At 35.6% G+C, this 212672-nt stretch overlaps 3 protein-coding genes and 1 non-coding gene across 7 annotated transcripts; all 4 read right to left on the minus strand.

The window, feature by feature from the left end:
- Positions 1-18627: 18627 nt before the first annotated feature.
- mTor (serine/threonine-protein kinase Tor) lies at positions 18628-104206 on the minus strand. The gene is made up of 40 exons (XM_069826705.1): positions 103759-104206; positions 102528-102657; positions 100602-100837; positions 97623-97819; positions 94700-94898; positions 92283-92557; positions 90253-90421; positions 89419-89629; positions 87024-87215; positions 81838-82044; positions 78870-79075; positions 78433-78639; positions 76846-77066; positions 75473-75618; positions 74264-74400; positions 72812-73009; positions 72081-72248; positions 71625-71993; positions 66387-66497; positions 64507-64637; positions 61820-62024; positions 60044-60215; positions 55598-55778; positions 54993-55209; positions 52014-52199; positions 49752-49877; positions 47659-47804; positions 46387-46488; positions 43538-43811; positions 40122-40319; positions 39811-40032; positions 37692-37874; positions 36128-36437; positions 34024-34166; positions 30933-31073; positions 26428-26633; positions 25094-25241; positions 24621-24906; positions 20210-20390; positions 18628-18882 (listed from the first exon to the last, which is right to left on the minus strand). Exons 1-40 carry the CDS (start codon positions 103849-103851, stop codon positions 18867-18869), a joined length of 7446 nt encoding a protein of 2481 aa, XP_069682806.1. The 5' UTR covers positions 103852-104206; the 3' UTR covers positions 18628-18866.
- Positions 73654-73726, minus strand: TRNAS-ACU (transfer RNA serine (anticodon ACU)). The gene has a single exon. It is a non-coding gene; the product is annotated as a tRNA-Ser (tRNA).
- A 4255-nt stretch (positions 104207-108461) lies between the features above and the next one.
- Positions 108462-134177, minus strand: LOC138700234 (oocyte zinc finger protein XlCOF6-like). Of its 3 annotated transcripts, none has more exons than XM_069826706.1 (8): positions 134049-134177; positions 133288-133502; positions 130739-130885; positions 127513-127604; positions 124817-125756; positions 119339-119506; positions 115294-115452; positions 108463-113223 (listed from the first exon to the last, which is right to left on the minus strand). In XM_069826706.1, exons 2-8 carry the CDS (start codon positions 133468-133470, stop codon positions 112687-112689), a joined length of 2226 nt encoding a protein of 741 aa, XP_069682807.1. In that variant the 5' UTR covers positions 133471-133502; positions 134049-134177; the 3' UTR covers positions 108463-112686. The 3 variants fall into 3 exon arrangements, with proteins under 3 accessions (XP_069682809.1, XP_069682807.1, XP_069682808.1); XM_069826707.1 differs by lacking the exon at positions 134049-134177 and adding an exon at positions 133653-133970; XM_069826708.1 differs by lacking the exons at positions 133288-133502; positions 134049-134177 and adding an exon at positions 132927-133203 and having other exon boundaries at positions 108462-113223.
- A 14203-nt stretch (positions 134178-148380) lies between these two features.
- On the minus strand, positions 148381-192832 carry LOC138700236 (uncharacterized). 2 transcript variants are annotated; one of them, XM_069826709.1, is made up of 5 exons: positions 192593-192832; positions 158982-159158; positions 156814-156946; positions 151239-151362; positions 148511-148648 (listed from the first exon to the last, which is right to left on the minus strand). In XM_069826709.1, the coding sequence occupies exons 1-4, from the start codon at positions 192723-192725 to the stop codon at positions 151248-151250; spliced, it is 558 nt and encodes a 185-aa protein (XP_069682810.1). In that variant the 5' UTR covers positions 192726-192832; the 3' UTR covers positions 148511-148648; positions 151239-151247. The 2 variants fall into 2 exon arrangements, with proteins under 2 accessions (XP_069682811.1, XP_069682810.1); XM_069826710.1 differs by lacking the exon at positions 151239-151362 and having other exon boundaries at positions 148381-148648; positions 192593-192829.
- Positions 192833-212672: the final 19840 nt, after the last annotated feature.

Here is a 212672-nt window from a genome sequence, read left to right on the forward strand (position 1 = left end):
ATAACTAATACTAATTCGAAATGTGGTTGTTTGTGCTGTAAAATTCCTGATTAGACGTGAAAGTTATGATTATTTTTATACGATTCTTATTAAAAGAAGTGTCGCATGGTTATCATCATCACCGGTAGATGCCGTAACATGATAATTTAGTAATTGTCCATCATAAATCAGTTGTACAGTTGTAAACACAGATAACAGATAAGGAGTGAGAGATATGGAATCCAAAATAGTTGATTTTTCAACGCTCGGTAAGAAAATACTGATTTCGAAACTAAATCCAGAAGAGAAAAGACATTATGGGGAGTTGTTAGATGATTATAAATCTTAATTTTTCTACCTACAAATAATTCACTTTCACTGTACATAGTTGCATTATCTTGTTTAAGATTCAGCAATCCAAGACCTTGTTAGGAGAGGTGTATCAGCTCGGGAATTTGCATACTGCCCATACAGCAAATTCCAGGTTGGGGCAGCGTTACTGTGCAGTGATGGCACTGTGTTCACAGGCTGTAATGTAGAAAATTCAGCATATGGAGCATCAATATGTGCTGAACGAACAGCAGTTGTGAAAGCAGTGAGTTCAGGACATAAGAATTACCGAGCAATTGCTGTTGTAGCAAGTCATGGTGACACTTTCGTATCTCCTTGTGGTACTTGTCGTCAGTTTATTTCAGAGTTTAGTTCTGAAGCTGTCGTTTATTTAGTTAAACCAGACCTTTCAAAAGTACTTCAGACTTCTGTTAAAGAACTTTTACCTCTAAGTTTCAAATTCTAAGTCTGCATAAAAATATATATTAATTCCTTGAAATTGATACCAATATCCAGTAGCCTAATGAAAAGTCATATGCTTGGAATACGAAATTGTAATAATCCTTCCTTGTACCTATTTTAAACAAATCTAAATATTATTAATAATGTAGGCTATCATTTATCAACAGATAGTTGACTTGTCAGGCAATCTTGTTAGTGTAAGGCAATGCTAAGAAGCCTTTATTCTGAAATTACCAGTTATGTACGGTAATGCATATTATAATATCACATTGCTCATATAGACCTCCACTATGGTCTCGGGGTAACGAATGACTCTCGATTGGAGGTTACATAGGCGTGGGCTCGAAACGCGCTTGAGCCGATTGTTACCTGTGTTTGGGTTTTTCCCAGATTTTCTACAACTAAGTATAAGGCGAATGTTAGGTGATCTCATGGCGAATCCAAACGACGTTTGATAGGCCTAACCTCTTAGTTAATACTGCTAATAATAAATTTCTAGCCATTTGATATAGTAAGTAGACCTACCTCTAGTTTATATCGGGTGGCACAAAAGTAATAGGGCAATAATACATTATTCTTGACAAAATTTATTCCTCTCATTCGTGAAGAATATGCTATTGTGTCGCGTCCTCGGACCCAACGTGTAAAAGATGCATTAGTTCGCCGGAAATACTAAGCCTCCAGAGTAGAAAAAACCAAAGAGAAATTTATCACCACAACTGAGTGCTGTACAAATGTAGATGTAAGAAATTGACCAAGTCCAGAATATTGACAACAGACAGAGACATCTGTCGAAATGAATACGGTTGCTAAGAGTGATTAACCGATTAATGAGCCTCGAGAATAGATTATCTAGTTTTAAGCATTTTTACTGTAGGAGAGTCCTAGCCGAACTGGGTTCTCATTCATGGGGAGTTACAAACTGTTTTTCTTGGGTTTGGTCAACTAAGGACCACCTTCTGAATCCCATATGCCTACGTGAACCTTAACCTTTGCTTTTGGGGATCAGCATCTGTTCGGAGAGACACTTGCCTTCCACCCACATAAATATGTCAACTCTAAAACCTACGAGGGTTCGATCTAATGGTTTGTGATTCCTTGGTCGCAGGAAGGAAGCATAACTTACAACCATCTGTTGCTGTGTACTCGTAAACTTACATATCTGTCACAGCTACTGTTCCGAATTTTAACAGCCCCTCGTTCTTAAGACTTCTAAGGCCAGTAACGGATATTGTTTTGGGACAGGGCAGTTTTGTCTCAGACCATTTGATGGATGGTGATTATATGCATTCTTATGAGGACTCATAAGAGATAGGATGTTTGATGCAGTATTGCTGCTGTCTTTAATGAAATGGGAAGACCTCTAGGACCTTTGTCAAGAGTTTGAATGCGTGGGATACTGCGATTATGGGACATGAGTTGCCAAACAAAACAGTGTCCTTATGTGTGTAACATAAGTATTTCATACATATATATTCATATATAAGGTCTCACCGTCCTCATTGAATAATCAATGACTATAAGTAGCCATGCCGTAAATATCTATTAATTTGAGAAAAATTCGTTCCGGCACCGGGAATCGAACTCGGGACCTCTCAGCTATGCGCGCTGAGCACTCTTTCCATCTGAGCTATAGCAGGACACGATCCACGGCATCGGCCGAACTTCTCTCATTGTATTATCAGATGGAAAGAGCACTTAGCTCGCATAGCTGAGAGCTCCCGGTTCGATTCCCGGTGCCGGAACGAATTTTTCTCAAATTAATAGATAAGTATTTCAGTATAAATTTATTACAACAACGGCAGTCACATTTTTTAAACATATTGACAATAATAATAATAGCACTCACCTAATTATGAAAATTGAAGTCCATTCTCCTTTCCTTCATGCTGGTGGACTTCTTCCATTTGTAGCACTAGACATTTTTCTATATAAAACATTATAAAGGGCTGTCAAGCAGTCTTGACCATAGACAGATAAGTATAATTAGTCTTGATTCCTGAAATAATACCTGAAAAATGTTTTAATTCATTTGAGGGTGAAAAACCATTGCTCTGGCTCAGAAGTTGTCATAGGTGTTGCTACTAAGCATAGGCGGAAAGAGAACCGTTTCCTGGGGGGGGGGGGGGGGGCAAAGCAAAACCATAGAATCCCGATATTATGAGATTATGGGGACATTATTTATCTCCTCCCCCTGTTATAGCTTGACCTTGGTACAGTATATCAGAATATGATCATTTAATAAAGGTATTGTAAAATAAAGTAAAACTGTAACAAAATATACAGACTATTTTACTTCTTTTCCCCTCTCGTACAGAGAGGGACCTGAAGGCTTACACTGCAGCCTGAGGCTTATTGTGCTTACCACTCCTATTCTGTGAATGATTGGGTAGCTTTCAATTGCCGCATGTGCTCTCATTTTTAGTGAAAAATTGAATGCATTTCGTTCACTCTTGCATGCATTGCTTGACTGCTTAAAGTTGAACCGTGTAGCTGCACCTTTACTATTTGCAAGATTCACTGTGCAGAAATGACGTAATTCTGTCGCCCATTAGAAAATTCCAACAGTCAAGTAGATATTAATGTTAAACAGTCATACTAGATATTGGAAATAGTAATGAACATAAGTAAATAAAACTTTTGAAGTTTTGGGATACATTTTTACTTTTCTTGTTTCAAGATTCGTCAATTCAAGACCTTATTAGGAAAAGTGTATCAGTTCGAGAATTAGCATACTGCCCATACAGCAAATTCCAAGTGGGAGCTGCTCTCCAATGCAGTGATGGCACTGTTTTCACAGGCTGCAACGTAGAAAATGCATCATATGGTGATGTAATATGTGCTGAACAAACAGCCATTGTCAAAGCTGTTAGTTCAGGAAACAGAAATTATAAAACAATTGTTGTAGCAGCAGCTCTTGGTGACACTTTCGTGTCACCTTGTGGCACCTGTCGTCAGGTTATTTCAGAGTTTGGTTCTGAAATTGACATATATCTTGCTAAACCTGACCTTACTAAAGTGTTTGTAACATCCATCAAAGAGCTTCTGCCTTTGAAATTTAGTTTCTAAAGTAATGAAAAGTGTTGATAATAGTCACAATCCCTATAAGTCAATATTTTGCTATATTGTTTGCACAGTGAATATAAACTTATCTGTGACTAGAGATTTGGCATACTTATTCAATTTTTTGTTTTATTTCGATTGAAATCAAGAACTTTAGTTCTAATTGAAACAAAAATAATTTTCTAGCAAGTAAAACTATCCCTGTTATTAAATTAGTATGGTAATATTAGAACTGTAAACTTATAATTTTCTCGCTGTAATTTCCTCAATTTTTGGGTATAGACAAGATTTTGTATTTATAAATTAATATCTTACTGTCATTTAAAATTACATACTGCATTTATTTCAATCTTCTAATCAGTTCATGATTGAAATTTAAGTGAAATACGAAGTTTTACATAACAATTACTATTTTAAAAGTAAAAAAGTGTGTATTTATTTCAGTGCTTCTCTTTTTTCAGTAGTATAGGCTACTGCAATAGGTGAAATGAGTATCAATTAGCATACTTTATTTTCCACAAATTTGTATAACCTATAATAGTTGTGCTGGTATAAGAATTTCATGCGGCGGTGGAGAGTGGAGGCCATTATTCAAAGTGCAGTTCAAAGAATTTTTATGAAAAACATATGTCGCAAAAATATCAATTTTTTTTGTACTTAGCAAATCAGTTATTTACATCTTCGAGAAAAAAAATTACAAAGCAAGGTCGAAGCTTAATAGAAATACAATAAAAATATTTAGTAAAAATAAAAATTCACATGAGTTTTTAAATATAATAACTTGTGATAAAATTCACTTTGTTTTTTATAGAAATTGCATGTAGATTGTAACTACTATAATTGTAGATTAATACAAATATAAACAACATTTTTGTGAAGGACATCTGGGGAAAGGAGCAAGTGAAAAAAAAGATACTTAAAACTATCGTGCCCTAAGTATTTCAGAACACAGGATTATAATTTGTGAGCAGAAGTAGCTAATCAGATTTTATTGTTAGTTACCTTGAATTTTATGTACCTGTCCTTGTTCTTGCGAAATGGAGTCAATTTGTTGATAAGAAGTCAGCTGTAGTATTAGAAAAATGATTCCATCTATCAACGAAATGATATATAGTACACAAAGACAAAGTATTTGCCAATAACAAAGATAATTAAAATAAAGTTATAATCCATAAATGATCTTACTCTAGCTCCGCTTAAATGTACTTTAAGTTTAATTATTATTAGGTAGCTATAATCATGGCCCACGTTGGTGAGAGCATTAAAATGTGTCAATGTTGCTGTATTAGATTCTATACATTATTAAATTTTGATAATGAAATATATACTCGTATTTAAGCCTGTAATGGGCTAGCACACTGTCAAAATGAAACACTGTATCTTATTTAATCTTTTAGAGTTAAAATGAAGAGATTAGTATGTTTTGTATAGTGAAATTTTGAAAGAAACATAACAGAATCTTCCTACATGTGAGGTGCCTTATTATTTTTAATTGCTATTCCATATATGTTGGTAATAATATTTCTACTCATATATTAGGCCTATCTATTTAATTTTATGTATGCAGCAAGAAATAGAAAATATGGACTGCATAACATAACTTACAAAATCATATTCTTGTGATTTCATATGGTTGTTGTTACAAATGGCTTTGTTAGAATTTAATCCTTTGCATATCTGGCACCTTACTACATAATAGATTACAGAGTAAGAACAAGTTAGGTAGAAATTAAAACAAATAAGATAGAATAGGTAATATGTAATAGTACCAAACTGTATGTTTACTGTACAAATTATAAAATTATTTTAATTACAACATACAACAGAACTCGGTAAAGACGAGAAATCAAGTGCAAGTTGATACAAATGGAATACATTTTCATAATGTTATATTATTTTACATAGTCTATGTTACAAATTGTTAATACTACATATTGTTGAAAGGTCCAAATACCAAATATTTTAAGTATGTATGTATATTTTGTCGTGAAATCTGCATAACACAACATATCTTAGTCTTAAGTAAATCAAACCGTCTGGTAGTTTTATTATTTGTCCATTATTGATATTGTTGCCAGAAGAGATGCTTAACATATACCATACCAGTATGTCCTTTGTGAATAAGGGAAAATATTTTTACATGGAACTATTTTCTGATATGAATACAACCTTACACAGGATAAATTTGAAGTTAAAACATAAAACTTTGTATTACGCCTTCATCAGCAGTTGGTAACACTTTTTAAAAGTTTTAAGTAAGTGTTACAAAGTGAACTTCAAAAAGAATGAGATTTAAAGTTGTAATATATATGATGAAACCATTTTATAATATGCTATTGATAAAGGAAAAGGTAACAAACTAGTATTATGATAGAGATGTTTACTTTCCGGTCCCTTGACCAGATATTTTGTATTATTTTTATTAATGTTTTTCCCCACAATGCTGTGATTTCCTTTAGCCAAACAATATATGAATATGAATAAATAATAAAAATTATACATTACTATTTCAATTTTCTAGCTACTTTTCTTTTCACTTTTATCTGTTCATTACATTTTCATCTTATAGTCCACTCAATATCATGCTTTAGCCATCCATCCATTCAGATGTCATTTGGCCTTCCTCTCCTCCTCCTTCCATCTGGGTCCCACTGCATCATTGGTATCTCCCTTTCATCATGCTTATTACTAGGGAGTGGATTTTTATGTGCTAAAAAATTTAAATATATTTTTTAAATATGACAAAAATACCTTACTTAGCTTGAAAAAAAAATGTTACTAGGTACTTACCAATCACACTTGAGTATCAGTTGCTAGTAGTTGTCCGAGAATTGCAGTGAACAACAAAGATCATTTCCAAATTCTCCATCACAAATGCATGCCTATTATCTCTGAACAACGACTTATACTGTGAAAACGATCTTTCCACATCACAGGACGTCAGACGTGCATATTTAAAGAGAGGAATGTCACGAACACCTACACCATCAATTTCACCTACAGGCACACCCTCCAATACTTGAGCAACTTCACACATTTTTTTATATCCACTGTTTTGCCGTGAATGCACACGTGAAGCAGCGGCAATGTGCTTGTTTCCAGACAAATGTTGGGTTACCTGAGAGCTCTGATCTGCACTTGCTGATTTACCACATGCTTGGCAAAATAACACTTTTCCGTCGATAGTAAAATGTTTTTAAATTCATCTACATATTGCTGTAGACGCGATTTTAAACTCGATTTGATTTTAGGCATCTTAAGAGGCTAATATACACACGTCTTAAGCTAAGAAAATGTTTCTAGCTACTGACTGACAATGTCGGAGAAAAGTTTCCTATAGCGACGCCACCACGTCTACACTACGCAGCTTATGCTTATGGTCCGATAACGGGGAATCACAACAAGATGTATTTCCTCACTTCATAGGCATGAACGAGAGGCGAGAGATTTGTTTAAATTAAATAATGTTTATACACGAGCTCTTATCCATTGTGTTTTACAAACAAAGCGTGGAATGAAATCATCTTCAGCAACAGTAAACATTCCTAATTATGTGTTGCAAAATCTCTCCTTGTCCATGTTAATTTATTCTCATATAATAACACTGATATGCTACCTAGCAGTTCTCAGAACTATTACAAAAATGGATCACGGATACACCACACAGCCCATAGAAACACGAAGCAACCAAGGATTCTTAAAAAGATAACGTATTTCTGAGTGATATAATTGATTTAGTTTTAAAATATTTAAAAGTCCTTGTAAAAAATTATTTAAGTAAAAAACTCCAAGATTTATGTGTTTATAATAGATTTCCTGAAAATATGTATTTACATAAATTTTTTGTCAAAATATGTGTTTTATGTGAAATAAAATTCGGATTTTAAACTTGAAACTTGACATTCGGAATTTTTAACTTTGTTAATTGTGTTTTATCACATGCAAGAAAAATATTTAATTACATAGGAATCCGCTCCTTACTTATTACTTTACCCCTTGTCCTTTTCTTCAATAATTTCTATTACAGTATATCTTTTTCTACAGTCATTAATCTTTTTATCACTGCATTCTTTATTTTTTCGTCTTTCCATTTTCTTGCTGATTACTCTTTTTGCCTGCTGTCTAATGTCTATATTTTTATTCCATATAGCAATATACTCTTCAATATTGATTTGTATATATATTTCCTATTCTGGTCATGATATTTAACATAATAATGGATTTAGTATTTCAATTACATATATTTCTTCCTTAACACATACACCTACAGTAAACCCTCATTAAGATGAACCTCAAAGGACCGAAAAATCGCCTGCTCGTATTAACGAAGTTCATATTATTGGAATTCTGATCATTTTTTGTTACAATGAATCCACTATCACTCTTTCAGTTCAAAACACTTTCTCATGGTTTGTAGTTAGTAATAATGACTTTCGAATTACGTACTTGTGAACTTTTCTGAATACTGTATTAGAAGAATATACCATCAATACTTATAGTTTAGGTAAGTCTCTATATCTGGCCTCTTTCCATCTTTTCCTTGGTTGGTCCAAGTTCTCAAGATATGGGAGTTACCCAGTTTATAAAAATTATCACTTTTATTGCCACAATGAATTTAAGTCACTTCTACCTCACTTATATTGCCCTCATATTGTTAAAACATTCGAGAGCCTCAGATTCCACTTAGTATTGTCCGCTTATAATTTTGTTATTAATCATTTTGCTGTATTACGAAATCTCAGAATGAAATCTTTGTTGGATTGTGGTTCCTTTCTTCAGGGGCGTATTTTGCGGACTACCGGGGCTACCGGCGGTAGCCCAAGGAAATTACAAAAGAAATAGTTTATAATATAACATAATGTAATAATTTTGTATTATTAGTTTTACCATAGTAAATAAAATTAAAGTAATTGTTAGATTTATATGCACTCTCTGCTCTCGAAAAGAAACAAGTTGTCAAGGCGGCATCGCTGGAGAAACCGCTTGCTACGTGAGGTAGCCTGTGACCATTTCGCTCACGCTGTCCTTCGCACAACTGCCCGTCCCCCCCGCTTCCTACTGTTTCCATCGTGCACTGTAGGCGGGCGAGTTGCCGCTCTCGTGATCGGTTTCTTCCCAGGCGCGAAGCAGCAATACGCTTAGTACGCTAGCAATTGAATGTGATTGTGTTCTTGCAGTGCATTATTTTAAATCTGTGATTTGTTCGAGTGTCTAAGAGTTATATTAATTGTGAATTATTAAGTTTTTAATTTCCCAATTAAGTGATATTATGAAAAATATGGCAGAACAAGTTTCTGGAGAGGTTTGTGTTGAAAATGACTGTGTAATAGAAGGTTTATTAAAAGTGCCTTTTAACCATCGTACATAACAACGAGAAAGTTGAAATTGTGAAAATGGAAAGACCAACTCCTGAGTTAAATTTGTCCATGGACGTAAAAGAAAAACAGCGAGAGTACACACGCCATTTCACTTCAACATCATATGGTAAGTGGAATTGGTTGTGTGGTACTTCTAAACTGTCTAAACTATTTTGCTGGCCATGTTTGTTATTTAGCCGCGAAACTAATGTGTGGTCAAAAGAGGGGTTTTCTAATATGAACTCCCTTCGAACGGCAGTCCTAGAATACGACAAATCAAAAGCTCATATTTGTAGTAGCATGAACTTTGCAAACTTTGGGAAGACAAGAATTGATTTACAGCTAGATAAGCGAAAAGCTCTACACATCAACGAACACAATGCTCTTGTGAAAAAAAAAATCGGGAGATTTTACTGCATCTTATTAACGCAGTCTGCTTTCTAGGAAAACAAGAATTTGCTTTTCGGGGTCATAACGAGAGTGTGGAATCAGACAATATAGGAAATTATATTGAATATTTAAGTTCCTTAAGTGAATTTGACCATTTACTGGCCAATCATCTTGAGAGTTCAACAGTATTTCGTGGTACTTCTCTCGCAATTCAGAATGACTTAATATTTGCTATAAGTGGGGTTATGATAAAGAACATAAAACCTTTTGTGGCCATTGTTGTTGATGAAACAAGTTACTGCTCTAATCAGAGTCAATTGTCCACTGTTTTAAGATACGTCGACAGTACTGCCAATGTTCAAGAACGGTTTATAGGATTCACAAATGTCAGTTCAGACAAAACTGATGCTGCTTTGTTTCAGCATGTGGAAGGTGTTATAACAGAATACAATGTCGGCAATAAGTTAATTGCACAGACATACGATGGTGCTTCAGTTATGGCGGGAAATATTAATGGCTTAAAAACAAAAGTTCAAGAAAAGTATCCTCTTGTTACAGCCATGTTCTCAATTTAGTTTTGCAACAAACTACTTCATCCATTCCAGAATGCCGCATTTTTTTCAAAACACTGTCGGGTTTAGCTGCATTTTTCTCATCATCTCCTAAAAGATCAGAAAACTCAAGGAATTTATGAACAAGAAACTCCCAAAAGTAGCACCAACTAGATTGAATTTTACATCTCGGCTTGTAAATACAGTAAAGGAATACAGAGAAAAACGGACTGCTTTCTTTAAAAATATCATTTGTAATGACTCTGAAGAAAACTGGGATGATGCTGTAAATGTGCAGGCTCAAGGATATTTGAATTTTTTCACACAGTTTCAGAATATATTTCTTCTTGAAGTCTATGCTAGAGTGTTCGCACATACAGATGTGCTCTACAATATTCTTCAGACAAAAAGTCTAGACATAGCATACTACTTGCAAGAGGTATCAAAGTTAAAAAAAAAATACTATATCCGAGTTCAGATGTAGTGGGTTTCCGTCCATATGGAGTAATATGGAAAATGAAAATTCTTCAGCCAATACAATGGAACCACCATTAAAGCGAAGAAAAGGAGATGATGAATTGAAATACAGGCAGCTGTACTACAGCATACTAGATCGTATGCACATGGAAATTACTGACAGATTTTCTGATTATGGAAAGCTTCAGTTCACACATCTTCTAGATTCTCAAAAATTTTCAGCTTATAGAGAAAACTTCCCGAATGAGGCACTAAACAAATTATTTCAGTCCTATAACAGTCACTTTGATTAAGTACGTTTGAAAAATGAATTAAGTGTAATATATTCAGCAGAAGTCTTAGATTTTTCGAACAAACCTATCCATGAAATATTATCTGCCATATATGAAAACCAGCTGAACCAAGTTATTCCTGAAGTCCTTAAATTGGCAACATTAATTGTGACAATACCAGCTACGTCAGCATCTGTAGAAAGAACATTTTCTGCGTTGAATCCTACTGTAGATCAACTCATACACAAGAACGTTTATCCGGCTTGGCACTAATATCCATTGAAAAGTCATTTCTACAGAAACTTTGCAAGTGGCCCAACTGTAATTTCAAGGACGAAGTCATCAACGTATTTTCGTCCCAATCAAGACGTCTGGAATTCACATAAATATGTAAGGAATTTTATTATAGGGATTTTAAAATATATTTTGTGTAATAATAGGGTCAGTGGTAGCCCAAACCCTTTAACCAGTATACGCCACTGCCTTTCTTTACCAAAGTGTCTGCATTTTCATTTCCTTCCAATCCACAAGGAGAAGGTAGCCAACGTGAAGCAACTTATTTTTGTCTATTTTTTTGTAGGAACTTAATTTCGGTATAGATATATCTCTTTCACTCTTTTCTGTCTTTTGATGTTAATGAAAAAATAGCCTGAATTCCATATTTTGAATTACATTTTAAGAAGTTCGTTATATGACACTTAATCACGCATTGATGGGTTTGGTAAAAGTGACATATTTTAACAAGATGAGTCCAAGAATTTGCCATGAGATTTTCTGACATCCGTCTTATAGTTGGGGAAAACATTGAAAAACACCCAATCGGATAATTGGTCCAAACAGGATTCGCATACACACCTGAATAGAGCTTTGGAGCATGCTCAAAATGAAAAATCATCATCCAAGCAGAATTTGACCAATGATGGGAAATATTTTACGATTCAGGAAATGTGTACAAAGAGAAGATTAACACTTCTAATATATTTTTTAATTCTGGTGAGTTGTTAACAGTGAAAATAATTTATGGTTGATAGCAGTTCTATCCCTGAGTGAGGGATGCTTTGTGTTTGTCATCTGCTCTATGCTTGCTACATATTATCTGTTATATAAGTTACCATTCATAAGGGAGAACAGTAGGCCTATACATGCGACACTTTTTTTTATGGTATTAGGGACAGGGATATTTCTGTTAATATATTTGTAATTTCTTAAATACCTATTTACTATTTAAAAATGGAAAAAGAAATACAATATTGTGAAGCTATGCTGTTTACAATGTAATAGGTAGCTGACTATGAACATGTATTCATATCAAGGATTGTTTAAACTAACAATTTATAAGTCATTAATCATTATTGTAAAAGTATTTCATAATTCTTCACGACTGTATTAATAATAATGGGGCTGAACCTATGTTTAAATATTGTTAGTATTTATAACTAAATTTTATGTCTGCATATTCTCTGCCATTGTGAATCTATATTCCTCAGCAAAACTATTTTTCTCATGCTGAATTGCAGGAACGTAAGAGAATTAACAAATGATATACTCCTTAAAGTAATTATTATACACGTAATAAATATCAGGATGAGTGAAGTCTTCTGAAGATAACGTCTTAACTCCTTTAAACTTGCTGTAAGTTTGGTGCTCTAAAGCAAAGTTGTAACTAAGTATTACTATGTATTCAAAAACAAGACTGAGTATTGATTTCTTTTCATAAATTTTCTTCAAGGTATTTTTGTAATCTTTATTCAACAGTCTGTAAAATATATGTATATTTCATGAAACTATTTCCAAAGAATACATGTTAACTGTATAAGAATTGTAAATGTGATAAAATATTGTTTTAAATGTATCATAATACTCAATAAAAGTATATTCTACCATTTGTGTATGTTATTCTATTGTCCGTACAGTTTACACTGTATTTTGAGAAAATATAACATTTGACTCTCCTCTGAACACTTATTATTTTTGCAACAATATGTGTGTATGTAGTCGTGTGTTGCAGTTAATTGAACAAGTACCTCACTAAAATTATTTCATCTCGAAACCTGCAAGTGCCATTCCATCCATGACAAGCTTTCTTGATGCCCTCAGTTGCTGGATAAGAGAGATTTTACTGTACCTGTATAGGTACAGTAAAATCTCTCTTATCCAGCACCAAAGGGACCAGGTTAGTTCCGGATACGAGATTTTCCGGATAATTGAATAAGTACTGGTAAATACGAAAAAAAAAAAACAAAAAGTTCGTATTTCATATTAAGAAAGTAAGAGCTGGCATCTCAGCAATACGAATGAAAGAACATTTTGAGGAAAACTGATCCTCCGAGACCTGTATCGGTGAAGAGGAACAACTATTTTTCAGTCCTAGAATTGAGTGATTACTTACTTTACTTACTTACTGGCTTTTAAGGAACCCGGAGGTTCATTGCCGCCCTCACATAAGCCCGCCATTGGTCCCTATCCTGAGCAAGATTAATCCAGTCTCTACCATCATATCCCACCTCCCTCAAATCCATTTTAATATTATTTTCCCACCTACGTCTCGGCCTCCCCAAAGGTCTTTTTCCCTCCGGCCTCCCAACTAACACTCTATATGCATTTCTGGATTCGCCCATACGTGAGTGATTACTTACTACTTACAAATGGCTTTTAAGGAACCCACAGGTTTATTGCCATCCTCACATAAGTCGCCATCGGTCTCTATCCTGTGCAAGATTAATCCAGTCTCTATCATCATATCCACCTCCCTCAAATCCATTTTAATATCCTCCCATCTACGTCTCGGCCTCCCCAAAGGTCTTTTTCCCTCCACCCTCCCAACTAACTCTCTATATGCATTTCTGGATTCCCCTTATGTGCTACATGCCCTGCCTATCTCAAACGTCTGGATTTAATATTCCTAATTATGTCAGGTGAAGAATACAATGCGTGCAGTTCTGTGTTGTGTAACTTTCTCCATTCTCCTGTAACTTCATCCATCTTAGCTCCAAATATTTTCCTAAGAACCTTATTCTCAAACATCCTTAATCTCTGTTCCTCTCTCAAAGTGAGAGTCTAAGTTTCACAACCATACAGAACATGCGGTAATATAACTGTTTTATAAATTCTAAGTTTCAGATTTTTTGACAGCAGACTGCTCATTAAGCAATTTGCTACTGAAGGACGACTAAAGAAGTCTACTGTAAATAAAATATCTTGTATGAAATATGGAACATCTGAGATATCAAAGATTGCAGCACATATCATTTTAAATTATACCATTTCGCCTCAAATATAGGCCATTTGGTATCTTGTGAAACCTACATGCGCGTGAAGGAAAGCAAAAAGTGGACTGAGAAGCTTCCCTCCCTCGCTATGATTCCATTCATAGTTAGCTAAGTTAGTTACCCTCACCATAATGTTCTTACTATAAGCTACAGTACACGCTTGCATTTGGTTTCGTGAGATAACAAATGACCTATACCAGGTATGAAAGATTATCACAAAGTAGTAGCTCATGCCTGAAAAAGTAGGTGAAGCATAAAATTGTAGCAAGATTTTCAAAGTCCATGTAGGTGCACTGATAATCGGAAATGTAAGTCAGGTAATTTCTTCCCAAATGCTTCCACAGTATTCAACTGTAAAAAGTGACTTCCTCGTAGTTATTTCTGTCAGCTATCAATGCACTTACTCGTACACGTAAATTAAGATATGCATATTGCTTACCTAGCTTTTGTACTAAGTTGATCCTCTGTTCCTTCAGGGCTGCAAACTGCCAATAACGTTCTCATGGAAGAGTTGTGATTCCATCATCTTGTCTAACACATCTTTCTGAAGCGAGATATTTCCTAACACTGACAGTCTCTTCTATGACACGGAGTTTCTCTGGCGTGTTTTTATTCTCTTTAAACACGCTCCTCTCGACTGGTATGCTAGTAGATGGCAGTGTTACAGCTAGGAAATAAAACTTATACACTTCCCCAAAGACACTGTTGTCACGAAGACGTTCTAGTACTTTCTTAACTGATTGTTGTTTAGTCAACTGTCCAAAGACAGGTCTGGACCTCACAACCAAGGCACCATTTATGAGACTAGGCCAAGAGATAACTGATTGTTGTTTAGTCAACTGTCCGAAGACAGGTCTGGACCTCACAACCAAGGCACCATTTATGAGACTAGGCCAAGAGATAACTGATTGTTGTTTAGTCAACTGTCCGAAGACAGGTCTGGACCTCACAACCAAGGCACCATTTATGAGACTAGGCCAAGAGATAACTGATTGTTGTTTAGTCAACTGTCCGAACACAGGTCTGGACCTCACAACCAAGGCACCATTTATGAGACTAGGCCAAGAGATAACTGATTGTTGTTTAGTCAACTGTCCGAAGACAGGTCTGGACCTCACAACCAAGGCATCATTTATGAGACTAGGCCAAGAGATAACTGATGTTGTTTAGTCAACTGTCCAAAGACAGGTCTGGACCTCACAACCAAGGCACCATTTATGAGACTAGGCCAAGATATAACTGATTGTTGTTTAGTCAACTGTCCGAAGACAGGTTTGAACCTCACAACCAAGGCACCATTTATGAGATTAGGCCAAGAGATAATGGGGTAGGGTGACCAGTTTCTTTTCCCCTCCATTGCATACATCGTTGTTGACAAGCTAAATATTACACTAATCAGCAGTGAGGGAAGTGAGACGGTATGAGATGGTTGGAGTACCACCACTGGTTTCTATGGCCAGAAAACATACCGTTAGTGAAAAATGACATACCGTCGCTGAAAAAAATGTGATCATAAAAATTTGTTTATACATTTCTTCACAGCAAAGAATACTATCTATTTGCTTCGTAAATCTAAACCAAGCCTTCTGGAACTGTATTCAGTGTGTATTTAGACACGTTTATTTGATAAGCTCAACCCCTGGAATGTTTACAATGGTAGTATTTCAAGTATAGAAGGCTATGGTCTGTAGCTTGTGGTGGTCATTGTTGCCAATTTAGTGACTATGTCATTTTTTTGTTGCACTTTTTATTTATAATTATGTAAGGCACTTTGAAGCTTAAATGGTAAGTCTGAAAGGACATTGTAAAATGATCTAGTAAATAGCTGAAGTAAATTTAAATTATTTTATTAAGAAATTTAATGTATTGTGCAAGCTTCAAAGATTCGCGTTACTGACTGTACGAAACAATTTATTGTATACATCATTTATGTCTATGTTGTAAGGGAGGGGGTATGCCTTTTTTTAAATCGAGGTATGCCAGAGGAAAATCTTGCGGTAGCATACCGCCTCTGGTTTTTTCCCCACTTCCCTCACTGCTATTCAGACTTCAAATGTATACAAACGATTGTTCTTCCTCTGACACATATCGTCAAGTGAGATATACTGCCTGATAATAGATGTACGTATCAGCCAGAACCTCAATCATGTGATTCTATTACTATTTACTTGATTATTTAAAAAGTAGCACTTCAGAAAGATTTCTTAAACATGACGGGATTTTAAAAACATTCAAATGCCTTTTCCCTCGTCAGAAATTGCCATGGAAGATGTATCACAGTTCATTAAGCTGGTAGAGTTCTCCTATAAAGACGATCTGGACACCTTGAACTGTGAAGTATTAGCAGCAGAAATTCGACTCTGGTATCAAGGTTATAAAGTTGAAGTTGTGACTCGTAACAAGACCACCACCACCACCACCACCACCACCAGTCCTACTGGAATTGATGTCCTGAACAGATGTCATAAGGGTTTCTAGCCAAATGTGTTCAATCTAATGAAAATATTTTGTACTCTATCTGTCTCTACAAGTAGTGCAGAGAGATCCTACTCTACATTACGCCAAATCAACGAGGGGGGTCCTAAACTAGCCCAATTATTAAGACTACCACTGGGAAATTTTCCAAGATTCCTGACGGGTCTTAAAGACCTTATGAAGAAACAATGATAGGAGAAATCAACACACATGTGCTCCCACGCACACAGACACGTCTGTCAGGTTTTATGTGGCTATTATATGGTCACTAATCTTCATTCCATATCAGAAGACATAACACAAAATTCTTACATCCCCAACTGCTGATTGGTCCTATGTTTGCATCAGAAAATGATGCATACAACATGTGTCAAGCAATGACAGATGACGTGACATAACAAATAATAATTAGTTTAAAATTTAAACTAACATCCTAACATACAGTATACCATCGAATTCATGCAAGATTTTTATTAAAATGTACTTACATTATGAAGCATCCACGTCAGATACTGGACTGCTTACAAAGAATTTCCCCTTACGATGTTTGAGCCCAAAATTATCGGCAAATGGCTCAGCCATTAGAGCGTACACTATTACTGTTAGGGTTGCCAACCCTCCTGTATTTCCTGGGTTTACCTGTATTTGTCCCTAATTTTTAACAGACTCCTAGCTCCTGTGTTATTCTTCTCTTTGAGAATTTTTCTTCCTTATTTTTGCATAATGTAATTTTTTATTCTATACATTTAATTTTGCCGTGAATGATGATTGATTATATGATGAATTTTGTTGTCCAAGAGATGCATTAAAATATGCAGTCTTTATAGAACGTAATTCTTGCCAAGAATGGGTTTTAGTGCTCACTCGTTTAAAATCAAACCATGTTAATGTTATAAATTTGGAAAAACTGGCTTGTTTTGTTCTAAGCATACCAAGTAGTAATTTTCATACAAAGAGGGTGTTTTATCTCATGAACAATAATTGGACAGATGTTCGAAACAAGAGCACGACACATTTAATCAAATCAGAGCTGAAAACTACAGTTGACTTCAACTATTACACGAGACAAAATCTGTCTCAAAATACTCTTAATTTAAGCCTAGCTGTCGAAGTGTAGAATAAAGTTGTTTTTTAGTAACTGAAGCGAATAATTTGTCTATTTTATATGTGAAATTTTGTTGATTCCTTAGTCTCCTGTATTTTCTTCAAAAAAAGTTGGCAACCCTAATTACTGTGCTTTTATGTCACAGGATTTTAACAACACTCAATTTAACACAGCACCGACACCCTATTATAATATAGGACAAGGAGCAAAGAGAAACTGATTGACATCACCATTTACATCTCTGTGTTTGAGTGGTGATGCAGCTATAGATAAATTACACTATCCCTTTGTTATGTTATCATCATGCCTCATTACCAACAGTCCATTATCGACATCACCTATAAATTACATTCTTGACAGCCTGAATTAGTTTTCCAACAGCTTCAAATATCGTATTTCCTTATCGTGTTTAGAAAAACAGCAAATTTGTCATTAAGACTAAACTATATAACAGATGTGCTTTGAGACAGGAGATTAATTAATGTCACATTCCAGACGCCATGAAGAGGTTTTTTTGTCCTGCAATCAATAGGAAGGGCTTCTCACACGTGCTTTTGTTTACCTGTGGAGTCTTCTTGTATGAAATGAAGATTAAACAGTTATATAGCTGATTTTTACAAATGGCTTAATTTAATACATCTGTGTCACTCCATTTTATAAAGTTTTTTTTTTTAAATTATTTAACCTGTTTCACAGTCATTTAAGTACAGATACAAAAAGAAGTGACGAATGAGAAGTATGAATTTAACAATATATGGATAATACATTATTTCGGAGGAAACATAGTGAGAAGTTAACAAGTAGGTGGCGTGTTTGTACAGAATATTTTAATATAATTAAACAAAGTCAACTGCATACTTAACGACTAAGTAGGATAACTATTTGATAAGTATGGAATATAGAGATAACACATGAATCTACACAGAGGTCACAAACTCAACTTATACTGTATATACATACTGCACTACGTACTATTTTTCCACTCCATAATCAATAGCTGACTTAGGTCCCAGTCTAATAGTCTTAATATTTACATTAGTTTCTTATAACTGCATTGCTCAAAGTCTTACTGTTTGCACTATTTATGCATGTTCTAATTAAAATTCTGGTTCCTGGCAGTCATGGCTGAAGAGGCTTCACCAAAATGGACACCTATAGTTGTAAAAATAAATGAAAATAAGAATTACTGGAATTTATCTTGAAAATAAGAATTACTGGAATTTATCTTAAACTTTATGCATTCCATAATATTTTGAATAGCATAATCATATGAATAATTTCATATCATCAATATATTTCATATTTCTTATTCTTATAGACTTATAGCAATTCTTCTGTTTTCTTATTAAAAAAAAAAAAGACTTCAACACACATTTGTGTAATGTACAGTCTTTTTGAGGTAATGTGATTCTTCCTACATAACAATGCTTTATAGTATTCTTTTTTTCCCTGGCTGTTATTTATACTCGCTTTTATATTGCGAGTCACATCGAGAGTTAATCTTCTGTGTGAAATCCGAAAGCTTGTGTACTATTGTTGAGACTGGTTTTATTGTTGTGAACTACTGGGTGTCCAGTTCAAAGTGTGTCATGGCTCGTTGTATGCTGTCACCTGGCTAGTCAATGAGCCTAGAGAATGCAATCTTCCTACACTTCCGCAGAGGTGTACTACTTATCTGCCAGAGAAGTTGCCTAGCAAGTACGGCATTCATTTAGAAGAGTACTTACCGATACGTACGGTAATGCCGGTAGTGGCAGGAATGTGAACTGTTTCGAAACATGTACTGAGGTGAGTTTTTTCTTACTGTCGGGATATGGGGAGAGGGTTAAGACGATCACTTACGTATTTGTTGGCATTAACTTCGACGGTCAACATGGACACGGAGCATTTGATTAATTGTATTGTGGAATGTTGCCATACGCTACCGATGATAACAAATACCCTGCGTACGACTTGGCCGCGCAAAACACAGTTCGAAAGAGGTTGCACACAGACCGTACAGACCGCCATCTGTTGCTACGACATTCAAGTTATACCGTACACATTCTCAAGTTCAGATTGAACGCCTTGATTAATAGGCAACTTCTCTGACACAAAAGCTGAAACTCGCTTCAAATCGCTGACTCATCAACAGTGACGTCATGACACACTTTGAAATGAACACCCAGTAGATGGTGACTGTATATGTATTACTTATTTGTTATGAATATGATTTCGGTGATGAATGAGGCTGGTGATATTCAGGGATGTTGTGGCCTGAATTTCCTGGCATTTGCCTTATGGTTAAGGGAAAACTCTGAGAAAACCTCAACAAAGAAATTCAACCCGACGAGGAATCGAACCTGGGCCCTCTGCGTAAGAGACCAGCATGCTGACTTCTACACCACAGAGGTGGTCACTTCATAGTAATTCTTTTTTAATTTTTAAACAAATCATAACAATTAGTTTCTAAAACATGCATCTGATCAGAAATACTCACCATCCAATATAGCACTGACAAAGATTTTCATTTGATGTGGCCTGCTGAATCAGCAAGTCCACCTGCTTCTGCACTGTCAATGTCTCTTCATTCAAGAAGTCCCGTCCTGTTAGTTTTTCACGCACTCTCTTAATAATGACCAAAGCTTTCTTATTCAGGGCTTCTGGTTGACTTCCATCACCTGTAATAACATTGAAGATGATTTATAGTTTTGTTTCCACACAGATGCTTAAATGTCAATGGAAGAGGAAAGTACTGTCTGCTCAAAAACCTATCACTGATTTCGTGCACATGCACAATTACTTGCTGTTGTTGCTGGTAAGAACTGTCTCTGGACAATTTTGCTTCAAGTGTTACGTAGGTTATGCTACCTGTATAGGCTGGTCAGACATCCCCGATTTCCATTGAGCTGCTGTCCCCAGGGAGCAAAGTCCCTGTTTTTGTCCCCGGAAATTAATGTTGTCCCCAGAAACTTCGATTTTCTTTCAATAACATTTTACACATAAATATTTAAGGATCGTGATGGAACTGCTGCGATTCATGCACGGTCCTTAGTATGAGACAGAAGAATCAGTGAGCACAGTATGAGATATTCTGCACTCTTTGAGAAGAATATACCATCTTTGTCTTTAGTCATCTTAACGTTCGCGTTGCGAGAAAGCATTAGAACTGCCGTAGCATCCATTTTTAAATAGTTCAAAAAATTTTGAATTTTGTGACAAACCAACAGGTGAAAAGTAGTATGATGTTTTTCAACATTTCAAAAAAAATTCCATTCCATTTGAAAATCATCTCAAAATAATGTCATTAATCATGTGTCTTCCAGACAATAACTCATCAGTTGAAAGACTTTTCTCCACAATGAACTCAATCTGGACTGATGAAAAGTCAAGAATGAAAGTTGAGACAGTTAAAGATTTATTAAATCTACATACTTAGACTTCAACAAACAAAATTTGATAACTCAATCCCAAGGGAAAAAATGGAACTCTCTGCATCAAAATCCACAGTTAATTCCCGATTTACCACGAAAATCGTCTGTAGCTGCATTTAGATTGGCAACAGGCCATGATTGTTTGGCCAAACACCTGCATAGAATTGGAATATATCAGTCCCCTAACTGCCCATTGTGCAACTCAAACCAAGAAATGGATTCGGAACACCTCAAAATCTGTGCTTCAGTGGCTGGTCATGATAATATCTTTGAAAAATATTGGAGTGCAAGAGGTCAAATGACTTTATTGTCAAACGCCTGGCATTAGAAAACAACAACAACAACAAAGCGAAAACAAACTTTATTTCTCATGTGAAGAACTTAGTGTGAAACTATATGGGAATGAACAGATTCTTAAAAAAATACATTCTTCACACAAGTACTTGTAAAATGTGTGTTAGAGTTCAGTGTGTACAATATTATGTGGAAGACTTCCATGCATGCATCAGTACTGAAATTGAATTCTTAGTGGCTGTTATTGTTACGTGTGTTTATGCATTTAATTCAAAAAGTTAAGATATTCTACAAATTTGGTGTGCAAAGTTCTATCATTGTATCTACTGTTACATGTATTTTCTGCTACATTTCAACAGAGAGTGACTAGGTAAGCTTTTGTGGTTTTTCTTGAAATTGCCGACGTCCCCTGCTAGATCATAAAAAATCTGGTCAGCCTATACCTGTACAGACAGAATACAATGGGATTTTGTTATCAGCTCAGCAGTAAAGAGCTTCCATAGTTTGGAGAGATGATGATGATGACGATGATGATAGAATCATACTGGTCAGGTAATAAAAAAATATTTTCTAGTTAATTCAAGAATTATTGGCATACAACATAAACAAAACCAAACTTGAAGAGCCAATTTAACACTGGTGATCTACCATGCCACATTCAGATTCCTCTGTAAAACAGTCATCATGTTAGGCCATGTGGCCTGTTACAGTCTGTCAGTCATTTCCTTGGCCATCTCAAATGTTTTTTTCCTCTAGGTCTATAGTGTATAAGTTGCTTTGGAATTCTGTGAGTATTCATTCGTTGTACATGCTGCATCTGTAATCCTGAATGTATTCTAACACTGGCTGCATATGTAATTCATCCAAAATTTCCGAGTTCCTTTTATGATCTGGAAGTGAGTACCCAGCTGTTTTTCGCATATATCTCATTTTTGAGGCTGTGAGTCATTTTTCATCTGATTTCTTAATTGTTCAGGCTTCACTTATGTATACCCAGAAGAGTCTTGTCAAAGTCTTATAAATTTTAGACATGTGTGCTTTGTATCAATAATGACTCAAATATGGAGTTTATGATTCCTAATGCTTTTACAAATTTGGATATTTTTATAGATCTGTCTTTGCCTTCCGTATATGACATTTGCTCAATAATTGAGTTTTAACTACAAATTTTGCTTCTTAGGGGATCTGTGCCATTGAAAGCCATTTTGTCTTCTCTGCAGACAGTTTGAAGTCAAAGGCATTTGCTACTTGTTCCAAGTTAGATGGCGTGCTGTAGATCATCCTCTGTCCTAGCTATAAGGATTTGGTCATCAATGAAAAGACGGTATCTAAGCTTTGTTGGTTGTTGATCATTATTCCCCCATGTGATCCTAATCTCTATTATTCAATCAGTTTGTTCATATAATGAACAAAAGTCGTGAAAGGCTACAGCCTTGTCTAATGCCTCTATTAAATTTATTTGTTTCCACTGAAGATTCTTGTTTCCAAATTTTACAGATATTTGATTTAGTTTTACCAATGATGGCTAAAGAAAAATGTGCTAGAAGTCAGTGGCGTAGCATGAAATTTTGAGCAGGGGAAGCTAACTCAAGTTGTCTTTCATGCAATATGAGAAAACGTATTACAAAAATACAGTCTTAAAATAAATAGTAGTCAATTTCAAGTCAGCAGTCGAAGATTGGTTGGAACATCGTAAGTAACACCAATAAGGCATGACCTCAAATGGTACATAGTAAAATATGATTTCACGGTTTACACATCTCTTAACAAATAGACACGTATACGTATAACATCAGCTCACTCCCTGTCATACTTAGAGAAATCACAATATTAGTATCATTACATAAGTATGCGTCTGTCTTTTGGTTGTGTCCTTCATTGACAGCAAAGGAGTCGGTCATTTGTTTTTTAAATCACACTTTTGTTCGTAAGTCAGTCTTGATAATACAATTGTCCTAAAAAATTCAAGTAAATTAGTGTCAGGAACTGTTATTTCGCTCATTATTTATTATATCAGCCACAATGCACACTAACACTTCAACTGAACACAACTGACGAAAAGGGATAACTCGGAAACAACTTATTTTAAATGTTAAAGCTAGCTTCTTTTCCAGCCTTGCGACTAGGGTAGTTTAAAAGGGATGGAAAATCTGCGGGGTGGATTACACAGAAGAAACCGGTCTGCTTGGAAGCTGGTGTGTGCAGGCTTCTTGTTTACTGCTGCATCACAAATAATCCTGAGCTGCTGCATCACAATATTTAACGCGTAAATATAAATTCTATTAAAATTAATAAATAATTTTCTGCATAAACTGCAGGTTTATTATGAAATTATTATTAACTGGGGAAGCTAAGCTTTTTAGCTTACATTGACGCTACGCCACTGCTAGAAGTGTATCTACTGCTTAAGCAGTGGGTTGAAGGACACGCAACTTTAACAACTGATGGTGTCTCAATATTCTTATGTATAGCAGAAAAACCACCAATAATAGTAAATTGCTTAAAATAAGTTAGGTTTTTTTTTTTCATTTTAACAGTGCATATTTTGTTACTTTTAGTGCATCTATCGTGGTTTTTAAATGCATATGTGCATGCATATTTTTCCATTTTTAGTGCATATAAATCTGTCCCCTAATAATCAGTAAAGAAATACATTGAATGTTTACCTTCAGTGATCACAGAATGAATATTTTCTACTAATGGATTATGAAGGTTGAAAATTTGGGTAAAATTCGCTCTTAGTACAAATAGTTATAGCGGCCAACAATCCAATTTGGCAAGTTTTTTACCTGGACCAATACCATGACCAAGTTTGCTGCTTTGGTGCTGTATTATTAGTCCAGGGGAAAAACGAGTCAAAGCAGTTCACCAGCCACCATAATTGACTGGCTTAGTGCCAGAGTTGCCTAACCCACAAATTTTTAAGCCTCTGATTTCTGCATAGAATGACTGTAAATTACCATTTATGTGTGTGCCAAAGTACTTATCCTAGATAAATATTAGATGATGGTAAAGGAGAAATAATTTCCAAATGAGAGCATATAATTTAAAAAAAGACGTCTAAGTTTAGACTTCAATAACTCTTCAGTGTAATTGTGGTTTAGATAACTCTGGACTGAGCTACTCAATTATTTGAACTAAAGGCGAATTTTACCAAAAGTTAAAAATTGAATGGAAACTAACCACCATTTTCAACACTGCTTGGGGCTCCCTTCTTTGGTACTGTAGCACTCAGGCTGCCTCCACTGTCCAAGATATCGCCATGTTCTTGTGAGGAGGATGAAATGGACGAATCTGTTTGTGCTTTAGAGCGTTTGGCTTTGGGAGCTGCATTGTCCATCAACCTCCAGTTGAGGAGAGGATCATACACAAATGCCTCTAGCACAGCCATCAGACTGTCTTTGTTTCGATGCAGTACAGACATGACTGACTCACATGTTCTTCGGTATGTTCCTTCAATTCCTGTAACCTACACCAAACAAATTTTAGTTATTATATTAATGCAACTGTACAGTATGGTCAATGTGTCATGTGTTAAAGAAACAAATTCAGCTGATAAATTACAATTTAACATGCAATATTTGTAGAAACTCTAAAACCCAATATTTCTTTGCTATAATGCAAACTCTTAGCTTCTTTATATGGAATATATTTACCTCCATTGCATTGATCAGCATTCGCGTAAGCCTGAAGGGAATCTTTTCAGGAAACTTCTCTCTGGTCATTGCCACTTCAAAGCAGTCACCAAAATCTATATGTAGAATTTTACCACTTAGCCGATCTAACATCAAATTTGAAGGATGCCTGGAAAATAAATTCAGTTGGATATTTAACTGTTAACTACATAATGAGCAATAGAATTTAACATTAATGTTGGACTGTTTATTCCATAATGAACAAAGAATTATAAACAGTAAGAAGAAAAGCAATTTGAATTAATGTAAAATAATACAATGAGAGGAAATGGATTATTAAATAATTCGTTCCAAGTAGGGCTAGGATTTTGATGAAATTGCATCTTTTTTTCCTAGTAAGCTAGAAATATAGCTGCTTTAGTATTTATATGTTATGTGATAACCTGAGTATTTTAAGACATATTTGTTAGGGCAATTTTTTGCCTGTTTCAACTCATAAGAGCATTTTTTATTTTATTCAGTCATTTTCTTAGGCATTTTCATATAATTTTGGCCATAAATCCTCATTATTAATATAAAATAATGTTTATTTCCTTTGATATTTTCTTTACATATATTGTCCATTAATACCCATTATTTTTTATAATATTTTAATCGTTTTTCTACACAAATATTGCCATTTTAACGTAGTACACCCCATGTAATGGATCAGTCCAACCACCCCTTCAATATAGACTCCTCTATACCTGCTAACTCCGGGTAAGAGTGGCCTTGTGGTAGACTACATGGAAACTAAAAGTAAAGTAAATCCAAGCGCTACAGCCCACAAAGGGCCAAGACCGACCAGCTGACTGCTGACCTCACGTCCACATGCCGATGCAGAGGTGAATGATCATACATGGAAACTACATCAGGTAAAATAATTAATTAAAGTGTACTACTTAGAAAAAATAAGTAAAATTTAATTTAATTACTAGTCTAAATATTAAGTACAGTAGTACAAAACCTCTTTTTCTACTAGGCCAATTATGTAAGATCAATTTTAGGGCATTTTTAAGGGCATTTTAGAAAGATTTTTAGGTCATAAATGCATTGTTTTTAGGACAATTTTTCATGATTTATAGGTCATCAAAATCCTAGCCCTAGTTCCAAGAGACTAAAAAGTTTTCTACATCACAATTTTTTCTCCATTTACTCATAATGTCGCAATAAGATACTGTACTTATCCTGTGCTTTAAAGTATCGAAAGTCTACAATCAACATTTCCTACGAATAAAAATTATCTCTTTCGGAAAATGACTATGTTCATGTGTTAAGCAAAAAACTACAGAAGAGTAAAAATAAATAGGCATCACCTGTCTCCCAATCCAAGTATGTATCCCACCATTGACATAACAGCCAGAGAGCGTGTGTAGTTAGTTCGGCGGTCAAACCAAACTTCTGATGATGGTGATTTAAGCCACAAGAGACGAGAAAGGTCATCACCTTGGGTATGTTCCAATGCATGCTCGAAAACTTCCACTTTCTGCATCAGTGTTAGGTGATCATAGTCAGGAGCCATCTGGAAATATTTATTCGCGTCTAAAAGTTAGAAACAATTAAAAAATTGGCAGCAAAAGGGTACAGGGAAGAGAGCCATTAATCCTTCCCATTGAAGGCTTTAAGGAACCAACTTGGACAAATACCCAATGTCCCATCCCTACCTTCCCGTGGTGCAGCTGTTAGTAAGCATAATTTTACAAGCTGAACTAAAGGGAGGGGCTACTCATCAATTAGCACTGGTCAGCTTGACGAGTTAATGACTGAATTTGGTATAATTTTCCTCAATCCAATACCTAATTCCCTCTTTACTCTTTCCTATCCAGTCCTCTGACTGAACTCTTACTTTCTTCGACCCCGACGGCATTAGAGCATTCGAGGCCTAAGGGTTCATTTCTCTTTCCTTCCTCCTCTTTCTACTTTTCTGTTCCTAGTGCTGACCTCCTATGGCACTAAAATCGTCCTCCAGTGGCTTAAGGAGGGAAAGCTGGTGATCAACAAGATCTCCCAGCTAGGTCCAATGGACCTGTCGACCAACAGCAGGTGTGGTCCTCCAGACATTCTGGGGGTTGTGTGTGAATGAAGTAGCCACCAAAACGTTGAAATATAGTGTTCACTTAAATCGGCTACAACTTGCCATTTTCACTCCCCTAACTGCCCATTGTGCAACTCAAACCAAGAAATGGATTCGGAACACATCAAAATCTGTGCTTCAGTGGCTGGCCATGATAGTATCTTTGAAAAATATTGGAGTGCAAGAGGCCAAATGACTTTATTGTCAAACACCTGGCATTAGAAAACAACAACAATTAAAAAATGTGCACGTCACTATTTGAATGACCTTAGTTCTCTCTGGACAAATCTTTAAAAATCTGTTTTAACAAAGTAATGACATGTCGCTCACAGAATGCATCTGAGAAATCATCTTTATGGTTTTAACTGTGTGTTTTATTTAAGAATTTATTGAAGATCGTGATAATATGTATAAGTAAATAAATTTTAAACATATTTTAGTTTGTAAATAAAACATTTTATAGTCGAACTTGGATATCCAGAATTATCGAAAATTCGAGATACAGAAAATTTGCCATAAAAGTCCCAATTATCAACTGCACAAAAACAGTAGCCTAGTGTATGTAATTAACTGTTGTTATGTTCTAATACTCGTACTACTATTACTACCACTGTACAACTAACTACGAATTGAATACGTAAACTTCAGTACTTACTTTAGATCATTTTCATATTAATAATCTTAATGCTTTCGTGTACATTTTTCTTTTTACCTCAAATGCACTGGACTAATCAGACATGACATTATGAGGGTTGTTTGAGAAGTTCTCAGAATCACCAACAGAGGCCACTGCTAGCGCAACTCTGTTCTCATGTAATGATTAGTCATCCTTCATGAGTAAACAGTTGTTGTTGTTATCTAATGCCGGGCTTTGGCAACGAAGTCATTAGCGTTCTTGCTCTCCAATATTTCTCTGTGGTGGATCCATCAGGTATAACTTCACAGGTTTGTAGATGATCTTCAGTCATTTCTTCTTCTTTGTTGCATAGAGGGCAATTTGGATTCGTATAAATTCCTATTTTATTCAAGTGTTTGGCCAAATAATCGTGTTCCGTAAGCAGTCTGAATTTTGCTACTGCAGATTTACGTGGGATTTCTGGAATAATTTCTGGTTTTTTATTAAAATGCTCCATTTTTTATCTTTGGCTTTGTTACATAGGGGTTGATTTTATATTTGTTTTTAATTAGTCTTTTCATGGATGTAAAAGGTAAGCTTGTATTTGTATTCTGAATTAAATTGGATCCTTTTTTGGCAAGAAAATCGGCAGTTTCATTTCCAGCAATTGCATTTTTTTCTGTAGTTTTTGAAGTTGTTGAATCATTTTGTGACATTCTTTAATTTGGATTGACATCATTTTATATGAATTTACTGCATATAATGCTCCTTTAGAATCAGAGAGAATGACAGCATTTTGAAATTTATCTATTCTGTATAGTAGGTGTTGGAGTGAGATATGAATAGCCATTATTTCCGCATCAAAATTTGTTGTATGATATCCTGCTGGTTGATCAAATGAGTAAACATGTGGTGCATCAGTGCTCTGGGTAGGAAGCTGTGATGTGGAAGCCTCTCTATTGTTGTTCCCATGTAGTGATTTGTGAAGATGGAAAAAACCGAGATTCGAGCAGCGATAAAGTACTTTGTAAAGAAAGATAGAATAGCAAATTAAAGTCATGCCGATTTTCAAAACACATTGGGGGACTCTGCTCCTTCATATTTAACTGTTGCCAAGTGGACCAACGAGATTAAATTTGGTTGGGAGAGCTTAGAAGATGATCCGCATAGTGGTTGGCCAAATTATTGCAAAAATGCATGATATGGTTTTGGAGGATGCAGAACTATTTATGATACCGATGTAAATAATATTAAAGAGGTAATGCGATTGGATACTAAGAAAGAACTCAACACACAAATAATGCACTTCTTTCATTATAAATTACCTCTTACCTTGTTACCTGAGATTTATCTAGAAAACTGTGAGTGCAAAGTATACTAATTTTCATACCACTCTTGAGTTATACTTCACTGCATGTCCTGGAGTTTATATTTGAGGTACATTTAGCACTCAAAATTATTATTATGTCATACAAATTTTAGGTTGACTATTACACTTTTACTACGTCACACTACTTTTGACCAATAAAACAGTACAAATGGACGTCTTTCAACCAATCATGGCTGCTTATCGCACAATTTTATCACGTCCCTAGTATTTGTTTAATTTTATCGCGTCCCTAGAATTTGTTTATTTTTATCACTACCCTAGCATTTGTTCTTTGTTTGCCAACATTTCAAACTGCACTGGTCTGGACATAAAAAAAAAAAAAAAACACAGAAAATTACAAACCACTCCAGTCGATGCACATCACTTTCAAATATGACTTGCATTGGCATTCAAGAACAAGAATTAATAAAGATCACTGGTCATAGCTATGCATCTTCCCTGAAACCCTATTTACAAATAAATGAAGAGCACCATTCGGAAATCCTGAATAAGTTGAGGGATACACCATGTACATCAACGAGTTCATTTTTTTTATGCACACGTCCAAAATAACATCAACTGAACCACCAACCACTAAAACATTCATATTTGAAAATTGTATTTTCAATAATTGTTTCTTTTAAAATTATTTAATTTTATTTTTTATTTCATTATTGTTAATTAAAACGTTTCTTGTTTATTTCATCATCCCTAATTAAAACTTTTCTAACACTCGTTTATATTATTTAGGTTATGTTTGTTATAGCTTCTGCTATACGATATTATGGACAGTCACGTATCAGAGATTGTTTAATACTAAGATTTATTGAAAATCATCTGTCAAGTAACGTTGATTACTGGGATCCGGATGATTGAAGTGGAATGCAAATGTTTTAATAAAAATGAAACTGAATCAGCAAAGCTTTCTTGACTAGTAATCGTCCACAGAGTTCAATGAAGATTCCATAGTTGGCACAACTGATAACAAGAAAACAGCTATTGCCATCTAGCATAATGTTGAGATGGTAGACAGTTGTATTTTCGTAAGTCGATTAACATTTTATTGTATTGGAGTACTTTGTTACTTCTAATCTTTATATACTTTTTTCTAATAGTGTCATAGTCAATTAAATCCCACTCGTGTTCCACTCGCAAATTTATCGATAAAATCAAAACCTCTAGTGAGATTACTGTTGAAAAAATAATTTCTGCATGACATTAATAAGGACTATTTACTTTTGACAAGAAAGAATTCCATAATGAAGTTACTGTATAGGTTGTTTTATTAATTTGTAAAAGTAGATTTTTATTGTACCTTGTGTATCAGGGTTTATTAAATTGTATTATATTTTTTTTTTTTGTTTCCCGATTTTGAAGGATCTAATCAATTATTTTAGTTATTGTTTTATAATTATTAATAATAATTAATTAGTAGTGAAATGTTATTCGGCTTCAATGGTTTCTGGTTTTTCAAGAAATGAATTTAATTCATATATTATTATTTATACTTCTATCTTAGAACATAATTACTTTTTGTTTTTGCCCTATGACTTCCATTCACTAACAGTAATGGCGAATAGGAATTAAATCCATCCAACAGCCTAGAGAAAAGGTTGCAACTATACACAGACACAGAAGCCGAAGATAAATTTATTTCCTACAGTGAAGATCACTGACACTAATGCAATTTGTAACAAGCTTCTGGAATGGTTAATGTAACTGAATATAGTGTATTAAAAGACTATTCTGAATGGTTTCTCACCCTGAGCATAATCCTATGCTCAATGTTGAGCAGAATTTTCTTCTTTTCACGGTAGTCTCTAATGAGAGTATGCAATGTATCACAGTGAGGTACCCAACCAATCAAACCACTATTGGTAGATAATGGAATGACAGCATATCTCTGAAACAAAAAAAATACATACAGGGTGGAAGTGAGATAACCTTGCAGATTGAAAGGGATGATACTGTGCTCCAACCACGAGAAAGTCTCCGCTGGATGAAATGGAGGGGGGTAATGCTGTGAATGAATGTTGATGTCATAAGGTCACACACGTGGATACTTTTATGTCTACTGGCTAGTTCTCATAGCACAAACCATAACATTGATACAGACATATTGATACTACCCTAGTTACAAAATTTGATCACAGTTAATCTTCTGGTCTTTTAATCTCTTCATACAGGAAATAACATATGCAGGAGAGCACATGGTTTTTGAACTGGCGTTCTAACGGTAATATTATTGATCTACTTTGTTCCAATAGATGACGCAATAGTAAGCACGTTCCTTTCACGGTTGATCTCCTGGTTGGAGAACAGTAGGGTACATTTGTGATTAAATGCACGATTAATTAGAAAATTAAGTTTGAAGTTTCAGCAGTCCGACAACAATGCCTCAAACTCATGCTTCTCGTAATACAGATGTAAGAGGTCAACAAACTCGGTAATCCGATGTGTCTCGCTCGATGAGCTGTTATGCAGCACTGTGTTGCTACCAACTCGCAGATGCAGAGACTTTAATTTAAAATTAACAGCATAACAAATTCCATTAGCATTATTCAGATATGGACTGCGAAATGGGAACAAATACTAACACAGTCGATCACTATACAATCACTGTCTGTCATCACTTTGCCAACTCTGGAAGGCAAAGTGATAATAACATGGCAATATTTCAATCAAAAGATTTTGTGATAGAAATAATGAATGGATGTAATGTTATACTCAAATCGTGAAATGTTGAAATTCTACTGCAAATAATTTCATCTTTCAGTTAACAGTCTAGCAAAAATGTTATATAACCAAACTGAGAAATTCCCCTCAAACAGCTATTTATTGAATTATCCAGGAATGCCAAAAACATGGGATTAACAGTGAATCAAGGAAAAACTGATTATGTCCACGTCTAAGTTGAGAAGGACCCCTAAGAATATTACCATCTAGGAGTACACATTTGAAGGTGTATCCCAATTCAGATACCTTGGAGTTATTATTAATAATAACTGTGTTGTGAATGTTGGAATTGAACGGGTTTCATCAGCTTCTTGTCTATGCGGATGACGTGAATATGTTAGGAGAAAATACACAAACGATTAGGGAAAACACGGAAATTTTACTTGAAGCAAGTAAAGCGATTGGTTTGGAAGTAAATCCCGAAAAGACGAAGTATATGATTATGTCTCGTGACCAGAATATTGTACGAAATGGAAATATAAAAATTGGAGATTTATCCTTCGAATAGGTGGAAAAATTCAAATATCTTGGAGCAACAGTAACAAATATAAATGACACTTGGGAGGAAATTAAATGCAGAATAAATAGGGGAAATGCGTGTTATTATTTGGTTGAGAAGCTCTTATCATCCAGTCTGTTGTCCAAAAATCTGAAAGTTAGAATTTATAAAACAGTTATATTACCGGTTCTTCTGTATGGCTGTGAAACTTGGACTCTCACTCTGAGAGAGGAACATAGGTTAAGGGTGTTTGAGAATAAGGTGCTTAGGAAAATATTTGGGGCTAAGCGGGATGAAGTTACAGGAGAATGGAGAAAGTTACACAACACAGAACTGCACGCATTGTATTCTTCACCTGACATAATTAGGAACATTAAATCCAGACGTTTGAGATGGGCATGGCATGTAGCACGTATGGGCGAATCCAGAAATGCATATAGAGTGTTAGTTGGGAGACCGGAGGGAAAAAGACCTTTAGGGAGGCCGAGACGTAGATGGGAGGATAATATTAAAATGGATTTGAGGGAGGTGGAGTATGATGATAGAGAATGGATTAATCTTGCACAGGATAGGGACCGCTGGCGGGCTTATGTGAGGGCGGCAATGAACCTTCGGGTTCCTTAAAAGCCATTTGTAAGTAAGTTGTGAATGGTTGTGTCAACGACAGAATACAGGCTGGAAATCGGGCTTATTACACTAATCTTCCACTATTTAAAAGCCAGTTGTTATCGAGGATGACAAAGATTAAAGTTTATAAAACATTAGTTTGTTCTGTAGTTACCTTTGGTTCAGAGACATGAACATTTACAAATGAAGACGAGAACTCCTTAAGAAGTTTTGAACGGAAGATTCTGCATAGAATCTTTGGCCCAGACAATGATCACCAAGGATGGAGGATACGCTCCAACAATGAACTTCTTAACCTGATAGGAGGTCAAGATGATGTAAAATTTATGAAAGCTCAAAGACTGAGATGGCTGGGACTTGTAAACAGGATGTCTGAAACACGCATTCCTATTAAAATGTTAAAGGGTAGACTATATAACAGGAGGAGAAAGGGTAGACCAAAGCTGAGGTGGATGGATGGGCTATCCAAAGATCTTGAAATTATTGGAGTGAGAGGATGGACTAACATGGTGAAGGACAGAGTGAGATGGAAGGCTGTTGTTAAGGAGGCCAAAACCCACCCCGGGTTGTAGTGCTAACTGATGATGATGATGAAACTGAGAAATTCCCAAATAAAGGATAAGTCAAAGTAGTCAAAACATGAAGGACGCTAGTTTGAACCTAGAGTAGGGTAATTTTCAGCAAATGGGTACCAACAGTTTTTCTTTGCAAATAAAATGTGATGTTAACCAATTAATTACTCAACTCCTTATCAAAGCAAGAGAACTTTGTCTCTCCAAACATAATGTTTCACTTCCTCAAGGTGAGCTAATGAGGTCCATAATTTTACAAGATATTTGATGTGAACATAAATTCTTTCGGACATAATGAGTTTGCTTCTTTCTATTAACATTTTTATTTTTTACCATAAGCAATTTCTAACTTGCATTAGCATGAAATTCTATTTTTAAAGGAGATGCAAAAGCAGTTCTAGGTAAACAAACATTCTCACCTGAATTGTAAGGTTCCTACGGAATGTATCTGGATCATTAAGTAATAATGTATTCACTAAGCCAAATAGCTGCATCACTCGTTCATCCTGACGTAAGTCTTCATGACCTTTCAGCAAGAACATGTAATCTCGACCATTGCTTCCTAAAGAAGAGACGCAAACAACTTTATTGTAACTACATATATATATATATGAGGTGTCTAGTTCCATAACAGCCCAAGGCAAAAGAAGACAGTAGTTTGGAGAAAAATTCAATTTTGTGAAATTTGATATATATTTAAAAAATTTTAATGAAGAATGGGACGAACAACTCTTTTTCTATATTGCCAAACGAGAAAATGTTTTTTTTTTTGCCTTTTATGCTTAAAAATATTAACAAGTGTCCACAAAGAGAATCCGCAAAGACATTACATGACCAATCACGAAGATCATGGGAACATTACGAGTGTTACATTTTATCTTTTGAGATCACTCAGGCTCTTGTATGGCATGCATTGTCTTATCTAAAACAATGTACTGATGGGGAATTCATTGAAACTTCTGTGGTGAAAGTAACTGCAAAAATGTTTGGAATACCTACATGATTTTAAAAGAATTAAACAATCCAGGTGTAAAATTGTCAGACGTTTCAGTCTTTCAGACAGAGTCTATTTAAAAAACTTGGAAAGTGATTTGGTTCTCAATTGTCAGTTCGAATTAATATCATCCAAAATAATACTTTTTTTAATTAAAATTAAAACTTTACAGAATTTACGAAAGCTTAGACATTTTCAATCACATTTTCTCAAAAGTAACTAAAGTGCCCTTATACCTATTTGCTTCTGACCTCCTCAATTGTTTTTATTTGTCCGGTACAGAACGAGTAAATCACAGCCCCACCTCTCAGCAATGGAGGTAAGTTTCAAAGCACTTCCGGTTTGCAAACCAGTAAATGCCCATCCATGACTCTTTCTTCCTTTGTTTTCTATTTCGATTAATGTTTCCATATATAAGCTCTAAAGTGCACTTAAAATATATTAAGGTGCTCCTTTTCATACATTATTTGCTATACTTTGTTGTTACTGACTTTATCAAATGCTTTTATATAATCTACAAAGTCCACATGCATTGATATATTATATTCTTTATGTTTTTCTATTAATTGTGTCAACAGAAAATGCAGTCTATACAGAGCCATCATGGTGGTTAATATGGTTTACATAAAAACTCTCCTTACATGGTTCACATCTATCCAAAAAATTGTAAAAAATTGAAATTGAAATTGTAAAAAAATTGTAAAAAATTGTAATTGTAATATTGTAAAATTTTGACTTGTTCCACATCTTAAAGCTTCATTGCTAATGTAAGATCTATGCAATATAATAAATAAAAAATAATAATAATAATAATACAAGTTTAAAGGAAACTGCTAGAATTCCAAGAACATTGAGCAAAAATTGCAGAATAACACTTCGGAATAATTAATTTTTTTTTTATGAAACAAAAGAAAAACACCGAATAACATAAATCAGCTGTGGGAAAAATACAGAAACGCACCTAGGAAAGAAGAAAACAGCCAGCTTCAGACTAGCCACTGAACACACTTGCCTGGCAGCTCACCTACGCAGAATAAGCATTTACTCATCTGCCAAATGCATAATATGTAAAGAACCAAACACCTACTACACTGCTCCAGTCTCGATAAACACCTCTAAGGAACAGACAACATCATAGCACTCTACTTTTTTTTATTTGGTTATTTAACGACGTTGTATCAACTACTAGGTTATTTAGCGTTGATGAGATTGGTGATAGTGAGATGGTATTTGGCGAGATGAGGCCGAGGATTCGCCATAGATTGCCTGGCAGTCACCTTACAGTTGAGGAAAACCTCGGAAAAACCCAATCAGGTAATCAGTCCAAGTAGGGATCGAACCCGCACCCAAGTGCAACTTCAGACCGGCAGGCAAGTGCCTTAACCAACTGAGCCACGCCGGTGGCTAGCACTCTACTGGATTGCTAGGCAACAAATGGATTCATCTTCCAACGTCATCCATTAGAAAAAGAAGAAGAAAAGATAATAATTAAAAAATTCTGTATGGTTATTTAAAATCAGTCTGTTTACCTTTGATACACAGCTTTCGCGGCCGCTGTTTTGACGTAATGACTTGCAGTGAGCTCTGAATCTGAGCAATCCTGACCACAGGTTGTCCAGGAATATAGCTACCAGGTACAGCAAGTTCCAAATCTCGGCACATTAGAAGTTTTGGACTCACATACTGCAGTTCCAGGCTGGTCAATTGTGGCAACTGGCGTGAAATGCGACGGAACACATGGTAATACAGGTCCCATGCCTGGTTCAGATCGCGCACATTACCAGATACTTTGTATCTGTGACACCATTCCTGGGCCTCCATCAAATCACGTCCGTAAGCCTAAACAGAGACACAGATGTCTTCAATTCTACAAAGCTAATTTACATTTTCTAAAAAATTATACTGTGTAATATCAGTCTGTATAGACTAATTTAATTAGGCTTTTGTATGAGGGTCGTGCTGAAAGTCATAAGCAACTCATTCATATAAATATTAATTTTTATTTTTTAAACAAATCAGGTACATCATCTTAATCTACAGACTTTTCTGTCACTTTTCAACATAGTCTCCATTTATTTGTAAACATTTTCTCCACCTTTCTGTGAGGTTGAAAATTCCTTTGTGGTAAAAGTCTATTCCCACTTCCTGAAGACACTGACGCACTGCTTTTCGGATGTCCTCCAGCACCTCATAGTGTTCAACTCGCAGCTGTTCCTTTGCAGAACCGAAAAGATAGTAGTCGAAGGGTGCCAAGTTGGGACTGTAAGGAGATTGAGAAAAAGTTTCCCATTCAAATGTCCTGATTTTCTCAATGGTGACATGAGCAGTGTGAGGCCACACATTATCGTGTTGCAGAATGATCTTCTTTTCAAGGCGTTTCTTGTGCAATACACGACGGAGCTTCAAAAGTGTCTGAATATAGCGGACAGCTTTTATGGTCTGTCCAGGTTTCAGAAATTCAACCAGAATGCATCCCAGAACTCATCAACTCTTTTCTTGTTGCATTCCACGGAGGCAGTTTGAGAGCAACAGCTATGAGGTTCATCTTGGATGCTCATATTCCTATCTTTGAAATGTTTCACCCATCTCCTAACACTGCTGGCGCCCATGCACACATCTCCATATGCATGCTGAAGTCTGAGGTGAATTTCAGCAGCAGATTTTTCCTCTTTAACAAGGAATTCAATGGCAGCACACTATCGAAATGAAACATCGTTATTGACCATTTCGCAAACATTGCTTCGGTCACGTGATAGAAGGTAATGACATCACAATATGTTAATACATAGTGTAAAGTCTGTAAATTACAATCATGCAGTCGTTTTGGTTACAATGTTGGAATTGGAATTATAGTAATGGGTTGCTCATGACTTTCATACATCTTTTCTTTTTCTTCCAAAAGAAAAAAAATAGTAATCTAAGTATTCCAAAAATAATTGCTTTATTTATCAATATTATTGTAATACTTAATGAAAAATGTAATATACTATTGATATATAGAACCTATAACTGGAATTTAAAACTTCCTGTATCCTATAGCTTTATAACATAACTAAATTATAATTTCAAATTTTAATATTTAATTTACGGTACCTGATTGAAAGAAGTTTCCTTCAGAGTTTGGGGACCCCGTTCCAACATAGCATGAAGAGGTTCTAAAGTGTCAAACATTCCTTTCACATTCCGTTCCCCAAAATAGAGTCGACTTGCTTCTTCTAGTCCCTCATGCCACAGTTCATGCCATAAAATTGCAACTCTGATTAACTCATCACTAACCTGAAAATATAATCCACAACATTGTTAAATTAACTATAAATGGTACTGGTGTATATACAGTACTTGTATTTAAATTCACGTTTGAACTATTTTTGTAATACAGCTGTTTAACCATTAGTCATTTATATGCCAAAACAGGTCCACAAGGCCTAACTCATGACAGATGACGACGATGATGATAATAATTTAAATATCTAAAAAAAAAAAAAAAAAAGAAAAGAAAAAAATGTACTGCATACTGAGCATTCCAATTTTGTAGTGATATCGAGTAACACAGTTATGTCAAATGACAATGTGGAAATGTGCAACTGTTTTTTTTTTTTTCTTGTGACAACAGGATTGGTGGTAGGCATGTATTTTCATAACACTTTTTCAGTCTGTTCCATTAGATCCTTTTTGAAACGTTGTCTTATTATATACTGAATAGTTATGGCAGCTACCCATCTTTAAGAAGGGTGAAAAGACTAACTGTAGTAACTTTCGAGGAATATCACTTTTATTGACATCGTACATCTTCCACGAAAAAAACTGCGGTTACATTTTTTTTCAGAATGGAAAAAGGCCATGACTGCTTTGATGAACACCTTCAAAGAACGGAAATAGTCACAGAAAGAGGGTGCTTTCTGTGCGGAAAGAATGTAGCTTCAAACAACTACACCCAGGGAAAAAAGGACTAAAAAGATCTAGTGGGACTCTGCTGGGAAGCAAGAGGACTAACTGTGTGAAACTAAGCTCCAGATATTTGAAAACAACAACAGGTTCAGGATTTTTTATGTTGATATAGTCCTGAATCAAATGAGTGAAATTATGTTCTGTTTAGGATCTGACAGTACTGCTATGTTTGCACGAGATTTCTTCTAGCACAGTTTGTATTGCTACTATGTCTCAATTGAAGACTATCTAATTTCATCCAATTGGCACATAAGAGCAGAATACCTAATTTGTAACTGACCCCTGATCCTGCATTTTCATCTTCAAGCTTTGGAACATTTGTCTGTACATATGTAAACATGTAGCAGATAGATAGGTATTTTATGTCTATGTTGCCACTACTTTATTTACAATCCTCGTATAAACACAGATAATTAAATTTAATTTAGGAAAAAATTACTATTTAAAATCATCCACACCTCCACACCCTTTTACCTAGCATCTCGTTTTGTTTACCTTTCACTACCTCGAACCCGGAACATGTACCTTCTCTCTATTCCTCTGCATAGAACATCCTTCTACTCATCATCTTTCAGCATATTGATTCCACGTCTCTGGAATTATCTCCCTGACCATGTCAGAGACTGTCGGACAATATCAAAATTCAAATTTAAACTAAAGAATCATATTCTAGTTCATGGATTGCTTGTTGAACACCTGTCAGATTGTGCAACTTTGGCTTAACCCATGACATATAATAAATATTGTAACTACTCTGTTGTAAAGTTGACAATTAATATGTAATGTATTTATTATTATTATTATTATTATTATTATTACTACCTCTGTTTTTCTTTCTTTTTTTTTTGTGTTAGCTCAATGAGAGCTCTATAGTGTTCTTTTGACCCTGCTGACCCTCTACAGGTCTTTAATTTAATTTGTATCACTTTCATCAGTGTTTGTATTTCTTTTTTGTATTCATATGTGCTACTGGTAGGATGGAAGAGAAGGCCTTATGGCCTAAATAAATAAATAAGTAAATAAGTAAGTAAGTAAATAAGTAAATAAATAAATACATAAATAAATAAATACATAAATAAGTAAATACATAAATAAATAACTAAATAAATAAATAAATAAATAAATACATACATAACTAAATAAATAAATAAATTTATTTAACTTCAATCTCTGTGTATTTTCTCTGTATCGTGCAAAAAATTACCTTTGCCATTATAATGAGTATCCTACCTTTATGTAGCAGAAAGATCTCCATTGTACTCACCATAACTGCTTGTTGAACTAGTACAGGACTATGTTCACACATACTCTTTAAGATCTTGTTTGCTGCAGTGCGTCTTGCCATACTAGCAGACTTGCTGGCGACTGTCAGGGGATAGACCAAAGCTTGTGGATGATGTTTGCCAATGTCTATGAGAAGGTGATGAATGAGTCGTCCAACCAATGCTCGTGGTGTGTCAATACGGGCTATCAGCTGAGGAATTACCTGTACCACCATAACAAAACATTCTAGATTAATATGTAAAAAAAGTATATTTATAGAAAATATCACATAATTACAAAATGTGCACTAACCTGAAGCCACGTGTCAATCTCAATAGTACGAATACCTTCCACAATTGCATCGTAGACTTCAGGCCACTGGCCGTAGTCAAACCACAGAGTGAGGAGTCGAAGTGTATCTTGCAATGAACTGCCATGAGACAATGCAATAGAACGGAAGAAACCTTCAACTGCAGGCACCGTGAACTGAGATATATACAATGAGCTTGGCTGCAACAAATACAAACAACATTAAACTTTTTTTTTTATTGGGTTATTTTACGACGCTGTATCAACATCTCAGGTTATTTAGCGTCTGAACGAAATGAAGGCGATAATGTCAGTGAAATGAGACCGGGGTACAGCACCGGAAGTTACCCAGTATTTGCTCATATTGAGTTGAGGGAAAACCCCGGAAAAAACCTCAACCATGTAACTTTCCCCAACCGGGATTCGAACCCAGACCACCTAGTTTTGCGGTCAGATGTGCTAACCATTACTCCACAGGTGTGGACAACATTAAACTATCATAATAGGCAGAGGTAAAAAAGAATGAAATCAAGCTCACAGAATTTTCATAAGATTATATCAATCATATAGGCTATTTAGAGATGGAACTAAAAAAGAAGTCTACACATATGTTCAACAAAGCAAAATAGGAATTTCACCAACTGAAATATTTAGAGCCAGTCTTAGAAATCAAAGTAGAATGAAAATATACAAAAGTTAGGTTAGTTTCAAGCAAATTAACTGTAATATCAGACACAAGAGCTAAATTAAATAAGACAAACAGACGCTTGCTTGTATCTTTTTATTTTTTTTTTTTTCGGATTATGTTCTCTGCCCTAAATACAAATAAATAACAAGCAATTAATACATCCTGACATAATCATTCGTTCATTCATACACTACAGTACTAGATAGTCTCAAGACCTACATATCCTATATTTACGAATTACATTGAAGAAATCCATTTTATGCATGTGTGTTTCTTTTCTTAAGAATACAGTATCCATCACACCCTTTGGTTGAATTTAAACTCGAGACCTGCGTAGTGCTGTATTTATAGGTCTTTAAGTCATCCCCTCATATCTCCCCCCCCCCCAAAAAAAAAACCCAATCACTATCTCAAATACATTCTACTGCAGCTTCTCATATCAATTTTCCAACTTTACTAACATATTTTCTGCTGTGCAAGTATATTATACTATTGCTTGGAAGTATAGAGAGAGCCAGCTAAAAGTTCCAATACGCCAGTCTGTAAAACAAATCTGTGCATGAAAAATGTGTCGTTGATACTTGTATGATATCTGGCACACATATTTCGAGGTGTTATTATGGTGGGGAAACATCTGGCGGACATGAGGGAAACCATAACACATGGAAATTCCCAGCCATTCTAAGAGTGCAAGATGGCGAGGTGAATACGAGAGTTTTCAGTGTGGAGGAGGGACTTATGGCTTCCATGTGGGTCTACAAGTGGCCACATACCAGAAAAGCCACGAGCAACATCATGCAGGATTTCAGAGCTAATTTTGGTAATTTTCCAATAAACAGAGATAGCTTGTTGAAGTGGGAGAGAAAAGCTGTCAGCATGGGACATGTTAAAGATATGAAGCAAAGTGGGAGATCCTCCACTCAGCAAGAAACTGGTACTGCCATCGCTGAGTCACTGGATTGAGTGCCAATGAAATCAACAAGAAAACACGCTGCTGAGTTGCAAGTGCCACTTTCAACAATGTGCGACCACATGAAGAAAGATGTGTTAATCTTCTTTCCCTGTGACTGTCAATGAATTAAAAGACAGGGATATGGACAGGCACATGACATATGGCTGCATGATGTTACATACGTTTTTCTAGTATGTAGCCACAGGTCTTCCTTCCACACTCAAAATTCTCGTATTCGCCTCGCATCTTGCACTCTTAGAATGACAGGGAATTTCTGTATGTTATGGATTCCTCAGGTCTGCCAGATGTCTCCCATCACGATCACACTTCGAAATATGTCCGCCAGATGTCATACAAGTATCAGAGACACATTTTTCATGCACAGATTTGTATTACAGAAAAGATAAACAGATGTAAGGGAGCTTTTTACTCACTCTCTATTCTAATAAATAATTTCGAATGCAAGGAGTCAAATAGGATAATTATATACAGTAAAACCTCGATAAGACGCGCTCGCTTATTACGCTATCCCGTGTAATACACTTTTTTTTGTCCGGTCCCTGCACATTTCATATATAACGCCTTTATAAAATACCCCGTTTGTTGCGCTCAAGTCCCACATAATACGCTGTTTTTGTGGAATATTTTCGATGTAATTTTCAGCAATGTACTGTAACAGCAATGAAACATCTTGGTGACTGAACTCACTGGTGCCATTAACCTGAAAAGTATTGGTATTCGACACTTTACCTGCGCATTTAAACCTTCATACTTCATACCTTAGTATATCCCACCCTCTTGTTATGCTCTCTTATTCGACTCCTTATCTGCGTGGTTAAAGCCTACATTAAGTTACAATAACTCACCCTCTTGCTAACCCTCTCTCTCAAACAGCATTCCTCACTCGGCCGTAATAAAATTCTGGAAATTTTTGCTGGGCAGTTTGTTGTCCTTTTGTGCACTGAAGTGTCTGTCAATGTGATTACAATGAGTGTCAAACGAAAAGCCCTTTCTGTGTGGGAAAAATTGGAAATCTTACGAAAGTAAGATGAGAATAGTACTCTTACTCAGAAACAACTCTCTGATGCATTAGGAATCCCATCATCGACATTAAGAACGATAATAAAAAATAGCAACTCAATCACTAAAGCTGTGACGTCGGGAGGATGTAATCGCAGAAACTGAAGTGTGGTAAACATGAGGATTTGGAGAACACGCACACGGCAAACAACTGTAAATGGCTTTTTTTTTTTCGAAAGAATTAAGTACAGTACATACTGTAAATGTCTTTGACGTACAGTACAGTAATTACATAATGGAGTAATACTGTACTGTATTACCTTTCATGAATCATGTATTTCAATAAAGAAAAATGCTAATAGATACTGTATATAAGTCAAAATTAGTATACCCGCCTAATACATGTTCCCGGTTAATACACATTTTACACCCGGTCTCTTGAACAGCATCTTATCGGGGCTTTACTGTAGCATAATTAAGCTACCTTTGAAGAAAAAATATTCATAACATAGTTCTTATTAAAGAATGTGAAGTGGCTCGAGAAAGCCAAGCAACGCACATGTTGAAGCAATACAATTTATATACAATCACCACCTCCATTGAATTATGTGTCAAATACCACTACGATATGTAAGGAGAGCAGAGAAGTTCAACAAATTTCCATTCCACATCAGGTAAATACTGTCCACAGATGATAAATAGTATTTACTCACTAGTTCCGAAATAAATTTCAATATTGAAAAAGAGAATTTCTCTTACTAGTCCTCCACGGGTAGCTGGGTTGGGTTCAGCTTGCGTCCTATTAGCAGGCCCTCCTGTATCATTTGTCTGTTGCTGTTGCTGCTGTTGTTGTTGCTGCTGCTGTTTGTAGAACAACACTGTTTCAAAGTTCATATATGCCCACGCATGCCAGGCTTTATACCATGTTGTATCATGATCCGTGGCTGTTGCATAGCACTGTAGAACAGCAGGAATTGTGTGCTCATTGATTCCATGCAGACTTTCTTGCCACTGGCCTAGCTTCAAATAACACCTGCAAAATTAATATAATGTTATAATATAGTGGAACCTAAGTAGTCCCTCAATAAAACTTCCAGTCATAAGACTGTCTAGAATTCAACTATCACAGAATCTAAAGTGAAGAGCTATACCATAAAGAACACTGTCCAAGTAGACAAAACATAATACAAGAGTAACCACCATCCCCACCACTGCCACCGCCGCCACCACCACCACCACCACCACCACCACCACCATCACTACCACCAATATAATAATAATAATAATAATAATAATAATAATAATAATAATAATAATAATAGTATAATAATATTAACACGTAGCATCCTAAATTAAATGAAGCATTATTACTATTTAATACGAGAAAAATTCGTACCGGCACCAGGAATCGAACCCAGGACCTCTCAGCTCTGCGTGCTGAGCGCTCTTTCCAACTGAGCTATGCCGGGACACGATACACGGCGCCGGCCGAACCCCTCTCGTAATGCTTTTTACGGCCTTACTACCTGCATTTCAGACGATACACGTCATATATGTAGGAGCGTATATTTAAATGACTTTATAGCCATATTCAACATCAGTTTGTGAAAACTGCTAACAGTTAATACATCACAAATTCGTATGAGGTCTCGCCCACCTCATTGAATATTACACGACTACTCTAAAGTAGCCAATGTGTATTATTACTATTTAATACGAGAAAAATTCGTACTGGCATTGGGAATCGAACCCAGGACCTCTCAGCTCTGCGCGCTGAGGGGTTCGGCCGGCACCGTGTATCATATCCCGGCATAGCTCAGTTGGAAAGAGCGCTCAGCGCGCAGAGCTGAGAGGTCCTGGGTTCGATTCCCGGTGCCGGTACGAATTTTTCTCGTATTAAATAGTATTAATACATATTGGCTACTTCAGAGTAGTTGTGTAATATTCAATGAGGTGGGCGAGACCTCATACGAATATGTGATGTAAATGAAGCATGATCACTTAAAATAACATTACAAGTCCTGCACAGAATTGGAATATATCAGTCCCCTAACTGCCCATTGTGCAACTCAAACCAAGAAATGTATACGAAACACCTGAAAATCTGTGCTTCAGTGGCTGACCATGATAATATCTTTGAAAAATATTGGAGTGCAAGAGGTCAAATGACTTTACTGTCAAATGCCTGGCATTAGAAAACAACAACATTACAAGTAAATCTAATTTGTATCTTAACCCTAAGTCCGAACTTAAACCCACGAGTATATATGATTTTGTTTATACCTGCACAAGTACCTTTGAGCACTACACTCATTTCGCTCTCAACTCACTCACTGCACTAGAACTACGGCACAATTCACTGACACTATCCTGATTTCACTAACACTTCAAAACCATTTCATTGTTCAAATACTTTGCATTACCACTATAAACTATAAAACTTCACTGATACGAACATACTTCTTCATTGATACAACACTTCAAATAACAAAACATCAATTATACCCTTATTATTCTATAGAATCATACTTACTATATTAACTTCAAAATCGCTAGCCTAGACTCTTTGCAAGCTATTTTAGCACGTTCACTATAACTCACACCCTTTCACTGTAAATCAAACTCTTTTCTCTGCCACTATAACTCTCAGAATTTGCTTTGAAGCTCACTGTACTTTCACTACAACACAATGCAGACCCAATATAAATCACTGGAGATTCACTATGTTTCTCTGCTTACTCACTATACTTGTAAAACAACAAAATAGTGTGCATAATATACTACCATCTATTAGTAAAGTCCTTAAGCCTATTTTTAAATACATTTTTGGTTATTGGTAAAGCATTTAGTAAGTCTGTAGGTAGACAAAGGACTGGAATATACCTGGGGAGTGTTATGACACCTGTACCTTCTCAACAAGAACTGCCTACAAAAAAGGTTGTCATGGAATAAAGAGGTATCAATTGGTGTTCCCTGAAAATGGGGCACTGAATGCACTCAATGTCAGTGACGAGTTTAGAAGTACATTGTTCTAAGTGGCCAATACACACGTGGTTCCCACGACGCAGCGTCAGGTAAAGATAGACGGTGGTGATGCAGCGTTAATTATCTAGTTGCGTGTTCTGCCAGAACGCGACATCACCGCTGGCTGTTGCGTTCTGGCACTTCATTGTTGACTGTTGTTCAGTACCCACTGGACGCACATCTTTACGACACTAGTCTGCTTCGGGTCGTATGGACAGTGAAATCGACTAGAATAATGCGTCATTATAATGCTACGTGTGGACACAGGGATGCAGCATTCACCAAATAATTGGACGCGCGTCTTCATGACACTAGTCTGCATCGGGCCTGAGTGTTACACTTTTCTGCTCGGCAGTGTTGTTTACATTGCAATATCTAATAATTTCTAAGTCAATTAGAGAGTACATATTAACATTCTACGAGACTCATGTATGTGTGTGCGCATGCATGCGTGCATAATATTTTACTATGGGTTCATTAGAATTTGATTTCAGATAATTAATTTAAAATAGCAATTTTATTTTTTAGCTACAGAACAGTATCATTACTGCTATGTTATATTATCACTGTATACACTGTCTCACCTTGCAAGTAATCTTCGACGAAGTTCTTGCTGTTTATCATCTTCCTGGCCCATAAGTAATGTTTGAGGATGAAGAGAAGATTGAACAAATCTGTGGAGCTGACTGCAACATAGTGTTTAAAATAAAGTGTCATCTATAGTAACAAAATTACAGTAATTAACACAGGTAAACTACATTAACGCAAGATAATTAAACTATTAATATTACTATTAGAATTCAGCTTTAAGTGTGCTTCCGATTATGAGAGTGTAAATTCCTGTATTCCAATTCTATCCGAGGATTATTTGCAGTAGAAAACAAGTGCATTGTGCGCAGTGGTATTTTTCAATATCTTACACAATTTTTATTCTCAGCCAGTGTGATAAAGTACTACAATCATTTCACACAAAACGTTTCTCATAAAGTATCTTAATTACTTTCAAATTATTCGTAAAACATCACTAAATTACTCGTATTAAGTTAATACACAATCCGAGTGCTGAAATTTATATTTTCAGTGAAAAACATCGAACTAAATATATTTCATAAAAAGAAAAAATATTTCAAGTTCATCTTTATGCAGGAATACTCCATTCTGAGAAACCCTACTTTTAATTTATGTATTAAAAAAAAAAGACAGACACAACCCGAACTTTCATAACTGTCAAATATAAAAGTTCCTTTAGCAGATGACTCAGCTATTAGATAAAGGGCCTATGGAAATTTCAGAATATAGAAAAAACTAAATACTTCCCTTATTTCTTTATGTATCTCACCACCAATTTTTATAAGAATTAACAATTAAAAAAGACATCTTTGTGCTGAATTTTAAAGCTGCAGCTAATTTTATTTAATTTATAAAATATAAAAATAAAAACTAAATATTTCTCCTATTTCTTTGTGTGTCTCACTAATAATTTTATGGGAATTAACTATCTGGAAAGGAATCTTCCTGCTCAGTTTCAAAGATGTAGCTAATATTACCAATTCATAAATTAATGTAATTTATTCAGTGTATATAGCTCCATCTTCCAGTCAGTCTGCTACTTTCGCACTGTAACATAGGATATTTTTTTCCTTACATGAATATGTTAACCTCCTAAGTCTCAGATGAAACCTTACCTGATTCAATGATATTTTGCATAGAATTTTCTAATTGCTTGTAAACGACTGAGTGATTTTTAACCATTTAATAGATGTGCCTTCTCAGATAGAAAAGTTACTGATAATTACAAAAAAATCATTTTCAGAAAAATGTGGATATGGGCCCTTTTTCTAATACATAGGATATACCTGTATGCTTCTTCTCTTCTATCCGACATCCAAAGGTGCTTTGTGTAGGCAAAAGTGACCTGAGGATGATGTGCAGGAAGTGGCTGGTCTGGATTCTGTGATGGATCCATGCCAAGCAGCATGACTAATGTCTTGTGAGAAAGCATCTGTAAAACACATTATTGTTCAACAATTTCGTTATTAGTAAATGTATACATATTTATTTCATAATAAACACACAGACACAGACATATAACATAATGGGAGTACAAAAATTCAGTAAGATTAAATATTATGCCTTATGTCCTGCCAAAGTGTTATACATCAAAATTTTTTTGGTTGATAACGGCTGGTCAATTCAATTTAATTTATTAAATTAAACATACAGTGATAGGCTTCGTAAAAAAAAAAAAAAAAAAAAAAAAAAAAAAAAACATACATTTGAAAATACACATACAATTGAAAACTGTAATTAGAATGAAAACACAAACCATTTTGAAACTTTAAAATTAATGAAAACACTTCACTCTTATGTAATAATTGTAACTAATGTAAATAACTTTACTTATTAAAAAACAATTTCGTATGAATTTATGTTAAGAAACTCATCTACAGAGTAGAAAGGATTAATTAAAAGCCAATTATAAAATCTAGCTTTGAAACTATTGGTTGGTAACTTATAATATTGACTGGGAAGCTTATTATATAATTTCATCCCCATGACACAAAAATTTGTACTAGTTTTATGTAATCTACAGTATGGAATATTAATTTGTTCACTATTTCTAATTTCATGATCATGTATATTGGCTATTAATGAGTAATTGTCTATATTTTGTCCAGTGTAAAGAACTAGGTCATATATATATATATATATATATATATATATATATATATATATATATATATATATAAATTTATGACAGTTAATATCTGTGATTGTTTGAAAAGAGGTCGACAATGTTGAAGATAGTTTGATTGACATAGAATTCTTCAATATTACTTCACTTGGTTCTCAATATAAGTTGGTAATGCCCTTTCCTGCATCTTGATTCAGCTCTTTGCATTCGAGGAGATGTGCTCTATCCATTTTTTAACCCGTTTCATTGCAGATGGTACACTGACCAGTGTCTTAGAGCCCTATTTTCTTCTAATAAGGTGAAAAGCAGTCACGGCCTGTACATAGTCTGAGTGCTACTATTGCTTATCTTCCGTATGTGTGCAAAGGAGGTTTTTTACCATATGAAATGACGTGTTTTTGGTAGACATTTGCAGTATGATTGTGCCCTTTTATTTTCCATCACTCCTATATGTGAAGGGATCAACCGAAATACTATTTCTTTATTTTGTTTTGAAAGTTGGCGAATTATTTTTCTGCATTCTATTATTGTATTGCTTTTAGGATTGTACCGAATGTGATGGCTGCTTTAGGGTCTAGAATGAATACTATTTTTTGATATCGTAGTGTGTAGTGGTCTGTTAGTAAGATTTAGAAGGCCCACTTCAAATGTTTTTATTTCTGCAACGAAAGTGTCGTACTGTTTTTCTCTACTGGTATGTAATAGGAAAATTCGTTTTCAATATTTAGGCCTTCTGGTCTCTTCCATTTTCAAAGTGGCTGTACAACAATTCAAAAGAGCACGAAATTCAATCATTTCTTTAGAAGAGGAATAATTTTCCATTTCTCTTGGAATCAAACCAAGGTCCAGTTGGTAGCCATACATATTAACACTCAACCACAATGGAGGACTTTAATATATTAATAAAAATGTAATTTAAGTGAACCTGTATTACTTACATGCCAGTGTCTAAAATAACTTTAACAGAACAGTCAATTTCCTAACCCAGAAAACCAGAATGATTATAAAGTATGTGTATTTGATAATTTAGGAAAATGAGAAAACTATAAGTAAAAAAAAAAAATTCCATATGAGTTATCAATCAAACAATCTTCTTAATGTATCAGCTGTTTGCTGACAAGATAAAGTCCACTATAGTCTTTTCAGCTCTTGTTTTTTATAAGAAATGAGGGGTATTTTGATTGGTGTTCATTATAGATGCCAACCATATTAGTTAAAAATAATATATCTTCTTTTGCAGTGAAGGAAACTCACCAGGCGCCCAGATTTCCTGCAGAGAGAAGCATATTTCAGCCATGTGTACATATCTTCTTGAGGAGAAACTACAAGGGTATGCACCTGAATGATTCGTTGCCAATCTTCAACAACACGTTGACAACCCTAAATCGAAAAAAATATCGTATGTAATTTTCATGTACAATATAATAACAACCGCACTCATTTAAGATATTGGATTAACTCATAATATGAAAACATTTAATTTATTTTATAATTGAGGCGCTCTCTGGAACAGGAACTTAACTACAAAACTTTGAATCTGAGGTACAGAGCATCAAACATTTTAAATCTGGTATAACAGGATTGTGCACAATGACATCAAGAGTGCTGTATTTGTTGGAGGGAAATAATACGGAGTCATCCATATATGTCAGAACTGGAGCTGCGTGAAGCGCCTCAGCCGACAACAGCAACATGTTTGTATGGGCAGAAGGGGAGCGGTCTGTGGGGATAACTGGTTTATTCAAGGTCTTGCAATGCAGTTTGTTCTGTTTTTCAGTGAGAGCAACACGTGAAGGGAAGTGAGAGTAATGGCAAATAATAGGCCTAATTATTCTATTCCACATCGGGTGTTTATTTAAGATTTGTATGTCCGTACAGAATCCACTCATGCGTCAGGAGATTATTTCAATAGAATTTCCAAGGTGTTCGAGTCCCAAGTCATGGGACGATTCATAAGATTAGTTAATAAATTTCGTGAAAGAGGAACTGTTCTTGTTAAGAAGTGAAGAAGATGACGTACAATACTCACAGAAGAAACTCTTGATGACATTGGGCAACGCTTGGAAAATTCCCCTAAGAAATCTCTTAGTCGTTTTTCTCAGCAAACGGGAAAAGTAATGAGTGATTTCATAAGAAGATGCCAGAAATGTGTTGAAAACGAAGGCAGGCAGTTCCAGCATCTCCTTTAGTGATATGGGTGAGTACATAACTTTTAAAGTGCATTATAATTTATTAGGCAGTCACTCTAGCTTGCTCTTGTATTGCCTGACTAGTAGGAAGCGGTAGTTTATCGGCCGAGCAGGACCCCACCTCAGCTTTGGTGCCAAGATTTATGGATTTTTTTTAGTAGATTATTTAACGACGCTGTCTCAACTACGAGGTTATTTAGCGTCGATGAGATTGGTGATAGCGAGATGGTATTTGGCGAGATGAGGCCAAGGATTTGCCATAGATTACCTGGCATTCACCTCACGGTTGGGGAAAACCTCGGAAAAAACCCAACCAGGTAATCAGCCCAAGCGGGGATCAAACGCGCGCCCGAGCGCAACTTCAGGCAGGCACGACTGAGCCACGCCGGTGGCTTCCAAGATATATGGATGACTCAGTATTTCGTCAGTAGGGAGATGTGTTATTAAGTACTCAATATATGCTGGAAACGAAAAAACGATGTAACTTACATTAAGTTGTTATTCCAGGGAATGCCTCAATTATTGACATGGCTTCTACTTTACTGGAAGTACAAATGGAAAAAATGTCACATTTTATGTGTAACAGAAGTAGCAGCATCATGCAGTGATAAGATAACAACTCATATGCAATAGTATCGGTGTCACACTATGTAACAGGAGGCAGTGATGCTATGTACCAAACAAACAAAAATATAGGATGAGTCCATACTGTGAAGGAATTATCATAAAAAACAAAAGAAAGTATAGGATGAGTCCATCTCATACTAAGGAGCTAAAGATACAGTCACGCAATCTATAGGATTAAAAAATTATCCGTTACTTCTTTAATTGAATTATATTCAAATTATATAGTTTCATGAAGGATTAAATTTTGGAAAAAGTAGAAGGAAAATCTGTCCCGCGCCATGGTGTCGCGATCTAAGGCATCCGCCTAGGACTCGCATTACGGAATGCGCGCTGGTTCGATTCCTCATGGGGGAAGAAATTTTCTCATGAAATTTTGGCCAGTATGATGCACTTGGGGAGCTACGATAGGTAGCAAAATCCGGTTGCAAATACCAGCTATAACGGCTGGGGGAATCATCGTGCGAACCACACGATACCTCCATTCTGGTTGGATGATCGTCCACCTCTGCTTCGGCATGTGGGTGTGAGGCCAGCAGCCGGCTGGTCGATCTAGGCCCTTCACAGGCTGTAGCACCACGGATTATTATTATAGAAGGAAAATCTGAATTCTTAGTAGTATATCTGGTTCCTTTTATATTCACTGCGAATATTTCATCTGTGTTACACATTAAAATCTAATTAATTACACTTCTAGTAATACCTGCAACCTGTCCCACCACATTTTCCGTATAGTAGCTCTCCTTTCTGGAATTAACTTATATTGTACAACTTCTTCTAATTCTGCCAACATCTGTACTGAAACCATTGCACCATACGCCCGTTGATAGCTTTCTCCAGCCATTGCAGTTAATTCTGTATCTAAGAGATCTCTAGCAGAGTCTATAAGCTGTAACAGATAGTTTTTTACAAGTTATTACCTATGTATAACTGTAACAGTGAAATTAAATATAGAACTGACTGTGTTCATTCACAATAGAAAATATAACGCATAAAGTTGACTAGTCAAAAGAGATCAATTACCTAGCACGAAAACTTTCTAACCACTAGTATTTTGAATAAACTAATCTTATTGAATATACATAGTTTTTTTTAATTAATAGACACCAATGGATGTGCTATTATTATTTCCACACAGTAGTGATGACTACTTAAAGGTAGACAGTGAAAGTTCTGCACTTTCTGATGAATAATTTTTAAATACAATTATTCACAGTAAGAAAAAAACAATAACTCTATTTCTCTACTAATATGAGCAAATTAGAAATACTACCATAAAGAAATTACAGCAATAACTACCCGTAGAATTACATAACAAAAATGAAAGAGAGAGAAAGAGAGAGAGAAAAGAGACAAATTACACAAATCTCAAACTCGGAACTTAACTATTACCAATCAGGCATATAAGCCACCTACCAGAAGTGGAAAAAAAGGCAAGTGCAACAACTGATGGCTGATAACACAACAATATTGTTAGCATTGAATAATTTAACTTCGCAATACTTGGTGTTGTAATCAAAACAATATTATCAAAATCGGTGATCTCAGAAGACCATTCTTTTCTCGTAATTCCATATTTGCATTTGTAGTGTGCAAATATAACATTATGTCAAAGGAGTACCTTCACATGGAGAGATGTGGAATACAGATTGGACGTCTGCCGCACTACTAATAGTGCGCATATCAAGGTGTATTAAATATGTAAAAACATTTTGAGTTACCCTATCCATAGAAGCAAACCGAGTGTAAATATCAACAATACTTTTCAAGTAATAAAATAATGAAATGTTATACATTTGTTGGACACACTGTATTTAAAAGACTGGCCTTTTCTATTATTGAGTTTCTAAGAATTTTGGTTCATACTGATATTGAACTGCAGTGAATTTCGGTGCACTCTGTAGGGCCTTATTAGTCAAATCAACTCTACTCACCTTTTAAGATATAAAAGAGAGAGTGGTGTGTGGAATGTGAAGGGAAGCTGCCACTATCTTTACCAAGAAAAACTGCAAACATCTGACGAGTCTTTTCATGATAGGGAAGTGGAATAAGGAGAGAAGTACAACAAGAATGCCCTTTATCACCTACCCTGTTCAACATCTACTTGGAGGATTTAGTGAAAAACTGTTAAAAGACAAGGGAGGAGTGACAGTAGGAGAAAGAAGAACAAAGTGCATAAGATTTGCGTTGTTAGCAGAAGAGGAGATGATACTAAGGGATATGCTACTGGAGCTAAATGACAGCTGTAAGTAGTAGTATGAGATGAAGATTAATGGAAACAAGACGAAGACCATGGTCATAGGAAGAAAAATAAAAGAGGTAAACTTGCGAATTCTAAATGAGGTAGTAAAGCAAGTGGACAGCTTCAAATATTTGGTATGTAATATAAGTAGTAACATGACTGAGCTACTGCCAGGAAGTCAAAAGGAGGATAGCAATGGCAAAGGAAGTTTTTAATAGAAAAAGGACCTCTGGAAAAAGAATTAAGGAAGAGACGAGTGAAGTGCTTTGTGTGAAGTGTAACACTGTATGGAGTAGGAACATGGACATTACAACAAAGTGAAGAGAAACGATTAAAATATGAATATGGAGAAGAATGGAGCGTGTGAAATGGACAGACAAAATTAGAAATGATGCTGTGTGAAAAAATAATGCCGAAACTGATCAGGAAGAGAAAAAGAAGTTGGCTGGGTTACTAGCTAAGAAGAAACTGTCTACTGAAGGATGTACTAGAAGGAATTAGTGGATGGGAGAAAAGTTCTGAGAAGAAGATTATCAGATGATAGACAACGTTAAGATATATGGATCATATGCAGAGACTAAGAGGAAGGCAGAAAAGAAGGAACATTGGAGAATGCTGAGTTAGCAGTAAAAGACCTGCCTTTAGGCAGAAAACAATGGATGGATGAATGAATTGGTATTTTATCTCGGAAGGTCATGCATTTAGTTTTGTAGTTCAAATTTGCATTTTGAAACTTTATTGAAGTACCTCAAAATCTGTGCTTCAGTGGCTGGTCATGATAATATCTTTGAAAAATATTGGAGTGCAAGAGGTCAAATGACTTTATTGTCAAATGCCTGGCATTAGAAAACAACAACTTTATTGAAGTGTAAAAAGGACCTGGCCATCTACTTACAATTATGTCTACAGAATTATTGCCTTGAAGCCTAAAATTTCCACGCAATGTTAAGCTCCACTGACTAATGATCTATTTTTTACAACACTAAACTAAATAAAATGGTAAAATTTAGTTACTGGTGACTGGTTGATTTCCAGTGCCTCTAAGATATGATCGACTAAGAGGTTCCTAAAATTCTGACAATCTGGCAGAGTTTAATTCCATTTAAGAGGTAAAAATACCTGTAAGACGGGATTATTTACACCTGATGTTAGGCGAGAATGATCACTAACAGAGGTATAGATGGTAGAATCCTAAGTGAACAATAGCAAGGTTGCTGAATATTTTGCTTACAATATTAATCAGTTAAATGACATGAAGTATTTTATATACAACAAATTTAATGTGATATAAGGACCCTCAATTTTATACCCCTCTTTGAGAATGTCACAGCCTAGATTTCTTCATTAAAAAAAATCAAATTGCCTTCAGCTTGTTTGAAATCAAAATTCGTGAAGTCCAAAGACAAGCAATGTAAAAAGTGTTATAACACAACATTCTACCTGCTGAGCAGCAATGTACTGTGCTCGATGAACAGCAAGGACTGCTCTGTAGAATGCTCCATCTTGAGTATCACGAGGAATACAATTTACGTATTGCTCCATAGCGTCCCACTGATTTAATCCCCAGGCAGCAGCTGCAGCCATACGTGACATCCTTTGACGTCCTTCTTCATTGAAATGGTTCCAGTGCTTTGTGGCCACATCATTCAATTGACCCCTGTAAAATATATACATTTTTTTTAAATACACAAAATAACACTCAACTACACAAAGAATAACAGAAAATGCTACAATGTTTCTTGCAAAAAAATGTATATATACGAAATAGACACACAAAAACACATCCACATGAAATTCTCAACACACAACTCAATTTCAGAACACACACAATCTTTGACTCCACATTACACTACACAAACACACCCCACAGGAAATGCAAACAAAAGGCGCCAAGACTAGCACCAACCAGTTCTGAAGATGGCCCATAACAGACTGAAACATGTTAATCAGGTACGGTAAAATTTAACATGAGTAAAACATATAATACATATTCCGAAGTGATATAGTGTTAAAAGTTATGTAATCAAGATGTATTATTAACTTACCATTCACCAAGAGCTTCCATGCATCTCATCTGCCCCAATGCCAGGTCTACATCCTCTGAATTATCCTCTAATCGCTCCTGGTATGAGTGGAGTGCTTTCTCCCAGTTGTGAAGCTTCTCATACCATCTCTCTTGTACTTTGAGATCTGAACCTTGGTGATTCATGACATACTCGAGCAGGCCTAGTTACAAGCAATATGTATGTACTTCATATCTGAATATTTCCCTCTGTACAATAAACATGAACAGTTTGACCATTACCATACATATCAATTCTTTCCATAGATTTCATATCAATACATCAATTCTCCAGGATCTATCTACACAAATTTTAAATTTCTCTTTGTTAATTATAAATCACCATTTACACAGTTTTAAAAATGAATAAATATATAATTCGGTTAAAGGGAAGCTGATAAAAAGCAAAGGAAAAAAAAAAAAGAAAGAAAAACCTAACTATGCAGAAATATTACTTTTTGTATATAAATAATGAAATTAATTACGTGGCTGTAACCCTAATTCAACGTCGCAAATTTCTAGCGCAATAATTAACAATAGATCCCTATTAGAAACAACAACAACCAAATTTCTTGGCTTAAAAATCGATAATGTGTTAAATTGGAAAAATCATATTAAAGAAATTACCCCCAAACTAAATTCAGCTTGTTTTGCTATTAGATCTATGCAAAAGATAGTAAATATCAATACCTTAAAAACAATATACTTTGCATACTTCCACTCAGTAATGAGTTTTGGAATAATATTCTGGGGAAATTCCACAGATAGTAACAATATATTTCTATTACAAAAAAGAGTAATTAGAATAATAGTAGGTGCCAAATCTAGGGAATCGTGTAGGACTATTTAAAAAAACTACAAATAATGCCCATGGCTTGTCAGTATATCTTTTCATTAATTGTCTTCCTCGTATGTAATCGTGAAAACTTTGTAACTAATTCAACAGTTCATAGCATAAATACACGTCAAAAAAATGACTTTCATACTCCATCGGCAAGTCTATCGTGCTATCAAAAAGGAGTGCGTTATATGGCAGTAAAAATTTTTAATAGCCTCCCTATTGATATAAAAAATGAAACTCATAACATAAAATTATTTAGGGCCAAATTAAAGAAGTACCTAATTTCTCACGCCTTCTATTCTGTAGGTGAATTCATGACATTCAATAACACTTCATGAAATTGATACTAAAACTATGTGTTGTACTAGTAGACTATATTGTAAATCTCGTCTGTATATATTTCATCTAGACTGTGACTATAAATTAAGATTTTATAACAGTATTAAGTTTTTTGACTTGTTCCATATTCTAGCTGTAAGCATGTATGAATACCATGGAATGTTAATAAATACAATACAATACAATACAACCAAGCGGTACCCCTTCTTATAAGGCAACTAACCCTTTCTGGATTTTCTCTCTCTAATTTAAAAAATAAAAACTCCATAACAGAAAAGTAATAAACAAGTATGTTATTATAGGTAATGTACTGTTAACAGAGCAGAAAGTGGATTTCAACTCTGTATACCCAAGTTAAAAATTACGTCTAATTGAAAGTTTGAAAAAAAAATCTACTTTGTAGTTGGTTGATTTCCAATGCTCACTACTTAACAATTGAACTGACCATGACCATGTTTTGAGAAAACTAATAAAAACTATACTACTTGGCCAGGAAACTTTTCTAGGTGATAAAACAGTAAGTAATTTAAAATAAGCACTTTTTTAACACTGCTACGGTTTTGTCAAAATTATTATGCTATTTTTCGGTCTCTAAACAATTGTTTTTTTTTAATCTGCATATATGGAGATTCTGCAATAAAGCATTTTTCCAATTAATAATATTTATTGATAAGGACATTAATACATGTCACGTTTAATGAGGACAAAGGGAAAATAACTTAAAGAGTCTTAATTGTTTTCCTGCATATATCTATGCCACACAAGTTCGATTTAAAACAGAAAAAAAAATTGTTTAATAAAATAAAAATTGAACGTTTTGTTCTTACAAAACTTAACATTGAGAACAATTCTAGACAGAATACCTATTCACATTCTGAGTCTACAATCAGCTTCAGTAGTCGGCAACTGCAATATCCTATGTCATCATAGAAATGTTCATATCCTCGGTTTTATTACAAAAGTTTCTGAAAGTCCTCTTTTTTTTTCTTATATATTGGGACCTTTCAACCATGATGAGCCTTCTGCAATGGTAGTACAGTAACATCAGTAGTCTTTCGGAGACTAAAGGCAGAAGAAACAAGTAATCAATTAAATACTTTGCAACAACTTCACCAGAGGTTTGCCTACTGTAAACAAACTCTTTGAACCATGATATCTTGAATTGAATTCTCTGGTTTTTTGGTATACATCTTCCAGAAGTTTCATCAGAATGTGTCATTTTTTTGTATGAACGTGGCCACCAGTCTATGAAAGGTAGGATTTCAACAGTAGACATCTGATGAATGGAGAAGCGACTGACTCTACTTGCCTTCACCACGATTTGTATATACTGTTCATGAGTACAGATTCGGTCAGCTTTCTTCAGAAGTCTCTTGATTGAAACAAAATCGCGATCACAAGAAAGGAATGAATGTCCACGCACTAGCAAGTAGTGGCTGATTGCCAACTGTACAGATTTTAGAGCCTGTGAGAAGATTTATTAAATCTACATACTTAGACTTCAACAAACAAAATTTGATAACACAATCACAAGGGAAAAAATGGAACTCTCTGCATCATAATCCACAGTTAATTCCCGATTTACCACGAAAATCGCCTGTAGCTTTATTTAGATTGGCAACAGGCCATGATTGTTTGGCCAAACACCTGCATAGAATTGGAATATATCAGTCCCCTAACTGCCCATTGTGCAACTCAAACCAAGAAATGGATTCGGAACACCTCAAAATCTGTGACCATGATAATATCTTTGAAAAATATTGGAGTGCAAGAGGTCAAATGACCTTATTGTCAAACGCCTGGCATTAGAAAACAACATATTTTAGAGCAGAAACACTATATATTCAAGTACTTGAGGGATTTCTGCACCAAACTCGATCTTCAAAGCAATGAAACAGGAGTGTAATCAAAGATCACATTATGGATATCTGCACAAAATGATATGTATATCTATAAACAGTATGAATCTAAACTTAATTCCATTTTGCCTGTTTTGGTCGATAGGGGGTTCCTGAAATAAATTATTCAATTAAGTCACTGGCACTTGTCGTTTGATCTTAACTGCTACCCATTTTACTTTAAGTGCATGAGCTTTAAGTGCATCACTAGGTAAAGAAGGCTGAGAACTGAGAAATTTGAACAGATACATCTCCCTTCTTTTCTATCAGAAGTCTTGACAATCTTTATTATGGTGACATCTCTTACCAAAAGTTGAGATTGGCAAATGTCTCATTTAGGTATAGAACTTTGCCTTTATGAATAAAGAAAAGAATCTTTTATATGCATTGATGTACTAGTTGGCATCAAAGTCTTACTTTCTAATTTAATGAAAGCCGCACTTAGAATTTTTTCTGTTTATAAAACAATGTTTCGAGGCAGGCTTCTTCAGGATACTCCACTACTTTAACCCTCAAACACAGAAGTGCTGTCTCTGAGACTGATCTAAAATTTTTAATGTTGAAATGAACTAGTTCCCACCATTTTATGAACGTGAACTTTTGTGTACTTCCTGGCGAGAAGCCGGTTGCACAGTTCACTTAGTAGTATTCAATTATTTCGTGTAGTACTGCAGATATTACATGTAGTATACTGCTAAGACCGCACGTCTATATAGCTGGACTATTTTTCTCCATTCTCTCAATGGATTCTACACAAAGCTCTTCGCAAAAGTTAGTGTTAGTGATGAAAACTATGACGAGACAGTGCTTGAGTGGATGGAGGATGAGGATAGCGAGGTTGACTCTGCAGGTGAACAATATTTCGTCCTTGAGAGTGATCAACAATGATTGCCTATTGAAAGTGTACTGTATAATAAAGTAGGCAGTGTTTTGAATGTTTATATTTTTTGCTTTAAACATATACTGTATTATTTCAGTTTTTATTCCATTTAATCATTATATGTATATTATTCCGGTAATTTCATTCAAAACTGAACATTAATACATACTGAGTTTTGATAGACGCGTCTATATGTGTACTTGATGTACACAGTAGTTGTCATGACATTGAGCATTTATCACTTTATAAATAAAATATTGCAGTATATTACAGCTCTGCTTTTTAAATTAAGAGAACGGATGTAAAAGAACACTACCCACGTTATTTCACATCCATTGCTTTATTCTTGTGCCAACAACAATACTAATACAACAGCGGTATCAGAGACTGCATGTCTGTGCTGACAGCTCACATTACGCACATCTGTTGTTGAGAGTTAATATTACACACTTGCAGTGCTTTACAACTCACCAGCAGCTGCTTCTTTCTGTTGAAGCTTGTTGTTAATGGAGATCAGAGCTTCAAACACCTGTGAGTTAGGACCTTTGTGGAACTCATCTTCCTTATAATGTAATGCCTTTGCATAAGCTCGACAATGCATGGCCCTCTCTCCCAGCAATTGAGGATCTAGTGGTAATGGACCCTACATAATGTAAAATCAAGGTATGACACACTGACATATGACACGTATTCAGAAATAAGCTGATTCAGTTTCAAACTGAAGCTGAGTTCAGAAATAGACTTTTGGATATTCCACCATGTCCTGGAACTTATGATACTCATCTACTCTTAATATTTAACTTTCCTTCAAAAATTTGATTTTTTTTTTATTTTTATGTCAACTGAAAGCTTGAATTTTCTAGTTTTCAAAAATACATCAGTTTTGTCTCTATGATGTTTGGTTAATTAATTGAATATTTATTGACCGGAAACACCCTTTCTTTAAACCGAAGTGCAATTCTGCAAGTGTCAATCCGTCAAATTCTGTCACTTTTATATATTTTTCAATTCGAATTTGGAGATAGGGTGTGACTGTAATGTTCTTCATAGTCAAGCAGCTGTGTGTTTGGTTTTACAATTTTTCATACTCTCAGTATGTAGATGATTTTTTTCCATGTTCAATTTTACAGCATTTTACAACACTAATGTTAACACAAATTTTCATCATTTTTGCACCAAAATGAAGCTGATTAATGTAGCTAAGGGCCAAACTACAAACAGTGTCCTACTGCTTAATTTAAAATTCCAACTCCCTAATCTTGAACTCAGAAGTAATCCCACAAGCACCACGGAAAACTGCAGTTGCAGCCTTCAGGCTGCTTACAGGACACATTGCTTGGCAAGTCACTTACATAAACTACAAATTCTAAATTCACCATTGTGTCCCCTGGGCAACAGTCAAGAGGAGATGAACGAGAGTCACTTGAAGACCTGCAATGCACTGTCTGCAGAAGACACTGTAGCCCAGAAGTATTGGAGAGCACGAATGCTAATGGCTTCATTGCTAGATGCAAGGCATTGAAACAACAGCAACATCTTAAATTTTTATTTTTATGTTTGAAATTTTCAAAAATTAAATTACATTTTTTCTTAATGGGCTAAGATAGGGGAAAACTGTTTTTTCAGCTTATTCTGTGTTCTTTTACGAATAAGACAGTGAAATAAATTTTCTTGTAACTTAAAAACTGTGAGTTAAGGACTAAAACAAACAAATTTCAATTTTCGCATTAAAAAATTGCCCCCTGCCTCCCACAAAATATTTGAGGGGTTTATTTTGCGTGAAAGTCCTTAATTTTGTGTCACGTAATCACGGAAAAAGAGTTTAAAAAATTGGATAAAAATTGCAAATTTTTCTCCCAAGGGTAGGTAAATACCTTAACATTTTCAACACGTAGAAAGTACATCAGGGCAGATAGATACGACTACAAGGGTTGCTTACTCTATTGGGATAGTTATGTCTCGCTACCACAAACAACTAAGCAGATTATATGAGTTTCTAGGCTGTCACAGTGAATGTGACCAGAAAAAGACTTTTTGACATTCCACCATGAACTACAATTTAATATTTCCAACATTTTGGAACTACATATAGGGTCCATCATCGTGACAAATAGGAGTAGCTAGATAGTCAGACATAACGACAGAAAAAACAACCTACGTCTATTGCTGATCAGTGATCATATTCACCGCGAAAGTCTAGAAACATATATGAAGCTGGTTCTCATATATCACATGAAACTATCTCACCTTATCACAGTGTTCCATGAACTCCGCCAAGTTCAGAATTGTCTGTGTGATTTCTGGAAGGTCTGGAACCATTAGAGCCTGTACCAAACTTTGAATCAACTCATTTTGCAAAGGTTCACTCAGTTCTGTCCAGCAGGAAACAAATGCAGCATTGAAAAGGTCCCGCGGTAGTTGTGAATATGTCTGTGCTAATGCCCAACATGATCTGTAACAAAGTTAATAATTAAGGTTCAAGTATCTTTTATTGAATTGGAAGAAATTAACAGTAAAGTTATTGTTTCACCAACTTTGAAGTACAAGTTAATGAAATCTTCCATTTGTTATGATTCTTGGTGATTCATTCAAAAGTAAGAGACATTCGTATCTGTTATCATCAGAATCATAACACAGAACATGTCTGATACAACATAATATACGAGTATAACTTTTTTTTTTAATATATGCACCATAATACAGAAATGCAATATGTTTCGCTTTATTAATACGTTTATTAACAATTATACTTTGGTAATTGATTAAATGGCGATCTTACTCGTGTTAACTAACATGAGTAAGATCGCCATTTAATCAATTATTTATATTCAAGTGTTAAAAGTAGTGTACGAAAGATTCAACATGGATATACTTTAGTATTCTTCTTCCACTTTATTTAACAAGATAATTAGACTTGATTTCCTAGTTCACAACAAGATGTTTAAGTTTTACGATATTGGTAAGAGTGTCATTCATGATGACGGCAACTTTCTTCCACATCACTATCATGATCTGGATTTATTTCAATAATGCTTTCATCCCAATTCTCACTTTCAGTGAAAAATGCAATTTACTCACTGATCACTGATAATTCAACCATAATAATATAAGCATCACCCAGCACTGGTATAGAATCACATATCAAAGTTATCACATAAGTGAGGAGTGAGAGAGATGGTCTTTCTTTCAATTCTTTGTTAATATAGTAAAACTTTAATTATATGTTTCTCACTTATACATTTTCCAGACTTATAAGTCTTTTTTTTTTTTTTTCTGAAGTCCCGTCAAAGTTCCTATACTTTCTATGTTAATTTATTTCAGTTATATGTTTTTCGTTTATATGTTTTTCTCACTTACACGAACATACTATTTTAAACCCCGAGAGGTACAAGACATTCATTTATAAGTTCTAATTAGATTTTCTTCAAAATTAGGTTTGTCATGAAAATGGAAGAACGCGAAAATATCGTATTTACGCCACTGAACATAATATGCACACTAATTTTTTTAACCTAAAATCCAGAAAAAAAAAAAAAAAAAAAAACTGGCGACTGTAATGCATACCTGTGCTAAAAACCACTCAAGATTAAAATAAATTATATTATCAAGACAGGTTATAAAGGTACTCCATTATCTCTAGCTATATATCACATTCATCCTCATTTACAATATGGGTTGGTGTCAGAACATTGATTGAAAATGACTAACATCATGCTACTCTTTCGTGAATTCTTTTGATTTAATCAAAGACGCACAATTGTTGAAAGTTGTATTCATACAATCTCACAATAAAAAGAAAATGTTACTATGAGTAATTAAAAATATTATTCTTATTAGAAATTGTTGTCAAAAATGGACAAAGAATTACAAATGAAAAGTATGCAAAAGATGAGGAAACACGAACTCGTAATGGTCGTTTGTGTTAGTGTTTCCCACCATTATCTCGTAACACAAATAGAACATTAATTTTAATTTGATGGAGTCTGAGTATTTGAGTGCAAATTAATATACATCCCAGTTTTCAAGACAACATATTGTAAAAAAAAAATGTGGGTATTATAATCACGTAAATATGGTTCTATATGTGTTCACTGTTAAGATGTGGCTGGCTTTGACATTCTTGGAAATTCGAAGCTGTCCATTCTTGTCTCTGCACGTGGTAGCTTCAGTAAATTGGTTATGCGCCAGTGGGAGAATCAATTCAGAGATGGGAGACAAGTAGGTGCAGAGAATATTTATTTTAAATACTGAGAATCCAGGTCCAAAGCTGTGACATCACCAAATACAACTATCCTAACATCCTTCCAAACTGAAAATATTTTGACAGTAGATTCAACCTGATATTACGAGAAGGTTGTTGATTAATTTTTGAATTCCAATGAGTGAAAGAAAGAGGAAATGTGTTTGTAACCGACCTTTTTTTTTTTTTTTTGTAAAATAATCACATTTGTTAATTATTAATGCTATTTCAGATGTAATTAATTAAATATCATTTCAGTTATATATTTTTCTCACTTACTGTACACGTTTTTTTTCAGACTCCATAAAAACGTATAAATGAAGTTTTACTGCATATACGACATAATGGTAATTTCAATAAAATTATCTCTACTTCCACAGTGACTTCAGTAAGTTATCCCTTGTCACTTGCTATAATATGGATCACTGTTACATTGAACTATTTACCTTAAAGGGAAAATTACCATCAAATTAATTGATATTACAATGAGGACCGTTCTAAATATGAGAAAATATATTTTATAGGATAAATTTCGAGGTCACTGATCGGGAATAGGGGCAGTCATTTCCTCGGGGGATAGAATATATCAACTATATAAAACTGAAATTGTAAAAAAAGTCATGATGAGGCACGATCGAATAGAAGGAGTGCCCTTGTAGAGTTGTTTCAGTGTATAATGCTTCCATTATCGTACCTTAATGCTGGTGATGGTGATTCTTTTAACAATTCAATACTTAGTCTTCGCAACCATTCAAGCCAGTCATCTTTCGAAACTCTTCTCGTTGCAGTCCAAGCTCTTTGAAGGTTCGCTGGTGACACATGCAACTGTGAATAACATACAAAAAATTACATTCTACACAGTAAAAAAATTGATCATAATGAAATAGAAATGGTATGGAATAGAGCTGGTTTGAGTCCTCATGGGAGAAGAAATTTTCTCATTAAATTTTGATCAATTTATGAGACCAGTGCCCACCCATCATCGTGATGAATTTGGGGAATTACAGTGAATAGCAAATCCGGTTTTGTAAGTCAGCTATAATGGCTGGGGGAGATCATGCTGACCCACATTACCCCTGGATTATTGTTCTGCTGAGGCATCTGGATGTGAGGCCAGCAGTTGGCTGGTCAGTCTTAGGCTTTCATGAGTTGCCACACCATGGATTATTTATATTGCATTATAAAATATTTAATTTTTCCCAAGTACGACCCAACAGTTGTAATTATTAAATAACAGAGTTACAATATTTCTTAGATAAAATACTATACCTACTTACTTATGGCATTTAAGGAACCTGGAAGTTCATTGCCGCCCTCACATAAGTCCGCCATCAGTCCCTATCCTTGCAAGATTAATTCAGTCCCTACCATCATATCCCACCTCCCTCAAATCCATTTTAATATTCTCCTCCCACCTACGTCTCGACTGCCCCAAAGGTCTTTTTCCCTCCAGCCTCCCAACTAACACTATATGCATTTCTGGATTCGCCCATATGTGCTACATGCTCTGCCCATCTCAAATGTCTGGATTTAATGTTCCTAATTACGTCAGGTGAAGAATACAATGCGTGCAGTTCTGCGTTGTGTAACTCTCTCCATTCACCTGTAACTTCATCCTTCTTAACAACAAATATTTTCCTAACCACCTTATTCTCAAACATCTTTAACCTCTGTTCCTCTCTCAAAGTGAGGGTCCAAGTTTCACAACCATATACAACAACCGGTAATATAACTGTTTTATAAATTCTAACTTTCAGGTTTTATTAGAGCAGACTGGACGACAAAAGCTTCTCAACCAAATAATAACACGCAATTTCCCATATTTATTCTGCATTTAATTTCCTCTTGAATGTCATTTATATTTGTTACTGTTGCTCCAAGAAAATTGAATTTTTCCACCTCTTCAAAGGATGAATATCCAACTTTTATATTCTCATTTCGTACAATATTCTGATCACAGACATAATCATATACTTTATATTTTCGGTATTTACTTCCAAACCTCTCTCTTTACTTGTTTCAAATAAAATTGTCGTGTTATCCCTAATAGTTTGTGGATTTTCTCCTAACATATTCACGTCATCCATATAGACAACAGCTGATGTAATCCATTCAATTCCAAACCCTCTTTGTTCTCCTGGAGATAAAATACTCATTCTATTAATATTTAAAATATTGACTCAATGACTAACAGACAGACTAATAAAATTATCAGTTTTGAATTTAACAAATGAGGCTGAACAAAGTACATGACCTATTTAACAAGTAACAGGCCACCAGCATAGCCCAGCCCGCTAAGGTGCTTGCCTGACGATCTGGAGTTGTGCTCGGGTTCGATTCCTGGTTGGGCTGATTACCTGGTTGGGTTTTTCCGAGGTTTTCTCCAACTGTAAGGCGAATGTCAGGTAATCTATGGCGAATCCTCGGCCTCATCTCGCTATCACCAATCCCATCGATGCTAAATAATCTAATAGTTGATACAGCATTGTTAAGTAACCAAATAAAAAAAACAAAGAAACCAAGTAACAGTATTACCACGTAATAACCAGTAACATATACAGAAAGTAAACTTACTCTCTTAATTGTAGTTGTATCAGACGAAGTAAGAGCAATATCTCTGTTCTTGTGCCGAGACTGTCGATGCTTCATCGACATGTAGTCTTCTTCTTCTGCAATTGTAGTATCCTAAATTACAAAGAAATAGTGTGTTAGTTTATTCTAGGTGAAGAATGGAAATAAAACAAGAATCAAATATAACAATTTCAAAATATGCACAATCTTCCGCATTTCAATACATAAAATTTGAGACATATTAGGATGCCAGGAAGGGAGTACAATTATTTAGAGCTGAAGGAGGAAAAGCAGTATAATAATAATCAGACATCGGATTCTAGGGCAAATGCCTATTTTGTTTCTTTAGGAGAAAAGTAAAAATAATTATTAATATTTGTGTTTCATGGAAATTGAAAGGTATTCAAAGAGTTTTATAGTGCCCTAAAATGCCATAAAACGGTTATTAGAGCCTAATTTGTTAATATTCGCCTAAAAATGCCTAACTCACTGTAAAGTTTCGCATTTTACTCTTACTTTTTATAATTTATACATGCATTCACTGCGAAATTTAAGGCATTTAAAAAGTGGAAAGTTTGCTTCACACCGGCCATGAAACCATTGATAAAGGAAACAAAATGTTTTGAATCTCACGACACTCGCAATAGATTTCACCGAATTTAACATGTTTGGAGGCATAAATGCCGACAAAAAACCAACCTTAGTTTTGAAGCAGGCAACAATCACAACATGTGCTGCTACCGATTCAGAGATATACTATACTATAAAAATGACTGTTTTCGGTCTGAAACCGATTAGCTGTACTGCCCTTCAGAGTGTCATAAAATCACAATTTTTGGAGAAAGAGTGTTTTTGAAATATTTATGAAAAGTCGTAAAACTGCGAATTAGTAGGGTAAACCGTTACAAAATATTTAAAAAAATGGCCCTCCTAGTGTTAACACTACCAGGAAATGCAACAATAAGTGGAACTTTGTATTTTTGTCCAATTGAATCTCAATAACAACGGTTCATTTGAATGCTCGTTAACAGTTGCTCTCTCCCTCACCTTATTTGTGTTGAGAAGTTTTGAGCGGTAGGACGTTTTCCTGTGAAGTTTAACGTGATAATGCCGAAAAATATAAGTGCAAAATCTACATTGATCCGGCAATGGCTAACAGAATATTCAGAATTCACTTATGATGGAAAAATAATATTCTGCAAGATTTGTAGCAAACAGGTATGTAACAATAGTTGAAATATATAAATTCTATTAATTTTAATGAGTAGGCCTATAATATTTATACATTGACTGAGCTATCCTGAGGTATAATTCTTTTTAAGACCACTACACTTTAACCTTTTAAATTCCGATAGTTAAAGTATTTGCAGGTCATTAAAATTTTGATTGTTCGAACCCACTAACTTTGTGATAGAAATACGGCAAAACAACAATTAGGATTTTATTTTAATTCAGTTTACTTTACATTTTTAGATTTCGCAAGAAAAGAAGTGCCACCTAAAGCAGCATGTGCAAGGAGCGGCTCATAAGGCTAAAGCTCAGCAGAAAAATCAACTGCAACAAACTTTACTAACACAGCCTACTTCATCCAATCTCAGCAGCAATTTCTATGCTGATTTAACCAGAGCGTTTGTTGCTGCTAACATTCCCTGGAATGCAATTGAAAATCCGGTTTTAAGACAGTTCTTACAAAAATACTGCAAACAAAATATCCCATCTGAGTCGACCCTAAGAAAAAAATACTTAGACAGAATATACAATGAAACTTTAGCTTCCATTCGGGAGGATATAGGTGATTCTTACATATGGGTCTCTGTGGATGAAACCTCAGATCCTATGAATAGGTATATAGCAAATATGGTAGTAGGAAAACTTAGTCCTGATGGACCTTCGATTCCACATCTCGTATGTGTTAAGGAACTTTCGAAAGTGAATAGCCAAGCCATTGCTTATTTTGTAAATAAAGGCCTACAGTCTTTATACTCAGGTAATATAGACGATTCTAAAGTTCTGTTGTTTTGTACTGATGCTGCCTCATACATGGTTGCTGCAGCTCCACTTCTTAAAACATTTTATCCTAACCTCACGCATGTAACCTGTCTAGCACATGGCCTTCACAGGGTTTCTGAAACAATCCGGAATGAATTTCCTCTTGTCAATTCGTTTATTTCTAACACAAAAAATGTTTTTGTGAAGCTCCATCCAGGATTTCAATATTCAGAGAGAACTTTCCAGATATCCCACTCCCACCTCAGCCGGTTGTTACACGATGGGGAACCTGGATTCAGTCAGTGGTGTATTATTCTAAATATTTTAAAGAAGTGGTCACAGTTATTGATAAATTACCTGAAACTGATAGTGCAGCGTGTGTGAAAGCAGTGAAGGATTGTCTGAATGACTCACGAGTGAAAAACGATATTGCCTACATAACATCAAACTTTTCTTTCATACCTGCAAGCATTGAACAATTAGAACGTGAAAAACAATCTATTTGTAGCCAAATAGCAATAGTAAAGGAAGCTCAAGTGAACATACATTCTGCTTTGGGCGAAACTGGGAAAAAAGTTAAAAATAAGTGGGACAACGTATTAAATAAGAATGCAGGATTTTCATTGTTGGAAAAAGTATCAAGAGTGATATCGGGGGAAAGTGTAAATGTTCCAGTAAGTATTGATGTTTCTATTGTACCTAATTTAAAATTTGCGCCTCTCACATCAGTTTCGGTTGAAAGAAGTTTTTCTGCTTTCAAAGTGATTCTCAGTGACAAAAGGCAAAGGTTAACTGTGGAGAATTTAGAAAAAATTCTGGTGGTGTACTGTGCAGATAATTATAATAAAGTCTGAGCATGGAACTGAATTTCAATAACTTAAAATGAGTAATCTTGATATCAATAATCATTATTTCATTAGTTTCATTATATTAAATTTGTGCAGCTCTGTTTATAAATATAATATAGTATTCTTTTTTAATGTTTAAACATACTTTTTGTGCGTATTTTAGTGTATAACTAAAAATTTCAGTGAAAGAAATAAGTATGATACCTTGATGTGCCTAAAATGCCTATTTTCATTAAAATAGAGCCTAATTTTACAAATTTTGAGCTTATTTTAGGCGCCTAAAACTGCAATTTTTAGTGCCTAAAAATCCGATGTCTAATAATAATAATAATAATAATAATAATAATAATAATAATAATAATAATACACAAAAATAATCATAACAATAAGAATGGCAGTGGCAGTGGAAGTGGCAGCAGCTGCTGCAGTATAATGGGTGACCCATTTGTTCCACATTTCCAAAGGAGATAGCATTGTTCCAGATTGTAAGGGAAGAGACAACAGTTCTAAAAATGTTGCATACAGGGCAGAGAATTATGACAAAGTAGCTACCTACAGAGGAGAAAAGGCATTAATCAAACTCAAATTCATCCACAATGTATGTGAGACTTCAGGTGAATGTTCAGTATCATAATTATGATGTAATTAAATGGTGGTGGTGTTGTGAGTTTTCATAATTACTGTATGACGTAATTAAATGGTGGTGTTGTGAGTTTGAGCGTTGACAGAAAATCGTGTGAAGACCAACATGCTGCTCACGAACCAATGACTAACATCTCAAAGAAAATGTTTAAGAAAATCCATGATTCGTGATTTAAGATGAACAAGTACAAATCAGTTAAACTGTAGAGGTAACAATCACCTTATCATACAATGCACAACATTTTGACTGTGGATGAGCATTTAAAAATTTGACAGCAATAGTGTATGTGCGCCATGAATGTTCACTCCAACTCAAAATTGATCTCGAGGTGTGACTTTGTCAGCATCTGTTAACAAAGTACAAGTGCAACGAACAGAATTTCACTGACAGGTTTATAACCACTGGTGAAAACTGGGTACACTGCTACGAAGCAGAGATCAAACTTCAAAGTATGTAATGAGAATGAGATATAAGATTCTCCAGGCAAAGTTATGACTTCTGTTTCTTGGAATGTTAAAGTGGTGATATAGTCGACTATTAGCAAAACAGAGCTACGATCATTGAAACGTATTTTTATGCAAATTTATATGGGAGGAAATTTAAAGAAAATTACATGAATAGTTGACTAAGTCAATTCTCTTTAATCAAGATAACACACCCAGTTACATATCCTGAGTTGCTACAACAACTTCAGCCAATGTAGGATTTCAGTTTACAAAACATCCCTCCTACTCACCAGATCTAGCACCAAGTGACTTCAGATATTCTCAAAACCCAAAGAAAATGTAAGTAGAAAGAGATTTTCTACCGATGAAGTAATGGAAACTGTGAATGAGTGCTTGAAGAGGTTGGAGAGAATTTTGTCTAGGAATTCAGATCAGAGAGATGTTGAGGAACTGATGAAACAAATGTATCAATTCATAAAGAGATTATGTTAAAAAATATGGTAAACTAAAGGATAAGTATATTAAGGTTGGGGCAAATGCATTACTCCTCTTAGTATAGGTGATGATTACCTATATGTAAGGTGTATTGGTATCAATCAATCTTCTTAATGTGTCCAGCTGTTTGCTGACAACATAAAGTCCACTATAATCCACTGTAGTCTATTCAGTTGTTGTTTTTCACGAGAAATGAGGGGTATTTGGATCGGTGTTTATTACAGATGCCTGTTGCTAGTAGCCAGAGTTGGGGTGTAGTCAATATATACTGCAGGGCTGTGTCTTCTGTAACTGGTACTGATGATTTTAATTTACTTCTTTTGTGGTTTATGGATGGACAGTATAGAAGAATGTGTTCCAGATCTTCATCATGATTAATACACCACAGACAAGTAGGATTATCAGAAATGTGAAATCAGTGTAGGTACAACTGAGTGACAATGTGACTTGTTCTGGCTCTTGTTAAAAATGTTTGAACATGTCTGGGCAAGTTTTTGTACATTTCCAGGTCATTTGGTTTCTTTTGTACAGACTGTAAAATTTTTCCTTTGTCAGAAGAGAGCCAATTGTTGATCCATAGGTTTGTAAAATGAGACTACTGAAGCAAAAGCACTGGATAGAGATATCACTTGAAGAGGTCTTGGTTGCATTGGCATGTATATGGTGGTAATGATGATGGTGATCATGATTATGACAAAGCACAGTGCAACAGCAGAGGTGATGGTGATGGTGATGGTGGTGATATATTTGGCGTTTTTGCAGTTGGAGGAGGTAATGGGTTTGGTGATATGAGAATACTTCTAACTTCATCATTACTTACCTTTACAATTTTACCAGTTACTATTTCATATCGCTGACAATTGATTTTGTGTTTCACAATAATTTTGTGAACTAGTGGAATGAAGATGTTGTATTTACGCCCGAGCTGCACGACAAGAGCACATAAAGTCTCCATGGCAGTTGAACGCAGTTCTGGACACGAATCTAATGTCCGAACAAGTGGGTGAACAATACGTGATGCAAAGTCAGTGAAGTCTAAAGTGTCTGCCAAATGATCCACTGTCTCGAGTGCAACACGACACACAGGTACTGGGCAGTCTGCTGCATCAAAGAGACGCACTATGGGAGGTAGTACTAAGTGTAAATAGTCGTCCAAATTGTTTCCAAATTTCTGCAAAGCTTGCAACAACTGAAACAAATCGAATTTCATTAATTATTTTGGTTTCTTAATATGTTAATCTTAGTGTAAAGCAACATATTACTCTCCAATACTTACCTTAACAGTAACAGTCCTGTCCTTACTAGTGTCGTGCATGAGGACTCGCAGAATTTGGGGCATGAGCTGAGGAAGATAAATTTTGAACTCTGCTCCAAGGGCCACAGCAATATGCTCCACTAACAGTATTAAGGTACTCTGAAGTGGGCTATTTATTGTCCAGAACTCCTGCAAAAGAGTTTATCGTTTATCAATTTTTCATATACCAGAATAATAATAATATTCTTGTGTAACTTAAATGTTTCTCTCTTGTATCACATATTAAAACCTGCAGGTTATTTTATTAATCACAACATATGATTTAAACAAAATTGTACAGTTTTGTGTACTGTGTTAAACAGCATATAACCTACTGGTTATAATTAACAGAACTTTGATTATCTTTAATAACTCATTCCTAAAAATTGCATTGTTTATTGAAATCTATGCTACAGTGACAATTTCTAAAGAGAAAGAAAACTCTCTCTTTTTAGAAATTATGCAAAAAATGCATATGAACAACTTGAAATTAATACAAAGAGAAAAACAAAAATGGGAACAAGATTTCTATGTAATAAATGATTCATAACGTTCTAGAATCTATAAAAACAAGTTTTAAAAGTTGTGACTTTGCACATAGGAGATATTGTTGTAGCAGGATAATGTATCAGATATAGTAAGTTAAATGGTAACAAGAACATTAAATACCGGTACGTTAAATTCTCTCATAAGGAACACAAATTACAACAAACCTTAATTAATGTAAATATATCGTCAAGGTAATTACGAATGTGCTGTTTCACAATAGCAATCAAGATAGCCAACTGCTGGAAAAGGAATTCTCTGAAATTCACATCTGCAGTCCGAACCACATTTAGAAAACTTGGCATCACATGGGAGATGTAGGGAACACATTTTATGCCAAGAGACTTGAAGATGAATGTCACAGCCTGAAATCAGAAATAGTAATCTAAAGTTCCTCAGAACTCAATACACTAAGAATTTACTTCTAATATGACTTCAAATACTTGTAGAAAATATTGAATTATTTTTCTTTAACTTCTACACAATACTGATAACAATGATTATTGGTATTTTGAAAGATTCTCTTGCAAAATGCCATACAACAATACACTCCAAATCAAACCCTTTTGGAGAATAAAAACAATCATGATATCTATTTGAAATAATTATGTTGAACAATACCTATTCTGAAATTTCTAAACAATGAAATTTACAAATCTGGCTTTCAGGTAGTAGCTCCCCGTAAAGCAGGTGTGAATAATTTCAAGGAAAAATTGTTCCGGGGTCGCGTATCGATCCCAGGACCCTTCGCTTACTGCGCAAAGGCTCTACTGACTGAGCTACCCCAGGAACTATACACGACACCGTCACAATTTTTCCTTTTATATCCACACAACTCACATGAGCTGACAAGACGCCAGAACTCAACTGTAAGTGCACACAATTACTGTGTGACTTTAAATTGTGGCTTTCTGTTAACGTACCTCCAGTAACAAATGTATTATACAAATCTGGCTTTCAGGTAGTAGCTCCCCATAAAGCAGGTTTGAATAATTTCAAGGAAAAATTGTTCTGGGGCCGGGTATCGATCCCGGGACCCTTCGCTTAGTGCGCGAACACTCTACCGACTGAGCTACCCCAGGAACTATACATGACACCGTCACAATACCCAGCTCCGGAACAATTTTTCCTTGAAATTATTCAAACCTGCTTTATGGGGAGCTACTACCTGAAAGCCAGATTTGTATAATACATTCGTTACTGGAGGTACGTTAACAGAAAGCCACAATTTAAAGTCACACAGTATTTGTGTGCACTCACAGTTGAGTTCTGGCGTCTTGTCAGGTCATTTGAGTTGTGTGGATATAAAAGGAAAAATTGTGACGGTGTCGTGTATAGTTCCTGGGGTAGCTCAGTCGGTAGAGCGTTCGCGCGCTAAGCGAAGGATCCGGGGATCGATACCCGGCCCCGGAACAATTTTTCCTTGAAATTATTCAATGAAATTTACGTTATGAAAAAACTTGACTCATCCTGATACATTCTGATCTGCTAATACTATGCTAATTTTCATACGCAAATTCAAACTGCAGTAAACTGAGATAACTGACTATACTTATCTACCCTTTGTAATAACAATATAGCCTTTGTAATCTCCAGTTGAACACTGAGAACATATTTACCTGAACCACCATGGTATGATGCTGTGATAAGGTAGGATCTCGTATGATTCTCATTAGAGTTGCTATGGCTATTGCTGGATAATACTCTTCTAATGTAGATGAGCTCATGTTTACCAACATCTCGCTTGTAGTGAGATCTGCCAAGATAGCACGATGCTAGTTAAATTACATTTTAATGAACTACATAATATGCAATTATTAAGAACAGTTATAAGCTGATATTATCATTAAGGCTGAAGTTATGCAGTCTGATCCGTTTGGGTATGGATAATATTAATTTATTATTATAAAGCTATTATGATAGTAGGAAAAATTTCTTACTGGTTATATTATGATTAAAAGATGGGAGTTTCCATATATGACAATCAACAATGCATAATCTGAAAGGACAAATGAAAATCGTAGATGATTAAAATGGCTATTACAAACCAACAGCAGGCACAATGTGTTCTTTGGTATGCTAAATTTGAGTGTGTTAAAAGAGTTCAAAGGAAATTTCGATGTGAGTATGGTGTGCGTAATCTACCTAAATACGATTCCATAATGCTGTGTTATCGAACATTTGTAGAAACAGGTTCTGTGTTAAAAAAAAAAAAAAAACATGTAGGAGGTCACAGACAAAACTTGGTACGAGAAGCAGCTATCTCTTGGCTTGATCCCCAAACTCCCCAAATCTAACCCCTTCTGATTTCTTCGTGTAGGGTTTTGTTAAAGATATTGTCTAATCACAGAAACCCAGGAACATTGATGATCTGAGAGTAAAAATTACTCAAGCTTCAACAAATCACCCCCCTTATGTTACAATGGATATGGGCTGAATTGCATCACCATTATGAGTTGTGCAGGATGCACAATGGGGGTCATGTTGAGCTCTGAGGAATCTCCCATCTTTCAGTGTTGTATGCACAAAGTTGCAATAAATAAAGTTCAGTAGTAAATGTTTTAAGGTGTTTTTATTTTATCCCTACCCAAAAGGATCACCCTGCATATATATTATGTATTAGTCTGAAATTTATACCAAATATATTATCTATATAGTCAGACTGAAACATTTGACATAGCAACTTTTAACAATAATCTACCTAAATATGTTAACGTTCTTGATTTTACTGATATGTTTTGGGAATAAGTTTTTTATTTTTATATTTTATTATGTTAACTATCAGTTCATTTGTAAGTCCTGAAATGTTTCATTCTGAATTAATTTACCGTGATTTGCCTCTGCTTCAGTCTTGTTGTCAGTTATGGATAGAAGTGCTGTGGAATCCACTTGAGAGTCTATCTGTCCAAGATTCATTTTATGCTTATAGGGATCTAGAGCCCCCAGTAATCCTAGTACTCGTATAGTTTCACGCCTGTAAGTATAAATTCAGTTTTTTCAAGTCACAACTAATTAATAGCAATTGTACACAGAATATCAAACTAAAAAGAAAAACATATAAGTCTTATTGCACTTATTATGCAGCAATTACAATAATTATACTAAATTTGGATATTTTACGTTGAAACTTTTGATTGAAAACATAAGAAATTACATGTGGCTTTCACATATTACAAAGAGCTTTTGATTGAATTTACCAAAAGATACTCTTACAAATTTTAAGAGACAATGAAACTCCAAATCAGACCATCTGTGATATATATATATATATATAAACTTATATAAAAATAATATAACATCAGTAAATTTAAAACTTCTACTTGGACAATAATAAATTTTAGTGTTCAACAAGGTTGTCCTCGTCATCTTCTATTATTCAACATCTACCAGGTTTGTACGAAGTTATACCCAATTTCTATTCCTGCAAGCATATCTCGTGTACAAGGATAAATCACACACAGCTTCTTAATTTGAAGCTCCTGCCATATTGCAACCACTGGCATCTTCATACTATACTACACTATACAATATTATGCTAGTTGTAACTAATAAACACAATGATGCAACTAAAAACTAAAATTGGATTTATTTACACAATCTACAGATTCTCATAACCTCTGTGCTGAAAAGAAGTCGGATACTTTCCTTTGGGCTTTCGATTTGCTTAACTTTGACTTTATGTCCATTTTCTGATGGCAAGGATATCAGGAAACTGAGTATCATCTTCCTGCTCCAAAAATTCAACTAAAGTTTCCATCGATTGAAACACTACTTGTAGTGGCAGACGCATTTTTCTATTACCTTCCTCCTTACCTTCTCTTCTCGATCAGAGTCGGAGTTACTTTCCACGCTCTCACACTGGTTACTAGCACTGGCAATGATGTAAGTCATCACTTTTTAGTTCATATCCTAGCAATACAGTATAAACATTCAGCCAATGCTGCATGTTTTCTTCATCCATATTAGCAAATTCGTTGTTGTGTCCAATCATCTCACAAAGGGACTGCGAACATATCTGAATATTGGTTTCTTTGTCGTCGGATGTAAGATTTTCACCAATCAACTCTTCAACATTGTTATTCAATTTCCTCCATGGCCAAATTATGTTCTGATTTGATATCATAAACCAAGCCTTAGGTATTAAACATAACATAATATGCAGTTCATATTATAATTGGCAGCACAGATAAATTCGAAATACCTTATAATAGGCTGTTGTTCAGTCTTGAGGAAGTTAATGAGAACATCTAGTAATGTGGGATACTGGTTATAGGGCTTCACTACATGCCCTGTTGATCCCACTAACTGACCCAGAGCCCAAAGAGCCACACCTCGTTTTTCAGGAGAACTTGCGTCTCCCAACATTTCTAATAGAATGGCCAATAGTTCTGGCATCCATTGCTGCATCTCATTTCCATTCACCTTTCAGACATAAATGAACATAGAATAATTAATATTATTGTACACAAATAAATTGTTGAAAACTAAAAAAACAAACGAACAAAGTCTGTAGACAATGAGGAGTTGCGTAGAACTCTAAGATTTTAAATGAATTACAAATTTACAGCATCCCACAATCATGAGTGCATTTCAACATACCATATTCATGTGCACATGTGCATAACATAACTGTGAAAGATTTCCATAATAATCAGACATAGACAACCATAGATTACATTCAGAAATGCAATCTGTGTGGCAAAGGCCAATGATGGTTTTCTGTGCAGTAGAGGAATGTTAAGGGAAAACTTTACATGTGAATCGTGTGAAATACCCTATAATTTGGTTGTAGTGTTGATATATTTATTTTATATTTAAAACAGACAGCTATTTAGTGTTGCTTAACAATAGCTTTAGTGTTGAAACTTCATCAGAAGATCCCAATTAGGTAAAATAATATATGTTTGTGCGAGATCGTGCGTACTTGCTTGGTTTCCACACAAAATCAATCCGCAGTAAGTCTAAAATTCCACATTCAGTATTCCCAACCTAACACACATAACAATTTCCCTCTTCTTACCACTTAAGTGACATATTGATTTTACTGCTTTAGGCTTTTAACATATTATTTTTAGAGACGTTCAATATAGTAATAATTATAAATTGGAAACTTACCACTGCAATTTCACCTAAATTGCACTGTTAATTATTGTTTTCAAATATTTTAAAAAATTAAGTAAACTCTACAACTCCACTAAAGTTACTGCATTCGTCATGCATGTAACATTAAGGAAGCTGTTTGTTTTAAGTTCGCATTTATAGACTGGGGGGAAAAAAAAGACAGACGTATATCACAGCCTGCTGGAGTATAGTAAACACAGAAAACATTTTAAAGCAACAATGTTGAAGATCGATATTTTTGTTTTGCAAATTTGCCGTCATTGAACAGAAACCAAGATGGAGATTTCATTGCAACTACTTAGAAATTCCTCTTTCAGGTATGTAATAAACGATCTTCGCACAAAATAATGTACGATACACGAGCGGTATGTTTTCTTTCAATTCTCGGAAATTAAAAAAGCTCAACTACGTTTCGCTTTTTCAAACTTTTCCTCGAACATGAAAACTTTAACATATCGCTCTTGTAACGCATATTACTATTGTAGCTGTGAGACTGAGAGTAGAAACACTTAATCCCACTCTTCGCTCTCTTCTCAATACTAGTGATGTGAAGACTGAGCCAGGAACAAAGAACTCAGAATCGAACTACAATTATATATATATTTATTTACTTTGCAAATCCACTATTCGTATTAAAATTATGGTACAAATGAGGAAAGTGACTAACCTCAGCCAGATCTCCAATTGCAGTAAGTACACTGACAACAACACCTGGATTAGGTTCCTGCTCCTTTAACTTGGGTACAAGGACTTTGAGAATAGGCTCCATATATGGACGAATAAGTCGAGGTGCATTCACAACCATGTGATCCAGCATCCGAGCACTCTGTTCTTTGTTGCGTCCCATCCCACTGTGTTCCAACTCTGTTAAAAACTGTTTCAAAAGATAATTTTAATTTACGATGATGTAAATATTAAAATATTATCACTGTTATTATTACATATCACAGTTCCATATGTGTAATTTGTAAGAGTTCACAATTATCTCAAACATTGATATTTAGAGTTCATCATCTATTTATAATTATTTCTGTTATTAATTCATTTTGCTCTGTTTTCCAAAGAAAGTTATGTACATAATGTATAGTGAAAGGACATTCTAACCTGTATCAGTGTTTTCCGAAGTGAGGGCATTACATATGCAGGATTCATGCAACTCAGTCGACCAATAGTGCATATAGCAAGTTCACGAATTTCGAAGACCTCATCATTCATTGCTACAAAGAGTGCACTCAAATTTTCTGCTTGAGCCAGGTGATTATCAAAGCTATCATCCAAGGATTCCAGAACACAGTAACGGACATCAGCATCTATTAATAGTGAAATAAATACCTCGTTTAGTACATTATTAATCACTAGGGTGGATGTTAACAAAAAGTCATCATCTTATTTTTCACATTAGGATGATGCCTATTAATATAAAAATCCTTTCTATGTTAATATCAACATAAAAAAATTACTGCTACTTACAGACCTGTTACTAAATCTACGTATTACTTTGTGAAAAGATTTATTAAATCTACATACTTAAACTTCAACAAACAAAATTTGATAACTCAATCCCAAGGGAAAAAATGGAACTCTCTGCATCATGATCCATAGTTAATTCCCGATTTACCACGAAAATCGTCTGTAGCTGCATTTAGATTGGCAACAGGCCATGACTGTTTGGCCAAACACCTGCATAGAATTGGAATATATATCAATCCCCTAACTACCCATTGTGCAACTCAAACCAAGAAATGGATTCAGAACACCTCAAAATCTGTGCTTCAGTGGCTGGCCATGATAATATCTTTGAAAAATATTGGAGTGCAAGAGGTCAAATGACTTTATTGTCAAACGCCTGGCATTAGAAAACAACAACAACAAATTCATTTCTTATATTGCATTTTTTGACAATTTTGAACTAATAGGCTAGGTCATTTTTATATATATATTTTTTTGGCAATTTTTGGTCATTTTTAATACTTTGAAGAACTTTTAGATAATTTGGAATGCACTTTACTTTCTTCTTTTTCCTGTTAAATCTTATTCGAAGCAAATAGATCAGTAGGAGTAAGTGAATAACACTGAAGTTTGAGTTTTATAGTTTGGAACAAACTCTAAAGTCCATCCCTCATTCCACTGAAGGCTTCACTTCATACAACGGAAGTAATATAAAATGCTTGACAACAGCTTAGTTTAAGTGAGGGCTTTGTCTGCTACGAGGGTGTCGTTAGAAATTATGTTTGGAAGGGGACAAATTTTCACCGTTTCCTGGACAATAGGAACGTTGTGTCCCCAATATGGTTCGAAAGAGATGTACTGTAGCAGACAGTAGACAGTATTTTTAACACAAAAATTGCAAGAATGCATGCTGCGCCCACAATTTGTTTTGTCATTCACACTCCCTCATCTGGAAGGTCTGGTAACAAAAGTGAAGAGCGGAAGGAGGAGGAGACAGAGAATGAAGGCACTGACATGGACCACACTTGATTGAAACACATTGTAAACCCTCATTAAAATCTATAGTTTTCCCTTAAAACTTCATTTTGTTGCATGCCCTTTTCCTTTATCTTGGTCAAATTTCAGGAAGTTGCCTCCTCTCTCCGAGATCTGCAGGGCAGTCACTGAAACGAGGTGACTAATTTTTAAGAAGTTGTGGTGCAAGTACTTTAAATAATATTTAAATGTCATTTTCTTTTAATTTTATGTCATATTTCCATTACTTTGAGGGCATTTTATTGATCATTTTAAGTAGAACAACATCCGCCCCCTACTAATCATTTCAAACTACACAGTAAGTCACATTATATTAACCAGTGTTAAATAATTTTTATTTAAATTTCACAGAACTCAACCACAGCACATAAAAATAAAAGGATGAATGAGGCATAATTATGGAGCACTATAGCACTAAAGGAATCATCTTCAACCACCAATCAAATAGGTAGAAATTATGTTGATTTCTGAGCCCAGGTGTTATTTTCCAACATGTTAATGCTCGACTGTCTTCCACATCCACCATACTCATCATAGCTCTTTACCCATTAATTATCATATGTTTGGACACTGAAAGAAGTGATGGAAGAAAAAACTTTTAGGTCCATTGAAGATGTGCACAGGCACACTGCACCAAAAGAATTTTTTTTTTGGAAGAATCCATGCACTCCGTAAGCACTGGAGGATGTGTATTGAACACAACAGGGATTATTTAGGAAAATGACGCATTTGTGTACCACTTTCGTTAATAAATTATGTAAAAAACATAAAATTACTTAGTCACACGTTAAAAAGTTTTACAACAGACGGCCCGTTTCGACATGATGTTACATCTTCATCAGTGTCTCTTGAACTACTGGTCACATGAAATAAAAATAAAAGGAAGAATGAGGGATAATTTTGGAGCACTATAGCACTAAAGGAATCGTCTTCAATCAGCAATCAAATAGAAATTATGTTGATTTCTGAGCCCAGGTGTTATTTTACAACCTGTTAATGCTAGACTGTCTTCCACATCCACCATACTCATCAGAGCTCTTTACCCATTAATTATCACACATTTGGACACTCAAAGAAGTGATGGAAGAAAAAACTGTTAGGTCCATTGAGGATGTGACCAGTAGTTCAAGAGTCACTGATGAAGACGTAACATCACGTCAAAACGGGCCATCTGTCGAAGGTATATACCTTTTTTTAAAATTTCAACACTTTTTAACGTGTGACTAAGTAATTTTATGTTTTTAGCAAACAAAGTGTTAACGTGAACTTTAATCAATGAATAAATTATGGGGGAGGGGAGGAGTTTTCATTTGGCTCACCCTCTCAAATTACTTCAATAAAGACCTGCTGCTTACGTAAACAGACAATTCACAGTTACACACAGCTTTTTGATCTAGTTTCACATTTAAATTAGTATGTTATTCTTTGATATAGAAGAATACGTACATTATCAACAGTATGAAACCCCCAAACTGTGCAGCAACTGAACTCTTACTAGACATCAGTTGCAACCCACATGACAAAAAAGTCACTGTACAATACGTCTAAGACAGCAAACTGCAGTAGGAAAATTAATTACAGATCTCACCAGTATCTGTAATCCCAACTACAAGAAGTTTTCCCAACACATCAGCAACAGTTGTTGTAACAGTATCTGAATGTCGATTGGCGGAACCTTGCAGAGCAAGTCTTAACAGGCGACTGCAAGTTCTGACTGCCTCTAATCTTACTTCTTGTTGTTCACTCTTAAGAAAATGGTCAGCACATCGTCGGACAAACTGTAGCAATGAATGACCTGGAATACAAAATGAAGACAGACAATTTAAAAAAATAAATATCACTATTTACAACATGAATAATGTGACACTCAGGAATCTGCTATTAGAAACTACTTATTTACAATCTTTGACAGTAATGAAGATGTATCATTTTGCTCATTTCTGTTGATGTTAACTTAAATGATATTCCATTACAATGTTAAGAGATAAACTACGAAGTCCGCCAAAAAAATGTATACACTCTTTAAGGTACTAAAACCATTTATTATATGTTTGTTTTACATTTAAATATTGATCACACATGTAGTACTGTCTTCAATTAGGCATACGGTTACTTCAGATGTTCAAAATGTTCGCTGTTGGCGGCCAGACACATAACACAACGACGAGCGGCCACCGCAGCTACATCAGTCAATGTTTCCATGGAGATCGCTGCACATGATGCTGTAATCTCCTGGTGAAGGTCCTCCAGTGTGTGCAGCTTATGTCGATAGACTTGATCTTTCACAGTTCTCCACAAGTAAAAATCCATAGGGGTTAGATCTGGCAACTGCAGAGGGAACTCAATGGGCCTTCTTCGTTCAATCCAATGTCCCTACAGATTGTCATCAAGAAAAAGCTCGTATGGCTAGATGGTAGTGTGGTGGCATCCCATCCTGTTCATAGAAGACCTCATCATCAGCTCCATAAAGTGCACGTACACCTCGTAAAACTGATGTGCGTAACATTTAGAGGTACATTTCTCCAGTGACAGTACCATCAAAGAAAAAGCCCCTAGAATCTAGATGATAGTCCACACCACACGTGAATCCCTGGTAGACTGACCACCTTATCCATATGAAGATGCGGATCTTCTGGTACTCAGTAGACACAGTTATGCCGATTCACTGTTTCATTAAGTTTAAACTGGGCCTCATCAGATCACACTGCCTTCGTCACAAATTGTTCGTCTTCAGTTACCATTCGCTGATACCATTTGCACTTGAGAATCCATTTTTGCTGCTCGAATGTCAAGCGTGCTCCAGCCATTTTGTTTTCTCACTAATGTGATGAAAGTACCGACCAGTGCCCTAGCATGAAATTTTAAGCAGGGGAAGCTAACTCAAGTTGTCTTTCATGCAATATGAGAAAACGTATTACAAAAATACAGTCTTAAAATAAATAGTAGTCAATGTCAAGTTAGCAGTCGAAGATTGGTTGGAACATCGTAAGTAACACCAATAAGGCATGACCTCAAATGATACGTATGATTTCACGGTTTACACATATCTCTAACAAATACACACGTATACGTATAACATTAGCTCACTCCCTGTCATACTTAGAAAAATCACAATATTAGTATCATTACGTAAGTATGTGTCGTTTGGTTGTGTCCTTCATTGACAGCAAGGGAGTCGGTCATTTGTTTTTTAAATCACACTTTTGTTCGTAAGTCAGTCTTGATAATACAATTGTCCTAAAAAATTCAAGTAAATTAGTGTCAGGAACTGTTATTTCGCTCATTATTTATTATATCAGCCACAATGCACACTAACACTTCAACTGAACACAACTGACGAAAAGGGATAACTCGGAAACTACTTATTTTAAATGTTAAAGTTAGCTTCTTGCGAGCCTTGCGACTAGGGTAGTTTAGTTAGAAAGGGATGGAAAATCTGCGGGGTGGATTACACAGAAGAAACCAGTCTGCTTGGAAGCTGGTGTGTGCAGGCTTCTTGTTTATTGCTGCATCACAAATCATCCTGAGCTGCTGCATCACAATATTTAACGCATAAATATAAATTCTATTAAAATTAATAAATAATTTTGTCCATAAACTGCAGGTTTATTATGAAATTATTATTGACTGGGGAAGCTAAGCTTTTTAGCTTACATTGACACTATGCCACTGGTACCGACATCTGTTGAGCGAAAGACCATACTACAATATACTCGTAATTGAAATCAATTGACAATAGCAATATCCCGATACAGTCTGACAAAGAGTGTATACATTTTTTTTGGCGGACTCTGTATAATTTCTTTTTCACACTGTTGCAACATCCATCATGTTACTGTTGTTCCGAAGTCACCACAGTATTAAAACATGTCATCTTCGCCATCACCATCATCATCATAATTATTCTTACTTAGATCATAACGTGATCATCACTGGCCAATTATTTCACTGTATTATGAAAAATAAATCACTTAACATATCCCGAGAAACAATATAAAAAAACGCAAGTTAGTAAACCTTCTCTTCAACTGTCCAACACAACATTTTAGGATACACCATTCTGAAAACAAGTTTGTTGCAAGCTCTTTCTTGTGGTTTTAGAGTGTTTCTATATAGTGTCATTAGCCATGAAGCCAGTCCATAACTTTCATAAGCAAAGAGAAGAGTGCTTGTGCATTAATGCACACACACAGATCTGTTATGACACATGAGTGAACCATGTATAGAATCCAGCCATTGGATATTAACACTAGTGAAACATTCCTCGAAGTATCATGTAGCTTGAACGTGAATTGAGGGAAATCTCTTTCGATTAACATATTCATTACACTGAACCGATGGTTTTGGAATTCTGACATGGATGCAGTTGAGTGCGTTTATAGTTGATGGAAAAAAAATCTCTGTTGTCACTTGGTTTTAGCACTGACAATTTCTTCATGATTTGTTGGAAATTTTATCCATAGGCGAACTTTGACTGTTATTTTATCTGCTACAAATTTCACAGTTCTGGAAACCATACTCTGGTGCACACTGACATCTTCATCAATACCTGTCTGAAACCCAAGATATAAGATATATCTTAAAAATATCCTTATGTTTTCCTTTGAAGAAAGAGTTCCACCACGTGCTTCTTAATTTCGTCCAATGAATAATCACTTAATCACGCCACATTTTCTATATGGAACCTATGCTGTCTTCTGAAATCACTTTTTGATGACTGCCTTTGACACAAACATTGCACGTTGTTAGGTAAAACAAATACTTATTGCATGAAATGTACAGTCTCTTCTCCCTAGTTGTGACATTAATATCAATGAGTAATTCTGATGAGCAAAGATTTTCTACATTAAACTGCATAGACTTATCTCCGCAACTCCTTGGAACAAAAACGATTATCTTCACCAGCGCATATATTCATACACAAGAACTTTCTGCACAAGTTCATAGTGAAGCGAGAATTGCATGACAGCACTAAAAAATTCGTTCAATGTATATTCCTTATGCTTATTTACAGCATCACCTGTATTTTAAGTCATGAGCAGTCACTGGTGCAGCTCAGTCGGCTAAGGCGCTTGTCTGCCGATCTGGAGTTGAACTCAGGCAGAGGTCCGATTCTCACTTGGGCTGATTACCTGGTTGGATTTTTCTAAATTTTCCCCAACTGTAAGGCGAATGTGACGTAATATATGTCGAATCCTCGGCCGCCATTACTCTATCCAGGTTAGAACATGGTCACTAGAACATGATGTATGAAAGAGTTTCTTCCTTCTTATAGCAAAACCATATACACAATCATTAATCTATCTTCGTAGTGTATCCAGCCATTTGCTGACAACACGTGTTCCACTATGTTTCACCTATGAATTTCCTCTTCTTACAAATGATGGGTAAAAAGCACGATGCTGGTTGTATATTTCAGCAGCCACATTCCAAAGATGAGGTGTATTCAGTATATATTGGAGAGAATTGTCCAAGGTTACAGGGATTGCAGATTTTAGATTAGTTCTATGGATGTTTGTGACAGGGCAGTTTAAGAGGATATGTTCCATATCTTCTTCATTGTTGTTGCACCAGCAACATCTACTAGAGTCAACAAGATTAAAGCAGTGGAAATACTTCTGAATGATAATATGGTCTGTCCTGGCTCTTGCTAAGAAAGTTTGTATGTGTCTGGGAATGTTGCAGAACATTTGTAAATCATTAGGTTTCTTTTGAATGTTTTGAAGTACTTGGCCTTTATCAGAAGAAAGCCATAATTCGACCCATAAATTTGTTAAATGAGAATTAACTGCAGAATATGCGCTGGTTAAAGAAGTTATTTGCATAGGTTTGGGCCCCAAAGAAGTTGTCTGGCTGCAAAAGGGTTATTGTCAAACACAGGAAGGAGACCCATTAATTGCCCATATTGAGGACTTCATAGAACCGGCCTGAACAATAACCTAGTATCCAATCCCTACCTTCTCGTGGTGCAGCTGTTACCATTTTGCTTATGCAGAATGAACAGGATGGGCTACCCACCAAACAGCACTGGTCAGCTTGATGGGCTTATGACTGAGACTGATCCTTTCTCTTTTCTAGTATCAGCCTCCCTTTTCTTTCCTTTTGCTCTTTCCTATCCAGCCTCCCTTGGCTAACTCTTGTTCTTTTCGACTCTATGGTATTAGAACATTCGAGGCCTAGGAGATCACTTCCTCTATCCTTTTTCTCTATATCTATCAATACTTAATAAACCCTCATAGGTGCTCACCTAGTGATGGTGAGGTAGCTTCAATCCTTTAAATTGAGTTAATAAATAATTAAGAGGTACCTACGTAAGCTGTAAAAACATCTACTACACCCCCACTCTTTCACTTTTTTCACGAACACAATCATTAATGATACCTATGATTTGCAGGTATCTTCTCAAGCAGCAGTGATCCACAGGCATATCTGTCACCACACATATGTTCCTTCTATTTAATGTTAGAATGGATTGACTAACAGAGACCATGGTCTTTAAATGAATATCCACTGTCTGCTAATTAAATATATTAATTTTTTTCATCAGTTCAGAAATTGGAAATAATGAACCCATTATGCAGCCAATTAAACATCAACAACTTCATATATTCACCACAAAAAATCCTGGAAAATTATTAGACTATAAGAAGGCAAATGGCATCATAATCAGTTATTATACCCAGTTACGTATTTTATTATGATAACACCATCACTACCATTACAGAAATAATTTAACTACCTAGTAATTTTTGGTAATGTTTCCAAAATTATTACCATCAAAATTGAAGCTGCCCAAAGTACGCAAGGCTAAAACAATGCTGGGAACATCCTGCGATTCTTGACCAAGTCCGTGTGAGGACAATGACGTCCCAGCTGAACTTGTAGATTGTGGCACTAAATGGCGCGGCATACCAGGATGACGTAATGGTTTATGCATCAGGACATGAGACAGCATTCTTAGTAGACCTGTAAAATACCTTAGTTAGAACAGACATAAAAATTTATCTTTTACTATGGCTAAGTTGTGTACAGGAAAAAAAAATACAATATATATATTTTTTAATTTTTTTACCAAATTGTTATTAACATGATGGATCTGACATTCTCTCATAAAAATTGTGCCCATCTTTATATTTACTACATCTTAAAATCTTGTTCTTATAACAATGGTATCTTTAGTATACCCAGTGATATTAACATGAACGACCTCAAATACTCTCACAATGAAAAAAAAAATTCTATGTTCAAATGTTGGCAACTAAAAAAATTATCTCGAGACCATTACCACAGAAACTGTGTATTAACATTAAAGTCTATTCCTGAACTATTGGCAGTCAAAGTAAATAAATTCCCACCAAGGATCTGCATACTGTTCTCTTACACAGAGGGCCTGGGTTCGATTCCCGGTACGGTTGTATTTCCTGGTTAAGGTTTTTCAGGGATTTTCTTCAACCGTAAGGCAAATGCCAGGAAATTCGAGCCACAACATCCCTGAATATCACCGGCCTCATTCATCACCGAAATCATATTCATAACAAATCAATAACACATATACAATCGGCATCTAGTTCACAACAATAGAACCAGTCTCAACAATAGTACATAGGCCTTCAGATTTCAGACAGAAGATTAACTCGTGATATGACCAAAGATGTTAAAGCAAGTATAAATAACAGCGAGGAGAAAAAAAATCTCCACTACAGTATTTTCTCTGAAGTATCATAACATGTGCGTTTTTATAATAATACTAGCTGTACCCGTGCACTCCACTGCACCCATTAGAAATAAATATAAAGTAATTACATAATTAAAATAGGACATTTAATCCAGGGAACATTAGTATTTGATAGAAGGATAAATCATTTAGTATGTTACTTACTTTAAATTGTATTTAGAAAAATTAAAATGTGATCATTTTGGTCCAGAGATCACTCATTTGGTACAATGACAATTCCTTTAACATGTTTCTTAATTGTTATTACTTGCAACCATAGTTTAATGAAGATTGACATATCATTTAGTTTTAATGTGTAAACTTTATGGGCCATATTCATAGACATTCTTAACGCGGGCTTTCGGTGGATGATCAGCGAACTAACGTTTTTCGTATTCATAAATCAGTGTCAGTGATATGATATCATATGAATCCTGTTTAGCACGCTCGTAGCCCGGGCTAGCGAAATGTCTATGAATAGCACCCTATATTACTTGCTATATATTTCCAGTGAATTATGGTAATAACAATTTTAACCATTGTTTTTTATGTCTTCGGTAAATGCCACTTGGCCCACTGTGGTTCTGAACCCTTCAAATAACTTAAATAGTGATTATATCATATATTGTAGTGATATATAATTATATTTCTTTCTTTCTAAAATGTAAGAATTCACGATCTCCTATGTACCATTGCCATGGAATGAATAAATGTGTTTTTTCTTCCTACTCAAAAATTTTATATTTTGCACATAGGTGTTATTGCAGGAACAACAACGCTATAATCTAAGATGGCAGTGAAAATGTATTGTATTGTTATTTTAAAAGTCTTGTATATAATTAGCTTTCGAAATTACTTCATACAAACACAGAAACATTCTCTGTAGGCTATGTTTAATAGCTTTCGATTGTTGTTGTCCAAGGCCCCTTCCATTTCATTGCAGGCCAATAGGTGGCATTGTTATTTTAATTTTAAAACTCATTTATCTCATTAAATAGCAGTCTTATCGAAATTTTTCTTAGAATAAAACTTATCGGAAATCATTTTTAAAGAAACTTTTGTTATGTAACATTTTTCACGAAAATCAATAATAAGGGAGATATTTCGATTTATTTAATTCAAGCCCCCTTATAACCCAACTTTTAAATAAAGTATTTTGAATGCCATATAGCCTAAAATCTAAGTTACAATGAACTTAATTTATATTCCAATTTTCAAATAAATCAGTTCAGCCATTATCGCGTGAAAAGGTAACAAACATCCAGACAGACTGACATACAAACAAAAATTTCAAAAAAGCGGTTTCAGGATGGTTAATTATACATGTTAGGACCAATTATTTTTGGAAAAGCGAAAATTACCAGAAAAATTCTGGCTACAGATTTATTATTAGTATAGATGGTTAACATCATCATCAAGTATCCTTATAAAACAAATATACCACTTATGTCATACCTTCAGATATCTCCTTCTTTAACTGTGGTACACTAAACGCCAGTTCTCTTAATGCTGTTGTAAGTGCTGGGCTGAGACCAGTAGCTAGCATGGGCTCCAGCAAGTCTCGCACATCATTTCTAATCATCAGTTTAACAGCTTGTCCCAATAATGTTATACATACGAAAACAGCCGGCTCCAAAGATGTTCCTCTCTTTTTACTTGGAGTATCCTATAAATCCAATCCTTCATTAATCTCCATAATGAATTATGTACTTTGCATCAAATCATGAGAAAATTAAAATCTTGCCAATGTCTTAACTTTCAAGACAAATTTCCGTGCCAATTTTCTGCATAAAATTTAGAAAGATTCTCATAATCTATAGACACTCTCTACTAATATAAAAGAAAACGCAAGAAGACTAGAATGTAGATCGAGTTGTTTTATTTCATGTGAATGATTATCTTATAAATAGTGCAGTTACAGAAATTCAGATTCAAGAACATGTAATTTTACATTTATGAATGGCGTTTCACTTGTCACAGATATAGTAATTATTCATAATGAAGGTACATTCATAATGACTGAAAATGTGCTTTTCATGAATTATTTTAACTTTCTTTATATTGGCAGTGTTCCACGTGTAATGATATTTTAAGTCTTCATTCTTGGATGCACTCTTTAATTACTTTGTAAATAGATGTTAATTTCCTCTCTACACTAATTTGAAGTGAAATATGTAACTCAACATCTAATTAATAAAGATAACCACATTATCTTGACATCATAAACAGCAAGGTTTGTATCATGTAGGAAAATGAAACATTAAAATGTCACTGAATAATAAACCTTACCTTTGCTGGAAGTGAAACTCTTATCACTTCCATAATTTTTGGGAGGTACGGTTTTATGTCATCCTCGACAGCAACAGCAATAAGACCTATTGTAGTGAAAGCTGGACTACGGTCTTTTTCACGGCCTCGCAAGCTTGCCAGAAGATACTGCATTGTTACATTCAAATGTCTGTTATGGTAAAAAAATAACTCTATCAGATCAATAGTAATATTACAATTTGAATGCATTTTCATTTTCACTGTACAACAACACATATAAGTGCAGGTGTAAATACAGTGTGCGACAAAACAAAACAATACTGAAATTATCTTTCATATGCTGTCCATGTTTCCCTAGCAACCAAGTATTTATTTATTTTATAAGACAACTTGATACATCGTATATTCAATGTTGGGGTTAGTGCTGCAATTATGGTTCTCGTAACAGAGGAGAAGCTGTTATCGTCTAGCATTATTTTCAGTCATACAGAGCGGGGCATCAAAATGGGCCGAGCTTGCACCACATTAAAGAGCAGTACCAGGAGTGATTTAACAATGGGCACCAAATAACACAACAATGTTAGCTATCGTCGAGAAGGTCCATCATACGGGATCAGTCTTATGTCACCTTGCATGTTATAATGACATCTTGATTTTCAGAGAACTGAACTTACAAACATACTCTCTTCTTTCTCTCCTGACTTATGCTTGTGCTTGTCCATTGTTGAGTTGAACTATATATAATATATATGTAAAACACTAACGAAAAAAATTTACTAGACAAATGTGGGTGCAATAAATGACAAAACGAATGTGCTGATAAGAAGAACAAATAAGTAATATATAAATAAATATGATACTTAAACAAATTTTCTGTTAAAAGTTCATTATTTATTGTAACAATGAAATTTATTGCATTTGTTCGATTCTTACCATCTTTTGTTTCCTTCAGTACCTCAAACACTTCTTTTATTTTTTTTTTAACTAGTGACTGATTTTAATTTAGTTCATTTATCATTTCAAGAACATAATCTGCCTCCTCGTGGTGTTCTCTGGATCACGCAAAATTCATTAGAATAGTTGTGAGCTTCCCAAGAAAACAACTCCACTAAGAAGTACAGTAGTGGCAAAAAAAACCGGACCAACCCTCGTAGCTGATATAAAAGAATCCTGTGCTGTATATTGTGTCAAAATGTGGTAATTTCAATATGGATAGTGAAGCCAGAGGTATGTACTGCTATTTAACGTAAAAATACGCAGTTATAGATCTAGATTCATTTTCCGGGCTGAGAGGCCGTGGTCTGTTGGTTTTCGACCAGACATTTCGTCTGCAACTGTGGCAGACGAAACGTCTGGTCGAAAACCAACCAACAGACCACGGCCTCTCAGCCCGGAAAATGAATCTAGATCTATAGACTCCGGCTGTAAAAGCCTACACTACAAGATACGCAGTTATCTTTGCCGAATAGAGTAGAAATGTAACACTGATGCCAAATGAAAATAAAACTCTCAAAGTTTTTTCGTCTGTAAGTTTGAGGTACTGAAGGAAACAAAAGATGGTAAGAATCGAACAAATGCAATAAATTTCATTGTTACAATTAATTATACAAGATGGATGTGTTTTGTAACTAGCATAATTTGAATCTGTGACTCTGAAATCAGCTACAAAGGTTGGTCCGGTTTTTTTTTGCCACTACTGTACTTATTAGAACTGACTTTGAAAACGAGAAAATAGAGCATAACTAGTTAAACCTCATCACCATTCCACAGCTGGCCTTCTGTACCTGAGGTTGCAGGTTCGATCCCGGCCCAGGTCAGTGGCATTTCAGTGTGCTTAAATACGACAGGCTCATGTCAGTAGACTTACTAGCATGTAAAAGAACTCCTGCACGACAAAATTTCAGCACACTGGCAACACTGATATAACCTCAGCAGTTGCAAGTGTCATTAAATAAAACATAATTTTAATTTACCATTGGACAAAAATACCCAAACCCTCCCAATAAACTTTCTTCGACTATGTATCATCTGTTTGACAAATCAATACTCACGCTTTAACAAATTTTTCCTTATTAAATGCTGCAAGTCTCGGTAATATTGCAAGCAATGTATGTTGGATGTGCGAGTTTCGAACAACTCGTTGGTTTAGTACATCACTGCATACATCATCAAATCTCTCTGTCATTAGCTGCCGACAAGCAGCACTTTCATACAAAGATGGTCGGTGATTTCCAACTGGAGATGTTACTGCTACTGGACTGCCTTTACTCTGTTGTGACTTTGGCACTAGAGGTGATTTCAACCGTGGCATCAAGCTCATACAGTCCTAGAACAAATACAAACATCATTAGTAACTGAAAAAAAAAATCCTAAGCTATTTTCTGGATAAAGTTTGTGTGATTTTAAAACAATATTCAAAGGTTTGAAATCATAAGAAACCTATGACTGATTTGGTTGAGATTCTTATTGGCTAAATTGTGGCATGGTGTTCATTTCAAAGACTATGCGCATCAATCAATCAATCAATCAATCAATCAATCAATCGATCAATCAATCAATCAATCAGGGCCAGTTGGATACTACGAAAGTGTGGTGGTGATGTGATGATCACATGATGTTATCTTCCGTAAAAGAGAACATCAGAATTAAAAAATTTATTTCAGTTAAAATAACAATAATTCATTCATTTATTCATAGTTTTCTGCTCAAGGGAAGGTCTTTTACAGCAAACCCAGCGTTCTTCTATCTTCCACCTTCTTTTTAATTTCCACATATTATCCATATATCTTATTGTTGAAAATAACATTAATATATAATTTTTTATAGAAGACTTTCACGAAAATACTGCCACTCTTGCAATAGCATTTGAAGAGGACAAAAAGGAAACGTACTGAAGACATGATGGACAAGACACCAATAAATGAAAAGTTCTTTTGAAATAAAAATATTATAGAACTGAGAACATATGGGTACTAAGTCTAGAGCGCACCAGTATTATGATATAATCAAGAAAAGGATGAGAATGTACTTCAAGAAATCATTTCTTTTGAGCAATATAAGAACATTCCATTTCGAAGAGACAACAGGTTTACATTCTTGCCAAGGAATCAACTGGAACAAAGCATGGAGAACAGATTTCAGACTGGAGAAGAGTATAATAATGTTTTATCTTTGTTTTCATTGTTGAAATCGAATACATGGCCAGATGATGTCGAGAGTAACAGAAGTTAAGGGTGTTTGAGAATAAGGTGCTTAGGAAAATATTTGGAGCTAAGAGGAATGAAGTTACTTTTGGTAATGCCGAGACGTAGATGGGAGGATAGCATTAAAATGGATTTGAGGGAGGTGGAATATGATGGTAGAGACTGGATTAATCTTGCGAGCTTATGTGAGGGCGGCAATGAATCTCCGGGTTCTCTAAAAGCCATAAGTATTAAAGGAGCATTTGTGGAATGTCATTAGGGGAGATGAGAGTACAAAGTGTCATCTTTGTCCATCACCACTTGGACCCACTAGAATACGAACTTGGGTCTCAAACATGCAAAGTCGACACTCTTACTCTTTTGCTGATATTGCAACGTACTTCTGTAGCTATATTTTCGCGAAAATTTGATGATTTATTAAACAATTTAAAACTATTTTTTTTTTTAGAAATTTTACGCAAAATTTCAACAAAATTATCACAGTAAAAACACGATTTTCTCCAAAAGTAATGTAAAATAATGTAATGAAGTAATCCAATCTTATTTTGAAATGGCTAATATTGTAACATAATTTGAATAAAGAACACTGTTAGTCATATAGTTTCACTAAACTTACAATGATGTCTATTAATTTCTCACATCACCTCTAGGATGCTCAATAAAACATGCGTGACATTTAGGCTTAAATACAGGATGATATTTTCACGTACCGTAAGGTATAATTGTTCACGACTGTAAAACATATCAATGGCTAAGAAGTGATACCACACATCTACAAAAATAGTAATTTAGTTTAACTAGATTATTATTTAGAATAACTACGTCATTGTTAGGTTCACAAAAGTGGACAGTTAACTAATATTTTGCCCTCGACTAGAAAATCTTGCAAAGGAGAAACATACATAAAAAGTTTGTCTATTTCAAGAGAAATTAATTTTTAACACTATTTTCTGATTCACCTGCAAATTTAAAGATTACGAGGTATCACTTCTTAGCTACCGATATTCAGAACCTATGCAAAATAAATGTTACCACATTGAACAAAACATGGTATGTAAGGAATCCATAATGTAGGTCTACTAGAAATGCTTTTTCTGTGAACAAAATGGCGAAAAACTTATTCTTCTCTAAGAGTAGAAGTGAAAACATGTAAATTCCGTACGTTTAATGAAAAAAAAAAAAAACTATTGTGGTAAATGTAACAAAAATCTACAGTTTTGTCAAACAGTTCACAATCGATGAAAATGTTCTGTTTATATACTCACACTAGCTTGCTGTCCTTGTTGGTATTGAACTCGATCCATCAGTTCTTCATAGTTACGCTCCCACTCAGCATTACTGCATCTCAGTAACTCATTCAGTACAAGAAGTGAACCATGAACACGATCTTCACGATTAACACCCTTTTCTCTTGTGAAAATTTCATCAAATCCATTGGTAGCCTCATCATAACACTGCTTGTACCTTGTTTAAATTAAAAAATTTCTGGTTACAATACATCTTACAATACTATAAATATATCAGCTATATTATTAACAGATCAAATTCAATATATCTGACACTGTTACTATTTATAACTGCATTTCCAGCACAAGTACAGATTTTAAGTCTGAATGGTCTAGAATAGAGATGGGATAAACTGTTCTTTTTAAGAAACAGTTTCGACTGTAACTGTTTCATGAACGAAGCTGTTCCAAAATAACAGTTTCAAAGAAACAGTTTCATAAGAATATGTTTACAACATCAGTGCCAACTGTTTCAACCTCTCATCTGCTTCAGGAACATGTTTCAAAGCCCTTGAATCGTCTTTAAATCAGCTGTTCAGTGTATTATGGCAACGAAAGTCATTTTTCGTAGTACAGTAAATAACTACAATTCAAATTAAATCGATTTTAGTAAAAATAACGCATATAACCCTAGGAGAGATTAATAACGATGACATTAGCCGATGATATTTTTCGCGGTATATTAATAATTAACACTATGTTAGGGCACCATGAACACATTCTCCATCAATGGAAAGCTAATAATTAGGAGATTTGTTGGGGAATTTGATTCGTACAATTAAATTGCGCGATTCTACATAGGCTACTGTTGCACGAAGACCGTGTGGAACATGGATAATATTATATCTACTTTCGATTGGAGATCAATGATAGCGCTACATGTGGCCTTTGCAAATAAACTGTTCCAGCTTTTTTTACCCATCTCTACCCTAGAATAGTTATTCAGTAATTATTGTACTTTAAGGTTAACAGATTTTTTTCTCAATTTTCGGGAACAGATACTGATATATTGATATATGAAAAACTACTTTTACCATTTCTGTTAATTTGTCATTCACTTACATTGCTTCTACACACCTTAAAGAATTAAAATATTCATTCTATTTACACACTAAACATATTAATTCTGCTTAACTGCTGGCATTTTCAGAAGAGTGAAATTTTTTAATCAAGTCTTCTCTGGAGCCCCAAATTTTGCAATAAATGCCTGACAGGTCATGTTAAAGTTGGTTAAGACAGCAAGCACAGCTTGAAGAGATTCTAAACTCATTCTGAATTTTTGGGATCTCCACATCATGTTCATTGAAAAAAAAATTCTCTTCACTGAAGCATTACTTCCAGGAAGGCACGGAGATATCAATCAACTTCTGGAGTTGTGCATAGAAAATCATTTTCTCAGAGACAATTTTAAAATTTTCACTCCATTTTGAGCAAAGATCAGCATTTTCTTCATTTCATTTTACTATCTTCTCTGAAGTCACGTATTTCTTCAACCAAAAAAAATTTCATAAAATAAATTATTTCATCCAGATTGAGTCCATCTACATTAGAAGAAAAATAATGAACTGCCTTTTCAAATTTTCCTCTTTCTGGAAGACATCTTAGTAATATACAAGGTGGGTCAAAAGTTGCTTTCCCCAAACACTTCCTTACATTTAATTACATTCAATTTACATTTGACTACACATTCCTTTACAGATTTTGTTCAAAATGGAGGCCCTGTTTCTCGATACAATTCACAATGTTTAGACAATGATTTACAAATGGCAGAACATAACTCACGACTTTCATCTATTTTCACGAATGACTGTTCAATCACGTGTCACAACTGATGCAGATTCTGCGGTTTCTGAGCAAAATCATCATTTTCAGGATAACCCACAGTGAAAAATCACACGGTGGAAGGTCACATGATCTGGGTGCCCATTCTGTTGTGCCATGACGGCCAGCCCATTCATGGAATTGCTGGTTCAAGAAGTCCCTCATTCCTACACCAAAATGAGGTGGTGCTCCGTCTTGTTGTCATATCAAGTGCATATCGGCAAAACGAGGACTGTTTTCAAGGCATGGCATCGGGAAAACAGTTGATGCACGAACATGATTGTCAACCGACCACTTACTACACCAGCTATTCGTTTGTTCAAGTTATGACATTTGTATATATGTACAAGTATGAAACCTAAGAATGAATATTGGGGAAAGCAAATTTTGACCTATCTTGTACAACCCACATAGGCCTATAGCTTATCTTGTGAATGAATACCCCAGGCATTGAGACATTCAACAGAATTTTCATAAAATTATAATAATTAACACTGAAGATTCGGGAATGTCTGGGGACAAATTATTAATTTGGGAACATTCTGGGGACGAATTTTGTTTGAGGACAGAAAGCAAAATTCTAAGACTGTCCCCTGGAAACAGGGACGTACTTGTCCCTAAAACTAAGTGTTCTGAAGTCAAACTCAGCCAAGGGCAATCGATTTTTTTTTTTTTTGGATAGAAAAATCTATGTACGACTTCCTCTAGAAAGGAAGTAAATTTGGCAATACTTTGTCACACTAAATTTGTGGCCACATTTTCAGTGGCCTTCGTACTATCAGTCTATACAGTTCCAGCATTTCGGCACAGACTGCCTTACTGGCTAATCCCTTGTCAGAACAATGTGAAAATCCCTCTGTAAATCACTGTTCTCAGTTATCAATGGGGATAATCCATCTACAGAAATGGAATTCATTTAACTACAAAATTAGCAAATTTCTGAAAGGTTTTAGGTGACCATACCTAGAAACAATGAAAACAAACCAATGTTGTTAGTACTATTAAATAGTAAAACTATTTTTACATTCTTTCATCCCTCCACATTAATAGTATTATGATTGGCGTTCATGCTGTTACCTACCACTGAGGTTTCTGGGTCTGTTTGGCTGTTTCTCTCTGAGCAGTGACTACAAGTGCTGCCCTCAATGCCTCCACCGCACCCTCCCTAATCACTGGTTTGGGATCCCGCACAGCATTGAAAATAAGATCAAAAAACTGCTGCACTTGTTGAAAAAAGTATGTTGGCATAGAAACTGCCAATTCTCGAAGAACAAGCACCTGAAAATAATAATAATAATACATACACAATGTTGAATATTCACTCCATGCTAGCCTATATACACAAATCTACATTTATATCATACAGAAACAGGCAATCACCCTCACCATGTGAACAGATTGCCAAATTACACTTTTTCACTGTTAAGGCTTGTCTCCACTATTAAACATTTAACAACAACATGTTGAATTTAACATGTATATGGACATTTCAAGTCTCAATTGACTTAACATGTTAACTAAGTATGTTGAATTTAACACTTTTAACATGTTGGCGTGTTTTCCAGCAGAAATAGAAAACATTCAAGTCAATTCATTTGCTCGTGTAGCGTCGGTACTGTTCGGAAAAGTTCGTACAGTTTCCATAGCAACAACTATAAGTTCCGATTTTGTGGCGCGTATCTTGATCATTTTTATACTATCATTGGTCCTTGGTGTTTGTTGTAAGTTGTTCGAAGTAATGGAGTGGACGAAAGAAAATACATTAGAATAAAATTAATGCACTGATGGAAAGACCTTGTTTGTGGGATGTGTCTGCAAAAGAATACACAGGCAAAACTTGGAAGGCCGACTGTTTTAGAGAACTGGAATTGTTATTTAATTGTTCTCGAGAATACAATAGAGAGTTTTCGTATGCTAAACGTTAATGCTATGTTGACGTCAATAATGGTCGTATTTGGTGATGTATGTTAACGTTCGTAAAACTTCGGAAAGAATAATTATACGATATTACCCACTCCTTTAACATCTATCATGTCGTAGGTCCTATGATAATCAATCGCGCTGTAATTTTTTTAATTGAGATGAAACAGCTGCTCTTAAATTGTGTATTTCTTTGATGTAACAGGAAGTATTTTTGCAGCACTATATTAAAATCGTGTTCTGACATTCTCAGCAAGTTTTTGAATCCAAATCGTTACTGTATTCAACTTTAAGCTCGTTTAGAATGTATCCTGCATAGTGTCTTTTACTAAGATATTGCCGCATCCACATTCTCATTTTCTTCCTTTTCAAAGCCTTGTAACAACATGTTGTTGTTAAATGTTTAATAGTGGAGACGCGCCTTTAGGGATGACAAAGTCAATTTCCATCAAAACTTGAGGATGGTGTTTTATATCATAGCAATATACTTACACAAAAAATAATAAGGAGGGAGGGAGGGGAGAGAGAGGGGGAGGGAGGGAGAGAGGGGGGAAAGAGAGAGTGAGAGAGTGTTTCCCCAGAAGTTTATGTGCGAGCAGATTTTAGGATGTGCGTTTTAGGTCCTTATTTCTTTTTGATGAGGCCCTTAAAAGTAACGACTATTTGGAACTTTGTGCGATGATCTAATACCAGCCCTTGTCATTCTGTATCCAAATTCTCAAAATCCATAAGATGTACCACGCATTACAACTGTTATCAACAAGGTGGTGCTCCTCCTCATTTTACTGTTCCTGTTCGGGAATGTCTAATGGAAATGTTTCCAACTGCATGGATCGAAAGAAGAGAACATGTAGATTGGCCTGCAAGATCACCGATCCTTCTGCACTCGAATACTTGATAAAGTGGTATCTGAAATGTAGGATCTATGCAACGAAGCCTAATGACAGGGTGTATACAAATATCACTAGCAGTAGGATTGAAAATGTTGTTAAACTTCAGAATCATTGTATGATCTACTGACCTTGCCTTTCTGATGAGGGAAGCAGAAATTTAATGGTGGTAAACAGTAATGGCAATAAAACTGAATTTGCTTTATTACGAACTGATTGCAATTTTAACGTTTAAACTCAGATAAATAAGTTTATTCACTAAATACTTACTGAATTTATATAAAAGCTCCTAGTAAAACTGAATTTTAGAATATCAAATGATTAAGAACTAAACTGTCCATTACTGTGGAGTAACAGCGTTCGACCTCAAACTCATTTTGCCTTCATTAATTTCAACTTCAATTATCATCTTCAGTAGCTGCAGGTCGACCAGGAGATCCAGCAGACGTGGTGTTGTGATTCGCCTACAGATGTCATCTGTCTGGGGGGAGCAGAGAAGCTTAGGGGCTTTCACAGTGAACTATGGCAGATAAGGAAGTCACCAGTGCTGTGTAGCTCCATCAGACAGTTGGCATGACGGTAAATAGCGACGTTTTACAATGTTGCGATATTCAGATCAATATAGGATGCAACAGGACGTAGTATGCGATTTGCGAACAGATACTATACCTGAGGTGGCTGCAGAATATCAAGAGATGGACTCTGTCAGACCTGAATGCTGTAGCTGAATCAGTAAGATGGCACCAAGTAGTGAATCACGTACTTAAAGAAATGTGGTCATAAGGGCTTCAACAATCATCTCACAATAAGCTTCAGGCTGTGGTGCAAGTCTTCGGGCCCTCCTCAGAAAGGAGGTCGGGAGGGGGGAGGGAAAGCAAGAAATTGTTATTTGTAGCAAAATTGTGACGTGTCTTGTTCACAATTTCAACAACTTCAAAGAACACCAAATTCAACTGAAATAGTGATATCTTCCATAAACATACATTTAAAAATACTTCTTACCAGATTACATGCAAAAAATATAGAATGTAATTTTAAAATATTATCAATAACATCACAACTTGCACAATAATGGTTGCAAAAATATTTAGTTTTCATAAAAATGTTTCTTTCGAAATATAAGGTTTAACATATCTGACCATTTTCTCAAAAGATTCTCCATTTAATTTCAACTGAATTTATACATTACTTATTTTAAATAACCTGTTTAAAATTGTCGGTAAACTGGAGTTTAATAATGTACAACTTACTGCGGCATGTCTCTTCCCTTCATAACGATCTCCACCAAGCCATTCAAAGGCTCTTTTCACTTCGAATTCAACATATTCTGCAGCATATGTTCCAGAAACAAGTGCCAACTTTCCAACTGTCTTTGCGGCCAATTCCATCACTCCTGTATCACTTGAAGGTAGCAAGTTTCGCAGATAATTTGCAAATCTGCTTATCCGAGTATTTATATTGCCAACATCTGCACCAATTAGACAAACTGAAACATCAAGAGAGAATTTTATTTTATGTTGAAAGTTACGAAAACTAACTGGGACATAATAGTAATTAGTCAATTAGAAATCAACGGTATCTAACACCTTCATGGACAAAAGACCAAAACATTAAGCAAGCAAAGTACCTGTATGTCCATTACTAAAGGCATTATCACAGCTAGAGATAATCAAAATATGATCATTCATGTATCAAACACAATATTAAAAATTCAATTATTTAACACAACACAGTCGGTCATTATCAGTCATATCCAAAAGAGTAGAAAACAGCTGTAATAATCTCAATTCTGAAACATAAGTTAAATACACCAAAATACAATTTATAATGAAACAGATCAATTACTGTATTAACATCTTGCATAATAAAGCTATATTATATATAGACACACACACAGTCAACTCTCGGTCAATCAAGAATGCAGTTCGAACAATGTCAGGCCTATTTTTTTAAATTATTGTTTTTTATTAAGAAATATACACAAATGAAATAAACTGCTTCAACAACTATTTTACTGATAATTAACTTTTATAAAACAATTAATAATTAACTAATTATGAAAAATTAAAGGGTGTTTAGGTTTGAAGTGGCGACATCTCTACCTGCAACATGCTTTTATTGTGGTAAAATTTCACTATTACAATGAGGAGGAATATAGTAGCAAAAAAGTCAGTGGAATTCTTTTCACCAGCATGAATGAACAGCTGTCTAAAAAAATTAGTGTACAACATACTTGTTAAAAATCATTTTATTTTGTTTGCAGGTATTGCTATACTCAGTCTGTGATCTCATTTTGCAAAAAAAATTATTCACAAAATAACCTGTCATTTTTAACACCTGTAGGCTTATTGTAAATAACTATTATTGCTGACCATATTACTTTTATAACCTATACTCCGTTTCTGGAATCTGTAAAGTACATCGGCGCATTTGGGTGAAGCATATGACAAGCAAATGGGTGGAGCCTATCAATGCGGGAGTGTATTGCAGGCTGCATCGGCTCATGGCCACTAAGGGTAAGATGTGCGAAGCAGAAATTGGTAAGTAGTGTGATATTTTAGAAGCGTCTTCAAGCAATGCTTTCTGCCAGACTTTGTCATTGGACTGGATCCCTCCACTCACCACTTGCACAAAGGACTTGTTTCGTCTCCTATACTCTACAGGTTCCAGAAACAGAGTATAGATGATTTGCAATTGATTCTTTAAACTTCGTATTTTGGTATGGTTACTATTAAATTCTCATTTCCTGATTGCAAAAGCACTTTTGTAGTTCTAATGTGTTTACTGAGGGGGGAATTACGCAGAAAATTTCGTAGATACATCAGGGTCTACAGAATAAACTATGTCGAAGGTTTTTCAGCCATTTAAAAATTTCGACAATATAAGCAAACTAAAATTAATGGACATTTTTTTTTCAAGATATGAAAAACATATGCATGAAAAAGCCACCATTTCGATATGTTGTAGTGCATAAAATATGAATGCTCAGTTTCTACAGAATTTCTTCGGATGCCACCCATTCATTTACGACAATGAAAAGTAAATCCAATTTAAAAAAAAACTGAATAAGTTATTGGTAGAAGTTACAATCAGATCTGAATAAATAATGTACAACAAAAAGTTGAAAGTTCATTAAAGTAGTAGCCCTACCTCATTTTATATGAACTAACACTCACCAATTGCCAATATTCCTCCCTTCTTCTCATTCACATCAGATCCAGAAACCATTTCGAAAATGTGATGGTTGAATTCATCCATAAATGAGGTAAGTTCCTCCACGGATACTTCTCGTAACTCTGTCTTCACCTACGAAAAACCATAAACAATTTGTATAGCCTATACATAATCATACAATCCTGTGTAGGCCTAAACGAATAGTAGTAGTAGTAGTAGTAGTAGTAGTAGTAGTAGTAGTAGTAGTAGTAGTAGTAGTAGTAGTTAGTAGTAGTAGTAATAATAATAATAATAATAATAATAATAATAATAATAATAATAATAATAATAATTAATAATAATAATAAAAATGAAAGTGCAAATCAATATCATAAAAGTATCGTAAATACTGTATTTTGCCTATTATGGATCAGTTTTAGAATGGCGTGGTAGGCCTATGTACTTAAAATAATCGTTGCACGTTCCGAAAAGGCACGTAGGCCTACCGATAACACAGTAAATCAGGGACCTTCTTTACAACTGCGTTACCAAATAGAAGTAGGCTACACCTAGGATGTATGTACTTGGCTTCTAGTCAAATCATGCATAGCCTTTCGAAAACAAAGATGGGGAAAATCGCAATCCACTTTTCCCCTACTAGCTCACCAGACACTCTACGTGATAGGTGAGTGTTGTGTCGAATGCACATTTCATGTGGATGCGGATAACTTCCCCTACTGGCGTTCTCTTTACTGCGATTTATCCCAAAGATGAATCGAGAGGTGATGCCATTTTCGCACAGGAATAAGAGTGGAAAGTTGATGTAAAACTGGTGACTGGAGGAGAGACGGGATCGCATGCCTTGAAATGTAAGCCTTTTGGTAGATACATAGAAAAAATGCGAGTTTTCGTAAGGTCGAGTGTGAAAGGTCAGGTTTGGTTAGTTCAAGTTTTTGGTATGCCTTGCATATTATACACAGTTTGGTTGGTAGGTAGGTACGGAAAGATATCCGCCTTCCTTTGGTAGTGCAGTTGTAAAGAATTACTAATACTGCGTATAGAAGGGGACCAGCCGAAGTCGATGAGATCAGTTTCTTCAGTGCATTTTTCCTAACATCTGCCAGTAGTAATAAACTTGATCTGCCAAATTCATTCTTAACAGATTATAAATACCGGTATTTATATTTTCTACACATAATAGCTATAATACTTCCGGGTTTTAACCACTCTTCCAGACATGTCGTTAATACTTACATAGTGATACAAGTCCCTCGCTGCCTTTGATCGAGTCTCGGCGTTGCGGGACTTCAAGCCCGCAACAAATTGCTGCATAAGTGCATTTGACATTTTGATGTTAAAACATAGGTACACAGAAATGTACACGAAATTAAATGCCAAATAATCTCTTCGATTATGTAACCTTTCCTTCGAAGAAAACCCACACTAACCTAACTTACATGATCCTAATACAGGTAATTCTGCACCATTACAGAACTGATTCTTTCCCCAAAGATCAAACAAGCCAGTCTGATAAACAGTGTCTATAGTTCATATCGATTTATAAATCCCAAATGGTTATTAATACGTAAATCATACAATACTTCTCACCGAAAACTGTGATTATTATTACTACAATTCACAAACCCCTATAGCCGACATAGATATCGTTGTGTTGTGACGGCAGAAGTCGCCAAAGTACTTACAAGGGGAAGGGGCGGAGGGAAAAGTCGTGCATGCGCACCACGCTGTTCACGGCAATATTCCTGTTTTCACAAACATCTGTTATTACATGTGTCTGAAAGTGTTGCGACTTTGTGGGATAATAATGGCGTTTTTATTGTAGTATTTTATTAGTTTCAACAGAACTATTTTCAATATACTGCAAGTCTTTGTATTGCCTCAGTTGTCGTTTTCTTTTAGTGTTATAAAATTTATAAAACAGTTATATTTTCGGTTGTTCTGTATCACCAATTCCAATAACCTAGTAGTTGATACAGCGACGATAAATAACCAAGTAAAAAATGTGATAATGATAGTCTTAGCAACAACAACACCGAAGATCCGGAATCTTTTATGTCTGACTTCGTTTCCTTGTAGCCAAGCAGGTGGACCGAAGCCGAAGTTTTCAGGTCAGAGTATAGCGTGAACAGCTGATAATGCGCAATATGAGGAATGTCAAATTGAAAGCATTTTATTCTGCATAGACTACAGATCTAAATGAACCCAAAGTCAAGGCAAGAGCTTTGCATTAAAAAAAACCGTACGTTTAAATCATTGTACCGTACGATATCTATACAATTCATACAAATATTCCTCTATTTAATCAGAGCATGTACAAAGAAAATGACTTGAAAGTGTTTTGCCTTTGGATGTCAATTTTTAACCACGCAAAATCACTTCGAATGTGCTGCCATCTATTAGATATTAGCCCAAACGTTAACGTAAACAGAGATGTACAGTTACTGCAAAAAGTATTCGAACATCTAATGAAATATTCTGTAGATACGTAAGAATTTAGGTGCATCAACACGGTTCAGAGGAATATTCACAATTTTGTTCGATTCATATATGCAGACAAGAAATGGAACACAATGAAACATAGATTTCTTTCTTATAAAAAGTTGGACTTCAAACAGTCTGGTTCTCAGCGACAGAAGATAGATATGTGTGTGTGTCCCCAGCAGGTAGCCGGCCCTATAAAAACTACGATGAAGAAACTTTGAAGAAAGCTGTAGATGATGTCTTAATGAAGTGATTAAGCCAAAGAAAAGAGGTCATAAATTATGGAATTCCTATTACAACTTTGAAGAATAAACTGGAAAACAGGCATACAAAAACACCGAGGGGCCAACAAATTTTCAGCGATAGGGAAGAGCAATCATTTTTGTTGACCATCTTATCAAGTCATTAGAGTTTGGGTTTCCTGTGCATGAAACTGATTTTAGAATGACTGTGCGATATTATCTGCAATGCAAAGGTGTAAGTATGCCTAAATCCAAGAAAATATCCCAGCCTCTGATTGGATCAAAAAGTTTCTCTGTAATCATCCTGAATTAACGGTGGAATTTGCGCAAAATATTAAGAAAGATCCGGTAAGAGCTGGCATCTCAGCAGTACAAATGGAAAAACATTTTGAGCAAAATTGATCCTCTGAGACCTGAATCGGTGAACAGGAACAACTATTTTTCAGTCCTAGAGTTGAGTGATTACTACTGCAAATAATTCCTTTATTATTGTTTGTTTTCCAGTTTTTTGTGTCTGCTTCTGTACTCCTCAAATTATTTAAAAAATATAAAAATAAATGGACATTTTCATGAAATTGTATTATTCGCCTAGTTTAAATCCTTCAATCCTTCACCTACTGAAAATGACGACTTTTTATACATAGAAATTATCATTGTTTATTGAGATTCATTTTTTTATGATAATATAGGGGTGACATTGTCTCACTGTTTCCTTAAAGGCTTATTCACTGATTTTTAAGATTTGAGACTAAGTCACCTCAGGTCGCAGTGAGATTGCCCCATTTCTTTGGGGGGGGGGGGGATACGTGGACTTAGGAAATTTCAATCACTTTGAAAAATGGCTTTAAATTTCATTAGACACTAAACAGTTTGAGAATAATATTCGAGAAATTTACAAAAATACTTTTCATATAATAAAAATGTTTTAAAGGAAAAAGGTGCTGAAAATGAGACAAAGTCACCCCAGTTGATGGTACTGTAAAACTTCAGTAGTTTTATAACCTGGATTTCACTGTCAAAAAAGAACTAGATGAATGGCCAGGTTTGTCAATATTGGTGAAAATACTAGCTACAGAAATAGCTTTCAATCTAACAGCAGAGTTTTCAGATTCAGTGCTTTCTTTATGATTTTCTGTCTACTATTACAAATTCCAATATAATCTTTCCTGCATTTTTCTTAATTTTTCTCATTCACGATACTGTCAAGTGAATGAGCAATTGAAAACATTGTCACATTTACAAATACACTAGTGATAACCAAACAAAGTTTTTAAAACTTTGTAGGAATAGGCAGTGTGCGATGTTGAAAGGAATAATTCCAGACAATGGCTGACTGGAGTGAGGTGTATATTCCTTAAATAAATAATCTTGGCTTCTAGAAGCTTCTTTTTCAAAATGTTCGTAACAACCAGAAGTGGAAATAGTTGACACTCCAGATAAGCTTAGAAGTTCTATGGAAGCATGGGAACTTCAAGATGAAAGGAGTGGCCATGGGCCAGTACTGAGCAAGCTACCAGGCAGAGGTAACTGGTCTGATTGATGCAGTTGCCATCAAAAGACACTGTCCCGGGTGGAGTCACGCAGAGTTGCTATGTGACGGCACTGTAAGGGCAGAACTCTGCGGAACTGCAGTACTGGCCACATATGAATTCTAACAAAACAAATTAATAAGGGTTTATGTTAAGTAATAACCAGAGACCGGAACTTTGGTAGAATGCCTTTTTAAATATATTAAATCTATCTTCATTTTGAAAGTAAATCTGTACAAATTATACCTTCGTGATTGAAACGTCACAGTTTCATGTTGCCCTTTTCTGCCTTTTGTAATATAAATGCCTAATTTACAAAATAAATGCTTTTTTTGCCTTTATTTGATTATTTATCTATTATTTATTAACTTATTATTAAAAATTGCCTACAGGTATATTTTAATTTATTTCTATAACCACTACAATGAAAGTGACTTCACCGAATGTATATTATTGTCTTTCAGTCAGTTCATATTCTCTTTGCAACAATGAGTGCTGCCATGCAAAAATGTATACCAGTAAGCATTTTAATTGTTGCTTATGTTTATTTGACAAAGACAACGAGCGCGGAAATAACGTTATTTTTAATGGTTACTTTTCTTTCACTTTTCATTGCGATGTTGTAGCTAGCTAAACATTTCATATCGCAACATATCAGTACAACCAAACAAAAAATGCACTTCCCAAGGCTACTGGGAAGAAGATTTCTTTGCTTCCAACAGTAATTGCAACATCGAGTCGAAAATCTCATTTTGCATTCGACTTATGTAAAGCTTTTCTTGCTACCGAAATCCCTTTGTGGAAAGTACAAGGTTTTTGTAATTGCCTTTTATTGCGTATTTTAGGTATTTATATTGTCTTTTTGCCTGCCTATTTTTGCTATTTATGATGCCTTTTTGCCTGCCTATTTTAATGATTCATAATGCCTAAACTTCCAGTCTCCGGTAATAATGTAATATAATTTAACGAAAGGTGTAAAAAAGCTTACACGGTAATTTAAAAATGCTTAATAAGCAAAAGATAAATAATAGTATATTATATAACAATGTACAAAAGTGGAGCTGTATTACCAAGTGGGTCAAGCTAGATCACGACCAGAGGGAGTGATCTCAGACCCACAAGTTAATGGAGCTACTTTTGTAAGAGTTGTATACAATACTCTATCTACATTGTTCGTTATTTGCCGGAAATTAGAAGAAAATAAACCTATAAATTCAATTAGGCGTATTAAATCTGTTACATCAGTGAATCATTTTATTCTTTATGATTCATGATGTTAGCTGTATTGTTGCTATGGTAATAATTGTAGTTAATTGAAAACAATAACGAGCCTGAAAGTTGTCGCCATTTTTTTTTGTGGATGGAAAGTCGTGAAATTATGGAGAATTTTTCTGATGTAGAGGATATTGAACTAGTAGCTAATAGCGCCACTATAGTGTTGTTGCCGGAAAAGTCTCGAAAGTTATATGAAGCAACATACAAACATTTTAAAGAATGTGTATTTAAGAAAAATGTAAAAGATATTACAGAAAAAGTTTTTTTGGCTATACTTTTTTGAAAAATTTGTTACAAAATGCTTCATAACATGTTGCTAAGTAAAATAACATAGCAACGTGTTTTCCATTTTATTTAACAATAAAGACTAACTTTTGCAGTACAAAAGTGTCAAATAATGGCCTACTTTTGCAAGGAAAGTAGATAAAAAGACTTTAATGTGCGGGAGGGAGAGGCAGTTCAATTGCCGCTATGGTTAATAGTAATATTTGTTTCAGGACTAAGATATATTCATACATATATCAATCCCCTAACTGCTCATTTTGCAATTCCAATCAAGAAATGGATTCGGAACACCTCGAAATCTGTGCTTCAGTGGCTGACCATGACAATATCTTTGAAAAATATTGGAGTGCGAGAGGTCAAATGACTTTTTTTGTCAAACGCCTGGCATTAGAAAACAACATACATACATACATACAGAGAATTCCTATGCAGACCAGTCCCAGGTAGTAGTGTTCCGTCGACTTAATGACAATAGTAAGGAGCACCCATTCTAAGGAAGCTAGTTAAAGGGTTGAGTGGGACCCATCTGCATAGGGCAGCATGCACTGACTTATCCATATGCCGTTGTACGATCATTTGTCACCCACCAACAGATTTTGTTAGGTATAGGTTGGAGTGGGACTGGTCTTCATAGGAACACTCTGTACATATATATTTCATGTCACTCTCCAGTGAAGCATAGATTGACAATGAATCTCCTCCATCTCAAACAATTAACAGCCAACACTTTAATCTTCTTTCACTCCTTTTCCACTTCAACTGTTTCTCTCTCCATTGTTCTCTTCCATGTCATTCTTGGCTTCCTGGTACATATGAATTCCTTTTAATTAAAATCAATGTCACTGTACTAACAAATTTACTTTTATTTATCACTCTCATTATTTAGTTCATTTACATTTTCATGTACTACATTAGCTGTGTTTACGGAGAAAAAGAAACATTTCAATTTCCATACTTTTTTTTTCTTCATATGTGACATGATTAGTGATGAGAAATACCTGCAAATGCATATTTATATCGGAGCTGCATATTTTAAACTGGGTAATTACAAGCTTCGTGTTTAATTATGATTGACGGATGGTTGTTTGTGCATATATGTGCATATTTTGGACGTTTGTGCATATTTCGACATTAAGAGCAAATTTTAATGCATATTTTTTTATCTTTTTATAGCTAAAAACTGTTTTCTAGCTTTCTGGACTTTTAGTAAATATTTACTTTAGCTGAGGGCTTGTTTTCTCGACAAAATTTATTCAGAACACCTCGATTTGATTTGGAGAATATGTACACTCTGGTCAAAAGTTTTCGATCAGCTATGAAAACAACTAGGCCTATATACTTTATTTCAATGTACAAACACAACGGAAAAACTAAATAGACCAACAAAATAACTATTTTCTCTCTCTAGCATTATGATATGATAAAATATTCAAAATGAGATCCCTATTTTAACGACAAATCCATTGTTGTGACAGGTGATCGAAAACTTTTGACCGGTAATGTACAAACTACCAACATTAAGCAGAAAGCAATAATTTTCATTTTAACTAGTTAATTAGTACTTATGACTTTAATGTGTGCATTTTTAGGCAGGCTTCCGTTTACGATATAGTTGCAAGGGGATTACTGAAGTTGGTGTGTTTGTTTTGATGTTCCTCATACAGAAGGTGTTGTGATGTATTAATGAGTTTACCTCGTGTAAATTAAAAAAAAATGTTTTCTGTTCAATTTCATATCCCGTAAAGTCAAATCATGGAGTTCTGGATAAATTTTGTCGAGAAAACGTGTTGTCAGTTAAAGTAAAGAATGATGGCCTGAAGAAGATGAGGGAAATTAGCAAAGTGCTTCAAGGAGACAATGGTAATGTAAACATTAATTCTATCGTATTATCAGAATTATAAATTTTGTGCCCTCACTTCATGTGATGTAAAATAACTTTTTCTACACAAAAGTTTATTTTTGCGAACAGGAAAAACAAGCTGGATCCTGAAAACATGGAAAAGATTTTTGTGTCACAAAATGTTATAGTCATGAAAGAAAATGAATTGTTTCCATGGCTGACTATAGGATACTAAGCTCTCAGATATTTAGTCTTTTCCTTTTATTGGCAACTCTTTACAATTACTGATGAACGTTACTGAACAATATCAATGTGTTAATATTATAATTTTGATGGTGAATTACCTGATTGACTAGTTTCGACGTGATTTGCGTCATCCTCTGAAACGTAGTGGGTTCCAGTTTTATCTTCTGGTTTCTTGTTGTGGTGGGATGTGTTCATGATTATCTCAAAAAGGGTGTATGTTTTGAAATTCAGTTGAGTGTTCGGATGTGTTGTTTGTAAATTGAATTGATATAATTAGATATTTCAGCCGAACATGGGACAACAATTTCAAGTATTAACAAAGGTACTGATTCATATTTTCATTTCTAGTAACACATAAAATGAAATTTGTATATAGGAGGTAATGTGAAGGTAGGAAACGAGTTGATTTATCATATTCTTACGAAATCAAACTTAGTTAAGTTTCATTACATGATCAAGAAAATTCAGGAGTTCTATATTTGTTTGTTTCTAATATGTGGCACTAAAGCCCGTGAAGGGCCCAGATCAACCAACCGGCTGCTGGCCTCACGCCCACATGCCGAAGCAAAGGTAGACAATCATCGTATCGTATGGTTAGCACGATGATCCTCCCCCAGCTGTTATAGCTGGCTTTTGCAACCAGATTTCACTACCTATCGTAGCTCCCCAAGTGCATCATGATACTGGGTGGGCACTGATCCCATACACTGGCCGAAATTTCATGAGAAAATTTCTTCCCGCATGAGGCCTCGAACCAGTGCACATTCCGTAATGCAAGTCCTAGGCAGGATGCCTTAGACCACGACGCCACTGCGTGGGACATTTGTTTGTTTCATCACTTTTCAAAAACTGTGGCTAACAAGAAAGACAGGCTATTGTGCAATTCGGAATCACATGATTATCTTGGTCTAGTCATGGCCATCATGACAATCGCCTAATATAAATACATGTTCAAAGTTCTAAATAAAATAAAGAAATTGCTGTAATAAACTCATGTTAAACGTGCATTTATATATAAACTTATTCAATATTGGCCATGTTATGACTAAGAATGTGACGCACCGTAGCCTTTCTCATCAGCCACATTGAAGCTCACTGTCTTAAGATTGACAGATTTGTTCAAAATTAATGTTGAAGTACTGTAACCATGACTATAAAAAAAAAACAACTGTAATTATTAGACATTTTAGTACTATATATTTAGTTACATATTTTGAAGATTTTTCTTACATAATTAATGTGATATTACATACAAATCTGTGCTTCAGTTAACACACAGACATATGCTGCTATCTATTTATATAAAGGTATAAGTTTCTGCATTTTAAGAAAATTTCAGATGCCTTAAAAATATACACAGTATTCCTTCTGTCTGATGCTCTTTGGATTTATGTGCTAATAAAAATATTATATATACAAACGTCAAGATTCAAACCAAATTAGTATGAAGATATCTTTATAAAGATTTATCCTCATAACAAAATTCAAATATGATAATGGAGAAACATGAACAGAACAGAGCGTATAAGAATCAGTTATAATCAGGGCCAAGATTTATATGCACAAAATTTGAAATATTCATAATAAAACAATAAATATATGCAAAATCCAATTTTTTTTATAGGGTTTACTAGATTCCTAAAAACAAAATGTGAATGATGTATCACGTAGGTACATACAGAGTGTCCGTAAGTTATCTGTACACCTTCAACACTTAATTAAAAAATAACCAAACAAGATACTATTCATCCGAGTGGTTTTGTTACAGGGTCATCGAAACGGAAAATCACGTGACACTTAACAGGGCCTTTTTTTTAAGTTATTTAAATAGTTGCACAGTATTACTTAGAAGTCCAATTCTGAATAGTAAATGTTTTTCGGAAATAGTTAAAGATAGTCCAGCCACAAGCCTTCACACACAGGCAATGTTTTTGCACGATTTTCAACTGGCCAGTAGAAATATGGATTTGTATATGAATCCTGGTCCTAGTTATAATATTTACATTTCAATTCATATCATTAATCAACTGATCAAGTTGTCCATTAACCATTTTTATAAAACTTATTTTTAATATAATTTCTTCAGAAAAATATCTTTATATATTATTAATGCCAATACACATCTTTTTCTAGGAAAATCAATTAATAATTTACTTAGAAGTGAACTTCAATTTAGTTATAAATGTTATAAAATTATAAATATTCATATTAAAGTGAAATATCGATGATGGAAATTCAGCGGTTTCTTCATAATACAGCTCCATTATTGTGGAATTTGTACCAGTAGTGCATACTGTTCTTTCTGCTGCTGGACATGACGATTGCGATGTCGCTTCATATCACCAGCTTGTGTGAATCGTTTACCACAGAGATCACATTCAAATGGTTTTTCACCTGTATGCACACGCATATGTTGGGCAATGAATGACTTACGAGCAAACCTCTTGCCACATACTCCACATGCGTGTTTCCTGTCACCTGTGTGGGTCAGGTGATGTTGCAAGAGATTCGGTCGGGAACGAAACTCACGTCCACACCATTCACATATGTATGGCTTAGCACCTGTGTGAATGCGTTCATGATCCTGAAGGCTAAGTTTTGTTGATATACGTTTTCCACAAAAGCGACAAATCCATTTCATTGGTTTCTTGCCACTTATATCTTCTGCAACTGTATCGCCAACACTGTGTGCATGTTCTATGTGCGACATTAAATCCTTTAAGCGCTCAAATTTTGCCTCACAGTGGTTGCATTTATGTTCCCAAAGATTCTGAGGCTTATGAAGTTTCCGATGCTTCAGCTGAAAAAAAAAAAAAAAAAAAAAACAGAATAATTAACAAAGACTATTATTACACTTTTACTAAGCCATACTACTTTTGACCAATAGAACAGTATGAAAGGATGTAGCACAATTATTTTCTCTCTTTATACAGCGTGAGTATAAATGACTTCCCTGATTATGAAAATTATTTGTGGACAAATGATTGAACGTAGAAAAATTTTATATATAGCAGTATATGGAGAAACTCTCCAAGTTTTTAAACATACCTTATAGGTGCTACCTTGTGACCCTGCAGACATCAAGCCAATAGTTAAATTCGCCCCACACACGGCTAAGTGTATCCATATTGACTGCAACGAGGGCGCTGATGATGCGGGCGCATATCTCTGGCAGATTTTCCGGTAATGGAGGTACAAAAACAGAGTCTTTAACATAACCCCACAGGTAGAAGTCACACGGTGTTAAGTCAGGGGGACGTGGAGGCCAGGACAAGAATTGCATGTCGTCTCTCCTCATGCGACCAATCCATCTGTTTGGCAATCGGTCATTCAGGAATGTCCGGACTTTGTTGTGGAAGTGAGATGGAGCGCCATTTTGTTGATATACGAAATCAACACTATCACTCTCCAGCTGTGGCATCAGCCACTCTTCTAACATGTCCTGACACGGTGGGTTCGAGGAAAAAGAAAGGGCCGTACACCTTGGACTTGGAAAGTGCAACGACAAAGACGACATGCATCTCTTGTCCTGGCCTCCACGTTCCCCTGACTTAACACCGTGTGACTTCTACCTGTGGGTGTATGTTAAAGACTCTGTTTTTGTACCTCCATTACAGGAAAATCTGCAAGAGCTACGAACCCGCATCATCAATGCCATTGCTGCAATTGATATGGATACACTTAGCCGTGTGTGGGACGAATTGGACTACCAGCTTGATGTCTGCAGGGTCACAAGGGAAGCCCATATCGAGCACCTATAAGGTATGTTTAAAAACTTGGAGAGTTTCTCCATATATATTCGTATATTTAACAAATTTTTTAATTCAATCGTTTGTTCACAAATAATTTTCGTAATCGGGGAAGTCATTTATACTCACTCTGTAGATCTCTTGGATATGGAACAACAAGTTTTGATGGAGAAATCATTGCAATAAGTGAAAGTCTCAGGAATCTTCTATGCCACTTCAATAAATTTAAGAATGCAGTTATATTGTCAGACTTCAAAGCAGCTATTCTATCAATAGTCTCTAAACACACACCTTCATCTCAAACAACAGAAATAACTAAAATGCTCTCTCAATTAATATCACTCAATAAAAGAATTGTATTCCAATGGATACCATCCCATTGTGGAATCCTGGGAAACGAGAATGCAGATGCTTTAGCAAAAAAGGGCAGCACTGCTACTTACAGACCTGTTACTAAATCTGCGTATTACTCTGTGAAAAGATTTATTAAATCTACATACTTAGACTTCAACAAAAAAAAAATTTGATAACACAATCTCAAGGGAAAAAATGGAACTCTCTGCATCATAATCCACAGTTAATTCCCGATTTACCACGAAAATCGTCTGTAGCTGCATTTAGATTGGCAACAGGCCATGATTGTTTGGCCAAACACCTGCATAGAATTGGAATATATCAATCCCCTAACTGCCCATTGTGTAACTCAAACCAAAAAATGGATTCAGAACACCTCAAAATCTGTGCTTCAGTGGCTGGCCATGATAATATCTTTGAAAAATATTGGAGTGCAAGAGGTCAAATGACTTTATTGTCAAACGCCTGGCATTAGAAAACAACAACAACAATTATTTTCCAAAGAAGTTTAACTGGGTCTATAAACAGAACATATAGAGCAAGTCTGATTGGAGAATCATTATTTGACCACAAAAAAATTGCCAATCAAATCTGACAACAGTTTGATTGGCGATTAAATCTAGATTGTTGTTTGCGCAACAAGAATGTAACTGATTACCAATCAAATTCCAGTTAATTGTAGATCAGAGTTCGATCATAAATGATTAACGTTTCTTTAGCTTGACATATGAACACTGCTGGAATCCATTCATTACTATACAACTTACCATATTAGCAAATCTGTTGTATGTACGTCCACATAAATCACACATATGAGGTTTTATGCCTGCATGTAGTTGCATATGGTCCTTCAATGCATGCGCATCTCTGAATGGACGCTGACATGTCTGGCACTTGAAACGGTCCCAGAATTCTGGATCATGTATCTATAAAGTTGAAATGTTAGCAATTCATTAATGATGTAACATAAAACCAACAATTTGTAACAGTTTTGGACAATGAAAATGTAATACCATTTTTTAAAACACATATTAATCACATTCACTGTCAAAGGGACCCAAAATTAAAATAACTGTAACAAAAATGAACACTTAAAAATTTAAACTAGAAGATGGAGGGCTCTAAAAATATGCATGTATGACCAATCTCAACATAGTGTCATATCATAAATATTTTGCAGTCGTCATATAGAAGTATTCTATAAAAATGCAGTGTATTCTTAGAAACAATTGAAATAAACTATGCTTTTAAAAAATAGAATTTCTTGTTATTTTCTAAATATGATGAATGAAAGCTGATAGTCCAATAAGATCACAACAATGTCATTTAATATATCATTATCTTATTATTAAATTAAAGGTTAAATGTTTTAAATTCATGAATAAGCACAGAACCCTACTGCTCTTCATCGATCAGTCAGAGAGGCTAGCTGTTTGTAACAATCCCCACAGTAGGTTTTCACATGACAATGAAGAGAGATCCACTCTTCGAAACATTGTGTTACTATTTTGAAAAATTAGCAATGGAAAAAGTCCAAACAGCTCAACCATTGAAAAAAATATAGAATTCAATAGATATTGACTCACTATATCACTGAGGGGTTTCATATTATTTTAATGCCATAAATCCTTGGTGATAGTGATGATGGATGATAATCTGGTTGCTTAGTTGTCAAATGGACGTATGAAAATTGTCTAGCTTTTGTCACTGTCAATACAGTTCTATATGTGGCTTACCAGAAATCGATCTAATGTCATCAGAATATGGAAAACAGAAGCACCATATTCTTGCCACATAATTTCCATCCTGAACTAAATATTTTCGTATCCTGCTGCACCAAGAGCATTAGGCATGTAATCTGAATGCAGTTCCGAAAAAATGGATATGCAATAAAATTGAATATAATTCATTGATTAAAGTTCTCGTTAACACTTTGTTAAAAACATAAAATTTACTCTGTCACACGTTAAAAGTGTTAAAATTGTTTAAAAAGATATTTACCTTTCGGCAGACGGCCCGTTTCGACGCTATTTGTCGTCTTCAGTGTCTCCTGAACCACTGCTGATTTTGGCTCTGCGATGTGCAGTTGTCGATGGTAGGGGTGGGGGTGTGTTGTTCCTATGGTGGGGGTTGGCTGTCTGTATGCTATGACGTATTATGATGTCAAACAATGTGTGCGTATTGAACTGTAGTTGCGTATTAAGTATGTAATGTGGGTGTGCTATTGTATTCTTATATATTTCGTATTGTTCTAGGATATTTAACTGTAAACTTTTTGGTGTGATGTGTAAAATTTCCATATCTGTTTCTGTATTATTGTAGTCATGATTATTGTCGATAATGTGATCTGCATAATTTGATGTAATGTAAGGTTTGGTTATAGCATACAGACAGCCAACCCCCACCATAGGAACAACACACCCCCACCCCTACCATCGACAACTGCACATCGCAGAGCCAAAATCAGCAGTGGTTCAAGAGACACTGAAGACGACGACAAATAGCGTCGAAACGGGCCGTCTGCCGAAAGGTAAATACCTTTTTAAACAATTTTAACACTTTTAACGTGTGACAAGAGCAAATTTTATGAATATAATTAGCCACGTTTTGCACTGAACACACAATTATTGTGTCACTATAAACTGCAGCACAAGCCATAGCAGATATATATATATATATATATATATATATATATATATATATATATATATATATATATATACACGTATACATAAAGGTTGAACTGTAAGTAATGTCATTAATTTCAGGGAGTTATTCTTTGAGATATTTCAGACAAAAAAAGTTTAATACAATTTTGTTCGTTTTTGCTTCCTTTTCGAGATGAAAATTGTTTTACATGAAACATTTTATAACGTGTTTTGGGAAAGCCATTGATTTAATCCCCAATATGCTCGGTCACTTTAAGAGAGCAGTGTATAATCACAATAAAGAATTTAATAATAATAATAATAATAATAATAATAATAATAATAATAATACTTACTTACTGGCTTTTAAGGAACCCGGACGTTCATTGCCGCCCTCACATAAGCCCACCATTGGTCCCTATCCTGAGCAAGATTAATCCAGTCTCTATCATCATATCCCACCTCCCTCAAATCCATTTTAATATTATCCTCCCATCTACGTCTCGGCCTTCCCAAAGGTCTTTTTCCCTCCGGACTCCCAACTAACACACTATATGCATTTCTGGATTCGTCCATACGTGTTACATGTCCTGCCCATCTCAAACGTCTGTGGATTTAATGTTCCTAATTATGTCAGGTGAAGAATACAATGCGTGCAGTTCTGTGTTGTGTAACTTTCTCCATTCTCCTGTAACTTCATCCCTCTTAGCCCCAAATATTTTCCTAAGCACCTTATTCTCAAACACCCTTAACCTATGTTCCTCTCTCAAAGTGAGAGTCCAAGTTTCACAACCATAAAGAACAACTGGTAATATAACTGTTTTATAAATTCTAACTTTCAGATTTTTTGACAGCAGACTGGATGATAAAAGCTTCTCAACCGAATAATAACAGGCATTTCCCATATTTATTCTGTGTTTAATTTCCTCCAGAATATCATTTATATTAATAATAATAATAATAATAATAATAATAATAATAATAATAGTAGTAGTAGTAGTAGTAGTAGTAGTAGTAATACAATATAATTTTATAATAAGAAAGAATTCTAGTTTTTTTCCTTTAAATGTGCAGAAATCTGATCTGAACAAATATAACATTGTAAAATTCTTTTCCACAACAAAAAGTTACATTTGTTCGGATAAAATTTCTGCACATTTAAAGGACAAAACTAAATTCTTTCAATAATTTCATCATCATCATTATCCAAACAAGTATGAGGCACAAGGCCAGTGAGTCATTCTCAGTCCACTTTTTTAGATCTCTTCCTTTGGGAACAGTATTGAAGTATGGCTTTTGGAAGTCTATTCCATTTCATTCGTTGGACATGGTTTTTTCATTGCAGTTGGTACTTTTTTATAAATAATAATTTATCATAATACACTGCTCTCTTAAAATGGCTGAGCATATGACCATATTGGGAATTAAATCAATGACTTTCCCAAAATATACTATGATATGTTTCATATAATACAAAATTATAACAATTTTTTTTATCTCAAAAAGGAAGCAAAAACTAGAAAAATTGTATTAAAGATTTTGTTTGAAATATATCAAAGAATAACCCCCTGAAAGTAATGACACTACTTACAGTTCACTCTGTATATAGCTTCAGCAGTTGCCTCCTTTTTGCAACGAAACGATTGGCAGCTCAGCTCCAATTCCACTGTAACTTACTACCAAATGCTCGGAATCACACCACTCTTGCACTAAAAGATTGGGCATATTTTTTAAAGTATAAAAGAAGTAGAACATTAATTTCACCAAAAAGTGGAGTTACTCCCTTTTCGCAGGGAGCCCTTCAGTTATTGTAAAATCATGGTGACAGTTGTACCATTTGCAGAGGTATCAGAATCTGTAGGTATGGGTAGTTTTTTGCTTCTGGAAATTATTCCTAGGTCCACTGAACCAAATCAACAAGTAATGTACGGTATGGGCAATTGTTACAACTATCGTTAATCATAATATTCATAGACAGAACACAGTGATAGTGTGTCAGGGAAAAGATTACCTCCAGAAACCATGTCACAACACTGTACTTAATTGCCTCACATCCCTCGCATCTGACAAGATTCAGTCCATAATCAATCTTATTTCTAAGATTAACTAATTATTTCATTAAATATTTCTATATTTATGCACAAAAAGTTAAATACCAACTCACATATCTATGTCTCTTGTATAATGTCTCATTTGTAAACACCTTTTGACACGTGACACACTTCATTGTGGTCTGTCTTTCGTGTGTCTTCTTGTGAACTTGGAGACTGTTGAAGTTATCGAACTTCTGTCCACAGTCACACTTGTATTCCTTCTGTTCTTGCTTGTGAACCTGTATAATAAAGTGAGATTAGTCTTACGACAATGAAAAATGGGAGCACAAAACTGGAAAGGTAACAAATTAATTTGCAGTGTAATTTATATAAAACAAATAAATAAATAAATAAATAATACAATTAATTCATTTTATAGTAATAAAATAGACAAAGCGAGTAAAAATGATATGATTTATGACTTTTTTACAAAGATGCGATTAGCAATAGCAAAATGCAACTTATAGTTTTTAATATCACTCACAGTGGCAGTTCCTCGGGGGAGGGAAGGGAGGAACGTCCTCCTCACATTTTCTTCTATTGAAAGTAAATATCAAATAAAATATGTGCTTTAAAATTCGAGGAAGATTCGATAATTTTTAAGTTCACAGCCATAAGAAAAACTCAGTTGATCGAGTTTTAAACAATGCTGCTCATGTGCTGTAGAAAACTGTGAGAAAGATGCGAGATTGTCTGTGTGGAGGAAAGGCACTCCATTCCTCTACTGCAGTTAACACACATAGACAACAGCGCACTAGCGGCCAGAGAAAGAAGCAGAGTTTTAAAGCAAGTAAATGGACGGAGAGGGAGGAGATCCTCCTCTGAATCAGTCATGGATGGGAAATAGAAACTGACTGGTCGTGCAGCAAGCTCGCTACCACTGCCACCTAACGAAGTTGCATTCAACCGGACTATAACACATCTAGGAGGAGACACAACAAAAACAGTTTTAACGCAACGCTATGAAAGACACCATGTAAACTTTTTTTTAATTATAAATCAAAAATATTATTCATTGCACTTTATATAGGCTACTATTCATGGTCTGAAACTTTCGTGGATATTTGAAAGTTAAAGTCAGGTTTATGTAAAACAAAGAGGAAGTAGTTCTACGTAGTTGGCCCCTGAAATTCACTTCCATTCATTGTTTACTAGACAGGGCAACAGCCAAGTTGTCAGTTTTGTACAAATATATTTGCAACTGAAAGTAGGTACTCCAAACTACATCATTTTTAACATAAAAAATTAATCGGTCACAGGCAGCTTTGAGCAATAATGATAGTATGACTTTACAAGAACTAACATTCTTCAAAAGCATGTGATACTGAACTTGTAAAATGTACATGTGGCAACACAGACCACGTGGGTGGGTGCAGTGTTCTCGCTTTCCTCACATTATTTCCCATTCCCATTTCCATTTCCGTAAAACGGTTCCGGTTACGAGTTAGTAGCTAGTCTCTTCCAACACGTGTGATGCTGTAGTGTGCTCGAAAAATGCTACGAGGTTGTGAATTTCCTTGTAATTGTTAATTTGCGCAATTATTCAACAATGAATGGAAGTGAAAACATAATATATTTTGGACAATTTAGGAAACTGGAGTTTACAAGAACAGATTATTGCTATACAGAAGGGAAGGCCAACCCCAAAACTACCTGGTCTTACATGTATACATGTAGGTTAATTTGTAGCATGTTTCATTTAAGAAGGTGTCATTTCGTGCTGTTAACTTCTTTCCTCCTCTTAAGAAATATGCAGAAGCCGCCACTGATCACTCAATAAAAGAATTGTATTTCAATGGATACCATCCCATTGTGGAATCCTGGGAAACGAGAATGTGGATGCTTCAGCAAAGAAGGGCAGCACTGCTACTTACAGACCTGTTATTAAATCTACGTATTACTCTGCGAAAAGATTTATTAAATCTACATACTTAATTTGACAAAAAAAAAACAAAATTTGATAACACAATCTCAAGGGAAAAAAATGGAACTCTCTGCATCATAATCCACAGTTAATTCCCGATTTACCACGAAAATCGTCTGTAGCTGCATTTAGATTAGCAACAGGCCATGATTGTTTGGCCAAACACCTGCATAGAATTGAAATATATCAGTCCCCTAACTGCCCATTGTGCAACTCAAACCAAGAAATGGATTCGGAACACCTCAAAATCTGTGCTTCAGTGGCTGGTCATGATAGTATCTTTGAAAAATATTGGAGTGCAAGAGGTCAAATGACTTTATTGTCAAATGCCTGGCATTAGAAAACAATAACAACAGTTTTTAAATTAGATCTCAATTCCAGAATATGCGTGCGCTACTTTTGGTAGTTATTGCTACAGCATGTATGTTACAAGATGGTGAAGGCTAGAAGAGTACTTTCAGCATTTTGAAGTGTCATAGTATGAAGTGTGCTATTTCTGTGCAGTGAGTATTTGGGAGTATGAAAAGGATTCTCCAACTGTGAAATCCATTTGTAAGTAATTCAAGAAATATCAAGAGACTGGTGCAACTGTAGAGAGAAGAGTCCCAGTCAATCACATTCGAGTGATGAAACAGTTGATTATGTGCGTGTATCTAATGCTCTGGATTTAACAATGAAGTCATCATCCTTCTTGCTTCCCAATATTTTGATGGAAGGTCCACAAATGTCCTAAGAGTATCACAATTAGCCAGGTGCTCCATGTCCATGTCCTCTTCTCTGGTGCACAGTAAGCATTTAGGTGAATTCAGTACTCCAATACGATGGAGGTGTTTACTGAGGCAATCATGACCAGTAATCAATCTACAGTAAACATGGCCATGGCAGATTTTCGAGGTAGATCAGGAATTAGTTTTGGATCTTTGAATGATTCTTTCCATTTTGAATTTTGATGTTTTGCCTGTTCGCTGTGACTTATTCTTTTTATGACTCGCTTTATTGATTCATATGGGAACTTGAAATTTGTTTTTAAGTTGATATAAGTTCCTTTCTTTGCTAACAGTTGATTATCTCAGGCAGCATTTTCTTTGAACCCTAAGGAAGTCTACACAACAATGTGGCAATGTACTACAAAAAAACAATGTAACAAATTTTGCGGAAACTCCTTACACATCATCCATATAATTTACAATTTCTGTAGATTATTACACCAAATGATAAACAGCAGCGCATTTCTTGCTCAGACATAATGATCTACATTGAAAAGGCTGAAACATTCCTGTGGACAATGTGTTTCAGTGATGAAGTCATATTTCATTTGTCAGAAAAAGTGTATGGGGGTTCTGAAAGCTCACACAATTCTACTGAACAATAAGTGAAGGACCTAGAAGGTAAATGTGTTCTGTGCCTTGACAGGAGATAATGTTTGTAGATATTTCATTTCTATTGAAAAAAACAGTAACCAGAATTTTCACAACTTCTGAAAGAAAAACCCAAAGGTACCTTCCAGCAAAGCTTCTTTCAATAGGGACTTGAGTCAAAAGATTCAGTGTTATAGGTTTACACAATTCTATCCCAAATTGACAGAGGACCAGACAAAAAAAAACCAGTGGCCTGTTTCGTCTCCAAAGACACGACACTCTGCAGTGTCTCTGATGCTCGAATCAGAAGAAAAAATAAATATCAGATCCTATACTTGAGAAAGATGTAGAACTGAAATAACAGGGACATACAAGAAATCAAGAGGCAGACTTAGTATTCACTCTATGCAAGTTAAATTAATATTCATTCTATATTAATGAAGAACTGTCTTCCGAACGTGGGAGGAGTGATAGTAGGAGGAAGAAGAATAAAGTGCATAAGATCTGATGATGATATGACCTTGTTAGCAGAAGAGGAGATGATACTAAGGGATATGCTACTGGAACTAAATGACAGCTGTGAGCAGTATGCGATGAAGATAAATGCAAATATGACAAAGACCATGATCATAGGAAGAAAAATAAAGAAGGTAAACTTGCGAATTCTAAATGAGACCGTAGAGCAAGTGAACAACTTCAAATACTTTGGGTGTATTATAAGCAGTAACATGAGCTGCTGCCAGAAGTCAAAAGGAGGATAGCAATGGCAAAGGAAGCTTTTAACAGAAAAAGGAGCTTCTGTGGACCTATGGAAAAAGAACTAAGGAATAGACTAGTGAAGTGCTTTGTATGAAGTGTGGCATTGTATGGGGCAGAAACATGGACATTACAACGAAATGAAGAGAAGCGAATAGGCGCACTTGAAATGTGGATATGAAGAGAATGGAACATGTGAAGTGGACGGAGAATAAGAAATGAAGCTGTGTTGGAAAGAGTAGATGAAGAAAGAATGATGCTGAAACTGACCAGGAAGAGGAAAAGGAATTGGTTGGGTCACTGGCTGAGAAGAAACTGCCTACTGAAGGATGCACTGGAAGGAACAGTGAACAGAAGAAGAGTTCAGGGCAGAAGAAGATAGGCATCAGAAGATAGACGACATTAAGATATATGGATCATATGTGGATACTAAGAGCAAGGCAGAAAATAGAAAAAATTGGAGAATGCTGGGTTTGCAGTGGAAGACTAAAGGCTGGTTCACAATAAACCGGGAACGAGAACCAGAATGAAAACGAGAAGCAGAGGACGTGAATATGAAATTTTTTTATTCACAATAAACCGAGAACGTAGACGACTATGCATATCGATATGCATGTCAATAATGATATGTAAAGTCGATATTACGCATTCTGATGTTATTTGTGTATAATTGACCAATGGCGTTCTCTCATGAGTACAAGGCAGCCAACATAAACACAGGTTAACCAACTTCGAAATTTCAACTGAAACATTTCATTAGGTACGGTACTATAAATATGCCAATGCATCTTTATTATCACAACCTATTTTAAGTCTACCATAACGTAAAATAATTAGAGAAGAAACATTTGTAATAGAACAAAAATGAACACAACAGTAATTATTGAATTGAAGCATGAATATGTAGTGTGTAATACAACCAATACAGTAATAAAATCTGATTCACTTACGATCGGTGTTCAAAGATGCAGCTATTGAAAGCCACGTATTCTCCTTCATTTTCTCATCTTTGTACAAGGCGTGCCGCTTATCGTAAACGTGAGGATTTTCCTCAACACTCAATATTAGAATCTCATCAAATAAAACTTGCTCCATGATGCACAGCACAGAACAAAATAATGCATAGGTTATGTCACGGTCTTCTTGCTACAAAATATACGACGACAAAATAGCTTTTAGATGGCAATAGAATGAATCTACTGGGCTATGATTGGAAACATGAACGCCAAAGTTGAAACTTGGCCAACTCTCCGTTCCCGATCCCGGGCTCCGGTAAGCTTTTCGTTAATTGTGAATGCTCACATTTAAATGTACACATTTTCGTTTTCGTTCTGATTCTCGTTTCTGGTTTATTGTGAACAAGCCTTTACCCTTGGGCAGAACACTATGAATGTGGACTTCTAAACTAAATTAACTTTAATAACCTAAAACTTTAACAACCTAGTCCAAGCCTACGAAACTATCTTTCTTCCAAAAATTATGTAGGCCTAAGGAAAAATTAAATAGCCTACCTTCATGTGGAGTTGGTAGCTGTATTCACGCAAAAAAGTCCGATCACAAAAATTACATGTATACTGCTTGTTTCCACAATGCCGACGATGATAATTGAAAAGAATGCGTTCCAAAAATGTCTTTCTACAAACTTCACACGTGTATCTTTTATCTTTGGTATTTCGTACATGACTCTTCTTATGTACAGAGAGTTCATAGAATGAATTGCACTTAAGACCACATCTAATGCACACTAATGATCGTGGCACGTGAATTAGATAATGATCCTTCAATTTTGTCTCATTATTAAAATTTCTATCACACAGCTCACAATAGAACTCTAATAAATGTCCATTTTCTTTCATAACGTTATTTGCATGAATTTGACTTTCATCAAGATGAGCTTCAGGTTCTTCAAGCCATTCTTCCTCTATCCTTTCATCACAAGAATTTTCGTCTGTCTCTTTCTTTTCCCAACATCGTTCACAGCACACAGGTTCTTCTCCATGTACCGTTGCTTTGTGAAGAACCAGATCTTGAGACTGCTCAAAATTATCATCACAACGAACACACTGCCATTTGTGTTTCTGAAGATGCTGACTTACAACGTGATTGTCAAACTCGTCCATATCAGTGAACGTCACATTGCAAAGATCACACATTGCAGGTCCATAAATAGTCAATGATGGTACATCTAATGGCATTGAATGATCAATGTCAGAACCCTCCTGATTATTTTCAATTACTTCTTTACTATCAATAACATTCATCCCTTTACTTGTATCATTACAATCTCCTAACTCTTCTGTTTTTGCTGTCTTTGTTTCGTTCAGAATTGCATCATGCCCCTGCACACTGCAGGAAGCAGCTGCCATTGCTGGAGAGGCTTCTTCTTTCGACTCGTAATTACTTCCCACATCTACTGATAACACAACTTCACATTTTGATACAGGTGAAAACCTGAAAGAAGAAAAAGATTAATGTTAAGTTGATTACCACTTCATACAAATAATATAAAGTAAGCAACATGAAGCCAACACAACAATTTGTTGGTTTACTTCTAAAATCTCATAAAAGAATTTGAGGAAATTGTACAGAATAGCAAAATTAACTTCTTATTCTTCTTTATCACACCTAATAACCTAATAACTCTTATGCATTTGTTATTTATAAAATATAACAACATTTGTAGACTTACGATATGTTATCAGCAGACACATTTTGAAAATACAATGTTTTCTGAGAAAAGGTTCCAATATTTAGAGAGAAGATAGTATGCATCAAACACGAAATAAAAATTCTACTGGGTGAACAGTATAGAGCAGAACAGGTTTCAGGTTTTGCATGCATATTACTTAGAATCTCAAGAAACAGAAAACGATTGTCCAATTTCTTTATTCAAGAGGAGGAAATTATGCGAAGAAAATAAAACTCTAGTCTTAAAAATCTTGGGACTGGAAAGGGGTGAATTACGTGAGAAAATACAGTATGATAAAAAAGGTAATACATTTATGTATGGATTTTACGGTGATGGGTTGTTAGCCCTTCGCCCAACTCCAAAGCTGAAGGCTGTCCATGACGGAATCCACATAGGCCAATTTCTATCTGATCCTCTTCCAATTCACTGAGGGCTAAAGCAAGGAAATGCACTATCACCTTAACTTTTTAACTTCGTCTAGAATATGCCATTAGGAAAGTTCAGGATAACAGAGAGGTTTTGGAATTGAATGGGCTACATCAAGTTCTTGTCTATGCAGATGACGTGAATATGTTAGGAGAAAATTCACAAACGATTACGGAAAACATGGAAATTTTACTTGAAGCAAGTAAAGTGATAGATTTTGAAGTGAACCCTGAAAAGACAAAGTATATGATTATGTCTCATGACCAGAATATTGTACGAAATTGAAATATAAAAATTGGAGATTTATCCTTTGAAGAGGTGGAAAAATTCAAATATCTTAGAGCAATGGTAACAAATATAAATGACACTTGGGAAGAAATTAAACGCAGAATAAATATTGGAAATGCGTGTTATTATTCGGCTGAGAAGTTTTTGTCATCTAGTCTGCTGTCAAAAAATCTGAAAGTTAGCATTTATAAAACAGTTATATTACCGGTTGTCCTGTATGGTTGTGAAACTTGGACTCTCACTGTGAGAGAGGAACAGAGATTAAGGGTCTTTGAGAATAAGGTGCTTAGGAAAATATCTGGGGCTAATAGGGATGAAGTTACAGGAGAATGGAGAAAGTTACACAATGCAGAACTGCACGCATTGTATTCTTCACCTGACATAATTAGGAACATTAAATCCAGACATTTGAGATGGGCAGTGCATGTAGCATGTATGGGTGAATCCAGAAATGCATATAGAGTGTTAGTCGGGAGACGTAGATGGGAGAATAATATTAAAATGGATTTGAGGGAGATGGAATATGATGACAGAGACTGGATTAATCTTGCACAGGATAGGGACCGATGGCAGGCTTATGTGAGAGCAGGAATGAACCTCCAGGTTCCTTAAAAGCCATTTGTAAGTAAGTAAATACATTTATGTAAAAAAAATTAAAAGTTGTGTTACTTTAAATGTGCGTGCACATACACACATATCCACGCAGAAACACAATTGCACAAACACAGTCCCTCGCCCTTTTATAATTTCATTATGTTTCAACATACAATTCTTTTAAGTGTACAACAGAACCCTTTTACTTACTCCTCATTGCTGTTTGATGTCTCCACCTTTAATTCAGTTGTTTCATCTTCTTCCTTAACATGCATTCTGGTCGTATCCATACCACAAAATGTCTGAAAAGTAAATACGAAAGAAACCTTTAAACAGGTGTGTATTGTAAAACCATAAATCACAGGTAATGGGTACTATCAAAAATAATTTTCTGAAGTCAAATATTAGTAAAGTAACTTAAAAAAAAAACTTTAAAAAGAAGGGGGGAGGGGGAATTGAATAATTTTGTACCAATTAAGGATGAAACCAATTTCATATTTTCGGATAGTGTCTTATACAGAGTGAACTGTAAATAAGGTCATTAATTTCAAGGAATTATTTTTTACTGTAAGTACTTTCTTCAGGCAATAAGAAATAGTTTCCTCCCACTTTATTTTTTTAAAGTAGTAACGATAAACTTACATACAAGAATTTAATTTTCCAAACCGTTTTTAAAAGCGTGTTTACATTTCTCGTCTCACCTGTCCCTCGCACACACAAACTGTTCAGGGTACCTGTGCCCATGTATATCTGCCTCTCTCCAGGCAATAGCCTTATAGCATTATCGGAGTGTATTACATTTCAAAATTTCTCTACAGTATAAAAACTTACTTTTGTGCAGATCAAATTTCTGTATATTTAAAGGACAAAACTAAAATTCTTTCAATCATTTATTATCATAATACAACAACAACAACAACAACAACAATAATAATAATAATAATAATAATAATAATAATAATAATAATAATAATAATCCGTGGCGCTACAGCCCATGAAGGGCCAAGACCTATCAGCCGCCTGCTGGCCTCATGGCCCATGCCGAAGCAGAGGTGGACGATCATCCAACCAGAATGGAGGTATCGTGTGGTTAGCACGATGAGCCCCCTAGCCATTATAGCTGGTTTGCGTAACTGGATTTCGCTACCTATTGTAGCTCCCCAAGTGCATCACGATGCTGAGCGGGCATCAGTCCCATACACTGGTCGAAATTTCACGAGAAAATTTCTTCCCCCATGAGGACTCGAACCAGCACACATTCCATAACGCGAGTCCTAGGCAGGATACCTTAGACCATGACGCCATGGCGCGGGACTCATAATACAATGTTCTCTTAAATTGACAGAGCATATTGGGAATTAATTCAATAGCTTTCCGAAAATATATTATGAAATATTTCATATAAAATAATTTTTTTTTCAAGAAGGAATAAAATTAACGACATTTACGGTTCACCCTGTGCATGACACACACACACACACACACACACACACACACACACACACACACACACACACACACACACACACACACACACACACACACACACACACACACACACACACACACACACACACACACACACACACACACACACACACACACACACACACACACACACACACACACACACACACACACACACACACACACACACACACACACACACACACACACACACACACACACACACACACACACACACACACACACACACACACACACACACACACACACACACACACACACACACACACACACACACACACACACACACACACACACACACACACACACACACACACACACACACACACACACACACACACACACACACACACACACACACACACACACACACACACACACACACACACACACACACACACACACACACACACACACACACACACACACACACACACACACACACACACACACACACACACACACACACACACACACACACACACACACACACACACACACACACACACACACACACACACACACACACACACACACACACACACACACACACACACACACACACACACACACACACACACACACACACACACACACACACACACACACACACACACACACACACACACACACACACACACACACACACACACACACACACACACACACACACACACACACACACACACACACACACACACACACACACACACACACACACACACACACACACACACACACACACACACACACACACACACACACACACACACACACACACACACACACACACACACACACACACACACACACACACACACACACACACACACACACACACACACACACACACACACACACACACACACACACACACACACACACACACACACACACACACACACACACACACACACACACACACACACACACACACACACACACACACACACACACACACACACACACACACACACACACACACACACACACACACACACACACACACACACACACACACACACACACACACACACACACACACACACACACACACACACACACACACACACACACACACACACACACACACACACACACACACACACACACACACACACACACACACACACACACACACACACACACACACACACACACACACACACACACACACACACACACACACACACACACACACACACACACACACACACACACACACACACACACACACACACACACACACACACACACACACACACACACACACACACACACACACACACACACACACACACACACACACACACACACACACACACACACACACACACACACACACACACACACACACACACACACACACACACACACACACACACACACACACACACACACACACACACACACACACACACACACACACACACACACACACACACACACACACACACACACACACACACACACACACACACACACACACACACACACACACACACACACACACACACACACACACACACACACACACACACACACACACACACACACACACACACACACACACACACACACACACACACACACACACACACACACACACACACACACACACACACACACACACACACACACACACACACACACACACACACACACACACACACACACACACACACACACACACACACACACACACACACACACACACACACACACACACACACACACACACACACACACACACACACACACACACACACACACACACACACACACACACACACACACACACACACACACACACACACACACACACACACACACACACACACACACACACACACACACACACACACACACACACACACACACACACACACACACACACACACACACACACACACACACACACACACACACACACACATAATCAAAATACCTCTAACGTGGAATCTTCTGTTAAATGGAATCTAGCCTTCAGTTTTGCTTCAGAATTAAGTGCAGTGATCACCAATTCATAACTCGTATTCAGCTTCATCAAACATTGCACGCATATATTCTGTGGTAATGTATCTGATGGAAGTACCTGAAAGTAATTCTTAAATTATTATCTAATTTAAACAATTCTTCGAGAAAACTTAACTTTCCACTGACACACAAAGTACAGTAGATTCTGTACGAGAAGGGCACGTGTGTTTTTTGATGAAAAAATTGCCTAAAAAGCATGATTTTTAGTAGCATGAGGTTTAAAATATGGAGTTTATACAATATAAAGATATTTTTATACTACTTTCTAGAATAGATTGAAAAATTGGGAGAGTGATGATATAATATACAGTAATCCATGTCACTTAGCTAACCCATAATTTAATCCACTGGTTAGTCTTCGGCATCTAGTCACTTAGCTATCTTCTCATCTAACCCACTCTAAGCATGTCATAGTCCTTGCCACCTGTCACTTATTGCTTAAATTATGAATTCAGGGAAACGAAAAAGAATACAGTAGGCCTACCAGTCCCTTAATTTATCTAATAATAATAATAATAATAATAATAATAATAATAATAATAATAATAATAATAATAATAATAATAATAACAATAAATAGGTGAAAAGAGTATGCTACAGTGCAATGTAAAATGCAGTAAGTTAGTCATTATTTCCGAAAATGTATGGTGTATGAATTGAAGTACAAGATAGTGCCTCAGTTTATATGTAGGCCTACTACATTTTTATATCAAGAATGACAACCATTTATTTTAATATAATAGAGACACAGAAGTTGAGAAATAGTATCCATTATCCATAAAATACTGTATGACGCATTTAATAAGCCAAATGCTCCAAATGTCAATGTAATTTAAATGTTCTGCTACGAATCTCTAGAACCGGGAAGCGGAATTCTCGTCACTGGAACTCTCGTCATTGTACCACCTAAGTTAGTCACTGCAATTTTGTCACCCAGGGTTTTGGTCACTTCGACTTTTTGATCACCAGTACACATTTTCTTAAAAATGATAATTGATTTGGAAAAGTAAAATATCCATAGGTACACTGTATAAAATTCTATGTGATTACTGTTTCAAAATTGCCATAATGCATAAAATGTTACATGATTTATGTTTCAAAACTGCCACCAAAATTGTGTCTGATGACTCACTGATCATCAATATCTTCCAATTCATTTAAATGTCGGGGCTCAGGTGACAAATTTTGTCTTCGTACTTTTCGGACAGTTCTCTTCATGGTTTCTTCCTTTGGCAGGTTAATGTTTGTTTCACTCGAAACATTTCTTGCGTGACACTGAATAATGACTGCAGGTGATGCATCCGCTGTTCATGCAGTTTCTTTAATTGCCTCCATGGTTTCAATGGAGTGAATCCTTCCCCAGTTAGGACCATGACTTGGATGTTCAGAAGGGCCTTCAATTACAGATGTTTTATCTGTAGTTAGGGTTATTGTAGCATTGCATCTTCTGCACTGATCATATCTCCAAACAAAACCGGAATCTCGGACTTTATGCCTGGCATACATATATCCTTGATGTATTAGTTTCACAAAGCCCCTAATACTTTGAGTGAATCAAAATTCCCCTTCGTGATGTTCCATCAATGAAATAAATTTGATAATAACTAAAATAAGTAAGAACGTCACCTTACACCTAAAATTGTTTTGTCAAATACTGCTAACTTATGTGTAACCACGGAAACAACCTTAAAATTACATTTAAATCTCATTAAATTTTTCCAATGAAACATTAATAAATTATTAAATCTAATCAGTGACGAGAACATCGGTGACTAAAACGTAATCGGTGGCCAAAATACCGGTCACTAAAATGTAATCGGTGACAAGGAGGTATAATGACATCTCCGATGACGAGAATTCCTAGACCCTCTAGACCCGAACACCGCTCCTAGCGGCAGAATTGACATTATACAGGAAGCACTTGAGAGCTATATTTGAAGTGCTCTTGTATTATTACATAAGCAACACTCTTAACAATGTGCAGTTCCCTCCTAAATCTGAATGCATCACCTGGTGATAAAAATTTTAAATATCTTAATTAATAAGGTCTACCATCACTGTGCCTAATATTGTATAAATTACAAAATATAAATACTAACGTCTTAAAGAACTGACATAATAGTCCACACTTGTGGAGTAACGGTTAGCGCGTCTGGCCATGAAACCAGCTGGCCCGGGTTCGATTCCCAGTCGGGGCAAGTTACTTGGTTGAGGTTTTCTCCAGGGTTTTCTCTCAACCCAATATGAGCAAATGCTGGGTAACTTTCGGTGCTGGACCCCGGGCTCATTTCACCGGCATTATCACCTTCATCTCATTCAGACGCTAAATAACCTAAGATGTTGATAAAACGTCGTAAAATAACCTACTTAAAAAAAAACGACATAATACATTACATCATGCAGTCTACAACATGTATCATAATGTCAAATAATAAATGTCTTTTATATTTTCATACATACAATGATAGGCAAACAACGTCCAATTTTCTCAGCCACATCCCATAGTTCACCTTCCTGGCTATAAATGGAAAACAAGTTTCCAGACCCTGTAGTTGCACAAATACGGCAGAAATCGCTCATTTCTGTCTCAGGAGGTGCAATGGTGAAAACACTTTTAGAAGAGTCCATGCAATCAGTAGCCATTCTTGAAAAGCTTTCAATATCGCCGTAAATTCCTAAAATTGGAAAGAAAAATTTTAATTCACGAGAAGAGTCGCATATTATATTCATTCAGTCATTTCAATGTCAATATTAGAAAATAGAGGTTAATTAAACCCAGCAATTTACATATATTATTTTATATAATACAAAGAAACCAGGCTTACCCTTTTGAATTTAAAATCTTTAACCAATTCCAATTTGTGGAAATATAACGTTCATGTTGCACATTTCAAATCTGTGGTTATTAATTTAGATCTATATTAGTCTACTTGAATTATTGCACCGAATTAACAACTTGAAGACTGACAAATTGGTAAAGCCTACGTCTGTCCAAAATAGAAATAGCTTCAGATAAAATACACAGCTATGAAAAATTAATTAATTTCGACAGTAATTACTTCAAATTACTAGCAACTCTAGTAAAAAAAACTAACATAAATTTCAAAACAAAACCTCCCATTTCAAGCTATGAGATCTGTGTAGTTCTATGCCAAAGAGATTGTAAAATTGAGGCCACATTTCTATAATTATTTCTAAATTTAAGAATGAAAATACATCACCTAAAACTCCGTAATTGTTAACATTACAACTTAATGTAAATGTTATGCAACAGAATGATTTACAAATACTTATTAAATTCTGCCGTAACTCATCATATGCTCTTCAGCACTATGTCCTCCATGTTAATCAACGATGAACGTAAAACCTTTGAAATATTCCAAAGATTATATAATTACTATCAAAATACCAATGAATTAAAACATAAATTATATTAGATCGGAATAGAAAGGTTTGTAGTACTTATAATTGGATTTACACACTTACGAAAATTATCACCTAATTTCACATTGCCTGTTCCTCTTACCTTCTGGCCATAATCTCATAATTCGATATATAATTATTTTTCAATTGTTGGTATGAAAAAAGTTTCGATCTTTTTAAAATTTGGTTTGATAGGAAAAAATACTGGAATTCGTAAAAAAAAATGTCTGAATTACATAAAATTAAAGTGGAAAGATTAGTATGACTGCTTTGGCGCTTCCTATTCTCGGCGTATGTGGAAAAGATGGAGAACTATCAAAATATCGACAACAGCTTACCGATTTTCATTCTGTTTTCGTGGAATTTACTTTCATGATTCCCTTAATGCCTGTATTTGTTCAATTAAAAACTAGGATATTGCTATTGCGTTAACACAGTGGCGCTACAGTTAGGGCGTGGCAGTAAGTTGTAGAGTGTTGGGATGCGCAAAGAGGGGAAAGTGTTGATGCTATGGCTGGGAGACGACGTATTGTTTTTATTCACACCAATAATGAATGGAATTTCCCACTCCTGTCATTTCCAACAGTCTCTGTTGCCTTAATTGTGATGTTGTCTCCCTATGAAGATAATTTGATCAGTGCATTGTGTGTGACTCTTGCTACTGCTCGCACAACATTGACAACAATGTAGCAACGCTGCACTAATACGGACACTGCAGCGCGCACGCGGGAACTATAAACTCCTCTCTACACCATACTACAGTCTACTATATACAATCGCGAAGCTTGAGGTGATTTTTTGCAAATCTCGTGATAAAGTGCTCCAAGCGGTTAGCAACTAGAAACAATAGACTGTCCACGGTCGACTTTGGACTGTGTCGTATTTCCATCGAGTGCTAGCTCGTTGCGTATTTCACATTGATGCTTGTGAAATGTTCGTTATTGGTTGTAATGAAAATGTTAATGGCTAAAATACAATAATTGGAACAATAATATTTTACTAGAGACGTAGAAAAATTAAGTATGTTTTAATGAAATTTATTGATCACGTTTTATTTTCAATTCTGGTGGGATTATTATTATTAACTTTTTTTTTCAAAGGATATGTTTTTAATTATAGCTGTTAATTGTGTTGTTATTTTTATTTGTTACTTTACTAGAGACGTAGAAAAAGTCTGTTACAATAAAATTTACTGATCACGTTTTATTTCCAATTCTGGTGTGATTATTATTGCTTAACCTCATCCCACTTTGTTAACTACGTAAGCCTACACTACAAGTACCGGTACACGTAAGTTACTCCTTTGATTCATATTTCCATTATTATTGTTGTAAAGGGAAATGCAAATTAATATTTATTGGTTTCATAGTTAATTATCGCTATAATCTTGAATGAGTGAAGCTATTATAGTAAATTTCAGTTCGTTTTGCACAAACAAAAATAATATTAACCTATTTCTTGCAGGTATCTTCGAGTTTATGGTGGAATTTAATATACTTCATTAAAATAATAAATTAACTTTATCCATTTAATATTTCAATAATGGAAGGAAGGTGTTAATTTTTCCAAAAGAACACAAAGAAAGTGTAACATATTTTGTCGCCTACTGGGAGAGAGATCTGCGATTATGAGGCGATAGTAGCGATCCTAGTGGTGGGCAACTACCCATGTTTGCATTTTTACTACATATTGAGCTTCGCGACTGTATATAGTAGACTGTGACCATACTGTCTTGCACTATCATGTTTTTAATTTGCCTAGTAATATGTATAGTCTGGGTTTTATAGTTTATACCTACCAGTGATGATCACGTTGAATTCACGAGCTTGAAACCATGCCGTATAGACATACTATTAGGAAGCAAGTACGTATCTCTGTGTGTATGATCTGAGGCTTTCTCGGCGTTGGTTCGCTAATATGTTTTCGCGGGATATCAGCCGAGTTAAGATTTTGGAATGCTCCAAGCTTTCGACTGCTATCTCTGCAGCCATCTTCAGGGAAGTGATGTCCGAACAGAAAGTCGAAAGGTTATATAGATGTTAGGCTGTCTCAGGTGAAACGGGATTGGTTGGCGGATCGGCCAATCCGGGGCCGGGAATTGTCATCGCTCGTAAGCTCCGCCCCTCCCGGGATTCCTGCGTAGAGTTCCTACAACATCTCAACAGCATCCACGCGAATATCCAGTTCACCATGGAGGTGGAGTCAGAGGGCTCACTGCCGTTCCTGGATATCCACATACACAGGAAAGCAGATGGTACTCTCGGACATGGCGTGTATAGAAAGCCGACGCACACAGATCTGTACCTGAATGCACTCAGCCTCCACCACCCTTCGCAGAAGAAGTCCGTCCTGACTAGTCTACTACATCGCGCCATAGTCATTTCCGATATCAACAACTTGCCTGCAGAAATGGACCATCTTCGTAGAACACTACAACAAAACAACTACAGCCGGAGAGACATCAACAAAGCCCTCAAACAAGTTACCACGAGATGTAACACAATAGACTTAGACAGCAAGCAAGAACCGACAAAGAAAGCTTTCATTCCATTCTGCGGGAGCGTGTCACACAAAATAAGCAGAATCCTCCAGAAGGTTAATATCAAAACCATCCATAAACCACAGAGCAAAATCCGGAGTCATCTACGTCAGGTTAAAGACAGTCAGGGCTTAAGGACTCCAGGGATTTACAAGATTCCATGAGAGTGTGGCGAAGTATACATAGGGCAGACTGGCCGCACAATAGAAGACAGAATCAAAGAACATAAGAGGAACCTGAGGCTGTATTACCCGGAAAAATCTGCAGTGGCGCAACACAGCATAGAAAAGGAGCATAAAATACTGTTTGACCACACCAAGGTCATTAACAAATCAAGCCACTACTGGGATCGTACAATCAAGGAGGCCATAGAGATCAAGCTGGAGAAAAACAACTTTAACAGAGACAGTGGACTCCAGCTCAGTCAGGCATGGACACCGGTCTTAGACCAACTCAGGCCCTCTTACAATCAAGGTCATGAAGATCACGGACCGAGGACGGCAACCGATTCCAACCGGCGGAATAGGGCTCGCCGCCCGCCAAACTTCACGCAGGAATCCCGGGAGGGGCGGAGCTTACGAGCGATGACAATTCCCGGCCCCGGATTGGCCGATCCGCCAACCAATCCCGTTTCACCTGAGACAGCCTAACATCTATATAACCTTTCGACTTTCTGTTCGGACATCACTTCCCTGAAGATGGCTGCAGAGATAGCAGTCGAAAGCTTGGAGCATTCCAAAATCTTAACTCGGCTGATATCCCGCGAAAACATATCTCTGTGTGTTTATAATAGCGTTTCTTGGTTTCAGTGGCGGAATGTCCTAAGGTGCATCTACACGGTTCAACTTTTCTTTCAACTTTAATATTCAAGCGATGCATGCAAGAGTGAACGGAAAGCATTCAATTGCGCATGATTTTTTCCACTAAAAATGAAAGCGCATGCGGCAATTGAAAGCTACCCATCGTCGGTGGGTATCTTGTGCGTATTTTATTCAACAGTAGCATGTAGCGAGCAGCTGATTGTTTTAGGTGGCTGTGAATAAACTGAAAATACTTCTTTTTGGTGATGGTGGACCTTTTAAGATGAAAATGGCGGCAAGTACAATTAGCTTTATTGAAGATTAATCGCAAATACGAGTGCCTATGGAGTGTTCAACTACAATTTACGAATCAAGTAGGCCTAAGTACTGGATTGATATTTAATAGTTATTAATCTTACATACGTAATGAAGATGACGTTCAGCACGGCGCACCGCATAGACACAAAATCTGCATACATCCTAATTGAACGTTCGTTTTCAACTTGATTTTTTCAACATTCTCCCCAGATTGCATGGGTAAGCGCATGGAAAATTGAACCGTGCAGTTGCCTAGGGCGATTTTCTCTCTCTCTTTCTCTTCCTTTTTTCTTTTCTTCTTTTTTCATTTTCATTTTACATTTTTAAAACACTTGTTGGTAAATCTTTTCTGAAATTTGTTCTTGGACACCTTGTGCAAGTCTGATATTATTTTGTTATCGCATTGTCGCTGTCGTGGCGAGAGTAAAAGGAAAGTGTGCAGCTTCATAGTTACATTGTAATGTCAGTATCACGTTATTATTCAGTACTATGAAACTGTTTAAATTTAACTGCTTGCATAAACAAGAAAGCATTGTTGAAAATAAAATTGGATGTGTGTTTATTATTTATCGCTATGAATAGTAACCACAACTCTCAGTTACATTTCCAACATAATATATTGTCAACAATACTATTTAATCACTTTCCAGCATGTGCAATGTGCACTATATACTTCGATATGAAAGATTTATTCCGCGAAGAGTTGGAGTTTATTTTTTAATTTACTCTATACTTCCTATCGAAGTAAGAAATACTGGTAATAATTATACTATCAACAAAACCAATGCCTAAAAATAAACCACAACCTACCTTTCAGAAATCAATTTTATATCAACAATGAATAAGTTCGAATATGTTTCTTTGCATCGAGTCTCATGTGCTGCTTCGTCAGATCGACTTTGATGACATCAGTGCTTTCTCTGTGAAGAAAGTGAGAAGGAAATATATTTTATAATTCACAAGTAAGGTGCTTCACAGAATAGGAGTGGTAAGCACAATAAGCCTCAGACTGCAGTGTAAGTCTTCAGGTCCCTCCTCTGTACAAAGTAAAAGAAAAAAAGAAGCATGTATTTTGATTTCAGTAATTATTGTATTCTGAATTATAACATTTTATTTAAAACTAATTTAAACTAAACATGACCTGTTTAATAGATAATCATAAACTGTTGTGGGAGTTGGGGGCGGCAAATTTTAGCACTGCCTAGGGGCGGCACTATACAGACACGGAATGCTTTACACAGCTGAAAAGCACCAGTTATGTTGTATTTCCCTTGAGATGAGCAAGACGCTCACAGACTTCAGTAAGGAATCCCAGATTGCCTATCGAATCTTCCTTTTCTTTACAGAATAGAGGTTTTCTAAAATAAATAGACAGACAAAAACAAAAACATGTAATTAATTATGCATCTAGCAATATTTTACTACTTACGAAACATCTCACATTTCCTCCCCATTACAAAAATCACTTTCGCATTCCTCTTTGAACCTACATTTACGCGAAGAGTTTGATGTTTCGAACAGTGCTATAGTTTATTGTACGACCTGTAGTACTTGACCCCTGCGGTGGCTGAGTGGTCAGACCTCCAGCCTATCGCACAGGCGGCCCGGGTTCGAGTCCCGGTGAGGTGTAGGACTTTTCATTGAAAAATCTATAGTGACACTTGTAGCGGACAAGGTCGCAGTTGGGGTTTTTTCTCGGGGTTCTCTCTTTTTTCTCCATATTAGGCATCTACATTATTCCGTCACCATTTCTCCATTTGGTCATTATTTCTTTGTATTCCCCGATCGTCGGCTGACGACGCACGGAGGGAGCTGGTCTAGGGACGAGAAGAGTTGCTTGCTCGAAACCTGGGTACGCAGCGAACCTTAGAGCAGTCAGACGGTGAGGGTTTGGGGATGCGCCTAGCTTGAGGGTTAGAGTAATAGATCGTATAACGTCACAGTGCCCGGCCATTGCATTCCATCCAATTACATTAATTACCTTTGCAATAAATTACGTAAAATAGTAGGATTATTTTGTTTTATTGAGGAATTACTTGTCAATAAGTTTATTACGCACAATATATTTAACTTTATTTCAATCGGAAATCATGTATGGAATTGTAGGATGGGGTAGCTCATTTAAATCCAATTTTAATCCACTTTATTTATTACAGAAGAAAATAATTAAAATATGTCTTCATAAACCTATTGATTTTCCATGTCAAAATTTGTTTTTAGACTTTAATGTACTTAACGTAAGACAAATTTATTATATTGTATTAATAAAATTCATACATAAAAATCGAAATAATTTTGAATTGTATTCTCACAGTTATGAAACAAAAGGTATGAATTCTTTAAGATTGTTTGAACCAAAATGCAACACTGTTACAGTATTTAATCATAGTAATAATTTAGGCCCAAGAATATATAACAAATTTATATTTAAATATCCTAATCTTGTCAATTCTAATAGTTTTAGTATTAAATTTAAAAAGTTATGTATGGATTTTATAAAAATTGAAAAATTGTAAATTTAAATTTATATACTATAATTTCATAGTAGACATAAGAAAAATTGTATTGTATACTTATTAATTTAAATTCAGGAATCAGCCCCTGAGCACAAGTTCTCCTCTTTCAGGGGTGAGCTAAAGTTTTTTCTATATATATAATATATGTTATATTATAATTATTAGCAAACTAATAAATAAATAAATAAATAAATCTGATTTGCAAATCTGTAGTACTTTCCGACAATGAACCTGTGTTGTTGACGTTAGAACACACAACCCAATACTACTCCGCGCACTGCTTAGTTCACGACATAGTTCCAAGGTCGTGAGTTCAACGTGGCCTTATAATCTAAAGTACAGTACGATTATTTAGTCCTGACAGTCGCCGGCAATGTGCAATTGATCAGACGAGTCCATTTAGTTACGCCAAGGGGTGTTTGGGTTAGTCACTCGTTTGCCTTTAGAGCGATCGGATGTCACGCGTGCGGTAGAGCGGTATGTTTCTAGTACAGTTAAGCTGTATTGCATTCCTTCACTGACCGCTCGCCCTTATCTCTACTCCGGAGCTCTCCTCACTACTCCTATTACTTCCCCTCTTCCGCGTCACCGAGCTGTCAGAACTAAATAATCGTTCTCTAAAAGCCTACAGCGGAACCATAGCTTGAGGATGGAACCAAACCATTTCCCACTATTAATACATTTTATGCTAGTGGATTATTGTGATTTTGTAGTTGTCAGGTTGGATTTTCTTTTGCCAAATTTGTTCCGAATTTCGGTACTGGCAAATGCTACAACTCATAGTTATTTTCTGTTACATTCACAGTCTAATTTGTTATGGTAGGAGCTTGAAATATCAGGAACGAAATGTTACTACAGTGAGTAAAGTGAGTATTATTTGAAACTTGAACATAATTAATAATATTAATATACTATATACCTATACTAATACCTGACATAATTAGGAACATTAAATTCAGACGTTTGAGATGGGCAGGGCATGTAGCACGTATGGGCGAATCCAGAAATGCATATAGAGTGTTAGTTGGGAGGCCAGAGGGAAAAAGAATTTTAGGGAGGCAGAGACGTAGATAGATGGGAGGATAATATTAAAATGGATTTGAGGGAGATGGGATATGATGATAGAGACTGGATTAATCTTGACAGGATAGGGATCGATGGCGGGCTTATGTGAGGGCGGCAATGAACCTGCGAGTTCCTTAAAAGCCATAAGTAAGTACGTAAGTATATACTACATACCAGAGACAAAATAGCAGTCGAAAGAATGGAAGCACAGTGATTCTCCACCTTAGAAAAAGCAAAAGCTGTTCAATCGTCTAGGAAAGTCCCGGCGTCCGTGTTCTGATGGCTCTCAACTAGAGTAATAGGTTCTATGAACATTTCGACTGCCTGTTACAGTTCGATCCCCGTACTCTTTAACGTCGAATTCCGATAGCAGGTGATTATAGAAGGTTTTAGTTAATACTACCGCAGTCTAGTATATACAGTCACGAAGCTCAATACGTAGTAAATATGCATCCATAGATAGTTGCTAACCACTAGGATCACTAACATCGCATCATTACAGACAATGCGAAATAGTACCGGCACAGTCTATTGTTCTTAGGACCCTCACAACTCAAGCTTCGTGACTGTATATACTAGACTGTGATACTACTTTAAAACGGAAATATGCAATCGATGAAACATCTTGCGAACCAGAATGTTCCACAGCAGTAGCTGTAAAAGCTTCAATTCTACTTTAGGTAATCATTCTAATTATTCGGGGTTCGAAACTCGTGACAGCAAAAGTGAATGAGAGCGACAGAAGAATTGAATGTAATATATTCCAGCAAGCAGTATACGTCGACATGGTCCAGCTCCATGCGGGTTGTCATTGATATCGTATGTCGTAGACCATTTGATATGGTCAGAATCCAAAGTTTTTCATGGTCTACCCAGGTTGTGACGTTCTAATGGTAGTGTCGTTAGATGCGACATGCTCAAAATATATTTAAATAAATGAATAAATTGTGTCAAAACTCTACACTGTCTTTTCTTTTAAGGCATTTTCTTATTATGTACAGTAGTGGCAAAAAAAAAAAAAAAACCGGACCGACGGAATAATCAAAGTCCCCGAAATGAGCCACTGCGCATGCCAAGCCCGCATTCACAAGATAGCGAGTAATCTATTGAAATTGTAGTTTCGACTGCTGACGTAGCCCAAGCAGAGTCCGTATAGGCCAGTTTCTATCTGATGCTTTTCCAATTCACTGCGGGCTAAAGCAGGGAGATGCACTATCACCTTTACTTTTTAACTTCGCTCTAGAATATGCCACTAGGAAAGTTCAGGATAACAGGCAGGGTTTGGAATTGAACGGGTTACATCAGCTTCTTGTCTATGCAGATGACGTGAATATGTTAGGAGAAAATATACAAACGATTAGGGAAAACACGGAAATTTTACTTGAAGCAAGTAAAGCGATCGGTTTAGAAGTAAATCCCGAAAAGACAAAATATATGATTATGTCTCGTGACCAGAATATTGTACGAAATGGAAATATAAAAATTGGAGATTCATCCTTCGAAGAGGTGGAAAAATTCAAATATCTTGGAGCAACAGTAACAAATATAAATGACACTCGGGAGGAAATTAAACGCAGAATAAATATGGGAAATGCGTGTTATTATTCGGTTGAGAAGCTCTTATCATCCAGTCTGCTGTCTAAAATGTAAGTAAGTAAGTAAGTAAGTAAGTAAGCAATTAAGTAATAAAATATCGCTGCAATCGAAAAGTATTGGGAATAAATTTGAATAAGGAACAAAAAAAGTTTCCTTCCCAGGCAGGATTCGAACCACGAAAGTCTTAGTTACCAGTCTATCGTGCTGCCACTGTGAACAAGGCTCTGAAATCAACTACAAGGGTCGGTTGCTGTACGTTAGTTATTCCGAATGAAACAAAACAAATTAATTTTAGTGGTTGCAGATAAGTTACGTATTAAGAAATAATATGAGAAGAGCAAATGACTCGATAAAACAATAGGCAATGAAAAACGCGACTATAAGAGCACGAAATCATTCTCTTTCCAGGGAATGCTAGAATTTTTTTATATGTTTCTGAATAAATATTAATAAACAATAAATCAGAAATAAAAAGAAGAAAAGAAGAAGAAAACGTTGGAAAGCAGACAGGAAATAAATAATTAATATAACAGATTGACTGCATATGTTTTAACATCAAATTATTACACACGAAAACTAAAATTCGTAACATTCACGTGACGATTCAGTGGAGGTTATACATATTCCTGATTCCGCCTGCGAAACCATTAAATACCTCCCACATATCTGAACTGTGATATTTGGGCTACCTAAACAAAAATGAACGGATTAAATCAGGTACTCTGTACAGATTATGAAATGCATATCGTCGTTGTTCCTGCAATAACTCCTATGTGCAAAATATACAATTTTTCAGCAGGAGGAAAAAAACACATTTATTCATCCTATGGCAGCCGTACATAGGGGAATGTGAATTCTTACATTTTCGAAAAAAGAAATATAATTACATATAGGAGATTTTATTATTTGCTGTATTAATATTTAAGCTATTTAATACAGCAAAAATATGAAAATCGATAAATATGTCACATAGGAGTTATTGCAGGAACAACGACAATATGCCATTCTACAGCATTGGCAGCGTCCAAAACATATATAAAGCTTCCTTTCTTCTCAGAGGACCTTAAAATATGAAATGCTAACTTGAAGACATGACAGGGTGCTCAACTGCAAGAGATACACTAATTTTTAAACATAGTAAATAAACACTAAACTCCTAGAAAAAAGAAATTGACGGATGACACTGAATAGAGAACCAGGAAACAGCAACTTTAAAAGAGAGCTGTTGCACCACTGATGATGATGTGATCACAGTCTAGTATATACAGTCGCGAAGCTCAATACGTAGTAAATATGCAAACATTAGTTAGTTGCTCACCACTAGGATCGCTAATATCGCCCCATTACAGGCAATGCAAAATAGAACCGTCACAGTCTATTGTTTATAGCACCCTCAAAACTCAAGCTTCGTGACTGTATATAGTAGACTGTGATGTGATGGTGTTGTTCTTGTCTTTCAGGTGGCGAAAAATTGAAATGAGGCCTAATTTGTGACGGGCCTCAATCTGTTGATTAGGCCTAACTGTTAAAGATAAGTGCTGTCCTTGAATATTGTGTTACCACGTGAGATTATCAGTCAATTAGTACACTGCGAAATGACCACTGCAAAAATGTCCATCACCATTAATGTCCAGTATCAAAAATGATCTCAGTTATCAAATGTCCAGTATAAAATATGTCCACAGTCATTAAATGGCCATTATCGAAAATGTTCGGAGTTATTACATGTACGGTATGTCCAGAATATTTATAAAATTATAATTAAAATTTGAACAATGAAATTTACATTACAATATTCTCTAACTAATTTTATTTTCCAATTTCCTTCTCCACCGAGGTCAGCATGACATAATATATGACATGAAAGTGCCCGCAAATATTGTTCCACATTATTCTTGTCCTCATACTGATTGCATCGGTGTACGAGTATAATCCCTTAAATTCTCCGTTGATTTGTAATATATTCCTTGTTTAGGAAGTGTCTTGCCTTTTATGTGACCATAGCGAATTTAGATTATGGTATTCTCCGTCTCATTCTGTTCTATCGCGTTTTCTATAAATCTAAAAATACTGACATGACCATGGGTGGGCAACTCGTGCTCTCGAAGTGTGAACACAACCTCAGTGCAGGTAGAACGGACTCGGTACTGTAGTGTGTATACAAGTTCGGTCGCGTCTGCAGTAAGCGGCGGCTCGTTTTAAGTGAAAAACAATATAATCCCCAGATCATTTCCCTTTAGTGATGAGTCGAAAGAGAAAGATTTTGTATTAAGAAAGAAAGTCAAGCTTGTATTATGTTCTTATTAACTTTCTCACACATGACATTTTATGTTAAAAATAAACACAGTCAAGTTTTAGTAAAGAAATACTGTCTAGATCTGGTTTAGAATAGCTAAAGGTAAAAATGGGATATCAACAAGGTGAGATTGATATCAAATATCGTTAGCACGTTGTGCGTGTTAGTTACAGAATTGCACGACATAATGATCGACTAGCTAAGAGCATTTATGGATAAATTTGAAATGTGGCAGTATCATGTAGAACACAGACTTCACTTTCTTTGACTATAAACTATCTTGAAGAGTGATAAGAAAATCTTCGTATCAAATATAAGACCCTACTTCAAGATCTACAGCAGAATTCACTGGTAAGTCTGGAGAAACAGTGACAATTGAAAAGGAATCGAGATTTTTCTGAAATCCTTTTGGCTTACAGCCGATAGAAGATCCTGAAGGTTTATAGCTTGAATTGGTAAATCTGCAGAACAGTTCGCACTCAGATTCCAGCGAATCAGGAACGAACTGTTCGTAATGCTGCCTAAGTCAGAATTTCCTAATATACTCTTTGCTTCCATATATAGTGTATGTACTTGAGTCAGAGTTTAATACAAGAAAGAAGTGTAAAAACTCTCAATGAACAGAAAGAGCTTAGAAGTAAGTTTATTTCATCTGCCGTGACATGTGATAAACACTTCCTTGAATTTGTGTTCATTTGCGAATATTTCTGAGAACAGAGGAATACTCTTTAATGTATAAAGACTTGTAAATTCTCGCGTTTCATGTTTCAAATAAGACATATAATAATACATATTAACAAATAGTATAATAATAAATAAGTGTTGCAGCTATGTTTGTTGTCTCTTGAAAAGGTGTATTCAGTTTGTGTTCCCAGTACTAAACTAATTTACAAAACTAAGAAATAATATAATTTTGTTATGTGTGTTTAGGTACAGTTGTCTAAAATTACTATAATTATTGTACCAACGTCATTCTGAAATTCAAATCATGGAGTAGATATCACGACCACCTGCATGAGCCGCCAGAGCGCACCGTGGCTTTTGCAGCGAAACTACAAACAACTTGTAACTGCTGCGGCTGGCTCCGTCTGTCTTTCTCTCTTTCAAGGTTTTTTAGCACTTTGTGAGCACGAGTTGCCCATCCCTGGACATGACGCTCAGCAACCATTTTTTTAAATTCTGAGTGGAGATACTGCTTTATTAGTTCTATGACCAACTTGCAACGTTATTTTCTAGGAATTCCACATAGGAAGTGGGAATTTTGGCGGTGTAGCTCTCCGAAAAGAATGTTTAATAATCGCTTGTATACATATCAAAAAATGAACATTTCTGTATAGGGTAAAGGTTGGTAATATCGTGATACTTTCTTTGACAATTTTTTTTACAATTTTACTGAGCGAGAGAAAGATCGGTTTTTTTGCGTCAACCTATTAAGGGATTGCTCGTGGAGAAGTTGCTGCACAAAATCGGCCATTCTCTCGCTTAGTAAAACCGCGATAAGCTCTCAAACTCAGTATAACGAATTACTCATATCACAATATTACCAACCTATATCCTATTGAACATTTTGACTTTAGAACATTTCTATATATTGATCATTTTGGTTCATGAACATGTCTGCATATTGGACATTTTTACTAATAGCCTTATTTGACTGGACATTTTTAGTGCACTTTCTGTATATTGGGCTGTGTGCTGTGGACGAATTGACCTGGAATACCACGTGCTATTTGTCTTAACTTCGTACTCTAAAAAAATTCCATGAGTCACCACTTATGTAAATAGCACACCAATGCATATTAACATTGAAAATAATCAATAAATTTTAGAGTAATAGCTAATAAAATATCACTTTTTCATTAGCAGGTTCACCCAGTGTTTTTTTCTAGAGAAAAAGATGGCAGAACTCTGTGTACAATTTATTGGAGCAGACGCAGAGATGAATACTGCCCAGTGCAGCAGGAATTCAAGGCCTAAACGGAGTTTAGAAAAAAGATCACGTTAAAAACATAAGTCACATCTTCTCTCATCTTTCAGAAGAAATACAAGTTAATCTATGTTAGTATAAATTTACTCAATTTTGGTTGACAAAATAATAAATTGGTTTGCAACAAATCCATTTACCAAAGTACATACCCAGAGTATCAGAAGATTTTCCACAGCATAGCCATTTCTCGAGCATTTTTCTGCTTCTCTATTACGCTCTTTCTTTGTGACGTCTGTTGCAGCATGACGGCCTTTTAGCAACCAAGATTTATCATACTTGCCAGGATTGAAGTTGATCGAAACAGACCCAATGTTTCTAAGAAGCAGGTTCCTCATGGTGTTAACTAGCAGGGTTGATATCAATGGAGAGACAATGAAGTTGAGTTGGAAGAAGACGCACAATATATTGGCGGCGCTAAATTAGAAGATTTCTCATTTCCCTGATGAAAAATATAACAAAAAAAAAGTGCCGAAACGGCGTTCCGCCAGAAAAGAAGCATTGGGCCCAGGCTCGTGTACCGAAATTGTGACAATTTGGAGCCGACTTTTACGATCTTCGCAAAATTTGAAAATTTGCATCTGTGTTTCCTTCGTTGTGTGTTAAGGTTGAGGCAAATTAAGTAAATTTTATTAGTAATTATTTATATTGATATTGCATTTATTCTTAAAAGATTAACAATACATAAACATGTTTATCACAGCTGTCTTGATGATCATTTACATTAATACATCTTCTTCATGAAATCTTACAAGAACGTAATTTGCGTTATCTTTCATTGCTTAAATATCATTTGAAGAACATAATACTCAAACAGCTGCACATTTTATAACTCATTGTTTTCTTACTACGAGATCTGATTTGAACTTCACCATTCTTTACCATTTTCACCATCTCTTCGCAAATTGTATTCATTATTCTTCGTCTTTATATAACCAGATACAATTATCAGCTTCCAGTAATTGAATGGACATAAAATATCTATTTTATAAACAAATTACGCTTTATGCACAGCATTTGCTTCAGAACTTTATTACAAATTACAACCTACTGAGTTCGTTAATAATAATTACATATTCAGTATCATTAAACTTGTAAGTCATCATCTGAGTATCAAGAAATACATAAAATGTTTGAGTTACAATGATAATATGAATAACAATTTATTAAACTCTGCATTCAATTCACGCTGGGGACATATTCACTACAAGTCCCCAGCGGCTACCCCAGCTACCCAGCTCCAAGGATTACAATGTCTGACTACGCCATTGACTACCAGAAGCTCTGAAACGAGAGAAAAATTATATGAGAAAATACTGTCTGTGTTAAAAGATACAATCTCAAACATAAATTTGAGGAAATTTATACGAATACCATTAATGGCCTAATCAGAATATTATACAGGGTGAAAGTGAAATGGCCCTCCAGATTTCCAGAGCCAACAGCTCATGTTGTATGTAACAAAAACTATAATACAGTGCGTATACTAACTGCCTCCGCAGTGAAGCAAGCGGCAGTATTCGACCCGATAACAAAATGAAGTTGATACTGTGTAGCGCCTGGTTTGAACACGTAGGAATATTACATCTCTCTCGCTCCCTCCCACCCTCCACCATTCAATGCGGCCAAGGTCATTGACTCTACCTGCACGATACCAACACAACTCCTCGAGTTCCCGCGTTCTGCTTGCCACTTCTCCTGCGGAGCCAGTTAATATACGCACTGTATCATATTGGTGGAAAGTTAATATTTTTTCAGAAAAAAAAATGTTTTTTTCCCCCCAAATGTTTAACAATCTCTTATTCGGTAACTATTGCGAGTAGGGTCGTGATTTTTGTCTATAACGATACGAAATCCTATAAAAAATCATTTATCCCTCTGGCGAATTTCAATTGTGTGCACGATTTTCGTGCAAATTTAATTTTAAAAACTCTAAATTCAAGCCATTGCACGACGCGAGCAAGTGGCAACGTCTTGACAGAGAGCAGCTCACCTACCGAGACCACCGAGTTCGCTGACCTCTTACATCTGTATCACGAGTAGAGTGTGTTAGCGGCGATGTTGCCGGACTGCTGAAACTTCAAACTTAATTTTCTAATTAACCGTGCATTTAATCACAAAACGTAATATAGGTTTTCTATTCATTTACGTGTACCCTATCGTCTATTTCAATCTCCAAGGTTATTTCACTTCCACCCTGTATATTTTAGTATTATTTGTATAGGCACATAAAAATGTTTACACAGATATTGTTTTTGTTTAGTCAACTGTCCGAAGACAAGTCTGGACCCCACAAGTGACAACAGCAAGACATCACACATGAGGCAACTAGGTCAGGAGATAATGGTGTAGGGTGGCCAGTTCCTTTCCCTCTCCAATGCATACATCGCTGACTAGTTACATATTACACTAATCCGACTTCAGATGTACACAAATAATTGTTCTTCGTCTGACACAAATCGTCAAATGAGCTGTACATATCAGCCAGAACCTCAGTCAGAGGTAACACATACAGGATGAGTCAGGAGGAAAGGTACATCGTTTTAGAGGTGATAATATTAGTGATTCTGAACGAAAAAAGTTCATATGAACATGTGTCCTGTTCTTAACGGTTTCGGAGAGAACTAATGGAAACAATAAGGAACGGGAAAAAATGCAGGTGATAGTAAATTTAAACATTGTTCCTTATGTTCTGTTTAATTGTGTACTTTTCTTTACAGATCATGTTCAAAACGTCCACTGCCAACTTCAATGCACTTTGCAGCTCTTATAGACAGCTGCTGTGTTGCTGATCTGAGCTGATTCGAACATTCCTTTACTTGAGCACAAGCACGTAAAATGCGAGTAGAAGTTCCTCCCTTGTTTCCACTTCGCGTTCGTAGACTTCGCTCTTAAGACAACCCCATACACAGTAATCCAATGGAGTAATGTCAGGTGATCTCGGTGGCCAAGAAATGGCTCCACCGCGACCGAGCTAACGCCCAGAATACGTTTCATTGATCCTACCACAACCTGATGTTTTGGTTGCGTTCGTATGTGATTGCTGACGAAGCACATGAGACTGTTGCTCGTGATTTTCAAACAACTGTATGTCAGATATTGTTAAGAACAACGTTTTTGTTCAGAATCACCAATATTATCACTCTTCATAACATGTACCTTTCCTCCTGACTCACCTGTATATTACAATTATGAATATAAATATTTCAGAATTACTTCTAATTATTAGTCCTACATACTTAAAAATTGAAATATTAAATTATTTTAAAAATTTGAAAACTTTACATCAATAATCAGCACGTGTTCGATCAATGAAGCACAGGTTATGGCATTATAGGCTAATTCCTTTCAAAAGTGGTAAAATTATACTACATACGTATATTTCATATTATACAGTTTATAACTATAATTGGGCCTAACCTACTCATCAGCCGCGTTTATTACTTCTGAATAATAATAATAATAATAATAATAATAATAATAATAATAATAATAATAATAGCCCAACATAGATTCATTTCCCACGGTGCACCAAGAGCAAAATCGAAAGTAGGAAGGTTATTTACACTTTCGGTGCGTCATTCCTATAGGGAACGCTTTAGGTCAATGATCAAGACTCAAAGAAGTCGCCAACAAAAAAAATATATATGTATGCGTGTACTGTATTCTTACCACTGAAATACTACATTTTCCTTGAAATTAAGAATTTTTCTCGGGTGAAATTTGATGATAGCAAAAATTCAGAACGTTTTTTTTACAGATGAAATATTCAATATTTATTAATCAGGCATTTCAATCACAAAGAAAGGATTCTACACAAATATAATGTATAATACTGTATGATCAAGAAGCTTATTCGGGTTTGATTTCATACCATTATTTTCTAGAAAAAGTGTCCAATCCAGAAAGCTTCCCAGGCTGCAAAACATTGCGGACCATTACGGGGTGAACCTCCCTTTGAGCCAGAGCTCGAGGAGGGTGGAAGAGCAGCAGCGTAACTATTAATGAAGACAAATAATTGTCTCAGTGTTTACTCACATTAAACCAGGAGATATTTATGAGATTTTTATATTTTGGAAGAACGCCTGCTAATATAGTCCCACAAATGTATACTGAACCTTTATAACTTTTTCCCTACATTCTACTCACAAATTTTACAATATACATTATTATTTTAATATATTTATGTGCAAAAAATATTTTTTGTATTCAAGGGTTTTCAGGATTGAATGGGTTACAACAGCTGCTTGTTTATGCGAATGACATGAATATGTTAGGGGAAAATCCACAAACTATTACGGAAAACACGGGAATTTTACTTGAAATTTTACTTGAAGCAAGTAAGGAGACAGGTTTGGAAATAAATTCCGAAAAAGAAATATGTGATTATGTATCGTGACCCGAACACAGTACGTACGAAATGGAAATATAAAAATTGGAGATTAACCATTTGAAAAGGTGGAAAAATTCAAACATTTTGGAGCAACAGTAACAAATATAAATGGCACTCGAGAGGGAATTAAAAACAGAATAAATATGGGAAATGTCTGTTATTATTTAGTTGAGAAGATTTTATCATCCAATCTGCTTTAAAAAAAGTTAGAATTTATAAAACAATTATATTACCGGTTGTTCTGTATGGTTGTGAAACTTGGACTTCCACTTTGAGAGAGGAACAGAAGTTGAGGATGTTCGAGAATAAGGTGCTTAGGAAAATATTTGGGGCTAAGAGGGATGAAGTTACAGGAGAATGAAGGAAATTACACAACGCAGAACTGCACGCATTGTATTCTTCACCTAACATAATTAGGAATATTAAATCCAGACATTTGAGATGGGCAGGGCATGTAGTACGCATGGGCGAATCCAGAAATGCATACAGAGTGTTAGTTAGGAGGCCGGAGAGAAAAAGACCTTTGGGGAGGCCGAGACGTACATAGATGGGATAATATAAAAATGGATTTGAGAGAGGTGGAATATGATGGTAGAAACTTGATTAATCTTGTTCAGGATAGGGAGCGTTGGTGGGCTTATGTGAGGTCGGCAATGAACCTCCGGGTTCTTCAAACGCCATTTGTAAGTACAGTACGTAAGTTAAGTGTTTAAGGATTTTCAACAGACAGGTATTGTTCAAACATTGCCTGTTTTTACATGGTTCATCGTGCGGAAACTTTACAATGTTAAACGCTCACTTCTATATTTGTTGTATGTCCAGTTCCGAAACTTACGTTTTCCAATTAAATTATATATATTAAATGCGTTCAAGAAGCAGTCCAGTTCTGTAAGACGTTTTAGAATACTATAATATTGTCATCAGAGAAATCCTACATATTGAAAAATTCTTCATATGCCTATACAAATGTCTGTTAAATGTCTGTTAATTAATTTCTGTTCTGAGGTAAAATTGTAAACGATTGTTTCAATTATTTTGTTAATACAGTCAAATCTCTCTATAGCGATATTTAGGGGAAAAAAAGAAAACAATTGTTATAAAGGGATGTATTGTTATAAGGAGGGTTTTAAAAATGAGTTAAATTGGTAAGAGACTTTCTATTCAGCTTACTTGGTGTGTAGGGCCTACTCGTATATTATGATACGAAGTGTTAAAATTATCAATGAAACCCTCTTAATATGCTACCCATTGTACTGTCCTACATTTTTTGAAAGAAATCACTTATATCAGTTTGTTTCAGAGCTCTCTTCATGGAAATTGACACACATTAAGATCTTATTAAATCCAAAGACAATAAACACTGTAGAGTACCCTTCTGCAACATCACTAACACTGGATAGGAACTGTTGAAGTGATTCAGACGCCTCTCCTGGAGTGACTTGTTCTTCCAGATCATTTTCTTCCTCTTCTTCTTGATCATTAGGGTTCCCTCTAATTTCAGCAACTATGTCTTCCTCTGTAGACTCCGGAAAAACTAAGATGTCGAGTTGGTGGTAAAAGAAAGAATGCCCAAAATAAATGCGCAGTGATCAGCTAAACTGAGATTCTCCATAAAGTATGATCACGTATTATACCTATCCCTTTGCGACAAACATTTCATTTTATCGGACTTTATCGTAGTAGAGAGAGAAAATACTACACTGAGTCCATAAAACTGTATCGTTCAATAGAGATATATCGCAATAGAGGATATCGTTATATCAGGAGAATTTTTATATTGAAGAAATACATTTTATGCCGAAAACTATATTTTTAATCGCAATAGAGGGGTTTATCGTTATAACGATAATCCTTATACGGATATTTGACTGTACTAAAACAACTACCGTACTTATATTATTAATTGAAATTTGCTTTAAGAAATCATATTGAAATGTCATACCGTAAAAAGGAGAATTATAGAAATAAAATATAATCTACTCTTATAGTAGTGTTGAAGTTAAAATGTAACGCCAGGTGTCTTAAAGCTGCAACAGGTTCGATTCCCGATGGGGTCATGGATTTTTTACATTGATCCAAACCCTCCAGCCGCACTATGACTCTAGGATTTACTTAGGATCTAACAGAAATGAGTACCAGGGGCATTTCCTTGAAAGTAAAAGAGGCAGGTATGTAGGACTGATATCCCTACTGCGATTAGTGCCGATTGTCTGTACATGTGGGTGCCTTAACCTCTCGCCACCATATGGGGCTCCATGATCTGTAATGGGGATGACTTTGCCTTTTACTTTACCCTTATTCTAACTCAAAATATCTTAAGCTCCTTAAATAATGAAATGGAATTAAATAAAATAACATAATGATTTTGAAGAATAAAGTTAGTAAATATATGGTAGCCTATTGTTTAACAATTCAAAACAAACACACTACGAAGTTATTTCTAATGGATGTGGCTTAGAAATGAAAAACATTTTCGATGTTATAAAACGACATTAGCTTTTCTCTAAAACCCAGTATGTTAATCAAGTTCTCTTCAGCATTTATATCTACTTAGTTTATGTGTCTTTTTAATTTAACAAGCCTGGATAGTCACCGGCGTAGCTCTGTCGGTAGCGCGTTTGCCTGCTGATCCGGAGTTGCTCTCGGGTGTGGGATCGATTCTCGCTTGGGCTGATTAGCTGGTTAGGATTTTTTCCGAGGTTTTCCCCCAACCGAAAGGGGATTGTCACGTATTTTGTGACGAATTCTCGGCCTCATCTCGGAAAATAAAATCTCGCTATCAGCAATTCCATCGACGCTAAATAACCCAGTAGTGATGTAGCGTCATTAAATAACCAAGTAAAAAAAGCACGTCCGGTTTAAAGATTATGTACTTGTTAATGTACGCATTCAGTATTTCATCAAATTACATTAAGCTACTGATATTTATTAGGATGATGATGTTATTAAAAAAGAGAATTCTACTTTTTATTAAAATTTATAATAAAATCCAGTTCTGTGTTGTTTGCGTGAAGGGAGATAAGACATAAATATGAATTGTGAGATAAATTAAAATTAAGTTTCGGACCCTTATTGCAAATAATGTTCTGCACAAATAAAACACATCACATGCTATACCTGTGTTTTCTAAAGATGGGACATGACAGTAGCGCTGCGATCGGAGAAACAACTGAATGTCACATAGCGTGGAACGCTTGTTGCTATGGTAACCACAGTTAAGTTGCCAAAGTTATAGTTACCACGTGTTGAATTATTCTATTTGAACTATTTGTTGTGCATAAAATGTTAGCATTAATGCGTTTCGTGTTTCATTCTCTGTCAATTTTTGTACTGTTTCGCGTCAATTGTCAATGAATGTTTTGTCAGCCATCTAACGAAAACTGCTATCTCGCATCAGCTGATCGCGTGATAGTCTATATTGGCAACATAGCACTGTAGTTCCAAGCTCGGCCGCTTAACTGTCATGTCCCATCTTTAAAAAAAACAGGTATAGGAGGTATTCTTTTGATTTTTGCACACCCACTTGTCCAATTTAACTTGTGTGCGCATCTTGGGAACAAATTCCATCTCCACAAAAAATGACTTAACCCCGTTTACCCGAACACCACAGAATTTTCCACAAATGAGTAGTACAAGGATTATATTAGATATGTTTGTGCAAAGAAGTGTCTGTAAGCTTACATAATTTGTAATTTTAACAATTAAAAACATGAATTAATGTCTACATTTAAGCACATAGCCTGCATAGTCCTACTTAATCTTTCGCGGAATTATTAACCTGAATTACGTTGGCTATTTGCATGTACTGATAATCAACATTGTTTTAAATTTTGAGATTTATGTTACACATTCCAAATTTGGATATTTAGCCTATATTATACATAGATCTACCTTTGTTTTATTTTACATCTTGATTACACAACTTTTAAGACTATATCACTTTGGAAAACGTATTATGTGTCTTTCATGTGTTAAATTTTATGTTACCTTGTTTCGGCCTGCTATTGGCCATCAGAACTGGTTGTTGCTGCTCTTGGTGCCTTTTGTTTTGTTTCCTGTGGGGGTGTGTTTGTGTAGTGTAATGTGGAGTCAAAGAGTGTGTGTTTTCTGAAATTGACTTGTGTGTTGAGAATTTCATTTGGATGTGTTTTTGTGTGTCTATAGTTGTATATTTCGTATTGTTCTAGTGTGTTTCTGGCTTTTTGGTTGGATATTTTACTTATGGAATGTCGTATCACAGCATCGAAAGTGAAAATTGTAAGCAAGATGATATAACAATCCATGTATTTTTTTAACATCATCAGAATAATGACTGATATTTTAAACCTTGAATATACCAAGTTTGTAAAAAGGCAGCTCATAAGGTCTGCGTTGCGGCAGATCTCTGATATGAAGAGTCCACTGCAAGAATGATGGATGTCATTTGGAATACATTTTGCAGGAGAAGCAATTGAAAGTTTGAAATGCTTAGCGCTCAAAGCTTAACTGTGATTTTCCGATCATTACTGGACAATGACTATCAGTGTTAATGCAATATAACTCTCTATGTACATTCTATATGTTTTAAGCTATGTATTAACAATCTTGGTTCATTTTCGATAAGAAAGTGACATCCATCATTCTTGCAGTGGACTCTTCACATGCAAACAGCTCCAAGCGCAAAACAGGATTCAGCCGCATCTCGAACAATTGATTATATCTCAACAAAGGGACGGATATTCGAATTCCGAAAAATTCTGTACGATTTATAACGGACAACGTGGTTGTAGCGTATGTTTTTTTTTTTAATACTCCGATTTCTTTTCTTTTTATTTTGACTCATCTTTTCGTAGTCTCTGTACATTGTTCAAAATAAAGAATGCTATTATCCAAAAGGGAGAAGATAAAAGAGTAAAAGTTCACAATTGCTTCTATTCATGATGCATTATTTTAAAATTGCATTATACATTACAATCACCAAAAATATTTACTCCAGACTTAATATATAACACAACATTAGTCTACTTACATATCTTACGTACATCTACTTTCAACCATTGAAAGAAGAAATACTTACGGCTGCTGCACTCCTGAGAAAGAATCCTCCCCTTCCGTGACTTTCTTAAGATTGTGCACAGAGTAGCGGTTGTAGAGTCCCCAAATGCTATTCATGAGCTTGCTGTTGTATTTAGCTGGTGGGTGTTCCAGAACTGCAAAAAAGAAAACAAAATTATAAATGAAAATTAGTTTATGTCCCGCTCAGATTGGTATGCTGAGTTACATAAATAACAAATAAATCAGAATCGCTCCATTTTAAAATGCACTAGCTTACTTCATTTTGTAATGCTTTAAACTGCACTAGCTTACTTCATTTAGTAATGCTTTAAACTGTAGAGTTTATTCAGAGTCGAAATTCAACGTGGGCGAGAAGTGGACATCAAATTTTGCCTGGAACCCTCAATCAGAGACAGGGTTTTTCTGTATCAATCTTTGTGTTGTAAATTTACGACGTGGTATTCATAGCTTTACTTTCTTCCCAAAGGAAGTCATACTTAAGAATTTATCGCCTTTTAAAACATATGATCCTCGGCCACGTTTGAACCTGTGAACCTTGAATCCAACGGACAGAATTCTAACTGCGTGACCAACATATTATACAGGGTGTTTCACGAGCTTATTTCTGAAGACATTCTGAGCAAAAACTGTCATATAAACATAATTGTGTCCTATTCTCAATATTTTTAGAGTTACGATAATTTGAAGTTGTTAAAAGATACGTTTTTTTCTTTAGTTTTAAGGGTAAAAGAATGTTACAAATAGAGAATGAACTATTCAGAAGTATACTTTCTTTAATTGGCTAGTGTTCTGAAGCTAAAAATGTGTTCTTAATTCCTTAGTTGCTTTGTACAGAATTCTTTGTCCATCTTTTAATTAAAAATTATATTATTCTTACACACCTATCATAACAATTGAGCCGTTAAGAGCAGAAGTGGTGTAAGTCAAAATTGGGTAATAAGGTTTGAAGTAAAAATTCTGTAAAATACAGCGCAAAGTAGCAATTAATATGTCCTTCGTGCTATTCACTGACTACTAATACACGTAGTTTAAATAAATTGAATATCAATAGCTACTTTGCGCTGTATTTTACAGAATGTTTACTTTAACCCTCACTACCCATTTTTGACTTACACCACTTCTGCTCTCAACGGCTCAATTGTTACAGATCATACGATTGCTAGCAACTTGATTCTTTATAGTTCAATTTTGCATCTTAATGTACAGTCTTAAAGCGTTCACAGGAATAACGTGATTTGTAATAATTGTTGCGATAAATGCGTAAAAAATGCAATTTTGTAGTTAAAAATTAAAAAAAAAATTCTTTACGAACAACACATTTTTAGCTTCAGAATACTAGCCAATTAAAGAAATTTTATTATACTTCTGAATAGTTTATTATCTAATTGAAGGGTTCAGAGCCATGGTGGGCCAAGCGCCATTTATTAAAAACGGAGAAAGGAAAGGTTAAAGTTAAGTGAAAACCACAGTTTAATGAAGATTGATATATCATTTAGTTTGAATGTGTGTACTTTATATTACTTGCTATATGTTTCCATTGAATTATGGTAATAACTTCATTTTAGCCCTTCTTTTCAACGGTTTTAGTAAATGGCACTTGGCCCACTATGGTTCTGAACCATTCAATTGTAACATTCTTTACCCTTAAAACTAAAGAGAAAGAAGTATTTTTAACAACTTCAAATTAGTGTAACTCTGGAAATTATTGAGAATAAGACGTATGTTTATATGACATTTTTTGATCAAAATGTCTTCGGGAATATGCTCCGTAAATGGCGGTAACTCCTCGTGAATCACCCTTTATAAATACAACGTATTAAAAAATTAACGCATAATTGCAATTCAAATTTAATGAGTGAATTTTGTACAAGAATCTCAGGCAAGTCAAACTTTGTATTTAGAAAGGAATATTTTTACGGGAACAAAATATTTGTGCGGCTATTGTTGCAACTTCAAGTGAGATTGATTTGCTTTTAACTTAGTTCAATAAATTAATTACTATGATCAGTTTTAAAATAATAGTGCTAAACCCCGTTTAAAATAAAACTAGTAAAATGAAAGCTCTGCAAAATAGCTTTAAAAACCGTAAAAGTAACAAAACGTTTCTAGACCTTAACACATTTCACAACAATTCTCGAAAAGTATAAAACTATAAAGTATAATTCTTACATTTCTTATAAACATTAGGATAATGTAGCTGTTGAGGAGAGGGTTTCTCTGAATCCTTCATCTTCGCTGTCATCATGCTGCTAGTGTCTGGAATTTGATGTTTGCCTTCATTTACGCGAACTTTCCAAGTAGCATAAGCTCCTTGAGGAATAGAAGACATCTTCAGTTTCTGACAGTCTGCAAGAAACAGGTATATAAAGAAATAAATAGAATTGGAAGGCACAATTTTATTAACTTAATATTTCGTAATTAAAAAAAATAAAGTGTAGGCCTAATGTGGGACAGGAATATTATCAAATCAAACATAGCCCTAGTACAGAAGGGAGAAGCTATAAAACAAAAACCTTGAAAGTGTTTTGTGACGGAAAAGATTATTAAAACGACATATTTAGGCAGTTATATATAGAGTGAACCGTAAGTAATGTAATTAATTTAGGGATATATTCTTTGAGATATTTTAAACAAAAAAGTTCAACATTATTTTGTTCATTTTTGCTTCTTTTTCGAGAAAAAATAGTTTTATATGAAACATTTCATAGCGTGTTTTGAGAAAGCCATTGCTCAGTCAATTTAAAAGAGCAGTGTATTATGATTAGAGACGAGAATCCCATGCAAACGCATGTTTCTATAGGAACATAGAACATTGCTCAAACTTAGTACTTATCCATTTCATTATTTTCCGGTTTCAAATACGTGTACTTTATCCGTGCATATTTGCATGTTTTGGCCGTTTTGGGGATAAAAACATGCATAATGCATATTTAAGCAATTTATATGCTTAGTCATGCATTTAATACATATTATATTCTGTTTAAATGTATGTTTTAATGGTTTTGAGTGGAAACCTCAGTTTTTCGATTTTTATGTCCCTTATTTTACCTTATTTAAGCAATTTATATGCTTAGTCATGCATTTAATACATATTATATTGTTTAAATGTATGTTTTAATGATTTTGAGTGGAAACCTCAGTTTTTCGATTTTTATGTCCCTTATTTTACCTTATTTAAGCAATTTATATGCTTAGTCATGCATTTAATACATATTATATTGTTTAAATGTATGTTTTAATGATTTTGAGTGGAAACCTCAGTTTTTCGATTTTTATGTCCCTTATTTTACCTTCGGGAATCAGAATTAAAGAAGGAAAAGAAAAAAAAAACTTAATATCAGAAAAAGGTTCATTCAAGTTTGCACTCATAACTTCTTCTGCCTACAAAAACATATTCACTGACAAGCACAGGAACCTCACAGAAACCAATTTAGAAATGTTGTTAGTTATAAACTGCGCAAAAAAAAGTGAAGTGAAATAAGAAATTTGGAACAAAACTGAAAGTGCATATTTTAATGTATTTTTCGCTTGATCGTGCATGTTTCATGGTTTGATAATGCATTACTGATGCATATTTTGGGATTTTATAGTGTATGAAATTCTCGTCTCTAATTATGACAATAAATTATGGAAAGGATTTTAGTTTTGTCTTTTAAATGTGCAGAAATTTGATCTAACAAATGGAACTTTTCGTCCTGAAGAGGAATTTTAAAATGTCCTCCGATTCCCGTTTTCGTTCTGGTTTTCGTTCCCGGTTTATTGTGAACCAGCCTTTAGCGCACGATACACACAGGGAAATATTTAGCATCGAGGTCCGAGAATAAAATCAAGTCGTAGCAGCGACGTACAGTATTTGTATGTCGCGAAACAACATGTTGCCTAGGAAGCATTTATGGCTTAGCCATAGAGCTCTTTCTTCTCGTTACAAAAACCATGCTTGGAAACACTCTAGGTCAGGGATGCAGAACTGGAGGAGAGAGGGGTGGAAGCATGGGGAAAGAGTTTGTTCCCCCGTCCACAATCCTCGGCCTTCTATGATTATCTGTGACGTTTCGTACGCATACTGAATGATACACATCTATTCTCCCCCTACCATGTCCAATGACGCGAAGGTTGAAAAGAAGGGATGAGTTACGTGTTTCGGCTTGTGACGTCTGTCACAATTGTAGCACAGTTTCGCATCCCTGCTCTAGGTAAAGCGCACGCGTGTAAACACAGCGCACACGATAATTCCCGAGCTATTCCGAGGTGGGATTCTCTGAACAGTGTCCAATTTCCGTGTCAAAGGGTGTACTTCGACTTTCTCCTTCTTGTTACTTTTCACCGTTTAGTATTTTTTTTTTCCATTTTCATTTTATTGGAATTCCTTTATTGAAATTAACTGAATTTCTCGCTAATACCAATCTACGCGACTCACAACCCGATACACGCTAGAAATGTCTTTAACATGGCTATGTGTAATTCTAATAAGAAATTTATCTTCTATAATACGAAGGCTGATAGTTTTCCCGTAATTTAATTGAGCTTAAGGAATGTTTGTTGTCATGATAATTATTTCGAGACAGGAGGTCAAGAAATAATTATTTATCTAACGACAATAAACATGAATTTAAAAATGTAAATTAAACTACCTGAGGATAACTATTATCATGAGTTGTATTCAGCAAGATAATCCCAATGCAAACAACTGTAATTCTGAGGCCGTGTCCCTACAGCTTAAGTGAACTACTACGCGCCCAAGTTAAATCTGCGTCCGGAAAGACTGTGAATCGCCGTTCCCTCTCCCTCTGGCCTTTATGGCCTATGAATAAATACTAAGCTGATAAAGAGGTGTTTACTGTTCGTGCCAGCAAGTTGTATGAAATAGTGGAGAATACACGTGTATAGGAGGTGCTGAAAGTGTTGTACCCGTATAAATACTGTGAAGGTGTTAATATTATGCACCGTATTTCTTACACACATTATATACAGTATATTAACCTCACTCATTGCATTATCTCATGTAACATGAACTCACTCACAGACGAAACAGTAGGTTGTATACTAACAACTAGAGCAATTAGAGCTACTAGCGCTCGTCTCTTGCATTCACGTGACGCAAGTTATTTTGTTTGTTTTTTTTTTTTACACGAAACCAAGAAACGCACGTATAGGCACAAACTCTAACACACACTCGTGCACGCATGAAATCTAAACGCACACGATACAAAAATGGAAACTGCCCTTTCATTCCATCGCAAGTATAGTACTGGAAAAAGAAAGACATTTTAGTGCCTAAAATTAGCTTAGATTAATTTAAATGTAGAAAAATAAACTGTAGTGATTCAGTAACTGCAAAAGGGAGAGATAATACAGCGAATGCAGTAATATATTCATTTACTCTAGTATGTTTAAGTTCGATTATAACATACAGAATAAAATATAAATAGAACAAAATTGAATTCACTGAAATAAAATTGCTGTAAACAACATTATTCATATCTAATGAAAATTTATCTCCGGTATTTGTCTCTCTTGCCTACAAATGCATGCAAGATCACTTAAGTATTACATCATCAGCAACTCTGATGAAGTGATGACCTTCCTAGGCCATCAGGAGATTAGGCATGGAGTGTGGATTGACTAATGGACATGTTACGTGTTAAGTCTATGTGGGCCTTTGGCTGTCTGGGAGTTTGCTCAGCGACCCTTGCATCATTCAAAGATGTCTGTTGTACTTTTATCACTCCCTGCCTACGAAATAATTATTACAGGGTATCAGAAATATTTTTAACTCCATAAAATATAGTATGTAAAATTAACATAGCGTTCGTACACAACATACAGCCTGTATAATCTCACTCAGTGGGAACCTACGGCAGAAAAGTTCATGTTTATTAGCTAGGTATCTATTATTATTATTATTATTATTATTATTATTATTATTATTATTATTATTATTATTGTAATTATGACTTAATAATCGATACTATAACAATCAGTGTGCTATATATGAGGAGCTCAGTATCGAAGTTGCTTTTTTTTTTTTTTTTTTTTTTTTTTCACAGAAGAGGCGGAAAACTAGATCTTGGAAACCAATGTCACCGTTATACCACAGTCTACTATATACAGTCACGAATCTCAATATGTAATAAATATGCATCCATAGATAGTTGCTAACCACTAGAATCGCTACTATCGCCTCATTACAAACAATGCGAAATAGTACCTGCACAGTCTTTTGTTCCTAGTACTTTCATGAACTCAAACTTCGTGACTGTATATACTAGACTGTGGTTATACGTACATTTTTTAAACATTTTCATCCTCCCATCTACGTCTCGGCCTCCTCATAGGTCTTTTTCCCTCCGGTCTCCCACCTAACACTCTTTATGCATTTTTGTTTTTTTTACGGTGATGGGTTGTTAGCCCTTCGCGCAACCCCCAAGCTAGAGGACCACCCCTTATCGGCTGTCCACGACTGCTTATTCAATATATTCGCAGCTACCCTCCATATCTGGAGGCCGTCTCCTCTATCCGCAACCTGAGGACGACCTAAAATAGAATACCTATTTACTAAAATTATTCATTGTTAATTTTACATAACCTAATTACTAAAAGTCCTAAATTGAATTTTATAAAGTCCTTAAATATCTCTTTTTTGGCCCTAGAAATCCGTTCCCTACTCATGACTCCCTCACCAAGGAGTAGCCTAACATCACAGTCTACTATATACAGTCGCGAAGCTCAATATGTAGTAAAAATGCAAACATGGGTAGTTGCCCACCACTAGGATCGCTACTATCGCCTCATCATCGCAGATCTCTCTCCTAGCAGCCGACAAAATATGTTACACTTTCGTTGTCGTGTTCTTTTGGAAAAATTAACACCTTCCTTCCATTATTGAAATATTAAATGCATAAAGTTAATTTATTATTTTAATGAAGTATATTAAATTCCAACATAAACTCGAAGATACCTGCAAGAAATAAGTTAATATAATTTTTGTTTGTATAAAACGAACTGAAATTTACTATAATAGCTTCACTCATTCAAGATTATAGCGATAATTAACTATGAAACCAATAAATATTAATTTGCATTTCTCTTTACAACAATAATAATGGAAATATGAATTAATGGAGTAACTTACGTGTACCGGTACTTGTAGTGTAGGCTTACGTAGTTAACAAAGTGGGATGAGGTTAAGCAATAATAGTCACACCAGAATTGGAAATAAAACGTGATCAATAAATTTTATTGTAAGAGACTTTTTCTACGTCTCTAGTAAAGCAACAAATAAAAATAACAACAAAATTCACAGCTATAATTAAAAACATATCCTTTGAAGAAAAAAGTAGGCCTAAGCAATAATAATCCCACCAGAATTGAAATAAAACGTGATAAATAAATTTCATTAAAACAAACTTAATTTTTCTACGTCTTTAGTAAAATAACACATAAAAATAACAAAATTAATAGCTACAATTAAAAATATATCCTCTGAAAAAAAAGTAGCCGGTACTTGTAGTGTAGGCTTACGTAGTTAACAAAGTGGGATGAGGTTAAGCAATAATAATCACACCAGAATTGGAAATAAAACGTGATCAATAAATTTTATTGTAACAGACTTTTTCTACGTGTCTAGTAAAGCAACAAATAAAAATAACAACAAAATTAACAGCTATAATTAAAAACATATCCTTTGAAGAAAAAAATAGGCCTAAGCAATAATAATCCCACCAGAATTGAAAATAAAACGTGATCAATAAATTTCATTAAAACAAACTTAATTTTTCTAAGTCTTTAGTAAAATAAAACATAAAAATAATAACAAAATTAATAGCTACAATTAAAAATATATCCTCTGAAAAACAAAGTAGACCTAACCTTTATTTCTCTGGAAATTTAGCAGCCTAAGTGACAGAACTTTAACCGGTATCTAATGTCCTTTCGGTTAGACTGAAACATTTCATTGTGAAATTTAAGGATATAATGTATTCTAACAGTCACAAAGAACTTCAAATTAACAGTTTTGTTTCTGCACAGCATTCTTGTGGAAACCCAGGAACCTTTCTGAATCTTTCGGAAATCGGAAAAAGGATAACTCTGACCTCTTTCTCTTACTGTTGCTACAATTTATAGCACTACAAACGTCTCCTCTTTGTCCCATATTATTATTCCAATTATTATATTTTAGCCATTAACATTTTCATTATAACCAATAACGAACATTTCACAAGCATCAATGTGAAATACGCAACGAGCTAGCACTCGATAGAAATACGACACAGTCCAAAGTCGACCATGGACAGTCTATTGTTTCTAGTTGCTAACCGCTTGGAGCGCTTTATCACGAGATTTGCAAAAAAACACCTCAAGCTTCGCGACTGTATATAGTAGACTGTGCTAACATTCCTATTTACATTTCAAGTAAAACACGTGTTTTCGTGTTATCCAAGAACATAGGATGAAGTCATCGCCAGTTTGAACATAGAATATTTGAATAACTCTGCCAGTCTCTTTACAACAGATGCACTCTTTGATTGTTAAAGGGAGGGGAGGGGAAGTTGAGTTACGATTATGGAATGTTTTCAAAGTCATGCAGTAGTAAACTTTACTCGAATTTACAGACAGAGTCGTTGCTCAGGGTGCGACAAGTTACGCATATTGCTTTTATTTCACTTACTTTTGCAATAAAAGACTTATCAGTACACCATATGGTCACCAGTAATTGACTTTGACATTAAACAAATCTTAGTTTCTTATCAACAGATCCTCAAAGTTTGTAGAATTACCCAATGGCGGTTGCTCAATTGGCTTCATTCCCTAAGCCTCCTCTTGTATTAAGGAAACATACAATAATTTAAATGTCAACGAAAATATAAATAATGGACAATGAAGCTCAGTTGGCAGAGCACTGACTTGCGATGACTGCAGACCCGGGTTCAAAGTCTAGTAATAGCTCTGTCGTATTTGAGGTGGACAAAGCTAAGATTCGTTAGGCTTTTTCACAAGGTTCTCTCGTTTTCGTCCATCATCTTATCGTCACTCTCCATTTCCACAGCATCTACCCAAAATGACTTTCCCCTTCAAAATTTTCTAGAGCTCTTTCAGTGGAGCAGCGTAACTCGGAATGAAACAAGTGGCCAACAGGCTTGGCGCTCACACATTCAGTTTTTCTCAGCCCGAACTTCCTTTCAAGGACGCGTTTTCGCCTACTTTTTATAGTTTCTCCTTCCATTTTCCTCTCATTCAATTCAATACTATCAGACTGAGGAAGCGTAGTACACTCTACGGGGGTAAAAGGGTACTCTATGGGATTTCATCGCACCTACAGTTTACAAGGCTCAATTGACAGATAGTACCACATGGTTGAGTTACGATAGCTATAAAGAAAGCAAGGTTCAAGGGAGCTCAATAAACGTGCTACATAAAGGAGGCACAATAAGCCCATTAGAGGCTATGCTGACAGCTTTCGGGGCTCCTCTACTTACAAAAAAAAAGTCTTATAAAAGAGAAACCATTCAGTAAGATGCAATATCATGTCTGGAAATATAGATATTCATAATTTATTTCCATGAAAACGAAGTTGTGGAGGCGAAAATACGTAATGATTCCTACCATCCCTGTAGCAGGCAGAAGGGAAAACGCTTCTTGCAGGAGGAAATCCCCCTAATCTTCACCCCTACAGATCGCATCCTGGTAACATCTATCAGTGGTTGTTTACTTTCCCATTATACGAAATGTACAGAAAGTATTGTGACGCTGGAAAATATACGTTTCGAAATCTTTCAGGAAAATAGTCAAAACGTTTCTAGCGCCCCTAATAATTAAAGGCTGGTTTTTGACATATTTACTTCTTACCAATCTGTGTAAAATCGTAAGTAAATACCAGATAGATTTTGTTGACAATGTCTACAAATGGATTCATCTGACGTATGAAAATATAATAAGCCTATTTTTTTACTTAAAAAACAAGATTACATCATTTGAAATCATCGCTACAAAAGTACGTTAGGCTTATATAAAACAGCGATTTACTCAACATCGTTATTAAAAATTATGCTTGATTTCTATTATTACATACACCTTGCTTCAAATCCTGGTTGAGACCTTCACTCATGCATATCATATCGATGGCTGAGAACCAGACTGTTCTAAGTCCAACTTTTTATAAGAAAGCAATCTGTGTTTCATTGTGTTCCAGTTCTTGTCCGCATATATGAATCGAACAAAATTATAAATATTTCTCTCCATAAGGTTGCTATGAAGCTATTCCAAATTGTTTCATGAAGCTTTGAATGTCAGGAGCTTAAAATAGCTCTTCTGAAAAAAAAAATAGTGAAATGAACTTGGAACAGTCTGGTTCTGGGCCATCGATATGAACTATACCTAAATCTCTCTCCTCCGCTCCACTCCAGCGTCTGGCTTCTATTTTGAGAATGGATGGGAGGAGAGCAAACCTCGGACTTCAACAAAATTCACAACGCAAGTGAGAAATCTTCTATATATATAATTTGAACTGGTAATGGAAATTACGGGAAACGACTGAACGGATTTTAATAAATGACCCCTCATTTTGAAGCTTGGAACCCAAAGTTTTTCAGAAAAATAGTAGTTTTCAGTGAAATGTCAATTTTCCTACATCATTTTCCTATTTTCCAAAATCCATCTTTCGTCAGTTTTGAGAACTAATTGCATTACTGGATAAAACAAAACACACACTACGATAAACAATAGGCTATTACACAAAGGCCATGCCCTGCAGGATTGCTGACATATTTAGAGCTCAAATTCAATTGGTTATTAAAAATTTCAACTCTTACTAAAAATAATTTACAGGTCTGATTCTGCGGTGTGTAATTTTTGAGTACAACTGTGTATTGGATATTAAAATCTACAAAATTTGAGGTGGTTTGGTGGCATTATTAACCATTAGAAATGAAATATTATTATGGTTAATGCCATGATGTGACTATTTTTCATTAATTATACATATTAATGCTATGTTCATGATATGAAAGTGGGGTTATGTAAGTAGATGTAGAGAATATCTTAAATTAGATCTTCATTTCTATAATTTACTGAGTGGCGGCTATAATTATAGTGTAGGCCTATGTAACTACAAAACTATAACTAAGATAATAATATTGTTATTAAAAATCAAATATTTTTATAGATATTAATGAAGTGGGCTTGGGTATTTTTCATATACTTAATGGCGGTGTGGTGTAGATATTTATATGCGTCATTCTCTTCAGTATTGGCTCGAGAGAGCGCCAAAATTACAGTTCCTAAGGAAAGACCAAAATGTATTATTTACTGATAAAATAAGAGGCCTACAAAATGTTGTAGTCTCCCGATCATTTCAGCAAGATCTCTTATCAGGATAAAATGATTTTACCCTCTACATTTCAAGCTCTACATGCAGCAGCTATACCAAGATCTTTGTCTATTGTTCGAAAGCATAGCAAACCTGATATTTTTTTAACTTTCACCTACAGTCCACAATTACCTGAAATAGCTATTGCTTTACTCTCACATAAAAATCCCACTGATCGTCTGACATTGTTACTTGCGTTTTCGCGTTGAAACTCAAAAACTGAAGTGGATAGGTTCAAGAAAAAGTATTTGGCATAAAAAACCATTCAGAGGGAGTACATTTCATTATTATGGAAGCAAATAAGTTTCAAAATGTCTGGTATTCTTCACTGAAAATAAATCTGAAAAAATTATATTTGAACGTCTAATGAACTTAGTTTGCAGTATTTGCTGCACAAGCCACTAGTAATTATATAATGGTAACTAATTTCTCTTGATAAAACTTTTTCCAAGGATACTAGCTCCAACAACTTATTTGTCAGTTTATTCTATGTGTCTAACACAAAAAACCACAAAGAAAACTGTTTTAGGACTCTTGAAATGAAGAGCTATTTTGTGTTTTTGAATTATATTAAAGAGACATTAATTCTGACGTGAAACGTCTACACTCGATCTACAAGGAGAAAGAAATTGTAACTTCTGTTATGAAATATTTTTTCTGTAAACTCTACGTCACTAACGGTACCATGGAGTGTAATATGGATGTAAGTCGGCAAGTAGAAGACAGAAAAGTGCATTATCGGGCCTATATTTTTGTTGGCAGGCGGGAAAATTCGAGTTTAGGGAGCACAGTACTTCGTGCAATTTCCGCGTCGATCTATTACAGTTCTCGTGACAACTGTAAAAATCTTATGCACGTGCGAAGTAAACAATTATAAATATTATAGTATGTTATTTTAATCTCAACTCTCATCCATCATAACGTCACTATATTTTACATTTCCGCAGTCAGCAGTGCATTTCATTATGGAGTGCTTTGTTGATTACCGCGGAATTGTCCACAATGATTCACCGACAACAGTGCACTGTCTGCATGTTGTTAGATTGCAAAAAATAAAATATAACTACTATAATATGTTTCAATGTCTATGTTTCTTCTGTATTTCATTTTTTATATTTTTCGTATTCTTAATCTTGGTTTAAACACGAGATAGGTTAAAAACAAAAAAAACAAAATATGCGTTAATATGCGCTGAAAGCTGAAATATGCATTAACCCCTCAACTATACACTATAAAATCTTGATATTTGTTTACAAGTAACTTGAAATGCATTTATGCAATGGCAGAGTGTGAATTAACGGAGTGGATGAGGGGATTTTCCCCCCTGTTGGAAAGCATCCCCCTCTCATAAATTCATATTAACATCCCTGCCAGGGATAACTTCTATCCCCCCCCCTCACAAAATAGAATTTTATTGTTTTAATACGAATATACTTTATAAAGTATAAAGCAAAAAAAAAAAATAATAATAATAATACTGATGTATTGTCATCACCGGCAAACTGACAACAATCAATAACTTAGGAATTACACATCTTATCTTAAGCCTGCTCATGGATATAATTATTATTATGATCAAGATGCAAGACAAGCAACTCAGTGCGACCCAGCGTTGAGCCGTATCGAATGATAATAATAATTTGTTATATGTTATTCTCTATCTAGGAATCTATACCCCCCTCATCAAAAAACTCAATTCGCACCATGGCAATGGCAGCACATTATTTGCAACTAAAGAATAAAATATGCAAATATACTAAAATCTGCCCCCTACTGATCGCCAGTTGTTGCCTTCAGAAGAGGTTTTCATTGATGACAAACCGATAAATCTCAAAGTCATTCTGTAGTTCAACTTACAAGAAGTACACTCTCAACTGTTTTAACACGAAGTTATCTGTTCACAGGTTTTTCATTACTGAAAACACGTGTTTGACAGCAGCGTTGCTCACGGGACTAGACAGAACAAATTTGATTATTTTAATTAAATCGGAGGCACTGATGCTGGATTTACTAAAAATACTCTAATCATTTCTAATTCATTAGTATATTCTTCTTTATTAGTTCTTGGGACACTGTGTTTAGTATGGCATTTTCATTATATAGTTCATCGCCAATTTTCAGTTTATTTGTTTCTTCACAATATTTGTGGGGTCTTCAAATTTTACTGGTTCCTTCAAATATAAAGCACTGAAGTACTTGAAAGGAAAGAAATCGAAGTCGAACCACTCTTCCAAAGAATATATAAAGTTCTTTGATAAATCCTTAACATATAAAACACACTGATCTGATGGACATGACTTACTTTCATGTACTCTGAACCCGAAAAGAAACATAATGAATTCTTAATTTCCGATTATCTCGTAATTTACTTAATATTTCATACATATTTATTAAAACTGTTGAACGATTTTCCAGTTGTAAAACTGATTCTGTTACAAAGCTCATATACAGTAGTTATGTAAGAAATAAATTATATCACTCAGGAAGTATTAAGTGACCATCAGTTAGGTTCTCCTGATCTTCAATAAAAGACCAAATTAAAGAATAAGATTCTTCGTCATCTCCTTGGGAAAGAAAATAGGCTTCAAGTTTTTTAACAAACGATCAACAGCAGGAAACAGAGATTAATCAATGAATTGGCACATACCTCAAAGGAGAGCTACATTCTTGCTGAAGAAATTTAAAAAAAAATTAACTCATGAAGTTGCAAATTAAGCTTTCAGGAATAACTCTGTTAGAGTTATTCCTGAAAGCTTGATTTGCATAATACACGTCACTGTACGTAACAGAAAACCACAATTTAAAGTCACACAGAGAATTAACTTTACTGGGAGTTATTCCTGAAAGCTTAATTTGCATAATACACGTCACTGTACGTAACAGAAAACCACAATTTAAAGTCACACAGAGTTAGTGTGCACTCAAATGTTGGTTGCTTGACTGTTGTCAGCCCACTTTGAGGTCTGTGGATATAGAGGAAAAATTGGATCGGTGTCGGGTAGAGTTCCCGGGTAGCTCAGTGGGAGAGCGTTGGTACGCTTAACCAAAGGTCCCGGGTTCGATACCCGGCCCCGGAACAATTTTTCCCTCGAAATTATTCAACTCATGAAGTTCTTCAGATGACGAGAAAAATTCATTAAACACCTTTGACACTAGACTTTCTACATGGTATATACTTAAACAATTTGCGTGAATTGTTAGTCATATTATGTATAACATGGCAGTTACAATTACTTTACACGATGTCATCGTTTAGTCATTTAAAATGCTTATAGACTGAATGATTTTTCACATAGGCCCTCTGATATTACAAGTTTCGTAATACTGAATATACTTCATCATATACTTACAGCATCGGCAGTTTCATCAATATATTCAAAAACTTCATACTAACCTTCTCTTGCACCACTATTTTTTTCGAAAAGTATTTGACAACAATAGGATAACATTTAAAATTTATTTCGAAGCATCAGTCACAATAAAATTGAGAAGAATGTTTCGTCCTAATTTAAATAATTCAGCAATATTTCAACCGAATGTGAAGCTAAAACATTTTGCACAAGCATTTCACATTTGGTGCGGCCGCAATGTAATTTAGAATCTTTACTGAACTCGCCAGTTTTATCCCACAATCTACATTACATAGTCAAATAGCTATGGTTATGCATTGCAGAATGATAGTTCAGCAGCTTCAGCAGTGTTTCTAGCATACGAGTCTTTCATATTAAGGAAATTAATACTGACTGTTTTATTTTTATACTTCCAGTCCCAGCAGTCTTGAGTTTCCTTCCCTGCATAAGCTAACGGCAGCATTATCTTCATTAAAAAAAAAAACTGACGAACAGAGAATAAATTTTACCAAACTGTAAAAGTGGCCTGTAGCCACTTATATAACAGGAAAATCCATGGAAACAAAAAATATGTTGAAATAAATATTTCATTATTAAACACAATAATGAAACATGTAACTCAAGGATTAAGAATGAAACTGGCATGATAAATATATTGAAGAAGGGGTAGGAGGTCTATGCTTTATGTCGATGTAGATTTCTGTTACTCTGACACTGACAAATTAGAGAAGAGAAAACGATTATGGGTAAAAAAATACTCAAATCTAAATATGTTATTTTTTTAAGTTCGGGGGGGGGGGGGTTCAAACCCGATAACCCTCCTTGCGTACGCCCCTGACGGGTGACGACGCTAGGTGGGCATCGAGACCATAAATTGATAGATTTCATGAGAAAAACCTTCCCATCATAAAGCCGCATCTACAGGGTTCAATTTTCCATGCGCGTACGCATGCAACCTGAGAAGAATATTGAAAGAATCAAGTTTAAAACGCATGTTTAATTAAGAATGATGCATGAAGATTTTGTGTCTACATGGTTCGCCGTTTAGAACGTCAGCTTCACTAAGTGTGTATGCGTGTATATATATATATATATATATATATATATATATATATATATTGCATTACTTGAATGCGTAAAGTTGAAAGAAAAGTTGAACCGTGTAGATGCATCTTAAGGACTCGAACCAGCGCTCATTCAGCTTCGGCGCAGGGTAGGACATAATAGTTTACAATTTAATCTAACGATTCTACTTCAATTTTAATCACAGGAGATAAAAATTGTTATTCAAATGTTACTTTAATACAATTAATAATATATTATATTACAGTATTTCCACTACATGCCGCAATTTAGATTTAAAAAAATTATGCGGACAACATTCAACATGTATGCCGTATGGTGCTGCCATCTCTAAAGCATTTTAAAACTACTGGTACAGAGTTGCCAACATCGAGGAAAAAGCCCTACATTTATGTTTTGCATTATGAACACAGAAAATTACAAATGGTTAAAAATAGACCGGAAAGATTCTTTCTATTGAAACATGAAATGGTGGTTCTGTATAGGGTGATGTCCTTGAAGAGTAATAAGTAATAACGTTCAGCGAAAGCAAATATGAAACGCAACACTGTGTATTCTAATAATTCAGCTTATTTACCAACCTTATACAAAGTTGACATTGAACGAAACTTTTATGAGATGACAGTGTTCACGAGAGAGTTTCCTTTTGAGACATTCTCACAGTTTGAGATCTGTAAAATTCCCAAAACCAGGATGACTTTTTTTCACTTATAAAAATCAAATCAACAACAATTTAATTAATAGCAAGAGACCACCAGCGTAGCTCAGACTGTAGCGTAATTATCTGCTGATAAGGAGCTGTGCTCGGGCGTGGGTTCGATTCTCGCTTGGGCTGATTATTACCCGATTAAGCTTTTTCCGAGGTTTTCCCCAACTGTAGGGCGAATTTAAGATAATTTATGACGAATACTTGGCCTCATCTCGCCAAATACCACGGATTGGACCTATTTGAAGGGTACACGAGAAAAACGATCAAGGTCCATCAAAAATCGAAATTGAGTTAATAATGCCATATTAAAGTGGAAAGGAAGTACTATCATGTGGTGTAGCTAGTAATAAGAAATAATCGTTCTTGACATTCCACTACGTCAATTTCTATTAAATACACACATAAGAAACTATTTAAGTGCTTAAACTTTAAAATTCGTTTTTCTCGAAACTTTCTAAAATGGACCTTGATCGTTATTCCCGTGTACCCTTCATTTGTCATTCATTCGACACCCTCGGATTGATATAAGACACTGAGACATAGGAACAATATAGAAATAGACTATTCATATTTAAGTAGACAAAACTCTGAATATTCTGCTTTTAAGGCATTTACTAGTAAGATACATGTACTATGGAGAGGAAACTATCACCGACGGAATACTAGTACACGTATAACAGAGAGGCATAGAGGGGAAATCTCTCTGCCACCTGTAAATCTTACGGTCAACTAAAGCCATAATAATTAATTGTAAATCCGTGGCGCTACAGCCCGTGAAGGGCCAAGACCGACCAACCGGCTGCTGGCTTCACGTCCACATACCGAAGCAGAGGTGGACGATCATCCAACCAGAATGGAGGTATCGTGTGGTTAGCACGATGATCCCCAGCCGTTATAACTGGTTTGCGAAACCGGATTTCCGCTACCTGTTGTAGCTCCCCAAGTGTAGCACGATGCTGGGTAGACACTGGCCGAAATTTCTGAGAAAATTTCTTCCCCCATGAGGACTCGAACCAGAGCGCATTCCGTAACGCGAGTCCTAGGCAGGATGCCTTAGACCACGACGCCACGGCGAGGGACCATAATAATTTATCAGTCCAAAACTATTATTGATTGAAGTACGAAGAAAAACAAATGTGCATGCCCTGAAACACTTTTCACCGGTGTTGTTTATTGTGTTTTTTAAGTATGGCGAATAATTTAATAAGTAAAGCAAAATTTTATATATTAGTAAAAAGTTATGAACGCCGTGAACTGGCAAAAGAACTTAGCTGGATTGAAATCCAAACTGTGACAAAGAATAATTTCGTGTTAAACATAGACACTACTTTATTGAAATGTTTTTGGAATACTGTTAGAGGGGCCAATGCTCTGGTTATGAAGGGTATTGTTGCTTTTGTTATTATTGAATTGCACTATTTTCCTATAAAGTACTGTAGTGAGACGCCCATGATAGCTGAATAGTCAGCTTCTCACGCAAGCGGTACGGGTTCGAGCCCCGGTCTGGTGACACTTATTGCGGACGAAGTCTCAGTTGAGGTTTTTCTCGGGATTCTATTAGGCATCTAGTTCTGGGTAACAATGCTGCAATTCAAGTAACCAACAGTTCTGTAGTCGTACTCAGTTCTCTGTAATAATGTTAGCATACCAGACAGTACAGTGACAGTCTCTAGCCTAACCTGTATTAGGCCTACAGTATATGGAATGGCTGAAACTGAGAACTCTATATGAAATATGAAGTTGTATTTAACGACGTTTTCAATTGAAGAATTTATTCAGCTTTGAAATTCAACGTGAGCGAGAAATGGAAGACGAATTTTGTTTGGGGTTCCTATCAGAGATAGGCTTCTTTTAGGTGCTGTAAATCTATGATACGGCAAATCATTCTAAGGATTTTACTGCTCATTGAAATCTATTACCATGGGCTAAGTTTGAATCCGGGAACCTCGGCAAATGTTCAACATGGTAACCTAGACCATCAAGGACGACAGAACTTTATGAAAATTAAATGAAAACAAAACCAATGATTCGAATTACGAACTCTCACCACGTTACTCATACGAGCTATGACATCGAAGGTGTTGAAAAAGTTTAATACCTAAGGAAATTAGAGTTCGTTTCCTGCTGAAATGCTATTAAGGGTTAAAAATGTACATTTCAGTACGTCCGCGAACAGAAATGTCCACTAGCAAAATGTTCACTTACATAAATGTCCATAAAAATTAAATGTCCGTTTATATAGCCTACTGTAAATGTCCATTTGATTTATCTACATGCAAGTTATCCATATCAGCATTGGTCATACACTCGCATCACAGCTGCTTCTTTCCACACACCTCCAATATAATTTATTACCTTTTTTGCTCCTTGAATGAAAGTGATACGAAAAGTCATTGTGTACTAGAATGTTTTTCCATTTTTGTGAACGTATAATTTCAGCCATTCTGTTACTCTTGATTTAAAATTCGGTAAGTCGCTTAGCAATCAAACATTTTACATTGTAGTCTTTCTCCTGGTTACTGCTACTGTAAAACTGTTATTATGGATTTTTTTTCAATTATGGATTTTATAGGCATTTTTGAATGCGGACTTTTTTATTCTGGACATTTTTTGTGGACTTTTTGTATGTGAACATTTTTTACTGGACTTCTTCCCTTGGACATTTTTGTTTGTGGTCATTTTTCCTCTGGTCATTTTGAAGTGGACAATTTAACCTGGAAGCTCCATGTGCATCTAACTTGTACTCAAAGTAATCAAACGCAGGGCTCTAACCATGTCACCAGCGAATAGGGATTATAAAGAATGGACACTTCGCGTCGGTACCTTTGATGTAGCCGGACTGATTTCAATGACCTTCAAGCCAGCTAAAGCGTCAGATTCTGCTTTCTCCCTAGAGTTGGCGCTGAAATCACACAACTAGCAGTCGACACAGCGGAAATTTAACACACAATTAATACATCTAGGTGCATTATGTACTCAAATAAAATAAATTGGATCCAGAAAATAATAAATCCTTCATTAACTGCAATGTCTAGACTCTAGAGTTCCTTTATAATGAGAGTTGAGACGTTGACCCCAACAACAATTAAAATATGTAATGATTTGATAGCGCTGAAAATGGAAAAACAAAACTCTTACGAGAAGTAAAACCATATACCTATATTATATTATTATACAAATATTAAACGAATTCGATACTTAATTTTATAATGTATTATATTATTTTATAATATAATGTATATCTGAAATATAAAATATTATTATTACAACTAGTTTGTCACTGAGAAATAAGGAAAAGCTGTTAACTTGAATTTATTTCAAGCAAAGCGTTACTGGATTATGCAATAAGGTAGGCGATGTTTGGATCCTGTGCCTTAACTCTATTCTCAATTATTATCTTAGCGTATGCTCGATTACACTACCTATAGCGCTTGAAAGTGGAACTAGCCGCTGACGCACAGAGAAACAAAACACAGGAAAATTCGCTCAGTGTCCATTCTTTATAATCCCTATTCGCTGATGTCACAACAATTTGTATTAATACATTATCAAAGAGAGAGAGAGAGAGAGAGAGAGAGAGAGAGAGAGAGAGAGAGAGAGAGAGAGATTACAAGCCATGCAGTAAGACAGGGATATCCACTCTTTCCATTCTTATTCAACACAGCCTGTAGCTACTTAGACGCCAATGGTAGGCCTATTCATAGGAACAAATAAGCAAACATTTTCGGCTTGGAAAAGTTGCTGCAAACACGCTGACGATCAAGTCAACTTTTCAAACACTGATAGAGATCTTAAAAATCCACTTTCCAACTTTAAACAATAATGGAATGGAATGGAATTTACGAAGGGGGCACTATGGCCCAGCACTGCAACTTGTTAAAGTCTATTGCGCTAACCCTCTAGTGGTGCATTCCCAAACCCACACCGGCTGACTACACTAAGGTTCTCTGTGTATCCAGGTTTCGAGCAGGCAACCCCCCCTCGTCCCTAAGACAGCTCCCTCCGTGAGTCGCCAGCCGATGTTCGGGAAATGCTACGGAATGATAACGAAATGGAGAAATGGTGACGGAATGATGTAAATGCCTAATATGAGGAAAAACGGGAGAACTTCGAGAAAAACCCCAACTGCGACCTTGTCCGCCACAAGTGTCACTATGGATTTTTCAAACCGGGACTCGAATCCGGGCCGCCTGCGTGACAGGCTGAAGGTCTGACCACTCAGCAACTGCAGGGATGAACAATTATGGAAGATTACAATTTAAATATTTCATCAACCAAATCCAAATTTATGACATTCGAAACGAAATATCCTGTTAGATAAAAAAAAAATACTCCTAAATAACAACACATTAGTAGAGTAAGTTAGCACATTTAATTATCTCGGATGACTCATTTCATATAATGAATATGGAACAAAAATGGTTAAGATTCCAATACATGTTACATGTGCGGAATAATATTAAAAAAAAAAAAAAAACAGAACCAGGAGAAATACTTTGATTCAGTTCCACTTCTTAGCCTACGTGGCGAAGACTTGTCTCTCATCAAATTCAGAAAAAGAAAAATCGAATCTACAGACATCGGTTCTTAAGGCGAATAATGGGGTATACCTCGAATGACTACATTCGCTATACGGATGTAATCACTTCACAGAGGAACTAACCATTCTTAACCTGGAAAGCAAAACTGAACAAATCAAGCAACAGTAGTTTGAACATATTAATACAGAACGTGTGAATCCATCTAGAATGAAGAAGCAAATTTTTACAGTAAAAAGCACATAGACGACCAACATTCTGTTGAAAGGTCTGTATTACGATAGGAAGATGACCTTCGTGACGAGCAGGATAATGGGCTATTCTTGCAGCGGAAGTAATTATCTACAAACAAATTTCCGTCAGATTTCGCCCAAATATTCAACAAAAAGTGTGTATTTCACGTGTTTTCGAATGTACTCGTAATTTCTCAACAAACAAACCATCTGTTCAGCAGTCGTAACACTGCAGTCGATAAGCCTCCATGCTGGCAGGAGTTAAATCTCGGCGATGTGTTTGTGGTGGACAAAGCCAGGGTTGTGAGAGTTTTCGTGGTTCTGTTTTCATTCGACCAACATTGTCCGCAATTCCTCTTTCATTATCATCTCCGTCTCTGTGTTTGCATGAAGTCGAATCGACTGTCCGCAGTGGTGGGCACCTAGGTGCATGTAATTTGAGGGATATTTATTAGGATCCGCTAATCCCATATGTAATTTGAGGAAAAATCCTTCAAAGTGTCATTGTAATTTGAGGAAAAGGCAAATCATGCAACATTTTACACGAAACAACAAAAATGCCTTCTCACTTTTCGCAGACTTAGGACTGTCATATTGATGTGGTTAAAAATGTTTCTGTCTTTTTTTGCAGTACAATTTTTAACTTTGTCTCACGGCTGCTGCTTTAAAACTACTGTTTATTTCTCTAGGGATGATAAGTACACATTACTGACGTATTTGACTAACTGAAATCTATTTAGTGTTCCAAGTTCATATTGTTCCAGCCTTAGTGCCAATGTTTGCTGACGTTTGCGGACAGCAATACGTGTTTTCTTTGATCTCGTTTATGCTTTGCATTTTTACGCAGGCTATGTTTGAGTCTGAAACTGTATTAAAATATAATAAAATGGAATAAGTTGAGTTGAGACTTATAAAACTGAACATTAAAAGCTGAGTGAAACGATTCACATGCGTTCGTGGTGTTTTCCAAGGAATCTGTGGCTTGAGGGAAATTTGAATAGCTCTCTACATAATTTTCAAGAAAGTAATCGGACAGTTTTGTTAATTTTGAATTAGATGGCTGACACGCAAATAAGTCGAAAGCAAAGGAATCACCAGCGTCTTAATTTTTTATCGTCTACTTGTGACGTCACAGTATGGGAAACTTCTGAACACTACATCTGTATTTATTTTCCTCAAATTACAACTATCTTTTCTGTGTCAGTGAGCGGAAATCTTCTGCTGTTCCTCAAAGTACTGTCGCCGGTATAAGCAGCTGAGGCCAGTGGATTAGTTTTGCCTGACACATCTATTTGTAGAGGATATACTCAGCTCTTTGTAATAATACATGTGACCAGAAACTGCATTATCACATGGCATGCCAAATATATATTATTTTGTTTTATTTTATTACGTTATTTTACGACACTTTATCAACATCTTAGGTTATTTAGCGTCTGAATGAGATGAAGGTGATAATGCCGGTGTCCAGCACCTAACGGTACCCAGCATTTGCTAATATTGGGTTGAGAGAAAACTTCGGAAAAAAAAACCTCAACCAAGTAACTTGCCCCAACCGGGAATAGAACCCGGGCCACCTGATTTCGCGGCCAAACGCGCTAACCGTTACTCCACAGATGTGGACCATACTGTATATTCTATAAATACATATCTCCGGTAGCTCGGACATCATACACTGCAATGTCATTTTAATATAGAGTAATAATAAACCACAAGAAGGTATCGCTTATGATTGCAATAAATTCTCAAAAAGAACTATCACAATATTACTCGTATCACAGTATTAGCAACCTTTACCCTACTTTCAGAAAAGATTGAATTGGTGTATTCTGGGAGTGAGTATGGATAGGAAAGAAGGAAATGAACAGAGATGATAATATGAAATACAGGAAAGAGGAGAGATAGAGGAATTAGTAAAATAAATAGCAGGAAGAAAAGAATAGAAAGAGAGGAAGAATAAATATTAAAAAAAATAGTATTAACAAAGAACATTAAATCCTGACGTTTGAGATGGGCAGGGCATGTAGCACGTATGGGCGAATCCAGAAATGCATTTAGAGTGTTAGTTGGGAGGCCGGATGGAAAAAGACCTTTGGGGAGGCCAAGACGTAGATGGGACGATAATATTAAAATGGATTTGAGGGAGGTGGGATATGATGATAGAGACTGCATTAATCTTGCTCAGGATAGGGACCAATGGCGGGCTTATGTGAGGGCGGCAATGAATGTTCGGGTTCCTTAAAAGCCGGGAAGTAAGTAAGTGAGTAAGTAAGTAATATTAACAAAGAAAGAAGAGAAAAAAATTAGAAAGTAAATATTAAAATGGATTTGAGGGAGGTGGAATATGATGATAGAGACTGGATTAATCTTGCTCAGGATAGGGACCGATGCGATGGCGGGCTTATGTGAAGGCGGCAATGAACGTTCGGGTTCCTTAAAAGCTAGGAAGTAAGTAAGTATTAACAAAGAAAGAAGAGAAAAAAATTAGAAAGTAAATATTAAAATGGATTTGAGGGAGGTGGAATATGATGATAGAGACTGGATTAATCTTGCTCAGGATAGGGACCGATGCGATGGCGGGCTTATGTGAAGGCGGCAATGAACGTTCGGGTTCCTTAAAAGCCGGGAAGTAAGTAAGTATTAACAAAGAAAGAAGAGAAAAAAATTAGAAAGTAAATATTAAAATGGATTTGAGGGAGGTGGAATATGATGATAGAGACTGGATTAATCTTGCTCAGGATAGGGACCGATGCGATGGCGGGCTTATGTGAAGGCGGCAATGAACGTTCGGGTTCCTTAAAAGCCAGGAAGTAAGTAAGTATTAACAAAGAAAGAAGAGAAAAAAATTAGAAAGTAAATATTAAAATGGATTTGAGGGATGTGGAATATGATGATAGAGACTGGATTAATCTTGCACAGGATAGGGACCGATGCGATGGCGGGCTTGTGTGAAGGCGGCAATGAACGTTCGGGTTCCTTAAAAGCCACTAAGTGAGTAAGTATTAACAAAGAAAGAAGAGAAAAAAATTAGAAAGTAAAGGAATGAAAGGAGGCGGCAAGAAGAATAGGAAACAGAGAAAGAAGAAAGTATGGGAAAAGGAAACACAAATGTCACGAAAATGACACATACTTTCTTTTTATATGTTTTCAGAGTTTAATGAAAGAAAGTTACTCTATCATGTTTACGAATAGCATTATTGTTTACAGTCCATTTTCTTTAAGTACGATTATTTAGACGTAGGCAACAATTTAATAGACTCAGACGTACTAACTGTTACCATGTCGGTAATCATAATTTTATTATCTTGGTCGTTCTGGTAAGATGTGCGACTTCTTGACGAAGATATTGACAGGCACTTGTATGTCAAAGATAAGATAGAGTGGTTTATTATGTAATCCAATTCTACAGTAATTGATAAAGAATATTTCAGCTGAGTTCCGGGAAAGTTGATTATTTCCCATCTACTTTAAACAGTTAAGTTCCACTTGACTAAATTAAGCGGAACGAGATAATTAAGATGCGTTCCTACTGTAGTTATGAAAATGCATCTAATATTCAGGTCACGTCTGTAGCTCACACTCTAGCGCTCTGGACTTACATCCAGGCGATCCTGGTTCGATTGCCAGACAGATGGTGACGTAATTTGTAGTGGACAAAGCAGATGTTACAGAGGTGTTTTATCGGGGTACTTCCGTTTCCCTCTGTCATTCCATCAACATTCTCCATCTTCCCCTCATTCCCTTATTTTACATATCATTTCTGCAGTGCTTGGGAAACGTGGCATATCATTTTCCACAACATTTTTTATTAATTTATTGACAACTTACAGAACATCTGTTCGCTTGGGAAAAGGGAAAAAAGTACAGGGACATCATTTTATTTTTACTACCATTTTTAATATCAACTTGGCTATACTTTTGGATTAATGATTGAGACCCGGAAACACCGTTTGCTACCCCCTTCCACGACTGGAGTTCGATGATACTGGCGTAAAGTACAAACAAATCACTTTACTAGGTACAGGAGGGAAGAAAAGCAGTTCCTCTATTTACGTAAAGTATGAAATATCGCGGTTTTGAGTGTGATAACTTTCATTAGGTTTTGTTTAATCAAAATACAGTACAATATTAACAATAAGTGTTTTTACTCACGAACTGAGTTATCCATGCGAACGTATTCATTATGCAGTGTATATTATACTGTCTACAGCACATTAGCGTACGATATAGAGAATGAAGTTAAAATAAAAAATAATCATAATATGGATATTTAAACACATTTTTTAAAATGGTGGCCGTTCATTTCGATACAGGCTTCAGTTCTTTTGTGCCTATTATCGCACTATAGACTATTGCATCTAATTCCAATTACCAGTTTCGTCCTTCATACTTAGTAACTCATGTTGAAATAATTCTGTACCTACTCTATAAAAGAGTACCTTACGTACTGTAAATTCAGTCTTCACTTCTTCCCGACCCGCACAGATAAAATTACTCAGACATGCTATCTACTGTCCGTCCAAGTGGTTATGTCGCAGGATCGTAGAAAGGCGGGGGGGGGGGAATCACGTGATAGTTAATTACTTAACGAGGCCCTTTTATTTAAGTTATTTTAAACACTTGCATAATATTATGTAGACGTCCAATTAATTCCTAACAGAAATTAATGTTTTCAGAAAAGAGCTAAGAAAGCCCAGCCACTAGTCTTTACAGTGGAGCGAGCAGAAGCAGGTGGGGGAAATCGGGATGCGACGTAGGCAAACGGACGACAGCACCTGTGCGAAAATATGATTCAATATTGGAAGTTTTCGTCACTGGAAAACGCGAACATATTTTTGAAACGTACTATAATCACTAACTCAGTACTGCGGCCTTGGTTCTGTGTGGAGGACAGTTGGAACTTCGTTAGTGGAAGGGATGGGACAGAAGTACATTCAAAACGTCAGTACAATAAAAGTTGAAGTAAAAATAAAATGATGTCCCTGTATTTCTCCCATTACATACAGAAGAAAATCAAATCGACATAAACCAATGTGAAGAAAGTTTTTTTTCCTTATGTAAAATTAACATTTTTGACTTGTGCTACTTTTCCCGAGCACTACAGATTTGTAATAGTAAACAATAGGCTGAGGTGAAGCCTTGGAGGTAGAACGGTTTCCGATGCTGACAGAGGTAGGAGCGGGCACTCGTCTGAGTGAGAATGGGACCTCAGTGGAGGGGGAAAGGAACTGGCCACCCTACCCCATTATCTCCTTGCCTAGTTGTCTTATAAGTGATGCCTTCTTGTGAGGTTCAGATCTGTCTTCGGACAGTTAACTAAACAACAAACAACAACATATGCGAAAGAACGTTAACAAATAGACATGGGTTCTACCTATTAGTATGCCTTCAGGGGAGGGCAAGGACTGGGATTGTCCTCGCACGTAGGTCGCTTGGGTGGGCCCACGTACTACCTGTGATGGAATGGTGTGCATGCCCTAAAGCCCCCACGCTACAGATTCCTCTGCGCGCCGCATACGAACTCCCTTACAGCCTGCATGATCCCTTTACCTTTCCGCGAGTTACCACGAGTCCAGTGGAAAGCCCACGGTGCATAGCACTACCACCAACAACGAATGACCACATACCCACGGGGTCCAAGTTCGGTGACGGCCCTCAGCCGACTCTACATCGGAGTAAGCGCGAAACCTAGGGGAAAAACGGAGTTGATGATGAAAGAGGGGAAGTGTAATTATGATGGCAAAATGTGTCCGAGATCCAACGTCGAAAGTTACCCAACAATTCTGCTCTAATTGGATCAGAGAAATCTCGGAAGGAACCTAAACTAGGTAACTTTTCTCAACTAGGATTTGAACCTGAGTCAGCTCGTTTCACGGTCGGAAGTGCTAACAGTTACTCCACAGTGGTGGACAATAGAGCTGGAATCTTATTCCGAGGCTCGCTCGAGAGAAGGTCCGAATCCTGCTTAGGCTGATTATCTGGTTGACATTTTCCCTAACTGTAAGGCGAATGCCAGGTAATTTTATGGAAAATCCTCGTTCTCATCTTTTCAAGATAACTCGCTAGGTCCTATCATCAATTTTATTGATGCTAGTTTTTTTTTTGTCACTACTACTGTGTTTTGAGACTTCAAGCACTTGCTCAGATGAAACCATGTTTTATTAGTAGCCTAAATCAAATTATGTTCATTATCACAGACTTTTGAGTAACGAAACACTGGACAAAACTGCACACGTTTTTCATGATCCCTCGGAAGCAATTTTCTTGTCCTATACACATGGTTGCATTTAAGCATTATTTTTTGGCATCTCTTCTACATAATAATTTTCTCGGAAAAGCATTCGTAGACCTAATGGTTTTGATGGTGATGCTTGCAATCGCCAATTACATCTCTATTGTGTGATTATCATTGTAATGGTGGAGTTAGTGGCTATGTTTTTTTTTTTTTTTTTTAACAGGGACTTCGAAAACCGTTGTATGAATGATTAGACACCTTCATAAATTTTGTTTGATAAGGCTTCTTGACTTGGGTTAGCTTTTCGAGGGCAGGATCCGGAACGAATGCTTGGAGTTGAACATTATCGCACAACAATCAGCGAACGTCAAATAAAACACAACTAGTCAAGGTCATAGTAAGAGTCCTAATCTGCTGGAAGTGAAGACAAGATACAGACTTTTTGTATATTAATTTGCATTATGAATTGTAAATATGTAATGGTTTAATTATAAATATTTCGGACCTTTAACGAGAAAATCACTCTGTACGGTGAACATCAGCGATACGAGGCCCTAGCAATAGAAGCCTGCATGGGCCGAAATTACTATGTCGGCCCGGCCCGATCTGAACCGAACCCGACCCGAAACCCGAGTTTAGCTTAGAACATACATGGGCACAATTTTCGGTTACGTGAGGCACTCGATTTGAAATAGTTTGTTTACTAGGAGAGGAGACTGCAGAGTAGGATGGGAAATATAAACTACTGTGACCTGCGTCACCTTATCGTAATCGCTAAGGCGGTCAGTGGCGAATTATTAGGAAAGCGCTTGGTTAACGTGAGAGACTCGAAAACTTTTATTCAATTTGGCAAATTAATTCGGCAGCTTTAATCATAAACCTCTTTACTGTTTCTCTATCATCGAATTGATTTAAATCACAGGCGAGAAATTGCGTAACTAGCCAATAATATTCCATCACGTTGTCTACGTTTATTTTCTTGAATATTCTGGCGTTTATCAAGATTACTTAATAGATTTGCACGTTCTCGACCTTAAATAATTTCAGAAAATCATATTTCGTTTTCTACACACATTTGATTTTTTTTATAAATTTCTTTTGGAAATAATACGTACAAACAACATTTAATTCCTCGTACCTTTTAGTGCAGCGTGTTTAAGGTATAATGTCGTATTTAGTGTACTATGCAAATGTTAAGATCATAAATTTTCTTCGGAATAGTACGAAAAATAACATTTAATTTATCTTACCTTCTAATTCAACATGTTCTTTATGACATAAGGAGTAATGTCGTTGTATATTAAATTTATTAATGCCTAATAGGATTTTCGAGCATAACACACATCGTATGTTCTCCCCTTCTTAACTTCAAAAAAACTCTTCCTCCCGTTTTTCATGAAATAATCGTTTTCTAACGCGTACACACTGCTTTGATAATACCATTATGCCACCACTAATATTGCTTATGAAACTGATATAGAACCTGCTCACGCCTAGGAGCTACGTAAGGGAGGAACGGGGACTGTGAAGATGATGTCACTCAGAGCGATGAGCTCTGTGAAGGTCAGTGAGGCATTATTTCTCAAGTGAGGCACGATGCCCATCTATGGCTTAGAAAGGCACGGAGAAGTACAGATTCAAAACAGTAGGCGTAGAAAAAAATGAGCCACGTACTTAAGATTATTTGTTTTGCTACTGTCAGCAGACTAGTAGATAAAGCAAATGCCAGAGGCCACAGAGGTTAGGAACAGAGATTATCACCCTAGTAGGAACATGAGAAAGAGTAATCTCCCAGTCTTCCAGGTGAAACAAATAATAATAATCAATGCTCTGTGTCTATGGCGGAGCTGAAACGAGACAAATGCCGTTACGAAATACGAAGTGGAACTAAACAATAACTCATGATACCGACAGTCTACTGTTCTGCAAGAGTGTCGAGTGGAATCTAATCGTGCATGCATTAAAATACTTCGTATTATTTTTTAATCAGTACATAATTCGTGGGGGAAAAAATTATTTGTGTTTCTTGCAGGCCCGACCCGGCCCGGACCCGACAAGTATAAGTGAATTTCTACCCGAGCCCGTCTCACGGGTTGACCCGAGCCCGTGCAGACCTCTACCGAGCAACGCCCAGTTCCAATCGGTAGGATTCAGTTGATCGCAAAACAGGTACGACCAAGCGAAATTTGCCTACCTCGTAATAGACTCGTTCGTGAAACAGACTACAGTGACTAGTAGGGTTACCAACCATCCGGCAAAAGGAGGACATGTCCTCTTTTTTAATCATTTCATCCTGTCCGGCAGGCATTTAAAAAAAATTGAAATGTCCGGAATTTCGCATTTCAGCTAGAATTAATATGAATATTGAACAATGTGCGATATTATGCATAGAATATCTAAACAAATGGTGAAAACCTATGAAAGAATTTAACTGCTTTCAATAGTTGAAGCTGGAACACATAAAAAAACATAAAATATGATGACCTTGACATGCATTGAATTCTTACACCCTAAAAATGTCACTATTCATGATTCTAAGGTATTTTATCAATTTTATTCTGCAATGTACAAAGATATGCCAATCAAGTTAATTTGGACAAAGATTTACCTTTGGACAAACAATGGTGCAAATTATTCAATTAAAATAGTTATATGAGCACTGAAACTTTCTCAGAACTTTTAAAAATATGTCAATTCTATTTATTTATCCCAAGTCACAATGGAAATGTTGAGAGAGTATTTTCCTTAATGTCTGCTCAATGGACAAAAGAACGAAATCGCATGCTAACGGAGACAGATGTATCATCATAGTGAAATATAATTTCAAGGACATTTTCTGTGAACAGTTCCATAGTTATTTGTTACAAGATAGAAGTTTGTCTCTTCAGGCTCTTGTGCACAAAGTGGGCTCCACCGATAAGTAGGTACAGATGTAATACTGATCCAGCAACTAGTGAGGAAACTGACTAAGGTGAGCCATTGTTTTTATCTTTAATTTTGTTCATACCAATTTTTAAAAAGTCTTCCTTTTTTCAGCAATGCTCTCTTATTTTAGATTCCACGACCTCCTATAGAATTTCTTCTCATGGTAACCCTAGTGACTAGAGTAAACACAACTCGAATCTCGTCATGTTCTTATGTAACGCACTTTTTGTACAATTGTTTCATAAGTAGGGCTTGTCACTTATTATGATTTCAGTACTGATGTCACTCTATTATTTCTCATAGTTATGATGTAACACATAACATAGTGTCACATGCAGTTCCACCACACTTGGTGTGGATATAGGCCTACTAGTACTGTCATTTATCTAATAATTGCTAAGAATCTTCTTCGTTGCCAACCAGCCATCTTTCACGAATAAATATTGAAGATGACGCAAACCAGGGTTATCGAGAGATAAGCAGTTCAAACAAAGAGGACTGGACCAGAGAGGACGCGTGGTGACCCCAGCGGCTTCGGCTTCATGAATATCTGGACTTCCATTCGCACATTGTGGCACAGCAGCCTGAGCTGAAATAGGTTTCGGGAGATTTTCACCCACAAAACTGTAGGCTCTCTTGTGTTATAAGCGTCAATTATGTCTATTCCATTTATTGAAGTGGTTCTTTATTAAAAAACAGAACGTAAGAAATAGGGCTATCATATTTCGATTGAATTGGACAGCATAAAACGTTTTATTTGTATTGTTTGTACAGTCTATGTATATTTTGGACTTTCTGTTTTCACATCATCATCATCATCATCATCATCATCATCATCGTCTCTGTTTTAATAAAAGGACTAAAAGATCCGATTTTATACGACTAGAAGAACCAAAGTGTTTCACAAGCACAGCTCTTAGCCATGGTATCTACTTTGGTCCAAGGTTATATAATAAAATAATTGAAAAATACCAAAATTTGGAAAATTTTAGTATCAGAAATTTCAAAAATAGCGTTAGGAATTTAATTTTTAAAGAATATATTTTGATTTAATATGTATATGTATTTGTATGATTTAAATTGTTAAAACTGAAATTGTATTTTTAAAGTTAATTTATTCCTATTTTTTTTCCTTGACCCACTTTGTGTCAAATAATTATCTTTATTTGTGTTAAGTATGTGTTTAGGCCCCCTGAGCACGAGTTTTTACTCCTTCAGGGAAGAATTAAGACTGTATTTTTATACATGTTATTTTATTAACAATAAACAAGAATAAACATATGTGAGTTGTAATAGAAAATTAGGTTCACTTATTAACTACGTTATTTTATGTATTATTAATGTAATTATTGTGTATTATTTGTATTGTATATTTTAATTGTATTGTGTATATTTTTATTGTGTGTAATTAAGTTACTACTGCCACCGAGTGTTTGCGCACTTGCAGTGTAAATAAATACATACATATCATCATCATCATCATCATCATCATCATCATCATCAATGGCTCGACAGTTCGGTATGGGCTCCCCAGAAGCTTCTTCCATTCCTTCCTAGTAAGAGCCTTTCCCCAATCAGTTTAACGCCTTGGCAGATATTGTCCTCCCGTTTCAATTTAGGTCTTCCAGCTCCTCTCTTGCCTTCTGGTTTTGTTTTGAAAATTCTTCTTCTAATTCTGTCATTATTCATTTGTATTATGTACGCTACCCAATTGAGCCTATTAAGTTTAATGAACTTAACTATATCTGGCTCCTTGTACAACTGATATAATTAAAAATTGTACCGCCTTCTCCATTGACCTTCTCATGCAATGGCTTTCACGCAAAGTAACTCTGGACGCTTTGATCATCTCGTACATCAAGCCGATATTTGACTTATTTTCATATATTGTTAAAATTGCCCTGCACACACGCGGTTAAAAATGGGAGAGGGATGAACAAGAATAAAGTTATAGCTGGATTGTTTTTGTAACGCTGTACCAGAAAATACAGTATGTGATTTGACAAGCGTCACGCTTCAGCTGTTTCCCCCAGGTAAAGGACCTTGTTGGTTAATAAAATGAATCGTCCTATCGACTGAACTTTATTGCCTATTTTATTATACTTTTTTTTTTGTATTTTTTACTACCTTTATAATTTATCTATTTCATTAGTAAGGAATCGCAGTGAGACAACATACCATTAAGGTCGCATCTTTGAAAACAAAATAATAATAATCACAATTTTTACATTGAATTTCAGAATTGTACAATAGTTTCATACATATCGCACTCCTTTTTCTACTTTATGTGTCATAATGTCATCTATATATATTTTGATCCTTTTTTTGGACTAACATTAGACATGTGGTAGGTCTCCCAGATCATGTGGGCAACACGATATAGGACGCATTTTACTATTCAAACATTTATTCTGAAGGAATGATGATATTGAATAAATTTGGACGGGAATATGGAAATTACACTTACAGGTTTTTCGAGAAAGAAAAAAAAAAGTAAATATGCCGACAGATTTTTCGAAAAAGAAAAAAGTAAATGTGCCGACAAGTTTTTCGAAAAAGAAAAAAAAGTAAATATGCCGACAAATTTTTTGAAAAAGAAAAAAAAAGAAAATATGCCGACAAGTTTTTCGAAAACGAAAAAAGTAAATACGCCGACAAGTTTTTTGAAAAAGAAAAAAAAGAGTAAATATGCCGACAAGTTTTTCGAAAAAGAAAAAAAAGTAAATATGGCGACAAGTTTTTCGAAAAAGAAAAAAGTAAATGTGCCGACAAGTTTTTCGAAAAATAAAAAAAAAGTAAATATGCCGACAAGTTTTTCGAAAAAGAAAAAAGTAAATGTGCCGACAAGTTTTTCGAAAAAGAAAAAAGTAAATATGCCGACAAGTTTTTCGAAAAAGAAAAAAAGTAAATATGCCAAGTTTTTCGAAAAAAAAAAGTAAATATGCCAAGTTTTTCGAAAAAGAAAAAAAAGTAAATATGCCGACAAATTTTTCGAAAAAGAAGAAAAAAGTAAATATGCCGACGACAAGTTTTTCGAAAAAGAAAAATGTAAATATGCCGACAAGTTTTTTCGAAAAAGAAAAAAAGTAAATATGCCGACAAGTTTTTCGAAAAAGGAAAAAAAGTAAATATGTCGATAAGTTTTTCGAAAAAGAAAAAAAGTAGCCTAAATATGCCGACAAGTTTTTCGAAAAATAAAAAAGTAAATGTGCTGACAAGTTTTTCGAAAAAGAAAAAAGTAAATGTGCCGAAAAGAATAGTTCGATTTAAACTAAAATTTAAAATTATTTTGCGAACTCAGAATTTTGAAAATAGCACGGCACTGTGAAGTTCAACTTATGTTTACACTCAAATGGAATGCGAGTTAGTGTGCTCTATGAACACAATGCGCAATGTTCAAATGAGATTAAATAATAGGTATTTTGTTACGTAATTACCTGTACATTTTCGAATTTATAAAAGATAACAGGAACAAGACATAACCAATTTCGGTTTATTGATTCCAATCTTAAAACCAATTTTCTATCCCCAAAATTAATCAAGATGCGATACAATATAGCCTACTGTACATCAGGCATATCATTGTCAAAATTTCAATTGGGCCAAATAATCTGAGTGTAAGATCATGTGGGCAGCAAAGAAAAGAAATGGTCACATTATGTAATCTGTAAAGCATTAGCAATATTTATTAATAGAAATATGTACATATTGTTTGCTACAGTGCGTTCGTAGCTCGGCCGGACTTGAGTGGCGCGTCAGCGGTAGCTACAGCGCTACTCTGGCGGCAGGCGCGCCAAACTTCACCCAGTCCAAGGCCGCGGAACGGTCCGGCCGAGCTACGAACGCACTGTAGTAAGAAAAACCGACAATAAAACAGATTAATGATTTCTTCCCAATATCTCGCGTGTCTTTTCTGTCACCAACCAACGTAAAACCACAGTCTAGTATATACAGTCACGAAGCTTGAGTTGTGAGGGTACTAGGAACAATATACTGTGCCGGTACTATTTCGCATTGTCTGTAATGAGGCGATAGTAGCGATCCTAGTGGTTAGCAACTATCTATGGATGCATATTTACTACGTATTAAGCTTCGTGTCTGTATATACTAGACTGTGGTATAACCTCAAAATCCCTACGCTGCGCACCATTTTCACGTTTAATTTACAAACACACTGAACGTGGGACGCATTACACTTCTTTCTTCGTAATAAACCTGGGTCGCACAGATATGATTCAGGGGTCGCGAGTTTGACATGTATGCTGTACATGTTGCAGTGAACAAGATGTTTATGCTAACTTTATTCATTTCACAGTAATTTATGAGAGAATCTGCACAAAAACACAATTAAATGGAATGTTTTCGATTTATAGAAGCTGCATAATATGTATATTTTGCTTAGGGGCTGTGAGGACAGAGTTCATGTTCATCATAGCAGAGCTTAAATCAAGGAGATAAGCGGTAGTACGCCGTAGTCTTACTTCATTTCTTCACGGAGAAACGGCACCCCCATTTTTATGTTGTGCACAGCCTACGTCATAGCCTATATAAAGTCAATATTTAAATTTACAATGGTGAATTAAAAGAAACTGTGTACGGAATAAGTAAAGTTACTTTGACAGAAATCATATAAAAGTAAGGAAACCAGTGTGGTTAGCCTGGAAACCCAGGTCATTTTATAACTTTTTTATTCGCTATCCTATTTCTCTTTTGTTTTCCGTTGCTTTCTTTCAATAAAGCTATTTTAGTATTCTGTTAAATTATTACTTAAAAACTCTTATAAATTCATTGTGTACGCACAATAGTTCAAATGTAGCCTACACCAGCAAATGTAACATTTTGTAAGGCAAGCACTCATCCTCTCTACTTTTTATTTTCTCTGACACTTCAGCGCTGGCGATATATCAATTTCAATAAAATCTTTGTTTGGATAATTTTAACTATTCGTGACTGCAAACTTGAAATGATTTAAATTCATTTAACAAAAAACAGTTTTTTCAGCGCACAAACTTACTTTTAATTTCTCTTAGTAACTGATATTATTTTATGGTGACCGGACGTGCCCTATTTCCAGGGACAGTCCTTCATTTTCAAGTACCCGGAGAATAAACGTCCACTTAAGTTTACCTTTATTGCATTAGCATTTTATGTATGTTGGGCGATCTGCGATTAATCTAGATTTCTGGGCGGTCCCATGTGAGACCAAAAAAAAAAATCTGGTCACCCTACATCATTTGTATATCTTATTCATACCCGGTATCTGTATACGATATCGCCATACTGTAAATACTATGAATAAGTACAAATTCTGTGTCAATAATAATAGACTTCAGAAATCTTACCGGGACAAGAATCAAAAAGCAGCTCGTCCAATTGATTTGGACTTATGAAGTCCAAATAATCTTGCTGTTGGGAGTAAAATCCCTCTTCAGCAAATTGACTAGATGCCACTCGAAACGATGACACAGGGACCATAAGCAGACCTATAGTAGCAAGAGCACAAGAGATCGTAGAGCACCACTAGATGACGCACCGGGAGCACACCACAGACCAGGAAAGACTGGACGCCCCGACTTGGACTCGAGCGCTTTTATGACCTCTTCACCTCGGACTAATCTGGCATCAATACCAGCACAGATAGCTTCACTTTGCAGTGACGCGTGGGTCAGATATCCACAACTTATCTTTGTTTTTATGTTACAGAAACTTGGAAAACACGTTAATATCCTAGTAACAGCATTTCGTGACGTCCTAATCTATTTTCCGTCCTTAGGATGGGATACGAAACTATTATTATTATTATTATTATTATTATTATTATTATTATTATTATTATTATTATTATTCTGAATAAATTTTATTCAGCTTCCTCCAAGTGAAGGCTGCCTAGAAGACAAAGCTTACCACAAAATTGTTGTTGTTGTTTTTTTTTTTAGTAAATGGTAGGTAAACAATTATAATAAAAAAAAGAAAACAATGGAGAAGGAAAACAAAAAGAAATAACACAATTATAAATAATTGAAAACGACTAAACAAAACATCATTAATTCCAAAACAGACATAAAATTTCCTAGTATCTATTTGCTAACGGGTGATCATAGTCGTCTATTTAGCACTAGTTGCAAGACCCAACTTCAATGAGTAGATCGCCATAGCAAAGAGATCAATCTGCGTCAAATAGAAATGATCGGGACGAAATTCAAATACAAACTGCTAGCCATTTATACCCGAACCCACACTTTCAGAAGTCGAAATTGCAATAGAAAATCTGAAAAAGTACAAGTCTCCAGGTATCGATCAAATTCCAGCAGAATTAATACAAGAGGATGGAAGCGCAATATCTAGCGAAATTTACAAACTTTGTACTTTCTATTTGAGAAAAGGAAATTGTATCATAACAATGGAAGGAGTCCATAATTGTACCTATTTTTAAGAAGGGGGACAAGACTCTGTGGTAACTTTCGAGGAATATCACTTTTGGTGACGTCGGACAAAATTTTGTCCAATATTCTTTTGAGAAGATTAACTCCATATGTAGATGAAATTATTGGATTTTCAAAAAGGCATATGACTCTGTTAAGAGAGAAGTTTTATATGATATTCTTATTGAATTTGGTATTCCCAAGAAACTAGTTCGATTAATTAAAATGTGTCTCAGTGAAACTTGCAGCAGAGTCCGTATAGGCCAGCTTCTGTCGGATGCTTTTCGAATTCACTGTGGGCTAAAGCAAGGAGATGCACTATCACCTTTACTTTTTAACTTCGCTCTAGAGTATGCCAATAAGAAAGTCCAGGATAACAGAGAGGGTTTGGAATTGAACGGGTTACATCAGCTTCTTGTCTATGCGAATGACGTGAATATGTTAGGAGAAAATCCACAAACGATTAGGGAAAATACGGGAATTTTACTTGAAGCATGTAAAGAAATAGGTTTGGAAGTAAATTCCGAAAAGACAAAGTATATGATTATGTCTCGTGACGAGAATATTGTACGAAATGGAAATATAAAAATTTGAAATTTATCCTTTGAAGAAGTAGAAAAATTCAAATACCTGGAAGCAACAGTAACAAATATAAATGACACTCGGGAGGAAATTAAACGCAGAATAAATATAGGAAATACCTGTTATTATTCGGTTGAGAAGCTTTTGTCATCTAGTCTGCTGTCAAAAAATCGTAAAGTTAGAATTTATAAAACAGTTATATTACCGGTTGTTCTGTATGGTTGTGAAACTTGGACTCTCACTTTGAGAGAAGAACAGAGATTAAAGTGTTTGAGAATAAGGTGCTTAGGAAAATATTTGGGTCTAAGAAGGATGATGTTGCAAGAGAATGGAGAAAGTTACATGACGCAGAACTGCACACATTGTATTCTTTACCTGACATAATTAGGAACATTAAATCCTTACGTTTGAAATGGACAGAGTATGTAGCACGTATGGACGAATCCATCCAGAAATGCATATAGAGTGTTAATTGGGAGGCCGATGGGAGAAATACCTTTGGGGAGGCCGAGACGTAGATGGGAGAATAATGTTAAAATGGATTTGAAGGAGGTAGGATATGATGATAGAGACTGGATTAATCTTGCACAGAATAGGGACCGATGGCGGTTTATGTGAGGGCGGCAATGAACCTCTGGGTTCCTTAAAAGACATTTGTAAGTAAGTATTATTATTATATTATTATTATTATTATTATTATTATATTATTATTATTATTATTCTAAAAGGAGAGGATGAACCTATAACTCTACGTCCATCATACGTGAACTACTGCATTATGTTAACCTAGACGCATTCTCACCCATGACATCAGTCGACTGTGCTGAAATTCGCTGCGTGTTCAGGTTTCATGCAGGCATCCACATGTTCACAGGAACTCCCACCGTTCTCCAACCAGTGACCTGAGAAATGCTATGAAGAATTGAATGGAGATCGACCGGAATTATGTTTTAACTTGAAACGCTTATGCTCGGATGTTAAATGAATAAAATAGTACGAAAATGTCAACATCTTGACATCAGTTGCTTAACAACGGCAATGAGCTAGTCACATTATTCTGACATCAGTTGCTTAGCAAAAGTTCATTCAGATGGAATACACTAATTCCATTGTAAATATTAAGTTCATGTACAGGGACATCATTTTATTTTTACTTCAATTTTTATTGTACCTGAATTTTTGAATGTACTTCACTCCCACCCCTTCTACTAATGAAGTTCAATCGTCCTCCACACAGATCCAAGACCGCATATACAGTCATAGTAGCCTTACGGTCATAGTAAACAGTACGTTCCAAAAATATGTTCGCGTTTTCCAGTGACGAAAGAGCTTTAAATATTGCATCATTTTCCATTTGCCTACGTCGCATCCCGGTTTTCCCCACCTATTTCTATTCGCCTCTCTGTAAATGCTAGTGGCTGGGCTGTCTTAGCTCTTTTCTGGGAACATTAATTTCTGTTAGGAATTGGACGTCTACGTAATATTATACCCATGCAATTGTTTAAAATAACTTAAATAAAAGGGCCTCGTTAAGTAATTAACTGTCACGTGATTTCCTCCCTTTCTACGACGCTGCGACGTAACCACTTGGACGGACAGTAGATAGCATGTCTGAGTAATTTTATCTTTTCGAATCGGGCAGAAGTGAAGATTGAATTTACAGTACGTAAGGTCTCTTTTATAGAGTAGGTACAGAATTATTTCAACATGATTTACTGATACAAAATACGAACCTGGTAATTGGAATTAGATGCAATAGTCTATAGTGCGATAATATGCACATTAGAACTGAAGCCTGTATCGAAATGAACGGCCAACATTTTCAAAAATGTATTTAAATATCCAAATTATGATTATTTTTCAATTTAACTTCATTCTGTATAGCGTACGCTAATGTGTTGTAAACAGTATAATATACACTGCATAATGAATACGTCCGCATGGAAAGCTCAGTTCGTGAGTAAAAACACTCATTGTTAATACTGTACTGTATTTTGATTAAACAAAAATCTAATGAAAACTATAAAACTCAAAATCGCGATATTTCCTAGTTTACGTAAATGGATGAACTACTTTTCTTCCCTCCTATACCTAGTAAAGTGATTTGTTTGTATATTACGCCAGTATCATCGAACTCCAGTCGTGGAAGGAGGTAGCAAACGGTGTTTCCGGTTCTTAATCGTTGATCCAAAGGTATAGCCAGGTTAATATTAGAAATGTTAGTAAAAATAAAATGATGTCCCTGTATAAGTTAGTACAGCATTTTTGTTCGACATTAGTGACATCACAACACTGCGTTGTTGGGAGATCATTTATCATCAGGAATGAAAGTTCAGACACCGAGCCTATGAAGTTAACTACTACGTGTCCAAGTTAAATCTGCGCCCGGAAAGAATGTGAATCACTCACTGTTCCTTCTCCCTCCCGCCTTCTATGAGTAAATACTAAGCTGATAAAGAGGTGTTTACTGTTTGTGCCAGCGAGTAGTATGAGACAGTGGTGAATACACGTGTATAGGAGGTGCTGAAAGTTTTGTACCCGTATAAATACTGTGTTGTACCCGTGTAAAGTGAAGTCTCCACAAACAGTGGATATTCAATACTGTATAGTTAATTATTGCAATGACGTATGCCTCAACTAATATTACTAAAATATTAATATTATGCCTGTAGGGACGGAGCTTGCCTTACTATTGAAGGCCCATCTTTTCTATCTTTCATTTTGTATACGAACTTGAAGATACGTAAATAAAGTAAACAGCTAACGTCATCCTATATCTTGTAGCCGCCTCTAGTCAATGTTTTGGTGTCTCAACTTCCTTCACGTGATGTCTTTCATTTTGCATACGAACCTGAAGGTATAACAGTAAAGTAAATAGCTACCGTCATCCTATATCAGCGGTGACCAAAACTCGAACTGGAGTGATTAAATGCGACAGACAGCCTATGAAATAAAGAGACGGAGGAAAGGTACTTGGCATGAAAACTACAACCAATGGTGGTTCCTGTACTAACATATTGATCAATCCCGCGGATAAAAATCTCAAGATTTGCTGTATCAGTAATGTCACTGCTGTCATCAAGAGCCAGTGAATAATATACGAATTTTCTTGTTTCTTTTTTTTAACCTTCCTCTTGAATATAATCAGGAATTTTCTTAATTCTTCTCTCGATACTAATTGGTAGAGAAATTCGTAGTTTTTCAAAGTTAAAAACTTCTTATGGACAAGTTATTTAAGCTATTTTAATCATTACTCTTTTGAGAAATTCTGTTCTATTAAAATACTTTAGAGCACGAGATATTTTAAACACCATTAGGTAGCTGACTTCCTTACATTTATTTACGTCATCTTTCTCTTCCTGGCTATGATTTAAGACATGTCAATTCCTGGCGTTTAACAGTTCGTTGGCACATACTATTGAATCAGTTTTTCTACAATATTATTATTAAATGAATAACTAATAGATTAAGAAGATTAAATTGAGATAAAACCTAATAATTTTATCCTTCTAGGGAGAAGATCTAAAAATATCAATATTCATGCTCGTATAGAAGAATTTTAGTGGTCAGTAATAATAATAATAATAATAATAATAATAATAATAATAATAATAATAATAATAAATACAGTGGCAATTAATGTTTCTATATACTCCTAATTTAACTGTTGAAAAAAGTAACATATTACATTTTGTCCGACAGAACAACAAAAAAGTTCTCCTCATTCTTTACTGCTTGTAGAGACAGAGTTTGTAGAGCGACATGACACCGCCACTGCTTGCCTTCAGTACGTGAATGAAACACACAGCAATGTACAGGAAACTCCTCGTACCTGTTTGAATGTCTGTGATTACACGATGTAATCACGACACCCGCTTTGGTCACCGCTGTCCTATATCTTGTGTTCCTTAAACCTGTAGCCGCTTCTAGGCAATGTTTTGGTGTCTCAACTTCGTTCATCACTGATCATACTGTCACATTCGTTTTCTATTATAAAGTATAAAAATGAAAAATGTATAAATCAAATGGCAGAGTGATAATATAAGAAATACGCCACAATGTTTAGATTAAAAATTCCGAACGGTGTATGAAGGTAGGATGGATAGGTAAAGCGACGAACAGGCTTGGCTTGACTTGATTTTACGGGGCTTTAGCCGGTACGGGTTCGTACATTTAGGCACGGTTTGGCCTTTTGTGCGCCCTTATATGCGATGAAACAGAAACCTGCAGAAAAGTATATTCTATTATCCATGTGCTAAAAAGGATAAATGTTCATCTCCCCTCTTGCTTAAAAAAGTCCCTTGTGCAGACACTTGTATTTCCCTATTTCGACTATGCGGACATTTTACTGACTGACCTCTCCAGCGACAACAAAATGAAACTTCAACGTGCTCATAATTTGTGTGTACGTTTTGTAAGCAATGTTCGTAAATATGATCATATTACCCCATCCCTGGAAGCACTAGGTTGGCTTAAACTAGATAATAAAAGAAATTTACATTCACTTCTCTTTCTCTTCGAAATCTTGAACTCTTCTATTCCTTCGTACCTGTCGTCTCGCTTCACTTACCTTTCTTCCCACCACAATCTGAACACACGCTCTCGTCATGAAACAATACTAATGGCCGTGTGCACCATTCTCGATTAAAATTTGACCATGGTTAAGTCGGCACTTGACCATCTTCAACGCCAATTTGCGGAGTATCAATCTCGATCAAAGTTAAACAAGCGAGTTGATGATGATCAAATTTGATCACGGGTGTGGGACCGATTATCTTGAACTGAACATGGTCAAGTCGAGAAAACCAAAATGGCGGCACGATTTGACGTACTTGATGGAATTGAAGATGAAATGATGTATCTTGAACACGCAAATCACTGCGGAAATAACAGAATTGGTGTTATTGTAGCAAGAGTAAGTTTGTAGATGAATGATAAAAATGTAATTTTTTCTCAAACTAGACTAATGTTTTATATATGTTTCTGCTTTGGAAGATCGCGACTTTACTTGAGGACAAAATATTATTTAGGCGTAATTGTCCATTTTTGTTAACATAATAATAAAGTAGTTATTCTATGCCGGTAATATTATAGCAAAACTAAATGACCATTTTGTAAAATGCGAGATTATCACTTATTAGCTATAGATTTGCCGTTTGAAACTATTAAGACCTACATGAGTTTTGGACAATTATGCTATTTACGCTTGAATTAAGAGAAATTACACGGATACCTTCCTTTCCCTCTTACTCCAAAATTCCAACCTTGTGAACACAAAATAAATGGATAAATTTCAGAACAAGGATATTTTCCTTTCCCTTTTACTCCAAAATTCCAACCTTGTGCACACAAAATAAATTGGGACTAAAAACTTCCTTTTCGTATGCATGATGATGCGTATTCGACATACACAAACGAATTTTTTTTTTTTTTTTTTTTTTGTAATTTTAAAATAATTGTTAGCGAGGTATACGTATACTGAAATTTTCCCAAATAAGTTATTGGCACCGAAATGTGTCTTTTCGTAAGCAAGATGATGAGCATTCGACAAACACATAGCCTACATATCTGCTCTTTTTAGTAGCCTATTCCAAGATAATTGTCAGTGAGGTATCCGTATACTGAAATTTTCCCATTATTGACACTGAAATTTGTCTTTTCGTAAGCAAGATGATGAGCATTCGACAAACACATACAAATCTGCTCTTTTTAGTAGCCTATTTCAAGATAATTGTCAGTGAGGTATCCGTATACTGAAATTTTCCCAATTATTATCAATAATATGAAATAACCACTGTATAAATTACGTTACAAATTATGTGGAATTATGTAAACACGTATAACTCATTTGAATTGTGAGGTTAAATCCAACCAGGTAGCCTGCTTTTCTCTTAGAGAACTTCCGTCAGTACTTTTATTCTGTAATATGGATGCATAATATTGCTGACGAGTTCTAAAGGAATTCCCACTGTGAGAAGTTCGGTGCTCTTTTCTTTTTTTCTTCCATGATTATTGAAACTTGTTATTTGAAAACAGCGAGGATGTTTGAAAGCAGTCCGACAAACAAAAACGAAGCGATAATTGACAGTGTGCGTTCGTTCGCTGTTTTATACGCGGTAACCTAGCGCTCAGATGATTCTTCTCAAGCGAGCGTACCGTCAGCTGACGGTACTGAGTTGATCGAGGGAAAATGTCGGTGCACCGCATCTGTAACTTGATCACTGTCAAGAATTAACCATGTTTCCGTGATTGCTAATAAACGGGATAGACGATCGAGAATGGTGCACACGGCCATAACAATACCATCCCATCTCCCATCGCACCTCCTCATACTCATCTTCTTTCATAATAGCCCTGCCAAGACTCTGGAATTCGCTACCTGCTAGCATCAGGGACTGTCGAAATAAAATGGAATTCAAACGCAAACTTACTAGGCACTTGGTCAGTAATTGATTTCTTGTAAATAGTTTCCTTAATCTATCACAAAATATTTCAATATCCAGTAATTTAATCGCTATACAATTTTGTTATTCTAGATTTAATTTGTAATTCAGTAAATATAAAATATTCTTTGTTTCTCTATGATAAATTATCTAGCTTTAATTAGTCAGGTAATCTTTTCGTACTTTCATTTTATTGTAATTGTAATTGTAAATTTAATACTAATTGTAATGTTATTTGTAATTGTAATTATAAATGTAATACTAATTGTAATTTTATTGTTCATATTATAGTTGGAGTCTCCTGGTAGAGAGGCAGAGAAGGCCTGACGGCCGTATCTCTACCAGGTTAAATAAATAAATACTAATACTAATGCTAATGACTGTCCAAGTCCGACCTGTGTGGCGTTCGTGAATCCGATGCTGACAGGTGGATCATCCTGCCTCAGCCCCTGATAGAGCCAGGTCCCGTCCGCATATGAATAGCCTGATAAACCGCAGGGGCTCGGAGCCCCAAGCCCTTCCTATATCAGCACAGGAAGCTCGTACTACCCCCAAGAATTCACCCCAGCCTATTTTTACTATTTCAGATGATAGATGAAGTGAGGGAGAGGTGGAGAATATGGTGGAATGATAGAGTGAAATGGAAGTACCGCGAGAAAAATTCTCTGCAACGTCTGCTTTGTCCACCACAAATTCCATCACGACCTGGCCGGGCCACCTGGATGGAAGACCATAGCGCTAGCTCTTGAGCCACAGACGCGGCCGATGAACAAACAGATCAACGTGGTCGCACAAGAAATTCACCGACTTCTGCATGCCTGGTCTATACTAACAAGGGAACCGTCCCAGGTCATGGTGCTTGGATGTAATGCAAATGCATATTTAAGCTAATTTTCGTTCGTTAAGAAACGTGGTGATAGACGTTCTTTTCGCGTTTTTTCTCGTTTATGAAATATATTGACTTGAAAATCAATGTTACTTATGTCGCTTCTTGCGCGCACTCGGATCCTCATAGTTCCGCCACAATAGAGTTCACATGACACCTTAATCAATGGCTCTGGAATAAAGATTTGATAGTGCAGGCGAGCATGAAATGCTGGTGTTCTATTTTATGAGCGGCATTTAACCCATTGGCTTGAACTCGTACTAGTACGTACAGGATCGTGTAGCCGTAGCCTATCTGTAGTCTGCGTGTACAGATCTGGCTCAACGACCTCAAGACCTGTTCGTACGGGTCGGGTCGACTTGGAGTTCAAATAGCAGCAAACAAATTTTAAGCTATTAGGCACATTGGCTTTTTCACTTCAACAGTGTTTAAGAGATAATAAAACCAAACATTTAATACATATGCAATATTTCGAGAAATCGCATTATGCAAAGAAATAAATCTATATTCTGAAGAACACGTTTTCAGCTTCCTTTAGGAAGTACAATAATAATAATAATAATAATAATAATAATAATAATAATAATAATAATAATAATAATATGTTAAATATAAAAACTGGAGATGTGGAAAAATTCAAATATCTTGGAGCAACAGTAACAAATGACACTCGGGAGCAAATTAAACGCAGAATCAATATGGGAAATGCCTGTTATTATTCGGTTGAGAAGCTTTTGTCATCTAAGTAGTCTGCTGTCAAAATATCTGAAAGTCAGAATTTATAAAACAGTTATATTTCCGGTTGTTCTGTATGGTTGTGAAACTTGGACTTTCACTTTGAGAGAGGAACGGAGATTAAGGGTGTTTGAGAATAAGGTTCTTAGAAAAATATTTGGGGCTAAAGGGGATGAAATTACAGGAGAATGGAGAAAGTTACACAACGCAGAACTGCACGCATTTTATTCTTCACCTGACATAATTATTAGGAACATTAAATCCAGACGTTTGAGATGGGCAGGGCATGTAGCACGTATGGGCGAATCCACTAATGCATATGGAGTGTTAGTTGGGTGGCCGGAGGGAAAAAGACCTTTGGGGAGGCCGAGACATAAATGGGAGTATAACATCAAAATGGATTTGAGGGATTTGGAATATGATGATAGAGACTGGATTAATCTTGCACGGAGTTATGTGAGGGCGGCAATGAACCTGCGAGTTCCTTAAAAGCCATTTGTAAGTAAGTAAATGATAATTATGTTAATCATACCTGTTACCTTATCAACGATAGGTATCGAGTGAAAGTTATTCCTACTTAACGAAGGTTACCAAATACTGAATATAGATGAGAGAACACTCAAGATAACAAGAAACAAGATAGGCCCTACTATTACAGTAGAGAGAACGTGAAATCTGCAGTGGCTGTGCCTTTATTTTCTACGCATCATAGAAATATTTTACTTCCTGAGAAAATCTGAGATTTTTCAAGAAGTAATTTGATAATGACGACGATCATAATGATGATGATGATAGATAATAATGTAAATAAATATTGATCCAATACTGATTGAATCTATAGCAAGGGGCAAGATCTTGAGACAATCGAAATGTGGGTAAATTATACATTCATGTTCAAATACAATCAACATGGGCTAATCATCCTCTCATCAACATTATTATCTTTCTTATAGAATTAGTAACCTATGTTATTTCTCCTATGCTCACTTTACAAAATCATATCTAAGAAATTGAACGTCAACTAAAATCATTCTACATTTAAATTTAATCTATGTGTAAGCATTATCATCAACAGCAGCAACAGTAGCATCAACATCATCTCTCCTGACAATCGTTGATCAAGCAAATTTACTGCCTGTAACGATCCCAGCGAGTACCTACCCTGCTCACCCCATATTAGTTCACTTCACTAACACAACCAGAAGAATAACACGCAATCTAACGTCAACACAAGCACTCCTACAGAGAGACTAAACAGGACTGCGAGCAAGCAGGAGACGGTTTGTCGCGTGTTGCATGGCCTTCGTACCGGTCACGCGCCGCCCGATCGACCTACATTATGTAAGTGAACGCTCTGTAGTCATGCGTGTTCCTCCTTTATTTCAAATGTTTATAATTTTGTTACTCTAAAAGACTTCTGAGATCATATTATATTTTCTTGTATTTTGCTACATCAAATTCTTCGAATATTTCACAATATTTTTTTATATATTTTCATCTAATTTGCAATCCCGAATTATCGTAGGCGGTATACTTACAATATTTATTTCACGAGATATCTTGTCTGCATATCATATTAAATGTATAATAAATTCAACTGAGCGACATATTTTTTATAAACTGATATCTCAAAAGCTTTAACGATTTACTTTTCATTCATTATCACGGATTTTCCCGAGACACAAATTTCTCCAGAAACAAATAAATGTCTCATTTGTTTTTCCGAAGACTCCGAGACGAGATATTGCTAATTTTCCCAAATCTTCAAGAAGCAGGATAGTTTTTCACCATAACGATTTCTCTATAAATGACTGTTGTCTTATGTCAGAATAACACTTTTATGGATCCTGCATTATGATTCACACGGTACCTCCACAACACTCATTTAAATAGGTAATTTAATTATCTGTCAAGTGGTTTGCTACAATCTCAATTCAATTACTTTATTAGGGTCAAGTAGTTCTAATCCGACAACTTCAACGACCACTACCAACATTAATGCTAATCGAGAGTGAAGGAAGAATTCGCCGTCCGTCTGCACAGACTAGTCCTCTCTTACCCCACTCTATCCTATATTAACACCAATTTTATGTTTGTTTCTGATGTTTGTAGTGCTTAGGGCAGTGTTTTTATTCTAGAGGAAAAAGTGGTGGAATTCTGTGTAAAATTTATGGATTAGACTTGAAGATGCAGTGGCAATTTAAAACCTAAACGGAGTTCAGAGAAAAATAGTTAATTATTTAGATCAGGCCTGCACAAGGTTTCCGCTCTCCGAGCTCGCTCACAGCTCATGAAGCGGAATGCAGATATTAGCTGCGCTCATTATAGGGTGGACTGGAAGAAGGGGTGATCTCGTACAAAATATACACAAAAGGGAAGTACTAGTACGAGTGTTTATGAAATGAATTCCCGTTCAGTGTTTGCAAAACTATCTTGGACTTATTAAAATACAGAAATATTTATTTTACAGAAATAATATAAATTTTATACCTACTTAAATGTACAATATCATTTTGTTATATTTTTATTTATCAGTACATGAAAACGAGGTTTTATGCTGTTGGCAGCTGAAAGGAACAGTAGCCTACTGATCGTAATGATCGTTACAGATGTTCGATGCCTGCCTTTATTAAAGTTGATTATAGAAAACAGTTGCTCACAAATACTGGGTGTTCATTTCAAAGTGTGTCATGACGTCACTGTTGTTGGGTCACCGATTTGGAGCGAGTTTCATTTTATATGTTAGAGAAGTTGCCTATTATTTAAGGCGTTCTTCAATCTGAACTTGAGAACGTGTACGGTATAACTTGAACGTCGTAGCAACAGATGGCGGTCTGTACGGTCTGTGTGCTACCATAACCTCTTTCGAACTGTGTTTTGCGCCGGCAAGTCGTACGCAGGGTATTTGTTATCATCGGTTGCGTACGGTAACATTCCACAACACAAATCAAATGCTCCGTGTCCATGTTGACCGTCGAAGTTAATGTCACAAATACGTAAGTAATCGTCTTAACCCTCTCCCCATATCCCGACGTACGTATTTCCAAACAGTTCACGTTCCTGCCACTACCGGCGTTACCGTACGTATCGGCACGTACTCTTCAGAATGAACGCCGTACTTGCTAGCCAACTTCTCTGCCTCTTAGATTATACACCTGAGCTGCGGAAGTGTAGGAAGATTGAATTCTCTAGGCTCATCAGCTAGCCACATGACGGCATACAGCGAGCCAAGACACATTTTGAACTGAACACCCAGTATAAATGTTGAGCCAAACATAGCAATCATTTTCACAGCCAGCCTGTGTAGTCGTGGATATTATTGCTAATGTTTAGTCTTGTAAAACTCAACCAGGCTAGTAATATTATTCAAACGATCTTTAGCCCTTAGGGCACATTGAAGATCAATAAGTCCGAGCTGTAAATCGTTAAATGTTATGTTTTATTTAACGACGCTCGCAACTGCCGAGGTTATATGAGACACTTAAATGCAATCGACCTGCCCCGGAATCGAACCCGCAACCTCGGGCATAGAAGGCCAGCGCTATACCAACTGCGCCAACCAGGCCCACCTGTAACTTATATGACATTGTTTCAACTGGTGTTGAAGAATTTATTACGATAACTTTAAACTTCTTTCCAATTAAGACAAGATTTTTAGTAGGTTATTTTACAAAGCTTTATCAACAGCTTATGTTATTTAACGTCTGAATAAGAAGAAGGTGATAATGCCGGTGAAACGAGTCCGGGGTCCAACACCGAAAGTTACTCAGCGTTTGCTCATACTGAGTTGAGGGAAAACTCCGGAAAAATCTCAACCAGGTAACTTGACCCGGGAATAGAACCCGGGCCACCTGGTTTCGCGGCTAGACGCGCTAACCGTTACTCCACAGGTGTGGACCTTGAGACAAGATCTTGGAACCTAGAATTAAATTCATTTCGAATTTCAATTAATATTTGCACATAATCGTTTAACATGGCTTCATCACGAGCAGTTTCTATCGTTCGAAAGTAAGCCATATTACCTTCCCGAAACTGACTACGAAAAGTTTAAGTTTACGACTGAAATCCCGTAATTTATTCAACATATCAACACTGAGCTGGTCTTTTCCCTGAAGAGAGATATTAAAATTGTTGAAGATTAATATCTTTGGTATCTTTATGTCTGGACTCGTAATGACGCATTATGTTATGTTTCTACCTTTCAGAACGTTGTGGCAGATAAAGCACTGAGTATTTACTCCAGCAGCTATAAAAGAATTTGCCTGATTACTACTTTTCCGTCTTTTAGATTCCTCCATACCGTACTGTAGCAGTAGGTAAGCAACGTGAAACAGTTACTGAGAATACGCACTGCACTCCACTAGATAGCTAAGTGGTCGTTTCCCTCTCCTCTATCTATAGCAGGTCTATGTCATTCTGACGTATCTTCCTCTCCGATTCGGCGAGCGGTAAACACAGCTCTCCCGCTCGGAAGGAACGCGCGCGCTCGTTGAGCGCTGTTTGTGCAGGTATGATTTAGATATTTTAAAGCACCTTTCAGAAGGAATAGAAATTAAATCGATGTTAGCATAAATTGACTCAGTTTGGGTTTACAAAGTATAATAAAATGGTTTTCAATTACCAAACTACATACTGGTACATAAAGTATTAGAAGATTTTCCACAGGAGATCGTCATTTCTTCAGTATTTCTATCTTTCTTGTTACGTTCTTTCCTTATGACGTCTGTTGTAGCATGACGGCTTTTAGCAACCAATATTTAATACAGTTGTCAGGGTTGAAATTGTTCAAAGGAGGCAGTGCCGGATTTAGGCCTAGGCAACCTATGCAGTTGCCTAGGGCGGCAATTTCCAGGGGGGTAGCATTTTTACTCTCTCTTTCTCTTTTTACTTTTTTTTATTTCAATTTTAAGTGAAATTTGATTTTAAAACACTTGTTTGTAAATATTTTCTAAAGTTTGTTCTTAAAAACCTTGTGGAAGTCGAATATTGTTTTGTTATCGCATTGTCGTTGTCGTGGCGAGAGTAAAAGGAAAGTGTACAGCTGCATAGTTATATTGTAATATTATATTATCAACTGCTTTAACTGCTTGTACAGGGACATCATTTTATTTTTACTTCAATTTTTATTGTACCTGAGTTTTTGAATGTACTTCACTCCCACCCCTTCTACTAATGAAGTTCCAACTCCACACAGAACCAAGACCGCAGATAGTAAGCAGTACTGAATGAGTATAGTACGTTCCAGAAATATGTTCGCGTTTTCCAGTGACGAAAGAGCTTTCAATATTGAATCATATTTTCGCACAGGTACTGTCCGTTTGCCTACGTCGCATCCCGATTTCTCCCACCTGCTTCTGCTCGCCCCTCTGTAATAGCTGGGCTGTCTTAGCTCTTTTCTGATAACATTAATTTATGTTTGGAATTGGACCTTTACGTAATATTATACAGCTGTTTAATTTAACTTAAATAAAAGGGCCTCGTTAAGTAATTAACTGTCACGTGATTTCCTCCCTTTCTACAATCCTGCGGCATAACCACTTGGACGGACAGTAGATAGCATGTCTGAGTAATTTTATATTTTCGGGTCGGGAAGAAGTGAAGATTGAATTCACAGTACGTAGAGTAGGTACAGAATTTTTTCAACATAAGTTACTAGTACGAAGGACGAAACTGGCAATTGGAATTAGATGCAGTAGTCTATAGTGCGATAATATGCACAAAAGAACTGAAGCCTGTATCGAAATGAACGGCCACCATTTTCAAACTTGTGTTTAAATATTCATATTATGGTTATTTTTCAATTCAACTTCTTTCTCTATATTGTACGCTAATGTGCTGTAGACAATATAATATACACTGCGTAATAAGTACGTTCGCATGGATAACTCAGTTCGTGAGTAAAAACACTTATTCTTAATACAGTACTGTACTTTGATTAAACAAAAACCTAAAGAAAATTATGAAACTCAAAATTGCGATATTTCCTAGTTTACGTAAATGGATGAACTACTTTTCTTCCTTCCTATACCTAGTAGAGTGATTTGTTTGTGTTTTACGCCAGTATCATCGAACTACAGTCGTGGAAGGGGATAGCAAACTGTGTTTCCGGTTCTCTAAAGGTATAGACAGGTTAATATTAAAAATGTTAGTAAAAATAAAATGATGTCCCTGTATAAACAAGAATGCAATGTTGAAAATCAAATTGGATGTGTGTTTATTATATTATTGCTATGAATAGTATCCACAACTCTCAGTTAAATTTCCAATATAATATATAGGCTAGTCAACAATATACAGAGTGTTCCGCTTATAAGTATAACAAAAGAAATAGCTATAACTTCTGAATTAATACAAGTATATAGTTGAAACCAACTGCTACAAAGAATGAAAACTGGGAATTTTTGTTACCTTATGTTCCATAAACCTCAACATGGCTTCCATTGGTGGCACGGGAAATATCCAACCGGTATTCAACCTCGACCCAAGTGTTATGAAGCATCTGTGGTGTAACATTGTTGACAGCAGCATAAATTCTTTCTTGTAAGTCTGCCAAATCACGTACTGGCGTCCTGTAGACCTGGTCCTTAACAAACCCCCACAGGAAAAAATCAGGTGGTGTTAGATCTGGTGATCTGGCAGGCCATGTGATGTACGGTGATCCTCTTCCGATCCATCTTGCAGGGAATTGTTCGTCTAAGAATGTGCGAACCATGTTGGCAAAGTGTGGTGGAGCCCCATCTTGCTGGAAAATTGCTCCATCTGGGAGTTGTGGCACAGCATACAGTTGCAACATATCCAGGTACGTGTTTGCAGTGACTGTCTTTTCAGCAAAGAAATAGGGACCAATGATTCTGTCACGCATGATCCCACACCAAACATTCCATTTAGGGGAATCCCGTTGGTGTTCAATTACGACACTTGGATTTTCCGACCCCCAGATGCGACAATTGTGTCGGTTTACTTTTCCACTGACGTGGAAGGTTGCCTCATCTGAGAAACAGACTCGAGTTAGAAATGTGTCGTCATCGTCCACTTTATCCAACATTGTTTCTGCAAAGCGTTTTCGTTCCAGTTTATCATTCGGCGTAATCATCTGATGAAGTTGCAGCTTGTACGCTCGCAAACGCAATCTTTTATGGAGCACTGTATGCACTGTTGTTGGTGGGATGTTCAACTGCACACTAGCCTGTCGAATGGATTTCCGCGGGCTTCTCTGAAATGCCTCGCGAATGCGTTCGACATTTTCGTCAGACACTTTACGCTTGGAATGTTTACCTGCATTAGACAACAAACTTCCTGTTTCTCTGAGCTGCCTATCCCATTTCATTATTGAGACGTACGTCGGTACAGCTTCCCTCGGTCTAAGATTGTACTGACGGCGAAACAAGCGCTGTACACGAATTATGGATCTATGTTCTGCTAATGACAGCACACAATAGGCTTTCTGCTGTGGCGTCCACATGCTGACTGACTGAAGATACGATACGAATTCTCTTATTTAATGATCTGCGCATGCGTGAGTCTTCTAAAAATAAGTAACAACAATGGATTAAAACTTCCCAATTTCCTCTTTACAATGGTACCAATCTTAACCCATTTGCATGCATTGTTATGAAATTATAACTATTTCTTTTATTATACTTATAAGCGGAACACGGTGTATAGTTAATCACTTTTCAGCATGTGCACTACCGTATATAATTCGATATAAAAGGTTTATTCCGCAAAGAGTTGGAGTTTATTTTTTCAATTTACTTTATACTTTCTATCGAAGTAAGAAATTCTCGTAATAACTTAATTATACCACTAAAACCAATGCTCATAAATAAACCACAGCCTGGCTTTCACAAATCAATCTTGTTTCAACAATGAATAAGTTTGAATAGGGTCTACTTATATATCTTTGCATCGAGTCTGATGTGCTTCGTCAGATCGACTTAATGACATCATCAATGCTTTATCTGTGAAAAAAGTGCGAAGGAAATCTTCATAATTCACAAGTAAGATGCACGTAGGTCTAATTTGATTCCAGTAATTTATTGTTTTCTGAATTGTAAAATTTCATTTAAAACTAATTTAAACTAGATATGACCTATCCTCTCGTTATAATAGCTGCTCAGCCTATAAATTGTTTGTGGGCGTTGGGGCCAGCAATTTTTAGCACTACCTGGGGGCGGAAATACACCTAAATCCGGTCCTGTCAGTTATTAGATCATTCTTGAGCTTTCTTTCTAACGTCTAAGAATAGCTAAAGTGTTTTAAATTTAACGTTAATCTTAGGCCTACATCAAATCTCGTATATTTGTATTTTAGACTAAGTTCCTTGCACGTAAGTCACATTTTTGTCGAAACACCAGGTTTTTACACTTCACTTGAACTGATTTATGTAAACAAAATGTTGATAAAATGCTCGACTCGACCTTAACTTATCACTACGCCCACTTTGGTTTGAACGCTTATAACATGGCGGATGCGCTTTCAATTTGCTTCAAATATGGCGGTGCAACAGCCAGTTTATAGATTATCTTTCTAGCTCGTTGGTATTATTATTATTATTATTATTATTATTATTATCATCATCATCATCATCATCATCATCATCATCATCATCATCATCATCATCATCATCAGTAAGAATTCTTTATTGAAAAAAAAAAACATTTATTTTCTTTTAGAAATTGCGTGTATTAATTAATTTACTGAATATTATGGTGTAGCATTGTTAAATACAAATTCGTTAATGTCGTAGGCCTAATTTGTTGCTATGGCAATTTTATTGTACGCGTGCCATAATAGTAGGCCTAATATGCGTTACAAGAGCGGTATGTTGAAGTTTTCATGTTCGAGGAAGAGTTTGAAAAAGCGAAACGTAGTTGACCTTTTTTAATTTCCGAGAATTGAAAGAAAACATACCGCTCGTGTATCGTACATTATTTTGTGCGAAGATCGTTTATTACATACCTGAAAGAGTAATTTCTAATTAGTTACAATGAAATCTCCATCTTGGTTTCTGTTCAATGACGCCAAATTTGCAAAACAAAAATATCTATCTTCAACATTGTTGCTTTAAAATGTTTTCTGTGTTTACTATACTCCAGCAGGCCGTGATATACGTCTGTCTTTTTTTTCCCCCAGTCTATAAATGCGAACTTAAAACAAACGGTAAGGTTATGTAATGATTTATTTTTCATATTTTTAATATTTTAACAATGTTATTTATATAACATATTGCAGTAATAACATCGGCAAGTTTGTTGATTTTTTCACGGCTTCCTTAATGTTACTTGCATCACGAATGCAGTAACTTTAGTGGAGTTGTAGAGTTTACTTAATTTTTGCAAATATTTAAAAACAATAATTAACAGTGCAATTTAGGTGAAATTGCAGTGGTAAGTTTCCAATTTATAATTATTAGGCCTACTATATTGAACGCCTCTAAAAATAATAGGCCTATGTTAAAAGCCTAAAGCAGTAAAATCAATATGTCACTTAAGCGGTAAGAAGACGGAAATTGTTATGTGTGTTAGGTTGGGAATACTGAATGTGGAATTTTAGACTTTCCGCGGATTGGTTTTGTGCGGAAACCAAGCAAATACGCACGATTCGCACAAAATAAATGTTACAATAATTTTATATTAAATATGTAATACCGGTATATAAAGTTATGCTTTATATTCATGTTATTATTGCCAGAAATAACAAACAGATAAAAGTTTACAAAAATCGCTCGTAGCAACGGTAACGAGTGACCAGAAGCAAAAATTGAAATATCCATTCGTTGTTCCTAACAACAAAAACATGAATATAAAATTATAAAGTATAACTTTATTATAGGCTAAATTAGCCTACATGTTAACTTAACAACGGGCTACTTTATCAGGAGGTGTTGGATAAAAAATGATCGTGTCAAAATTAATACGAAAATTGACAGTCGCAAAAGTATTTGGTGATAATATAGGCCTAGGTGGTGAAACATTTAGTCCACGAGTTATAACTTCATCAATTCCAGTCGTAAAATAACAGAAATACATGGAATGAAGCACATTAATGGTGCATCACTGATAGCCTTTGTAACGTAATTATACAAAAAGTATACTTGTTATCAAAGTCATTAATAAATCAATTCTCTCAAAGTCAAAGCAACAGAATTACGACTTTGTAGCAAAAACGATTCAGGTCCACTTGAAACAATCCACTGTTGCGAGCACGGCACATATCACAATGCAAAGAGGAATATTTACAAGGTGTTCAGATTCTCGACGAAATGAGCCACTATCATTACAGTACAAAGTGAAAATGAGTGTCATTATATGACAAGTGTTCTCTCATTAGACATAATATCGCGAAGGAATTA

The sequence above is a fragment of the Periplaneta americana genome, chromosome 5, assembly GCF_040183065.1.
Source record: "Periplaneta americana isolate PAMFEO1 chromosome 5, P.americana_PAMFEO1_priV1, whole genome shotgun sequence".
NCBI classification, from domain to species: Eukaryota; Metazoa; Arthropoda; class Insecta; order Blattodea; family Blattidae; genus Periplaneta; species Periplaneta americana.

Bases quoted from the DNA above. Each gene is read 5' to 3' on its own strand.
- LOC138700234 (XM_069826706.1), bottom strand. From the start codon at position 133,470: ATGGCTACTGATTGCATGGACTCTTCTAAAAGTGTTTTCACCATTGCA. The intron at 127,605-130,738 runs GTATTTTGATTA...TTTACTTTTCAG, and splicing joins CAGAAGATTCCACGTTAGAG to ACATTTTGTGGTATGGATAC. The intron at 115,453-119,338 runs GTGAGTTGGTAT...TCAACTTTATAG, and splicing joins TATACAAGAGACATAGATAT to ATACATGATCCAGAATTCTG.
- mTor (XM_069826705.1), bottom strand. From the start codon at position 103,851: ATGTCAAATGCACTTATGCAGCAATTTGTTGCGGGCTTGAAGTCCCGC. The intron at 72,249-72,811 runs GTTTGTTGTAAT...ACTCTTTTGCAG, and splicing joins ATATATTTACATTAATTAAG to GAGTTCTGGACAATAAATAG. The intron at 47,805-49,751 runs GTGAGTTTCCTT...TGTGTTTTACAG, and splicing joins GCAGGAAATCTGGGCGCCTG to ATGCTTTCTCACAAGACATT.
- LOC138700236 (XM_069826709.1), bottom strand. From the start codon at position 192,725: ATGGTCCCTGTGTCATCGTTTCGAGTGGCATCTAGTCAATTTGCTGAA. The intron at 159,159-192,592 runs GTAAGATTTCTG...TGTTTCTTGCAG, and splicing joins GCTTTTTGATTCTTGTCCCG to ACTGTCAGAAACTGAAGATG. The intron at 156,947-158,981 runs GTAAGAATTATA...TCTTTTTTGCAG, and splicing joins TCCTAATGTTTATAAGAAAT to TTCTGGAACACCCACCAGCT.